Genomic DNA, 279,833 nt, shown 5'->3' with positions numbered 1-279,833 from the left:
CCTGGAAGCCCAGCCAGGCCAATGACGGTGAACACAGCTACTTCACCTTTGTCTTCACCAACTCGCTTCAGCCGTCAGTCAACATTTGACAGCTACTCCCCGTGTGGAAGCCCCCCAGACACACCACCTTACCAACATTCCCCTACAAGGAGTTTCTATCGCACGCAGAGGATAGAGAAAGTAAATGTTGGAACAAGTATGGTCAGCACTGCCAGCACCTACACAAGAGGGTCCATGTCGATGGATAACATCTCCCTTTGCCGTATTTCTACAGTCCCAGGCACTTCTCGAGTAGAGCAGGGTCACATGATCCAAGGTGGAAGTGTGGTTGATCTCAGGACGATTGCGAAATCAACACCAATTATCATGACAGATCAAGGGATGGATCTCACCTCCCTGGCTACTGAATGTCGCCGATACCATGGTGTGTCAGAGGGAGGTCGGCATTCAACTGTAATACAGCCACTGATCATGAACTTGAATACCCAGGAGACCACAACACCAACCACTGTGAGTGTCACTGTGGCCGCGTCCATGTTTATGACTCAGCCTCGAAAGCCCACAGTTTACGGTGACCCACATCAAAATCAAATCGATCTTGGTCAAGGCATGGGATCAGCCATATGCTATTCCCAGCATAAGCCCCCTTTGTCACCGCCAACAGATCCATCAATCCCCAAAATCGATGCTAAACTCGAAGACCTCAGTATTCAACAAAAGGAGTTACAAAAACAGCAGGAGAAGCTGCAAATGCAACAGGAGATTCTTGAACAACAGTTGCAGCAACACCATCAGCTGCAACACCAACATCAACAGGCCTCTGCTTTGGCCAGATTCAATCTCACAGGCCAGATATCACCAATTATGAAAAAAGACTTACTCGTGAGCCAGACTAGCTCTGCCTCTGCTGTAGTCAGCGCTGTATCCCCTGTTGTTAACACTGAAATGTATGGCTCTGGTCCAGTTGAGCTAAAAGGCAAAGCAAGTCCTCCAGGCTTGATTGCTGGAGTACAACCCCCTCATAGCATGGTAGTACAGATGAATGGAGGACCAGAACAGCCAAGGGCAGTCACCCAGTTGGTGAAGGTAGAACAAGGACAGGACGCTATGGATCTTGCGGGTGGTCAGATTAAACCTGAGAACCAGCCAGCCTGCTGTGATGTAGTTTACAGACTTCCATTTGGTGGTAGTTGCGTTGGAGAATCTGAGAAAGAAGGCATAAGGCCACCATCAGCTCCCCCGCTTACGTATGAGTCTGACCCAGAAAGATCTGGACGCTACCATGAGTATCCAATGGATGCAAGGAAAGCCTATACATTGCCCTACCCAGGAAGACTACAGCCTTCAATGTCTGACACAAACCTGGCTGATGCTGGACTTCATACATATAGCAAAGTAGATCCTCATTTCCAGCCGCCAGGGGAACAATCTGTGGACATCACTGCTATGAAACAGGGCTACGGTGGATACATGGGAATGCAGTACGGTTCATATACTGATCTGAGGCATGGTGGGGACATTGCAGCCCAAACGCTGCCTATTAGGAGATACAACTCATTGTCTAACATCAGTTCTGACTATGGTTACACAGCACGGGAAATTGCCAGCTTCCAAGAAGCCAACTTGGCTCAATATAGCGCCACAACTGCAAGGGAAATCAGTCGCATGTGTGCAGCACTCAACTCTATGGATCGATATGGAAGCAACCCAGATTTGATGCAGTTCGGAAGCTTGGGAAGGGGAACGAGTCCAGCTACGTCTAGACTTGCCGCTGGTCTTGGCATGAGACCAAACTTACTCTTTGGATTAGATGGGAAACCAATTTCACACAGCCAAGCTTTGACCAACCTTATCAATGCCAGACAGGCTAGTCTCAGAGCAATGTACCCTGCAGCCATTCGATCAGCTGACGGTATGATCTATTCCACGATACAGACACCCATCGCTTCTACGCTACCAATCACAACCCAACCTGCTTCTGTGATCCGACCTATTCTCAGGGGTGTCTATAGACCGTTCCCGTCACCTAACATGACTCCAGTGCCCCTATCGAGTCTAACCAGACTACCGGTGGGCCCAAGGGTAACCTTATCAGGACAAGCACCAGTGCGCTACCCAGCACCTGGTCTGCTACAAACAACATCAGCGACTATCACTTCCGCTGCAGTCACAATGTCTATTCCAGCGAGCACCTCAGTGACTGTATCTTTGACGTCTTCTTCAGTCCAGGACGAACCAGTCTATCTAGGCAAGGGTGCCACTGTGACCTCTGCCGAGACCTCAGCAGTACAGGGAACGCTTGTGATTCCAACAGATCCACAACAGCAACCCATCAACCTGTCTCAAGCACATTTACAGCAACAAAAGCAGGCTACCAGTGCACAGGAGCAGCAAGTGCCCCCTCCAGGAGCTCATGCCTATGCACCGATGACTCAGTCACAATCCCTTGGCTTTGCCCAGCCTTCAGTGACTGATCCCACTGGCGGTTTACCCATTCAAGGAGGTCTGCCACCCTTCCCTCCACCGGGTGCTGTACACAAAGAGGGTGAGACGGAGGCAGAGAGATTGCATCGGCAGCAAGAACAGCTTCTGCAGATGGAAAGAGAACGAGTGGAGCTGGAGAAAATCAGACAACTGCGGCTTCAGGAGGAGCTGGAGAGGGAAAGGATTGAGTTGAAGCTCCACAGAGAGAAGGAGCAGATGTTGGTTCAGAGAGAATTACAGGAGCTGCAGACCATCAAGGAACAGGTAGAGGAAGATCCGAGTCGAACCAAGATGGTTGCATTGTTTTGAGCATTTTGAATCTGTATCTAGTTTTGGATGTTTTTGTGCCATTTGTGTTGAAGTACAGCATTATTAAATTTTGCTCCTGTTGTACATAGACCTGTGATGCAGTACTGTTCTCATTACTTTACAGTGTTTTTTCGTGTGTGTGCATGTCGTCAGATGCATGTGCTATTCTAATTCATTCTTCTTTACTAGTTGACGGATTTGAAAGGGTTAACTCAGATATTCAGTTTCTTGAATTGGTTCTGTTCAACACAACGCGCTATAAACGTTTGTGTTTGAGCCCTCGTATTCATGAAGGAAAAAAAAAACATTGTTAAACTTAACAATGTCTATCAATGTATACCACGGGTCTCAAGCTGATCCACAAATGGGCCACAGTGGGAGCACGTTTTGTCACAACCATTCAAGTTTCTTTTTAAACATGGGTCTTGAGACTGCTAACATCTGATTGGTTAACTGAAGTGAGCTTGTTTGGTTGGAACGAAAACCTGCAGCCACTGCAGCCCTTTGTGGGTCACTTTGAGACCCTTGAACTGTGCATGGATAGCATGAAAGTGTGTGTGAGAAGTGTTTGTTTTCTGTGATGTTTTAAACCATAAAGAGTGTGTACCAAAAGGGGATTTATTTATCAAATAACTCAATCTATATTAATAATATTTATATACTAGAGCTAATGAAACAATGTTCTCCTTTTTTGATAGAACAAGCAGTTGAAAATCTTTCAAGTTACCTCAGTTAAACAGGTGTGGACGCCTTGTGAAATGAGAATGAGGAATGTTTAATATGCATCCAATAACCAACAACACAAGCAAAAGCCCGAACACCTTTTTTGCGCAACCTATGCCATGATAAATATGCATAAGCTTCTCCTACGGGCTTTTTGTGAGTGATATAAGCAATTAGCCCCTACATACCGCACCTGACCCGTGTCACCCAGACATTCATGCTTTTTGGACTAATCCCAAGTTTTTCTAACCCATTTGCACAGCAGAAGTCAGTCTGCATTATTATATCAAAGGTTTGATTTTCATCCGTTCAACTGATTTATTTTTAATGACTTGATTCAAAAATACATGGCATGTCTTTTTGCTTTCGGTATTTTAATTTTATTCTCTAAAGTCATTCTTGGATGCTTTATTTTTTCAGCCGACTGTCGTCGTCCACAGCAACTCCATATCTCACCACACTATACTTCACTCTCTACTCTTTTAGGTTCTGCATCAGCAGCAGCAAGAGCGTGAGAAACAACTCGTAGTCCAACGGGAACAGCTGGCCCAACAGAAATCCCAACTGGACCAGATCCAGTCTTTGCAACACCAACTTCAGCAGCAGCTTGAAGAACAGAAAAGGCAAAAAACAGCTGCAGCTCAGAGCTTGCAGGTATGTAAGGTGGAAAGTCTGAAGAACATTATCGAACGGTCCATGGAGAGGGTTCTCTCTGACCCTAAATAGCTTGTTGAATTTTATCTTAAATTTGGATCTCCAGCAGGCTTTTATAACTAAACACCCGAGGGTTAACCCTGGATCATAATCTATTGTTGACATAAAAGTGAATACATTGTTATGCTGTATATAAGTGATGTTTTCCTGATTCTCTTCACAGATGGATGGGCAGCCCGTGCATCCTTACATCGACGCCCAAATGGGTTCCCGTTCCCTCCCTAACTCCTCCTCCGAGATGTGTCTGAGGACCCAGGATGAGCATGTGGAGACCAGGAACAACATGAGGAAACACAGTTCCATGACCAGGCTGAGCAGAGACAGCTTGGATGGTGACGGTGTGGTGTTCTACGGCTCCCCCCGCAGGATCGTTGATAGCTCGGTGCAAACGGATGATGAGGATGGGGAGGAGAGGTAAAACTCACGAGTTGAAATAGATTTCAGAATGAGCCACCAGGAATTACCAAAAAGCAGAGGCTCTTGTACGACATTAAAAGTGGCTTTTCAAGGATTTAAAACACCAATCATCTCTGCAGCCTTTAGTATGTCATAGTGTCAAACAAACACAACTCGAAGTTTACATTTACATCGTCACATTACAGGAGAGGGAGCTCATTTGTTTGTGTTGCATTGTTTGCTTTCTGTGTAACTAGGTACATGATGCGGCATCGAACCAGGAGGCGTGGTCGCAGTGTTGACTGCTCTGTTCAGACGGATGATGACGAAGACAAGGCAGAGACAGGTCAACCTGTGCGACGACGGCGATCACGGTTCTCACGCCATGCAGAGTCGTCGAGCAGCCACGCTGCCTCCAATGCCACAGGAGCGACCGAGTCCAAAACGGACTCGTCCAAGATGGTCTCCTCCAGTATAGCCATCCAAACACTCCGAGAAATGTCCTGTCAGACAGAGGTGGAGCATCTAGGGAGAGTTTCTCCAGTTATTCATGTGACAGTTCCGGACCCCAGCAAAGTGGAGATTGTACACTACATTTCAGGACCTGAGCGAACCCAAAAAGGCCAGTCCCTGGCATGCCAGACTGACCCAGAGGCCCAGTCACAAGGTGTTGTGGCACCTCAGCTGAGCGTTCCAACCACAGTTAGTCCATATTCCTCTTCTAACAGCATGCAACAGTCTGCTGATATGAACCAGCAGCGACAACAGCGACAGCAGCAGCAACAGCGACGCCGGCCAGACCCACTGGACATCAACTACCAACCTCACAACCACATTCACAATGAGTCGGTCTCGAGCATCATACGGCAGCAACAAGGTGCCCCCAAATCTCCGCAGGTTCTCTACTCGCCAGTCTCGCCAGTGTCTCCTCATCGTCTGCTGGAGACTTCTCTTTCCAGCGAGAGGTTAAACAAGGCCCATGTCACGCCCCAACAGAAGTCATACACAGCCGAGTCACCCCAGCGACACCCATCAATGCCCCGACCCATCAAGAGCACCCAGAGGTCCATGTCGGACCCCAAGCCTCTAAGCCCCACCACAGATGAGCACACGAAGGCCAGGTTGGCCTTGTATCAACAGCAAGCGCTTCAAAACCAGGTAGAGTCACACAGATCAGCCAACAGTGAAGACGGAACACTAGAATCACAAAATTACCTACATATATATATATATTTATAAATAATGGGATCAGATTGATCAAAATATGCCATAATAAACATAATAATCTCATGACATTTTAAGACATCTTACTCTATAAAACTATAACCACGGCACACATATGTCTTTAGAACTATAACCCAGGAGCAAAATCATTGCCAATGTTGTATTTTCAGGGAAAGCCACTCTTAGCAGGAACATAATGTCGTCCTCATGAACAGGAAAGCTATACTCCTAATCTCCCGCACAACTGCCACTGAGCACAGTGAAATTGAAAAGCACATGAAAGTCTTCCCGGGTTGGCTTTAATGAGAGAAATGTGTTCGACTTCACAAGACTGCGATCAATGCATGCATAATTGAATCAAAGAAAAATCCAACTAATTTTAAGACCGCCCAAGAACGAGCACTTTGAAGAGCCTGAAGAATATCGCTGAACAAGAACATAAAACTTTATCTGACATTTTTTCACTAGAGCTTCTCCAATGAGGGCTAAAAGTTGAATTGATGAAAATAGGAACATATTTTACCGTCGACATAAAAGCACTTGGACGAAAATAAACAATACTAAAAACGGCAAATCTATAGATTGCTTCTTCAAAAGTTTATGGCTGCATTCTAACTCACATATTTCTCTTGTTTCTGGTTGTCCTCGTCTTCGTGTCATCACGTGTCTCCTTCGTCAACCTTGTCAATTCCTGTCCTTGTTACCATTTTTATATTTTGTTATATTCTGAATTCACTCATTTTGACTCCCTCCTGTTGAAACAAAACAATCTCTTTTTCTTACAACATGTTTGTAATCCTGCGAATTCTTTTTTGACATTTCTTCCCATCCACTCATTTACTTTGTCCTCTCACATGCTTGGGCAAATACCATTTACCACACCTTTAAAATTTCTGTACATTTGCCCAACTCTCCCCTACATGTTTCCCTTTTTCTCTTTCTGTCTCTTTCTCGCTCTTCTTCTCCAGCTGGCGGCCCTCCAGCAGAGCTCACTGCTCCGTAAGGTCAAGAGAACCCTGCCAAGCCCACCTCCAGAGGAGACTGCAACATCCGTTCACCTGCCGATGATGACACCGGCACTGCAACAGGTCTACTTGCCCTCCGTGCCCAGCCTCAAGCCCACCTCTAGGTCTGGCTTGGCTGCCAAAGCCAGCCTCCTCAAGGACCTCACCCATGAGCTGAAGGCCGTGGAGCAAGAATCAACGAAACTGAGAAAACAACAAGCGGAACTCGAGGAAGAAGAGAAAGAGATTGACGCAAAACTGAGATACTTAGAGCTGGGCATCCACCAAAGAAAAGAGACGCTGGTGAAAGAGAGGGAACGAAGGGATATTGCGTATTTGAGATGCATGGGAGACACTAGGGACTACATGTCTGACAGTGAGTTAAACAACCTGCGTCTTGCTGCGGCAGCAGCATCACATGAAACAAACGGGCTACTGACTACAAGACCAAGCACCGCTCCTTTAAGTCAATTTCCAAGTGACATCAACACAGCTGCCCAGTACCCCCCAACATCATCTTTCCTTTCCTGTCAGTATCCTCATAGCCAAGCTGCAGCACAAACTCAATCAACTTTACCTTACCAGTCCTCAACCTTTAACCAGCCCCCTTATCCAACAGTGTCTCAATCCCAAGCACTGCCACAGCCCACTCCTCTTCAGAGCCATAGTCACACCCCCGGACCATCCTATCAGTCTCAAACCTCCTACACCTCTCACACCTATCCCCAGACTCAGCCCCCATACCCCCAGACAGACATCGGGATACCAGCTGCACCTCAGTCTCAGCCCCAACCAGGGCATACAGGCTTTGGACCTGCACCGCCTGGTCAACCTCCTTACCCCACCCACAGCTCACCCTATCCTAGCGCCGTGTCCTCCTACCCCAGCCAGACCACGCCATACCCTGGGCAATCCCAGGCAGATATTTTGACAGTCCACCCTGGAAGACCCAGGCAGACCACCCTTGCTGACTTGGAGCATAAGATACCCACCAACTATGAGACGATCAGCAACCCCACAGTTGTGGTCACGACAACAGCACAGGACGCCACCTACTCAAGTGGAGCTCCCTCTTATGGTCAGTACAGCGCTTCAACAACAATGGCAAGCTCTTATGGGCCATATGGATCCGCACCGGTGTCAAGTAGTTATGGTGGGTACTCCTCAATGCCCCCGACAACGTATGGTCCATATACGTCTACGCCAGCGAGTTCATATGGACAATACACAACAACAACTGCTAATGCTTATGGCTATACAACAACAACGGCCAGCTCATATGGACAGTACACAGTTTCCAATGCATATGGACATTCAGTAGATAGTCCCTCCACGTACAGCACAGCAGATGGGATGTATGGATCTCCTGGCTTAGAGCAAAACATTCCAAGGAACTACATGATGATCGATGATGTCAGCGAGCTGACGGCAAAAGATGGGCTGGGCACGACAGCAGGGGACATGATGCACCATGGCGGTACCGGGCGTTACCCAGGTGACATCCATGGCCACAGCAGCACCATTGGCGGTACAACACGTGGTGGAACTGGCAGCTCCTCGTACGGCAGGGCACCCGAGGAAGAGCCAGCGATGCAAGAAGAATTGTACGACCACCATGGCAGGGGTAAGAGCAGCTACAGACACGGACCTCTAGGGGGCAGCAGCAGCAGCGTGAGCAGTAGCTTGGGTGGGGGATCCCCCTATTATTATGACTTCGACTACAAACATGGCAGCCTCCGCTCTGGGGTACAGAAACCTTCATCGTCCACTAGAGGCCTTCTGGCTCCCGCCGTCATGTCGTCGAAGCGCAGCAAACACAGAAAATGGGGGAGTATGGAGCAGAAAATCTCCAAGTTTTCTCCTATAGAAGAGGCTCGAGACGTGGAGGCAGACTTGGCCTCCTATTCAAGCATTGCTGGTGGGGCTTACCACTCCGCCAACATTCGAGGACGTCAGCTTATTGAGGATTATGGCTTCAAGAGGAGTACTTACGAGGCCGGCAGTGCCAGTACCCCCGTTAGTCGATACTACGGATCAATGGGGGAAGACGATCGAATATACTACTCGTCCACTGGTCGCTCTCGTTCCACTGGCTATGGCATGGACAAGATCTCATCTAGGGACTACTCTGGGTACCGCAGCCGATCTTATGAGAGGGATGACCGCTCCTACAGATCTGGATACAGCAGGGGGCGCCACCCCACCCGGCAGTACTCTGAAGAGGAGAGCCCACTCAGTCCAATGGGGAGGTTCATGCGTTCTGGGCGATCATCAAGTTTAGGTCCCGACCCATATGACAACCGCAGCAGTAGATATCAATACTATTACGGCCAATATGGTTCCAGCCATTCTCTGCCAGATGTACAAGACCACATACGGGACCTTCCTCGGACGCATGTCTACAAGACGGAAGACACATACTTAATAGACGATTATCATTGTGCTGTTTCAGACAGCGAAGGTAATTGTGGGCGCTGAACGCCCACATAGTCTCACTACTACTGCCCCACCGTCTATCTAAACGTCCCCCACCCACCCAGAGAATAGGCTTAGAAAAGAGAAAGAGAAAGCAACAAAGCTAGCTGTTGCATGCTGATGTTTTCTTCTTCCTGAGAGCCATATGGAGCTCTCATTTCAGTGGACTGCTGTCTGTCTGTCTGCCTGCCTGTCCGTCCAGTCATCTGTTTGTCCAAATCTCGCATGGTTCTCCGGCGTGGTCGTTTTCCTCGTTCGCCACTCTGAGTCACTTGGAAGGTCTTTGCACGTCACAACTCAGTTTTTAATCACAGGGTTTTTTTTTTACAATGCCTCAAGTATGACTTTATTGTCCTACACAATCTGTTGAAAATATGTATCCGCACTGCAAAACAGTTCATGGAGATTTTAATTACAACAATTATTTGATAAAATAACTTCTAAAATCTCACACTATACATGCTGTAAATTAATACAAAGCAATAAGTGCTTACTTTATGAGCTATAACAAGGAGTTGTAGCTATTTGTCAGTGAATTCCTGCGTTGTGATATATTTTAATGACTAAAAGACAATATTATCAAATACAAAATAATACGTTTGTGAGCGTTTACCCTTTGAAATAGACAGACTGGTAATGTATTTGTCAGAAAGTAAGATCATGACTTCAAAGAAAATGTGTCATAAGTGGCAATATTTGTTTGTAAATGTAATTTTCTTTTACTTGCACTGACATCTCAGTTAATGGGCTGTTTTGCAGTGTTTGTTTTCTGTCTGGTGGTTTGTGACATGTGAGTAATTGCATGGATGTATTTTTATTTCTGTCTTTCTTTCTGTGTCTCCTTCTGTCTGTGTTTTTTTTGGCATGCGGTCCGTCGTCTCTCTGCGTCCTCCCTCCTCTCAGCCTGCATGCCGCTGTCTCCAAACGACATGGAGATTGACTGTGATCTGCTCTCGGTTTCCAAAGCCTACCATCTTGGCCAGGAGGAGACCGACTGGTTTGAGAAGCCACGTTCCAGCTCTAGACACTATGGCAGCAGCCATTCGAGTGGGAGGAGCCGCCATGGTGTTAAACACACCTATCACGATTATGATGAACCCCCTGAGGAAGACCTTTGGCCCCAGGATGAGTACGGTCACAGTGGGCGGCACTCCACGTCACGTGACCACCGGCATCACGGCAGCTCTAGCCGACACTCTTCCTCATCCCGTCATTCTGATGAGCCAAGGTCCTCTAGGTCTTCCAAGGGGCACCCAAAGGACCCCTCAATGCGGCATGAGACCTCAGGCCGATCATCCTCATCAGGAAGGCGTGGAGAATCGAGGTCTGGGAGTTACCATTCCTCAGAATACTCCAGAGATCCTTCCGGGCACCATCATGGCCAACGGTCCTCCAGACAAGGGGACCCCCACCGGTCCTCACGCAGTAAATCCCAGCAGCAGGTGGACATGCAGGGACAACCAGGTAAAGATTGTATTGATATGTGAGATGATAGGATAAATTCATTGCAGGTTTTATCAGTGACTGTAGAAGCACAGAAGGGAAGTTCTTTGAAGACAAAAATTCAGTCAACTCCATCTTCTCCTCATAGGCTCCTCTAGGACCGGGAGTTCTTCAAGGGGTCAGGGCCAAAGCGGTGGTCCTGCAGGATCAGGGCGCCAGGGAGGTCCTGGCTCCCAGACAGACGGGACACAGGGACAGAGGACACAGCTTCAACAACAGGCTCAGACTTCAGCTACCCGACCGGGACAGCCAGGTGCCACAACCACCACCGGCCCACTGCAGCAACAGCCCACAACACAAGGACCAGGCATGGGCATGGGGATGGGGATGAGTCAGAACCAAAACAAACCAGGACAGATGGGATCCACAGGGGGCCCTATGGGCCAAGCAAGGCAGCCGGGTCAAATGGGACCCACGTCTACACCCATGGTGAGTAGGACTATGGGTCCAATTCACCCTTGTGTGCAGAATGTTTTATGATGCCGAGATTCAGTCATGAGTGTGTGCTTGGACACCCCTCTTCAGTTAAGTCGAGTCAGCATGTATCCCACACAAGCATTGATCTGCGTCACAAAAAGCACATCACTATTGAGCTTGAGAACAGTCTACATATTGGGTACAGCAACGCAGCAGCAAATAACAGGCTGCTGATAGCTCAAGTCGTGTGAGACAAGATCAGATGACCTGCAGCTGTGCTGACGGAGAGTAGGTGAGTCAGAAGCGTTCCAGAGGAAGAGTAAGCCGCCGCCCACTGAGAGGAAACAGCCCAACTAAAGAACATGAAGCAAGGCACTCTCACACAAACTAAACACACCAAACCTGGGGAGCTAACAGTATTTTAACTTTAATATAAGGCGGGGATTGATCTGGATGCTGTTCGATAGCTGTAGCCGCCTTACAGGAAGACATAGACTGGAGACAGATTGATTGCTCTTCAACGTGCTTACTCATTCACTTGATTTCATGTCGGGTCCTTTGAGTAATTAAAAGTATTGATTTAAAGTCTCAGGGGTTACAAGGCGGCATGGCTGCTGTCCAGCGTCTATTTATGAGTTTCTATCCAACATTCATGGTAGACAAACACTTCCGACCACAACAGATACAGAACCTGTTCGACATCTTTTCTTGTGAAAAGACCACTCACAGTGACTCAGCAAAAACCCTCAGAGAGATATAAAAAAATGCAGAAGTTCAGGTCTAAATGTAACAATAGAGGTTCATTTTGTGATCGCGCTGAGAGGATATTAAAACCAGGTGCAAAATATCGATTTCATGAGCCAACACTGATATGAAAACTCATTCAGCGTGAAGCAGGTCCGCACAAATTATTAAGTTCAACCCTCCATCGATATTTGAGACCTTAAGGTCCTCACCAAAAGTCCTGCACAGTGAGAAACAGCAGGTCTACTACGGACCTTGAGTGGACGACTGAGCTCATCAGCTCTATAAGCAACACCCAAAAGAGGAGAGCCTTTTCGCTGAGCAAACTCATCGTCTGCACCCCTCTAGCAATGATGAATGAATGATGGCTGGCTGGATGAATAAATGGCATCGTCCAACAAAACAAATACTGAGCCTTCTCTCTCCTCTTTCTCCTCAGACAAAGATCGAGACCCCTCCGGTAACAGCCATTGGAGCAAAAGCTGCCACAATAAAACCAGGCCAGCCGCCGCTCACAGGAATAGGTACAGACAACCATATGTTTTCGGAATGCTCCCAGGATGCAGATATTTGGGCCATTGGATTTATGGGTTACTATTCAATGAACTGTCTTCACTCTCTCAACAGGCTCCAAGGCTGCTCCTCGACCCGGAGGTATCGGTAGCGCAGCAGCGGGTCAGCCCGGAATGGAAGGAGAAGGCATGCTGTCTAAAATCCTGCCCGGTGGAGCTGCTGAGCAAGCTGGAAAGCTAGGAGAAGGTGTGGAGTATAAATATTTCTGTGCCCTGATTATACTTGTACGCGACAATAGTACCTTCACTTCACCCACTTCTCTACTTCCCTCCACAGCCATCTCCGGTTTCGGCAAGAAGTTCACCTCTTTCTTTTAAAAAGTGACCACGAATTGAGTGAGTTTAAATAATGATGTGGTTCATTTATAAAACTCAAAGAAGTTGTGAGCGGAAATACATCTGATGAATGATACTGCAGTGAGTCAGCAGAAATGTATGCAGTGTGAGAAAATGCCCTATGGTGTTAATAATTAATTCAGAAATTTGAGTGTTGCTGAATATTTATGAACCAAATGATAACCAATGACAAATAACATTTCCAGGACTTGATATCTTCAGGATTTTGTACCAGAAAAACCTGTGAAGTTCCTTTTTTGGCTCGATATTATCCATGAAAGCGAGGAAGAGAGAGAAAGGAGAGGGAAACAGAAGGTGGAGTCAAGGACACTGGTGAGTGTTTAGCTTGTATTTTTGAGAAGAGATGATGGTGAAGTGTTTACATCAGGAGCTGAAATCTCTGCTTCTTGCAGCCAACACGGACTGTGATCCTCTGGATGCTTCATGTTACAGGCCAGAGAGACCCCACCGCTCTCTCCGGCAGACAGACAGTGAGTCATATTTGGCGAATTGGTCCCTAATGGGTTCGAGATGGGATTTAAGTGCAAGTGGAAGTGACTCCCCAAAACATGTCTGTAGGCAAAAATTTAAACCTAACATAACCTGCGTTCTACTTTTCCCAGATCATTCCATGCCAACTAGCATCATCACAAGGACTTCTCCATCTGACCATCATCTACAGCCAAAGATTCGGAGTGCAGCCTCCAACTGAGTGTGGTGGAGCAGAAGGAGGAGCTTCTTCCAGTCCTCTAGGGGGAGCTCTACCAACACCATCACAGATCAATTGTGTTCCACCCTCAAGGAATACAAGCCCAATGCATGCAACAGTGGTGGGTTACTCACCGGCAGGAGGCGTGATGGAATCCTCTGTGTCACAGTCCTGAACTCAAACTTGAATCCTCTCTTCTCCTCACTTTCTCCCTTTTATGAAAAATGTAGAAAAGGAACTTTAACCTGCTGAATAAGTGCAGGATTTTCTGGTACTAAAGACCTTCTCTTCCGGGAAGAATTGAATGATTCAACTGCCACACAGTGCACAGAGAACTTGTGTCCACGTGTGTCTCTATCGACATTCCGGGTCGGACCGTCAGCTTCCACACTTCAAATCCCCAAGAGTCTTCAAGAGCGCAGAGAAGGCGGGATAATGGATGGGACTTCATATCTAAGACCTTACACTGTTCATCAACAGAGGCCATAAAGACAATTGCGTCTTTGCTCAAAGGCTTCAACAGGAGAGCGATTCCCAAAGTGTCACTTGGGGATCAAGGAGCCTTTTGTGAAAGGGAAATGTCGAGGCGTGTTCCGATGTGCTCGAGTTCAGCCATTACAAAGCCATGAAGACAACGTGTACTTACAGCACTTGTTGTGAAGATAATAACTCCGACTGCACGATAATTGGTATTTCTCACAATGTTGTCCATTGTGTTTTTAATTTATTGTGCTTCAGTTACAGTTTACAATACTCGCCTTAAATGTTTTCTTTTAAAGTAAAGATGACTTATTTTTATCGTGCCACACCTTTTTTATGTATCAGCAGTGAGAATATTTATATTTTTTATATGTTACTTATTTTAGTTTTATATTTATTTAGTCCATTTTTTGTTACAGTCGTCATCATCGATCTATTACAGAAGCAATAGACACAGGTAGGAGAGTAAAGAGCACAATGTTGTGTCATGTTAAATGTTGATAGAAACACTGTCTCCCTAACTTAATACTACTATAGATGGCTCGTGGAAGCTGTAAACACTAATTTGGTCCCAAGTCAGATCTTCCCTAACCATGACTGAGACATCTTCCTGGTCGCATCTGGGCGCACGGGAGGACAGCAGAGAGGCACTGAAAACAGCCGACCAGTGCACCGCTGAAACAGACCTGGACTGTCATTACCTGCAGGGGTTGGGTTCAGACTTTCAAAGAAGGACATGAAGTGTGACTCTGCAAATACGACCCTTAACACACCAGAGCATGTGTCTTCACTCAGAAACGTGCACAGCACACACGCCAAAGCACACTTGGTGTCAAAAAGAAAGCAAAAGAAATCCATGTGACTGTGGATTCAAAAGTCACTCGCCTTTTTTTTATCTTTTCGTTTTGTACCATGGCGACGTTCCCGGCCTGCAACCCGACCCTTGAACCTCTCAGACTGTCAGTTGTCAAGGAAACTTCTCAGGTCAGTGTTCTCCCTGCTGTCGCTCCTGCAGTGCATTGTGGGATCTGCAGTTCTCCAAAAGAAAAAAAAAAGAAATACTGTCAGGCCAAACAGTTCGAGGCCTTCAGCGAAATCAACCAACTTCTGCTGTATATTGTCTGTGTGAACGCTCGCTGGGAACCTTCGCATGCTGCCCGGCGCAGAAAAAACCTCAGTCACCTCTATATTGTTCCTAATGTTTGTATGTACAGATTGTGTGTATGTGAGTGTATGGGGCAAGGGGGGTAGTGTGTGTGTATTTAATAATCTTCATCTAATGTGGAAAAAGAAAACAAGACGTGTTCCACCACGACTAATAGAAAGGCGACCTCTCATCTCCAGTCGTTCTATGCAATGAATCACATTCGGAAAAGAAGTGGAAGGCGACGGACACATTAGTTACCGTGAAGATTCACATTGCATCATTCCGCATTTTTGTGATTTTTGTACAATGTGTGAATTATAGGTCACCTGGAGGTCTGAGAGTTGGCATGTTACCTGGCATGTTGGTCCCCTCTTTCCCCTGGGAAAGCTAGACAGAAAGACAGTCCTATCCTTCCTCAAAAGATCACCAAGAAGTTTTCGTTGTACGGAGTCGAGATTGTATTGATCGAAGGTGAAATGCCAACCGCGCCGCTTTCCAGAAGAGAACGTTATGAAATATACATGCTATCATTTGCATCACAAAGGAGGCTAACTGCTTGTGTTAACCTCCTTAAAGAGTATATTTAAACTGAAATCAGGTTTAAGAAAGAGGAAGAAATTTGAGGTCAACTCCCGGGCCGGGTTTTTGACAGCGGTTTATTTGGTGTTTTGAACGCAGCACACACACTTATCAGGAGGGTAAGACTTGCTGTTAATAGTCTATATAACAATTCATTCAACCACCAACAATTTAAGAAGGAGATCAGATGAAAAAATATATATCTATATCTATATGTTGTAACATAAACTAGGTTAATTCAGATTTGATGATAGCTCTGGAGTAAAAAGAGGCCCTTTTTCTTTATATTTTTCTGGAAATAAAGTGAATGTCCGCATCATAGATTATCATTATGAATTGTGTTAAAGAGTATAAATATTATCATTTATATAGATCTAAAAATGAGAGCACACAAGGTATTCCAGATCTAATTTTTCTAAGCGTGAATGTCAATACATGATTTTAGAGGTTCATTTCTTTGATCCCAAAATGAAGCAAGCAGATGGATAAATATCTATATTTTTTGTGATGCATTTGTTGACTATTTAAGAGTTTATTTTATCATGAAAAGTGAGGTTTTAATCAGTGCTAAAGAGTTATAACAAAGATTTATTAAGAGGTGCAATACACTAGACTCTTACATACAGGTTTCATTAAGAGACGCACGCGAGTCAGGTTTTTACACGGTACATTAAGATTGAGAAAATAAGAAATTAAATCGACTGCAACTTTAGTATTTTGGAAGTAGTGAGTCATAAATATGGATATTTCGGCCTCACGAATCCACAGAGAAATAGAGAATCATATTAATTCTAAAGGAGCAATAAGTGAACTTTCAACTGGAACAATAATCAAGAAGTAATAACACAACGCTCCTGCTGGTATATCTATCTATCTATATATAATATGCATCAGAGCAAGGGCTTGCAACTGAAGTTAAAAGCCATTTTGTGTTTAATGACTCAAGTTGAACAGTGATTAGAAAAGCAATTGTTTGTGGCAGAAGCACAAAGATATTGAAAAGACGTTTTTTGTCAATGTTACATGTTTATTTAACATGAAAAAAACTGAAGGTCCAGCAATATTTGTGATTTACTTATCTGAAATTGGTGTTTATTGTGCTAAAAAACATAATGTGCAGCTTCCTAAAGCCGCTGAGAATACGAGTCCACTTGAGTTTGTAGTTATTCCAAGTCAATATTTTCACGTTTATGGCCCCTTTTATGTTAATTTTAAGGTGTTTTTGGTCAATATAGACACACTATACAATCAAGAAAATTTGCTGATAGATATTAATTCCAATAATCTGTAATTGATTTATAATGGAAGCGATACTGAAAGAGTAGACAGATGTAAAATGGTCCACCTGTAATGAATCAACAAATGCATGATCTCCACTGCTCCTCCATCTGGAGCGGACGGGCTGCCAGCAAGTGTAAATACCAGAGTAGGATCCTTGCTAAAAAGGTTCTGAACAACACATAGTTCGGAGATTTATGAACAAACATCTCAACACTTGACAACGTAGTGTACTGTGGTTGGCTCGTGCCGAAGGTTAATAAAGAATGGAGATATATTTAGAAACATATAGATTCCATGGAGTACATGTTGTGTTTGTATAATGGAATGGCATATACATATACAAAAACAGTTTATTTTGCTTCCATGCAGCATTTCCATCCGGTTGGGCAGATTGTTGGAGAATAAGCGTGAGAGGATAAATTGAACAGACGTGTAAAAAAATAAAAACCACACTGAATGGGTGAATATACTGCAAAAAAAAAAGAGCCGAAAAACAATGACAAAAACGTTCCATTCACTGTTGTAAGTGCAATGATCTAAACTTCCTGTTTCCCCATTGTAAAACCTTGTGTATGTTTCTGTGTATTCCTCCTGTAAATGGGTGTAGTAGACCTGGTGCATCATGCCATGTAATGTGATGAATGATAAATTATGACCTTACAATACATTTCAATCAGGAAAAATAAATAAAATAAAGGAAAATATATGGTACATCAGCTGAGCTTCACCTCTTTCGCTTCAGGTTTTAATTTCTTGGTCCATGTGACTGATATAGGTAAGTGAAAGATTAAACCTGTACTAAAATTGGAAATATACCCCACTTATATTATACTTAAATAGTTTGCATCAACATGACAGTTGAGAACCTACCATTGCTTCAATGGCACATCAAACGCCAACGGTTTCATCATGATCAATTGGAAATTCAGTGACATCTGCTGGTGACTTTAAAGATTGTAATCGTGTTGTTACAGGTTCTCATTCACCGACAACTGTGATTCTCAAGTGGCGAGTGGGACCCAAAAGTGGGTGGTGGAAAATAACACTTTTATTGCATTAAACAATGTTAAATTTGTTTTATTGTGTTGTATGTGAGGTTCAAAATATTGCTTTTCTTGTCATCTTTATTTTTTCATTCACTCATTTGGGTCAAGTCCTGTCACTAGTGCCCCAAAGCCAGTCCACTTGAGAACCACAAGGAATTGAAGCTGAATGGGTTCCTGAAATATTAGCTCAAAATACCCACTATCGTTGTCAGTTCCTCCATGATTCACCAGCTTTCCTGAGATGACAAATAAAATCTGCTTGTTACTGTGGACCTTTCCTCACCTCCATGTTCATATACATGAGGTCTTTTAGGCTGAAAGATCATCATCCGAGATGTCTCAGGAACAACTACTCTCAACTGCAACTGCAAAACAATCACAAACACATTCATGAATTTAAGAGAAAAAAAAAGCATACTCAAGGGCTGAAATTAGGATTTTATTAGTAGACATTTCCCGTGTTTATTCATCTACGAAGCTGTCGACAGTATGGATGTGACCCCCCTTGCAGTCCCCCACCTCAAAATAAAACATCTGGTACAATTCTCTCAATGCAAACCTTGTTTAAATACTATAAAAATAAATCAATTGCACAAAATAATAGGCCATCTTACTTGCCATTACCTTTGTGTACACATTTACAACATGGAGAATTACAAATCAGGAGAAAGAGAAACAGAATTGAAAGGCATAAAAACAACTAAATCTATGTGGATGAAAGAGCATGTAACAGGAATGAAAAGTAGATCCAGCTGGATGGCTTCTACAGTTCTATTTTTAGTGTTGGTGTACTGTAACAAATTGTAAGTGATGTGTTTACACTATGAACTGAAGGAGAGCAGCGTTTCATTAAAATAATAAAATGGCACTGAAAAGTAAAGGTGGGGGTATTACAATAAATTCCGAAAGAGAGGAGAACATGCAGAGTTGTGTTTAAAAATGTTAAAACACTTCACCTAGATTATAGCTTTTTTATGAGCCGACTTGCAGTCAGGCTCAAAGAAAAGCCATTTGAGAGTGTGCTCAACTCAAATGAGGAAGTTAAGATGACCAAAATGATAATATGGAAAACACTGCAACTGTGTTCTGCCACATCCTCGCAGCAAGTCAAGCTGCTGAAGGCTTTATGAGCCACACAAATTTTGAAATCACTTGAAAATAAAGCTTTTTTTTTTTTTTTTTTTTTTTTTTTAAGGCGAGGTATCACCTCTTTCATCTGCAAGCCATCATATCTCAATCTACTCCATTTGTGATAAGAAAGACCTGCATGATATATAGACTTTCCACTCCTCTAAATCAGTATTTTAAATGGATAAATATTTAGGGACTTAAAATGAGACTTAAATTACCAACAGACGACGCTTCAAGGTAATGACTGAAAGCGCTGATAGACTTGGTCGGTCAATAACTTTACAGTGAAGACAAATAGAAGCTCCCTATTTGGCAAGAAGTGGTTGGCTCTTACTTATGAATATACAGCATGTGTGAGTGGCTGAAACACATTCATAAACACTTCATTAAGGTAGTCTTAATGTCGTAGTAGTAGAACCTGAACTGAGCTGTTGACATTTTCAGTTCGCACATTCGTCCTCTTCACAATAGTGTTTTTTCGGAAAGTGTCGACTTTTTGTCGAATTTTTTAAAGTGAAATATTAACTCCACGTTCCAGCAGTGATAATGATGACATACAGTATCATACAGACATGAAGAATGTTTTAATCGTGCTATTATGACTGGTAATAAAGTCAATAACTTAGGGGTGCATATTTGGATCTTCCCACCACTCACACAGTCAACACTCGGTTAATATGGCTTCACGTGTCTGTTCACAATAGTTAGAATTGTTACTTACAATCTGTTTCCAAGTCCACTCACACGCCCGTCACACTTGAACAGTTTAAGGGAGGAGTACCAGGAACTCTTGAAATAAGTATTTTATGTTCCAGTATTGTTTTTTTTCCCCTTGACTCATGAGTTGGCAGGTTCTTCAGCTCGACCCACATGAGAGCTGAGGGCACACAGGCTCCATTTTTCTTGATCAGCGTGTCTGTGACCCGAGACGTCTTTGCTTTGATTTCAATCAGGTGGGAATGTACCTGTTCTCTCATTCATTGCTTATCAGAGACAAAGTATGTCTGCAGCCACGCAAGATAAATATCCAGCTCTGATCTCAATAAAAGCATGAAAATGTAGTCTTCACTGAAGGTGTTGCTGAATGACAAAGGAGCTGTGTAGACAGGTGTATGTACAGTGCTCAAAAGGTTTCAGCCAGTGCCCCGATATATTGAACAGATGGAACAACCTGGTGTCAGAGTCACTTATCACTACTGCTACGTTCGCTTATTCACCTGCACAACGGTCACTATTCAGGTAATGGTTCCACCGCGTTCTTCTCATCACAGCTTCACAAGATTGATTTTGCACTGAACAACTGCGGCACAAGGAGACATCTGCTGGTTGTTGGGTGACTAACCTAGGTCGATGAATGTGATGTGACGGAAGTATAAAATCCTGAAGACTGGGGCCTCAAGCAGGATGCTTTGCGTCTTTGTTCATTCAAAACTGCACTGGGGTGTTACTGAGGATGCAACGAGCACGCTGAAGTCAGAAAAGAAGATGCAATTAAAGTGAATTACTCAGAAGTCTGTCAGACTGATGACAAGGCAGGTGTCGATATCTTATAAGGGAGGGGTGAAGGTTGGCCTCGATCAGTAGATGTCAGGCAGATCCTGGTAGTTTCTGTTGAAATAGCCTCCAGAATATATCCAGTCCTGGGAGCCAGTGCAGGGGTTGGTGCCCATCTGAAACCACCTGGGCAAAACAGGAAGACGTGAGACCTTCCTTAGACAGCACTAAACCAAATTGTGCAAACTTAAAATGAAACATTCTTCTCTATATTTTTCATATTAAATATAAAGCACACACATTAGTGTTCACTTACCTTGTGCTCCACTCTTCATCGTTCTTGTTCCTCTCTTTCCTAGCTGCTCTCTGTTTTTCCTCAAGCCTCTCCTTCTCTTCACTAGCTTTATCTGCAAGAACAAAGTACCACCTTCAACATTTTATAGTGGCATTATAAAGATCAATCCTGTTGACTGACAGGTTTTAGAACAGGTGTGAGGTGCTTCAATAATAATTACCCATGTTGCCATTCTCCATGGCTCTGATATCAGGCCTAAACCGACAGTCCGTGGGGGCCAAGATGGCTTCCATCCTGGGGTCCAGCTCATTGAGAGACATTGCAAAGTTGGTGAAGTTGTACATCTGGGAAACAAGAAGGATTTGAGAAATGCACTCGCTCAAAATCATTTTCGATTACTCCAGAATACTAAATTACCATTCACTGTAAACATATTTCAGTGCAGTTAATGCCAAATAGAAAACATTCCAAACACAATATTGTCACAGCTAAAACACAGCATGCTTAATATGGTGAGAGAGAATTTGATATTTTTTATGTATTAAGTGACTCTTCTGAATGAGATTTGTCTTCAAAGGTAAATATGATCCTTCTCTTCTTAACTGTGGGGTAAAATATTTCATCTCGTACATGTCCAAGCTTGAATTTAACTTCATTCTTGCTTCAAGCAAGTCGACATTTCAAAGTCGACACATTACAGCAAAACCACTCACAGCTATAGATTCCTGAGTGCAGGACTCACACTGGCATTTAAATCTGTCAGATGCTCATCACCAGTCCCTTTCACTTTTGACGCCTGTTAAGTTACCTGATAAAGTTGTGCACCTTTTCTATTGTATTTTGTTTTGATTAACAAGTTCCGACTTCAATACAGTTAAAATACCTTAGCCGAGTGCGGTGGTCTGGAGTCTATCCTCCACAGCAAAGTACTTCCTGGTACGACTGACACCGTCTCCTGGACTTCTGGCATGTCGTCGGCGTCATCATCGGCCCTCTCTGACTCCTCCTGGTAAAAACAATGTTTTAGACGACTAGACTCAAATCCACTTTGATCAACTGCTCACATTTTTGTGTTTCTTGTTGTCTCCTTTCTTCTCTGCCTTTTTGTGAGCCTCGTAGGCTTGTACGTCCACACTCCATATGCACTCTGTCCACTTCCCATAGACAACACATAGCTTCTTTTTGCTGGAGGGAACAATATGAATGGGGGTCAGGAAGTACAGTAAAATACATATTTAACAGTTGAAAAAGAAGCCAGAGACAAGAAACAGACAAGCTGGACGCTTGAGCAGAACAAGGTTAACATAGTAACTTGGGGGGAAACACAAACCTCTTATCCTGGATATATCCCTCCACTCTGTGCAGCTCTTTGCCAAAAATCCCACACGGTTTAAAATTCAACACACACTTGTCTCCAGTCCTGCCAGCAGAAAAAGAAAAGAATGGGGGTTAAAAGAAACAGTTAAGACCTCTTCTTCTGACCGTGACTCTGTTCAGAGATTCACAAACTTGTGGTGTTTAGACCCAGTTTTGGTTTCATTCGTGCCAACTTTGAATCAGTTTTACCAGTGAGGACTGAAGTAACCTTCACAAAATATTTTTTTGAAACTCAAATGATTTTTAAAATATCAAGATGACAAAACAGCTTCATCTTTGTGGCTCACATTGAATTTAAATGATCAGTTTATAGAACTCATTTGCAAATGCTGAACCAAAACAAGAACAAAGAGCAGTTTCAGCAGGTAAACGCACTGACACAGATGGAGAACTGCTCTGGGGTTTTCATGATGAGTTGTGTCAGCAAAGAGGAGCTCACTCACCTGTGGTTCACGATCTCAACAGTGCCGTACTGCTCTATCCACAGTTTTCCCAAAATGATGTTGTGCACACAACAGTGTGGGTTACTCCATGTGTAGGCCTCATTATACCTGGAGAAGACATGGTTGGCTTGGATGAGAATGTATACATTGCTGCAACAATGCAGATATAAATATAAAATTACAAGTAATGTGTTTAGATACGAGACGTGGAGGTTTGCACGAACGTACTTCAGTAACTCTAGTGTAATGGTCCCTTTTGGCTCAGCTTCTACACTCTTGCCCCAGAATTTCAGCTTGGGGTAGATGGAGCCATGAAAGACAAAGTCTCCACCTAAGCTCTCAGCATGGAAGGCACTGACTGGAGGATGATGGGATACCTGCTCCGAAACCAACCGGAAGCCCTGATCTTCCCTGAAATCAACAATAAAATAATAAATAATTATTAAAGTCGCCCTTGATAACACATGTTGTTGTCCTCTGTGTGCACCTGATGAGTTCATAGGTCTCTCCTAGCAAAGGATTGAACGGTTTTCCAGTTCTGTCCCACTGTGAAGCAACTGCTGACACAGCGAACGCAGCAACCGCCTGAGGAAAGACATACGACAGGACATTTACTTCTCATGTAAACACATCTGTCTCTACAAGTGTGAGAATCTCTGACCTGCATTCGTTCTAGGGGGTCCGGCAGCGAACAGGCTCTGTTGATGAGGTATGTGTGTTCCATGTATTCTGTGATTCTCTGCAGAAAGCTCAGAGGCTCATTGAAGACGATGGGCATTGTGATCTTCGACAGTTCCTAAAAGAGAATATGGGATCAAATAAGATCTAATTTCCTACAGTCTAGACTATTACATATAAATCGAATTGTATTTTTGAAATATCAGCTCTTACCAGTCCAATGCATTTCCTTAGGATGCTCCAGACACTGACGTTGTTTCTTGAAAACATGGGGGCAGGTAATGATGTCCTGTCATTGAAGAATAAAAAATAATGAAGCAGCGCAAACAGGAGAGTATCCCACAAAAAAGGCTCTCTTAAGTGTTCATGTTTTGAAACAATTCAAAGAATGCTAAACCATTATCATATCTGGAACATTCCAGCTGAACTGATACTGACCATGGCCGAGGTTGAAGGTGAGCTTTTTGTATCTCTACAAAAATCACTGCTGAGAAACTGCTAAATGGACCTCAGATTTAGATCAGATCATGCAGACTATTAAACGTGAGTGCTATTAGCAGAGTCTTCACAAGATGCAAATGCAACGTGAGAATAGTAAGAGTGTGCAGGAATGCAGCAATACCTGTATTTCTTGATGCCATTCTCCTGTGGCACCGACCCGTTGTTTTTCTGACTGCTGCCAAACACCAGTGCATCTTTAAAACTGGCCTCTGACACCCCTTCGTACGACTCGTCCGAATCTAGGCCTGACAGGGGAAGAAATGTCCCGATTAAGACTTGTCAAGGTTCAATTTCACCCAGGAAGATCGTAATAAGACACCTATTTGACCTCTTGAGTCGACTGTGGAGGGAACAAAAGCCATTATCGACAGTTTCAGGGTGGAGTTTAGGAGGTGGCTTCACGTTGGAATCTCACCAAAAGCTCAAAATAGACTAAAGGTTGAGACAGGTTAGAGAAAAGGGCAAGAAAAAAATCACCCCGCCCATTACAAATAATTTGGTTAAAGGCACAGCCTATTATTTCCTAACAAGGCAGACGGGCATTTCTCAAAAGGTGCGTAAGATCCCATTTAACAGAGGGAGGACAAGACGAACGAAATTACTTTGTCAATAGGAATGCGTCCAGCTGTGAGAAGACCACTCCTTTATTTGCCCCAAAAGTGGACTCATGTCCACAAAAGAACAACTGAATTCAATATAGAGGCCAATATCAACCGAGGGCATGTTTTCTCATGAATAATTGACAAGTCTCCATCTGTATCTCTTTAGTAAGATAATCTTGGTATCGCCTCTTTAATACAAAAGCAAACATCTAAATATTTTATTAAGCTTTGATGAGAACTTCCAATTCTCATTCACCCGGTGCGTCCACCATTCCTCCCTCTCATTCAACACTATTCCTTATGAGCATTAAGAATCGTAGAGATTTTGGAGCCAAGAAAGAATCACCCCAGAGTTTAGCAGGGAAAAGAGAGGCAAAACATTGTATTCAACACACATTGAAAAGGTCTTTTAAGTAGCTCAAAAATAGTGGAAGGAAACAGTTAAGAAGATTGTGACGTGAATGGGAGCACAACCAGAATAGCACAAACCTGTTTATGAGTAAATAGAGTTGAAATAATTTATTTTAACTCCCTTGGTAAATAATAACAGGTCAGGGAAGAGTCACATTTTGAAAGCAAATTTAAGATTCATTTTCTAAAGCAGGTTAGACTCTTTATTATTTTGAGGTCAGATTTTCTTGCTCATTTGGTAAATAAACTGTAAAAAAATCGTGCTGCGCTGTTATTCACATTAAACGTTGAGGTCTATGAAGGAAGTATGAACCTCACTTGTAGTTTAAATATTGTAATATATATTTATACAAAGGGTATCTTCTCTGAAATAAAGCTTAACTCACCAGTTACGGCATCGAAAAATTCATCTTCATTGCTCATCTTCCAGCGTCAAAGCCGACCAGTCGATAAGGAAAGATGTTGAACTTTTTAGCACATGTTCCTTCTGCTGGAAGCACCTCCGAGTTCCTCTGGAGGGCAATTGGACTATCAAGGCGATTTGGAAGGCAAACAGTGGAGTCTTCTGCCAGTTGAAAATGTGAATCAGGGCAACTTTGCTGTTTGCTTAACAGTCCGTTGTGCACTTTCCAGTCCTTGAGTGAAGCAATTGGAAACCTGCATAAAAAAAAAATTCCACTGAGGTAAAATGTCATGGAGCATTCTCAAATGACCAACATACATAACACATCTGATCAGGTAGCAGTTAGTGTATGAAAAACAGAAACTCATATAACACTTCGTTATTTATGAGATGGCATAAAATGCTGAGTCATTCCAAATGATTTTCTGTGAGTCCTAAAAGACAACCAAACAAATATGGACCTGGTCTTGCTGACCGCCTATCTTTTTATCATGGGCTGATGAGTCCAAACAGAGAGTTTTCTAGTCCAGTTGCTGCATAACTAGGACAACACTGCCACAGGCATTGGAATGCTTTGTTACTTTTCTTGCAGGACATTGCTTAACATAATTGAGCAGAAATTCATGGAAAAATTACACTAAATAATAATACAGGAGTGATGAGTAATGGTGGTGTTTATTGTTTTTCATGGCTGTACAGTAAAGGAAGAAACAATAGGCTGACTATGAAACTTCTTCTACTAAACCATTGCTTGTAAATTTTGTGTATCCTTCGCATGCCTTCAGGGATCAAATGACAGAAACACAGAGAAATTATTCACAATTTTGACAATTTACACTTTATCCAGACTCAATCTGCGATAGGATATTACTGCGAATCAAAATAAAATAATGGCTGAATAACGGTACGCCATAAAACCATTGGGTGCTCTCAATTACATAAGATACAATATAGAAGTCAAATGTTTTCATTACTCGCACAGTAAACACGCTTCGCACGTTAAATATTGACAGACAAGGAGTCACAGTCCTGGAATCATTCAGGGATGGATTATTTTTAGGTCTGCCTCAACATAAGAACATTAGGTACGAGATACTAATAATAGAAACTAGACAATCCAACTGTAAAAGTCTGGGGGTTTTATGGAGTCAAAGGTGGTCCTTGTTGCCTAAAACAACTCATGGAATAACAATCTAGCTCATTGTCAGTTACAAATAGTTATTTATCTAACCAATGTAATCCAACCATGTTTCTTATTAGACAGCAAACTGCCAATAAGAACAAACAAATTAAGATATCTGGCTCAAATGCAATTACAAGCTATTCTAATCTGTCTGCAAACTCATTATCTGCCGCTTAATTCAACAGTCCATTTACAGTTTTCTTTTGAACAAAGGGTGCAGTTATTTAAACGTATTTAAAATTATACTTGAACTCCACCCAAGAGTTGGGCTAGCATACATCATCATCAACATGTGTTGATCCAACTGAAGCACACTTGACCTCGATACAAAAAATTAAGCTTGAAACCAACTCTTCTTCACTGTATTGCTATTCTCAAACTACATATTCAGTACTCATATACAGTATTCTGTTGTGTCAGTTGCATCATTACAAATCACAGGGGAAACCACACAGACGCTTTTCATTGAATTTTAAGATAACATAGACAAAATAAACCCTGGGAAATAACATGATCAGGTCTGTCTTGTTAACCAAAACCAGAGCACACAAAAGGGACAGACAGACTTTTATTTGTGTGAGATACTTCTATGAATACGCAGCAGAAAATATCATTCACTTGTTGCAGCAAATAAAAAAATAAGAATACTGTGTTGAAAGTGGACACATTTATGCCACAACCTTGACCAGTTCCACATCTAATAAATTGCTCAAATTAACGCAGTCTATCATGTAGTTTTAAATATGGCCAAACACAAGCACACTCTTACATGAATGTCTTTTCATTTTCAAGAAAATCTTGGTTGTGTAACAGTCCAAGTGGGTCGAGAAAAAAAAGAATTAAGTAGGCAAGTAAGCATTGTACAATCCTCCAAACACACATGCAGATAAAGCTGAAGATAAGCAGCGATTGTACAATGATCTGCCTTTGTGGGCAATCACTTAGCCCTTTTGCTGCTGAATTGTCTTCATTCTTTAACTGACAGAGGGTCAATATTAGTTATTCGAGATGTTGTTTTTAAGGTTCATTCAGTCATCCAGTTTGCCTTCTGTCAATCTATTTTCCGACAGGACAGAGGCTGGGCTTGAGCTTTTGACACTGAAGCAGTCTGACTCGAAAAAAAACACACCTCTTTCATTCAGTAAACACACACCTATCAGATCATTATTACACAGCTCTGAAACCTGCGTAAGACGATTAAAAGCAAAGAGTAAAAACAAATGGATCTGATCCAAATCACAAATCAAAGGAGCTTAATATATATGTATATATATATATATATATATATACTTAATAACTAAAATGTGGTTAAAGCAAATCTGCTACATCTGATGTTAAAAAATCTGGCTTTTATTATCCAATGGTAAAAGGAATCCTGTCAAGCAAGATGAGCAGCAACTTGAAGATGACAATACAAGTGGCTAGTGCTGGGCAGCGTTCACTGTATTTTCTGGTGCATTAAATAGTTTCACTCTCGAAACAGAAATTACTTTTAAATTGTGCAGAAAAAAATGGTTTACAATTAACAATTTAATATATCTTTGTACGCTCAGAAAAAAAAGAAAATAGTAATATATAGGTAATAGGCTTAAGTGAGCAGGTTTTGGGATTATGAACACAACTGTTGGTCCCTTGTTTGACCAGCATATAGATACAGAGCCTCACAGTTGCCGTAGAAAACAAATGCAAATAAGAACACTAGGATCAGGGTTCAGGACGTATACATAGCCACACCACAGCACAAAACAGTTAATATTGATTTCTAAAATGTTACCAATTTCAGGTGCAATCTCCGTGATCTTTCAAAATGTTACCTTTGCTCCAATGTTTCCACAGCTGAAAAACTCAAGGGAAGTTTCAAAAGGGGTGGTTGAATTAATGATCAAATAAATGTGAAAACTGAGCTGCCCCTTGAGTGTGATGCAACACATCCGAATTGCTACCAACGCCACAGAGAACCACAAGGGATATTTTGAAAGGGAGATCAGCTGAGTCCAGTCAGACGACCAGTGTCTTTTGTACTGTGTGAAAAGTTACATAAACACAATGGAGTGGTTTATAAATACAGTACAAATACACTTGCATATTGGGGAAACACGTTGAATGGCACTTGCAAATTCTATACAAAACATATATAATGCATTTCATAAAAAAATAAGTTATATGATCTAACAATTTCCAATTGCCAACCAGACCAATTTAGAAATGATAGGCTCATTATGCTTCATTTGATCAGGGACCAAGTCGCGTTGGCAGCTGACCCAGGTTACCCAGACATCATTCCTTCCAGCAGTGAAACTTTTCCTTAGAGACCACAGTACTTAGCGACCGGAAATATCAATTAAACATATACAGCACGTCTCCTTACAATGGTTCATAGCAAGGGCTCACTTTCGGTAAAGTCAGCATTTAATACCTTGCTTCAGGAGTCGTCTGCTTGTCTTGTGCGCAAGTATAAGAGCTTGCTGTTTTTCTCCGAGATACAAAGTAAATACATGTAAATACTTCACCGTGTGTATTGGATATAACATTTCTGAAAAGCAAAACGCAAATTAAAGAGTATATGTGTATAAATATCCTGGATCTGAACTTTGCTATTATGCCAGGTTCTCTCGAGCAGTTAGACAGAATGCATATTCAGGCAAGTCATTAAAGACAGTTGACTCAGCTTCAAGAATCTCTGGCTCTAAAGGTTCTTGAGCAAGCAAAATAGCAGCAGGCGACGTCAATGCAGTCAGTCAAGTCAATGAAGTCCAGTCGCCAAAAAATAAACAACACCTTTTAAATAGGTCAGAGATAGGTGTTAAAGGCGTGTGATGTTACCCACGTTTACTTTGGTTGTTGAACATCTCGGAAAAAAGATGCTGTAACTAATTCTACTTGGAATTGAAAGAGACCTGGTCACATTTAATATATTTTCATCGTTGTGTCGCCTGCAATTCAGTTAAGCTTTTAACTGTCAATTCGAACCTCGAGGCAAAGTTTATTTACACATCATATCAGCGTTTGTGTTAAACCACCTGAAGCGTTGCTCGACAGCCAAAATATCATCCTAGATCGAATAATTCAAGGTGAACTGCAGCACTTATTTTACTGACCTGAGGCAAGCAAATGCACAGTACCTTGCTCAAGGACGACTAATGGGAAGTTAACCTTTAACAGTTTGGCTAAAGTTGCCGTGTTTCCATTCATAGCTAAGGTAGATTTGAGATGTTAGCGGTGCAATAAACGGATGGTAAACGTATATCGACAAACTGAGTTGCCACATACTTTTTGCAAGCTAACATTAGCGCAATCTCGAGTGGCTTCAAGAAGACACCCACAACAAAAAGTTAACAGTCATCGTGTCGTTAAAACATTTTGATGCAGGTTATTTTCGAGACTCGGGCAGACAGTGACTGAACACTGAGCGTTTGACAGATAGCATCAACGTTAGCGGGCGGGCTAAAGAGGGGATGCTAACTAGCAGAGCAAGCCCCCCCACTGCCCAAAACCGACATATATGTGTTTGAAATCACACGTACCTCATACATTACACAAACGAAGACAAACAATATCATTTTTCTTACCACAGCTGTAGCCGAAGGGTGACTGGATCAACAAACCCAAAGATGAACAGGAACTACAGTTTTTAGCCTTGGGTTGACACAGAAGCGGAAGTCCACTGGCAGGAGGACGATGTGAGGAGAGGGATTGACAGGATCATCCGCCAATCGAACACTGGGGCAAAACTGCACAGCCAATCATGGCGCTTCATGTGGGCGGGTGTGCAGAGTAAGGGCCCCTTGAATGTCATAACTCAGAGGAACGAAGAATACATCATATAAATAAAGCTTATATAGAAGTTTAGATCCACATTTCTCTTGCAACAAGCCAATAATGTAGACATGTAATTGTACTATTTTTTATTATTATATTTATTTCGATAACATTGTTTTTCTTGCATTTTGTTTTCACTTTGCATTTCATTTATTCCCAAATTTACATAAGTAGCATGGTGGCGTGATGGGGAGAAGGGAACAGAGGACAAGATGAGAGAACGTGAGTGGCCAGTGTCGCCGAGAACTAAATGGTTCTATTCAGACTCACAGTGGGATGCAGCGGGGTGCACATCCAGTTCACAGCCACATACAAACATGCTGTAAATAAACATGCACGCAAATATTTACTTCCAGTTCCAGACACTACAGGCACTTTTTAACTCCTTTTCTCAGAACAGCCCATTTAACTTAGATTTAAAGAAGATAAGTCATCTGTAATTGAAGTAATTGGAGACATATACGTTTGTTAATCTGTTAAAGTATGAGTTGTGTCATATTTTTTTGTAAGCTAGGATAAGAGTTGAGTTAAGTTTGGTGAGCCATCGCGTCGATTTGATGTGAACTGGAGTTGCAGTTACACTATATTTCCATGAGATGGCAGCGGTTTACAACAGATGAAACCAGCACCCCAAGCCACAATAACATTATGCTTATCATGAATACTGGCCAAGGTCACCCTCGCACATCTCATTACTCCTAAAATTATACTGCATTATAGGGTTGTACTGCATGTAGTTTTCAAGATTTTATACCTGGGATCACACCTTAGTCTGCTCTCAATGAACCTCATGGACGGTTGACTGTCAGGGTGAAGGGTGAGTTGACTGATGCTGCAGTTAAGGTCACAGTGGCAGCTATACATACTGCGTGTTTCCGGATGGTCTGGCGACTTTAAGACATCATCAATTGCCGTTTTTTTGGGGGGAAGAATGTATTTGTCTATTTCTTGTTCATTTTAATGTGAAATCCATGCAGACAATTGCACAAATATGAACTCTCAAGAGATGCAATATAATGCCATATCTAGTTCTATTTAATGACAAACATAGGTGTTACAGTCGTTTCATTATACAAGGTGGGTGGGAAAAAGCATGAAAGTCATTGAGGAGAAGAAGAGAAGCATCAACATTGCAATGGAAGTTGTTTTTTTTCTCGCCAGCTTCTAGCACATAATAGTGGCAGTGCTGATGCAGCTTGTCTTGTGGCCACTGACACATCGTGACTACTTTCCAATTACTGGAGTGAGGATAACTTGCAAGAGCAGCAATTCCTATTATTGTCTTTCTTCATTTTGGCAAAGGCAACTGAAAACTATTTGCACTTATTGTTCAGGCTGTTTGGCAGAGGGCGACATGGCAGGGAGTTTTCCCGGATAATGAAGCGAGTAATGAACCAGCTCTTGGTCTTCGTTCACTACTCCTTTTTTCATGTCCTGACTGAAGTAGTATTGAGCTCCGCCACGGTGTTCAAACCAAAAACTGATGCATCATTTCTGTGGCCTGCCAATATCTCCAGGCGTCAAAACAGCCACCATGTTACTGTTATTACATTGTAACTATATATGGGCACTTAACAGAGAAATGACAACAACAGGAAGGATGAGAGCAATGAATTAAATGCGAGGAGTCGGCTTCACTATATTGTGCTCTTTCAACTGCAGCTTGTGCTTAATGATGACATTTCAGTCGTGCAGTTTCACATGTGAATGTTTCCCATGTAATTTGATGCAGAATCATGTGGGAGCCTTCAATTATTCAACGATTATATGATGTAACAGCAACCCCTTTTCTGCACCATATCGGCTCACTTTGAAAATATATGACATTGAGATTAGACACAGACTGTCCATGAAGTAAATTCATTAGAGTCAATGATAAAGTTTACAAAACAGTTGCTTTGGCATAGAAAACCAAAGCAATTGTGAAGGTTCAATAAACCAGAAATCCAAAGCGGTGAACGCTCATGGGAATCTAATTGCTCCAACTCAAGAAATTCTCTCCATAAATCATTCACGGACAGCGATTCTGTATCGACATCTTACATCGGTTGAGTGGCAGCACTTGAGTGCTATAGACTTTTTTTTTTAACGTCAGACAAGAGTGAGGATGAATTGTACAAATGCTATTTTGTAGAGAAAGAGGACATAGAAAACCACCATGACATGGTGAGTATATTAATATTGTTATTATATCGCTAGAGTCTACTTTTGGTCATTAATAATGGAGGAAATATCAGTAAATGGTGAGGCACATTTCAGAAAAGCTGCACTAACATGTATGTGTTGCTTTTTACTTTACGTTTTAAATAGCAAAGCGACTGTAACGATGCATTAAAAAGTAAATGGGATGCCTTTATTTAAAATGAAGTGAGCATCAGTTGGAAGAGTAGACCCAGCTGAGCAAAACCCGAGACAGACTGGGCAGTGTTACCATGTCAACACTGGAGTCAGGTGAAGCGTCTCCCTCCAACAATAGAAGCAAGTTAAATTAGTTATGATGTCCATGCCTGCGCTCATGGAAGAGTTGAACCTGCAAAGTCACATGAGTTAGAAATACAATCCGTGATATATTGAAATATATAATTCATTTGTTGTTCGTAATGGGTTAAATGTGAAGAATTCAGATTCCATCCATGTGATGTGATATGATGTCTCTCCAATATATCTATACACCTGCTCCATAGATCCAACAGCCATTAAATGAGAGGGTTTTATGCATGTTCTGGAGGGTGGCGACAGAGAGCTGCATAGTTCTTGTCTCTCGCTCACAAAGCCACATCCCGTTATCTGGGCGGAGAGAAGAGCCTCTTCCTGCCCCTCAGTCCTCCTCATAGCAACAAACGGCCGCTTCTGTTTACAAGAATGACACTGAATTAGTGCTCGATTTAAAATCTGAAACCATCGTGGATTTTTCATGCCTTTTCCAGTTCGTCTTGTTTCTAAGTGAGCGGTTGCAGGACTGGATCTTTGGCGGATTGGCGAGTCTTTTGTCTGTTTATTCAGTCCAACTTCTGCCTCCTCAGACCGGAGGTTTCCTTTCTGCTCTTTCTTGTTCCGACTACATGGAATGAATGACAAAAACAAAGGAGGTTAATGTCCAAAACTCTGCGTCTCACCTCCTGTTCGCCTCGTCCAAGGAACGGAGAGTCCATCTCCGACAGAAGATGGAAAACGGAGGCGGAACAGATGGTTCGGACAGCGGGCAGTCGCAGCACGCGGTGGCCGGACAGGAGCATCTGAATCCCGGGGCGCACACCACCGAGCACCCGGTGATGGCTCCGGGTGAGAAGAAGAAGATCAACCGCGCTCCTTCACCGGCTCGACCGAAGGATGTACCTGGCTGGTCTTTTACTAAAATCCGCGGAGGTATAGGGACCCCGACTCTGAGTGTGAAGCCGGGGTCCATTCATCTTGGGAGCCGCATTTCCAGGCGCAGCCCGGTGGGCAACATGAGTGGGAAAGATGGGAAAAATGCGGGGAAGTCTGCGGGGAAATCCACCGCGTCGCTGAACAAGACAGCCAAAGCGACTAAAAGTACCGGCGGGAGACGGAAGATATCCGATGCGAGCATCGGTTCGGAAGATCTATCCAAGGACTCCGGCTGCGCTGTGGAGAAACTGTCCCCCACGGACAGCAGCTCCGAGCTCTCGGACTGCGCCTCGGATGAAAACAAACTCTCCACGGACGCCGTGAGCAGCGACGCCGAGTCTCGGAGCAGTCGCGGCGGCGGCCAGGAGGGAGACATTCCGCTCAGAAATGGCACACTTGCGGAGAGGAGGACCAGCCAGCCGGCACCCGAGAAAGAAAACAAGGACCGACTGTGTCTGAGCACCGGCGAGGGGAGCGCTTCTCCCGGCGAGGAGCGCTCGGTCACCTCGTTTGACAGCAGGATGCCGGCTAGCACCTCGTTAGCTTTCTCAGACCTGACGGAGGAGCTCATGGATGGCATGCAAGAGGAGTTTGTCCGGGAGATAGAGGAGCTGAGATCCGAAAATGACTATCTAAAAGTAAGTATACTCATGCAACTGGTGATAGTTAATTCAATGCTGAGCATATTTCAAAGAATTAATGACACACACACAAGCATGGGACATTAGCATCAGACTGTTAGCTGCCATTTTGCATCATTTAAAACTAGCTCCTATCTCCTGCAGAGACTCAGAACTTGTCCTGCATGGAGAGAATTGTTATTGAAAGTGCATTTCAGTTCATTCATTACTCCATGGAGTGCATTCATGGTTTTTCCCTTCAAGGAGGATGTGGTAAATTGACTTACTTTACCACATGTGGCTGAACAATGAGTCCCTTTATTTGCAAGGATTTTTCACAAGATATTTGTCTTTAGTCAATAACTGAGAAGGCATCTTCTCTCGAATTGTAATGTTGGTTAATCCCTTGTTTGAATGGTGTATGATGACAATTCTACACCAGTATTTTCTGATTGCTTAAATCTGCATCTGCATTATGACTCTGACATCATCATCATGACTGACTTTAAATCAACGTGTCAACACTTGAGTTCTGTGCAAAAGCAAACTCAGTAACAACAACAACACCACAACAACATCAACTTTTAAAGAATATTAAATTTTAGTTGCCATAGTGAGGGGTACACGGTGGTGAGTCAGGTGACAGTTGAGGGGTCAAAACAATTGCAATGCATCATGGGATTTCCTGTCAGCGTAAAGGCATCTCAACTTTCCATGGTTATGCAGGGAAGCTGTGAATTTAATATGCTGGAATCCACCCGTCCTGCCGATCCGAGTGATTGATCCGCTCATAGATCAATACCATCAGAACGTCCCTGAGCACTAACTGGCCCTGGCCAGACAAGCCATGAATTGGCAGAGAATGATTGATGAGGATGATTGATCGGGCACTCTGCTCTCTTCTTGAGAGTGTTGGTGTAGCACAGCTATGTTTTCTCTGCTGTTGGGCCCGGCATTTGTTGTCTTCAGATCTTATTTTGGGGTGGACAGTTTGACCGTGTGCCGTTGACCGAGGTCACCATCACTTGGAAATACAATGTGATTTTGTGGGAGGGAGACACAATGCTCGTCTTCCAGTCTGTTGAATGTAGGACAGTCGTGAAACAGAGCTTCCTCATCGGACCACCCTAAAGCCTCATGGGAGTCACGGCACTGTAATGAGCATGTCTGCGGTGTGTTGTCGCAGCTGTGAGGAACAACTGGGCAGCAATCATGAGATCAAAACAGCGTGAGACTGACCTGACAGGAGCTTCCTCATTCAAGCCAAAAAATGTTCCCCTTGCTTTTTCCTATTTTGATGAACACACAATTCATTGTGTGAAATCGTATTTTTTCGTTCACCGTTGATGCTATATGAATCACATTGAAGATCTTTGACAACGCAGCTGTTCAGCCTTTAAATCACAGACAACGCTGTGTTAAAAGATTCATAGAACCCCACTGTCTTTCTGGTGAAGGCATGTGAAAATACAGCAGATGTTTTTAGCATTAAGCAGACCTGCAATGTTATCTAACACCCGATTGGCTCATCTATTCTCCTGACTGTCTGCTTACTCTCACATGACCAAGAACATCTTCACCATTCTTCTTTAGTTAGCCATGAAAAGCAGGTCAGTGGAGCACGTCTCGCGCCACATTAACTTGGTTTTGCCTCTCTGCTATGTCTCATCTCCTCCAATTGTTTTGGTGCTCCTTCTTCCCTCCTCCACATCTGCCCACAGTGAAGCTCACACAGCAATGTACTTTTAGCACTATAAATAAATCTTCATGTTTTCAGCGCACTTTATTATAAATTGACTCGTGTCAGTATTCAGAGCTTGGCAACATGCACACTGAATCAAATTCACGTGCAAGAGCTTGTTGTTGCGTTTCCCAAGAAGGTGACCCACATTCACAGTCGTAACAAACCGTGACAGCACTACTACTACTACTACAGCTGCTCACACTCCTCCTGTCTCGCAAGATTACAGGTCATGGATGAGATTTATTTTTCCTCACAGAGACAAAAAACCTGGCCATTTGACCTCAATTTGACTGTGTTTTATAATTTCATTTTTGTCCTTAATAGTCATATAGCAAAAACAGTGACCTCTGGTTGCAGTGCTAAATCAATAATGTATCATTGTCTATAACTCACTCAGCTGTCTTGAACGGTGCATCCCTTTGTTAGTAGCTGAAGTTGATGCTCCAGATGTGGCACAAACATGATTATGATTATTACTATTATGATTGTTGTCCATTTTTAGGACGAGATGGAAGAGTTAAGGTCTGAGATGCTGGAAATGAGGGACATGTACATGGAGGAGGACGTTTATCAGCTGCAGGACCTCCGACAGCAGCTGGAACAGGTACCTTTATTGGCTTGTAGTTTATATTCATGGAGCCTTTTTAAATGATTTATCATTGGTTTGTCAGGCGAACAAGACCTGCCGTATCCTTCAGTACCGCCTGAGGAAAGCAGAGCGGCGTTCCCTCCGCGTGGCACAAACAGGACAGGTCGATGGAGAACTCATCCAGACCCTGGAGCAGGATGTCAAGGTAAGAGCTTGTTTTTTCATGACAGCTGTCAAACATATTTTTTTTATGTTATTTGTTATTATTTATCTGTTGTTTACCCAGACTGTCCTTCTGACCTATTTTCTTCCATGAAATCAAATCATGTGAGGAGATCATCGTCCTCCTGGTTTGGTCCAATTTTCCAGTCTCATGGTCACTATTGCAAAGACAATTATTACTCATTAATATGACTCATAAGTCCTGCAGGTGCGATTTTACATGCTCAGTAAGCGCACAAACATTTTTGGTCACACTGACCCTGAATTCTGCATCAACTGAAGAGCGTTCCTTAAACGTTTTCCATGTGACAGAGGCTACAATGAGGTCTTTATACCCGGAGCAACTGTGTGCAACCGTGATGTCATTCCCCAGAGTCCCCGCCTACTCTCTGCCTCTGCTCAGCTGCTATCTGACCATTATTGAAAAAGGAAGGAAAAGGGAGTTGGAATGGGAAGGGGGGAGGAGGGATGAACACTGACTTCCTGTTTAACAGACTGGGTTGCTGCTGGAATAAAAAGGGGATGGACTCGTTTGAAAGTTTAAACTGGCCAATTAGAATGAGAGGTTTGAAAAGAGGATGAAAAGTGAGGGAATAATTACATGCAATACTTATCTGGCTATTGGAATAATGAAGGGCTTAAAGCCCCATGTAGAATATGAGCGGTGTCAAGAGTTGTGACTCCATTAGGGACATTAATGCCTAAATTCCTGGATTCTCTGGTGTCTTTCTCGACACAAGGCTGATTATGTCGTCTTGCCACAAGCAACAAAGTCGTCAGACGGCAGCTCAGGTTACTCCACACTGTTCCGTGTGAGGCTTTTTTAAGCTGTTTTACAAGCCTCTCAAAGTCACTTCTTTGCTTATTCTTGTCCAACTATCAAGGCAGTGATGCACTCACGTGTTCTGACCTTTAAATACTGCATTGTAGTTATCCTTTAAAACACACCTTATGTGTCCTTTATGTACAGTTTTATAATGTGTTGAAAGATGCATCGTACTCATGATGGTATTCAACAAACAAAACAAAAACAAAAGTGTGCACCTAAAGTTTATATTTTCAGGAGCTAGGGCTGCCAGTTAGTCAAGACAGAAAATTTAGGGGAGCCGTAAATACTTCTGCTTTGATATTCAGAAGCATTAAACTTTCAAAAGTTGTGTGGTTCCATTAGAGGGAGACTGAGTTTGTGTTTTGCAGTTGTATAGAAGCCAGAAGATACTGTAAGCAGAGAGAAGCATTCAGGTCATGTCAAATGTGTTGACAACAGGGCTGAATCATGTCGTATGGAATAAGAGTCCTTTCAATGGTTTGACCTCAGGGCCGGTATAAAATGACCTAGAAACATTTGTTGAGCTTATGTTTCGAGTGTGGTGACGCCACACCCACAGAAATTCTTCAGTTTGTGCAGCTGGAGTGTTGTGCAGATGTTACAGATGGATTCAAGCCCTTTACTTTCAATGAAGTCACGGCTTCAGTCCAACACTGTGGCTCCAAATGTGGTCACAGACTGCTTTTCTTTTCAGTGAGTCTTCCGAGATACGATAGAAAGTGAATTACTCTCAATCCTGTGTGGTAGAACAGTCCTTGGGAACAGTTTTACTTGGCTAGTATTCCCAGTACTGCTCAGACATGAGCTGCTTTACTCATGTAATTGGCTTAACCCGAGTGGATGCCCTAAGGCTCTGATTGGATGACACACAGACGCATGTGTGAATGTCAGGTGACTGTGAGGTGACAACCTCCTCTTTGTCATGTTCGGAGCAACTTTTTAGGAGTTACCACAAATATTTCTGACATCATTTCCTGTCCTACTCACACACTGCTCTCATTCCCACAATCTTCTGACATCTGGAGACACAACCTCAACTTACAGAGACAGTAACACACTCACAGGAAATGTCAAATGCGTTCTCATGATGTCAGATTCATGATAGAGTCAGATGTTTTGTCTCCTGGGGTTATTTCTATTTTTACATAATGGTTTAATGTCTTGTATAAACATTATGATTGGAAGGAATATCAATATATTTTGGATTTATTTGGGAGGAAAGTGAAAAGGTTTGCATATATTTGTTGACACATTCTGCCTTCTTGATCAGGACTCCACCCTTACACGCTTTCTACCCACTTTATTGCCTCTTTGAAATATTCTTGATGCTTCCTCCAGTGCTCTGGAATATTACCTAATGCATGAGGTCATAATTTGATGCTCATAATTCGTCTTTAATACGAGCTAATCCAGCCTCTGGCCAGCCTCACAGTGGCTATGTTACACTTGGTCATATCTTATGTAATACGCTCAACATTAATTTTAACTGACCAGCGTGGAAGCAGGCCCAAGTGGGGATTAGATAAAAGCTATCAAAAAAGACAACGGCACAGTCCCGCTGTCATGAGATTAGAGCTTGAAGCAGCTGTGTTTTTATCTAAACATTGCCAGCTTGCAGCCTCATATCCATATGTTGTGCTTTGTGTCACTGCCTGAGATAAAATAGTTTTTTCTCACCCTTCTCCAACACAAGCAACACAGAAACACACACCTTCTCTCGAGAAAGTAGAGCTCCACATTAGAGTCACATTCCTGTGGACAATAGGTGTGCTGTAGGTGACTCGGGGACAAAGCATGTTAAAGAGTAAATTATTGATGCTCACAGTTTCCCAAAATGCAGCTGCAAATTTTACCAGTGCTTTTAACAGTCAGTCAGTTCAGTCACTTTGAACATGGATTTTTTTTTCTGAAGACATTCCAGCAAATTAAACTGTTGTGTGAGGTCTCATTCTAATTCTGTTCAAGAGAATTGCATGAAATATGTGTGAGTTTGAAGACAAAAAATGATACGTAGCAATGATATTTCACCGACAGAAATGTTAAACCAACCGCCCTCAATTTTATTTCACTTGCTCCTGTGTTTTGGCTCGAATGACTGATATGAACTGCTACCTGAGTGATAACTGCATAGGTGGATGGATGGATTTGAAGATGAGATCATAGACGTGACATTCCAAGGATGGAGAGAATGCACTGCATTCCATCTTCTCCCACCCATTCTCCTTCTCTCTGTTTCCCAAGATAGCTGGGTTGCGGTGAAACAGCTGCCATGCCGGTGACTCTCTCTCTCTCTCGCACTTTCTCTCGCTTACACACATAATGGCTTTATATATAGACATGCAACAGATTAGATGTGATGTAACCTCCTGCAAATGGGTGTCCAGATGAAGTCAGAAAACAGTAAATCATTAGATCATTTCTCCTTTGTTTCCCCCGATGAGACAAAATGCAACAACTGCTTATGTAATATTAAAAACCTACCGTGTGACATCACTGTATTTTGATGCACTTCAACTTGAAAAGGGTATTTTATAGCAGCACGTTACATGCAGCCTGACACTGCAGTACTCAGACAGCAGCACTTGTCATACTGAGCACCAGTGTGTTCTGCACTTTTTATGCAGTGGAGGGAGAAAAACAAGAACCTCATTCTGATCAGATCTGTGAACGTAAGTGTTTGCACCTTCTGATGTTCCCCTTTCTTTTAGATTTTCACTATCATTGTTTTGAAAACATACACATTGATATCCACTTGGTGATGTCACGTCCGGGCCATACCTTTCGGATATACTGACCTAACATATCTTCATGGTAATAAAAAATTAGGTTCCTCCTCCTTCATTCTCTAAAGTGCTCCCAGGCCTCCATGAATACATCTACATGCTGAGCTCTTGTTCCCCAACGGTTGCTTCATCAACGGCTTGAGATTTTATCAGAGAGATCTGTGCATGTGCCTCAGTGCTGAGCAACAAGACCCTAGTTGTTATAAACAGTCAAATAGATGAGTAACTGTCACTTGTTCAAAGGTGTTGCTGTTTGCCCTGTGGCCAGAGTGGGTGCGTGTGTCCCTCCTTAGACCACAGGATTCTTTCAGAACTCTGAGAGGTACTCTGACTGAATACTAATTACATCCTATAGCTGTGTTGCCGGGTAAAACCCAGCTTCAATGCTGTTGAATTCCTCCACGAACACAGCAGCTTGGAGTTGAAGTGAAGCTTAACAAGGGAGAAAATGTAAAGGAGTTGCGGCAAACTAAGATGAATTTTAGTCCACTGTGTGATGTTGCGTTCTGCTTAGTTGAAAGAGAGTTTCGTGCATTCAAATACAAAATTATTGTGTGGATACGTGTTATATAATGCATTGTGACGGGTGTGCAGTGATGGCATTATCGAGGACAAGTGGGGCCATTTAGAGGTCAGAACGCCTGAGAAAAACACACAAGGCACACACTTGCACATGAACTGGAGAGTGGGTGGAGAAGCTCTGGGAGCTGTTGGTGTAAGGACAGTGGCACATTGTGGCGCCCAGCACCACCAGTTCAGAAACATTATCACACACTGTCACACATTATGCGCTGGAGAATAACCAAGTTATAAAGAACACACTGGCTGAATTTGTGCTCATCATACTTTTAGTATTATCTTGAATAATGATGAATGTATGAGCAAGTTTTGTGTCTTGCACATTAAATTATTTCAAAGAATCATTTTTTTCCTGCAAAGACACCGGCCATATAAGGGTTCAACTGAAGGGCGCACAGCGATGCACAGTCCTTCAGATGTATGGTCAGGTTAGAGCCTTAATTATTCATGACAGAAAATGCTCTGGACCAAAAGCCCAGGTTTCCATTAAAACAGATAACCTTTTTGCATCCATCACCTTGCCCTTCACCATAGGATGTCCTTGCATGACCATTTTTTATTTGAAGTGACGTTTAACTGCCTGAGTAGGAAGACATCTCTCTATATTTTGAGGTTCTATCATGATGCTTTTCTTCTTTTCAGGTTGCAAAAGACGTTTCCATTCGTCTCCACAGTCAGCTGGAAAGTGGGGAGAAGAAAAGAACGCGCTTGGAGGATGAAAATGAAGAGCTTCGTGTCCGACTGCAGGACATGGAGGTCACCAAACAAGTCTTGCAGCAGGAGCTTGACAAGGTAAGATCAAACGTCATTGGGTTTGGTGAATTTCTTCAGGTATCGTGGCTTCCATATTGTGTTTATGGTGAAAAGGTGATGAGTTAGGTTTCTGTGACTCCATTGTTATTGCCTTTATGAATGCTATGTTTGCTTACCTTGGTCACTCGGAAAGAGCAGAGTTGTGACTGAGCGCAGTGATGCTATTTAAAATCATGCTCAATGAAGAGAAAAGGACTCCTGCCTTGTCTACTTTGTCAGTGTTTGATGAGCTAAAGGTCAAAGACTTGGCTCCAGACTAAGTCCCCTGATGTGGGTCAGTACCGGTTGCTGTCAACAACTGTAGATCTACTCTCCCCTCGGGTTCTGTTTCTTTCACTGAGTGGATAGTAGACTCTGTGTGGCTATGCTTAATGCTCAACGTTTCATCAAACAGGACTCTTGTGCCCTGTTAGTATTAGTATTAGTAGGACACTTACTGTTTTACTGAGTATTATGGAACAGGTCTGGGCTATTTTAAAGCAGTTAGACGTTCATATTAGGCCCAGTTGTTTTTGTTAAAGTCTGACAGACATACTCATTTAAATATTCCGACCTCGAGCCGCAACTATAAACGTCTCTGACTCAGTCGAGTTGGAGAAGAAAACTATAATCTGGAAATGTTGGTGAGGGACAAAAAACTGACACAAGGCAATGGATAGGCTTGAATCGCCACAGTTTTGGCTTTTTTAGCTTTGCTTTTTCATCTGTAATTGTCATGTCAGAAAGTACTTTTGTCCAAAACGAATGGGGAAAAAAAATGGAAATGGAAAAAGTGTGCAGCTCCACTGTTCTTATTGAAAGTGAATAAAAACATGAACTTTTGACTGTAAGGACATCAAGCCACAGAGGACAAGTGGGCGACAGTAAATTTAAGACAATTAAATTAGTTCTGCACAGTTAACCTCAACTTTAATCCCTATACAGGGCCCCGGGAGGTTATTTAACTTTCATCTGATGTCATTGTTACTGGTGAGTGGTTTTGGCAAGATGCAGTGATGGGAATTTATGTTTTTAAATGAGACTCATAGCTCTTCATGTGAGCAAACATTGAGTTGTTGGAAACATGAATTGATAGTACTGATAGCTGTGCTTCTTCTGAGCCACCAGAAAAGCGTTCTTGTCACAGCCAATAGGAAGGCTCTGTGTGTGTGTGTGTGTGTGTGTGTGTGTGTGTGTGTGTGTGTGTGTGTGTGTGTGTGTGTGTGTGTGTGTGTGTGTGTGTGTGTGTGTGTGTGTGTGTGTGTGTGTGTGTGTGTGTGTGTGTGTGTGTGTGTGTGTGTGTGTGTGTGTGTGTGTGCGTGTGCGTGCGTGCGTGCGTGTCGGCTCGTCCACACTGGAATGTCACCTCTGTCACAATCTCACACCTTTGATTCCATACAAGTGAGAAAAAAAGTCAAGTGTCAACTTGTGAAGTAAAGATAAGGTGTGGAAAAATAATCTTTTCCACAAACTATAGAGGGGAAAATAGCAAATGAAACAAATCCCTCCTGTGACAGTGATCCAGGGCAGATAAGCTATTGGACTGTGTTATTAGAGAATCTTATCTATTGTTTGATTGGAATTTCCTTTTTTGAAGGAAAAAAAGATAAAATATTACTATGTTGCTGAATATCTGTTTAGCAATTTCATGCATCACAGTGTCTCAGTGGTTTGTTGACTCAAGGAGTGCATCGCACACTGTAGACTGGGAGTTTTGTCTCTGTTCTTCTGACACACACCTTCACTGGTTTGGTCAGTAACTGAGTTGGTAATGGCAATATTAGAATCGGTGAGTAAATGTCTGCTGTTAGTGAGTCTGGGCCAAACAGAAAAATCTTGATATTTGATTATTTGTTGGTGTTTTTCCTCATTTATTCGCTCTCCCCTCCATCTACCTGCTTCCACCTTCCACAGAGAGACCAAAATGAATGCTGATGTAGCACATATGCTTATCCTGTTTCACTCTATGTCCTTCCACTCCATTTTCTTCTTCCCCTTCTGTGTTGCTCCCCGACCCTTTGCTTTCCATTGAGCATCTCCGTCTTTGTCTCCTTTGCTCGCCTCATATCATCCGAGCCATCGATCCATTCCAGCTGTTTGACCTCTAAATAGGACAAGGTCAGATGTGATAGAGGGCGGGCGGAGCTACTGAGCCGTGTTACTTATAAGCCCTGAGTGAAAAAGAGGCAAAGGATCGGTTTTCTGTCCCCAGTTAAGCTGTCCCAGAAATGAGATAGGAGAGGAGAAACCAGATAAAGAATGGAAGGTGTTTAGGTTTTTAAAAACAGAATCACTTCTGTTCTTGTCTTTATCCTTTCATTCATAATAAGCAGTTTCATTACATTAAAATAGTGAGGTGGTTTTGGTCTTTGTTTGGGCTGGGTGTCATCACATTCATTCTGTGGCTGCCATGTGACTGTAGAAGGAGGTTGTGCTGTGTGGCACAAGGACAGGTGACACTCATGAGCACTACAGTATAGTCAAGGACAGAGTGACAATTTGCTTTAATGCACTGTCTGGCTGTATGGAGATGAATCGTTCATAACGACACCTGACATCAGCGCTGATAGCTGGGACAGCGTGTTCTGTGACTTCCATGCTGAAGTTATGTTTGCTTTTTTATTGCTGAAGGTCATGAGAAATCATGCTTGGTGATGTTTTTATTTCGGAACAGGTTTTGAATGTGAAGTGCTGCAGCAAGAGGGAATATTATTGCTTGGCTGGTCTGAAAAAAAGTAGTGTGCGTGAGGCGAACAGCAGGGAAGATATTATGCAAAAGGAGAACAAAGGACACACTGCTGATTCTACAGTGAAAGGAATCACACTGTAGACAGTGAGCAGAGCGCAGAAAAGCCTGCGTGGCATCGTAGTAGGAGGGCCGAACAGCTTTAAAATGATCATATATGGAGGAATACGTCTTGATCATATACGCCTCAGTCTCAGTCTCATTCCTGTGTCTACCGTAGTTTGAAGATCGTAGATGAGGTGTTTCACGTGTGTGTCGGCATTGTGATTTAGGCTTAGTCTGTTGAGAATGATAAGGTCAACGTGTCTGTGCAGCACACATACATGTATAAGGCGGCCGTTTTTATGTGCTGCTTCTCTTCGTGTCTCTTCCTTCTGCTCATTTATCACTTGACTTTCCGGCTCTATATGAATTGTAGAGGACAAGTTAATGGATCCTGGGATGTTTTAAATCTCTTCCCAATGTGCTCCTCAGAGTGGAGAGGATGGGAAATACCTCATCGTTTGTCGTCTTGAGTTATTGTCTTATCAAGTAGTCTCTATTGTTAAATAAAATACCAGTGTTCTCTTCTGACCTATATGTTGCAAATTAAAAATATGTAAAGCTTTTCGAGGATGACAAACTGAAGACAATGTTGCTTACAATCCTAAAAGTATTGATGGGTTCCTTCCTGCATTATTTTCATAGTTTTATTCTGTTTATTTCTGTGGTCCCCATTTGAACGTGGCCTAAAAACACAACCTGAAAAAAAGACAATAAAGCTTCATGGGGGTTGTTTTGTCTATCTTTGTAAGGTCAGCTGCTAGCATGTACTTTCATGTGCCACATCACTCTCATCTGAAGTCAAAAAAGTACAACGATTTAAAGGCTATTTTTATGCTTTTGTCAACAGCCCAATATACACCATTGTACTGATTTAGTTGTTGTACAGTGTCGTTGGGAAGCACTGAAAAGCGTGTTGTTCACACAGCTGAAGTGCTTTCTGTTGCCTCTGACTTTCAGGAAGTGCTGCTTATTGTTCTGAAACTGTGGGTCAAACATAATCACGGGGTTTGAGGGAAGTTGTCTCTGTCCGCTATAATTACTATGTTTTAACCTGGTTTTTAGAATCCCAAGAATGACTGACTCCTGCCAATAGAAAAGTGTTCTCCCCAATGTCTTACTGTGCAATCTGTCACACCATCTTGCTGGAGTAAAGGTTAACAAACGCAGGGTTCTGCTTGAGGCAGCTCTGCCGGCTGTTTTGCAGGGATGTTTCCAACCTACTTTCTCTGACTATATTTGATTATTTGCTGCATGCGGGTCACAAGTCTCTTGTTAATTTCCTGGAGTCCATCTGAGGACATGGACGGGAGATGTATGTTTCTGCCAGTGTGTGAGTATTAAATGGGTCACCATAGCTTGAGTATAAACTTAGCTTTCTAGGTCAGAGTGATTGATTAGACTGAAGATCTGGACTTAAAAGAACGGAAGATTCTGCTTCAGAGGATCTTCCCACCTGACACCACAGAGACAACGAGTGCTCAAGTGGATTGAATCAAAGATAACTCGACTACTGCAGGGAAACGTTTCCCTGAGCTACCCAATACTAGATCGAAAACATCTCTCTTTCATTCTGTCCTTTTAAACTGCTTGACTCTTGACTTTGTTTATGCTTTATTGTGGTCAATTCAAGGCATAAAGATCTATGAACAAGTATATAGTAATAACAAAGATGGGGACGTGCAAAAGACCAATAAATAAAACACATATCTGAAAATGAGATTATAATCCAGAAGAGAGGGCAGATTATGTGCAGAAGGTTAAGATAGATTTATGTAATAAAGAGAAGACCAGGTAAGGTTTAAAAAAACATGTTTTTGGAACAATGTGGGGCAGAAATGCTGAGATCAGGTGACAATAGTGGAGGATACAGGAAGAGGAAGGTGGGAGAGATGAAGGGAGTCTTGCTGGAGGCGTTTCTGGGTCAGTGGGTGCTTTGCCAGGGAGACCACGATCCTATACTGTACTGTTTTTTTTCCTCGCAAATGTTGTTCTGACCCTCAGAAAATACCCAGGTGGCTTTAAGGGACATCCTAAATGTCCTTAGAACACACTCACTTTCACACCTGGAGGAGCATAGTTGGATTCCACCTTGCATTTGTGTGTTCTGGTATCACATGAGCCCCGCCGGACACAGAAGGTGATAGTCTTTTTTTTTTTTTTAATATCGATAAACTCTCTGAAACCGGCATTTCTACTTTCCCTGGAGTTTTCCAAGATATTGCTATGTCTCACTGTGCATCATTACGCATTCCTGAGGCTCATCACAAATGGAAAAAAAGCCTAGTTTGGGGAGAGAAGAGTGGGGAGTGGGGGCTGTTTAGGTGTTTGGAGAAAGATAAATGTTGAGACTACATTCAGGAAAAGAAACCCCAGCAGGGAGGCAAAACTGGAGGGAAAATAACTCCAAAAGTCTGTTGTTTGTCTGCAGCATCTGTTTATAGTGTAGTAAAACACTCACATAAGATAGCTGTAACAATGATTATCTCCATCTGCCTTGTCTTTGCCACAGAATCTGTTTGGTTTTTTTCATCAGCCTTTATTAAAACTGAGAACCAGCGCCACGTACTGGCTTTGATGTTGACAAGCTGTCGCACTTAAAAAATAGAGTTGGATAATGACCAAAGTTTTTGGCTTTCAAATGCTTTCAATCGATTCGAAGGCACTTGAAGGTTAGCTGTTATTTCACAAGATGTTCTTTGTCCTCCTACCTCAGGCGAGAGATTGCTGCTGACCTCTACTCACATTTGGAAGAAGAGTGGTGATATAAAATGACGCTTATTACCTGAGTTCACATTGAGGGCGATAACAGAGTCGAGCAATTATGTCCAGGAAGAGAGTCATATTGGAGATAGAAATGCCAAACACCATTTGTTTGACTGTTTTGGAGATAAGGGAGGGGGGCATCACAAGGATCTCAGGGATCCACTAAACATAAAAAGACGCTGTCGACAACAGTGGACTCTCCTTCTGCCATTAAAAGATTTATAGCCATTAAGAGCAGACCAGAGTGCGGATTATCTAACCTGAGGGAGGCATGCAAGGGTGTGTCCTCAGTGGAGTCTGGAGAAGAAATACACTCATAAACCCAGCTTTACAGTGTGCAACCATTTGTTCTTGTAGTGCTGCAATAATTGGATTTTTTTTTATTCTTCTGTATGATAAATGTAGCTGCCGTCTTCGCCGCCCGTTAAATGTGTTACTGCTCTGCTTTTGTTTCTTTACTTGTGGAATTCCCGACTGAAGCGTTGGTCACTAAATGTTGGATTCCAGAATAACTGTTGAATATTATGGTGAGAACACAAGCTGAGAAGCCAGTGAAAGAAGAAGTGTAACTCACTGGCAACCTTTTTTTATTCCAATGAACAATCAGGTTTCAATCAAGTTTGTTTTCATTTGATGTTTTTCTCACTTCCTCCGGTGCTTCCTCCAACTCAGTCGTCCTTCGTCTCACTTTCTTCCTGTTTGCCAATGAAAGCTGAGTGACATCATCACTGTGCTGCCGGCTGTTATGCCTGAGTGGAAGTGTAGACGTGGAAAATGAGCTGCTGGCACCTCCTGCTGATGCTCATCTGGCTGTGTTGCCGTTACCATGGCTACACAGGCGGGCTCATGTGCGTTGCTATGGTTACCCTGCAGTGTGATCCCAGTGTGTCCCGCAGCCACTGCACACAGGAGCCGCAATGTAAATTGATTGTGTATTGTTGGGAAAAAAAACGTTTATTTATATGAGTGATGTTGCTCATTTTAAGACACTTTGCCGTGACCGCTTTAATGCAGTTAAATTTGGAAGCTCCAACATCAAAACAAGGCAGAGCTTCCCTTGTTTTTCATGGCTGTGCTAATAAAAATAATTCCACCCGCATCCATTGCAATAAACGCCGTCAATAAACATGATAGATTCATGGCTATATTAACCAAGGAATAATGCATTTCTGTCAGTTCTACATTGCTCACATTATTTTCAATTGTCTTAATGAGGAATTGATGATGCCCACAGGCCTCTTTTTAAAGTGCCATCTTCATTAGATACAGTCCCAGAGGTGTTTTGACATCTTACTTTCCACCCCCAACCTCTCTTTCACTCTCTTCAGCAGACACCAGGGTTGAACTTTATTTTGTGACAGAAAGTATTGTGTAACCAACTGTGCCTCTATATGAGCAGGTTTTCCTACTGTTTAATTACATGTAATGCACTAAAGTCCTTATATGATCAGTACACGTTGCCTTTTCTTCATCTTGTCCAAATATCTAAGATATTAACTCCCCTGAATGCAGCGTTGTGTAACCATGATGGATGGTCAAAAACAAAAGCCCATTATCTCACAGGCCTTGTTCATGCTTCTCTGATCTAACTGGTCATCAAGTTATGTAAAAGATGCTGAGTAATGCCTGCAGTCTTTTCAGCAGGGATCAGTGAGGACAGTGGACGTGCACTTTGTCGATATTGTGTGTCTCCCATGACTAGATCGATGTTGTGATTCATCCTTCGCCTGAATCCACTTCTTCAAGAGACCAGGAACAGATTTAGATTCCTGTATATGTAAAAACTTGTGGTCTATAGAGTGCAAAGTAACCATTTAAAACTGTTCATTTGGGGAGAAAGATAAGTGTTGTAAATGCTCAACTATAGAAAGGTAAAGTTGCATTGTTGTGAAGGACGGTTGAGCCGGGATCGTCTACTGGGACGCTTGGATTTACCTGCATGACCTGTTTTTCCTGTATGTATGACACTGGGAAGTCTCTGCTGCGGGGGGTTCTGCAACGAACAGAGGTGGGGAACGACACAGTGTTGCAGAATTCTCCGGTTGCATGTCCTCAGTCGCTGTACTAATAAATTGCGTGGTCACCATTTTCGATTATTGCCTGAATGTCTGAGTGATGGAATGACGGTGCAGTCTATTAAAAAGTGCTGACCTCACCACTTCCTTATAATAACTGGCCTCTTTTCATTATGGACTCTTGACAGTTCCTAAATTTGGCAGTCTTACGATAAGCTTCACCTCACTGTAACACTTTCTGGCTGGTGCATTTTTGCAGTGTTTTCCATTTTATTTTGAATGTTTAATTCCCTGCAGGGAAAATGTTCCTCGACAACCACATGATAAAGACACGCAGTCTATCTGCCTTTCATGAGGGTAATTTATCGCTGAGACCAGGGGTGCGGGGTGTTGTGCTTCTAGGTGTCTCGTAAAATCTTGAGCCAGGCAGCATGTCAATAAGCTGCTCTGTTGAAAGCACATTAAGCTCATCCTTTAGGGCTCATTTGCAAGCACGTGCTTCTACTTGCTGGCTTTGTTTGCATTGGAAATGTGTTGCGAGAAATAGGCCTCAGAAGTGGGTGGAATCAGGTCACAGTCTCGGGTTGCGCAAATGAAATTACAAATGTTGTTTAGTATGAATTGTTTTCTCACATATTTTTGTGAGGTTATTTGATTTATTTTGATTTTGTCTTTTCATTTATCCACTGTTTTTTTTATCACACAGCTGTCAGTCATTTAGTGGAAAATGTTTTCGGTCTTGTGTGTCAGATAATAAAAGTGTCATCGTGGCGCACTGCCCCCTCTGGATGGGTCAGGGCTGTGCGCACGGTCACATCCTGTTTGATGATCTGTCACTGCTGCTATTGACATGAAGGACTTTGGCTGAGGAAAAGCAGGCGTCCGAGAAATAAACGTCGCTGGAGAAGCTCCAAACTGTTCGCATCGTGGTGTTGTTGTTTTTCGTCTTGATGCTCTTCTGATGACCAGGCACAACCCCATCATGTATGAATATAAGTCATGTGAGTTTTCATCCGAAACCTCTTCCTGTCTAGACTCTTTGATCCACACTCATACTGTATGTTGAAGAGATTTCAAAGGTCACCAAAACCCAGATGTGTCCACCCAAACTGGGCTTTGTTCTGCTGTCAGTCCAATGTAAAAGGATGCTATTATGCAATCACAAAGACTTGGTGAAGTACACAGATCCGCTGCCGGAGTGGGCTTTGATGCCACAAACATTTTAGGGCAGGACCACGTTTGAAAATAAGTGATTGTTTCTCTTGAAGGCTTAAATAATATGTTTAATTCATAATAGCTGAAACAGGAGTTGACATGAACTCATCCATGGGTCAGGAAATGATTCAGCTGCTATTCAATGTAATGGCTTCTTCAAAACGCCTGACCAGAAGGGATGCTGTTCATGTGATTTGTTGTTAAATTGAAGGAAGCACACAAAGATAAGGTTTCATTTCATTTATTTATTTATTTATTTTTTACTTTATAAGATGTGCTGCTGAGCCTGGAAGTCGCTGTAGTGAAGTGTCGTTTTTTTTCCTTCTAAATTTCAGCACCAATATCTTCACTTTTACGTCAAATGAATACCGGTTATCGGCCTCGTTGACTTCTCATGATCGGTATCGGCCCTGGAAAACACCATCTAAATCATTCACACCTGCACACACACCGACACTCTCTAAGCGATGCAGTTCACATTGCCAATTCCAGGTCCTTCCAGTCGACACACTTGACTTCACACACAAATAACAATATGACAAGCTGCTCGCTCTCACTGCTGTGTGTGACATGTATGAAAGCGGTCCTGACAAGATCTCTGCCCTAATTAATGCTGCGAGCTTGACGGCTCTGACCATATGGATCCCGTCCTGCGTGCTCTGAGGTTTGTGTGTGTGTGTGTGTGTGTTGTCATGCATGTGTGTATCCTTGTTATACATCTACAGTGATAGTTGTTAATGAATTTATTTAGAATGCAATAAGTACTTATTATTCTTATAATTTTAACATCCAACTTGATTTTTTTTCTTTCTTTTCCTGTCTGCACATCCTCTCCACTTCCCTTATGTTACTAATGGGTTGCCAGTTGGGCGCCATGGTGACAGACTCTTGATGCCGTCACCATGGCGACATATTGGTCTGTGATGAAGACATTTTTCAGTGGGTGCGGGGGATGCTTGGCGTCATGTGCAGAGATATGCAGTCGGAAATATTAGCTGGGTGCTTCTTCTCCTCTGCATTGTTTACTGAGGGGTCTGCTTTCCTTCAAGCATGACTGCAAACACACTGGTGCAGACTCGCAAAAACTGTACACACACTCATGAATAATGCAGGTCAATATATAGCAATCACTTTGTACTTAAGTCAGTGTTCATTTGAGCAAGGTCACCTACTAACACACTGCCTGCAGGCGCCGCGGCACAGCCATCAACACACTCTGACAGCCTGTACACACAAGCTGTTGTTCCACTGAAGTGGCTGGAAGTGAGCTTGAAAACAAGGCGCTGCCAACTCGCTTCCTCTCCTCGATACACCTGTGCCTTTGTTCCTCCGCTCTCACTCTGTCTCGGTTATTTTAGTGCTTCTGAAATTGCCAAAGTTAACAGAAGTATGGGATGGGAGGAAAAAATGTCACTCAAGTCTGCTCTTATGATGGAAGGAAGGTGAAGATGGAGCTGTGTGTGAGCAGGTACACTGATGAAGTGGGGACTTTATTAGCATTTTTATGAGCTATTTAGTTCAGTGTATCAATGTTGTGGGCACAGTTTGACTTGCTGCATGAAGTGTCCGTCACTAGCTTATCCGATCATGCTAAAGCACTGTTGAGTCTAGACTGTTTAAGGGCAGGTGAAGCAGGAGAAGAACCTTCAGGCCCTGGCATGAAACAGATTAACTCAGCCCTTGTTTGATCTTGCATAGTGTTGTGTGATTCCCAAGAGCGCAGAACGGAATTGAATGATTTATACTGTGCAGCAGAAAATTTCCATTTGAGTCTGTGTGCAGAGGATTGATTAACACCCAAATCCATTTCTGAGGAAAGGCTTTTGTTGTTCGAAGGATGCTGTGAGAAGCCCGAAAGTGAGAAAAGGAGTTTCACAGCTGTAGCCATCGCGCGCTTCCTGTTCACCCTGAGACCATGTTCTTGTTAACGCTTGTGTATGACTGAGTTCACCACAGTGCGAGGCAGTCAAAGTGACACAGATTATTTATTTTATGTGGATCAGAATCACTCAACTAAAAACTTCTCTCTTGAGCCTAACCAAATTCAAGCATTCAAAAGCAACGTAATATTCCATATTCCTCTCAATACCGTTTTAAATAATGTTTCAAGGAGCTCTCAGATTGCTACCTGAACAGCCCACTGCAGCCCAGCTCTCTAAATAAGTGCTGACACCGTCTTTATTTCAGGCGCTGTAAAAACATGCTTACTGTAACAGGAACCGTATTGATTTAATTTTTTCAAATGTCAATACAGACATGTTCTGTAAAGCTGCGCTGCTGTGGTTTCTCTGATGTCACAGTCAGAAATCAATTTCACAGGGCCAGGTGATTCATTTTCAGACAGAGCCAGTCAGTTAGGCCTGTTAAAACAAATGCCTCCAGCAGTGACTTGCTCTCTGTGTAGTTTAGAGGTTGGTAATGCATATAACTTGATTAGTGAACTTGCCAATGTGAGTGATCATTTGAAGAGGCTTCAGCAGACACACAGCCTCTGTGTCTTCGCTGTTGTGCCATGTTTGGTTTGCTTGATCCAACATGCAACGTGGGAATTTGCAAACAGCGATGTTATCTTTACTCTCTAAATAGTGTGATGCCAAACTGAGCAACTCCTTGGTCTCTCTTATCCTGTAAGTGTTCAGAAAGTCCTCTATTTTATTTCATTTGAAATTAGACTGTTTGACTTTTTGTTTGTTCCTTCGCCTCCATATTTACTAGAATATTTCACGATAAAGTGTGCAGCAGTCAAGCAGCTGTACTTTGAAGATCTACATTAAATGAGCTGACATGTTAAACGGATCTCTCAGGGACTTTCTAATTCGCTGCGTTCACAGCAGCAGTGTTACTGAGGAGCAGTCGAGTAATAAGCTATGAGCAGACTGGGGACTTTGGGATAAGCTGCGTTGTTATCAGCTCTGGATCGCTTGTGGCTCCGAGCCTCACAGAAGCTCCCAGAATGAATCTTAACCCGTGAACACTGTCGGACTGGTGATGCGATACTATGCATCTTGTGCAACACTTTACCGCAATTTTAACCCTTTAAAGTAACGCTAGTTTCGGCCACCGTCAGCAACACAAAACACACGATCAAATGTTATGCAACCCTTTGTTCCTCTGTTTGGTGGAGATGATGAGACATGAGTGTGCTGTTCTCTCTCGGGTCCAGACTGTGCTTTCGCCAGCCAAAGGGAGCGTGTCTGTTTCTGTGCCTGCACTTCAGATAAATCCATTCTCTGTCTCACTGCCCACACTTCCTTCAGTGGCGCCCACACACCTTAACTCAAGAGAGCTGAGCAGACTATTCCTCCTGAAAATCACAAACATTCTGAGGTAACAAACCAGAGGTCTCTTGTTCATCTTTGAGGGTATCTGCGGCCGATCTATAAGGAGCGTGAAGAAGTGTGAAGGAATAATGTGTAGCATGGAAGTTAACATGCTCCTGACTCAGCTCTCTTGTCCCAGAATAAAAGTTTTCGAGACAGAGTCTTTGGCTTGCTACGTTGAGCTGGCAGGATTAGTTGCATGGATGCCCTGGAGAAGTACGTCCTCTGATCTATTCCTGCTCACTTCGTCTTCGCTCCCAGAGAGCAAACTCATGTTTATTTAGATGGCTTGTGCACCAAGGCAGTACCCAAATACCTGCTCAAACTTTCTTTAGCCTGAGAGGAAATCGAGTATTTTAGTTTAGACTGACATCCTCAGTGCAGGAGTGGAATTATGTCACATTTCCGAATCATAATCTCGGCTCCACAGTTATCATCAAGGTCACTCTATTTGAATTTCTGCTATTATATGACTTGTTATCATCCGTGGCACTCGCCAAGAACAAAGCACATCGCACTCGACCAAATCTACAATTCCTACCCACAGTATCAATTCCTCATCACACAAAATGCCTTCTGCTCTTTGGTGGTTTTGCTCCAGATCAGATTAAAATGGAAGAAAAGGCTGTGTTGTGACTCGCAGATGAAGCCATGTTGGTTTTCATCACTTATCTTTGCTGACGCTGTGGGATTCTGTCAGTGTTTGGCTTGTGGGGGTGGCCGTGTAAAAGTTGCATGACGAAGCCCTGACGCTTGAAAGGCAGAGAAGTGTGTCGCTCTTTCTTTCTGTCGTGTGTATGTTAAGCTCAGATCTGCCTCTGAGTTACTTACATACTGTTGTGATACTTGTTCCAGCGATTCGGATCAGAGTGCGAGGACCTCCGCCAAGATCCTCCGATTTTTTTATGCACTATTAAAGCCCTATATGTATTTTATACATGCCGTTTGGTACCACTACTACCATTTGAGTTGTCATTGACTGCCACACCCTCAGAGGATACAGTCAGAAATTTGCTGAACCTGTGAAAAGAGCTTCCAGCCAGATTATCATGTGCGGCCACTTCAGTTGGACTGGTGTCTTTCTCTTAACTGTTTGCAAGAACCTGGGACACTCAAAGGCTGCCAACATTGTGCATATGGCTGCCTTCAGTGCCAACATGTACCTTTAGCTGCAGATGGCTTCAGTGGGAACGTGGAGCAGCACAACATGGCTATTTTCCATGTTCACAGGTCTTCATTGTTTGTGGATCGCTTCCTGCCCTGTATTTATAGTTGGTCACTTTAAAATAATGGTCTGAACTGGCTGTAAGACTGGCGTATTGATCCGGGAATTTTAGGCGATTGATAAGATGTAGGTGAGCCGATCAATTCTTGTTGCTGACTGAGAAAGACTGAGATGGAGGAGAGTGTCCAGAGAGAAGAATAAGTAGTGAGATAAAATGTTAAAAATGGTCAGAAAACCGTGAGTTCAAGTGTGGCACTGCACAGAAAAGGGACTGAAGTGACTGACCAGAGATCCTAATATAATCTTGTCTAAAATCTGTGAAAAGGTCATCATTATTCAGATTTTTCTTTCCTCTTTTCCTCCTTTCCCCCTCCATTTCTTTCTTTTGTTGTCAGTGGTCCATTGCAGAGGGTAGGCTGTTTCCATGGTAACGCACTGATCCAGCAAATCTTGGGTGCTTGGACTGCTGCGTGCCATCAGTTTTGACAGCGTATGGTGTTTCTAATGTAGTGCAGACAAATTTGACCTTCATATTCCTGCTTTAAATTTCAGCGTTACTTCATGATAATTACGCATTAATACAAGCCAGTTCAGCTGCAGTAGACGTGCTGCTGCAGAGATCACTGGCACAATGACATAACTGTGCATGTGAGTGAGTGATCAAGGTCATGGCATTTGTCTATCGTAGTAGACAAAATATAAGGAGCAGAAGTCTCATCTCTTCATGTCCTCTCCTTCACAGAACTCTCAGAAGAAAAGGGGAGCCAGACCCAACAAGCCTGAGAAGAAGCTCGGCTCACAGGTAACGGAGAAGATGAAGGTCTGACCTTGAATGTGACTGATCCACTGAACAATTATATGCAAGTGGCATGCGTTTATTTTGAATTTAAGATGTAGAAGTAGTAGAATGATGTGGTGACACTGACTTTTGACAGGTCAAATGAGTAAAAAATGATAAAAAAAATGGATCTTTTGACTTTTACATGAATATGACAAGTGTGATTAGAATAGAATAGATGGATTCATTCATAAATTTTAAATTTGACATGCGTTCATGTGTAAAACTTTTAATTCTTGGACACTTATTATTCATATTTTCAGCTTGATAAGTTAGCTGTTTGTAGCTGGAGTGGTCATGTGAAGCAGCCTGGTGGCTGACTCACCCAACACGGTTTTGCTTGAGACTCTTACGCTTATAAATATAACCCATTATGAGTGAAGTGGACAAAGATCCTGGCTCTTTTTTGACAGGCCTACATATGCTCTTTCCTCGTCTCATAGAAATACCCTTACTGTTCTTACTGTGTTCTTTATGAGACCACAGTCCTTTGTACGTGCCTTTCTGTCTCTTCTGACTGTGACCCGTTTCCTCTGGGAGCTACATTGTATCTGACCAAACAAGCTCACAGCACTGTTGTTCATGGTCATCATTAGTTTTGTCATGCCCTTCTGGTTCTGTGGCTGGTCCGTCCTTCATTACATAATGTGACATTGCTTTTTCATTCATCTTCCACTCCCATCACTGCGGGCCCCAGTTGGTATAACCGTCGCACTAAGTAGTGTTAAATATGACTAAAAAGCAAAGCAGTTTTAGCAGAAACTGTTTTTGAGACGCAACCAAACTTTTATCCAAATCTTGTGGATCACTTTTTGTTTTTCAAGTGTATTGTTGAATCGCTGTGTTTAAGCAGTAACTACACATTAAAAAAAATACTAAAGGTTTTCAATTTCCTTTTTAATGTTTAGAAAAAAGGCTCTAAATTCCGAAACCACTCCGCTGAGGCCTTCACATGTGAGACAGATGAGTTGTTTACTCCAGCATGAGTAGCAGGTTTAAAAGGCACGTTGTAGTCGGTTCCGAAGCTGTGAGTAAGGCAGCGTGCACTTCCTCACTTACTGCCTCTTTCCATTCATCATGGCCCCACAGTTGTGACTTACTGCCCAGATTTCTCTCCTTATCATCCCAGTGTTTGTATATAATAAAGTGAAATGGTTTAAAAACAAGAAGACGTTTGTTGTTGTGGTCGGAAAATGCCTCAAGAGGAAGAACAGACCACGACTCTGACCTCATTATTGGTAATTAAATGGTGCTTAGTCATGGAACTTGGGTTGGTTTTCTTAATAAAACAAGCACAATAAGGCTGAGCTGAAGGTCTGCCGACTTTTATAGGAAGCTGTGAGCTTGTTTTTCCTTCTTAAATGAAAGAATGAGCTCATTCTTTGGCTTGTTTCACTCGACACTCGTCTTTTGACCTGAAATGATGACACAGACATGCACCCTCCGCCTTCACGGTCGGCTTGTCTTCCCTCCAGGAGGACTGCTCTGATCTGAAATGTCAGCTCCACTTCGCCAAGGAGGAGTCCGCGCTGATGTGCAAGAAGCTCACCAAGCTGGTGAAGGACAGCGAGTCCATGAAGGAGGAGCTGGCCAAGTACCGGTCCCTGTACGGAGACGTGGACGCCTCCATCACTGTGGAGGAGGTAAGTTGTCGGGAAGGCCTTGAAGCTGCTGCCACAACTTCAGCTGTGATCTCGTTCGCCAGGTCGCTGACTCCCCTCACACCCGCGAAGCAGAGGTCAGAGTTCACCTGAAGCTAGTGGAGGAAGAAGCCAATCTGCTGAGTCGCCGCATCGTGGAGCTGGAAGTGGAGAACCGAGGCCTGAGGGCCGAAATGGATGACATGAAAGTCCAAGGTAGATCTTCATCTTCTCAAGCTGGGCTCTTGTGGAAGTCTTTATCAGTGTATCCCTCTGTAGATGGTCCTCAGGAGCTGTCGGCCGTCACTGGTGGCCCTGGAAGTGGAGCCATGGTTCTTGGCAGCAGCTCCTCATCTGAAAATGTCATGGAGCTCCAGAGACACCTCCAGTTCGTAGAGGAGGAGGCCGAGCTCCTGAGGAGGTCTCTGATCGAGATGGAGGAGCAGAACAAGCTGCTGATGAATGAAATCAACCGCTACAAGTCGGAGATCCCGCCGCAGACGTCCAACCTCTCATCCAGTTCGCTGGTGACCCTCACTGACGGGCTTCTCAACGACAGCCCGATCCGCTCCATACAGGAGGCGGCGGTGCTCATCAGTCCGGACCTCCATCCCAAAGAGGAGGAGCTGCGAGTGGCCAAGCTGCAGATCGGAGAGCTGAGCGGGAAAGTCAAGAAGCTGCAGTACGAGAACCGGGTGCTCCTGTCCAACCTGCAGCGCTGTGACCTGGCGTCGTACCACGACTCGTCCTCCACGTCAAGACTCACCCTGGAAACCGATGCTGAGGCTGGAGACTCCGCCGAATGCCTTCCCAGCAGGTCTTTATATCTTTTTTATCGCATTTTTCTAGGAATCAAACTTGCTTTAAACTCAGATGTTCAGATGTATACGTTATCTCCGATATCTCAATAACAGTTTCTCTTTTCGTTCCCCAGTCCGCCGCTTCGAAAAGAACCGGTCGGCGGAGAGAACGATGAGCAGAAGATGAAGGAGGACAGTGTTGATGCGACACTATCCCTGCTGTCTGGGTGCCTGAGGCAGAAGGACCATGATGCCTTGCTGGCCATGAGAGACCAGGCTCGCTTGGTGTCGACCGCGATCCAGCTCCTGACCTCCCCCGAGTCCACCTGCCTGTCCGCATCATCCCTCTACCACAAGGTCTGCAGTAATGACGCGACAGAGCCCGGCGACTTGGACAAGCCTCCAGCAGCCAACCAGGTGGGTTTCTTTTCTTCACCAATGATGAGCCGTGTTTTGTCTTCACGAAGCAGTTTTTCTGTCCTCAGATCAATGAACTGTCTGACCTGGCCGACTGGCCACTAGTTGGCGCTCTGACCAGCCGGCTCCAGGCGCTGCACGGCCAGCTGCACAGCTTTGTGGAGTGCATCGATTCTCTCGGCACCAAGTCAAACGGAAGAGACCCTCAGGTGGACGGAGCTTTGACCTCGCCCCACCTCCCTGCAGAGGAACCCCGGACGCTGAGCAGGGCTGAGGACAAGGTAAGAGAAAACCTCTCCCTCTCACTCCTGTTTGGCCACGTGTCAGTTCTTTGATTTCGCCCTGCAACTTTGTTCAGTATCTAACAACACCCACTTTACTAGTCTGGCTTAGAACATCCTGTCTGTCATCAGCATGCTCCTGAATTTCACCCGATATCTCGAAGTTCTTGGGCCTCAAATGGAGCCGCGGTTTTCCTCCCCATCACGCCTTCTATCACGCATGTAACTTCAGGTTGTTACAGGAGTTTGACGTTGATCACACCGTGACATAGTTTCATCGCCACAGAACCCAAAATCCAAAGTCATTCTCGACTTCCAAAACACCGAGCTGCACCGACCCTTTTGTTTCGGGACCCTCTGTTGTCTGAAATTGTGTAAACTGTCTCCTTTAAATGTAAATAATGTTCAGTCTCCATTAGAGGCCAATTCTGAGTCCCAACCCCCTCCACTCCCCTTCTCCCTCCCCTTTGTTTTTTTCTTCCCTCCTTCTCTTTCTAACCGCATGGGCACCATAACTGTCTCCCCACCCCCCGCCGCACCTCTCCTCCCTTCATCCGTCTCTCCTCCTGCTGCCTGTTGCTATGACGCCTCATTACTTCTGTCTTTCAACTGTCTAAATCTTCATCTTCTCCCTGACCCCTCCTCTCTTCTCCATGCTCTCCTCCCGCAGCCGCTCATCGTTTCCTCCATCCTCCTCTTCTTCCTCCTCTCCACGCTGTCCTTCTCCTCTCTGACCAAACTTTTTTTTCTCTACATCCTGTTCTGCGTCTTGTGAGCTCCATTTCCGTCCGTCACACGAGCCGTCAGCCGCCATCGCGTCCTTCATTGTTGTCGTCTCCTTCTGTTGATTTCATGGTTCTTTTTGCTCCGCGACATCTCCTCCCTCCCTCTTTTATTTGGTCGAATGTTTGTTTATCCCTTTCTTCATTAACTTGCCCATGCACGAATGCAGCAGCCTGATTATAGGGAGCCAGAAACCCAGACTGGAACAGAAGAGAAGGGCCCAGCAGCCAACAGCCAGACTCAAACACAGGAAAGTGGACCACTGGAGCTGGACCGGGAGGACGGACATGGCGGCCTGGTGAGTGGCATCGCCTGTTTACGTCAGCCCAACATGGACCCATCCGAGTGTAGCAGCTCACTTCTTAACATCGCAGGAAGAGCTGACCTTTTCCAGGTTTGTCTCCCATGGTAACCGCTGCATATTGTAGGGGCGTCTCCCGCCAGGACACTGAGATAATGGTGCCTTGTGTCTGGAGCACCAATGGGGAAGTGGAAAAAACAAACGAGTTCAGGTCGACATGATGATTTTGAAACTTTACTTACTTTAGAAGTTAAGCTACATTCAGGGTCTCAAACATTCTGCCTCCGAGGTGCTAGTTTGTAGCACGTCACCTGGCAGTTAGTCACCGCGGGAGCTTATAAACTCACAACATTAGTTTGACGCTATTGATGTCACGGAAACGCTGAAGATAGTAGATTAAAAGTCACGCTTTCCTCGCCCATAGAGGATGAAAAAAAACATGCGAACTGCAGGCCAGAGGAACCTTTTGTCCTGCAATGCATGCTGGGAGAACTCAAGCTAGCAAGCCGATTTTTCTGATGTCAGGGTGACTCCAGATATGACTTGAAATTCCAAGGAAAATTTAGTGGTTTACATTTTTGTTCTACTCAGCAAATCATGTTGAGCCTTCACATGTAATAAGAACTCAACCCACTCAAATTCTCAAGTGGAAACAATGCGTCCTGAGGCACGAACTCCAGGCCGCCAGGTCATTTTATGTGACAAGATGGAGTGGACTGAGTCGACACTCATCTCAACACAGTCTACTGTGTGGCAAAAATGTTGAGTTTATCACCCACATGGAGAGTGTGTTGAAGCTTTGTGCTCCATCTGGAGACTCCAAAAACTGATGTGAACTGAAGGGAGTGAGATGAATTCTGTGCCCTGAGGAGGAAACCAGAGATGCTCTATGCTGGAATAAAAGAAGGCGGCTGTTCAGAAGACAAGTAGAATAAATGCTGCTTATGTTTTGGGGTGTGTTAAATTATATTTTAAATAAAGTCCCACTCTTCAAAAACAAAACGATGGATGGCACAAATAGACAACAGTGGGGAGTAGGTGTGAGGTGAGTGAAGGGGCATTCATGGTCCAGTGGCGGGTCGATGGAGTGCGCTCACTCGGCTGAAGAGAGAGCTGAAGAGTGGCTGGACTGGTGTTGCCGCAGACGTGTGACCCAAGCGTCTCACGGTTCAGTTGAAGCTCCTCAGGTGTTTTTATCTCTGATTCCATCCCGCCTGCGCCACAATGATCTCACCTTTGACCCTGACCGATCCACTCTCCTCCAGGGCGTGCAGTCAGGTGACCTCCAGGTCCAGCTCTGTGATGACGGCGCCGCCGAGGCTCAGAAGGAGATGGAGGTCACGCTCCGTCTCACTCAGGTACTTTATGCTGTAGGTCAGCGTGCGAGTATTTCATAGTTTTCCTACACCGGATTAAAATGCTTCTCAAGAGCGATAAAGGGCTGTAGTTGTAGTCAATCTGGCTGTGTGTTTTCTTCTGTCCTGAAGCTCCAGGAGGAGCATCAGAAGGCTCTCCTCCTTCGGGACTTCCAGCTGCAGAGTTTGGGCCTCCAGGCTCGACTTCAGCAGAAACTGTGGGGCCAGGAGAGAACCCTGCTCCTGCAGGAGTCTCAGCACCTCAAACAGGCCTTGTTGCTTCTCAGCCTCAAGCTGCGCTGCTTCCTGAAACAGTGGAGGAGGGGCTGCAAGAAGGACTCGGAGTGGAGAGACATCCTGGAGGTCAGAGGAGCGCAGGTCAGGTCTTCAGCACCTCATCACGCCATTTTGTTCATTTGTTTTCTTTTTTACTTCAGATGAACAGCCTGAAAGATCTTTATCTCCTGCTGGAGGAGGACAATCTAAGCCCCGCCCACCAGGTGGAGAAGAAGGCTGCGGCCGACGAAGTACCTCTCAGCCCGACTATTAAAGTAAGTCACATGGCGATCGTTGTTAAAGCACCCGCGACTGACACGGTTCTCTCCCTAGTCGAGCGCGGTGAGCTCCACCTTGGCCGACCTGAGGGTGGCGCTGCAGGATCTGAGCGGTGAGCTGCGTCAGGAGCGCCAAGGCTCTCAGGAGCTGACCCAACAGTTCGCCAAGGCCAAGGCCTCGTGGGAAGTGGAGCGGACAGAGCTGAAAAGCCTCATGTCACAGGTGAGACGGCGCTGAATCCTCCGGGTCGAACGCTCCCGGGTCCCCAGTGTGGAGGCTTCCTCTCCTCAGTCTCTTATTAGTTTTGACATCATCAGGGTCACTCTCCAGACCTGACGAAACCCCCTCGCCTTCACTCGAGGTCCGTCCCAGCAGCAACTGTCATTCGACCAATTAAAAGTCTGGTAAAACTGCCGCGCTGGAAGGAGGCGGATGCAAATCTGAAAACATCTATGAAAGTCATTCATGAGCCGTGTGTGGTTTTTGGAAAATATCTCACATGGTGAGGCCACTCTTCATCTGTGGCTGGACTCGGTGGAACGGACTCATCCGTCTTGACTCTCCACTCCAGCATCCTCACCAGCCCTCCAGCGTTCAGTCGAGCCTTCTGCTGTCAGAACCGGAACAATGAAGTCGTCCGATAGGATGGATTTTATTCTGCGTCACCATGGCGACGGGCCAACAGCTGGGGGAACGTTTTAAACTCATGCTTTAGTCGCCACTGTTTCTCTTTCAAAACACATCTGACACTGTTAAACCACTTTGTGCAACTCACCCCGCCGTGTGACCTGAAGCAGACGCCCTCTAGCCCCGCCCACTTTAACAGACATGGCATCTTCTTTCACTTCATTCCCACCTGATTCCAGATTCCTGCCTTTAGCACTCGATGGAAAACAAATAAACCCACCAGCACAGCATGCACCACCCAGATTATAATCCCTGCTCTGTCATCTCCCATGGAGCTATGATCTGAGCAGACAAAGACTGAAATTAGCACATTGTTTATGGGCGAAAAACATGTTAACTTAAGTTAAAATATTTTTCGGACCTTAAGTGATCCCTGCTGTTTCAAACGCTGTCTGTTCATTGGTTGACACAGGGATGGGATTCATGGCTGGGGCGGGAAAACATTTTCATCTGGCTCTGAAGAACTGCCTCCTCCAATATGTTTATTTTTCCTCAATGTCAAGTGTGGTCGAATGTTCGAGGCGACGCTGTTTGGATGCGATAACTCGACCACAACCTGAGACGTGCAACCTTTAAGCCGCAATTGAAACAAAGTTAGTTCAACGGTTTACTGTTGTGGAGCCAGCTGCCCTCAGTGTCACGGATGAAAGCTCGGCCCGCTAAGACTCAGCATTTAGGAGCAGCCGGCGCTGCCTGTGTGTAAATAGACGGCCTTCGCTCCATATTTGGGCACCAGTGCCACGAAGTGAGACGCAGAAGTGGGTGAGGATTGATGGGTTTGGGTGTGTGTGTGTGTGAGTCTGCTGCCACAGAACCAACACCAGAGTTAGTGTTAGAAGTGGGGGGGCTCTGAATTTAGAAAATTCAGTTTTTCTGGCCAGATAAACACCAAAACATGACACTGAAATGAGATTTTTTAAAGCTTCACTTGACCTTCTGCTGTCCAGCTCGAGACCAAACCTGGGAAAACTGGACCGGCGGTGTCTGCTCCTGATGCACAGGACCCCTCTGACCTGAAGGTCGCCCTGAAGAGGGAGCGGGAGGAGCACCAGCACCTCCTGGCTGACTCCTACGCCGCTGTGATGGACCTCACCAAGCAGGTGCAGGACGGGACTTGGTCTGCGGCCGGACACGAGTCGCTCCCCGACTTCACGCTCTTCCTGTTTCCCACCAGCTGCAGATCGGAGAGAGAAACTGGGGAAGGGAGAAGCTGGAGCTGCTGGAGAGGTTCAGCCAGGAGAGGGCGCAGTGGGAGCAGAGACTAAGGGAGGCCACGTCCCAACAGACCAAGGTGAGAAGAAGCTGCAGGTCTCAGCTTGTTCAAGGATTCAGAACTGTTAGAAGCATCAGGAGATGTTAGATAAACCTCCACCTTCCAGTCGTGATTCAGCTCTTTAAATACACGTTTCAAGAGTGTTTAAAAAAAAAAAAAAAAAAAAGTCATTAGGAGCCAGCGGCTCATTTTAATGCTAATGTGGATTTAAAAGTGTTCTTCACTGACAGCTCTTATCTCCACGCAGTCCAAGTCCTCCGCCGACCCGGGTGTCTCTAATGGAGCTGGGTCACCGAGGTAAGAACGCGTGAAACCACTCTGACATTTGCTGCAACTCAAGTCTTCTTTTGTGGTCTTCAACAGGGCCCCGTCGACCGAAGACGCCAGCAGAGGAGCCGTGCTGCTGGAGAAGATCAAGCTTGGAGGGACGTCGGGTCCCGACCGTCGAGAGAGCCGGAGCAGAAACTGGACCACCCTGACAAATGATGTATGCTGCGCTTAATGAAAGCCAAAAAAATATGACTAACACCCCCTCCCTGTCGCTGCGTTTTTCTTCATAACCCCTGTATGTGTCTCCACCAACCTCGGGGGAGGACACGGCCCTCAACCCCGTCTCCTGTGTTTCAGATCACTAGTGCAGGGTGGGATTCGAACCCTGGACCTCTTGCGAGGCCACAGAGAACCGCCAGTCGGTTGCTCTCACCACTGCACTAGATCACTTTCACACTTGACGTTTTCGTCCGCTCGCATTTAACCTTCACACTTTAAAACTTCAAAGTATAAGACTGGCTGGGTCTTGAACCCACGACCGCCTGGGGCATTGAGGAAGCAAGAGTGAAGCTTCAGAAAGCCAAACTATCTGGAGTTTGAACCGATGTCAGCCAGTAACTGGGTGTTTCCCCCAGTGAACTACAGCTCCAAGTGAACTGCTTCCTGAGTCACATGGAGGTTCAAAGTTAAAGGAGAAATTTAAGACTTTGGAAGGTGTTTGTGTTCAAACCGTGTTGCCGTTTATCACTGCGAACTGGTTCAATTGATTTTTTTTCCAATGACAGACTTGAAGACACCACACTGACACCAACACACTTCTAACAAGAGTGTTTATTTTCCTCTGCAGACTCCAGACATGAAGGACACCAGTAAAACCTGGGATGGTCCCAGCAACCTGCTGGAACCCGACCTGGAGTCGGTTCTGAGAAGCTACACGGCTCCGGACCGCACTGGCATCCGCATGTACTTCAGCCCGCCTGCCGTCCGCCGCATGGAGCACCAGCGGAGGAGCCAGGACGGGGTGGAAACAGAGGCCATGAACGGGGTGGTGCCGATGACGTCAGGCGCTGGGGAGACACTGACAGACGCACCAGAGGTTCTGCAGGAGCCTCCGGTGTCGTCTTCCTACGAGCAGTGGCTGGGTTCTCTGTCCACGCAGCACCGGGAGCTGCTGGAGAGCAGGGGCGGCAGCCTCAGCCCCGCCCCCGGCCTCATCGGCAGCAGCTTCACAGGCTCGGCGAGCAGCTTGGTCGACGGCATGGCGTCCTCCTCTGCTTACCACGGGTTGGAGATCTCAGCCAACCTGAGCGACGACATGAAGGAGATGACCAACTGTGTGCGGCAGGCCATCCGCTCCTCATCCCTGGAGAGGAAGTCCAGCAGGGAACTGGGCAGCCAGGTGAGTGCTCCCGGCCGAGTGAAGCCAGACACACCAACAAGACGTCACCCTCGCTTGCAGACGCTCGGCGTGTCCACCAGAGCCACTCAGACGGCCACCAAGTTGGTGAGCGTCGGCCTGCAGACCGACATCCTTCCCAGCGGCCGGGGCCCTGGCCTGCACTCCAAAGCCTGGTCGCCTCGGCCCACTTCCAGCACCACGTCCCCGCTGGCCTCCGCCCGCTCCCGCCAGATATCCACCTCCCTGGACAAGGTCCACAGCCGGATAGAGCGGCCGTGCTGCTCGCCCAAGTTTGGGTCCCCGAAGCTGCAACGCCGGGTGTCGTCAGGTGAGACTCAGACCGAGAGACGCTGACTGGAGCAGAGACTTGACTCATCTGTTGTTGTCCAAGGATCCACCTCCAGGCTGGACGGAGCCTCTTCCAGGGAGCGCAGCGTGTGGAGCCTCCAGCAGAGACCCGGGGGCTCCGCCTGGGCGCGGTCCACCACCACCAGAGACAGCCCCGTCCTGAGCGGCCTCACCGACGGCCTGACCAGCCTCTTCAGCGTGGTGGAGCACTGTGGGAGCACGGAGTCTCTGTGGAAGAGTGACGGAGGTTTGTGGCACGACGGCGCCCCCCAGCGGTGATTGAAAATCTGTTGACGGTCTTTCCTGCTCACCTTCAGGAGCCAGTCAGACCGCCAGTCCCGCTCGAAGACCAGCTCCAGAGTCCAGCACGCAGCGATATGGAGGTCTGGTCCAGGAGTTCATCAAGAACGGGGCCCTCGGCGTGATCGGGGGGCTCAGCGGCACAGAGGAGCCCAAGACCGAATGTTTGCCCGGTGTAGTCGGAGGTCTCAGCGCCCTGGCGGGATTCACCGCCGGCAGCAGCGACAGCGTGACCAGGATCGTGAACAAGCGCTTCATGAGGCAGACGGCTGGCGAGGAGATGGTCTCTATTTTGGGGAGAGGGAAGGAGACGGTGACCAACGGCAGCGCTGAGGTGAGATTCAAGCCTGTCGTCTGGAGGACCAGTCGGTAACGTGTCTCTCCGCAGGACGCACCGTGTGACTGCGCCGGCCAGGTGTCCTGCCACTCCAGAGCGTCTCGAGCCGCCGCCCGTCACCCGCTGGCTCACTGCAAGCATCGCCAGCTGGAGTCCTCGTCGTCCAATGAAGACAAGGGTGACAGCTGCACCGAGTGACGGCACTGCCACCGACACACATCCTGCCACAGACGCGGCACACTGCCAAACAGTACCACACAACGCTTGCATGCTGCACACACCAGATGCGACCGAGGACACTGAAGGAAGGGACGGCGCAGGAGACACTGCTCAGCTGCTCTCAATAGGAGCCGGTGCTGGAGACGCTGGCTGAGGACGCGCCTTCAACTGGACCTGAGCTCAGTCGCCACACTCGCCAACACTGGGAACAAAATTCACCACAGGAATCAAGTTTTCTTTTGTGTGTAATGATGAATACGACCATGTTCCAGAGCCGGATTTCTGAGATCTTACTTCCAGTCGCCAGAGAACGACGGGACTGACTGAATTTTAGGGAACAGTGGGGATTTTAATTCCACATGAATCACAGATTTGGGTTAGAAATAAAACCTCTGTCTGAGTCGGTGCTTCAAGTTTGGCCCCCAAACCACTCAATGAGTAAATACACCTAGTTAGTGAAGAGACCACCCTGCTGTAAATATCCCACCAGGTTTTCTACGTCCACATCCAAGTGCCTGTCGCCACCAACTGGACCCGACACACCAAGCCCGTCTCTTTATTTGCACATTGACTGCAGAGGTGTGGGCAGGACTTTTGTATACAAACTAACTTATGTGTTTATAGTTCGGCGACTGACGTCTGCCCGAGTCGCTGCATGCTGTTTTCCGAGCGCGTGCTCCAACAGTCTTTTTCTAACCGCCACCGCCGCGACGGGAAAAATCTCTCAGACCAAACAGGAATGGGACGTGACCGCACAACCTTACGAATGTCAACTCGCATCACGCTCACCGTCACAGGTCCGACCTGCAACAACAGATCGATGAAGACACACGAAAGCACAAGGGTCTGCGGGGGCTCACACCGAGACTGACCACGGAGGAGCAGACTCGTGTAGCAGGGGAGAACCGTCGTCTACCTCTTTGTCATCCCACAGGTCTGAGGCGAGAGTAGCAGGCTGCGTTTCCTTTGTTCAGTGCCTTTTCTCGACCAAGATGTCCGAGGAAAAGAGTCATCTGGTTTACATGAGTTTGTTTGGACAGAAATAATCCTGCGTCCATCAGATCATTCCACAGCGGTCTAAACCGTTTCACGTGACACTGAGGTCACATGATCGAACCTGCCTCTGCCCGCCCCTCAGGTCACTTTCACACTCCCACCTCTGCTCACTAGTGTTTGGAACGTCACTGAAACTCCTTGAACTGTACACGTGTTGAACCTCTCTTGATGGAACGCTGGCGCTGAATGTCTTACAGCGGCTGCCGAGGTACAGTAGGTGGCGCTCACCACTCGGACAGTGGCTCTTCTGTATATAGAGGTGCATTTTGATGCCAACTGTGTGGATTTTTTTTTAAAGGTCGGGGTTTGTTTTGTTTTTTTAAATCTTGGTTTGGATCTCTGACCACTGTAGCCTGTACATGATGTAACTGCCTCCTGTTTGTCATAGAACGCACTAATAAACGTCGCACACCCAGCTGGTCTCCGAGTCTCATCAGATTCAGTTCCTCACCTCGAGCTTTGGAGCAGTCCTGGAGGGGCTCAGCGTGGAACCAGCGAGAAGGAGCAGTCATCCTCAACAGCCTCTGAAAGTTCCAAAAATACAAATTTATCGTCCAACATTTCCATCATTTAAACCTCTTCAGTGGCTCCTCCACATCTCTACTGAGCCTTACACCTCAGCAACAGTGAATTTACTGTCAAAGCTGCTTTTTTTTTTTGCTCCACAAGGGGTGAAATGCATCACTGAAGATCTTGTCTCCCAAACACAGAGCACATCACGTTCTGTCTTCATGATCTATAAACTGCATTCAAACCAGACACACAACACACTCTTGAACTACACACCCACGGCACAAATATCCTCTTCAGCAGTCTGAGTGTCGCGGCACTGACACGTGTAGGTGAGGACAGGAAGTGACCTCACTGTAGCGCTCTTTAAAAACAATGAGCCACTTCCTGTTTTGACCAGTAAAGAAATGCTGGGTGGAGCCTTGAACTATCATGATGAGAAATACATAAATAAAACTAACAATTATTGTATTGGTAGTTAGTTGGAGACAGTTTTCACATATATATATATATAATAGATTTTTTAAGTTATTTTATATATATATATATATATATATATATATATATATATATATATATATATATATATATATATATATATATATATATATAATAGATATTTTTTAAGTTATTCTTAATGTCGCACAGTTTGCACGTTCAGTCCAGAAAACTAATACTTAACTTTATTTATATCTTTTATTTTTTCATTAATATTTATTTTAAGTTTCCTCTTTTTTTCATGATTATTTTTTCCTATTTTCTGTTAAGAGTTTTTTAAAGGTGCATTTCTCTTTATAGTTTTAATGTTTAAAAAAAAAAATGATTTAGAAGATATCATCTGATATATGTAATTTTACAGAACCATAAAAGAAAAAATAAAAACCCCATGCATGAATGTTTTTGTAGGATGCATTTGTTAATGTATTATTCAAAGTTTCTTTCATTTTTTTGTTTAAAAAAAAAAAAAATTAAACAAAAAATGAAAGGAACTTTGTATATATATATATATATAAATAATGAAATGAATGAATGAAAATATAAAATGAATAATATAATATAAAATGAAAGGGACTTTGAATACATTCACAAATGCATTCTCCAAATACATTCACGCATGGGTTTTTTATTTTTTCATTTATGGTTCTGTATCAGTACATATATCTGATGATATGCCAATGAAGGGTTTTATACTTTTACACTTCACGTCACCAGCCGCACAGTTTGCACTGTTGAGTCCAGAGCACTAATACTTAACTTTATTTTGGGTCTTTTTAGTTATGAATATTTATTTTAAGTTTCCTCTTTTTTCATGAGAGTTTTTTAAAGGTGCATTTCTCTTTATAGTTTTAATGTTTAAAAAAATAAATGATAGAAGATACCGTCTGATATATGTAATTATACAGAACCATAAAAGAAAAAATAAATACCCCATGCATGAATGATATATTCTAAATTTTTCTATTTTTCTAAAACATTAAAACTATAAAGAGAAATGCACCTTTAAAAAACTCTTAACAAAAAATAGGGGAAAATAATCATGAAAAAAAGGAAACTTAAAATAAATATTCATGACTAAAAAGACCCAAAATAAAGTTAAGTATTAGTGCTCTGGACTCAACAGTGCAAACTGTGCGCCTGGTGACGTGAAGTGTAAAAGTATAAAACCCTTCAGACAAATATATCTCCGGTGAAGAAAAGAACAGCAGGTAGTTCGTGGACAAGCAGCAAACTTCAGTGCCTCAGGCGCCTCACTGACCTTCAACAGGGGCTCGGCTGCAGAGAGTCGCGGCTGGCAGCATCTCCGGGGAGCAGGGTGGCTCAACACAGCGAGGTCAGCCGGGGCAAGAGGGAAGAGAATCACACTCCCTGAACCAGTCTGGACGAGCACACAACCCTGCCAAAAAAACTGACATGGAGACTTTCAACTGCAAAACTATATTTGACCACCAGATGGCGGCATTGTACCACTTAAAACTGAAAACCAATCCCAGAGAAATCCGCCCCATCTTTTGCCAATGTCATCCACCTGCCACTGAAGATCTGACAGCGAGTGCTGACTTGACTGACAGGTCGGTGGCGCCGCTTCATCTGGACGACTTGAGAGAAAAAGGCTGGAAGCAGTTCAGCCTAGTTAATATTGACCCAAGTGATGTTTGACTGTCACACACAGAGAGGTTTGGAAGGCAACAGGCAGCTGATCAGACTGGGGCTTTGATATGAGCTCTGGAGGAGAGGAAAGCTTTTGATCAGAACTCTGTACTGGATTAGATTAGATCAATATTTCAATAGGCAATATACAGGCCAGGCCCAGCCAGACCTGAACTTCAATGACAAGTATGACAGATGATATACACATACAGAAACACGTATGAGGAGAGACGTTTCTGGATCATTATTTGTTTTGGGAAAAATATATCATTTTTCATTCCGGAACATTGAGGGTTTTTTCTCTTGCCAAACCTTTTGACCTGGCTCCCAGGACTCAAACCCCAAATATTCTGATCAATATGAGACTGTATATGACATCACTTGATGATTGTTAGATAAAGCAGAGACTCCTTTGAACGACTAAAATATTAGATTTTTGTCCCATTTTTTTCCATTCCATCATCAAAAAGATGAAAATGGTCTTCTTCTATCAAGAGTTGCAAGTTGCAGTTCAAACAACAAAGTTCCAAGTGGACTCAGCGTCAGAGGACGTCGCCTTCTATGCAGCACTGACTCCCCAGTAAATCCTGGCCACAAACAGACGCTCTTCTCCAAGCCTCTCACCGATGCAGGAGCTCCAGCCGGAGCAAAAAAAATCTTATCTAAATGACTTATGTCGTTGACTTTCCCAACTGTGGGACTAATAAAGACCATCTAATCCTCTCATCAAGTCACGACTTGTTAGTTTTACTCCCTCAAGTTACCATGGCAACATCGCGGCACACAGATTTGCGGCACGCTACAACCTCAGTCAATCAGAATTCATCCCAGAACAGAAGCGAGGAGGATGAACCGACTCAATCGACTTTGCTGTCTCACTCCTAAGAAGCCTGAATGCAAAACTGTCTCTCACTCGCGCATCACTTCAAACATTGGGCACTTTGTAGTCTGACAGAAGCCAATCCTCCACCAGATCAAACAACCGACTCCTCATGTCCTCTGGACATGGGCAAACAGAGAAAGCGGCCTCTGTGTGAACCACCTTCCGCAGCTATATGAAGGCCTCTTCTCCTGCAGAGCTCATCACACAGCTACAACTCCGGACGGGGCAAAATTCACAAGGTGGGCTGTCTTTCCCTCTCAGTCGAAGCGCTTCATTCACTCCGGTTTGCTCACCAAACAGATGGCGTCCAGCCTCTCCTTCATTGCTTGCCTCTGCTTGGCCAGTGGACTCTGGATGGGAGCTGTTGTGAGTTGCGCTTGTTCTCTTCGGTATTACGTCTCTTTCCTCTGATTCACCCATGTTCCTCGCCTCCACAGGCTGCAAATGGTTTGTACCTCACGTTGCACCGTCAAACACAACAGGTCTGTCACCTCTGACTCGCCACCTCCTCTCTGAAGGTTGTAAGAAGGTCTGTCCCGCTGGATGGATGCAGTTGGAGAACCGCTGTTTTTTGTACCGGGCTGAAAAAAAACAATGGGCCGACTCTGAGGTACGAGTGGCGAGTCAGCACTTTGCACTTCAGCCTTCAAACTGACTACTTCTTCCCAGCTGGAATGTGTAAAAGACGGGGGGAACCTGCTGTCGCTGCACAGCCAAAAAGAGTACGAGTTCATCAGAAATGCCATCAAAACAATCACTGGGAGCGACACGCGTGTTTGGACCGGCGGCTACGACATTGTGAAGGTGAGCTCCACTGGCTCACGCTTCTACAGATGCCTCAAAAACAACTGATTCCAGGAGGCTGAGTGGATGTGGACCGACGGCTCCAAGTGGGACTTCACCGCCTGGGGTCCCGGAGAGCCCACCAACGGTCAGAAGGTGGAGCACTGCATGGAGCTCAACTATTTCGGTAACTCTTTCGTCTCCTTCCACTGTCGTCGGCTGGAGCTGCTCACCACATCTCCTGTGTTGCAGGTAAAGCCAACGACGCCGGCTGCCACAACCTCAAGCCCTTCATATGCTCCAAAAACTCATTTTGACGCTCCGCATCATGACTGTGTCGCATGATGTCACGCCCCATCACTGACATCACTGCTGGACCACCCACCCCGCTGTTCTTTCCAAACAATAAACACTGATTCAAGCACTCTCTGGGTCTTTTTTATGAAGCAGTGGGAACATGAAAAACATCTCTTATATCGACAGCTCGAGTCATGAGGTGGATGTATATTCAATGACGGCATGCTTTCTTGTTGGCATCACATCACTCTGAAACAAATCTTTTCCTCAAAGGCCACACAAAAGACAGATGTCTATGCCAACACTTACAGACTCCCTCTGCTCATATGCTTCAGTCCGAGTCGTCTGTTGACTGTGAAATGAGCCAAATACAGAGTCAGAGGAAGTCGGTCCACTTTGTCAATAGCTACACTTAACATCCAATGAAAAGTCATGTGGGAAGGCGAAGCAAACTGCTTTGTCAGACTTCCGTTTTTCAAGTGCCATTTTCTCAAAGTCGACATGATTCAAATGCAACCGCAATCGACGTCGAATAACATTAATATAATAGCTATACAGCCGAAGAGCAGACGGCTGGTTTCTCCATTCTCGAACATTGAAGACATAAGACGTAGTGGCAAAAACTGAACACCAGAGGGCATCATTGGAAAGCTTTTCTTTCCTCCAGGACTTAAAAAAGGTAGAGAAAATTATGCTTCATCCGAATCACGTGATGCGCAAAAAATGGAGAAGAAACGACCTTTGATGCTGTATGGAGCCCTGGAAGTGACATGCATGTGTTTTTTTTTGGGATGTGGCATGCATGACTTACATAATGTTTTTTTTAAATCTCAAGATACAATCGTAAATGTCAGCGCATGCGCAGCTGCCTCTCTGGCAAAGCATTTTGTATACGTCCTCCTGGAACCACTATGTGTCCCATGGCTTCGTAACTGTACCTCAACATTGTCAGTCACTGTCTGCAAGTCTGTGCGCTTTTAACACTCAGATCAAGTGCCTTCTACTCAAAATATTACCATATGTGGCTAAGCTATACGTATTACGCGTCCCTGGAAGCCACATGCATGACTTTGTTTTTTTTATCCTGAGATAAAAATTATCTCGAGACACAGATTATCTTGAGATACCTGTTATTTCGGGAGAAAAAAAATAAAGTCATGCATGCCACGTATGGTATTATTTTGAGTAGAAGCCACTTGATCAGAGTGTTAAAAGCGCACAGACTTTGCCGTCGGCAATATTCTGACTTGCAGACAGCGAATGACAACGTTGACGGACAGTTACGAAGCCATGGAAGACATAGTGGTTACAGGAAGTAATCGTTTCTTGAGATAAAAATTATCTCGAGATAACTGTTATCTCGGGTTAAAAAATAAAAAATAAAGCCCTGCATGTCACATCCAAAAGAATAAACACATGCATGTCACTCCCAGGGCTCTGTAATTTGGAATTAGTTTAACAATCATTTAAGAATGAAATAAACAGCTCACAAAGATAATTCCGCGCACAGCTACGCCAAACTGGTTCAGATTTTCGAAACGTTCAGAATAACCGTGATTGACAGGTGGTCACTGTGTTAACTTACGATGGGGTCAACAGTTCCGGTTCCGAATCATTAAACCCTTAAATGACAGATGAACAATGTGTCATTCAAAACAATGCGAGAACAGCGTCTCTAGGTGTGATGCACAATATTTAGTGGCCTATACATGTGTCATCTGAATACAAGTGTCAGAATAAAAAGCATTTTAATATTTCATTGATATTTCAATGTGATCATTTTAGGTTCACTCATATGAAAACTATTCTCCAGTCCATCAAAGGAGCATATATGATGTTTACAGATTAAATATGTAGATTTGAGTTGAGGAACTGAACAGGTCTGTTATTTGAGAAGAACAAAGTTGGTGTGAATTCTGTTGACTCTAATGTGCATTTTTGATGTGTAATAGACATTTTTTTTTACAGTCAAAAAAGCCAAGTATATAAGGACGAGCTCACACGTCCAGAGATACAACAACTGCATCACTGAGTTGTCTGCCAAACCATCAAGGTTTGTAGTTTCACTGGATAGCGGTCCTTTAGTGAAGTAGCTGCACAACTGAATAACCACACTGTGTGATCTCATTGCAGATGCCGTCAGGACTCAGCATCATTGCCTTCCTCTGTGTGGCCGGCGGATTTTGGATCAAGGTTAATGGAAGTGAAAGACTCTTTGAAAACATACTTTTCTGATTGATCAAAAAATGAAAAATAACGTTTAACAATGTGTTTTCAGGCTGCACGTTGAGGTGGTGACTGTCATTGCAACTTGAGGAAAAGTTAATGTGGAGAGACGGCACCCACTTTGACTTCAAATACTGGGGTCGTGAGGAGCCCAACAATGCCCGTGGAACTGAAGACTGCATGGAGCTGAACTGGCTGAGTATGTATCGACAATTAATGCTGCTATTTGGTCTCTCTCAAACTTCAAGAACTTCTCATGATCCCAACTTTAATTCCAGACGCCCCCAACGACCACCAGTGCTACCACAAGAAGCCCTACATGTGCCCCAAGCCTCTGTGAAGATCCTTCATTCCACACTTGACATGAAGCGTCAGGAACAAGAGCTGATTTAACAAATTAAAACTGCATGAACATGCTGCTCTTATTGTTGTCTCCACAATATGTCACAGATACACAACAACTCAAGCCTGATATGAGGACATTTGATCACATTTTCAAGGTCAAGATCCACCTGATTATCACAGGGAAGGAACATCTCAGGCTGTTGCAGGTTACAATTCTTTACCTGAATGTCACATGCATGTGAGCAGATGACTGGTCTTTCTTTCATCGCCATCCTCAGTTTGAGCAATGGACTGGGGATCGAAGCAAATGCGGAGTAATGCATGAAATCACTCTGCTGCATCTGTGGGGTGTAAACACAGACTACAGTCAAGTTCATGATCATTCGGACTCCATCTTCACATCTACATCACTGTCACACTTTTCCTTTGTAATAAAGTGCAACCAGTTTCTCTTCTCGTCCTGGTAAAAGAGCTTGATTCTGTCTACCATGCTCAGGTTGAACTTGCCTACAAATGCAAATATACATTGTGGCAACTGCCATAATCTAAGATCTTTTTTACAAATGTTCCAGGACACTCATTTTAATATTTGTGATAAAAAGATTACAAAAGTGACTTCAAAGCAGTCCATTTTTCAAGTTGAAGTATTTTCAATACATCGCTTCGATGTTTTGCCTCCTGATTTGTATTGAAGGTCTTCACACAACGCATACTGTTGACCTTTTTCTGATGTCAATTCTTCCATCGTATAACAACGTATAAGAAAGAAATGAAACACTTCAACTGGTTCGGCCAGACAGGTAACCCGAATGATAATGAGCCATTGTTTGACAGGCTATATTTTAAATGACGCTTTGAAATGCCAAGAAAAGAGAGGCGACAAGTCACAAGGTCTTCTGACAATCCTCAGGGGAGAATATCAAAGCACCCTGACACAGCTCTCTCTGAACTCCTGACGCTCTCCAGCAAAGGTAACTAAACCACATGATCTGATTTCTGGTTTTGATTTAATGCCTCTGCTTCTCCTCATAGGCAGGTGATTTTTTTTCATGTAAATAAATAGGTGGATTTTGTTCACAACAGCTTTTGTAAGTATAAAAAAACAGAACACTTGCAGACACAGGCGGGAGCAGGAAGGCGGGGAGACACAAATGCCATTCCCATACTCCTATCGACTGACTTGGTGTTGGATGACTGCGTTGCAGTTTCCTTCGTAACACAGCTGAGCTGAGCTTGAGGGTGAGACAATAGTTCAGGGATTTCCACTGAGGATGAATCAGGAAGAAAGGTGATGGGTAACAGGAGCAAAAGGCCTGGCTTTACACAGCCCAAACAGTTCAAAGTCAATCTATTATGTCTCCACAAATTGTATACGTATTCAAGACCAATGATGTTCTGAGAACACTTCCTGAATCATAGTCGACTCAACAAAGAGGCTCTGACCATAGAAAGCAAAACACTCACCCCTGCTCCCAGCAGCCTAATATAGCCTTTAGCATCTCGACACTCACCCAAAAGAGTAGTTTTCAAATGGTGCTTACCAGATTACCATGTAGCGAAGGTGGAGTCACCGAGTCGGGAGCATCGTGCCTTCCACACAGGTGGCTGCTTCGATCTGGATCATAAAGCCAATGTCTGGAACTGACAGTGAACATGACCTTGATGACTTGGAAACAGACCTGTAGTCGAAGACGAGAATAAAATTAACCTGACAGTAAACAATGGCGGTGTCAATGACTGAGAGAAGCCTGTCTAAGGTCCATATATATATATAAAAAAAATAAAAAAATAAAATAAAATATATATATATATATATCTTCCCACTGACATTGTTTGTATTATTTCACTTTCACCTGTCTTTAAACAAACTTCCGTGATGACACTCCCAGGATGATGAGGAATATGGAAATGGTAATGAAAGTGTTGAAAGACAAGCCAAACGTTTGATCCCGGGATCATAATGTGCCAGAGTATAAGGCTATATTTTAAATACCACTTTGAAATGCAAAGAACATGGAGGCAACAAGTCACCAGGTCCTCAGATGATCCTCCACAGGACAGTATAAAAGCACCCTGAAACAGCTCTCTCTCTGAACTCCTGACTCTCCAGCAAAGGTAACTAAACCACATGATCGGTGTCACCCACTTCTGTCCCAAATATGAGACTCTGTCCTTTCACAGATGCACGGCTTCACTCTCATCGCCATCCTCTGTTTCAGTGGTGGACTCTGGGTCGGAGCCCGAGCAGGTGTTTGTCTTAAATGTAATATTTCTGTTTTCAATCCAGTGTTTTTGCTTCTCCTCACAGGGTGATGAAGGTTTGCATCTACTCTCATGCTTAAGTTGGATGTATGATGCCAAAACATGGGCACAAATGAAATGATTTGTTCTCTCACTGAGAAGTATTGAGACACACAAGTCATTCAATATTGTTAAACCCTTAAAGGTTGCTGTGCTGATGGTTGGACCAAATTCGGTGATCGCTGCTACCAGTATGTTCCCACATCGGCAGACTTTGTGACTGCAGAGGTACTGTGTTTTTCATAAATGTACATGTTTTAATTCCCCTCTCTCCAGAGGCCAATGACTGGGCCTGTCTAAGGTCCAGTTTTCTGCCCCTTATTTAGGCTGACTGCATCAGCAAGGGAGGGAATCTGGTCACGGTTCGGACTAAAGCTGAGCTGATTAAGATACGAGAATACATCCGAAGACTAACTGGAAAAGACACAAGAATCTGGACCGGAGGTCACGATGGAGTTAAGGTCAGTGCACTTGTGCTGCAGATAAATGAGTCGAATGTGCAATATCTTCTAATTTTTCCAGGAGGGAGTCTGGATGTGGACTGATGGTTCCAAGTTCGGCAGCCCTCCCTGGGCTCCAGGTCAGCCAGACAACTGGAAAAACAATGAGCATTGTATGGAGCTGAACTTCAGACGTAAGCATTCTTTACCAAGCCTTTTGGTTGTTGAGATTTAAATGGAAGCATCACATCTGTTCACATTTCTCATTGACAGGGGCCCTCAATGATTTTCCTTGTCACACGAAGCGAACATATATATGTTCCATGCCGCTCTACGGTCGTCGGCCGTGACGACAGTGACAAACACAGACTTGTCTGTCTCATGCAAATAAAATTCTGAGCATCCAGCGCTTCAGTCTTTTTTTCTCCATCCGTGAAATACATGACTAAACATGTCTGAAAAACACAAAACAAGACAGAACAATTGCATACACAGCAGAGAGGAAGTTTGTCTGTTGGAGAAGTGGATTCAGGGCTGAAGCTAACGTACATTCATCCTCTTCTTAAAAGTAAATAGCAATTGATGGTACCACATCACTGACCTTTGAATGGTAAGATGGTGCATGAAATTTGAACAGCAAAATAAAGGCAGAATCTTCGAACCCGGATTGAAATGTGTCAGAGGATGGACAAGTCACAAGCTCCTCTGACGATCCTCCACAGGACAGTATCAAAGGCAGGATAACAGTTGGTCTGTACCCTGAAACAGCTCTCTCTCTCTCCCTCTCTTTGACCCAGCAAAGGTAGCGAAATCACATGATCTGTGTCACCCACTTCCTCTATGTTTCCACACCAGCAGACTTTGTGATGACTGCAGAGGTACTTTGTTTTTCATAAATATTCATCTTTTAATTCCCTTCTCTAGAGACGCCAATGTCAGTCCAAGAACCAGTTGTCTGCCTCTTATTTAGGCTTCCTGCATCGACCGTGACCATGTGTGTCTCCTAAAAAGCCTGTCCTCCATAACAAATAGATTTGCCTGATTCTTGCCAATAAAACTCTGAGAATCTGCCTCTTTTGCATTTGTGTCTTTCTCTCCAATAGATCTTTAAAGACATGAAAGACAATAGGTTGAAAAACATGGGCCAGTTTTAACCCTGTATGAACTGCATTTCCATGGTTTGAGTATCAGGAAAATCTAAATAAAAATTGTGAAATAAGTCTCAGAGATCAACACTGCCACAGTGAGCACACGCCTCAAGAGGGCATCAGTCTTTAGTTGGCATTAATAAATCCACATGTACTGTCTGACTCACCGCACAAGAATGAAGAAAACTCACACCTTCATCGATTGGAGCGCTGATGTTCTCTTCCTCCCTCACTCGTCCTTGCTGTGGACAAGATGCAGTTTTGTTCATCCAAGTGGTGCTGCTCTGTTGGGTGTGCAGCACAATGATGGTGTTTACTTGAGTGGAAGCAGCTCCAGTGAAGGTGGATGCAGTGATTTGGGGACCAATCGGCTCCTGCGATGTAGCAGTTTATGTCATTGAAAGTGAGTGAGAGTTGGTTCCCGCCTGGCTGCTGAAAAACATCAATACATGGTATATGTTAAGAGGACAGGCAGGACAGACAGAGCTCCTGAATGATGACACCAAAGTGGGATTAAAAGACAATTGTAATTTCTGGTAACACATTCGACTGGGAAAGACATTTTCTTGCTTGCTTATTTCCTGTTTGTGACCTTACAGGGGACAATATAGTCTGGCTTAACCAGAAACAAATCATCACTGAAACATGTCGCTCATACACACATCCAGGGGTCACCAACCTTTGAGCAACCACGAGCTACTCTGAGGGCACTGTGTGAGCCGAGGGGCTACCATCGATCAGTACACACTCCAGAAATCACAATAAACAATGGACGACAGACGATATTCCTCTTAAAATACTTTAGCGCTGAATTTTCACAATAAATACCAATGGAGTTCCAAAGATAAAAAAAATAAATCTAACAAATTCAAGCATAATAAGGCTAAGGTTGTTACATGAAAATGTCATACATAATAAACACATTATATAATTCAATATATACTGTGTATATATTCTTCCCACCGATATTGTTTGTATTATTTCACTTTCACCTGTCTTTAAACAAACTTCCGTGATGACACTCCCAGGATGATGAGGAATATGGAAATGGTAATGAAAGTGTTGAAAGACAAGCCAAACGTTTGATCCCGGGATCATAATGTGCCAGAGTATAAGGCTATATTTTAAATACCACTTTGAAATGCAAAGAACATGGAGGCAACAAGTCACCAGGTCCTCAGATGATCCTCCACAGGACAGTATAAAAGCACCCTGAAACAGCTCTCTCTCTGAACTCCTGACTCTCCAGCAAAGGTAACTAAACCACATGATCGGTGTCACCCACTTCTGTCCCAAATATGAGACTCTGTCCTTTCACAGATGCACGGCTTCACTCTCATCGCCATCCTCTGTTTCAGTGGTGGACTCTGGGTCGGAGCCCGAGCAGGTGTTTGTCTTAAATGTAACATCTCTGTTTTCAATCCAGTGTATTTGCTTCTCCTCACAGGGTGATGAAGGTTTGTATCTACTCTCATGCTTAAGTTGGATGTATGATGCCAAAACATGGGCACAAATGAAATGATTTGTTCTCTCACTGAGAAGTATTGAGACACACAAGTCATTCAATATTGTTAAACCCTTAAAGGTTGCTGTGCTGGTTGGACCCAATTCGGTGATCGCTGCTACCAGTATGTTCCCACATCGGCAGACTTTGTGACTGCAGAGGTACTGTGTTTTTCAAAAATGTACATGTTTTAATTCCCCTCTCTCCAGAGGTCAATGACTGGGCCTGTCTAAGGTCCAGTTTTCTGCCCCTCATTTAGGCTGACTGCATCAGCAAGGGAGGGAATCTGGTCACGGTTCGGACTAAAGCTGAGCTGATTAAGATACGAGAATACATCCGAAGACTAACTGGGAAAGACACAAGAATCTGGACCGGAGGTCACGATGGAGTTAAGGTCAGTGCACTTGTGCTGCAGATAAATGAGTCGAATGTGCAATATCTTCTAATTTTTCCAGGAGGGAGTCTGGATGTGGACTGATGGTTCCAAGTTCGGCAGCCCTCCCTGGGCTCCAGGTCAGCCAGACAACTGGAAAAACAATGAGCATTGTATGGAGCTGAACTTCAGACGTAAGCATTCTTTACCAAGCCTTTTGGTTGTTGAGATTTAAATGGAAGCATCACATCTGTTCACATTTCTCATTGACAGGGGCCCTCAATGATTTTCCTTGTCACACGAAGCGAACATATATATGTTCCATGCCGCTCTACGGTCGTCGGCCGTGACGACAGTGACAAACACAGACTTGTCTGTCTCATGCAAATAAAATTCTGAGCATCCAGCGCTTTGGTCTTTTTTTCTCCATCCGTGAAATACATGACTAAACATGTCTGAAAAACACAAAACAAGACAGAACAATTGCATACACAGCAGAGAGGAAGTTTGTCTGTTGGAGAAGTGGATTCAGGGCTGAAGCTAACGTACATTCATCCTCTTCTTAAAAGTAAATAGCAATTGATGGTACCACATCATTGATCTTTGAATGGTAAGATGGTGCATGAAATTTGAACAGCAAAATAAAGGCAGAATCTTCGAACCCGGATTGAAATGCGTCAGAGGATGGACAAGTCACAAGCTCCTCTGATGAGGACAGTATCAAAGGCAGGATAACAGTTGGTCTGTACCCTGAAACAGCTCTCTCTCTCTCCCTCTCTTTGATCCAGCAAAGGTAGCGAAATCACATGATCTGTGTCACCCACTTCCTCTATGTTTCCACACCAGCAGACTTTGTGACAACTGCAGAGGTACTTTGTTTTTCCATAAATATTCATCTTTTAATTCCCTTCTCTAGAGACGCCAATGTCAGTCCAAGAACCAGTTGTCTGCCTCTTATTTAGGCTTCCTGCATCGACCGTGACCATGTGTGTCTCCTAAAAAGCCTGTCCTCCATGACAAATAGATTTGCCTGATTCTTGCCAATAAAACTCTGAGAATCTGCCTCTTTTGCATTTGTGTCTTTTTCTCCAATAGATCTTTAAAGACATGAAAGACAATAGGTTGAAAAACATGGGCCAGTTTTAACCCTGTATGAACTGCATTTCCATGGTTTGAGTATCAGGAAAATCTAAATAAAAATTGTGAAATAAGTCTCAGAGATCAACACTGCCACAGTGAGCACACGCCTCAAGAGGGCATCAGTCTTTAGTTGGCATTAATAAATCCACATGTACTGTCTGACTCACCGCACAAGAATGAAGAAAACTCACACCTTCATCGATTGGAGCGCTGATGTTCTCTTCCTCCCTCACTCGTCCTTGCTGTGGACAAGATGCAGTTTTGTTCATCCAAGTGGTGCTGCTCTGTTGGGTGTGCAGCACAATGATGGTGTTTACTTGAGTGGAAGCAGCTCCAGTGAAGGTGGATGCAGTGATTTGGGGACCAATCGGCTCCTGCGATGTAGCAGTTTATGTCATTGAAAGTGAGTGAGAGTTGGTTCCCTCCTGGCTGCTGAAAAACATCAATACATGGTATATGTTAAGAGGACAGGCAGGACAGACAGAGCTCCTGAATGATGACACCAAAGTGGGATTAAAAGACAATTGTAATTTCTGGTAACACATTCGACTGGGAAAGACATTTTTTTGCTTGCTTATTTACTGTTAGTGACCTTACAGGGGACAATATAGTCTGGCTTAACCAGAAACAAATCATCACTGAAACATGTCGCTCATACACACATCCAGGGGTCACCAACCTTTGAGCAACCACGAGCTACTCTGAGGGCACTGTGTGAGCCGAGGGGCTACCATCGATCAGTACACACTCCAGAAATCACAATAAACAATGGATGACAGACGATATTCCTCTTAAATACTTTAGCGCTGAATTTTCACAATAATTACCAATGGAGTTCCAAAGATAAAAAAAATAAATCTAACAAATTCAAGCATAATAAGGCTAAGGTTGTTACATGAAAATGTCATACATAATAAACACATTATATAATTCAATATATACTGTGTATATATTTTTCCCACCGATATTGTTTGTATTATTTCACTTTCACCTGTCTTTAAACAAACTTCCGTGATGACACTCCCAGGATGATGAGGAATATGGAAATGGTAATGAAAGTGTTGAAAGACAAGCCAAACGTTTGATCCCGGGATCATAATGTGCCAGAGTATAAGGCTATATTTTAAATACCACTTTGAGATGCAAAGAACATGGAGGCAACAAGTCACCAGGTCCTCAGATGATCCTCCACAGGACAGTATAAAAGCACCCTGAAACAGCTCTCTCTCTGAACTCCTGACTCTCCAGCAAAGGTAACTAAACCACATGATCGGTGTCACCCACTTCTGTCCCAAATATGAGACTCTGTCCTTTCACAGATGCACGGCCTCACTCTCATCGCCATCCTCTGTTTCAGTGGTGGACTCTGGGTCGGAGCCCGAGCAGGTGTTTGTCTTAAATGTAACATCTCTGTTTTCAATTCAGTGTTTTTGCTTCTCCTCACAGGGTGATGAAGGTTTGTATCTACTCTCATGCTGAAGTTGGATGTATGATGCCAAAACATGGGCACAAATGAAATGATTTGTTCTCTCGCTGAGAAGTATTGAGACACACAAGTCATTCAATATTGTTAAACCCTTAAAGGTTGCTGTGCTGATGGTTGGACCAAATTCGGTAATCGCTGCTACCAGTATGTTTCCACAGCCGCAGACTTTGTGACTGCAGAGGTACTGTGTTTTTCATAAATGTACATGTTTTAATTCCCCTCTCTCCAGAGGCCAATGACTGAGCCTGTCTAAGGTCCAGTTTTCTGCCCCTCATTTAGGCTGACTGCATCAGCAAGGGAGGGAATCTGGTCACGGTTCGGACTAAAGTTGAGCTGGATAAGATACGAGAGAACCTCAGAAGACTAACTGGAAAAGACATAAAAATCTGGACCGGAGGTCACGATGGAGTTAAGGTCAGTGCACTTGCGCTGCAGATAAATGAGTTGAATGTGCAATATCTTCTAATTTTTCCAGGAGGGAGTCTGGATGTGGACTGATGGTTCCAAGTTCGGCAGCCCTCCCTGGGCTCCAGGTCAGCCAGACAACTGGAAAAACAATGAGCATTGTATGGAGCTGAACTTCAGACGTAAGCATTCTCTACCAAGCCTTTTGGTTGTTGAGATTTAAATGGAAGCATCACATCTGTTCACATTTCTCATTGACAGGGGCCCTCAATGATTTTCCTTGTGACCGGAAGCGAACATATATATGTTACATGCCGCTCTATGGTCGTCGGCCGTGACGACAGTGACAAACACAGACTTGTCTGTCTCATGCAAATAAAATTCTGAGCATCCAGCGCTTTGGTCTTTTTTTCTCCATCCCTGAAATACATGACTAAACATGTCTGAAAAACACAATGACCTGGAGCACCATGACACTCTGCCCAGAAATGGTTCAAAGTTCGACCTCTCACTGGGCTCCAACTCAGCCTGACAACGCCCAAGGAGGAGCTGAGCATTGTATGGAGCTGAACTGGAACTGTGAGTATTCATTTTCAAGCCTTGTTTTGAGATCAAAACACAAGCAGGATGACCCCCCCCCCCACACTTCACATGCACAGAGGCCCTAATGACAACATCTGTGATGAGAGGAGGCTGAATATCTGCCCCATGGACCGGTGAGCGGCGACAGAATGGGATCTTACTTCCGCCATGACAACAATGATAAACACATACTCGTCTGTCTCATACAAATAAAATTCTGAGCATCCCGTGCTTTCGCCTTTTTTGTTGTAGAAAAAAATCCATTAAATTCACAGCTGATATCTGGCAGGAGTGTGGGAGTCTGACTGGATGTGAAAAATAAACTGGGATTGCGGGAGGATTCTAATGCAGTACACATCTGATCAACAAACTTCATATACTGGTGTCGGAGCACTAAGGACTGGTCTCAAGATCACATTTTCTAGGTCTAGATGTTGTTTTCGGAATCAACTTAATTCGGATTTGGTCTTGTTGAATCACAATCTACCCGCCCATAAATGAACCGTATTAAAAAAGAGGTGAGAGGAAAAGGAGATCTTGACTGTGAGTGTCAATCGCTGCGAGCCATGGAGTAGTTTTGGCTTTTTTTGGCAATGCTTCTCATGCGACTTGCACTGACAATTCTTCCATCCTATCACGACTTGTAATAATAAAAAAGAAATGAAACACTTCAACTCAAGAAAAGAAACTGGTTTGGGCAGATGGGCTCAATTGAACTATTTTTGAAGTAGTAATTTAAACTACCTTAAGCAGCAGTTTCTGGCATCACTTAAAAGTTGTTTTCTACTGTTGTGTGTGCCGAGGAAAATGATCCACTGATTTCATCAGATTCGCCCAGAGAATGAGGATGTTAAATCATGAACAATTACAACATGTTGACAATCTACCAACGTGAGGACATTAACAAAAAGGGATTTTCTACAGGATCGACTATGCACAGTTGCACTATGGCCCATGTTCCTTTGGCTGTTTTGCCTCTGGATTTTTTGAATGAACCACGTGCATTGTGCCTTAAAAAAGGTTGAAAAACACAGACTGTTGTCATAAATATATTCAAATTTCCATCTGTCAGTTGAAGGTTCGGTGTTTGGCATATCAACAGTGAATTACAGGCCAAGCGTAGCAAACACGATTCATCATGTGCCAGAGCATGAGGCTAGATTTTCAATGCCACTTGCCACTGAATAACCACGCTGTGTGATCTCATTGCAGATGCCATCAGGACTCAGCATCATTGCCTTTCTCTGTGTGGCCGGCGGATTTTGGATCAAGGTTAAAGTAAGTGAAAGACTCTTTGAAAACATACTTTTCTGATTGATCAAAAAATGAAAAATAACGTTTAACAATGTGTTTTCAGGCTGCACGTTGAGGTGGTGACAGTCAGTGCAACGACCACCAGTGCTACCACAAGAAGCCCTACATGTGCCCCAAGCCTCTGTGAAGATCCTTCATTCCACACTTGACATGAAGCGTCAGGAACAAGAGCTGATTTAACAAATAAAAACTGCATGAACATGCTGCTCTTATTGTTGTCTCCACAATATGTCACAGATACACAACAACTCAAGCCTGATATGAGGACATTTGATCACATTTTCAAGGTCAAGATCCACCTGATTATCACAGGGAAGGAACAATCTCAGGCTGTTGCAGGTTACAATTCTTTACCTGAATGTCACATGCATGTGAGCAGATGACTGGTCTTTCTTTCATCGCCATCCTCAGTTTGAGCAATGGACTGGGGGTCGAAGCAAATGCGGAGTAATGCATGAAATCACCCTGCTGCATCTGTGGGGTGTAAACACAGACTACAGTCAAGTTCATGATCATTCGGACTCCATCTTCACATCTACATCACTGTCACACTTTTCCTTTGTAATAAAGTGCAACCAGTTTCTCTTCCCGTCCTGGTAAAGGAGCTTGATTCTGTCTACCATGCTCAGGTTGAACTTGCCTACAAATGCAAATATACATTGTGGCAACTGCCATCATCTAAGATCTAAATGTACATTGCTCTGTTTTTTACAAATGTTCCAGGACACTCATTTTAATATTTTTCATTTGAGATAAAAAGATTACAAAAGTGACTTCAAAGCAGTCCGTTTTTCAAGTTGAAGCATTTTCAATACATCGCTTAGATGTTTTGCCTCCTGATTTGTATTGAAGATCTTCACACAACGCATACTGTTGACCTTTTTCTGATGTCAATTCTTCCATCGTATAACAACGTATAAAAAAGAAATGAGACACTTCAACTGGTTCGGCCAGACAGGTAACCCGAATGATAATGAGCCATTGTTTGACAGGCTATATTTTAAATGACGCTTTGAAATGCCAAGAAAAGAGAGGCGACAAGTCACAAGGTCTTCTGACAATCCTCAGGGGAGAATATCAAAGCACCCTGACACAGCTCTCTCTGAACTCCTGACGCTCTCCAGCAAAGGTAACTAAACCACATGATCTGATTTCTGGTTTTGATTTAATGCCTCTGCTTCTCCTCATAGGCAGGTGATTTTTTTTCATGTAAATAAATAGGTGGATTTTGTTCACAACAGCTTTTGTAAGTATAAAAAAACAGAACACTTGCAGACACAGGCGGGAGCAGGAAGGCGGGGAGACACAAATGCCATTCCCATACTCCTATCGACTGACTTGGTGTTGGATGACTGCGTTGCAGTTTCCTTCGTAACACAGCTGAGCTGAGCTTGAGGGTGAGACAATAGTTCAGGGATTTCCACTGAGGATGAATTGGTCTAATCAGGAAGAAAGGTGATGGGTAACAGGAGCAAAAGGCCTGGCTTTACACAGCCCAAACAGTTCAAAGTCAATCTATTATGTCTCCACAAATTGTATACGTATTCAAGACCAATGATGTTCTGAGAACACTTCCTGAATCATAGTCGACTCAACAAAGAGGCTCTGACCATAGAAAGCAAAACACTCACCCCTGCTCCCAGCAGCCTAATATAGCCTTTAGCATCTCGACACTCACCCAAAAGAGTAGTTTTCAAAAGGTGCTTACCAGATTAGCATGTAGCGAAGGTGGAGTCACCGAGTCGGGAGCATCGTGCCTTCCACACAGGTGGCTGCTTCGATCTGGATCATAAAGCCAATGTCTGGAACTGACAGTGAACATGACCTTGATGACTTGGAAACAGACCTGTAGTCGAAGACGAGAATAAAGTGAACCTGACAATAACCAATGGCGGTGTCAATGAATGAGAGAACAGTGGAAGGACAGCTCACGTGGAGAAGAACATGATCATCATATAAATATAATGAATGATAGATTTTATATATATATATATATATATATATATATATATATATATATATTCCCTTCTCTGAAGAGGCCAATGACTGAGCCTGTCTAAGGTCCATACATATATATATATATATATATATATATATATATATATATATATATATAAATTTCTTCCCACTGACATTGTTTGTATTATTTCACTTTCACCTGTCTTTAAACAAACTTCCGTGATGACACTCCCAGGATGATGAGGAATAAGGAAATGGTAATGAAAGTGTTGAAAGACAAGCCAAACGTTTGATCCCGGGATCATAATGTGCCAGAGTATAAGGCTATATTTTAAATCCCGCTTTGAAATGCAAAGAACATGGAGGCAACAAGTCACCAGGTCCTCAGATGATCCTCCACAGGACAGTATAAAAGCACCCTGAAACAGCTCTCTCTCTGAACTCCTGACTCTCCAGCAAAGGTAACTAAACCACATGATCGGTGTCACCCACTTCTGTCCCAAATATGAGACTCTGTCCTTTCACAGATGCACGGCCTCACTCTCATCGCCATCCTCTGTTTCAGTGGTGGACTCTGGGTCGGAGCCCGAGCAGGTGTTTGTCTTAAATGTAACATCTCTGTTTTCAATTCAGTGTTTATGCTTCTCCTCACAGGGTGATGAAGGTTTGTATCTACTCTCATGCTTAAGTTGGATGAATGATGCCAAAACATGGGCACAAATGAAATGATTTGTTCTCTCACTGAAAAGTATTGAGACACACAAGTCATTCAATATTGTTAAACCCTTAAAGGTTGCTGTGCTGATGGTTGGACCAAATTCGGTGATCGCTGCTACCAGTATGTTTCCACAGCCGCAGACTTTGTGACTGCAGAGGTACTGTGTTTTTCATAAATGTACATGTTTTAATTCCCCTCTCTCCAGAGGTCAATGACTGAGCCTGTCTAAGGTCCAGTTGAAAAACATGGGCCAGTTTTAACCCTGTATGAACTGCATTTCCATGGTTTGAGTATCAGGAAAATCTAAATAAAAATTGTGAAAGAAGTCTCAGAGATCAACACTGCCTCAGTGAGCACACGCCTCAAGAGGGCATCAGTCTTTAGTTGGCATTAATAAATCCACATGTTGCCTTTGAGCAACCACGAGCTACTCTGAGGGCACTGTGTGACCCGAGGGGCTACCATCGATCAGTACACACTCCAGAAATCACAATAAACAATGGATGACAGACGATATTCCTCTTAAATACTTTAGCGCTGAATTTTCACAATAATTACCAATGGAGTTCCAAAGATAAAAAAAATAAATCTAACAAATTCAAGCATAATAAGGCTAAGGTTGTTACATGAAAATGTCATACATAATAAATACATTATATAATTCAATATGTACTGTGTATATATTCTTCCCACCGATATTGTTTGTATTATTTCACTTTCACCTGTCTTTAAACAAACTTCTGTGATGACACTCCCAGGATGATGAGGAATAAGGAAATGGTAATGAAAGTGTTGAAAGACAAGCCAAACTTTTGATCCCGGGATCATAATGTGCCAGAGTATGAGGCTATATTTTAAATACCACTTTGAGATGCAAAGAACATGGAGTCACCAGGTCCTCAGATGATCCTCCACAGGACAGTATAAAAGCACCCTGAAACAGCTCTCTCTCTGAACTCCTGACTCTCCAGCAAAGGTAACTAAACCACATGATCGGTGTCACCCACTTCTGTCCCAAATATGAGACTCTGTCCTTTCACAGATGCACGGCTTCACTCTCATCGCCATCCTCTGTTTCAGTGGTGGACTCTGGGTCGGAGCCCGAGCAGGTGTGTAACATTTCTGTTTTCAATCCAGTGTATTTGCTTCTCCTCACAGGGTGATGAAGGTTTGCATCTACTCTCATGCTTAAGTTGGATGTATGATGCCAAAACATGGGCACAAATGAAATGATTTGTTCTCTCACTGAAAAGTATTGAGACACACAAGTCATTCAATATTGTTACCCTTAAAGACTGCTGTGCTGGTTGGACCAAATTCGGTGATCGCTGCTACCAGTATGTTCCCACATCGGCAGACTTTGTGACTGCAGAGGTACTGTGTTTTTCATAAATGTACATGTTTTAATTCCCCTCTCTCCAGAGGCCAATGACTGAGCCTGTCTAAGGTCCAGTTTTCTGCCCCTCATTTAGGCTGACTGCATCAGCAAGGGAGGGAATCTGGTCACGGTTCGGACTAAAGCTGAGCTGATTAAGATACGAGAATACATCCGAAGACTAACTGGAAAAGACACAAAAATCTGGACCGGAGGTCACGATGGAGTTAAGGTCAGTGCACTTGTGCTGCAGATAAATGAGTCGAATGTGCAATATCTTCTTCTAATTTTTCCAGGAGGGAGTCTGGATGTGGACTGATGGTTCCAAGTTCGGCAGCCCTCCCTGGGCTCCACGTCAGCCAGACAACTGGAAAAACAATGAGCATTGTATGGAGCTGAACTTTGGACGTAAGCATTCTTTACCAAGACTTTTGGTTGTTGAGATTTAAATGGAAGCATCACATCTGTTCACATTTCTCATTGACAGGGGCCCTCAATGATTTTCCTTGTGACCGGAAGCGAACATATATATGTTCCATGCCGCTCTACGGTCGTCGGCCGTGACGACAGTGACAAACACAGACTTGTCTGTCTCATGCAAATAAAATTCTGAGCATCCAGCACTTTGGTCTTTTTTTCCTCCATCCGTGAAATACATGACTAAACATGTCTGAAAAACACAATGACCTGGAGCACCATGACACTCTGCCCAAAAATGGTTCAAAGTTCGACCTCTCACTGGGCTGGCTCCAACTCAGCCTGACAACGCCCAAGGAGGAGCTGAGCATTGTATGGAGCTGAACTGGAACTGTGAGTATTCATTTTCAAGCCTTGTTTTGAGATCAAAACACAAGCAGGATGACCCCCCCACCCCACCCCCCACCCCCCACTTCACATGCACAGAGGCCCTAATGAAAACATCTGTGATGAGAGGAGGCTGAATATCTGCCCCATGGACCGGTGAGCGGCGACAGAATGGGATCTTACTTCCGCTATGACAACAATGATAAACACATACTCGTCTGTCTCATACAAATAAAATTCTGAGCATCCCGCTTTCGCCTTTTTTGTTGTTGAAAAAAATCCATTAAATTCACAGCTGATATCTGGCAGGAGTGTGGGAGTCTGACTGGATGTGAAAAATAAACTGGGATTGCGGGAGGATTCTAATGCAGTACACATCTGATCAACAAACTTCATATACTGGTGTCGGAGCACTAAGGACTGGTCTCAAGATCACATTTTCTAGGTCTAGATGTTGTTTTCGGAATCAACTTAATTCGGATTTGGTCTTGTTGAATCACAATCTACCCGCCCATAAATGAACCGTATTAAAACAGAGGTGAGAGGAAAAGGAGATCTTGACTGTGAGTGTCAATCGCTGCGAGCCATGGAGTAGTTTTGGCTTTTTTTGGCAATGCTTCTCATGCGACTTGCACTGACAATAACTTCTCCCTGTCTTTGAAAGGGAAAAGTAGGTCTAACTTACTTCAACTTAACCAACATCTCGTGTTGAACTTACCTAAAATGCACATATACATTGTGACAACTGCCATAATCCAAGATCTAAATGTACATTGTTCTGTTTTTTAGAAATGTTTCAGGACCCTCACTTTATTTTTTGTTCCTTTGTGATATAGAGATTACGAAAGTGCCTTCAAAGCAGCCTGAACAACAACATTTTTAAATCATTTAGTTGACATTTTTCTGATGTCAATTCTTCCTTCCGATCATGACTTGTAATAATAAAAAAGAAATGAAACACTTCAACTCAAGAAAAGAAACTGGTTTGGGCAGATGGGCTCAATTGAACTATTTTTGAAGTAGTAATTTAAACTACCTTAAGCAGCAGTTTCTGGCATAACTTAAAAGTTGTTTTCTACTGTTGTGTGTGCCGAGGAAAATGATCCACTGATTTCATCAGATTCGCCCAGAGAATGAGGATGTTAAATCATGAACAATTACAACACGTTGACAATCTACCAACGTGAGGACATTAACAAAAAGGGATTTTCTACAGGATCGACTATGCACAGTTGCACTATGGCCCATGTTCCTTTGGCTGTTGCCTCTGGATTTTTTGAATGAACTATGTGCATCGAGCCTTAAAAAAGGTTGAAAAACACAGACTGTTGTCATAAATATATTCAAATTTCCATCTGTCAGTTGAAGGTTTGGTGTTTGGCATATCAACAGTGAATTACAGGCCAAGCGTAGCAAACACGATTCATCATGTGCCAGAGCATGAGGCTAGATTTTCAATGCCACTTGCCACTGAATAACCACACTGTGTGATATCAATGCAGATGCCATCAGGACTCAGCATCATTGCCTTCCTCTGTGTGGCCGGCGGATTTTGGATCAAGGTTAAAGTAAGTGAAAGACTCTTTGAAAACATACTTTTCTGATTGATCAAAAAATGAAAAATAACGTTTAACAATGTGTTTTCAGGCTGCACGTTGAGGTGGTGACGGTCAGTGCAATGACCACCAGTGCTACCACAAGAAGCCCTACATGTGCTCCAAGCCTCTGTGAAGATCCTTCATTCCACACCTGACATGAAGCGTCAGGAACAAGAGCTGATTTAACAAATAAAAACTGCATGAACATGCTGCTCTTATTGTTGTCTCCACAATATGTCACAGATACACAACAACTCAAGCCTGATATGAGGACATTTGATCACATTTTCAAGGTCAAGATCCACCTGATTATCACAGGGAAGGAACAATCTCAGGCTGTTGCAGGTTACAATTCTTTACCTGAATGTCACATGCATGTGAGCAGATGACTGGTCTTTCTTTCATCACCATCCTCAGTTTGAGCAATGGACTGGGGATCGAAGCAAATGCGGAGTAATGCATGAAATCACCCTGCTGCATCTGTGGGGTGTAAACACAGACTACAGTCAAGTTCATGATCATTCGGACTCCATCTTCACATCTACATCACTGTCACACTTTTCCTTTGTAATAATGTGCAACCAGTTTCTCTTCCCGTCCTGGTAAAAGAGCTTGATTCTGTCTACCATGCTCAGGTTGAACTTACCTACAAATGCAAATATACACTGTGGCAACTGCCATAATCTAAGATCTAAATGTACATTGCTCTGTTTTTTACAAATGTTCCAGGACACTCATTTTAATATTTGTGATAAAAAGATTACAAAAGTGACTTCAAAGCAGTCCGTTTTTCAAGTTGAAGCATTTTCAATACATCGCTTAGATGTTTTGCCTCCTGATTTGTATTGAAGGTCTTCACACAACGCATACTGTTGACCTTTTTCTGATGTCAATTCTTCCATCGTATAACAACGTATAAGAAAGAAATGAAACACTTCAACTGGTTCGGCCAGACAGGTAACCCGAATGATAATGAGCCATTGTTTGACAGGCTATATTTTAAATGACGCTTTGAAATGCCAAGAAAAGAGAGGCGACAAGTCACAAGGTCTTCTGACAATCCTCAGGGGAGAATATCAAAGCACCCTGACACAGCTCTCTCTCTGAACTCCTGACGCTCTCCAGCAAAGGTAACTAAACCACATGATCTGATTTCTGGTTTTGATTTAATGCCTCTGCTTCTCCTCATAGGCAGGTGATTTTTTTTCATGTAAATAAATAGGTGGATTTTGTTCACAACAGCTTTTGTAAGTATAAAAAAACAGAACACTTGCAGACACAGGCGGGAGCAGGAAAAAAAAAAAAAAAAAAATATATATATATATATATATTTCTTCCCACTGACATTGTTTGTATTATTTCACTTTCACCTGTCTTTAAACAAACTTCCGTGATGACACTCCCAGGATGATGAGGAATATGGAAATGGTAATGAAAGTGTTGAAAGACAAGCCAAACGTTTGATCCCGGGATCATAATGTGCCAGAGTATAAGGCTATATTTTAAATCCCGCTTTGAAATGCAAAGAACATGGAGGCAACAAGTCACCAGGTCCTCAGATGATCCTCCACAGGACAGTATAAAAGCACCCTGAAACAGCTCTCTCTCTGAACTCCTGACTCTCCAGCAAAGGTAACTAAACCACATGATCGGTGTCACCCACTTCTGTCCCAAATATGAGACTCTGTCCTTTCACAGATGCACGGCCTCACTCTCATCGCCATCCTCTGTTTCAGTGGTGGACTCTGGGTCGGAGCCCGAGCAGGTGTTTGTCTTAAATGTAACATTTCTGTTTTCAATTCAGTGTTTTTGCTTCTCCTCACAGGGTGATGAAGGTTTGCATCTACTCTCATGCTTAAGTTGGATGTATGATGCCAAAACATGGGCACAAATGAAGTGATTTGTTCTCTCACTGAGAAGTATTGAGACACACAAGTCATTCAATATTGTTAAACCCTTAAAGGTTGCTGTGCTGATGGTTGGACCAAATTCGGTAATCGCTGCTACCAGTATGTTTCCACAGCCGCAGACTTTGTGACTGCAGAGGTACTTTGTTTTTCATAAATGTACATGTTTTAATTCCCCTCTCTCCAGAGGCCAATGACTGAGCCTGTCTAAGGTCCAGTTTTCTGCCCCTTATTTAGGCTGACTGCATCAGCAAGGGAGGGAATCTGGTCACGGTTCGGACTAAAGCTGAGCTGACTAAGATACGAGAGAACCTCAGAAGACTAACTGGAAAAGACACAAGAATCTGGACCGGAGGTCACGATGGAGTTAAGGTCAGTGCACTTGTGCTGCAGATAAATGAGTCGAATGTGCAATATCTTCTAATTTTTCCAGGAGGGAGTCTGGATGTGGACTGATGGTTCCAAGTTCGGCAGCCCTCCCTGGGCTCCAGGTCAGCCAGACAACTGGAAAAACAATGAGCATTGTATGGAGCTGAACTTCAGACGTAAGCATTCTTTACCAAGCCTTTTGGTTGTTGAGATTTAAATGGAAGCATCACATCTGTTCACATTTCTCATTGACAGGGGCCCTCAATGATTTTCCTTGTGACCGGAAGCGAACATATATATGTTACATGCCGCTCTACGGTCGTCGGCCGTGACGACAATGACAAACACAGAGTTGTCTGTCTCACGCAAATAAAATTCTGAGCATCCAGCGCATTGGTCTTTTTTTCTCCATCCGTGAAATACATGACTAAACATGTCTGAAAAAGACAAAACAAGACAGAACAATTGCATACACAGCAGAGAGGTCTGTTGGAGAAGTGGATTCAGGGCTGAAGCTAACGTACATTCATCCTCTTCTTAAAAGTAAATAGCAATTGATGGTACCACATCATTGACCTTTGAATGGTAAGATGGTGCATGAAATTTGAACAGCAAAATAAAGGCAGAATCTTCAAACCCGGATTGAAATGTGTCAGAGGATGGACAAGTCACAAGCTCCTCTGACGATCCTCCACAGGACAGTATCAAAGGCAGGATAACAGTTGGTCTGTACCCTGAAACAGCTCTCTCTCTTTGACCCAGCAAAGGTAGTGAAATCACATGATCTGTGTCACCCACTTCCTCTATGTTTCCACACCAGCAGACTTTGTGACGACTGCAGAGGTACTTTGTTTTTCATAAATATTCATCTTTTAATTCCCTTCTCTAGAGACGCCAATGTCAGTCCAAGAACCAGTTGTCTGCCTCTTATTTAGGCTTCCTGCATCGACCGTGACCATGTGTGTCTCCTAAAAAGACTATGTCTTCCATGACAAATAGATTTGCTTGTCACTTGCCAATAAAACTCTGAGAATCTGCCTCTTTTGCATTTGTTTCTTTCTCTCCAATAGATCTTTAAAGACATGAAAGACAATAGGTTGAAAAACATGGGCCAGTTTTAACCCTGTATGAACTGCATTTCCATGGTTTGAGTATCAGGAAAATCTAAATAAAAATTGTGAAAGAAGTCTCAGAGATCAACACTGCCACAGTGAGCACACGCCTCAAGAGGGCATCAGTCTTTAGTTGGCATTAGTAAATCCACATGTACTGTATGACATAAACTCATACCTTCATTGACTGAAGCATTGATGTTCTCTCCTGCAATGGAACAGTTTATGTCTGTGAAACTGTATGACTGAGAGTAGGTTCCCTCCTGGCTGCTGAAAAACATCAATACATGGTATATGTTAAGGGGACAGGCAGGACAGACAGAGCTCCTGAATGACAACCCCAACGCTGATAAAAATGTGCCACAGGATGTCAAGCAAAACTTTGAAACACTGCTTTCCTGCACCTTGTTTCTGACTCAGAAACAAGGTTACTAAGTAACGCGTTACACTTATATCAAAACCTTTTTCAGTTTTTTTCAGTTATCTAACACGTTATTATTTCAAACAAAGTAATCATATTAAAGTTACTTGTCTAAGTCACTGTGGCGTTACTATTGATGCCATTGTCGGCAAGCGAAATATTACCATTCACTTTCTCCAACTGCGTCTTTGGGCATGACGTTGTGTGCCGGACATGCCAGTCACACTTTCAACACGTAGGCAGCTCACGTGTCAAGGTGCCGGCTACACGGCAGTAAATAACAGAGGCGTGAGGCGAGAGATGCACGTTTCTAGCTGAACATACAGACACTACTTTGAATTAGTGCCTGCTACAGATAACAGTATTAACCCAGCAGAGTCCACCAATGCGCAGAAATCACCGGTTAAAGAGAGCGAAATAAAGTAGCTTTGCAAATGTGTCAAAAGCGCGGACTCTAAAAAAACTATGTACCAGTTTTTTAACAATACTTATGATACACTTTTAGACTTTTATAACTTAGATTTTCTTTGGTGCAGGAAGAAACGGTACTGAGGTCATGTACTGATGTTGCATTTTTCTCAAAAGTCAGATTTTATCACACAAATGACAATATATAACCTTGTATTGTTTTTATACTTGTTGCTTTTTGTGTGTGGTTTTCGCTCCAATGGGTCAGAGTGTGTCAAAGTAAGACATTGAAATCACAATAAACAATAGATGACAGATATTCCTCTCAAACACTTGCCTCATTGCTGATTTTTCTTAACAATTACCAATGGAGTAACAAAATAAGAAAATAAATTTATTTGGATGCAATACAACTATGAATAAACACGTGCATAACTTAAGGAACTTTGTTTTCTTATTGACAATTTACTATTATAAGTCAATAAACCTATCATGACCTGATCGAGTGCCGTCATAATGGCAGGACCTTCCCCCCACCCCCTTAAGGTGAGGTATCTTGCTAGCCAAATAGATACTCTCAAAATGTGGAAAAGCAAATTGGGCTCCTCCAATAGAATGTTGCAATAAATCAGTTGGTGGTAGATCGTTGATCTTTGAAGGTCGGCTCAAGAAGGGTAAAATGGTGCTTGAAATTTGAACAGGAAAATAAAGGCAGGGAGATTAAAATGAGGACGGACAAGTCACAAGGTTGTGTGAAGATCCACCACAGGACAGTATAAAAGGCAGGATAACTGTTGGTCGCCATCCTCTGTTTGAGTGGTGGACTCTGGGTCGGAGCTAATGTAAACAAATCTCACTCTCAGTGGCTGCTGCTGCAGCTATGATACCACCCAAGTAGACTTTGTGACTGGAGAGGTACTATGTTACTTGTTCCATGAAGACTCACTGTTTCCATTCCCTTCAGAACAAAACAACTTCACCTAGTTTCACCATATTTTTCCAACCCGAATTTAGGCTTCCTGCATTGAAAAAGGTGGGAATCTGGTCTCGATTCACAGTCAACAACAGCTGGATGAGATACTGGAACTCATCAGAAGAGAAAGTGGAACTCACAGGAGAGTCTGGACCGGAGGTTACGATGCAATTCAGGTCAGTCCTCTTGGGTCAGTCCTCTTGCGCTGCAGACAGATGAGATGAATGTGAACAATGAATGGGGAGATACTCTGCCTGATCATGTTCATTGCAGCCCTCTGTCCTCTAATGGAGGAACTCATCACATACCTTCGACACGGACGGCTGCTCAGAACTGGATCATCGAAGCAGTGCTTGAAACTGACGTTGAACTCGACCTTAGCAACCAGGAAGTAGACATGTGTTGGAAGACAGGAGAATAAAATGCATTACACAGTAACCAATGAAGGCATCAACGCATGGCAGAACCTTAGATCTCATGTGGAGAAGCTTGTACACTAAGTACACTAAGGACGAGAGGAGACAGTTGGACGCGGAAAGTTGGAGACACCAGGCAAAAGAAGAACATTCACAGATGTGCTGAAAGAGGACTGGAGTGAGAATAACAAACATGGTGGACACATTTGGTAGAGTGTAATTGAAATGCCATCCAATGAATGATTAAAATTATTCGTCTCAGCCCAGACTTTAATTTTTCTATATCGATGATGGGGATTTTCAACTGCTTTTCCTTCGAGACAAAGTCACTTTAAACCATCAGCTCAATCCGTTCAGTGCCGTTCTCCCACGGTTTTCCTATCTTTTAGTTATTGAAGCCAGGCTGAAACAAGGTAATGGAATATCAACAGCGAAATACAGGCCAAGTCTTTGAACCTGAATGACAACGTGCCAGAGTATGAGGCTATATTTTAAATGTCGCTTTGAAGACTAAACGAAAGCACAGTGAGAAGTGACAAGGTCTTCAGGCGTACCATCTGAGGCGTAGTGAGGGCAGTACAGGGGAGGATATCTGTTCTTCTGCATCCAGAAACAACACTTACTCTCAGAACTGCTGACGCTCCCGTGCACAGGTAACCCAACCACTCTGTCTGTGTCACCCATTTCTGTCGTTTCTGTCCTTCCACAGATGCACAGCTTCACTCTCAATGCCATCATCGTCTTCATCATTATCTGTTTGAGTGGTGGACTTTGGTTTGGAGCTAATGTAAATACATCTTCAATCATCTGTGTTCACCTTCATGGCAAATTTGGTTATCTTCTTGTTTCTCCCAGGTAGATGGTTTGTATCTCTCTTTGGACGCCAGAGAATCATGAAAGCATGTAAAAACACGAAAATGATTCAAATATTTTCATAACTTTTAAGACTGCTGTCAGGAAGGCTGGATCAAATCTGGGACCCACTGCTACCAGTATGTTTCCACACCAGCAGACTTTATGGCTGCAGAGGTACATTCCTTCTGTCTTAAATATCCCACGCTTTACTTCCCATCCCAGCACTTAACCTGTTCCATATTTTTCTAAACCAAATTTAGGCTTCCTGCATCAACAAGGGTGGGAATCTGGTCTCGATTCACAGTCGAACAGAGATGGATACTTTAAGAAGGCACATCAGGAGGCTAACTGGAGAAGACACCAGAATCTGGACCGGAGGTTACTATTCAATCGAGGTGGGTCCTGTGTCACAGCAGATAAATGAGTCGCATGTGAATGATCTGCATTTCATTTATCCTGAAGGGAGTCTGGAGGTGGACTGATGGCTCCGAGTTCAACCTCCCTCACTGGGCTCCGCAGCTGCCAGACAACCAAAATGGAACTGAACACTGTATGGAGCTGAACTGGAACAGTACGTCCATAGTTTTAAGGCTATTTTTTGTGGGCAGATTAAAACGGAAGGCTCATATTTGTTTCCCACTGTTCATTTCTAGAAGCCCTCAATGACCACGGGTGTGACAAGAAGAAGCCGTATTTATGCTCCATCCAGCTCCATCTTCGGCATTGTCAATAATTCATTTTCAAAGCAAAACTATGAAATCACTCCAGTGCTTTTATACAAATAAAAACAACAAGGACTCTGGTTCATAATTGATCGCATGTTCAAATGATGAAGTAAATCAGTCATACTGATAAAAATGGAACCTATTTAAGGAATATTTCACAAAAAAAACAGTAAACAGAACAGATTAATAACTGACAACGTCAAAAGATGGAGGAAGAGACTGCTGGTAATACCTGAAATACGTGGTTGAAGTTGAGAACTCCTTCGAAATCTCAACAAACCCTGAGGTGTTCTTCTGCTCTCCTTTGTAGAGGAAAATTTCTTTCTATTGGAACATGGGAGCACATAAAAGCACTGACTTAAACACTATTTGCACAAGATGAAGTATGATATACTAAATATCTAGTCACATGACATGCAGGCCAAACAGATGACAGACATGTCAAACTCAGGGTAAACTTTACTGTCTAACAGTGCTTTGAAGATCGCTCCTAAAAAAAAAAAAAAAAGCTATACTTGTACTACACTACTATACACTATACTACTACTTTGAATACTATGGATCAGTCTGATCTGCAGTGGTGGAAGTGCTTGCCACTATCCCCAGCTGGTATTGTACAGGCAATTATTATGAATATACTTCCAAAACACCTGTTCCAATGTATACCTTCCTTAATCTTTCTATATTCCCATGGAAATCTTGTCTATCACATTTCACATTTAACTCTGTAGTTAACGCCCTAAAAAAATTGGGCATGAATTAAACGCCACTTGCATTGGTCAAGCCCTGTACAGATGACTCCCATTTGCAAGAATCATTCATTTTTACCGGCAACAGTCAACACCAGGCTCTCTGTTATTAAAAGAAACGGTCTAAAATCTTTGAAAGTTTCTACAGTCAACCCATCTTCCGGCTGTGCCAGGCTTAGCCTGATTCAGTTCAAGGTTTTACACAGGGTTCATATACATATATATATATATATATATATATATATATATATATATATATATATATATATATAGTGAAGCTAGGCTGACTAAGCTTTAACTTAAAGGATCCTCGTGACTTGACCCATATTTTTTGGCCATAGCTGACACAATATCAGAAGTTCTCCAGTTGAACATTGCTATATTTGGAAGACCTCTCGACATGACAGATGAGAGATGACTTATTGAGGATCCTGCCAAAAATTCTGCTCTTCTTCTGGATTTCGGACCCAGCTAGAGTTATTGCATGCCAGGTCTGGGATGTCAAGGGCCACACATAACTGTAAACGTAAAGATAGGCCAGCACCTGCAATGTTTCAAAGCACTATTTTGCAACTTGTCTTGCTGTTGTACAACAGATAGGGGACTTCCTTCTGCCATGACGACTACAACACAGAAGTGCTTCACTCAATGCAATAAAATTCTGTCGGTACCCGGTGTTTTCCATTTTTTTCCCTTAAACTAAACTACGTCCTACTTAAACCTACTTAGTAAATTAAATATAAAAATCATTTCGACTCTCTGTGATATTTATGTTTAAATTAAATGCAGTTCATTGAGAGAGAACAGAACACGAGAGAAAACAAAATGTCGTCCAATTACATCCCATTTAAGAGGTAAGAACAAAACATGAAATGCAAAACTGTCGCTCACACTCACCAAAACTTGATGAAGTCATGATAATATCTTTATGACGAAGCCTCGACGCACATTTTACCGATATTATTTCACTTTTAATGAGATTCCAGATTGTGGCGTCCTACTTCTTCTGCGAATTTGAAAGCGTCGTGCAGAGCGTTTGCTGCCGCCAAGCGGTGGAAATATGTATTGCACTCATAAGAGGTTTCATTTTGCTCGGAGGAGCGAAAGAAGACATAGTCGAAACATCACAGACACACAAAACAGGCTGGATTCACAGTTCTGGAATTAATAATTCTAGAATTATCCCGTCGTAATGGATCAATAGTCACAGAGAAATTCGAAAAATCACTTCATCTCCCATCATCCTGACTTCCATTCACATGCTGCTAAAGCAAATAACGAAAAAATACATAAATAAATGTAACACTTCATGCATGCAGCTGACAGTGTTCCTCTTATCTACTTTGTAGAGATAATTTTGTGAACATACAAATTTGCACAACATCAAGTCTGATGGATGAATTATATAATGTCAAACCAAATACTATGTCAAACATTCAAATACCTGGACGAAATACAGACATGTCGCAGTCAGTGCAAACGTAGCTGCCAAACAGTGGCTTTGAAGCTGAACAGCCTTGAAGACATTTTAGGTACTCAAACAAAACTGTGCCCTTTGACAAGACAGTTACCTGAAGTAAAACAAGAAACACACGAAGGTATAAAAGGCAAAAGTCGAGAGCTCTGTCCACATACTGAAGCTTCCTTCAAGCCAGCAGATTCACCTGATCGTCACAGCAAAGGTAAAAAAAACCCACTCAGGTTGAACAGTTACAATTCCTGACTTGAATGCGATATCTGTTGATGTGCAGATGAACGGTCTTTCTCTCGTCGCCATCCTCTGTTTGAGTGGCGGACTATGGATCGGAGCAAATGTGGGTATATCAGCGAAACCTTAGTTCATAGATTCTCTACACAAAACACTTGTATTCAGAGGTAGGAGACAGAGTCTGACTATATCCCGCAGCTACACTGGAACCACCTCACTGTTGCCATAAGCCGTGCGCATGTTTTGACCACTCATGATACATAACATCATGAAGAAGTGTATATTTATGATCCACTTCTCTGTTTGGTCTCACAGGCTCAGTGTTGCCAAGAAGGTTTGTACATGCCATCCTCTTTATATTAGAATAGTGTCCGACTGGTGAAGTCATGATGGGATTCTTTCTTAGACAAACTAGAGGAATGCTGCAAGTTCTGTCCTGATGGCTGGACCCGGTACAAAGGGCGCTGCTTCTATTACGTTGCCAAACCTGAAGACTTTGGAACTGCTGAGGTATTTAAGACTCACTGATCCAAATGTTACACATGTGTCAAGTGTCACAGCGGCTCTTTATCATCTCATGCAGTACAACTGTGTCGGTCTCGGTGGAAATCTGGTCTCCATCCACAGCAAACCTGAGCTGACCTTCATCGAGGGCGTGATCAGAAGAGTGACCGGAGTTAACAAGCGAATTTGGGCGGGAGGATTTGACTCTGCAAAGGTCTAGAGTCCAAAACTAGCCGGGCCGAGCGGTGAATTTGAATGTGTCTCATGAGATTTTGAACTCCTTCCACAGGAGGGATCCTGGATGTGGACCGATGGTTCCAAATTCAATTTCCGTTTTTGGGGACGTCGTCAGCCCGACAATGGTGCCAGAACTGAACATTGCATGGAGTTGAACTGGAGGGGTAAGTGCAAATCTCCGTTGGCACATTTTTTTTGGCATTAACAAGTTGAATTGTCGTACCTTGCAAATTCCAGGAATGCCCAACGACCACCAGTGCTACCACAAGAAGCCATACATGTGTGCCAAGGATCTGTGAGCCGCCACCTCCTTCTGCCATGAGAGGGCCCCGCCACCTCTCGCGACGCAACAATCACTAGTGTAACAATAAAATGTCTTGCAAGTCCATCGTAGCGCATCATTTTACAGACCATGCTTCACCTCTACTCTATGAACTTCAGGGAGAGGAAGTTTGATCGGAGAAAAAATGTGGATAATAAAGAGAGGCGGCCCTGAGCGACCCAAAATATTACCTGGATGAGGGCCCAATAAGGACCACAACACCAATAAGAGTGTGTCCACTGATCTCGGTCATTGCATCCATTCAGCCATGTTAACTTTCTGTCACTGCACAATGCCAGTTAGAATGTCAACTTTAAAGTGATAAAAATGCCCCAGAATAATTTGGGGAAACCATCTTAATCTGAAGGTGGTTGAAAAACAAAACACCGCCAACTACATGAAAATGTTAATAAAACACTGCATATGCCGTAGATACATGCAGTCATTCAATTTATTTTCACAAAATTCCCGATGCAGCCTCTGGAAGGTCAAGAATTGCGTCTGTACCCAAACTATACATGTGACTTGGAATCTAGTCGTAATATGAAATACAATAATTTAACTTGGAACTGTTGAGCAAAACCTGCCGGTGAGCTCACAGAGAATGAAACAAAGAGTTAGTACTGTATACTGTGCCTTGTTTCTTAATCTGTTCTCAGTCAGGTGAAAAGCCTCACGACAAAAGGATTGTTGTATCTGTAGCTCCTTCAAGCGCATCTATTAAAGTGGAAGTATTACGATACATTTGTGTGGGAGATAAAGGAATAAAGAACAGTGTTTGAACACAACATACAGCGAATGCAGCCATTTCCGAAACATGGCGCAAACTAAACAATAGAAAGACACAAGAAGCATTTTCATGCATTTACAGTTTATTTGTCATTAAACCACTTCCATACTCAGATTTGTTATCCTGGTCAGAGCCTTCACATAGGCTTGGCGCAGATGTAAGGCTTTGGGCTGCTGCATGCAATGTCATTTGGTTTGTCTGCAAAAGAAGGAATGATTTATCCCAACATGTGAGCCATTCCGCACATGCATGTATGTATGAGCTGTTGTACCCCGGAAGTTGAGCTCCATGCAGTCTTCTCCAGCGCCGTGATTATTCGGCTCTCCTGCCAGCCACAGGTCGAAGTCAAACTTGGAACCGTCACTCCACATCCATGATCCCTCCTGAAACAAGGCCAGAACGTGACACGGGTCTTCTTCAAGTTGATGCGTCACTTGCCTTCGCCATATCGTGGCCTCCGACAAAAGTGCGAACGTTGGAACCGGCACTTTTTTTTATGAGGGCTCTCATGAAATTGTGCTCCGCAGCGCTGTGGATGGAAGCCAAGTTGGCGTCCAGAGCCCTGCAGGCCAGCTGAGGAGAGAGCAAGAGCATATTTATACATCAGTGAAGGTGAACTAAACTCTGTTCAGACAAAAGACACATCAGCTCAAATGTCTGCAAACTGCAATGAGCTCAATCGGACAGGAGATGGAAGTAGCATCACAGAACACAGCAAGCATGAAGAAGAGCAATCTGGAAACACCAGAAAATGATAGCAATTGCCACCACAGCCCATTCACTTCTCAGTATTCCACACATATGATTGGTGGATCCAACCAAAGTCCGCGCTCCATACCTGTCCGTCAGCCCAGGTTTTGCCACTGCTAAAGAATTTATAGCAGTGACAGCCATATTGAGACCAACCATTCGGGCACTCAGGACACTTTTCTATAGAATGGATGAAAGAGCAGTAAAACAGTGAACAATGATGCCACACAGAGGAGAATAACTCGAATGTATGGAGAGCTGAATGACACACTGACCTCCGACTCTGCAACGTCTGGCCTGGAAACACACAATAAAACATGTTTCCCATTCGTCTGTTGCTTAAATTGAACACCTATGTTTATTTAATATTGTAATAAATACAACAATCATCCCGCACTCACTTCAGCTCCGAGCCAGAGTCCACTGGTCAAGCAAAGAACCGCGATGAAGGAGAGTCCTGCCATCTGTGGATTAAAGAAAGGACATCAGAAATATAACTTACTGGAAGTGAAACAGGAGCGAGGAAGAGAACCTTTTCTTTGCGGAACAGATATCTGAATGGAACATGCTCAGGGATCTGTCTTTATAAACTACAGCACATACACCAAAGCAACACCACATGTTCCAATCGATTGAAGTACTCAACGCTGAGAGGCAAAGCAAACGCTGGGCTCCAGAGTCAATAGCTCTCAGCCTATATAATTTAACATGTTTGATAGTGATGATTTCACATTATTTCCTTATATACTTCCAAAATAATGTAAAATATGCTTTCTCTTTTGTCATTCAACGATTATTACGATTTATATGTGTATGCTTTAACATTTATCTCCATATAAATGCATAAACATTTCAATTCTTTTCTGTTCATTTCAATATATCTTATTGATGAAAAGTTCTTTTCCTATATATTCTGATGCTTTTTTCAAATTAATTCAACATTTTTCCCCTTATTCATTGGCAAATGAAATTATTTTACACATATTTCACACGTGTACTTCTCATCTCATATGTATTCAGTCATTTGACTGATCAATCCTCAGCGGTCACTGTTTGCTCTCAGTCACATGAGGCAATATGTAAATGTATCTGACTGATGTGCAGATTTGTTTGAGTGCTGCACATCTTCAAGCAAGATTTCAGAATGACTTGTGTGCTGAGCAAACAAGGTGGAAGGTTCTGCGGGTCACTAAATCAAAAGTGTGAAACGCGACAGACTAGAGAAGCTCTTGCTTTCTCTCACTAGATTATCAGCAAATGTCATCCAGGGAGACTGAGGAATTGAGAGCCAAATGCAATGTAAGGTGCACCTTAAAATGACAAGAATCTTCTTTTCCTTTTGGCTTCTCCCTTCAGTGGTGGCCACAGTGGATCATCTTCCTCCATCTCAGCCTGCCCTCTGCTTCCTCTTCTCTCAAACCTCATGTCCTCCTTCACCACCTCCATCCATGTCCTCTTTGCCCTTCCTCTCCACCTTCTGCCTGCCAGTTCCAACCTCAACATCTTCCTACCAATGTACTGGCTCTCTCTCCTCTGTACATGTCCAAACCATCTCCATCTAGACTCTCTGACTTAGTCTCCTAAACACCTGCGCACATGTGCTGTCCCTCCTATCATCACTTAAAATGACAAGAATAAATGAGCAAAAAAACTACACCTTCCACTTTCAGAACTACGATTATGGCAACAGCTGCGTGAGCAAGAAAACATCAACTAACACAAAAGAAATTCTCAGATGACTCTTGTCGCCTGAAGGTACACTGTGACGGATTCATTCCCTTTTACATTTCATTCCTTACACGTCATTTAAAAATTTGTTCTTGGTTCAGGTACCCGCCTTTTATCTGATTTTGCCGTCAGCATAACATTTGAAACTCAAAGGAGGAATTGACCTGAAACGGAGGACGGCAACGCCCTCGACCGCGACAAGGCGGAGAAAGTGTCTTGCCCAGGGACACAGAATTTACTTGGTCCTTCACACTGGGGTTCAACATATACATCCACCAGTTACATAGCACCCCACTACTGACACCATTTGTTGACATTGATTCCTGACTGCTTTTTCAGGGTCAAAAACCTCCACACCCAGACAACATCACATGTGGCACTTCACCATCAGGGGCCACTAACATTCATGCTTCATGAGGTCCCTCATATCGGGGTCATGTAGGTCCTATATAGTAGCGAAAGAGCCCCAAACCAACTGGCTGTATCCAACTTCTGATGCCTCAATATGAGGAGTAAATGATTCACACACAGAATCACCATAATGTCTGATAATATTTTTAATTTTTGAAAAAAATGTTTTCACTTCTTCATTGTTTTATGGGCCCAGTGAACACAAAGAGAAAGAACCATGAGAAATATTTTGTTGCATCTTTTCTTTATAGGTGGTTTAAATTATTTCCATTTCTGACAGATGGTGGATCTTCTTGTTTTGTTTTGTTTTTTGTTTGGTCTTCCTGTTTTGGTGACATCCGGTGACCCTCAGATACTCTTGGAGCAGATGTATGGCTTTCGGGTGTGGCACGGCGTATCATTTGGATTGGCTGCAAGGAAAGAAAATAAAAATTGGATTGTTTTAGATGCCACGTTAGATTGACTTATTCAAGCCAAATCTGTTTTACTATTCTGGAAGTTGATTTCCATGCAGTCTTCTCCTTTGCCATGGTTGTTTGGCTCTCCTCGGGGCCACAGGGTAAATTCAAAGTCGGACCCGTCACTCCACATCCACGCTCCCTCCTGAAACAAATACACGGTCAGAACATGACACAGGTGATTTTAAACAAGAAGGACGAGTCACTTGCTTTTGAAATATCGTTGCCTCCGGCCCAAGTGCGGACGTAAGACCCGGCAGATTTTTTGACCAGGGATCTCAAGAACTGGTGCTCTTTGGAGCTGTGTATTGAAGCCAAGTTGGCGTCCAGATCCCTGCAGGCCAGCTGAGGGCAGAGCAAATATGATGCAACCTTTAAATACCTGTGTATTCAACACATTCATGAGAAATGAATGTCCCAACACAGGAAGGAAAAAAAACCATACCTCTCCATCCACCCAAGTTTTGGGATCAGCGTAGTATTTGTAACAGTAGCAGCCAAACTTAGACCAGCCAACCTCACACCTTGAACACTCCACTGAAGAATGGAGTCAAAAATAAAATAACCGTGTCAACGGGATGACAAATGAAACACTTACCTCCGATGCTGCAACTCTGGAAACACACAATAAAACCCATCAATGACTCAACATTTCAATTTGTGTGGTTTGTCTTTCATTTGAATAAACATGACAGGATCATTCTTAACTCACTTCAGCTCCGAGCCAGAGTCCGCTGGTCAGGCAAAGGACCGCGATGAGGGAGAGACCTGCCATCTGTGAGGAGGCCAGATTCAACAGGCTGTCAGAAATGGAACATGCTTTAACTAAGAGATAAGAAAAGAAGTCCACCAGTGTGACGCGTCAATGCCAACTGTTGGTGATTGAAGTACCTAACGCCGGGAGGCAAAGCAAACATGGGACGGACATTTTAATGAGTCAACAAATCATTTTCAAAGAGGTTAAAATGGATGCTAGACATATGAGTTATTAAGAATTGTCATCTCATGATACCAGTACTCAGTCTTTCATGGGAAATAGCCAGTGTTTGTGTCACGGGACACACAGTTTTATTGCACAAAATAGGTTTGATGAGAGAAACTCCTTGTTCTTCTCTGGACTTCACGCACTTATACGCAAAATAGTAGAAATAATAGTGGCTATGAACATTTCCACTTTTATTTCAGGTATTTATTTTTAGAATTTTGGCTCTTCTGGGATTACACGCAAGATCATGGTGCAACTCGCATCTGGACAACATTTTTTTCACCAATGTTTTCTTGAAATGACAAGTGCTATTTGACTGTTTATGCATGGAATCACTCCAGGAACTGTTTCACCCAACTGGAAATCGGGGATTTTCAATGAGCACCTGTGTTTTTCCTATTCTAATGTCGATTGTAACAAGAGAACTCATGATCCTACTGTGGGACAAACAATGGAAATCTCTCCATCCAACTCTGACTCAGGAAAATGACCTTCAATCCTGACCTTGATCTTGCATCACTCTCAACACTGTCAATGACCACTTCAAAAAAAAAAACTCAACTTGAACAAGAGCCTCACCGTGTCATGTCAAGTTGTTTAATTAAAAAGTGTCAGCCACATGTGTCATGCCGATGCAAATCAGATGGAGTCAGTTGAAAAGGCAAACTTCTGAAGCTTGTTCAAAGTCTGGTTTCATAACATGATGTGAAATCCTTTGATCTACCAAGCCTGGAAGAAGATATATACTATAAATACCCCCATTATCACGCATCTTAAACTCAGTGTTGAAGCAGCTTCACTGACTCTCTACAAGGTAACGCTTCACTTTTCCTTCAGATGCGCAACTTTCACCCAGACTTTCTTGCAAACCTCCTCACAGATGGCGAAAGATCTTTCCTTCTTGGTTCTCCTCTTTGGACTGTGGCTCGGGGCCAATGTAAGAGTCAACAATATCTCAACGTCACTCGACGAACACAGATGTGAAAAAGCTTTTGCTCTGTTCGATCAATAATGTTTTCTTCATTTTGTAGGCGCAGTGTTGTGGGGACTCCGGTAGGTGTTCCTAGAACTCCTTTCAAAGAGAACAAGTCATAACTTTGCATATATTTAGACACATTCAGAGACATATATTTAAATTAAAATGAAGTGAACTTCAATACTGGCTTCCCACAGACTATTGCCCATCCTGCCCACCTGGATGGACTGCATTTGGTGACCGCTGTTATGTCTACGATGGCACCCCCAAAGAGTGGGCTGACGCTGAGGTAACTGTTTCTCTCACTTCTTCTGTTCACGATAGAGCGTGCAGGTCCATAGTGCAAGTGCAGATCATAAACTGAAGCAGCGCTCCCTGCTTTAGACAACGCTGGTTTTAACCTCTTCACTCTCAGGTCACCTGCCTCAAACACGGTGGGAATCTGGTCTCCTTCAGCAACCAAAAGGAATTCGACTTCATCTCGCGGCTGATTAGAAGGTCCAGTGGTGCAAACACACGGATTTGGGCGGGAGGACAAGACGCCACCAAGGTCGGTATCAGACGCACGCCTTCTATTTTACAAGACAATACGAAAAAACAGTCTTGAATCTCAAAATAAAAATGGCAAGGACGGCTTAATTTACCACACCTTTCTTGTCTTTCGCAATAAATGAACAAATAACCTACATTTGCTTGTGATATAAAAGAAAACTGTAACTAGAAAAGCACCCAGAGAGCGCGGACCTCCACCATGTCCGCCCCTAACACTATCTCCCAACAACTTTTCAAGTTACTTTGAACACAGACAATAAAACATAACCTCCTGGGTAACAAAAGTTGATGATGAAATTGCAATAACACTGCCGAGAACAAGTTGTCACACTGGTATTTATCTGTCAGAATGGAGTGTGGCTGTGGAGCAATGGTTCCAAGATGACATTCATCAACTGGGGTCCACGCCAGCCGGACAACGCAAGGGGAAGAGAGCATTGTATGGAGTTGAACTTGCGAGGTGGGGATACGTTCCTTTAGAGTGTTGTCTGTTCATTTACAAGGCTTCTACGCTGGTAATTGTACTTCTCTCGACCAACAGGAAAACCAAATGACCACGTGTGCAGCGTCAAGAAGCCCTTCATGTGCATGAAAGACAAAGAATGAGCCATTGCACGTGTCTAGAGCTTGCATTAAAACATAATGCTCACTGAACAGTCTCTGTCCTCAATCCTTTCTACAGTTGCCAAGCTATGGAAAAATAACATGTTTATCTCCACGTAACTGCCTCAAGAGTGAATCCTTTTGCACTGAGGTTAATAAGTGGGCGAGGGTCTCTTTTCTGTCCAATGAAGGGGAACAATGGGGATTTTTTTTTCCTGAATCTCTTTGTCACAGGACCAGTAGCTTGTGTTGTAGTCATACATGAAACAGATCATTTAAATGCACCTATAGAAACAGGTACGCGCATCATCAGAAGAACATGGGACAAATTTACCTGCCAGATTTGATACAATATGAAGTGCTTTCCAAGCCAGGTATAAAAACCAAATCATAACACACAAAAGTTTCAGCTAAGAGAATGAACAACAGCATGGTAGAACCACCCACATTTGGGATCATAGAACCGGCAAAACTTTGAAATAAATGTGATAGAAAAACAAGGTATAAAGAGCATTAACTGTTTGCAGTTGCTAAACAAATACAGTAAAATGTTGCAATCCAAATGCAAATGCAATGACAGAGTGGGATGAAAAGAGATGATAAATATCAGCAAGTCTTTAGCACTCTATTAGAGGCACGGCAAATTCAGAATGGCCTTGGGCTGCACGCCAGTTGCCTGGAGCAGTTAACAAGGGCGGCCATCCTGACAAGAAGCATATATATATATATATATATATATATATATATATATATATATATATATGAAAAAGACACAAAAGACTGGAACATCATATACAGTATTTGTTTTTTGTATAAATTTGATTTGAAAAAAAAAAAAAATATATATATATATATATATATTTTTTTTTTTTTTCAAATATAATTTTTACAAAAAACAAACACTGGAAATGATGTCCCAGGGTAAAATCAATCCAAAAAAAAAATTCATATTCTCAAGACACAACACATATGTTATCAGGCACCACGCCTGTCCTTTCATCAAGGAACTCAGCAAAAAAAAAAAAAAGTTCTTGAATATGCAACAGGCCTAAAATACAATTTATAAACACTGACTTTCCATGAGCACCCTGCCAGAGCCTGAACTTCCCCACTCCGTGCAACAAGGTGTGCTCGAACCTTTACTTACTTTTTAGCAATCTAACACATAACTTTGTGTCTAAACTTTTTTTCAGATGGCAAAAGGACTTACCTTCCTGACTTTGATCTTCGGACTGTGGATCGGGGCAAATGTGAGAATCATTTATTCGGTGGATCTCCAGTGTAAGTAACACTGTCTGAAGTCACTTGTCCTTCACTTTGCAGGCGCAGTGTTGCAGCGATGTCAGTAGGTGTTCCTTCCATTCCACTTTCTGAGAATCAGACGGCTGTTTTTTTCGCTATGATATGATTGATTTGTGCTCTTTGTTTCAAACAGAAGAATGTCCAGCTTGTCCTTCTGGATGGACAAAATTTGGCGAACGCTGCTACATATATGAAGGATCCCCTAAAGATTGGGCTGATGCCGAGGTATTTCATCATCATTTGTCATTCACTCTCACTGTATCAAACTTGGGGCCCTTGGTAGGTTGCATGAAGTATGTTTGGCTTCATCATTGTTTCTTTGACTCAGGAAACTTGCCTCAAGGCAGGAGGAAATCTGGCCTCCTACCACAACCAACGTGAATACGACTTCATCTTAGGCCTGATAAGACGATCGAGTGGGGGAAACACACGGATTTGGGTTGGAGGCCAAGACGCCACAAAGGTACAGTAGATGTGAGGTTTCATCACACATACGCAGTGTCTCAAAATTGTCATCCACGGCTAGTTGGCACAAACCGAGGGAGCCAAACAAATTCTGCACTCATTTTTTTAGAACAAGGTGTGGCTGTGGAGTGACGGCTCAATTTTCGACTTCCAAAACTGGGGACGAGGACAGCCCAACAATGCACAAGGAAAGGAGCACTGCATGGAGCTGAACTTCGTTGGTACAGTCTGTGTTCATCCTAAATAGAGATTTCTCCAGCCCTTATTTTTTTCACTTTCATTTACAGGGAAGCCAAACGACCATCTGTGTCACATCAAAAAGCCCTTCATGTGCGCCAGAGACCCGGAATGATCTGCACCGCATGCTGATGACATGTTGAAATGAATGCAGTTTGAAAAATAAAGCAGTGAAACACATGTCAGACCTTTTTTTTTTTTTTTTTTTCAGCCTTTGCCGTTTTGTCATCACTTTTTAAAATAAAAAAAAAATCATAAATGAACACTTGATTCAACATTCAAATAGAAAATAAATTACACTACCCTCTGCTGGTTAGTAACAGTAATGCAGTCGTCTTAAAATAACTTTTATTAGATATATATGTACGTTATATATGTACGTGGAGGTGGTGAAGGAGGACATGAGGTTTGTAGGTTTGAGAGAAGAGGAAGCAGAGGACCGGGTGAGATGGAGGAAGACGATCCGCTGTGGTGAAACCTGAAGGGAGAAGCTGAAAGGAAAAGAAGATTGCTGTTAAATTATCATAAAGAAATTTTAATGTGAGAAAAAAAAAAGTATTATCCAAACACAAGTTCCCCAACTGGTTTGAATGGCAGTTTGAAAATGCAAGAACTCTGATAACTGTGTGGAGCATTCTCTATCTATTCATTCATTCAACAACATTTTCTCATTTTTCTTCTGTTATTCTTGCGAACAAGTACTCATAATAATTCAGGTTGGCATTAACAAAGGCAAGTCGAAGGAGGTCTGACATCTGAGACTTGTTGAATGTGCCGCACAAAAATACAGCGGAGGGAATTATTATTTGATCTCTTGCTGATATTGCAAGTTAGTAGTCTGGCAAAGAAACAAGCCAGTCATTGTCAGGGAAAGTTCACTTTAACAGTTTTAAGAAAATCCAGAAACCGATTTGTATTTCAGTGTGGGAAATAAGTATTTGCCAAAATTACTTGGTGAGGTCAGACATTTCTTGCAGATGATGACCAGGTTTGTGCCCAAGGAATGTTGATCCACTCTTCTTCACTCCACATTATTAAGGTCTCATGGCTGCCTGAGCTTCACCTCTATCCATAGGTTGAGCCACTCCTTCCTTGCCTTGGCTTTGGGTCATAGTCACATTGTGAACCGTTTCCTTTGTGACTGTGGTCCGAGCGGCCTGCAGATCATTGCCCTGTTCCTCTCCTGTAGTTCTAGGTTGATTTCTCACTGTTCATTGAAGCTGCAATAGGTGAGATCTAGTGTGGAGCCCCACTGTCTCCGTAACACCTGACAATGACTGACTCTGCGACAGGTGCCTTTTATACAGGAGGCGACTATTTAAAGCAGTGGTCTTCAATTCAGGTGGAGTCAAGTGGAAGTGTGTAAATAGTCTCCGGGCGCCACAACTAGAAGGAGATCAGACACTTGTTTCACACAGTCCAATGCAAATCGATTGACATGTTGACAATAATGTGATATTTATATATATATATATATATATATATATATATATATATATATATATATATATATATATATATATATATATATATATTTTGATATCCTATATCTCCATGATGAAATAAACCAGCCAGTATTCCTATGTCAGTATACTCACGTCTAAAACCAGCTGGTGATCAAACACGTATTTTCTCCTCAGTTAAGTCAGTGATGACAAACACATAAAATTGGCAAGGCAAACCTTGTCATCAAAGGCTTATTTTTTTTTTATTACATAACAGAAGCTATCAAACTCTTTGATCCATCAAGTGCAAGCCTAAAATCAGGTATATAAACACCAGCTGCCTGGCTGAACCAGTACAGTAGCAACTTTACCTGCTGCCAGCCACAAGGTTTCCACCAAAATGAACACTTCTTATAAGTCGCTGACTAATTCACAACTTTGTCTTCACTTTTTTTGCAGATGGCGAAAGGTCTTACCTTTGTCGTTTTCCTCTTCGGAGTGTGGATCGGGGCAAGCGTAAGTCACGGCCATTCCACAGTATTTGGTGATGCTTCAGAGTAACGCTGTATGAAGTCACTTTTTCTTCACTTTGTAGGCGCAGTATTGGAGCGATTTCTGTAGGTGTTCCCTCGATCTCAATTGAAAATCAGATACCCATATCTTTTGTAAACAAACCATCTGTCTGCTGACAACCTGACCAGATATCACTGCGCTTTGTTGTTTACAGGGGACTGTCCCTCCTGCCCTCCTGGGTGGACCAAGTATGGTGAACGTTGCTACATGTACAACGCCTCGGCTGCAGAGTGGGCTGATGCTGAGGTACAATATTTAACCACAATTTCTCATTTGCTTTAAAATGAAGGACACATTTTTTCTGGAATGGTAATAACAAGTGACTATTTGTTTGGCCTATGGCCCAGAATGAGCTTCACAGTTTGAGTCTCAAAGTCAGCCTCATACCATCTATGTCTTGGTTTGACTCACCTTTAACACCAGGCAGCCTGCATCAGGAAAGGAGGTAATCTGGTCTCCTACCACAACCAAGGTGAATACGACTTCATCTTAAGTGTGATAAAAAGATCAACTGGTGAAGACACACGGATTTGGGTTGGAGGCCAAGATAGTGCCAAGGTACAGTCGATGGAAATGCTTTAAAATCCTTACGTAATTGAGTCAGTAGCACCAGTCGCAGAAGACAAATTTATTCCACTTTTTTTCTTTTTCAGAACACGGTGTGGCTGTGGAGTGACGGCTCAATTTTCGACTTCAAAAACTGGGGACGAGGACAGCCCAACAATGCACAAGGAAAGGAGCACTGCATGGAGCTGAACTTCTTTGGTACAGTCTGTGTTCATCCTAAATAGAGATTTCTCCAGCCCTTATTTTTCTCACTTTCATTTACAGGGAAGCCAAACGACCATCTGTGTAACATCAAAAAGCCCTTCATGTGCGTCAGAGACCCGGAATGATCTGCTTCACATGCTGACAAATCTCCTCATGGCATTGAAACAGCTACACTTGTAGCAGCTACAATCTTGTCACCCTTGTGGGAAGAATAAAGGCTGTCTAAATATGCATTCGTGTGTTTATTTGGGTTGGGAACGATCAAAAATGAACTCCAATAAATATGTGATCAAGTTACTTAGCCTGAACACAGACCAATAGACATTAAACCTGAACATCTGCTGGTCAACTCATGTTACTACATCATTGTACATCAAAAGTAATGAGGCAAAGAGAAAGAAAATCCTCAATCCGGGATACTATGTTCCACTTGTAGACACAAGGTAGAGTTTGTAAGTCTGTGGGAGGAAACCAAAGATCCCAAAGGAAGAGCTGGGAGAGTATAGAAACAATTCCAGGATGATTCACTGATAAATTTAAAGTATTCTTTTCATCCGTATTTGGGTACAAATACTGCAGAGTGGCAGTGGATGTTGTGATTTTTTTTAACTTCTTAGTTCTATTTATTCTACTGTCACATTTTTGTGTGATATTTTGAATAAAGGAATTCATGATCTTTTCATTCTATTCCAGTACAATGTAACTACATTTCTATGACATCATGTAGCACTTCGACATTATTGATACATGACATGCAATGCAGTCAATCCTCCTGGAGATTAAAGAGAAGCAGATCTAAAGATCAGTCAACATGAACAATAAGGGTGTCCCGGTCCGATATTGATGTCGCATATCGCTCTGATATCAGCAAAGCAATGATTTTTTTTTAATAACAAATCTCAAATATAAGTGATCCGATAAGCTGTCCATTTTCAGCTCCAGCGCTTCTCGACATTATCCGCAAAATATCAGTGGCAAAGTCAACAAGTTATGAACCTCATACTGCTGTAAGGGCTTAGCTGTCGCCTCGGAGTAGCCAGCAGCATGCAGAGCCTGTGATGTGATCACAATGACAACCATGTGTATGTGTTTGCTACTGTGGCAAAGGTTTTCGTGGTGGTCCAGAACTGGAAAAGTTTACGACCGACATCATTCTGCATTTGAATCGGCATCACAAACTTCATTTATTTTATCCAATCCAGTCGATATTATGTTGAAGGTTAAAATGTATGTAACCAACTGGTTCACAATAAGTGAGTCAGTTACATTTATTCCATACTCGAAAAAGATATCGGCCAATACTGATATTGTATCGGAATAAATGTTGTGTCGGGACATCCCTAATAAACAACACAGCTTAACAATGCACTGGTGTTTTGAAGCTTGACTACTTCAGCCAGCTTTTAGTGTAAAGAAAGTTCGTATAAAAAACATACAAGTCGTGTGAATCATTTTTCCAGCAAGGTTTACAGTTTAAATTGTAATAACTGTAGATTTTTTTCAAATACAACTTGAGTATTTCTTCAGCCAGGAAGTCGGTATTTTACGATCAAACACTTGTGATGGATACTGCATGTTCAAAATTCTGTTCAAGATAATTGCACATTTCAAACATGTTTTAATGAGTTTGTTTCAGTTGGGACACGTGTTGAGTTTGCTTTTTATAATCATGACACCGTGTGAGAACACATTTATCATTCCTTTCATCGACCTCCAAATTCATTTTCTGCTGTTAGCTTTCGCAAGCTTTGATCTTGGGAATATATGCTAATCTCAGAGTATAAAGGAGCTGGCTCTTAAACGGACCTGTCACAAGTGCAACCTGAGCTGTGAGTGGTGATCGCAACAGGGTAAACTTTGGTCTTTGACTTTTACCGTCTTGTGTTATTTCTCTCACATCTGCAACATTGATCTTCACAGATGGCGTCTAGTCTCTCCTTCATTGTCGTCCTCTTCGGACTGTGGGTCGGGGCAAATGTAAGAAAAGAATGACATTGAAATTGTTTTAGAGTGAGATGGAAAACTCATGGTTATCCTTTGCTTTAAGGCTTCATGCTGTGCTGAAGATGGTACGTTTTTCCTCACCGCTCAAAAAACCTTTAGTTTTCGCATGTACTCGAACGCTCATTGATGTTTGTCACCTGAAGGAAACTGCCCATCTTGTCCTTCTGGATGGACTAATTTTGGTGATCGCTGTTTCATCTACCACAGCACCCCCAAAGACTGGGCTGATGCTGAGGTATTTAAAGGCAGACTTTTAAGCAATCGCTCAAGTCTGTTTCTTCACTGAAACTTCATTCCTTTGGTTTTCTAGGTCACCTGTCTCAATGCTGGTGGAAATCTGGTCTCCTACCACAGCAAAGAGGAGTATGACTTCATCAAGGCCACTATTAAAAGAGTGACCGGACAGGACAGAAGGATTTGGGCCGGAGGCTACGATGGCCCCAAGGTTTCATGAAGAAACATTTTACATCCTGAAGAAACCCAAAATAGGCATCAGGGTGACAATTTGCCTCTCTGTCTTTCAGAACAAGGTGTGGTTGTGGAGCGATGGTTCAGACTTTAACTATGCCAACTGGGGACGTGGAGAGCCCAACAATGGCGGTGGAACTGAACATTGCATGGAGCTGAACTGGAGAGGTATCATGACACAACCACTCACTAGCTCTCATGAACTTCATTGTTACAAATAACCTCTCTCTCTTCCAAATACCAGGCAACCCCAACGACCACCAGTGCCACCACAAGAAGCCCTTCATGTGCTCCATGGATATGGAATGAGCTACAGCACGCCTTGGTGCTATCAAACATGCTGTGCAACATTTCCAATGATTCAATAAAAGATCTGGCATGTGAATCAGTCTTCTGAAGTTCTTCTAGCTGATCGTTTCACAAGTGAATGAGAAGGTTCACGATATGTGCGGGTACATCACAATTCAAAGGTGTAAAATACCAATGCAGTCGTTGCCCTGGATGGTGGGGTCACTGGAGCCTGCTACAGCATGTGACAGGCAATGGAACCCCTGGACAGGAGGCCAGGTTGCCAATGAAAACACTGACTTTCCAAGTAAATTTGATCTGAAATAGCTTCTACGGTTAACTCCTACATAGACAGTGTTATTACAGTGAGTACAGTAAACATGACAATTTGCATGGCAGACCACCAAAAGTCCAGATGTGTTCTCTTTATTTCTGACTCCTGTCTTGAACAGTGAGAGAAGCAAGATGTTGCAGAATTCTGTTTGCATATGTTTCGCGAGGTGTCAAAGCGAAAAATGTTCTATTTGAAAAGCACTGAGCCGGAGAATACCTTCAGCATGGAGGTCATTTCACGTCAGTCAAACCAAGAAATAATAAAGTTCTCAGAACCTGGCATGCTGCTCACGCCAAAATGTCGAAACAAACTGCAAACCCATCAGTGAGGTCCTCAAATCTCTTAGCATTGAACCAGAGTAACACACGGACATGGACCCTTTATAATGTCAAGATTTTTGGCTGGATCTAAAAGAAGCTATTCAGTGTACCTGCAGAGAATTCAACTTCCAAGTAAAGTCTCTCCCAGTCTTTTTCTTTCCCTAATGCAGAGGATAGCAATGTTGGACATCAGTAACTAGAGTCTTTCTTCCTGCACTTGAAGTCCACTACCTGGAGGAAGACTTTCATCTCCAACACGACGGTTACAGTGACTTTTGTCTGACAATCGTAGACTCCGACAATAGGTGGCATCTTGAAAAAACATCAGGGGTTGCATGGACTATAAGTCACGATGGGCCACATGGTTTGTCAACCTAATACACTGCAGAAATATCTCAAGAATCGCACTATCAAGACTTCTGCTGGGTGAAAACTGACTGAACCAAGCAGGTTTTTCCATGGTTCCAAGGCCATGAGCATCAAGTATACCTGTGTCGACCGCACTGTATTGGCCATCAGCGAACAAGCGTAGCAACGACCATATTCATTCACATAGTTAATCTTTTTGCATGGTATAAATATCAATTTAAAGCGTAATATAATAATGAAAACCTAAAGAAATCCCCTGACTTTGACCCCTGGCTCGAACTGAAGGTCCAGTCTCACACTCTTCACACCTCTAGTGTTTGCACAGGACACCACTCATCTCAAGTGAGGAGGGGGCTTTCACTCCCTCTGTTCCTCCTAGATGGACCACTCAAACGCACAGCCATTTTGCGGTGCCATTGCAACATCAAAATGATAAATTGTACCGCTGGAAAACTTTTGACTCACTGACTTTAAACAGCTTCACACTCGAGTGAACTTTGTTTTATCAGATATTCCAAGCGTTTGCCATGCAAATTATGTTCTAACAGGGAAAAGAGTAATTTATGCGCTTTATTTGCCAACATTAAATATGAATTTTAATACATATTATCAAGGCCATATTTGGAATCCTTTGATCTTCCTTTCACACACCTGAATGACAGTACAAAAGCATCCGCTCCAACAACATCGAGCACCTTCACTTCTGCTGCCAGTTCTGCAAGTGGAGCCTCTTCAGATACCAAGGTCATTTTTCCATCGAGCTTATATTTCGCCATGTTTTTATGTGACTTTTTAAACTTACATGACTCTTCATAGATGGCATCCGGTCTGTCCTTCATTGTTGTCCTCTGTGGGCTGTGGATGGGAGCAAATGTAAGAGAAACACATTCGTTTTTTTTTTTTTTGGATTGCTAAATATCAGTTCATGTAATATTCACATGGTCTTGCTTTCATTTCACAGGCACGATGCTGCGATGACAACGGTAAATGCTATTTATAATCTGAAGAAATAGATCTAAATGTCACTGAGTGGAAAATGATCTTTGTCTCCTGCAGAGCCCTGTGTGATGTGTCCATCTGGATGGACTCAATTTGGCGAGCGCTGTTTCATGTACCAAGCGGCCCCAAAAGACTGGGCTGATGCAGAGGTATTTCACAACTGGCTCCTTTTGAAAACCTTTTCCAACTTCAATGTGCGACATTGGTCTTGCCGATGAGGTCGTCTCTGAACACCTGCCAGTGTGTCAGTTCTTGATCTGACCACTTCGACGACGAGATTGCCAACATAACAGTTGTCCAACCACTGCGCTGTCTTCTTCTTTTTCACGTTAGACTCATTGCCTCAACGCTGGTGGCAATCTGGTCTCCTACCACAGCCAAGCCGAGTATGACTTCATCATTGGCATGATCAGAAGAATTACTGGAACCAACCAAAGAATCTGGGCTGGAGGCCAAGATACCGCCAAGGTATTTATGCTTAAAATGAAACCACATTAAATATATAATATATAATAAATAGTGAGTGAATGAATAAGACAATACTGTCCACCCCCAGGTTAATGTGTGGATGTGGAGCAACGGACACAAGTTTAACTATGCCAACTGGGGACCTGGAGAGCCCAACAACGGAGGTAGAACTGAGCATTGCATGGAGTTGAACTGGCGAAGTAAGTGGACCATTTCCTGGATAATTCTCACCCCCTTTTCAAAGGATTCTTAACTTCATAATTCTTTTGAGGATGGGAAGATTCCGATCATAACCAATGTTATTTTCTTTGTCCCAGACAAACCCAACGATCACCAGTGCTATCACAAGAAGCCCTTCATGTGCGCTATGGACCTGGAATGATGTGTAGCGCATGATGCTACTTCTGCCATCACAAGGCCATTTGGGTGTTAAAAGTTCATTTTCAAATGTCCCAATAAAAGTTGTGGCTTGTAAAAACTGTCCCTTTGCTTTATTAAAGACCAAACATCAAATAAAACACGTAAGACTTACGATGAAATAATGTGCCCTGAGGCCCAGCAACACATACAGTTTGAGCACCTTTGTCTTAGTTTGTTCCTTTGTAAATAAAGTTGCTGCTTCTCAAAGGTATCCACCATCATCTCTGCAGCAGTTCTTCACTTCAGCTTCTATTTCATTACTTGGACATGTCTTATATTCATGAAGGTAGATGATCAACAGTCAATATCTTCTGTTACGAGTTATATTACTTTATTGACATTTATTCCGAATGCAGTTGTGGCCTTGAGCAGCAAAATTATACAAAAATAAAAAGGATATTTATGGAGAAAAATGGTAAGATTCAAAGAAATACATCAACCGACTACACCAGAGCCACAACACAACTAAGGAGCAGAAGTCTGTGAAGAAACATGGCACTTTAGCAAAGTTCATCTTAACTTTGACAGAGTTAAATGACAACAAAATTTGAAGCGCATGTGCACAGTTTTAAACTTCACGAGCATTTCGGGGATACGTCCAGTGTTTTCTCTTCACCTGGAAAGGTGGTTTTTTAAATAATAAAGAGCTGGCTTTCGACTGCAGCCCCGCACAGACAGGAAGCAATATTAGCAATATTCTAGTCTGGTCTTAACAACCAAAGTTAAAGAGATATTAAAAAAATAATACCTATTTAAAGAAATATATGGGGTGCCGAATCTAAATATAGACTAAAGACATTTTTTTCCTGATTTGGCGGCGGCGTTTGGCAACGTTTTCCCGCATTTTGCGAATATTTGATGCATCTGACACATTGCAATTCAATGTTAATGTTAACAATTTAATTTAAAATGTAAACATTAAAAGTAAAATCGTAAATGTAATGATTTAATGTTATATATCTCATTTTTTATATCATAAATTTCATATTTTATTCAATATATAGAATTTGATTTAACATTCAACTGCAATGTCAGTGTCACAAAAAACATTTTACAATGATTTTACGGTCAACCAATACACAAAAAACTACAGAACTTTGTGAAGAAACACAGCCTTTTAACAAAGCTCTTTGTAACTTGCATAGAAATTTAATTGAATCGCGTTGTCACTAATATTTTAATACACACTTTTCCTTTTTTATATGGACAAATGCTTTCCTACACTATCATTTCTTAGTGTTGGATTTTGTTTATTCACAATGGTTATGGAACAGTTTGACTGCATTTATTCTTCCCTCAATGCTTATCTCATTCAATTACTTTGTATATTGTAATTGTATGTAGACTTTCGACCAGATCAGGCGGTTACTATAGTGTTACTATAGTATAGTTCACGTTTGCTGACTGCTTTTCTTCTGTTATTTGTTTGTCAATTTTGACAAAGAGATACATTTAACTTTTTTTTACTCCCAATTCATTGTGTTACTCTTTCTGTCTCAAATATTTTTCTTTGGATCAGAGTCGTCCACAATGAAACCAAGCAACAGTGGATGCTGGATTTATTTATTGAGTTGAAAGATAACAGAGATGATGATGATCCATCTGCTATCACAAGACCACCTTCTGCTGGACAGAGGCATTCCACCAGGAAGAGGAGGATTACAGTGGTTGAGAGCAGATGAATGGTTTGCGAACATAGCACTGGTGGTCATTTGGAGCATCTGGAAGATTCAATAAAAGAGAGAAATGCATCAACATTTGGTATTTTCACCACCATCAATCGGGAAAAAAAATACACATACTGTTCCAGTTCAGCTCCATGCAGTTCTCAGTTCCACCACCATTGCTGGGCTGCCCTGCTCCCCAAAGATTGAACTGAAACTTGGTGCCGTCACTCCACAGCCAGTGTCCTTCCTGTAAAGTTTTGAGCCAAGATGAAGCATGCGCAGTGTGTGATGAAGTATGTGCTCCTGATCAAAGTGCTTGCTCACTTTAGTTTCATCATGGGCTCCGACCCAAACGCGAGTGTTTGAGCCTGTTGCTGCACGGATCAGGCCTCTGACGAAGTTGTACTCATCGGCACTCTGGATAGAGGCCAGGTTGCCGCCGTGGTTGTTGCATGTTTTCTAAAGAAAGGGAGAAGAAATGTTCGCGTCTCGTGGAGTTTCCTCGCAGCACGATGGCTTCATTACCTCAGCAGTAGTCCAGTCGGACGATGTGGATATGTATTTGAAACAGTTGCAGCCAAACTTTGCCCATCCAGAGGGACAATCGCAGTTTCCTGAAAATGAGAAGTGTTACTTGCGAGTACGTTTTTCGGGTTTTCTTTTGAAATAATTCAAACAGTAACAAAAAAATAAAAACATACCGGCAGGATTGCGGCAACGGCTGGCCTGGGAACAAGAGGAAACAGCGAGTGACAACAAACTCTGCTTCAAAGTTCTGCCATCAGTTCAACTCACATCCGCTCCGATCCACAGACAAAGGACGGTGATGAAGACGAGGGCCGATTTCATCTGCAGAAGTAGACACCTTTGTCAGCAAGAGAAAAGCTCATGGAACAGCAGACCCACCTTGGCGTGATGTGAAGGTTGCACCTGCAGAGTAAGGTACTGTCTTGAGAAGTCATGGAGCACCCTTTTATTGGTGAGACCTTCACCTCAAAGGATAGCTGGGATGTTGAAATCAGTCACGCAAATGAGGGTTCCTGTGTTTGATGTGTGCTTTTCTTAGGCAAATGGATGATCTTCACATTGGATTTCACGTGTCTGATATTCCATTAGTGACTCCTTGTGTCAGGCATGTCCGATGTCCAGTCAAGGAATCGTATTGACTGACAAGGTCAGACATGAATTCAAGTTAAATTCAAGGGATATTTACTGTCATTCCAGCCAGAAAGATGAGAAAAAAAAGTCAATAAAAACATATCCTCTTTATAGCCTCTGGTTTAGAGAGCTTTTCACTATAAGCTGTGATCTGAAAAGTTCACCTTTTGATGTCAGAACCCTTCGAACTGTGTGAGCATGCAAAACCAGCTACAGAGAAGCGCAAATCTTGCAAATTTGAAATATAATTTCATTTGCTAATATCCAGCAATCGCCTGGAAACTAGAATAAATAACGCCTGAATTTAAATATAAATGTTGATGCTCAATATTTTATCTTTTGAATTCACTCTGAACCTCTCAAGAGCTCACTTTCATGTCAAACATTGTAAAACATCTTAACTTGGAAGATCGTTGAGACTCATAAAACGTTATTGACTAAATTTTAATCCATTTGCTCTGGGAGCGCCGATAATGAAGCATATATATATGTATATATATATAAATAGATGGATAGAACGAAAAAATGGAGGCTAAGATGGCAGCGAATGAGTCACTTAAGAAACAAGATTGAGATTGTTCCAGCAAGAAGGTTGTGGGTTCGATGCCCGGGTCGAACCACCTCCCTGTGAATGTACGGGTTTTCTCAGAGACCTTCGCCTCAAAGGACAGCTGTGATGTTTGGATGATCCACACACTATTTTCTCTTCAATATAAGCTCTATGTCTGATATTTCACAAGTATCTCCTTGAATCAAGCCAGATTTCAACAGCACAAATACTCACCAAACACGTAAACTTGCCCTCTTCACTCTTTTCACTCCAAGTTAAGGCAAGCTATCATCTGTTACGTTGAATTTTTGATGTCCAATGTTTGAATCCTCAGAACTATGTGAGCATGCAAAACCAGCTCTAAAGAAGTGCATGCAATTCACTCACAAATATGGAATATATTGTCAATATCTAACAACTCGACTGGAAAGTGGTATCAATAATCATTGAAAGTCATTTCACACAAGTATCTCATGCGTCATATTTTGTCATCCAAGTACAAGATGAGGTCGAGTCTTTTTCAAAACAGTTTATTTTTACAGAAACCATCTCAGCTGTTTTCTTCATGGTCACCATGCAGCCCTGAAGAAGAGGCCCCATCAATAACAGTTCAACTGTTGTCACCCACAAAGATATCGATGATAGAAATTGAAGTACAAGAAAACGTGTTAGGAAAACTTGTAAAACAGACACGTTAATAGAACATTAAAGTGATTTAGTGTGCTACCTACCTCCATTTACATTAATAATAATAATAATGTCTATTCAGAGCTATTCACACGAACAATATCAACATAACAAAACGGAAATCAGGCTACAGTCCAACCACGTTCCTTTCACTTGGCTCCAAGTGTCATTCAAGACAGGAGGGATACAGAGTCATGTCATGACTGTATTGCACAAGCCAGTAGTACAGTAAAAAGGCAGGGACATTCAGAGACATGCATCTCCTTTTTCACAGTTTTATAAATGACTAGGATCTTTTTTTAATGTGCTTATTAAGTCCACAGTGACCTGTTTCTGCTCACACAGCAAAAAGCATGCGATGCTACTGCAGATGATGCTACACTAGTGCAGCGGCGGCTGCACTCCGGACGTCTTCAAAACAACACCTCTCATCCGTTCATTTCGGTGAAGTGATCATGTCGAGTCCTGGCCAAGCCGGGATGTAGTACCGAGGCAAAGTCCCCTCCATCAGCCTCTCCATCCACAACCCGAGTCGATCCAGTTTGTGATGTATCTGCAGAGTGGATATGTTCCGGGACCGGCTGGATTTGCTCGACGAGTGAGGCTTCAACCTCGCTCCATCATCCTCGGGCGACTTGCCGTCGAGGTCTTCACCCGTGTAGACAGGCTTAAAGAGACAGAAATACTTTTTGTAGCCATTAAGAGCCATGACAAAGCCGGTGTAGTCCGTCTTGGGGTTGCTCCCAGCATCCTCGTCGGCATCCACCTGTGCACAGTCTGGGGCGTGCTCCAGCAGCATGCTCATCCACTTAATGTGCTTGTCAATATTGAGGAAGGAGAAATGGAGCGTCAGACTCCTGGAAGAAAACGGATCCCATGAGCAGCTAGCTCTACCATGCTACATCACCTGACCACACTGAACATTACCCTGTGAAAGAGTAGACCTCTTTGGCAAACTTGCTCAGCAGGATGTTCTTGGTGGCGTCGGTGAGCACCAGCACAATATTCATGTGTCCCGGTCGGAGCTTCACCAGGTTGCTTATATAAGTGATGTCAGTGAGCTCGGTCACCTCCACAAAGTTCTTTTTTGGAGGGCGGCTGAATTGAAAGATCAATAATACAGTTAGAATAATCTGTATCTTTTACAGGTATAAGAAATCCACCTACCCTGTTCCAGCTCCAGACTCATTCTCAGTCTTCACCCCAGCTTTTGGTTTTGTCAGTTTATCTTCACTGGAGTCGCTGAAACGGCAGAAAAAAATTCAAGATGAGTTGACCAGGTACAACCACAGCAGCAACTCCCCGGTCTCACCTGAAGGCCTGGATGACCACCGTTCCAAACAAGATAAATAAGGCTGAGAAGATGAGGGATAAGAGCGGCATCATGTCGCGCCTAAAAAGATATTTAAAAAAATAAACAACCCACATTGTTCAAGGCCAAAGTATCATTGTGATGTGAAGAGCGCCGTCCATTCATACCAGTTATTGTGTAGGATGTCATCGATGACTTCTGAGAGGTAATTATATGAAGCATAAATCCATCGGACTAGAAACATCTGTGGAGTTGAATGAGGTTAATATTATTTAGTCAAGGGGTTAAATCTCATTTTGTTGGGACGAGACGTACAGCAGCAAACTCGTTGTTGAGCTCAGGCAACATGGCATCATGGACAAGAATGGAAGGGTCTTTGTGAAGCCGATTCAGCTCCTCCAGAAGAAGTTGCTTCTCCTCTTCACTGCCATTCCAAGCAGTCACTGGCTTGAAAAAAGCTTTCCCCGCAGCATTGCGTCGCTCCAGGATGAACACCTTGAAAATCCCCAGGTCATGTGACCGTCAAGCAAAACACATACAGAATGGATATCAATTCGATCATCAGGTCATGTTGCTGAAGGGATAAAGAAGGGATGGTTCAGTTTTGGTGGTATTTCCAGAGTACCAGAAGTCATGTCAAAAATGATTTGAGAAACACAATTTCATGAGGGAATGTGAGGAAAAGGCAGGAACAAGATACATCACCACAATTTAGACTGGCGTACAAAGTCTTATTACATTAAGAACTTTGGCTTCATCACTTTACCTGTGAGTGGAACTGAGCGCTGTCCTTGCCCTGCATCAGTGTGTTGCACAGCGGTTGCTGCAGTCGCTGGTACACATAAGCGAACCTCACCACATCCCTGACGTTCACAGTAGCAAACGACAGGAATTCCAGGTTTCCAGCAGTGAAGTTTTCCTCTTCGCCGGTGATCAGCAGGACGCAGTATCTAAAAATACCGCAAGTTAATTTGGCTTGAAGAAGACGTGACCGAAGACAACGGGAAGCCATATCTTCTTACTTCCTTCTTCTATGGAACTGCTTGACGGGGCAGAGCTCATCGAAGACTTTCTGATTTACCAGCCTCGGCGCGAAAAGGAATTTGTTGTTGGACATAAACTCGTCGATGATCTGCTTCTTCATTCCTTTCGCCTGCAAATATCAAATACCACCAGTCAGTACCATAAATATGAGATCAAACTCTTCGATTCACCTGTATGATATCAGCAGGCTTGTCGATATTCTCTTTAAAAACCAACAAGGTCGGCGCATATGTGTTGATATTGAACTGCTTCTGCAAGTTGACGGTCTCGGTCAAGCCCTGATCCACGTAGCCGAAGTTCATGTAGTCTTTATAGGCAAAAGCTGTGAGCTGATAGAAAACAAACATTTAAAAAGTGTGAGAATTCTTCCCAATTTCGCAGTTCGGGTGACTGACTTTGTAGAGCAGCGGAACTGCAGGCACTTGGTCAAAAAGAAGCACGTGGGGCTTGTTGAGCTCATGCCAGCCCTTCAAGAATTGCTCATTGTTGCTGTCACTGATCTGAAATTATAAGAAAGTATTTTAATACTTAAAGCACATAAAGCTGCTGCTAAATATCAATAAAGATGATTTGCACAACAGAAAACAGTCAAGTATTTACCCTTTCCACAAGTCGCTGAGGAAGAAGATCCTCCACAAACTGTCTCAGGTGCTCTCTGGCTACAGCATAATGGAAGAACGTCACCTTCCCATTGATGACGCCGAGGATCGACGGAGTGCGGTGAGCGCCGAGGTGGTTAGCCAAACGCCTCTCATTGCCAACATCCACCACACCGATTCCAACACCTGCACGGACACAATTGTCGGGCCATTGGAAGGCAACCCAGAACACCTGGATGCATCACGAGCAGATCCTGACCTAGGTTCTCCAGCTCCTGCACCACCTCCTTCCACACAGGCTCAATGTGGATGCAGCTGAAGCACCAGTCGGACGTGATCTTGATCATGTACGGCCTCTTGTAGCTGTCCGGCACCACGTCGTTGACGTACTGGCTATAGTGCAAGGTGTATTTGTTGTCAGCAAAGTCCCGTTGGTTCTTGGCATTGAAAGGGAAGTTGAAGAAAGACTCTTCAAAGTCAAAGCTACTATGGCGATGGCCATAGTGACCACGGCCATAAGGCTGCGTGTCATCCGTCTGACCATAGCGGTCATAATTGGCACGTTTTTCTTCATTGGACAGTATCTAGAGGAAGCACGACATGCTTAGAACGTCAACATTCACTCAATTCCAGTTCCCTAAAGAGCCCACACAGCTCACCTCGTAAGACTTGGTGATCCTGATGAACATCTCTTCTGCACCAGGATCTTTGTTTTTGTCAGGGTGCCTGCAAAACATTGTCACGGGTGTCTTCATAAAAAAACTCAAATGCAGCCTCTCTGGTTTCAATATCAACCAATAAAGCATATTCACCATTCTTTCGCGAGACGCTTGTAGACTTTCTTGATCTCTGCTTGACTTGCACTCGGGGTCACCCCTAAGATCTTGTAGGGGTCCACCTCAGGGCGAACTTGTGACGCTGTCCTCACGGAAAGGACCACCACGATCACCACAAACACATATATCATCCTTGCACCGGCCATTACAGTTGCCTGAAACACATGATGAAACAGTGGGGTGGACACGAACGTCAGACACATAACTGTATTTACAATGAGAGACACACTTCAGCAGGGGTCAGCACACTGTTGCAGAGCCCTGGTTAGAATAGGTTACATTGAATTGGCCACTGCATGAATATTTGACGTCTAAGTCAATGAATAATGCGAGGATTCGCTGACTTAGACTGCGTTTATATTGCTACATGGGCTAACAACATGGAGCCAGCTGCTCTACCTCTCAAGACACCTGAAGAGGATGATAGCAACCGGTGCTACGCCACATTTTCAGGTGAAGCCCCCGGCCGTCTTCAGTGTTCCGTCTTTAGCAGCAGAGAAAACGGCACAGTATTATGAGATTATATTCGGTAGCATCCCGAGAATCCTCCAGGGAGTGATAACCTGCTATATCGAATCAGGAGAGAAGGAGGCGCCGTCTAGCAAAAAAAGGATTCTGGGAGTTAGAGTTTGTACCGTTCGTTGCGCTGATTCTGTTGGATTATATGTACGGCGCACTACGGATGCACCGCATGCTTGAAAGCGTTTCTTAGCCGCCCGTCTAAATAGGCTCTACTTACTCAAATGAAACGCCACTTATGACAAAAGCCCAATGCCATGACAGGTTGATGTAAACACGGAAGTGTGAAGAGCAATTGAAAACAAAACAGAAACGGTAAGGCACTTGTCATGTCAAATCCCAACAACTGTTCCGATACCATAAAATACAGGCTATTTTATTCATGCGATGACGTTAGCTCTTTATTTCTTTGTCAGGTTCCTCGCATTGAAATGGAGCAGAGACACAAAAAGATTCTTCGACGCAACAGGGTCAATCTGGTGACAAAAATGGACCCAACTGAGATGTATGACAGACTTATTGAAAAAGGAGTCTTCACTAAGTGTATGATCGATGAAATAAAGGTAAAAAATAAACACACCTTGTGTGCGTGAAAATAGATCTTGTTATTATGATCATTATCGTCCACTACTTAATCGCATATTTAACCCGTAAATGTCACATAAAATATGTATCTTTGCCCATTTTTTATGATGATGTTTTGGTTCAAGTGTGTTTTTTCTCATTACTAGCAAGCGGAAACCAGGCGTGACCGAGCCAGAGAATTAGTTCGGGACTTGGAAACCAGAGGAAACTTGGCCTTTCCGTTGTTTCTTGAGTGTCTGGTGGAGACCGGGCATCACAGTTTGGCAGAACTTCTGCAAAATGGAGCCCCGACAGTCGTTTTACAGCCTCCAACTCCTGTTGAAACTGCACGTCCGGCACTTCGACCGCTTCCCGTGTGTAAGTCTTTGGAAAAAACGGGTCATCAGATGCTTCATACTTTGACAATGACATACTTTGTTATGTCTACAGCCAACCCAATGGACATCCCGAAGCAAAATATTGATGCTCCCTTGATTTATCCAGTGAAAATGGAAGATCCTTTCCCCAGTTCATGTAAGTTTGCTGTTTCAAGTTTGAACAACAGCACCATTTAAGTTACTCCTCTATTTCCTTTTCGTACAGCACCCGAGAATGAGGCTATAAAAGCGATGAGACAACCAGGCAGGGTGCGCAGGGACAGCATTCAAGTGAGTGTCTCACATGAATCCATAAAACTGCATATGGAATAACATTTTTTTCCATTTCTTTAGACCTACAAAATGGATGCCAATCCATGTGGCCACTGCCTCATCATAAATAACGTGGAGTTTGATGCCCAAAGTGGTCTGAGTAATCGTAAAGGGTCAAATATTGACTGTGATAAATTGGAAAGCAGATTCCAAGCACTAAAATTCATTGTGGAAGTCAAGTCAAACTTGACTCAAAGAGTAAGAACACTTTCTGTTTGTTTACATGTTGCCTTTGTTGTGTGGTTGATACCAACAGCATTTTCTCAAAACATTTCAGAGAATCAAACATGAACTGTCGGCACTTCGCAACAAGGATCATTCAGCGTACGACTGCTGTGTTGTGATCATCTTGTCACATGGAAATGAAGTAAGTTAATAAAACACATTAGATTAACAAATGAGTCGCAATTTTTTGGATCGATTCCAGGGTGAAATGGTTGGCAGTGCTTGACACTTGAACTGTGTGAAGCTATTACAAGTAATTTGAACATCAAAGCATGTTTTATTACCTGAAGGCGATTTGCCTGGCGACATTTATTTTAAAAACTGTTCTTTTCAAGGTGAGCCACAATCGCTTCCCTGGGGCTGTGTTTGGGGTCGATGGGCAGCAGGTTCCAGTTCAGCACATCACAAACTACCTCAACGGCCAGCATTGTCCATCTCTTCAGGGAAAACCCAAGCTGTTCTTCATCCAAGCTTGTGGAGGAGGTAGAAATCTTTTGAGTCATTCAGGTTCACGACGAGTAACTGTGCACTCTTCTAGGTGAAAAAGACACAGGTTTTGAGATTTCCCCTGATGAGACGGGGCCATCCTCATTCGGAGCGGACGATGAAATGGATGCTATTCCTCTGTCCTCCAGCAGCGACTCTCTGAGCATGTCGGATGAGCCAGATGCCCGTGCCACATTGCCAACGCCCAGCGACATTTTGGTGTCTTACTCCACATTTCCTGGTTTGTTTTCATGAAGCTATTCATTTTTTTTTGTAAATGAATCTCACGACATGAAGTTTATTGTGAGACTGCGCTGGTAGATTACATTCATTGTTGCATATTCCCTCCATTATAACAGGTTACGTGTCATGGAGAGACACCCAGTCAGGCTCCTGGTACGTGGAGATACTCGATCGAATTCTGGAGGAAAATGCTTCTACAGACGACTTGGTGACAATGTTGATGATGGTGAGCATCTCAAGTGACTCTGCAAGACTCCAAATTCAATTTGAATGTCCACTTTCATTGTTTTTTTTTTTTTTTTTTTCAGGTGAATAATGAGGTGTCCCAAAACTCAGCCAAAGGTCTTTACAAGCAGATGCCGGGCTCTTTCAACTTTCTCCGCAAGCTTCTTTACTTTCAAACCTAACAGTCGACACACTTGACCCGGGTGAACTGCGTGGGCTGATGACCTTTATGAGCTCTGTTCTCACCTTTATAGGTGTTTTGTAATGTAATGAGAAGACAGAAACCACAACTGCCTGTGTTGTCTGATTTTGTCCCGGTTCTTCCAGGTTGATATCATTGATTCTATAAACCTAATGCTACGGCTATTTAAACTGAAAATGATCCTATTCAGATCAAATATTAGCTTTGAAGAGAAAAGCTGTGTGATGAGCAGTAGCTCTACTATGTGTTCCACCAATGACTGAGCTCCCTGTCTACATTTTAAAGCATTTCATGTTTTTATCTTGCTTTGTGGTCACTTGTAATAAATACCACTTTTTAATTCTTGGATGTATGCGTTGATGGTTCAAAATTCCCCGTCAAAAATAGTGAGAATAAACCCACAATATTTCTCTGTTGGGCTTGTTGTAACACTAAAATTGCTTTATTTAAGACACATTAAAAAAAAAAATCAGTATGAATGTGTGCAATTGACCTTTGTGCTTTATAATATAGATCAACATGAAGGCGTTGAGTGCTCCGCAAACACCATTGTCCAGTATTTTGTGAAATATCATTTACTACTACAGTATATACTTTGTTAAATATTCCACATGCAAATGAAATGAAATCCAAACAAGTCAATAGAACACCACAAAAATCAAGTCACATCTTGGTCTATCGATGATCAACAGACACTGAAAGTCTTGTTGAAATACCTTTTTTTTTTTACATCTGAACCTATTACATAACTTGCGCTGCTTGCAATTGGCGCTATTTCTCCATATTTCGTCCAAGATCATCACACAAACTTAAATCTGGTTCATTGTGACTGGACCCTTTTCAGAAATGTGCTGAATTTACAGAGCAGGAACAGGATTAAAAAAAAATCCAGGTGTGTGTCCACTGTGTGACTGTGACATGAGGAAAAATTTTATTATGAAGATTTCAAATAAACAACAGAACCAAAGCAGTTTTTTATTGAACATGTCGGAAAGGAACTGTTTCTCAGGAGGTTTCTGTGTCATGCCCAGATTGCAAACAAAATGCTTTTTATGACACGGTAATTTAACTATCAATAGCGTTGTAACTGCAGTGAGTCATTCAAGAGCTGGAATCACCATTAAATAAATCACCATTTACAGAGTAGCTTCGTGAATGACTGTGACACAGTTTCATGAGTAAATGCCAGGGTGTGTATTTGAAATACATTTCATCTTTACGGTGGCTCCAGGAAACACACAGTTTTACAATGATGGTAAGGAAGTTTCCAGACAAAAAATAGCTGTTGAGAGCTGTCGCCCACTGTTCCAGGAAGTCGGCAAGAAAAATGTCACTCCCTGCCGTTATTGCTTAAGTGCTTTTCCGAGACAACCTTCATGCTGCTGACCCCAACTGGAAACACATTTAAATGGACTCCACTAGTACGTCGACATGTACAGAATGTGAATTTTGTTTTTGGAACTGACAACTCAGGCTGCATGTTGAATTTCCCAAAAAAGGATATCTAATGTTATGAAAACCTCCCAAGCACACAAATACCTGATATACATTTTAAATCTGATATGCACATCCTGTTAAGTGTTTCTGTTAGGGAAAAAAATGTGAGAGAAAAAAAACAATACAAAATAAATTTTATTAATTTTAATTTATTGGAAAAAAATGTTTAAACTTAGACATTGTGTTCATAGAGGTCACACCAGAGCTGTCAGTCTTCAGGTGCACGATGACAGGTGAATTCCAATGTGCTTTAAAGAGCAAACATTGAAAACCAGTTTACAGTTCACGTGAGACACAAACATCCCAGAACAAAAGCTTTGACCGTCATTTGGCCCAGGTTCGAGAGAACGGTTTCACAACTCATTGAGAAAGTATTTGTCAAAAAGCAGCCAATTGCATCCGAATGCGACACACAAGGAAGCCTTCGGTAGCATATATAAATCCTGGCATTCGTCCTCAGAGGAGTGGACATTGTTCAAGACAGGAAGCATGGCTGGTTTCAAACTCTGCATTCTGCTTTGTAAGTATTTCACACATTTACCATGTCTTTTTTATTAAATAACAACAAAATGTATTACAATTTCATGACATTAATGTGAATGTTATTGACGTCATTGCTATGATTTTTCCATTTTAGCGCTCACTGCAGCGTGCTACCTCATGAAAGGTAAGAGAAAACAATCTGTCCGTTCACATGCAACCTTATGCCGACCTGGTTATTTCCCCTCTAAGATACCGCTGCTGAAAGAATAACTACATGTGAAGGGAACGTTCATCGCCTGACCTGTGGTGAGACTTCTCCTAGTACTGTATATTTGACATTTTAAGGCAAATGTGAATCATAGCTAACATGCAGATTTTATTTGTTAAATTGGTGATTGACTGTGATGTCACCTCGGCAGATGTCGGAGTCATTGTCGTAGAGTCAACCTTGTATGGACGTACGGACAGAGAAACCTGCGGCCAGGGCAGACCTCCACGGGAGCTGGCCAACACGCACTGCTCTGCGGCAGGTGCCCAGGACTTTGTAAAGAGAAGGTACGTTTATTCACCTCTGATCTGTAGCCAAGTCAAAGCAGGAGCTTTCTTTATTTCCCAGGTTTCAATAAAAGAGTGGATAGGGGGTAGCTGAAGCACCTGATGCCTCCGTAATATCCCTCATACATGACAAAAGCTTCATTACAAACATGGCCAATATATTACTGAAACACTGCGCTTTAGTTTCTTAAATGAATCTTCTTCCGACAGATGCGATGGCAAGACTGTCTGCGAGGTGAACTCAAGACTCCCTCTGCCTGATCCCTGCCGCGGCACCTTTAAATACGCTGATACCAACTACACCTGCTTCCCAGCAAGTCAGTCTCATACTTAAGATCGCACCAAAGCTGAGGAAAAAAAAAAAGCCTGAATTCTAACCTATGTTTTACAGTTCGTGCCATTGCCTGTGAGCGCTCTGCTGTGGAGTTGTTCTGTGGTGAGATGACCACAAACTATACAGGATTCATGAGCTTGGATCAAGAACTCCTTCTCTTGTTTCTCAGGTCCAGGGCAAGTCATTTTCATCTACGGTGCCGACTACGGGCGCCGTGACAGGACGACTTGCATTGCGGAGCGACCAATCCAACAAATACAAAACAACAACTGCGTGAATCCAACCAGAGCCGCCGAAAGGTGAGAGCTATTGATGAACATCAAGGATCATAAATACAATGGAAAGTATATTTAGTTTGTCTGGACATGCCAATAATTCCAAGTCATGTGATTGTAGTCAGATTATAGTAATTTTAGTTTGAGTATTTGTTTAAAAAGTGGCCTAACTATGACTTCACTTCGGATGGAAATTGAAATGAAATAATCCTGTCACATGTCCAGGTGCAATGGTAAAAACAGATGCACTCTTCAAGCACTCAACTCAGTGTTCGGTGACCCCTGCGTGGGTACGTATAAGTACCTGGAAGTGTCTTACAGATGTGAATGTAAGTCATTCTAGCCACTACTGCAACATTCTCAGTGACAATACAAAGTTGGACAGAAAAAGTGCTGACATGTTGCTCTTTTACAGTTCCGTTAACAGGTCGAGCCGAGACTCCGTAACTCCTTCTTTTCTCCTCAAGTACAGTACAGAACATTGTATCCAACGCATCCATATAAGGACACGTCTTCTAAAAAGTGAAGTGTAAAGTGTGATGAAATAAAAAGAAAATCTTTATGAACGCTTTTGTCTTCCTTCAGATTTCCCCAAAAATTGAGAAAAAAAAAGCATTGCAATAGTTGAAGGCGAGACCTAGTACTGTGTATTTAGTTCCACGGATTTAGTCATGTACGCACCACTACCAAATAACAGTCACGTTGCTCATAACCTTCGACAGATCAGTCTTTGACGGGTAGGCAACTTTCAGGTTGCCATCCTGGTCCACAGTTCGGACTTGCTGGATGATCAGCTCACTGGAGGTCTGACAAGGGCTCGTCCCACCTTGGAGTGCACCCCCCTCCCCGTCTGAACCCTCCTCCTCCCGATGCTCAGCTGTGAACTTGTTCAACTCGGCCATTTTCTGAGAAACACAAAGAGGTAGTTACACACCGGCTTGCGACAGTCTAACCTTGTACCACTTCTCTGTACTGAAGCGGAGCCTTACAAGTGAAACATCGCTATACATAGATACCACCGTTTCTAAAGATACACTGCATTTCAATTTGCATTTCTAAATACACTTTTTGAAATATTGCTCTGCAAAGACTAATATGACTGCTCTTCTGTATGTAAATCGCATGCCAGAAACAAATTATTTCTGTGCTGGGAGGAGGTTATCAATGTGGATTATTTTATTAGAATATAAAATAATCCCGTTTGATGTATTTCTGCAGGCTTTTTATTTGGAACTGAAATGATCACATGAGACATTTGATCAAAGACGGAGCATGTGTGTCAGTATTAGGAAATGCAAACCTACTTCGATCAGAGTGTCCATTACATCCTTGCAGGTCTGCAAACTGGTCGCACTGGTCACCTCCAAGAAGATCTCTTTAGTTGTCTTTCTTATCTGTGGATTAATTATATCAAGAATCATTTCGCAAAAACGATCAACGAGAACGCGTTTTTTGTCTTCTCTTACGGTGCAAGACTGACACTTACTGGTGAGCGAGCGTACTGCACCCCATAACATACCTTGGTCTTCTCGCTGTTGGTTATAGGTGGGAATGAAACGACATCTCCTTCTGCATCCACAAGGCATGGATAGAAGGGCTTTCCCTGTAGGAGCTGGAGATACCTGCAGAGCGACAGTGATGAAGATCCTGTTCCAACTATGTCACCGGACAAGCACCACATTCAGGACAGTCAACATACTTATGGAGGCCAGTCACATTTTGCCTTTTCTTCTGCTTCCTCAGCTCATCTGCTTCTAACTGAAGCAGTCGTATCAGCTCTACTGCCGTCATCTCCTTGCGACCCAGTGGCACAACCTAAAAATAACTTGATTATTACTTGAAAATAGCTTTGGAATTCAATGATTTACCTTCAGCTTTGTGGGGGGTTTGACGTCATACACCAGAGGACCCTTGAGAAGCTGCATATCATGGCTTGCAATGGTGGCTGTGGTCCGCTTACAGCAGATCTCGTCGTGAAGTTTGGTCTAGGCACAGAATGGGTGACCAGTTTGAATGGCTGAAAGTCAAATGTTTGGTGAAGCTGATCTTACTTGGGCAACCAGGAAGCGCTTCAGGGCATTCCCTGGCTTCAGGTTGAAGCCTCTGACCACACAGCAGACCAAATAGGGTCGTACATCCTTCACATCTGCTCCGACTGTGACCGTCAGAGTTGCAGGGGAGTCCGACACATGAAGAACTCTCACGATCATCTTGTTTAAGTCTTCCACGTCATCCTCCTCCTTCTCCTCTGGTTGCTTATCCTTCTTTTTACCTTGCCGTTTTTTCTTATCCATGTCAACCTTCCCGGCCCCCTGCTTCTCCCTTCCTTTCCCTCGGATGTAGTCAAGGATGGACTTGGTCTGGCAGCCATTGACCATCTTTTCCAGCCGCTTGTCATTTAACTTGTTGCCTTTAAAGTTGATTTCTTTTAGTTTCGGACAGTCGGCGAGCTCAATGGGAATTTCTTTCAGCTTGTTATTTGACAGATCCAGAACCTGAGAGAAGTCAAACACTTTAGATTCCGTTCTATATAATGTATGTTTAAGAAAGTGTTATAAATACAGCTCAAAAATAGACACTTGTACTGGTACCTTAAGGGCTCCAAGCGAGCTGACATCTCCACTTAGCTCCTCAATGGAGTTGTCAGAAGCCACCAGGCTGCTGAGTAGGTCCAGTTTCTCTGAGCAGATGTCCGCGGGGAGACTTGCGATATTGTTTTTGGAAATGTTGATGGTGGACAACTTGTGGCAATTGCTCAGTCCATCAGGCAGAGCTTCGAGCTTATTGCAGCTCACATTCAGAGTGGTCAGCTCCGCAAGTTGGGCGACTTCCTCCGGTAAAGCCTTCAAGTTGTTGACAGAAAGATCGAGGACTTTCAAGGCCCTGAGAGATCCGATAACATTCGGCACAGATGAGAGTTTGTTCCTGCACAGGATCAGACTCTGGAGGTGGGTTAGCTTCTGGATGTCCACATGGAGCTCAGTCAAACTGGGACACTGGCTCACTTCCAAATAATTCAACAGGGCGAGGGAATAGATGGATCCAGGGAGTCCGCCATTTGAGGAGATCCTTTTGTCCACCGAATTACCTTGCAAAACCAGCTCCCGTCTCTTTTCCGAAGCGGCTTTCTCTATTTCCACCCAAGCTTCCATGTTGCCGTCACAGCCACACGCTTCTGTCACACGAACCGGATCAACAACATACGTCACTTCCACCTTTTTTTTTTTTTTTTTTAAACTTTTATTCACTTTGTTCAGTGCAAGGTTACTTAAATGTGTGCCATGTGTTTAAAATGTTATATTTTGTGGTCCTTTTTTTTTTTTTAAGAATTCAGCTATTAAGATCGCTATTTTCGTTAAAATTACGGGTTTTCACGTTTAGATCGTTCTATAACATAAATTATTATTTGTTCAATATAATAATTATCCTTAAAATTACATATTACATGAATAACTGGATTTAGTTGGTTTAATGCCATGTCGTATTCTTCCATAAACATGACCAGTTTTACCAATTTAAGACCGCAGTGGAACAAAGTGGACAAACCATGAGTTCAAACATGTCAAGCTCTAAAAATAGCGTTTCACTTTGTAGTTTTTCAAAGCTTCAATTGGAGGTTTAGGAGATTAACACCATTACCCACAGTCCTTTGCGACTGATTAAGATCCTCCGACTGCGCATGCCCACTTGTTGTTGTTATGGAGATGACATGCGAGCCGTTAACACTTCGGTGATGTTCGCGGTAAGATAACGTCAAAACGCACCTCAGAATTACCGTTACCATTACGAGCAGTGTGTAGGTGTAACATGAAACAGAGAAACAGAGCTGCCAAGACCGTTTGTTATTAGATACGGACATTTAGCCGCACAATAGTTAGCTTAAGTACACTTACTTCTTCCCATAAATATAATAATGTGTTCTCTTTAGCTTTTTTGTAACCGGTAATAAACCGTATAAAAACTTACCTACACACGGAGATTATACTTTTTGAAAACACGATTTAATCACATTTTCATCCTTATACATTTTCATGCTCAAACGTATTTTGTTATTACACACTGCACGAAACTATCAAGAATAATAAGCTTAATTCAACTCATAGCTAACGGTCTCGTGTGGTGCTGTATTCAAACACATTATTTACTTAACTTCACTGAATTATAATGTCTTCCACCGTATTAGGATTGGACTCAGTATTGTAAAACGTCTGTCATATTTTAAAAGACAGGTTAGCCGTCGATGAATATGACATATTAGGGATGCAGAGATTGCAAATCACAAACATTAAAGGTAGAGGATTATGAACTGGCTTTGATGGACAAGTTGCTCCTGGATTTATATGAGTGCCACAAAGTCACTCTCCCACGATGGTCCGCCAGGTGCAGCTTTCCACTGGGAGGATCACATCGGTAAAACGCAGGGCCAGGTGAAAGGGCATTTCATGGGCTCACAAAAACAAACTTGAATGTCTGACATGCTCATAAAGGTCCCCTGCTGCTCTCACAGTCCATATTATAGGAAATCTATAATGTCCCAATTCATTTATTTTCTACTGTATATTAGAAAAGTGTAGTTACAGGTAAATCCTGTCATAATTTCATGACATTGCAGTGTAATGAAGAAACCTAAACTGCAGTTTAATGCATTCATTGTACCTCTTTTTTTCTCATAGAGAAAAGAGGGATGTCCAGAAAGCTTGGATTTATTGTGGTCAGTTCTTCAAGTCATGAAGACAACTTCAGTGCCCAGGAGCTCATGGTCCATGCACCAACTGTCAATGGGTGGAGATCCTGCAGGTGCTTTTTCAACGACGTTGACAAGGCCTATCTTCATGATTTTGAAGTGAATGAGTTATTCACTGGTTGATATATGCCTCACTGCAGATGCACAATAGAAATATTTTCAAACATCAGCTGCCTGTGGAGTGTGTGTGTAGAGTCCAAGAGTCCAATGCTTATTTTTGCAAATACCTGATATAAAAGATGATTCTTGTTTATCGCTCACCATCGACTGGTCATGTGTTTTGTCAGGCTTTGCTCCTACCCTCAGCACATCACATTCCAGCTGGAGAAAAAAAGTCGGATGAAGAAACTTCAGCTACTGGCCCACCAGTATCTTATCCCAGCCAAGGTTGAGTTCCATGTCGGTGACTTTCTCCCAGAGGTCGGTACGACTGAGCTGCGGCGACTCGGGTAAGACTGCAGCAGAGGTAATGATTGTCCATCAGGATTTCATTCGTTGACTTGAGTATTCAATGGTAAATACAGAAATACAAGTTGTGTACTTATCTTAAGTTAACAGAAGGTTCTTGTTGCTAAGGTTGTGCAAGTGTGAGAGTTACTTTCCTTTGGCCGGAATAAGGGACCTCATTTAAATGAAACGAAGACATGTCAGTCATCTGAATGAAGCAACCGCAAAAAAAAAATCTTCTACCATTGCAGGTATGTTACCTTGTCCGACAACGAGAAGACGGATTTTAAAGCTCGGGAGCTGAAGTCTGTTCACGTGGATGCTGTTGGAACTTACCTGAGACTGACCTTCTACAGGAATTTTCCCAACCAGCTCAATCACTACGATCAGGTAATGTCATTTAGTTCAGAACTTGAAACATATCTTTTCTTTTGTCCTGAGAACAGTGAAAAGTTTGTCTCCTTACTATTAAAATGTAGTATGTGGCTACCATGAATTGAAAATTTACATTTACAGCAGTGTAGGAAACTTCATTGGATTCCTTCCACCTTTGGTTGTGACAGTGTGTTTCACTCGCCCTACAAGTTTGAATTTTGCTTTAAACTATTTTCATATAATCATGTTGATTTATTTGTAAGGACGCTCCGTTGATGGGTCACCGATCGTGATCGGCCGATTTCAGTGTGATCGGTAAATGCAGCTAGCTGTCATTGCCAGTCACAACAACAACAACCCTCTCTGAAGAGGCCTTTCTGCTTGTGATGTGTCCGCTCCTCGGGGCAGCAGTGTGTCTGCAGTGAAAGTTCTTCAAGTTTGCGTCCTGTAGCTCATGCACGGAGATTAACCAAACTGCGACGTCTCACCTTCTTCTGCCGCTTATCCGGGGTCGGGTCGCGGAGGCAGCATTCAGAGCAAGGAAGCCCAAACTTCCCGATCCGCACAAACCTCCTCCACCTCGGTCATGACCCAAAGCTCGTGACCATAGGTGAGGGTGGGAACGTAGATCGATCGGTAAATCGGGAGCTTCGTCTTGTGACTCAGCTCCCTCTTCACCACGACGGACCGATACTGCACCAACCCGTCTATCAATCTCACGCTCCCCTTTTCCCTCACTCGAGAACAAGACCCGAGATACTTAAACTCCACCACTTGGGGCAAGAACTCTCCACCGACTCGGAGAGATCAAACCACCTTATTCCGCCCCAATTCTGGGGCGGTTTGCGACGTCTCACATCAAATTAAATGTTTTTCTATTCTTCCTTTTGACATCATGGCTACTGCATTCTACAGGGTTTTTTTTTTCCTATTTTTTGCCTTTTTGAAGAAGGTGTTTTAAAACGTGACTAAATTAAAATGATTGAATGGTTCATGTTTTCAATTCATCTACTGAGGAGGTCTCATTACTTTATTTACAAATTCATTGTCAGTCCATGTGATCGGTGGCAATCGGCCCTCTGGCTCAGTGATCGGCAGCAAATAACCTGATCGTAGCACCCCTATTTATTTGTGGAAGTGTAGTGGACAGATTTGCTTTTTTTTCTTCAGGAGGGGAAATAAAAATCCCCTACAGTTGCCCTTTAAATGAATTCCATGTATTCGTTCGTCATTTAAATTGATGCCATTTTCAGGTTGCCTTGGTTGCCTTCAACATCTTGGGGGATTCATTGGATGAGGAGATATGCAACACTATTGTGAGTATGAAGTCGCTCAATGACGATACACGACAGCAGGTGGTGCTGTTGTCGTCCTCTTGAAACGTCTTGTCATTTCTGTCCCAAAATAACGGCAACTATTGCCTGCACTGTACATCGTTAAGATTTTTCCTGGTCTATTTTTAACAGATGAACAAGCGATTTTTTTTAAACATTATTCATGAGAAACAGGATGTGGACCGCAGTCAATGTTTTATATATGAATAATTAAATATGACAGAAATTGAATTGAATGATCACCAGTTAATGTTAATTGTTTAATTGTTTAAATGTTATTTTAATTTTTTTAAAGTTCTTTCAATCTTTGTTTTAATTATTGAGCGTCTATCAGTGACTGTCGGGAATGTAGTAATGAGACACGGGGGAGGGCAGTATGTAATCACAGAGGAGGCCTTTAGTTGGCTGGTGTAACCAGATAGTTCTGTAGACGGACAGCTCCTGGAGTAAAGAAAGCACTTTAAAACACAGAGAGACACTGACACAGAAAGACATGGACACACTTGCACAGATTCCAGTGAACAGTCCGTGCATTGTTGCGCCTCTAATCTGGCTGAGCACCTCCGCAGTCGCAACGTTGGCCTGAATCATTTACAATGGACTTGTGCTGTGGACACGCTGCATTTCCTCTGTGTTCTTCTGTTTCCATTTACATTATAGTCAATGGCTGAGGCTGTTACAGGCCCTGAAAATGAATGTATTTTCAATCTTTGCTTTGTTCCAATGTCTGATCATGGCTAGATAAAAAAAAAAATCCTCAGTGTTACAACTCGCTGAGACAGCCGTCAAAACCATGTGTCATATCTATAACATGAAATTTAAATAATGCTAAACTATAAAAAAAACATTCATGGGAAACTATTATGATCTGCATTTGAAATAACCTCAGCTGTTCTTTAGCCCATCGGCAAAACTTGAGATCACTGAGAAAAAAAAGAACACGGGTCAATACAAAGTCCTTCTTTTCACAGCAATATATCCACATGTTTGTAATTTGTCCATCTGTTTACCCCCAGCCAAGTCAAGAACAGCTGATTGAACACTACCTCAACAGTACACAGCCGGAGGCAGCTCTGGAAACGACCTTCCTGGGGTGAGTGGAGGCCATTGAACCCAGTGTCTTTGTCTTGTGACAATAACACTGGTCAACAAAGTCATTTTGACTGGAGGGACACCAATAAGGCATAAGGGCTCGCTCGCAATGATGCACGCAATTTTCTGAAATATAAAACTGTGTAAATGTGTGAAATGTTAATAAATATAAAACAATATTTTTTTTCAAGAGCACCAGAAGCATACTTCAATTCTTGTTGGTTTTTTTTTCTCATTACAGAAAATGTGACTCTATATCTCCCCTGGATGACTTAGCCTTTGACATGTATCAGGACCCAGAAGTGGCACGCATCATCCGACTTCTGGACCAAAACCGGCAGAACATGGTCAGCCAGAAGAAATACGATGAGGTGAAAATCATCAAGCAGGCCATGGCTGATCTTCAGAAGGTACCTGAACTATACCTGTGCTTCTCAGGAAATAATCTAATGTGATTATGGGGCTTTTCACACATCTATCATATTTGTGTGGAGTTGCGCTGTACACGTAGTTTCCGGCGTCAAGCACCAAGTTGCCCCCCACACATCTTGGGCTTCTGAGCCGAAAGAGCTTTGTCTCCAGACAGACCCGCAGTGTGAAACCTCCTTCGGTGTTAAAGCCCAATAAAGGCGAAAATATGCAAGTTATCAAACATCCGCACACATTGCGAGTCCCGGAGCGCAATTTTCCTGCAGCTCCCAGCTGCTCAACTTAGTGTTCTGGGAATTTGAGAAGCTGTTTTTGAACCATGTTGTCCACCCAGACAGTGATCAGACCCTTTACTGCCTGGCATCTATCATGTTTGTGTGGAGTCGCGCTGTACATGTAGTTTCCAGCATCTAGCGCCGAGTCGACTGAGGCGAGAGGCTTACCACCCGCTGACAGTTTCCTGAGACAAAGTGCAGCTCTCCAGCCGGGATCAAGTCCGCGGCCAAAACCCGACTCGCTTGTGTTCACATCTCAGACTTCTGAGCCGAAAGAGCTTTGTCTCGTGACGGAACCCGCAGTGTGAAAGCGTCCTCAGACATTCATTTGTATCTGAGAACTGGGCGCACCGTTGTGGGATCACTGATCCAAGCATAGTCTAGATTAAAACAAAACCCAAAACAGATATTAAGTTAATTAATTCCCACTCACATTCTGATCTTTTGCACAATAAGCTGACTTAGACAGCAGATGGCAAGTAGTGTAACAGAGCTCCTGCATGAATAACGTCTTCATGATTTCTTAAATACGCCTGTAAAACCCCACTGAAAACGTAACTGACCCATCAGTTTCATTGAAGTACCTGTCTTATTATTCATTATTGACCACTCTAAACATGTCACTGTCCCCATGTGGGGGTGACAGCATTCTTCAAGAGGATACACTTCCAAATACGACTTGTGGTGCTTTTGTCCCTCCGTGAACTCTTCTGTACAAGGCGATTTTTCAAGTGTCTCACATTGTGTTGACGCTGGTTGCTGACCTCCTTTGTGTACAGCGTTGCCAAGGTGACCATAAATATTTAATAAGTTCGACAGCTGCGATGATGGTCATCATGTTGTCTCACCTTCGCTTCTTTTACAAGCCTGTTTGTAACCTGATGACACTAACACCTTGCTTTGCAAGCCTCATGACGTCAGTCATCGACGACTGTGACAAGTCATGCTGAAAATGGTGTGTTTAACATTAAGTGTTGCTGTTCATCATTCCTATAGGTTCAGAGAAAGTGACTCGCCGAGGGCAGCATGAGTATTTTCTTCGCATTAATAGCAATTTCTGTTGCGTCCCTGGGTGCTAGAGGCTGTTCCGAGCGCGGGTGATCAAACAGTTGCTGTGTGGATAGTAAAACTAGGATTCGGAGGGGTGTCATGTGCCCTAAGCAACAGTTGGACTCAATGGAAATCCCTCATTGTGCACCTCACTGACAGGACATTTTGTTTTGTAAATAGTTGATACTCACTTTTTCCATAAGTCTGCCGAAAAATTCGTCTCAGTTATTGCTCCTCTCACAATGACGATTCACACATTAAGCAGTGTGCTTTGCTTTGCTAGCAGCTGAGAATTAAAATACGCATGGAGGTTCACTTCTGTAAAGATGAGCGTGACTTGCACTCTTTCAAGAAGATGATAGATATTGAGCGAGCCAAGGTCGTTTGAAATATTTTGCTGAGAAACTGACTGCCAGTACCTAAGAGCTTTATGAGGAATATAAATTTGTTTATAGATCCGGTGAACTGGATGAACTGAAGTAGTCGCTCTGTAAATCACCAATATATTCGTAGCAGACGTCCGAAGCGTGTGGTGTGTTCAGCATGCTTTCTGCTACTAAATCTGTGAATGAAATAATTGAATTATTTATGGGTAATCCTGAAGCGGAGCGACAACACTGAGCTTTGTGTTTGATTGTCGGTTTTTACTTTTCTTCTATTCGAGGTTGGGGAGCGTTTAGCTCGATACGATGTGGAAAAAAAGTGTGCCATCGAAAAAGAAGACTTTGACCTTGCCAAAACAATGAAGGAGCAGATGGAGGCATATCGGAAGTCTGTCTACAGGCAGCTTGAGGAGCACAATCTCTTGGATTTGGAATTGGTCAGTTGAAGAAGTGCCAAACTGTTAAGATGTTAAGAAAGCAGAACGTTTGAATCTCCTTTTCAGATCAAAAGAGCAGCAGATCCTTCTTCAGCCTTGACCAAATGTTCTCCCAGTTGTCCTCCAGCTTTTGTTGTTGGTCATGACGTGTCAAGAAAGACCAAGAGTTCTGTCGCTCCTCAGAACCAGATGTTAAACAACGTTCTTCCAAAAAATGACAAGGAACCCATCAGATGTGAGAATTTATCTGCAGGTGATGTAAGTACATCTATTCACAATACTAGTTTGTTATTTCAAGTGCAATAGCCTCAGAATGTTAAGTGCTTTGTAACAGTAAGATATATATGAACATCCTTTGGTTGACATTGCTTCTCCTTTTCTTTGCTATGTTTCCTCTTTTAAATGCTATTTGCTTTAGCCAGAAGCGTAGCTTTTTTAACAAGCTCCGCGACTTTCCTCTCGGGGGATTTCACACGGCAAGGATCATACTTAAGTCCCCACCTACTGGGACCAGCCCTTTTTGAGTTTTAAATTTCACTTTTAATTAAAAGTCTGCACCAGCTCAATGACTGCAGAATGAGGCAGCGCTTTGAGTCTTTTACTGGAAAATCACTGTGCCAGATGTATCAAAACATCCTCTGCCAACACCACCGGAATGCACAGATTTTGTCTGTGTTTTCTGAGTATTAAAATCTAATAGTGTGGACTACATACCTCCCATTTGTAGAACACTACTGTATTGCAGTTGGCTGTCACTCACATCCTTGTTGTCTGGCACATTCAGGGTGTCAGTGTACCTTCTGATCAGCCGCCACATACAGCTCTTCAGAGGAAAGAAGAGCCTTCTCCAGGTGTCCAGATCCCTCCAATGGAGTCTTCACCTCAAGTAGATGTCCGAAACAGCCTGACCAGTCCAGATCTAACCGGGGAGCTGGAGCTGCTGACGGAGAAATCACACAGAGAAGCCAGCCTTGCAATCCAAATCTATGGAGAAGTCCTGGTGGGTGGAAATATTCTGTCCTTTTTTTAAACTTTCAGTATGTCTCAAGTTTAATTTATCCTTGAATTGTTCACTAAGGATGGCTTTAAAACCACTGACTTGGAAATATACTCTAGGTGGCAGGAGTGTACTCCAAAATATGGTCCAACAGGGAGGAAGCACTTCTTGCTGTGCACAACAAGCTCTTGGAAGTTCCCAATGTATCTTCCAAGGAGAAAAACAGAGACACAATAAGGGCCGCTGTTTTCCTGGTGAAGAAAACGCTCCTGGATAAAGTGTCCTCAGTAAGTTACTAACCCTCATATAATCACTCAACTTCTCGACAATTGGATGAATTCACAATCTAAAATGTCCTCCTCAGGTTTTCCAAAACTCCCTAAACTTGCTTTGGCTCATTCTGAATGATCTCATCCCGAATTTGGGTTTGGGACGAGCTGAAGTGGTGCACTGCTTTGAGCAAACGTGGACCAACCTGCTGGCCAGGACTGGCGACTCTGCGCCCCGTAACCGGCTCAAAGCTTCCGCCTTAATACAGGTATTGGACACAGAGATTATTCGGATCAATATCAAGACAAATCCATCAAACCAAGCTCCAGCCAAACTGTTATTTGATATTTCAAAATGTTCCCATGAACTGAAACTATGCTACCTGCTGTTTTCTGCTTAACTGGACCTTTTTTTCCCTCTGCTGCTGATCATGATGAACTTGACACAAAACAGTTGGATATTTGGAGATAATGAATGCAAGGTCAACATTACTCAATTGATGCTTTCTTTACTGTCCAACACGTAAGTCAGGGTTTTCCCAGGACATGCGCTTTTCAGCGTCTTCGATGTGTGCCCCGAGGAAACAAGTTTTAGAAGGCAATGAAGTGTGTTAGCCCCTGTTTTATTGTGGACGTAATGAAACTGCCCTCTGACATTGTATGGGAAAACCAGTTGTGTGACTCGGTCAGGTGGCGCAGAAACCATAAATCCAGGTCATCTGTTGTGGCTGCTGTCAATTAAAAGCTTTAAACTTGCTAAACTCAGTCACACACAAAAAAAAACAGACTGGCATTTTCCCCCAAGAGTTAAACATTTCATCCAGATGACACACAAGTCACGCCTTGTCTGTTGAGTCTCTCAAATGTAGCCTGGTGCAGAAAAACAAACCGTAGATAGTATGTAGATAGTGCATATGAAATCAGCATCCGAGTGTGTTTCTTGCTGCTTGTTTTATTGTCTCAATAAACATTACTCTTATGTGAGGCATTAACTCTCTGCCGAGAGGCCATTTTTAGCTTAATAACATGCTTGTGCTCTGTCTAACTACCCTCACACCAGAGTCTGTTGTTGTACCGCATAGCTGCAGGGTCAACCACGTAGTGTGAAGGACTCCAGCCGTGAATCAAATGCATCAAACGATATTTATGACTTTCCTTCCCTCCTAGAAAATCGCTCTGTTGAAGGACGTGCGCAACCTGCAGGTTGTCCCCGTTGAGCTGGTGATTCCATTCAAATCCAACTTCCCCGCGCGCCTGGCTCGAAGTCGCGTAGAGCTTGTGGAAAAGCTCCTTCTTGAATTGGGAACAGAAAACTCTGGATTCACTCTAGATAATGTCATGAAGGTAAGGACCACGCGCAAGTCCACGTCTGACTGGGTGTCTCAGTTTTTGTCCCTGATGTCCGACCTTTTTTTTTTTTTTAATTATAATACAGTGCTCCCTAATGCCTAAACCTAGCGTCTTTTAATGTTATCTCAGTGAGAACATGCACTGCTCGGTACTGAATTATCATACATTACTTCCGAAATACACAATCATTTTTTTTACCAATTTTATACCTGGACTAAATGTATTATTTCATTCTAACATAACATTTAAATCTGTTTTAAATTTGTGTTTTGAGTTCATTTCACTCCTTCAAAAGCCACCATTTTCCTCAGATTTGAGTAATGTTCTGCATACTTTTCCTGATCAGTTAATAAACATGTTATTGACATGTTTCAAAGTCAATAGTGTCTCAGACAATTGATTTTTCTGAAGCAGAAGGATGTCACTTTGGGCATCTGCTTTCAACTATAGCCAGGCGGCTTTTCCCAAAATTCTCATCCATTTCTGTCCACTAAGTCATATGCTTTCTTGCCTGGACATCATGACATTATAAACTGATTTTCTATCACATTTTAGGGCGTCTTTAAAATCTGACTGACTCTGAGGTGAACCAGGCTGTTGCTTTTTCAGTTATTCCAAACAGGGCACTATTAAAAAGCTTCTATTGGCACCCACCTGTCAGCCCACTGGCTTCCAGATTTGACCGTAACCAGTAAGCAAACTGCCCAGTTGTTGACCAGGCTGAGCGGGAAAATGTCATCCTCTGTTTTTCCCTATTCCCGTGCAAGAGCCCCTTCCCCCTCTATTTAATCCCCCTCCTGCTCTTAAAAGTGTGAGTAAATTGTTAGGTTTGTTCTCAGGAGTGTCCCCGCCTTTTTAGAAACCACACCGCTGCTCCGGGTGGGCTATGTTTGCATGTTTGTGCATGCTTGCTCAAGGCCTTTGTGACGGATGCTTCCAGAATTTACTCAGGAAACACTGTGATTGAGAGATGTGACTACGTTCTTGGTTTCTCTCCTGTCACTTTGACAGTTGAATTAGCAGCATGTCGAATGCAACCTGTCTGAAGATTATTCTAATAAGCAAATAAGTTTATCAGCTCGCAGGTTTAGCTTTGGTTTAATCGTTGTTTGTATTTGCTCTTTTAAATCTGCGGTGCATTTCCTAATTTTCTTGTTTGTCAAGGGTGATGAAGTGCAGCTGAGATTATATTCTGTTTTTTTAGAGTGTGCTCGCACAATGATGGGTTGTTGGCGAACAATGAGGCTCTCGCTCAGCTGGCTCTTTATAGTGAGCCCAAAAAGTTGGTTCTCATAGAAGAGCCCAAATTCCTATCGCTAACACACAGGTGGTCATAAAAACGTTTTTTCAATGTTGCCCTTGTTGTTGCTTTTTCTTTTTGATTTTCACAACACCATTCTGAAAGTTGAAGTTGAAGACGTGAATCAATAATTGTATACATATAGCAATTGCAATGACCAACATTTTGGTTGGCTGCTCTTAAAGTATTATACACTGAACAGTAAATGTGGCATGTTTTCATTTGTGTAACCAACTCTCCAGTGTAGTGATGGACACAGCAATGGTGTGAACATTTTCTCTCATTGTTCCTGCTGTTACCTAGGTGATCAGCTCTGCTTCACTGGCATAACAGAAAAGGTGACAAACCTGGACAACAATACAAAAATGTTCAGACGGACCACTGAGTGAGCGTCGAGTAGCTTTTGTTTACAGATAGCTAATAATGTTCTCAGTGGGAGATGGGATGTCCTTTGTGTTTGGAGAAACTCGACAGAGATTATGAGAGGTAATGGCCTCTTCACTGACGTCACGGTGAGCACTTCTCTCAAAGGCGCTCCTCAACAAGGTTAAACAGTGAGACTGACCGAGCAAATATGGATGAAGCCAGCTATTGTGGAAACTGAAGGCCACTGACAGTTCCAACACTGCCATTCACCAGTGGACCCTGGGTGAATTTTACAGTTGAAATGAGCCATGTTGACTGAAATCAGGCAGCTATTTGTCCGTTTATTTATCTTGTTATTGGTGAGTCCACCCTGGCTGCCTTTGAAGCTCCTCCACCGTATCTTTGTGACAGATGACAAACTCTCAAGCGGTTTCCCAGCAGTTTCTGACACTGAATTATCTTGCTCAAGATGTTAATTCCTCTCTGCCTTTTTCTGTTGCAGTTCTCCACTGCTGCGCTGGAGCACAGTGCCGCGCCAGTTCGGGAGATGGCCGTGCGAATCATCTTATCTATGTACAACAAATACAAGTGTGCTGTTGTGCGCTACCTTCCTCCTGACAATTCAGCCATGAGGAAGAACTTCCTCTACAAATCCCTGTTTGATGGCTTTGCCAAGATAGACGGGAAAAAGGTAGAAATTCAGTGAAGCATGTTAAGTTCATGACTACAGAGTTCACATTAAAATTTGGCCTACATGTGTATATTTTATTGGAAGGGAATACAAATAACAACAATGCAATGCACTTACAAGGTGAGTCCACATCTAAGTGGCAGAAAAACGTAAAATATGTATAGCACAGCAAAGAAAAAACATACAGCTCACTCCTTTTTTAGAATGAAAAAAACAAGGAGAAAAATAGAAAATAGATCAATAAATTAGGTGGTGAAGTCAAGTGTGCTTGAATGGAATGGAATGGAAAAAAGCTGTTGGCATAAACAACCGTTACCTTAAAAGACATTGCTGAAATTCTTCTACCATTTAATGGATTGAGTGATGTGTGCTAGAGTTTCAAACATCACACTTGCAAGTGACATCCCTGCAGCTTGAAGAGCTCTCCAGAGCTTTAAACGGGAGCGGCAGGAAACCTATGGTGCAGAAGCTTTCATTACTCAGAGATCACTGGGGCGAGGAGGAAGTGGATGCTGTATCGTAATTATATGGACAAATGTCTTCAGCAGTGAGGTAATGGCTCACAACTTTTTCCCACAGGCTGCGAAGAGGGGTGGAGAGAGGCAAAAGCAAGAGATCCAAAGCCTTCAGGAGCAGCTGGCGGCCCTCAAACTAATCACTGTGGGTGATGTCATTGGACTGCATTTGAGAATGTTTTCTTCAATCATACACTGTATTTTTTTTTACTTTGTAAAGGAGAGAAGCAGTGAAAGTACAAAGGAACATAAAGCCAAAGATGAAGATCAGAAGGTGAAGGTTGAGAAAGAATCTCAGAAGGCAGTCAGTGCAAGTAAGATAGATTTTTCTAGCCAAGATGAATTTTTGATTATGAAATATTTGATTTTATTCACGTACTACAAAAAGTGTTACTTGCAAATGTGTCTTCTCCTCCATTGGACCCCCACATCTTTTTCTTTTTATTCCCACCTCCTGGAACAGCCCTTACAAGTCTTCAAAACCAATGTGACACCTCCCTTGACTTAAGAACACCAAAAAAAGTTTCTAAACTTTTTCAGTTTAATTGTGACAACGTTGATCTTCGTAACAAAAAGCAATTCTCAGCCGTAACACAACTCTTTTGTTTGGGCTCTGTATGTTCTCCCCCTTTTATCAACATGTACCCATCAAAGCTGTTGAACATGGATGTATGGTATGGCACATGTCCCAGCATGTTTCAATGAATGCAGTCCCGTGACACTGAAAGCAAAAGAGTGTGGTTTCCACTGGTATCTGCGCTGATGGTGATTTTGTGTATACAGAGTGTCTTGTTACCTGCTCTAAGTAACTACAGCCATGAACTTAATTTGCAGAAGTCACATCATCGCAGAGTAAGAAGACAACTTCGACCCACCAGCAGTCGACCAGCTATCTTGATAAGTACGCTCTAAACAGTCGCCTGCTCTGCCACTGAGAGTAAAGTGAGTTGAACAATTTGTGTTTTCCAGTCTGTGCATTTTCTGTGGCAAGAAGGACTCGTCCTTCACTGAGGACGGCTTAGATCTCCACTACTGGAAGCACTGCCCGATGCTGCGGCGCTGCGACGAATGTAGACAGGTACTTTAGTTTTCAGGCACTTGTGCTCAGTCAATCTTCAATAGCTGGGGTCCAACTCACAGGTTGTGGAGATCGCCAGCTTGACTGAGCACCTGCTGGGTGAGTGTGACAGCAGGTCAAAATTCAGCCAGTGCCCACGATGCTCCGAGGCGGTGACAACAGACAGTTTGAGTCGACATGTCCAGGGTCCCAGCTGTAACCGTAAGTGTTCTGTTGGAATATTTAGGTTTTTCTATGACGGCGTTTCCCGACTCAACATCAACTTTATATTTTACCAGTCTACAAAAAGCTTTAGTTTCTTTGGCGTCAATTTCTGTTTCTGCAGCTTCCAGTTCGGGCAAAGATTCCAACCACTGTCCTTTGTGTCACAACAACTTCATGTCTGGAGAGGAGGTGAGTGTCTGAATCTTAAGTGTTATTCTTGTCCTGAGAATACTGTGACTTCAAGTGCTTCATCAAATGATGGATGTTGGTGGACACACCCATGTTGTAGAGCCGCCTTGTTTGTGAGGAACTTTTTTCTCAGTCAAGGAGTATGACTGTCGCTGCTTTTGTCAAGTGTGGCGACAATGCATATTGTATCAATATAAAAAAGCAAAACCCAGTGCCTGACACCAACCGGTTTTTCCATGGGTGAAGTTTGTCAGCAGCCGTGACGCATGACTCAAGCAGTCGGCTTCCACGATAACCAATAATAGTGTGTTGCAGTCTGAATGGATCATCCTGCTTCTTAATCTGCCTTTTGTTAGCTGATTGTACAAAAAAGAAAAAAAATATGTTGATGTCGGCTGACGTGTGCTATGTTGGCCTGAGAGCATTTTGTTGACCCTTACTTATATTGAATTTAACTTGCACATTTTTACTCTCCTCTTAAATGAATCACACATTTTGTATCTGTTCTGAATTTAACTTTTACATTCAGAACAGATAGAAAAGGCAGCTCTCTTCAACACAAGAGTGGCCTATAATGTTTACAATGTCTTCTTTTTAGCAAGTTCTTGAGGTGATCCTGAAGAATATTCTTGGCAGTATCTGATTGAGATTTATCCTCAGTGCATTTTACAGTGAATTTCTCCACAGTCCAAGTTGTACATTTTGCAAGCCAACTACTGCTTCATCTTTGATGTCGTTTTTTTTTTTGGCTCACATACTTTATGCAGTCAGTCAATATTTACCAGACATTTTGGATTTGCTTAAATGCTACCAATATGTTTTGTGAAAGCTTTATTTTATTATTTACAGTAGGTTCTGAAAAACATAATAATAATGTGAAAGCTTATGAGCTGGCTCAGCTACAGGGTGAAATAAAAACAATATCCGCTCCTTCCTCATTCTGTCTTAGCCTTGTGGTTTAGTCATGGATGATGCTTGTAAGCCACAATGACAACTTGATACTGGAATACTGGAAATCACATCCTTGTCACATGAAGACTCTCAGCTGTTGCCCAAGAGGGGACGTTCAACTCCCTAGTTGTGACAGGCTATGAAATCTGATAAAGGTCTTAAATCATAGTTCACATGGAAAATAGTGTGTGAACGCCGCATCTCCCTTCCCACGCTTGCACATGTCCTCAAGCTGTGGCCGTCACCTGCGTCGTGACATAAGCAACAGATGATGCCAGCGAGAGGACGATCACATGCTTTTTTTGTGTGGTCCTATCCTTTGTGCACGTCGTGAGACTGTAACAAAGTGACCTGGCCATCCGTTTCCTGCGACTCTCTGTTCCAGTGATGGCATTGTTCGCTCCGAATGACTTAAAAGTCTCTGTTCTGGACCTCACCCATGCGAGGCATTTTCTGAGGGGACTGTCTTTTGTCTCTCAGTACACCTGACTGTTCCGAAAACTACACACCTAAAAGTGCATGCGTGAATGCATGCGAGATTATGAGGGCAGCGAGACGGCTCCTTATAAATCTGTGGCAAAGCTCGCACAACATTACATCATCTCAGTCCGCCGTGAAGAAAATCACATTTCAGAGTCTCAGTTATTGCTAAGATCGCAACTCAGTTTATTACACGCTAACATGAATGAACCCAAAAAGAGGCTGTGTAATGTGATGGTGGAATTGTTTGTCATGTTGACTCAGCTTCAAGCTTGTTTGGTACTGGATGTAAAGTTTGCAACTGTCTTTGAGGAGGGTCATCCAGTCTCCTGAATGAGCTGCTCACCTCCTGGACACTGCTTATGTTTCAGCACATGCACCTCCACCACCGATTTAGCTTCTGCGTCTGGAGTGCCAGCAGTGATCACCTCGATGTTATCTTCTCATGAAGGGACTCTTCAAGGAACATCTTATTTTGGGTCTTTTAAAGTGTTATTCACTGGGGGGATCATTCCGAATGGGAGTTGCATCAACGTTATGTGGCTCAGATTCAGGAAAGTTAGGAAGCTAGTGCCAGGATTCCAAGGAAGCAACATGTGACGTTTGAAAGTGAGGGGGCATTGGGAGTAAGATGCATGGCTTTTTCACCCATGAAAATGGAGCTCTCTTATTCACAGTAGAGACATAGAAATAAAGTGATGGTGTCTCAGCTTTCTGGTTAATCATCAGATGGTTCCTCAGTCAGACGGTGCCCATAAGAAAAGGCTATTAAAATGTCTACTCTGCTTGGGGAATGTCTCACGCCAGACTGACTAGTGTTCCCGTAATGGAGGTGTGACCCGTGTGGCTTGCCAGCCATCAGAATCATCCTGTGAGCTGCTGTACAAATCCCAAACATTTACTATGCTCGCAATAAAGTCACACTTTCACTGCCAGAGCCTGAAACCTGCAGCCAGTGAAAGACCGCAGTGTTGGCAGGATAGAAGGAGGCCGTTTTTTTGGCGGTGACTGGACCCACAGTTATCGGCGGTTGTCCTGATGGAGCGGGTATCCAGTCGTGGAGTGGACTCACTGAGCTACTTTGTTTGTGTTGCAGGCCTGGAAGGCTCACCTCATGGGCGGGGAGGGTTGTAAGCACAACTCACGGAGGACTGCAGTGTCCCAGAGAAGCCAGTCTACACAAGGTAACGCATTCATGCACGCACAGTGTACAACCTGCGAGTAAAACCCCCTGAAAGCACTTGCACTGGTTACAAAATAAATACGTAAAAGTGTTGCCAGAGAGGGGAGGAATCTAAATGTTTTTGCCGACTAAATAATGAAGGCATTTTCATTATTCAATATTTACTCTGGAATACGACTCATTGATCTTTCCCAAGGTCTTATCAATAATATATATATATATATATATATATATATATATAAATATATATATATATATATGTGTATAGTATCAGTCATTGACATGTTCAAATTAAACTACATTATTTGTATTGTCATGTTATGTTTACACATATTTTTGCTGCCACTGTCAATTAAATTATTCATAAATTTCTCTGAAACCCATAATGTACTCCAACAGTAGAGATAACTTATTTAAATAATCTCTACTGTTGCAGTACATTATGGGTTTTATTTTATTAACTGTATGAAATATCATTTTTTTATACATTTCAGGAAATCATTAAACTGTAGTTACAAACTTTTACAAGATGATGATGTCATTTAAATTTAAGATTTTTTTTTTTTTTCGTCTGCTCCTGATCAGCGAAGGCAGCAGATCCGCCCAAGCCGAAGCAGTCCTGGCCAGTCGGAACCAGAGGCCGAGCCAGGCAGAGTCGGATCCCAGCTCTCACCCCTCAAGCCCGAGGACCCACCCCGGGACAGCCGTGAAGATGCTCCAGTCACTTTGTGAGGTGACCTCGCTCGCTGTGGTGTGAGGAGACACGAAGCCCCTCGCAGACAGACGAGGACCTCGAGTGTCTGCCTCAGCTTCGTGACTCCCACTCGTGCCACACCCCGCTTTCTAGGCTCTTCTAGCAGTGTTTAAACATCCAAACAGAAAAACACAAAACTATCCTGATCACTACTTCACACTCAACATATTTAATGTCTGAGACAGCATATTCTGCGAATATTTATATATATATCCAGTTTCAATTTTATGCCAGATTCCAAGTTACCTCTGTCCTACATGACCTCTGTGTATATCGGCTTTACCCGCACACTCACCTGAACTGCATACACACAGCCCTCTGGAAACACATCCTGCGTCATCACTCATCTGGACTTGCTGATTCCATCTTTGTCATGGATGTATATAACTCACTTTACACGCTTGGACAACATGGTTCCGTGGGCCAAAGTGAAACATAAATCGGTGGACTGAGCACAATAAAATACTTGCTCTGTGATCGTGCAGAACTTGCGGGACAGGGTAGCTAATAGTCCAAAGTTAAAGGTAGGTTCCGTTCAAGGTGTTTTTCCTGGTCACTGAGTCAGAAGCAGCTTACATGTGAGTGGTTCCATGGCTTTTGCTGACTCACCGTGGAGCAGGTGGACACTTTCCTTCACCCCAATACTGAGCAAACAAGGAGGACCTCTCCAAGTACCTTTACATTCTGTCAACTGTGGGCTGTTTTTCATGCGGGTGGTGAACACCTGCTGTCGTCCTACATCCTTTCGGAGACTGTTAAATTCGACAGGGGTTGGACTGCATAACGTTTGTATTGAAATTTGCCAAAGGGGAGAGCGATCGGTGGCCCTAGTAGCTCCTGGTGTGGGTTTAGTCAATGGTTTTGTCAGATGTGAATCGCCCAACCAGTCGAGCAGGCGCGGGGGCCCAGTGTTTAATTTTCCGAATGACTCATTTCTAGTGTTTGATGTGACAAAGAGATGAAACATTTCACAGGATGAATTATTGAGCTGGATCGAGCTGCTGTTATGTTTTAGATATTTATGTGTCTGCAATTTCTAACAAGCACAGTTTGGCTTCTCCATCAGTATTTTCACAATAAACTCCACTGCAGTAGTGTGTTTTGGTGTCTGCAGACACCGCAGCGTGATGCTTCCCCTTGTGTTGTTTGAAATATGAAAATAGAATTTGACTGTAGCGCTGAAAGCACCTTAATTGAACGCCAATAGCTGTGAATTAAATTCACATTTTTGGAAGTATTTCATGTCGAACTTTAAGTGAAAAATACTCTTTATGCCTCTTTGTTCTGATTCGATACTAAACCTTCCTTCTTTTTACATTACATTTCCATTTTCTCATTTCACTGTAACCAAATGAAGCGTCTGCAGATGTGGTTCCACTGAAACAAAAGGTCGCAGCGAGTGACAGAAGTCACCTGTGGTTAGCAGCTGCTGCAGCCCACTCCTTTAGCAGGCAGGTGAAAACTGAGACTTCAAAGACTCACATTTGGGAGTTCTCATCTCAAACAGGAAGAGGGTCTTGTCATTGAGCATGCTAATTCAGGCCGACAAATACCCTCCAGGGTTTACACATCAGCGCGACATTCATGCCTAACTCGCGCTGTATTCACGACTTTTTGGCGGCAGGAAGCACTTTTGTCCAATGAGTTATTGACTTGAAAGTGATGAAATCTTTCCGTCGTCCAAAAAAATACACATTGTTTGTATTTTTAAATTCAGCATTTATTTTTTATTTCAGCATCAACCTCACAGAGGCTGAATTCAACATGTCTCAGGGACTTGGGTTCATATGAATTGATGAAAGTGTAGTACTTGAGTGACAGTTATTCTGTACTGATCGTTCTTATCTAATGCCAAACAGGCGCCCAGGAAACAACCCCTTCATCGCTATTTTATGATTGTGGTGTTATGTGTTTTTAATCGTTTCTCTTCAGCCCGTCCTCCTGACGTTAGCTTGGCATGTCCTCTAAAAAACGGTTGCTCAAAGTTCGGAGATTTCCAAGGAGGAAGCCTTGAATGGCAGAAGCTCTGGGATCTGAGGGAGTCACATTTCAGGTCTACTCTCCTGTTTGAGATTTCATTGTCCATCAAAGTCTCTTTGCGCACACGAGTCCCTCATCGTGCACAACGCTCCACATCCTGAGCAGCTCCTGGGAGTCCAGTTTGTGGACCATGATCAGGTCCCTGTAAAAGCAGGGCTCTTTGTTCAAAGAGCTCAGCTTCTGTCTGATGATTCCAAAAGTCCTGAAGCCCGGGTGCATCTCCGGAGCCAGCTTCAGCTTCTGCAGACACATCCCCAGGAAGACGTCGTCGATGGGGTACAGCTCCAAGTCCTGGGAGACCACGAAGAGTCTCCGGGCCAGCTCCGCCGACATGAGGAACCCCCCGCCTCCCACATACGGAGGGTATGGCTTATCGTAGAGCTCTCTGGGAATGTAGTACTTACTTTGGCGGTTCCGGATGGGGATGGCCTTGGTGATGGTGTCCCCGATGAACAGGTTGGCGTGAGAGCCCTCTTCCACCTTAAATCCGATGAGATCCAGGAGGTTTTGAGTGTTCACAAACACGTCATCGTCGCCTTTGAAAATGAACTGGACGTGCGGGCAGTAGATGTCGAACCACTTGAGGAAGTTGACCTCCTTCAGGGTCAAATTAAAGAAGGTGTCCATGAAGTCCCACTGCAGGATGTCGCCGTAGATCCGGTTCTCGTACTCGATCAGTTTCTGCAGGTTCCGGGTGTCTTTCCCAGATGATGGGGTCCCCAGCAGGAACAAGGTTCGGATTCTCTTCCCGTCGACCGTCTGCTCCTTGCCCCAGGTCCGACGCACCGCCTCCCGCCGGTCGTGCTGCTCGATGATGGACTTGACCACCACGAGGAGGTGCACCTCTCCGCTGCACTTTTCCGGGTGGTTGATAAGCATCGGGAAGTACCTGCAGTGTCGGTGTAAGAGGAACTGGTGGAACCTGGGGTCCAGTCTTCGGAACCAGAACTTCTTCTTCAGAGCGGAGTTCTCGATGCAGTCGATCACCTGCGTGTCCCAGTGCTCAGTGCGGTTCGCGGCGCGCGGCGTCACCACCGGCGCGGTCGAGTTCGCCCCAATAAAGTTGTCCTTCGCAGCTCGCGTTTTATACCGGAACACAGCAGCCCCTCTGTACTGCTTGGCTTCCAGAGACTCCTTCTCCACCTTGAGCTTGTGGATCATGAGGAAAGACGCGCAGACTAAAGTCAAACTCAGCAGCGGCTTCAGCAGCCTGAACCTCCTCCTCCGGAACAAATGCTCCATCTTTCTCACGTCCGCGCCTCAAAACTCGGAGCTTTTCACATGTTGAGTGTGAGTGGCGTTCACCCTCGTCCGTCATCCTCCGCTGCGCGCCCGAGGCTGTTTGGTGAGGGCTCCGTCACCGGCGTGGCCCCGGGGCCCGCGGTGGCCATGGCTGCGTGGAAGTCCCAGATCACCCCTCAGCGCGTGGAAAAGATGAATGATGCGTCACATGGCCGCGAGCGTCTCCTGCTCCTGAGAGCATCTGTGGGATGTGCCTCACGCGTAACACACACCACCCCCGCCCACACCCATCTCAGTCTCCCCCTCTTCCCATCTGACAGAATTTGGACGTGATCTCCAAAGACATCGAGCACGCTGCATATTTAAGTGCCATTCCAATGGAAATGCTGGGAGAGGAAGTTGTACATTTACAATAAAAGTAATTATTATTAGTATTATTTTTCCTGAATTATCGGAAAAATATTAGCATCAGTGTGATTTCATTCCCACTGTGGTCGTTTATGTGGCTCATATTTGTGGTCAGCAGCCTCCTCATATGGGCTTGAAGGATCATTTGACATCTTGAATTAAAAAAAAAAAGTTACTCAGCTCAGATACGGAAAATAAGAACGGCACCATATTCAAATATCACCAGGGACACTTTGATTTGAAACTTTTTCATCAAGTATAAAGTATAATGTCAAAGTTTCAACTTTAAATACTGGTGTTATTTCAATTGATATGGTCGACGCGGCGAAAAGTTACAATAAAAAGTAAAAACTGAGCCTTAATTATCGGAAACATATTGGTACATTCGTTTCATCGGTTTGTTTTCATTCCCACTGTGGTCGTTTATGTGGCTCATATTTGTGGTCAGCAGCCTCCTCATATGGGTTTGAACGATTATTTGACATCTTTCATTAAAAAAAAAAAGTTAGTGACCTCAGATAGGTAAAATAAGAACGGCACCATATTCAAATATCACCAGGAACACTTTGATTTGAAACTTTTTCATAATGTATTCAGTATAATCTCAAAGTTTCATCTTTAAATACTGGTGTTATTTGACTTGGTTTAGTCGACGTGGCGAAGATTTACAATAAAAAGTAAAAACTGAGACTTATTTATCCGAAAAATATTGGTACATTGGTTACATCGGTTTGTTTTCATTCCTACTGTGGTCGTTTATGTGGCTCATATTTGTGGTCAGCAGCCTCCTCATATGGGTTTGAACGATTATTTGACATCTTTCATTAAAAAAAAAAAAGTTAGTGACCTCAGATAGGTAAAATAAGAATGGCACCATATTCAAATATCACCGGGGACACTTTGATTTCAGACTTTTTCAAAATGTATTCAGTACAATCTCAAAGTTTGATCTTTAAATACTGGTGTTATTTGAATTGATTTAGTCGACGTGGCCAAAAGGGATGGTTTCAATGCGCCATCATGTGGTCACATAGAAGAATTACAATAACCACAAGAATAGAAATAAAAAAAATGTTTATTTGTACAGCTTAAACAGTTCAGAAATTAGTTGTATTGTTAAATAAAAATACACATGAGAAGTATTCAAAGTCTTAATTTTTTTTTCGTGAAAAGCCGCAGTCCACTCCAACCGGAAACGCGTCACTACCGGAAACACACATTACGTAACTTACTGTAACAAAACGTGACACTCTTGCCATAATAAATACAACGATATAGGAAAACTGCCAAACTGAAGTAGAATACACTTCTCAAAATTTATATTTTGGGTGAACGCAACACTTTTATAAATTCTAATCTCGGTCAGTCACATCAAAACATATTTCAGGATTTCTGAATATTTTTAGCGAAACCAATACGGGTAGCATTTGCGTACTAATAAATAAATAATAAAAATAAAATAAAATAATAATAAATAATAAAATAAATAATAAAATAAAAATATGGAGACGTGGATTTCCCGGTTAAAAAAGGAGCGCTCGGCTGTGACGTCAGACGCTGTGACCCCTGCGCGAACTCGACGGCCAGGAAACAGACGGCGGTAACGAGAGGGCGAGACGAGAACAACGAAGAAGCTGCACATGTTGTGGGAGTAAACCTCAAGTCTCCGCATTTTGAAGGCAAAGGAAACAATGTACAAGGTGCGCGTTCTGTTTATCATCCCCAACCGCTGATGTTTTGTGTAAACCGAAAGCTGGAACGTTCGCCTGGTTCCTCTGGAGTTTTGCGCGACCAAACAATAGCGATTTGTTGACTCGAGTCGTAGTTTCTTCTGACGCCAGATGTGGCATTTGAGCGAGACGTTGCTGGGTGGAGTTTGACAAAGTGGCCAGGGCAGTCACGTGGATGTCTTGGACTTGAACTCCGGTGGTCGAGTCCTTCGTTTACGGTCAAAGTCATTGGTGTTGGAGGTTAGTTTACCACACGGCGTGTCTCGATCGGCGAGTATTGTGTGATTTTAGCTACAGTCAAGGTGGATAATCCGAGCGCCAATGCAAAAACACCTCGCCGTTTGGCTCCCCCCTCAGGTTCAAGGTGGAGTTGCATGATAAACAATAGAGCTGTAACTTGAGTAAGTCACTGCGAAGAATATCACTTCATGAGCCGCTTACTGTCATCGTCCTCTTACTGAAATGACATATCTAAATTATTACAATGCAACGTGATCTGCAACATAATGCGATCGATTGCAGCTCGCTGGGCACAAGAGAAGTGGAAGATGAATTTGAAATCATTTTGAAGTTGTCTACTCTGCTGTGGAATGTTCCCTATATTGGAAGAAGAAATGTAAACAACATACTTGCTTCCGTTTGCTCCTCCGCCCTGCTGAAGACTATAAGCTATTTTACTACTGGTTTTGTGTGAACCACTTGTTATTATCACAATAAACACTGAATAGTCACACTCGGAACCTTCCAGAGTTGTTGTTTTTATGTCACATATGACACAATATGAGAAGTCTGAATGCTTCATCGTCTTCTCGTGATGTTGGTCCACAGATGGCTGGCTCTCGGAGCCACTTGAGGCGCAAGAAGAGGAAGCACAACCGCAGAAAGGTGAGTACTTCAGTCTTTTTTTGCCTCTTTTTTTAGTCAAGTTTTATGAAATATGTTTGCTGTTACATGTATATTTGGAATCTGAGAAATACTCTCCTTAAAAATAACAAGAAAACACAGGCAAGTTGTGTTGTCTGTCCCCTCACCATTACAATATCTGCCTCGGTTTCACAGGCCGCTGCTTCTTCGAAAAGGAAACGTCCTGACACGGAGCTGCCCCAACAGAGCACTTCAGAGGTGGCTAACAGCAGCTGTGCGGCCGGTGAACAAGAACTGTCTGACATCAGCTGTGAGTGCCGTCATCTGGCAGACAGGAGGAGATGCTCGGCCTCACCAGAGCAGGAGGGACCGGAGGGGAAAGAGAATGAGCTGAGGGCGGAGCGAGACAGCTCCCGGCTGAACAGAGTCCTGGATAAACAGGAGTCTGACGAAGAAACGGACAAACCCATCTTTCCAGACGACGACAGCAACCAAATTCTCCCTGTGGAGCAATTTTTTGGAAACATGGAGACTGTCCAGGTATTGTATTGTTAAACATTTAATGTAAATTTAAAGCGCAAAATTGGAAGCACGTATGCGGAAACAAGGGCAAAACTTATTAGTCCAGTTTTGTTTTTCTATTATTTTTTTATGAAAATGTTCCTGTGAACAAACATCTGATCTTTATATGTTTAGGCTTCAGCTCTTAGGATCATGTTTTCTTTATTTGCTTCAACCATCAGGACGTTCCACGAAGAAATCCGGCCACTTCCGCAGACGCTCGCAAGGAAAACCGAAGGCGACATTTCTACGCATGCGAGGACGCAGACGACTAACAGGCCCGCCAGGAAGTGGAAAGGGTAGCGCACCTTGCACTGAACAACGCTCAGCGTTTTATGAAACTGTCGCTGAGTGACTGTGCAGAAAGATTGTGACACTGTTCGACTTGCAGCTCATAACCGACGCATCATTGTGAAAAGTAGGTCGTCTCCAAAAGTAGTCCAGTTTGCTTTAATTTTTAAAGCAGTTCAAAAGAAAACATCCAAAGTCTTTCCAATATTAGTCTACTCATTATCTTCGACCGTCATCTGAGGAATGTATTTGGTAATTATTTATTGCTTTGCTGTATTTATGCTCACACATTTGTACACTGTGGTCGCAATATATTTAAAGATAATTCCATCCTATTTAACCTTCGATTGCCAAACCTGAGATTTGCCTTAAAGATGGATTGATAAAGTTGATATTTTTCAGTTTTTGAAAACCTTTATGACTTAAAATGGAAAAAAAGTTAATTAAACAGTAGTTTTTTTATGTAAATAAATCCAAAGTTTATGTTTAAAAAGTGGCCACATTAAAAACCAATGTGAAAACAAATGGGATGTTTTGATCAGCCCAGTATTTGTGAACCCCTCCTTAAAAATCCAGCCTTGTATTTGGCAGCTTATGTAACGTGTAGCACTTATGTACAAACACTACGTTTGTTCATGAAGCTGGAAACAAGTCAATGACAAACCTACACATTGCCTGTCCATCAAATGGAATGTTTTATTCGTAGTTCATGCCTTTTCAGTGCTGAACGCTCATCATGTTTTGTTCTTAACATCTTGTGCCTCATGACTAACAATGCATATTCATTATCAAAATGAATTAAAAAAATGTTTGACGATTCTAAGTGTGTTTGAAGCGTTCACTTTCGCTTTGCTTTTTTTTTCTTTGGCTGAGCCGCAGACTGTTTGAAGATCTTCTTGGCGTCGCACTCCAGGTTGTGAACGCTCTTCTTGTGGCACACGATGTGGACCAGTTTCAAGTTTTCCCGCGTGAAGAGCAGTCGATAGAAGTAGTCCACGTTGATGGTGGCGGTCTTGTGATCCTGAAGAGCGGCCTGTAACGCCGGGATGATCGTCCTCTTCTTCTCAATCCTGAGAAAAGGACAATGTTGCAGTGATTGTTGACATAGGAAAGGGCCACATTCTGGATAGGTGTCTCGCCTGTGGTCCAAATTCCACATGCTGAAGATGATCCGGCTCTCTCTGCTGCTGTAAGGGTTGATGGAGTGGAGGGACTGGCACGCTGCCTCATCAAACGCTCCCTATGAAGACATGTCAAAATGAGGGAACGGTTTTTCAAGCTTGTTTAAGACTCTTCCCAGACCTGGCAGGTGAACCATCCTTCTTTTGTACAGAGACAATTCGACTCTTTGCTCGTCCGGTCAAAGTAGCACCCGTTGTAGTTCGCTGACTTCAGCATTTCCTCCATTAACTCTGAGATTTTCGAATACTTCGCAACGACGACGTTGTCTTTTATTTTTTCACGTCCAGCTTTAACCTTTGCATGGAAAGATCAAGACTGTGAGATCAAGCGCCACCTGCTGGTGAGTACAGGAGCTGTAACCAGTTACCTCGGTCAAGTAGCTTCGTATTCTGTTCTTACAGTTGTCTTCCATGTAGGCTGACTTGGTTTTGAAGCGGGGTTTGATGTCTGAAAAGTAAATCCCAGATCAGTCACACTACGGAGTGGCTCCTTCTGTTTTGATGTTTTTCAACCTTGAAACCACTCCTCATCATCGTCCCTGCTCTCCAGCTCGGATCTGTCCTCTGTCTTCTGCAGAAGGTCCATCAAAATCTTACGCCTCTTTGGAGACTGTGGATCGAAGAGGAGAGCTTTGGCTGCTTTTATAAGGTCACTGGTTTGCTGGTCGGATCCGAGCAGGTTTCCAATCTCGCATAGAGCTGGTAGGAGAGGAGGAGGAGATTTAGATGGGGACTTCACTGTAAAGAGAAACGCATCACCCACCGCCATCCCATGTCTGATCCCGAGCGAGAAGAACCAATTCTGTGTTCACAGGCAGAGTTGTGAAGAACTCTTCAGTCACATTTGTGCCATCCTCGTGCAAGGAAACGTGGGCACCTGAAATTGGCAACTAAAAAAAAACAAAACCACTAAATAAACTATACTAAAAAGGTGGTGGTGGTGGTGTGGAAATCATCAAACAAAAAATACAAAAGCTTCAACTGTCAAATAAACAAATGTAAATGTAGCCTGAAAACTGCCCTCATTCTCACCTACAGCCTACTAAACGATCCTCATGCCCTCTTCTTCCTTGACTTCCACAGAACATCTCCACCTCGTCTACTCCTGTCTTCAGAGCGTATTTCTTATTATTGACAGAAAATGTTACACTTCAATCCTGCACCAAAAAAAGGAACACAATAAAACAGACAATATACGTGCACACTCGAAAAAAAAATGACACTGTGTTACATAATACTTTGCAGGATTTGGTCAACAAATAAACAGATGTACTCAAGTTAAATTCGAAATAAAACACGAATTCCGATTGCTTTCTTCTCCAACTTCCGTGCGCAAAAGTAAAACTAAAACCATGCTTTAGAACATGCCCACCTGTAATAGTTTGCATCCTTTTTTTAGTAGCTCTTTCAGGTCTTTGGCAGCAACACCGAACTTTTTCGACCCGTTATAACTTCGGATTTTAACGGGCTTCATTTCCCGGTTGCACTTCTCCGTTGTTTACCAACCGAATCGCGTTTTGTTTCTTCTTCTGCTGGTGTGTCAACCGTCGTTCCAAGTAGATGCTGACCTCTGGTGGCCGTTATTTTCATTACCATGATCATTCTTTCTTGAAATGCTTTTTTTGAATTTGGCGCTTATCCAAACGTTTGATTTTTATGATCGGTTGGCTGTTTTGTGTAAGTCGGTATCAAGTTTAGCTGCATTTGAATGGACAAAAGGGAACAAGAGGTTGTATGTTTTATCGACAGTTTTCTGTATTGACGTTGGTTTATTGGACTGTCTCCGACACTCAGACCCTCAACATCAGGTCTCCTCAGGGCTGTGTTCTCTCTCCATGGCTCTTCTCTCTGTACACTGCTGCACCTCCAGCCACGAGTCTGTGAAGCTGATCAAGTTTGCGGATGACACCACCATCATCATCGGGCTCATCTCAGATGAAGGTGAGTCAGCTTACAGGAGGGAGGTGGAGCGGCTGGTGTCCTGGTGCAGCCACAATAATATGGAGCTCAACGCCCAGAAGACAGTGGAGATGGTCATAGACTTCAGGAGAGTCACAGTTTCTCTGTCCCCTCTCATGTTGGCTGGTTTACCTATTCCTATTGCGGACTCCTTCTGCTTCCTAGGAACCACCATCACTGAGGAGCCAACCATTAGGTCCTCATCGGGAAGGTCCAGCAGAGAATGTTCTTCTTGAGGCAGCTACGAAAACTACGACTGCCGACGAAGTTGCTGGTGGAGTTCTACACGGCCATCATCCAGTCCATCCTCACCTCCTCCATCACTGTCTGGTACAACAGCGCCACCTCCAGGGACAAGAGCAGACTGCAGCGCATTGTACGTTCTGCTGAGAAGGTGATGGGTTGCAGTCTGCCACCTCTTCAGGACCTGTATGCCTCCAGGAACCAGAGACGTGCAGGTCGGATCAGAGCCGACCCTTCTCACCCTGGTCATGGACTGTTTGTTCCTCTTCCCTCTGGCAGGAGGCTACGGTACATCCAGACCAGAACCTCCCATCACAGAAACAGCTTCTTCCCCTCAGACGTCAGACTGTTGAATTCGTGAACAGCCTTTGTTTATTTTATTTTATTTTATTTTATTTTATCTGTCAGCACTTTATTCCAAAACACTTTCCTAGTTGGTGGGCTCCCCACTGACCATGGCAATAAATTAAATTCTGATTCTGAAACATACAGAACTCTTGAGGCTCATTCTGAACCACCTTTATTGGCGTCTAAGTCCATCCTTTCAAGTGCAGCGAATTCAAGCATGGCGACATAACATTGCCATAGCAACTGAAGCTAAGATGGGCGATACCAATATGCAGGATCCACTCTTATAACTGCATGCATTCTTTGGCTGTCAATAGAAAGATCGCGTTCGTAAAACCCATAATCAATAGATGACAAAGCATTTAAGGGAATTTGTTTTGTTTTTAATTGATAAGCACACGTCTAAAAACGCCTAATAAAGATGAACCTGGCGCAGACTCCCTTCTGTATAGCTTTGGTTCAACCCACTTACAATATGGCGACTGCACGTTTGGAAGCGGTATTTTTCAGATAGTTTTCGTCACGTTGTGTCTCGGTAATGTCGTCTTTCAGAGGCACTTCAATGACAGACGAATGGAGGGGACTGTTCGAGAGGAGCCGCCTGGTTCCAGCCTCGAGTCAGACGGTTCGCTTGGCAGCAGACCGCCACCTGAGCCATTCCTGCGGGGTCCAGCTCACCCTCAGCCGGGTCTCAGCGCCGCACCTTCCCAAGGTTCTCTTTCACAGCACACGTCAAGCCCCGAGTACATTTATGGCCCTGTGAATGTTAGTTATTCTTGACGTTCAAGCCACTGCTGTTTGGTGCTTAGCGTACATTTCAACAAAACACAACTCAATAACCGGAATAATTCCAGTGAAATGGTGTTGAACCTTGCTGCTTCCTTGCCATACAGTCACGCCATGTTTTTGATGCCATTCTTATTCTTTTCTCCCAGATCACACTGCGTCAGTGACTTTCAAATATACTCTTCAGTAGATCAGAACAAACACAATATGAAAATCTGTGCATATTTAGTGGAGAGTATATATTGTAATCGTCTCTTCAATTTCTGACCAGGAGGATCACGACACAGAAACAAGTGTCAACTACCAGGTCCGTGCCACACTGTTCGACAGGACTCAGCAGTGCTTCTTTGGAAAGACGTGGCACAGTTCGCAGCAGAGGATGAGAAACAATAAGATTTCCTTCAATGAGGTACCATGAACGGATCCTTATTTCTAGTTGCATTACTGTTGTAATTTGCTTCATGGGAATTTTGAAAACCCTCTTGCAGCTCAAGAAACTTCTCGATCGATTGAATAGAACTTGTTTCAGTCATCTAACAGCTCCAAATGTCTTTTTATAATCTCAAAAAAGGCTAATATCCATTCAGGAGAAATTAAAAATGTCATTAATTGAGAAGAAACATGAAGCATTTAACCTTTTTTTTATGTCAGGCCTGACATTAACAGCCACTCCGTTGACCATCGTCTGCCTGATATGGATACTCTGAACATAAAGCCAAATAGATGAGGTGTTTAACAAGTTAATTCAGAGGTAGTTTGGTAAGTGTTGAGTCAATATTTAAAGACTTTTAAACACTGAACTTGAATGACCCTCTCACACTGACTTTCTGAGCCTTGTTCAAACATTTAACAGGGATTTGGGGCAGACTTTAAATGGATTGATTTTAAAGGCAACGTTTCTTTAAGGTCTCAGCTCAATAGCGCCCAACTCAGCTTTGAAGATAAATGCCCACTTGGGTCAGACTTTTAATTTTCTTTGAGTTACAGATGGAGCCTCGTATTCCTAAATTGTTTATTGAAGTGTAGGACTTTGTTTCGTGACTGGAAAGTGCAGATAAATACGACCTAACTCCGGCTGACTCAGTGAAAAGTAGTGATCGAGGTTAGACCTAAACATTGACGCTCACTCTTTAAACTCTGAATTCACATGATCTTATTTATTCTTTAACAGAGGAGATTTGAGTGAAACAATTTCCAGTATCAAATGCCAACCGTGCGGAAAAAAAAAGTCATCAAGAGTTTGGCATATGCGTGCGGCAGACAACTTCTGTAAATGATGAGCCCCAGATGGCACTTACCTTGGATTTAAGTTCTCCCGAGTGAAATAAGTGTTTTTTAGTTGCGCAGTTATTTAAAGCATCCATCATCTCGGAGCTGAATTTCGGCAAAAACACGAAGCAGCTGCTGTATGATTTACCAACACAACCAGTTTACCCTGACAAGCACAGCAAGGTTTTATACTAATAATAAAAAGCATTATAGCACACCTTTCAGAATACTGTTCACAAAGTCTTTAACAGACAAAGAAGAATGAGGTTTTATTCAGCTGAAGTTTCTTCTCTTCAACTTACAATTATTTTCAAAATCCTCTTTCTGTTAGAACAAATATTAGACAAAGGGAACAAAGGAGCAGTTTTATATCCGCAGTGTGCGATCCCCTCTCTGAAAGATGATCTTTGATGATGAAATTTTTCATTACTTCTTGGAAATTCTTGAGAGAGAGTTGAAGCGGCGCAGGGCATGACACGGACGATAGGCCGATTGGATTATCTCTGTGATGTTCGTTTCGACGTTGGAATTATTTCTTCGGTCTGGTCGGCACCGGAGGGGTCTTGAGTGCCCATGTCAGTCTGAGTGTTTTACATCTGCAGTTTCTCCCGATCCTGACTGAATCAGAGAACTGGCGGGAGAACCGTGTTTGTTTCCTGTAACTTTCCATGGCATTTCTTAACTGTTCATCATGTATATTCTGCGCTTATGAAGAGTTTACATTGGTGAAGTGGGTCTCTTCAGTTATTTGGACCAGACTTGGGAACACAATATGCCCAAAATAATCCAATTGAACAGCTTTGTACAGCTTTCTTTTAGTCAGTTAAATATATCTTTGTAATCATGCTGTTTCAGTTTACTTTTTTCCAACATAGATTCCAACATTAATCATATTGAACGACGATACCTTGTGTGTTTAATGTGTTTATTATTATTATTATTGTTATTATTATTATTATTATTGCATAACAATTTTCATGATTTCATTTTTTTCCTTCAAATGTAACAGCTATCTACTATATATCATGTCTACAGAATTTTGTCTCCTGAAAAAAATCCATAATAAAATGCATAATAACGTTGCTTGCAACTTCTACACTTGGATTTAAGATTATATTACTTTTGATTCATGCCAAATTTAGTGGAATTAATCTCACGGTTTGTCTTAACTAAGCTGCAATATTGCAGGAGGGATGTCATTCTCTTGACGCCACAGTCTTTGTGTTGCTTGTTGTTCTCAAGATGGATTCCTGCCTTGTGTTATCTTTATCTCTGTGTTTGAGGTGCACTTCATTTAAATTCCGAGTCTGTAAAGGAGACAAACCCTACCTGATGTAGCCTAAAAAACGTCTCCCAGCATCATGTTTACCGTCTCTTGCATCTCATTCAGTTATTTTTGATGCGATATCTGGGAAGCAGCTGGAGGTGCCTGCTCTTTCTCAATCAAACATCTGAAGATCTCTGTACTTCTTGGTTGGAGGCCAGTCACCCACTGGTTTATGATTGTATCAGAGCAGCGCTGCACTCCTCCACAGTCCTCAACCTGCTTGATCTGCTCTGAGTGAGGCGTTCCTATCCTTAAATATGGAGTATTTTCACCAGAGCTGTCTTCAGGCAAAATGTTTTGGATGATAACATCGTGCTTTTCAATGCTTTTCAAGACTGCCTCGAATGTGCTCCACAAAAACAAGGTTATCATTTCCATAAAATAGAAGTCGACGACTTTTTAACAAGTTTAAAAAAATGACATAAATTTAACTCGAATACAAATCACTCTGTCAATGAAATGTAATTATTTCAATGTTAAAAATCGAATTTCGTTTTTAAACTGTCCTATTATTTCTTTGTAAAATATGTATTTGCAAGTGAAAATTCAATTATTAAACTAAGACAGTGTTCTGTAAGTGGTTATGGCCTTCGTGAGAGACAACTTAGTCAATCATTGCTTGCCTGTAATGTTGTTGCAGTTGCTACTGTGTTTATCAGGTTTCGAAATGACTAAAAGAATCACAGACCTATGTTGCCTGAAAAGATTACATATCCCATTATCCCTCAGCGGCAATACTGTAAACCTCATCACATCCTATCGGGATGATAAGTGGTCCTGGTGTTGTCCGTGGTGCGACACCGGCTTATTGTGTTTTATTAGGTTTCGCTCAATATACCGTCATTCATGCTGTTTATGAGTCTGAAATCACCTGTTTGGTGTCTAGTTAATGTCAGAAGTGGGCGGTAACTCTTTCTCAATAGTTGAAGACTTTACCTTGCTGTCGCTCACAGTCACCAACTTGAATTATACATTTATTGTAGCATGTTTTATTCCATCCCTTTCCTTCCTTGCAGTCTGTAGAGGGCACTGTTGGGCCTCACACGGAACACTTCAAGGCTCTCGGAGACAGCAGGAGGCAGAGAGAAATGAGCATCTTTCTTCATTGTCTCTCACTGTGATCACTCGATTTGAACTTACTGCCTTCACAGGGAAGCAGTGGTATCTTCTTACACCGGCAACATTATTGGGCCGACAGCTGTGCTCGGGAGAAAAGGCCACATTTTGATCTTATCTTCGCCACCACTGTCTTTTTTTTTAAGGTTTACAAAGTGTTCGGTGGCACTAGACAGGTAGCAGGGGCTAGAATGAAATGGCAGTATATTTGTCTCCTTCTGTAAAGTGTGCCGATGCCATGTTTTCAATTCATTGTGCAAGCTGTAGGACTCTATTACAAGGCTGGCTCTGGATTTTCCCCAACAATTAAGCGCCGGTCTCCTTCTTGACAGTTTTTCCTGTGACTGTATTCCTGTAGCAACAAAGATAACAGCGGCTTCTGCGTGCAAGGCGATATTTGCAGAGCCAGTGTTGATGTTCATGTCACTGCTTGTGTGTGGCTTCCCATATTCCCAACAAGCCAAGGTAGTGTGCCATGGCTGAGCACGGAATGGACCCCTGCCACTGGTGAAATGAGGCATGTCCAACATGGGAGGCAAAGTCCTTGACCGATCCTGCTCGCCTGAATCTTATAAAGATATTTATCCTGGTTTTTATGAGGAATAATGTCCTTATTAATGCGGATCCCTGCAGAAGCTTGAGAATTGATGGACCTGGCAACATCTGTCTTCCAGCTAACCTCAGTGCTTCATTTTACTTTGTCCCAGCTGGCATTTCCATGCTAAAAGATATACACTTCAATTATACATGGGGACGGTGGGGCAAAGACTGCCGCCTTTCCTGAGAATTGATCAATATTTCAGCTCCGAGGGGACCAAACATCACAGAGCAGCTGCTGCTTAACAGCTTTACACGTTGGAGTGGCACACTCCATAATGCACGGCGATGCAGCATGGGCTAGTCGAAGGGAATTTAAGGACCATGAAACCCTCCTCTGGCATTAGACAAGAGGCATTGTTTGTGCGAATTAACTGTAATTCCATCGCTTTGTGTGTCATTTTGGTTGTGAATTTAAGTGTGTAAAGAGGCCGCTTGACTTTCAATATCTTCAGGCAGTTGTGACTAAACTTCCTGAAAATGCAGAGATGTTGAACAGCTTCATCTACATTAACATGGCTTGTTTTACAGTGAATAAGTGCAATGCCATCATGGCCTAGCCGCTTAGCACCGATGAATTCCTTCCTGCTTCCTCTCGGGGCTGTGAGGACCTTTGTGTGGCCTGGGCCGTTTCTGTTTTATTTGCTGTTTGGTTACTAAACTGCAGATCAATTATTAATGTTCACTTGGTGACTTGAGTTGGAAATATTTATTTGAACCGCCATTTAGCAGCAGAATTTAATTTTCATTAAGTTAATTAAATTATTTTGACCTTTTAATTCACATTAATTACTTTGTATTATTATTTTTTTATTCTGATATTGTGGGAAAATCATGCAAAAAGTCTTTTTTCTCATCAAATCCTTAGTGTTTTTCAAAAGCAGAAGGACTTTAGTCTTGCAATGCTAGTCCCTGTCATCTTGAAACTTTTTTTATAATATTTTGGTCATTTATAGTTAAGATCATTTGGGTGATGGGTGGGATATGACTGAAATTTCAAATGTTAAAACCGTGTTTATGTGGATGAAATAAATAAGTGCAGCAGCTTGGTGAATGGTAGACGACTGTATATAATGTGATATGATGCATGATGCAGCCACACAGGCTTTCTGGGCGACTGCCTGATAATAAACTGTATAAGTGGAGGGAATCGAATCAAAATGAGACAATAATTCTATGATTTAATTGTGAGGTTTATTTCTGTGGAAGAGTAATGTGGATCTGAAATAAATAAGCTATAAATGACATCACTGTCAGGCTCATTTCTTTGAGGGATTACTCATAATTGCGCTGTTTCTCCTACAATTACGGCTGTTATCGTGTCTTTGAGTGATATATTAGCTGTTCTTTATCTTCTACCTGCTCCGACTGCTGATGAGTCAGTATAGACTTTCATGCCCCACATTTCCAGCTCCCACTGAAGCCCACTTTTACACCAGCCATGATAAATATCGGCTGTCTACCTATCAATTTTGCATCTTCCTCTCCCAAAAAGCACTGAATTTACTTGGACTTGATCCTCTCTGTTCTGCTTTGAGAGGAGCTCAAGTCAGTGCAAAAGTGGTTATCATAATAACATAATTATTACTCATATTTATCCAGCTAGTGATAGTTGCAGAATAGGAATAAGTATTTTGAGAATTCAGTTCACTTGGGGTCTGTGTTGAAACAATATCTGGAGCTTTATTAATAGCCCAACTTTTCCATGCGGCTGTTCTTTGTGAAAGATTTGAGCACCTCACTTTTCACATGTATGCACAGGGGCAGTACAGATACTAAATTGCCGGAAAGGAAGCCTAAAGCCTCCGTCCTTGCCATTTGCTCTGCCTCTGCGCCATCAACACAGCTATCTTTCATCTCCTCTTCGCCACGCTCGTGACATTCATAGAATTTAACACCTGAAGGATGCAAGGTGCCGATACTTCCCTGGTCCTCTGCCATGATTTAGCGCCCCTCTCATACCCATGTTTCTTCTCCTCTATGCTGCCTGTAAAGCTGGCTGTGACTTTGAGGCGGTGCTTGTCACAGATGCTCTCCAGGTGTGATGCCTGCAACCCACTGTTTTTAAAATAATAGAGATGGAACTGAGCGACACTATATTGTTAGTTTATAGGACTTCTTATTTAAAACTCGATGCGCAGGATTTTTTTTTTTATTATTATTTACGTTATCATGAATTTTGCATCAGCTTCTGAGGCACTGCATTCTAGTCTTGCTGCCTGGCGGTTTCCACTTCCCCAAGGTTGTGATCTGTGTGCGATCTCAGGAGCCTTGGCTTAGGTGATGTCACCAAGTGTTAAATGGGAGTGAGAGGGTGTTGCCTCGCTGAAATCTGAGGACCTGTTGTCATGGTAGTCATCAAATATCCTGATTCTTGAATGTGTGATATTGTCTTGATTTTCCTAAATATCGATATTTAATGCATACATATGCTTGGATATGCTGCTGCATTTGTGATGACATTTAGGCTGGAGTTATTTATTTATTTATTTTTTCAGGCAGCGGTTTTTATTCCTCAGTGTGAAATAATGCGGGAAGTTTAACTGGACAGACGTCATAACAATGAACGTGTCATATTGTACTGCATTTGCATCCTCCTTGAAATGGTGGCTCTGATAACAATATGTTGTTGCAACAGTATTGCATTATACTGCAATGTATTGTGTCACCACTGTTGTATCGGATAAGTTAAACCTGTCAATACTCACCCCGAGTAACAAGGGGCCAACGCAACTGTCGTTCGTGCCGATGTGTTTCAGTTCGGATTTTAGGCCGTGGATGACCACGTTGAACGGTGCGAGTGCACTTCTTTGGACAGATATGGTACCCCCTATGTATGACCCCGAATATGTCGGCAAATAATGTCTTGATATTCATGACACCTGGGCATTTGCGGCCTCTTGACAAGGTCAATGGCACATAAATCGGCGTGCAATTGGTAATAGTCCTGGTTGATGTCAGTGCAGAATGACAACTTTTAGTGTGTGTTGTGAGCAAGATTTCCACAGTTAGCTTTCCAATATTCTGTTGGGTTCTGTGCACCAGTTGTATTATGGCTGAATTACCTTTAAATATCTCGTATTCATATGAACAGGTGCCCAGAGCTCTTGCTGCACTGATTCCACGCGTGCAACTCAAATACTTTCAATTCAGCGAGACACAATCGCTGCACATCCAGCTGATCTCCCTGATGGAATATTAGCATTTATGAATCACAGAGACACACTTTAATGCATTCCTCACTCATTACATTTGCATGGCGAACACACGCACATTCAGATTGGAGGCCTTTCTATTATCTAAAGCTAATGAGCTGACGCCAGTCCTTTTCTGCTCACAGCCCAAGTTGGCTAGACGCAACACCCTCATTTGCTATTTTTAATACTTCAGGAGCCAGGAGCATGCAGCCATAAATTACAGTCCAGTTTCACTGGACTGAAAATGTTCCACTCATTTGCACTTTTATTTTCCAACTCCAGATTTGTCCTAGTTGCCCATGCATCAAGTGTTTGTATTGAACTGCGGCAAGAGCAAATAGGTTTCACATTTCTGAAATAATGAGGAGTTAAGACTCATTTTTCTTCCAATTCAATTCACTCCACCTCAAAGGCAACAAGTCATGAATCTTGCTCAATGGCCTGACGCTGGAGGTTGACTGCACGTCCCGCTTTTGACCAGCTGGAGCTGTGATTACTCAATAAAGCTATAAGTGATTCAATTATTTTGGGATTCAAAGTGATGGCTCTTTTATAATCGCAGTGGAAGGCGTGACAAAGCTGCCGTCGCTTCTTCTTTCTCACCGCAACTATTATGTTTAAAGGTTACTCCTTTGTTTGAGCCGTGCAACTTTGTGGAAGAAGGTTGAGTGTAAATCTGCAGCTCGTCTTTTGATTTACTTTGACCTTTGCTTTGTCCATTTCTGTCGTGCTTTCTCTTATAGACCCTGGGCTCTTTATCATCAGGCTTGGCTGGCTGAAGTTATGCAACAGTAAAGTTTTTTTTTTTTTTTTTTTTACATGTCACCGAAGAAGTACATGTGTTAACGCTTTACTGGAGATATATCCGCTTGAATAGTCTCATGTAAAGTGTGATTTAAGCCCCCAAGTATCCCAAGGTTCGTGTCTTTGTTTCCTCAACGTGTTTCTCAGGTTAAGAATCGCCACTGTGTGCCTGAACATCTTTGAACTGAAAGTGGTGGTAGTTCATGTCCTTGATCTTTTTTTCTCTCCAGACATCATCATGTTCTACTTTCATAGTTTTGAAAAATAAGATGCCTTGTTGAGCCCAGGGACCAATAGATCACAGAGAATTTGTGACTCTCTTTCTTATGTTCGGGCTTTTGTGCTTGTAAATCAGTGTGGCGGAGCTGTGGGCTATTATTTCCTGTTTGAATAGCAAATCAGTCGGAACGCTCCGCACCTCCCCGGCAACTGTGTTCGACCTCAGACAAATCATAAAGGACCTCGACTGGAAATGTGAGGGGATGCAAATAAGTGATGAGGCGTGCTGCTGACTGATGTGTCTGCCATCAATGCATTGGTGATGGTTCGTGATGAGGCTTTATTTTCAGTGTTCAGTTGGTGGCGCTGTCGGTTTAGATTGAAATGTTTTAGATTTTAAAAGAGATCTAGTATATATATATATATATATAATATACTTACTCTGTTTTCTCTTTTCTCTCTCTCTCTCTCTCTCTCTCTCTCTCTCTCTATATATATATATATATATATATATATATATATATATATATATATATATATAAAAGTTGTGGTTGAGTCAGTGTTTCTTTAGTCTCAGTATGATTTAGATCACAGACTTCTGAACAATCTGTCAGCTTGTGTGTGTGTGATGACATCAATAAAAGCCCTGCCACACTCTAAAATATCGGCAGAAATAGAATGAACAATGCTGCGATTTCTTTCCTCTTTCGAGGTGCTGTACTTCCATACGTCCCTGCGGATGCCGAGCACAGTGGTTGTTCTGGAGTTAGTTGCCTTGTCACTCAAGCCAGACAGCTCCCAGCAGGCTCTGGGGCAAGGCTTCACCGTCTTGGAGCTTTTTAGCAGCAAGGCTGAAGCACCGGCTGCTGAGGAAAACAGAAGGTGATTCGCTTTTCTTCTCTAAATAATCCCTCGAGAATTTCAGGAAGCTCGTGGGTAGTCAAAGCTTGTCCTGACAACAGCTATATTGGTATTATGATAAAACAAATGAATGCATGTTTGATGACTGAAAGTTAACTTTTTGTTGGGATATTTTGCCTTCAGGTTGGTGCTGCACCACGGGTCACCAAGAAGCCTTCTTCATCCTCTTCTGAAGGACATAGCTGACTGCAAGTATTTTTAAATAGTCAATATTCAACTATATTAATTTTGTTGTTTGGTTGGAAGCACGTTTTTCAGGTGTCTTGAAAACATGTTCATCCAATCTTTCCTGAAAACCAACCTCATAAAGAACTTCTCATGGATCACATCATTTACAACCAGGTTGGATTTTTGGGTTCAATCGGAGCAAACAAATCCCCTGAAATATTAAGTTGGTGAAAAGCTGTGGGCGCTCCACGGTGGTCTAAATGTCTCCACTTGGCGTACAACCAGGGCGATGAATTACAAAACACCCCAGCGCCTCATGGTATGAATAACAGTGAGTCCAGCGAGAGCCAGAGTTCCTGTCTGGGCTATCATGTCACATAAATATTAGAAAACTCTCTCAAACCGACTCTTAAGCTCGCTGAATTATTCAGCACCTGCTTGTTGTTAAGTTGAACCTCGATGTTCCTCTTTTTTCGCTCCAGTTTCTTATATGACGCAGACTTGTTCAGCTGCCGACTTCTATGGAAATGGTTTGAAAATGCATTTGTTAAGTGAAGCCTTCGTTGTGTCTTTAAAGGGAATTAAATAACTTGCAGCAGTCACTCCAAAATGTTTTAACAGGGAAAAAGGCACTCAAGGCTGAAATGCTCCCAATTCATGACAATTCAGTCCAACATTATATCGTAATAAACCTTACAATAGCTTTCTTCAGTCTCTGATGAAGGACACGGGGAGCTCCTCTTGACAGCCGTGTCGAAGCGTTTCGCTTTGTCACAGGCTCTTATCTATTCATGTGAAGTGAACAAGTGAAGCCGAAACGTCCCTGACAGTCAGTGAGCCTTAAACAATATTAATAAACGGTGCAAACACGCCGTCATCGAAAGGTGGTTTTTAGAAAGACATGCGACTGGCTTGATGTCAGTTTGGCGTCTTAAATAATGATGTGGAATCAGACCCAATGAGATACATTGAAAGCTTCATTTTTAATTGAAATATTGGTATGCCATTGATGGTTTTAGTCATCCTAGTCTCTTAAAATGACTCGATATCATATCCTACTGCTGACATTTTAGGCACGCATGCAAACAGTGTCCTGTCATTTAAACAAATAGACATATTTTCCTGCGAGAGGCCAGTAATGGAATGCAATCCTCTGGAGTACATAGGTAGGTCAGTAGCTTGTCTGCTGTTTACAGCCTAGAATGTGATGTTTCTTATTATTGTACTCCACTGAGATGTGTGACGGATGCTTGAACTGCATGCAATAACTCCATATGTCCTTCCTCGCTGTAAGTCACACGACCAGTTAAATGGCTAACGTTTCTCAGGTAAGGGAGGTACAGTTTTAATTCCAGTGGAGGCATGAAGGGGAGGCACACGCTGCTGTGCAGTTATATGTTCTTTATAAATTGAAATGTGGTTCAGATGTTTGTTGATCTCGAGTGAAGAACTCATGAGTCCACAAGCAAAGTTGCAGGCAGCGTGGTGTTCTTGTCGGGTTTCCAAATCACTTCATCGGGGTGCTGTCTGGGGAAACTGTTTTATCATTGAGCTCCTCAAACAATGACAGATGAGGGAGGACCAGCCTGTCCAGCATCCTCGTCTGATGAGTCCTGAGGGTGTGTCGCAGTTCTTCTCCGTGGGGTCCTTGGCACCATATGTTGATGTTTTCCCCACCGCTCTGGAACGCTCCCAAGCTCAGCTTAAACATGTAGTTCAGATTCGCACGCAATTTATCCCCGCAGGACCCGGGGATGGTTGGAGCGGTGCCACTCTGGTTCTCCATCTCCGCCACCTCGGGCCCTCAAAACCTGGTCAACCGCAAGGCTGAGAGGAGAAAGGTAGTGGCTGAAGTGAAAGTCAAGCCTGGCCATCTGGTCAAATTTAAATCCTGAAAGACACTCATTCGCTTCTGGGAAGTCAAACATAACTATCAAAACGAAACAGATGACTTGAATTTCCCTGAGTCGCAGTTTACTTTTGTTTGGTTTTAATTACATTGAAATATACGCCACGTCGCTCCGTTTCTTTCCCACCAACTGTCTCCCAAATCCGCCCTTGTGTGAGGCTGAGCATCTTGCCGGATTCATCCCCAGTTTCCTCGTTTCACATCTCTTGCCAAGTTCCTTCTCAGCCGACTCCGAGGTACCACAGAACTGCTGTAAGGAAATTTTGGGGTAGCTTTCTAATCTATGCACAGCATCTGACTGGAACCCACTGTGGATGCATAATGAATAACAAGAAATAAAAGATGAAAAAGTAGCAGACACCTGGACACCATCTGTGTCAAGTAAACTTCTGTTTGATTCCTCCCTCCATTTCACTCCTTTCATATCTATCCTACTTTTTCCGCCTCAATGATAAGAACCTCTTTTTTTTTCTGCTGGACCAGAAAGTGTTTCAGTTAAGTTTGATGCAAAGTCAGACGCTTCCACTTAAATTATTCTCATGTGGTTTGCAGCCATTTGGACGATTGTTGTTAAAATTTAATGGAGCTTCTCTTCCATTCCGTAACAAGTTATACCTTGTAAATACATGGACTAAAATATGATCCTCTCCAACAGTATGGCAGGACTTAGAATGCTACTAAGGAAGATGATGAGAGACGACATTATGCATGTTAAGATGCGATTGTAAATACAATAATAATGAATATTATTGCGAAGCTGCAGCGACAAACAAATTACCACATTCCAGGAGAGTTCTGACTTGCTTGGGAAAAGTTTCATTATTATTTTTCTGCCCTCAGAACTCATTTAGACAGATTTTATTGAAGTTAGATTGGAGTGTAGACGTACTTTTAATGTTACCAAAGGCTGATTTTATTGGGGTGAGCTCATAAATGAGCTGCCTCTCGACCTTTTCTGTTTGTTTCTTACTGCATTTATTGCTGGCTATCGCCATCACTACGCTTCAACACCCATCCATGGCTCTCCTCACAGGCTGAACTGACTTATCGATGGCTTTGTTTATGTTCCAGCGCTAATTCGCGCATGCACCGTGTTCTCTTATTTGTTACAGCACCTCTGCAGTTCTGGTATATGTACTGCATCCATTCTAATAGTTTCCAGTGACTTCGTGCGGACGGCAGAAATGGTGTTGTTTGTATGGAGCAGCACAGATAATGTGCGTCTCCGTGTGGATGTAGACTTTGTATGTTCCATTTATGGGCTAAAATGAAGATTAATGTTTTTAAATGTTGAAATCACCAGGTGTTCACCGTGACTTTGAAGTGATATTACTTGTTCTGGCACAATGGCACGGTGAAAAATGGCGACGCCTCCATGTCATCTTGTCAGGTGACTCACTGCCACAGTCAAATTATTACTCCTCCATCCCCCAGTGAGAAGGGCCATCACTCTTTGTAAGAAATCCTGATGATGTTTGTGTGTAATCTACCATGTATAATGCATATTGCACTGAAAGTGCATGTTAATGAGGAGCCATGATGGATCATCTAAAACAAAACATTTCATTTGTCTTAACAGACAGTATTCTTCTGAAGACCGTCGACGGAGCTCATTTGGATTGTGGCGTGAAAGGCCATCCTGCGCTGCTGTCTGTGATGCATCTCCTACCGGAGAACGTCCTTGTGTCCGGAGGAGAGGGCATCCCTGGTGTTGTGGAGTCTCCCTCAGGTGAGCCTTCAACACATCTGAGGAGGTGTCGATGGATGCGAAGCTGGACGGTACATTGGTGCTATGTGAAAACCCTTGTCCCGAAAAGCCAGGATTGATTTACCACGCTCTGGAGGCTCTTGTCATTACAGTGCTGTAGAAGCTCTTAAGACCATTTATGATCCGATAGAGATCTATCTTGTCTATGTTGGAGGTCACGTCCCACCCCCATCATGAAACGTTAACTTGGTGAGATCGCCTGCTGTGGTGAGAATGATGAACCTAGTTTCAATTTGAGAGCCAAATCCTCTGTCGCACGACTTTAGCTGATCGTTCTTTCCACTGCTCCTTGTTTATAAATAGCTTTGCTTCCCCTTTTCAAAGTTACTGTGGCCTATCTGAAACTGTCAACATGCCTGGTATCCGGTAATTCCATTCAGGGTCTTATTGTGGTAATTTTTTGGATGCTATGGAAAGTTCCAAACGTCCGTTGTACTTAAGAAGTATATTTCTAGGAAGGAATGTAATGAAGTCTGACTGTGCAAAGCTATAATGATTGGGAGTCAGTGGGAGGTATGGGAGCTGGCTAATCCTCTTCATGTTCTGGGGCTGTGAGCAGCAGAGACCTAAGCTGCCTTTTAACACAGCCACCGCCTTGATATTCAGCCCACATTTAGAATGGTCCAAGACTGTTCTCCAGAGACAAGGGCTGCAATTAAAAGCTTGATGGAGACTTTTGTGAAAGGAATTCACGCTGGCTGTTTGTGTGTCCAGACACGGTGATTGTGGACATCAGCAGTAATGGGAATATTTCAATTGAAACACTGTAATATGATTCGGAGATGAGCACATGGAAATGCAAATTGAGAGGAACAGTAACTGGATTTTGAAACACACTGTCCAAGAGGAAAGACAACTGCAGCAAGGAAAGGTGCTGGCCCTTTTATATAGAGAACCAGACTTGTAGAAGATAAAAGACTAGCAGATGTGGTCGAAGTATGGCCCCTTGTCTGCCTTCACATGACCCTCATGAAGTCAGATGAAATTTACAAAAGGTATTACACTTTTTTAAGAGAATTTATTGCTATTTCAATTCCAAAAATAACTACTGTTTTGATTCCCATTCTGTTGTCCTTCCCCATAGCTAGTCGGAATTATCCAAAAATGTTTTTTCTTCAAAAGAATCAAATTTGGCAATATTTCTTTTCCCTCAAAAGAAAAAAAAATAACGTGAAAAATACCCCATTAAAGGTGCATTTGTCATTTATATTGAGAATGTTTACTTAAAATGAAAATTGTTGAACATGCTGTAGTCAAAAAACAGTTTTTCTTCTGTCCATCTGGATTGACCCCACAAAGGTCACGGCATTTAGCCCCTTGGGGAAATTGAATGCCCATCACTGGGTTAGGTAGATTTCTCCATTTGTGATGATGTTTGCTGATGATATTGTTATCTGCAGTGTGATGTAGTAAATGCTCGCAATGTGATAATTTTTGGTGTCAACATTACTTTGAAATCTAGAATTTATATATAAAATGTGTTGTATGTTTACCCACAATATGGACATCAACAAATGACTCATAAAATGAATTTGAAATGCTGTATGTTTTTATTGCCACGCTCATTCATAATGACAGATGGTGATTTGAATAATGTGCCCCCCAACATCCCATCAGAACTGTGAAGAACCAAAACAACATTAAGGAACCAGTGGGGATTCTCTTAAAAGGCTTTGCTGTGCTGAAACTAAAATAAGTATGGAAGAGAACACGTGCATGTCATGGCTCACGTTTGTTTATATTCTCGCCAGGAGATTCTCTGTCAAGACCTCAGCTGCTCAAGATGACGGCCTTCAGCCTGAGCAGACTGACCATCTCTCTCCAGCCGTCCTTGGAGAAGTTTGAAAGTCAGCTGCTGCAGCTTGTCAATACTGACTGCCAAAACACGGTAAACGCACGTCTCCGCTGTTTCAGGTTTGACGGAGGAAGGTAGCTTAGAATCACTTTTACAGGGCTAAAAAACTCCCCATGGTGGGCACATCTAATGTACACACCTCCACAACACGGTACTATTGTGCGGTACGATTTATTAACACTATAATCCAATGTTTTACAATGAACATTTCCTAGTTTCTTTTGGATCCTATTTCCTAAAGGCTTCCTCCTGTGTCTGACTGTGTGCCGAGCTCTCAGTTCATTTTGAGTTCAGAAGTTTGATTCCAACGGGTCTCAGTAGGATTGATATCAAGGTTGTATTTTATAGCCAATAATTTACCGTTCCTCATGGGAATATGTTAACAATATCCACCTAATGTGTCCCTCTATATTGGCTGCTGTTAATAGCTGCTTGAGGTGTGTGCTGTTAATAATGAAGGCCTTCATGTCGAATTGAAAGTAGGCCACAACATTGTCTTCCTCTGTCACCGTGAGGTAAATAATGTTCTTGCATGAATCACTTTCTTCTTTTAGTTTTCACACTTTTTTTTTTTTATTCAGAGCGGTTCTGTGCTTTCACAACCAGCGTAGCTTTGTGTAAATTAGCAAAGTGCTCTGCACTTTTCGAACTTGGTTCAGACGACAACAGTGTTTCACGTTGGTGAGAGGTGCTAATAAATGCAGATGTCAGCCTGATGATCACAGCTTTTAATTAGAAGGTGTCAACGGAAAATGAATACGCACGCTTGAGGAGTGAACGTCGTAGTGCGCGTGACCTTTAAATGTGTAACTCCAGCAAGATAAGACTCCTCAAGCTTCAACAGAGATTTCCGAGTCGGGTCCTATACATGGTAGGTTCAAAGAAGAATGTGTAGTTCAGCTTGAAATAAGTCCTTTATACCGCCTGCTATTCTGACATACAGTCGCCACATAATCTCTATAGAAGTACTGCTATATTTAGACCCACAAACTATCTGAGTGTGGCTTCTTTTTACAGTTCCCCATCCCATGCATTATAGAGGAAGTGCCCTACTTTAATAGCTTCTCATGTCAACTTTGCAACTTTAATTAGCAGAGTGTGGATTTGAAGAGCGAAATACACAAATGTTTGCCTTTAAAGAGACAACCTCTTGCGCTCGAATCGGTCCGCACATGTCTGGACTGCCTGGGTTCAGCATTAAGCATCACCTCAACTTACCTGTTGTTCACCTCCGTCTCCGGTAATATCCCCTTCCTGATGAAAGGGCCTGTGATCTCCTCAGACGTTATATAACATTTGGAATCTTGATCAAAAGCCCAGGAAGAAGTGAAAAGCGCGCAGAGGAGGAGAGGCGCAGGCATAGACTGATGCCACGCTCCAGGCGGAACAAAAAGCCTTGGGCTGATTTAATGAATGGCGAAAGACTGCCAACAAAGCTGCAGGAAATATCCCTCTGTCCTAACAGGCAGAAAAACGTACTCAGATTTTGACTTCTCTGCTTAAAAGGCTGTGGGGCTGGCTGCTCTAAAGGAAGCGGCAAGGACAGAGTGCCTCACCTAATTTTTCAAAGGGACAATTCGACATGAAGAAGAGCGTGGACTTGGGATGGATCGCCGACACAACAATTTGTTTTAGAATCAGATCTAATTTTGTGAGGGAAATACACCAGCACCTGCAAACAGGAACACTGGTTGCCATGGTAACAGCACGATGAAGCCTACTAGGAATAATAAAAAAAAAAAAAACAAAAAACATCAGGAGATTATTTGATGTAGTCCCAAAAAAATAAACTGGGAGATTTATGTAATTCAACCAGTTCATTTCCCACCAAAACACAAAGATGAGGGAACACATCTTAACTATTAGTAGACTTATGGTCAATAATCAGTAATTATGATGTTGTCGGGAGCGAACTTTTGGTGACTAATCCTGGGTAAAATGTAGTCAGCCATAACAGGACAGTAGTGAGCACGTTATTATGATGAATTACAGGCTAATAAGATGCTAATTCATGAACAAATAAATAATCTATTTATGGTAATATATGTTACCTCCTTTACAGTATGACTGAAATTCTATATTGTGCCCACTTAAACATCTTTTACTTGCAGTTTTATTTGGAAGAGAGACTTGTTTTTGGGTGGAGGATGTAGATATAGGTTCTGAGTGCACAGGAAACTGTGGTAGGATGTCATGAGGCAGGACTTGTGGTCTGTGTTCAAGCACAGGACGAGAGAAATATTGACTCTGGACAATAGTGGCATATTTTTTTGACCTTTCAAATGAAGCATATTCTATTTTTTAACTATAGATACCAGGTTTTCCGCCAGGAGTTTTTTGAAACTATGGTGTTGTGGCACTAATTTAAGCTGTGACAGTACGCTACATTCGGTTACATTTAGCGGAAGCCCTGGATATATTAAGGACTCTTTTTTTTTTTTTTTTTTTTTTTTTTTTTTTGCTATAAGTAAATGAGGTATTCAATGCACCAGAACACGACTCTTACGATTCATCGTTGTACAGTGGTACCTCGGTTTTCGAACATCCTGGACTTTTCGAGATTTTTTTGCTTCTGATTTCGAATGAAAATCCAGATCTCAAACGCCCCCGAAAAAAGCCAGAAAAAACATAACGTGCGTGGACCGACCAGCTGACCCACGACGCGCTTTGTTATTGTGTATAACGCAGCCTCTGTATGCAGACGTGTTCCGTTAGCTACATTTACTGACTGTTTCTTCTTCATATTGAGGTGTAAAACCTTTCCTGTCTCTGCACTGGACCGTGGTAGAGTGTCACAGGGGAGGTGCTCGCTCTCCACACCTCCGAGGCTGGAGCATGCACTCGAGGAGTTGATGTCCTGTTGTGGGCTGGAGCTGGGACAGGGATGAGGCGAGTCTGGGACAGAGCGTGACTTGGTTTATGACTTTGTCACAGCCAAACTGCACAGAAGCGCACATTCAGAGCTGGACACGCACCGGGCACCTCTTCCCTTCTGGAGAGACGTCACTCACTCGGCAACCCCTCCCACATGCAGCGGCCACACACATAGAGGAACAGCGCACCTGCAGCAGACACTCTACATTCACTCCTACAAAAGCCTGTTTTAAGGCTTGGAACGCATTATTTCTTTTTCCATTCATTGTAATGGGAAAAATCGATTCATATTTTGAACAAATCGCTTCTCGAACGGCCGTCTGGAACGGATTGTGGTCGAGAACCGAGGTTCCACTGTATAATAATTTGAAGCTAATGTAAAACCAAACATGTAGATTAATATCAAGTTTAAAGTGTTTTGTATACCTGTGGAGTGATTCCAGCTTGTTTATGCAAGTTCATCTCAGAACAAACAGCAGCGGCGGCACTAATCGTTGGTCAAAGTGGGATTCAGGAGTTCAACGTGCATCTCCACATATGACTAGATCACCAGGGAGCTGGACTGAGTATCACATGCATGTCAGGGAAGCGCGCAGCTCCCAGTTGGATTATGGAATGGATGCAGCCTAGCATGGGCAGTGTGGCGCCTCAGGCAATGTCCTGCTGGGAATCCTGAAGAGAAACATCCTCTCATTCATTTGTAGGTTACTTTTGATATTTACCACCTACCTGAGCAATGTTGGAGGCCATGCACTGCCTCTCACAGAAACTCTATTCCCTAATGGCCTTTGCCTCCTACGACTGTTTTTTTCCTGCTTAGCCAGAGTAGTATGGAATGGTTTGAGGTAGAGCAGTACACTTTTTAGTGACCTCGGAATTAAGATGCTTGAAAGTGTGTGTGTTATGAAACAATGTTTACGTTTTTATTTGGCTGTCCTGTTCAAGTGACATTTGTTGTGTATGCAAGAAAAAAAACAAAAGATTATTGTGGTGAAGAAGTGAATGGAAACAAGCAGCGATATTTTTACTTCTGAATTTCAATGGGGTTTTCACACCCATCTACCAGTGGAAGCGGTGTGGCAGTTAAAATCTGTTAAGTAGTAGGGGAGTGGGAGGATGAGAACGGCATGCTAATGATTCTGCCACTGTTTCTTGCCATGCATGACTCACCCTCAATATGGGGGAGCTAACATCCACCGCGTGTGGGTTGGAACACACACACACACACACACATAAACACACATCTTAAATATCTTAAATGCAGAACAAAAACCTGTGATGTGAAGCAAGACTGTGAAGGAGCATACAAATCGTTTTAAACCTCTTCCACTCAAAGCGAAGCCATTACCTGATAGATTTATGTCCTGTATTCTGCTCAGCTGTGTAATCTACCTCTATTGTCACGTCTTCAATTGTTTTTAGTGATAATACTTTTCGGCAACTCTTGCTTCCTGAAGGATCCCATTCTTTATTCCCTGGGAGGCGAAATGACGTCTGCTATTAAGTCATGAATCACTTGCATGACTAGACACACACACCACATTCTTCTTAATTGTGTAACGTGGAGGAAGCTTGCAGGAGATGATTCATTTCATTTGAGATGCCGTCTTTGTCAAATGAAGCCAAAATGTCACATATTTCTCAAATATTTGCCTTTGTTCTCTCTGCCGTAAAGTTATTTATTAATCCATTTTTTTTAAAAACATGATGGCTCCTCTATCCACATCGGTGGCTTGTCTGAATCTCCAAAAGGATTATTTTTCCAATTTTATGTCCATGTAGGACACACTCAAATGCACACAGGCCCCCCATCTACACAAACACAAACTTGACAGTCAACATCTGTACGGTGCTTTTTTACTGGAACTGCCTACACATTTTTGTCGGCTTCTGGTGTTTCAAGTTAGTCATTGATTGCTGATGCATGCTGGAAGTTTTATAGCGATGAAACACAAACTCAACTCAACTCAAAAGTGCTCATCTGTGCCTGTTTCAAAAGTTTTAGTGAATGTATTACACACACTAAGCTTCTCCTGTTATATATTCCTATATTTTACAACAAATGTTTTATAAATTATCAAGAGTAATAGACATGTGTTACAGATATGGAGGTAATTTTGGGTCACACAGTTGTGTGTAGCACCTCCCTCATTATTATTGTGGCACTAATGCCCTTTTTATAGTTCGTGACCTGCCCCAACACTCACGCTAGGGATGTGCCAAAAAAAATTCTTTCATTCGATTCTGATTTGCTAAGATTCAGAGTCGATTTTAAAATGTCCAAAAAAACGATTTTAAAAATAAAGAAGTGAGCTGTCTGTCAGCATTTTTTAACCATGCCGTCCTGACGTCACTCCGCAGCACATTCCGGAACTCAAGCACGAAACAAACACCAAAACAAACATGGGGGGGGGGGAGCTTCAACTATCCCCATCTTCGCTATAGGTGTCATTTTGGCTTTACCAAAAGTCCGGAACCACCGACCTGGACGACGCGAACAGTGTGCAAGCATCGCGAAACTATCAAGCACAACACAAATGCGCGTGTATTTTGTGGATCACAGGCAGTTGGAGGAGTCAGAAGAACAGCTGCCAGTGAAGATGCTTCCCTCAAATTTAACTGAAGTTTAGCTGAACTTAACAATAAAGAGCCACTTTTATTTTTTTGTTCCTTAAGCAGTATGCGATGATGCTATTATGTAGCAGTTGCAACAATTCCATCCAAGCATGAATCAGTGTCTAAAGCACAACAGATGTGGAAAAGACACTTTAATTTCTCTATTTGTCTTTCTGTTTTGCAAAACAGATGAGATTAGATTATGATCGGATATCAGATCACAGATCAGTATGAAAAAATCCCCCAATCAATCTTGATTCGTGATATATTAAAACTACCCCTAACACACACACTCTTCTTTCCTATTGGGTTGTCAATTTTTACCTAGTGAAATTAAACCAAATGAAAACAAACCAAGATGTTTCCACTCAGCTCTTCCAGCTGCAGTGTCAAGTGAAAGCCTCTGTCTGGTTAGGTTACTCAAAAGGAAAGATCTGAAGTATTAGCCCAAATGTGACATGAAAGGAAGCGACAACTAGCAATTGTTCATGGTGTTGCACAGCGGTGCTCATCACTCACAAAGTCTGTCTTTCGTGACTCGTGGAGTTTAATTTCACTCCGGGTCCATTTCATTTTTTCCTTTAAAGCCTCTTAGGCTTGAAATATTCATGCGTCAGGCGAACGAGGAAGAAATCTGTGGCTGCAGAGCATCGGGAGTGCGAAGGAAGACAGAACCGGATGGAAAATGGGAAGCAATATTTATCTGACTACACTTGCGTATCGGGGAGAACATACAGTTAATGTCGGCACGATTCCTCTGCGAAGTGGATTGAAAAGGATAGCGGTTGCTTTGAAATGAAACACCCAGAGTGGGCTCTCATCTTCTCCCTGGTGGCTTCTTTTTTTTGTGAACTCTGGGTTGTTTCTGGTCCTCGATTCAAAAAATCTGAACGTATACAGGTATACAGCGAGCGGGCCATTCATCTTTAGAAAAGCATTAGTCCTTTGAATTTCTGTTTGAATAATTTCATAATTAGATCTCAAAGCAATCGGTGGACAGTATTTATTGAAGTGCGATCTGCTCTGTAATAAATGGAAAACCCATCTGGCATGACCAGGGAGAGCTGGGTCGAGTCGGAGGCATGGATTTTTCTTTTATAACCTTGGGTGAAATAAAAGATCAAAGCCTGCCTGAAATGACAACTTTAAAAGAGTGTCAGATTATTGGTAGTTGTTCAGTTGATTGGCCATATTACCTTTAATAAACAAGTTTTATTTGGCATGTCATCTTGCGCTTTCATTATGTTTTATATCGGAATTAATCTTTTATTTTCCACACATTTATCATTCAACTATCGCATTACTTTTAAATTTAGATTTGTAAACCTGAAAAAGGGGCGTTCCATATCAGTATCATTCATTTCTTCTTTTATTTTAAGTGTCCATCTTCATATGTGGTCCATATTTGATCCATCACACGCAAATGTATCAAGCGCCTCACCCTTTGCGCTTTTATTTTGAAGGCTGCGACTCCTCAAAGATTCCTAATCGCATCAGTGTTTGTTCCGACTCACTGTGAAGCATGCCGACTTTCAACCATGCAGATCTCAGCGTGAGTTTAAATCTGATCCGTGATCATCTCGCACTCTTTGAACTCAGCCAAAGGAATCATCTTTTACTTCCTCACCATCACCACTTCTGTCTCCGCGAGAAACTTTTCTCATTATTCCCTGGTAGTTCCTGAATGCTGCTGCTTATGCCCGGCATATTACTCGCCACTGGTCCAACTGTTCCTCCTCATGTCGGTGTGTATCTTCAGTCCCTGTGATGTGAAGGCACATTGAAAATTTTGTTTGTTTATCATGATTTTCCCCCATAATTAGTGACGGTAGCACATACCCAGTGCAGACAGTCGGCTCTGACTGAAGCGTGTGATGTGTGCTCCTCTGTGCGAGAACATCTTAGTCTTGGCACTGAGGTGCTGCACATTAATTGAATGGAGCTTTAGCTTATGTGATCCAGCTGGAAGACTGTTATATAAGTCTCTCTAAGCCAAATGAGTGCTGACACGATTTAAACAGGCTATATGTCGAGCTTTTGCTTTGGTGACTCACCACGACCTGCTGAAGGTAAATAGATGCTTGCTGTGGTCTGCTGCTCCGCTCATTGTGTCTTTGAATAAAGTATCAATGCCTTTTCACGACATTTTTACTTAAATAATGAATGTAAAGTAATGGTTTTGCATTCACGCAGGCGTGAGAGTGACAGATAGAACGGACGTTCTATACTAACCAGACAGTTCATTAATAGCAAGGATGTGAGAGACGTAGAATGAGGACAACAGCAGTTTCAGTGTGGGCTGCACTGTGGGCATGGTTTCGCTCTTGCCTTACCCATTTGAAAGGAAAAACATAAAGCTGAATTGATATGCTAATTTCGCCGAGGCCGTGGGCGGGTATAGACACGATATAGAGATGGTTTCAGCAGTTAGCGACGGCGAGCGAGAATGACAGGGGAAAAAAAAGAGGAGAAATAAATGAAGTGTGGGAGTCGCTAGCATAATGTGAAGATGAGCAAGCGGAGGGACACAATTGGGAAGGGGTGGCACATAAAGAGACAGCCACTTTGCTTTTCATTCCAGAGTTTAAAAGTCAAGTCAATTAATTTTTTTTTTGTTTTTTTGGCCCCATTGAAGTTAGGCTCTTCAATTATGAGTCTTATTCTTGCAGGAGCAGGGAGGCAAATGCAGATTCTGGTCATATGTTTTTGACTAGTTTGGTATTTCGATGCCGCTCCTATAGCCTTCCAGCCAACATCTTGTACATGTGATGGGAAAATTTGAGCGTGGTGTATCATGGCATTGCCTTTATAAAAGAAAAATATCTGAGTGGATCCAGGTGACCCTTCCCCAAACTGAAGAGCTGACCTTTTTCCTGCTCAATCTGACGATTATTTCTTACCGTGTCCGCTCATTTTTTTTTTTTTTGTAGTATTTTATTTTCCAGTTTTCAATAATGCAAGACAGAACATACATATCCCACCAAATCCCCCATAACAAAAAACAAACAAAAAAAAAAAAACAAAAAAAACAAAAGGAAAGGGTGCACTCCATACACGAAAGAAAATATATATATGATCCTTTCAGGCGTTTATACATTATATTACAGAGAGAACATTACAGTCCAGAGGTGTCTAGAGTCATCCGTGCGATGTAATATACATTAAAAATGGCTACAGCGTGTCCGCTCATTTTTGCTCTATTTTCCAGAAACAACAGGGTCAAGACTGTTCCCAGAAATCTGTGGTGATCCAAGAAAGAAGGCTTCACGTCGGGGTCCACAATGGTTGGTGCTTCATTGAGAAACCCCAAGTGGTGGTGCTGGAGCCCACTTTTTCTGGGTTGCGAGGACGATCTGATAGCACCTCCAAACAGAGCACCCAAACCAAGGACAGGTGAGTAAACTTCATGTTTTGTTCTCTGAGTGCTGAGCGTCATGACTGTTCCATTCCACACCATGTTTTCCTTGTGAACCTCTTTGGAATTACTGGTCTGGAGTGCAAGGCTAACGGTGCTCAGCCAACCCAGCCTCCTTTGTATACCTTTCCCAAGGCATGTAAACACATTTCGGATCAAATCCAATTGCTTTTTGTGTCCAAGGACACCATGATACAACCTGTATTTGTAAAGCATGTGGGAGTTCACCTTCAGCATGTCAAGTGGAATGTCCTTCAAGCATCTGACTGGGAGAAAATACAACATGTATGGCAGGGCCGAAGAACTTTCTGGCTTATTAAAAAAACTGGGCGACACAAGTATCGATCCACCATGTCAAACCGAGTCCGCTTAACTCTGGTCATGAGACGGAGGTAATGGAGAAATGAAGATGGTGTTTCAAAAGCCAACCAGCCAGAGGACATGGTCCTCTGTGTGTTTAGCAGCGTGTATATCTGCTTGTGTGTCCATGGTACTTTGCCAGTGTTTTCAGTCATTCCCTATGGTTTCCCTTCTTTTTGTGTTTTGTTTTTCACTTATTTTTACAGCCTACCTGCACTGAGTCTACCTCAGACACTCAGTCTCCGCAGCAGCCTGGAGCTTCAGCTGACCAATCACAACGCTTTGGCCGTCGTTTTTCAGCTGGAGTACGTCTTCTCTGCTCCAATCGGCCGAGAAACCATGGTAAGGAAGCAGCTCAGGTATAATATGAGTACAATAAGGATCATTATGCTGCAGTTTTTCACTTAAAATCAATGTCATGAATTCATTTTCAATACGTTTCTGGTGCCAACATTGGGCGCTAGGCTTTGATAATGATTTAATGCCACTTTGGTTCAGTCTTGTGACTTGTTCAGATCAGTAAAAGGCGCACGCTAGAATCCAACACATTGAGTCCCAGGGGAAGTCATTTCCCAATTCAAGCTGCACCACTTAACAAATGCTGATGGCATAGGAAGCCAGAGAAAGACTGCGATAATTACGTGCGGGGGTGAGCCTTCGACACATTATGCATGCCAGAGCTGAGCTCCCGATGCTTCACCCAACGCTGTCCCTTACTACAAGCAGGGGTCAGCATCTCCCCAATTAATTGGAGCTGAAAAACAACTATCCTCTCAGTCAGAGTGCCACGACGCATTTGCATTCATGTGTTAATTCTTGCCTCTGCAGCCACTTGACGGCCCAATCGTCTGTTGCTAATGTACGGCCGTCTCTGAGAACACAGGCCGTCAATTAATCTGCTTTTTCTGGCAGCTTGCAATTGATATCTCAGAGGTGCGCGACAATGGTTTTCACCATCCAGCATAAGTTGCCATGTTTGTCGTGACACCGACAAGAGCCGCCTCCGCGTGCTGGCAGCCGTCGTCTGAGAGGATCATTGTCTGGAGTCAGGTCACCGTCGTCAGACGTGTGGTCATGTTGCGATCTGCACTGCGGCGCCTCTTAACATTTCTTGACTTATGATTCACCCCTTCATGTCTGACTGAGGACTTTTTGAAAGCCCTCCTGATGCTTCACCGAGCAAGAGGCGGTTTGATGCCACTTGAGTTGTTCAACAGTTTAAAGATGGAGTCAGAAATGTGAACATGGGTTTAGGAGTCTCCATATATATGGTATGATATATGTATGGCGTCGCATTAGATGTTCATTCTTGGCCAGTTTTTGTGGCAAGATGACTGACGCTGCACTCGCCTGATGGTGATGTGTGAGTTAATGCCCGAGTCATGTTTCATTCTCGCCATCTTTTCTGGTTCATCTGAGGGAGCGAATTTGCTTGACAGACATCCATTGTGATAAAGTGACTTGCTCTGTATGTATCCATTTGTTTTAAGACTAGATGTATGTTTCTTCTCTTTATCCCTTCATTCTTCTCAAACTGTCAGCCCCAATATGTTGAATACAGCGTTTACATTTGTCGCCACTAGATGGTGGTGTGCAGCGCAACTTGAGGCTGCCCTCAGTTCCAAGTCTGTTCTGGAGCCCTCAGTTGTTCCCCCCGCCTCTGATTAAATAGAATTGTGTCTTTTGATGTATTCTGTGGGGGCTAAGGTGGGTGAAAAGAGTACAACAATTTTGTTGAAATCCCTTCTTCCTCAAAACATTACCACTGCAATCCAAAGGCAATCACTCTGTGCTTTGAGCCTGCCTACATCTTTCATTCTCACTGTGGAGCTCAAACAACAAGCATGGCCTCCTTACACACATCCGTCTGCCTCATTGGAGCTGAATAATTGAAAAAAAAAATAGCAACATTTGACTGCAGAACAGTGTTATTTTTAGATTTTTCCAAATCAATATTCATGGCTGATTTCAGATACTTGAAATGTGTTCAGTGTCGAGACAAAATTCACAACTCAGCATTGCTTTGTATGTTCTGGGGCTGTCAGTTATGAAGGGCGTTTTTTTTTTTTTTTTTGTGTCACTGAGACATTATGATGAGACCTGTATTGTAATGAAGGCGAGGTTTTAACTGGAGCTTCAATTGCATTGTTGTTGACTTGGTCATCTCATTTGTTACTGTATCACCGTGGTGTTTAAGACTTCATCCATTATACCACAGTGTTGCGTGGCGTTGCACACAGTTTGACCTACGAGGCTGCAGTGCCAACCACAACTCAGCATTCTAGAGAACTAAATATTACATTAGAATTTTCGAGGTTTACTGTGAACTTTCTGTTCTTAAATTACCATTTTTTTTTTCCTCACATACACTGTTGATCTTTGCTGTAGTGATTGTGTTCACAGCAAATCGGGTGGAGTCGGATGAAACTTGCAGCCGAAACCTTTAAGTCAATTGCTCACTGAGCTGAATCATTTCATTAACCAAACAAGCCGAATTTATAAAATTCATAGTGGAGTTTTTCTCAAGCTTGTCATTCAGTTCAACCAAATAATATTTCAAGTCAACCCAGTCTTTATGAGTGACTGACTTGGCTAGGTAGTTAGTTGCTGAGAGATAGTCTGATCTGGTTGCATGGCTCTGCAGTCCAGTCAGGTGTGTGTTTCAAAGGGACGAGGGAGGGCATGCAGTGTGTCCTACACTGTAAATAAATCAATCTGAGTCTCGGACAACTATGACTCTGATCTTCAGCGTCTTTGTCTATTGTCAGCGAGCCATTAGCTGAGAGATACAGCACATGTTCTTCACGTAATTGACAATTTAGATGGCGCCTGGTGTCGTGTGTCACTGCAAGTCGTTTGTGTTGCGACAACACGAGTTGTGGTGTATTGGATGCGTGGGTGTGCAGCGTCTCTCTTGTGCCATTGAGACTTGTTTTCATTTTAATTGGCACTGGTACATGTGGTTCTAGATTGTGTTTTTTTTCTCTTCTGACTTGCCTGAAGTGGCTGCGTATTGAACATATGTATTTGTTTTAATGATGCATGCTAAATGAACACACATGCTGATGTGGACTCCCCTGCTTTGATTCGAGTCGGCCCATTTGTGGAGACCCTGGTTTTGTTTTAATGTGTAGATAAGACTCGATGAAACATGAAACGCAGGCACGCCATCATAAGCATTCATGTATCGTCTCTTCCTCACTTGTGTCCCTGCTTATGGAGAAATTGAGGGTGAGGCAAAGGCAGGACGGCTCCATGCCAGAGAGACAACATTTTGTCCACCTAATTAAATTGAATTCCAACCCTCCCTCCACCGAGAGGTGCATCAATCTCCCTCTGCAATTGGCCTGGAGAGAATCTTATCTTGTCAGAGGTTGCCAACAGTGCCATCCTTCTTTAAACGCCTGCATCAACCAGGAGACCAGATCGGCTCAGGCGATGATGTTTACACGCTGAACAGCTGTTGGAAGGCTGCAGTGAGAGGTCTTTGAAGGGAGGATTCAGATGGAAGTCCAGTTTCACAAACTTTTATAAAGCACCTTGTCTCCGTTTTAGGACTGTTTCCACCTTCCTCTTTAGTTCACACTTCTTCACAGCTTGTGAGATAATCCAGTTCTCACAAATACTGAGCATGGATTGCATTTATATTTGAGTCGTACTCTTAAAAATTGGGCTGAGTATGTTCCCATTCTGTGAAATATAAGCCAAGACTATTTATAATTGGAAAGCATAACCTTTGATTTGTAAGAAAAGGTCTCATATTTTGTTAAACAGAATTGGTTCCAGAGGGAAATGGATAAATCCTGTTGCTTGCAAATGCTTTGAAAATTGCACCCTTTGTTGCACCACAAGCAAAAGGAAATCACTTGCCAGTGAATGCGTGTTCCTTCTGTCAAGGCCTGGACTGAACATAAGTGAAGGAGGAAAACAAACACCAGCGTTCTTAAATAGACCTTTGCATCTTCTTTGATGGTTCCAACCAGACAAAACTCAGGCTGAAAATGCTGATGTTTTTGTATTGTGCCCCCGAATGGTGTAAGAGAATATTTATCTTGCCAGGCCAATTAAATGTTTGGAGATGTCGGCTGGTCTTGTTTTTCACTTCCTGGTCGGTCGTAGCCTGGGGCCCCAATTTCCGTCTTTTTTTCCCCAGCAAGTGTAACTATAAAACAAGCACTTGGGTGCTCACTGAGCAAAAGTTAATGGCTGTTATTTTAAAAATAGCTTTTCTCACACAAAATCAACAGTGTAATAACACTTTGCGGAAATTGCTTATTGATCTCACTGCTTTGCCTAGCGAAATGAGCGAAGCCACGTGAATGGCTTCGGAGCCATATTTAATTCTCATGGCGAAGCCTCTGACTAATTAAAGTGTTTCCAGCGCAAAACATTGCAAATGCAGAAGTCATTCTTTAGCCAGGTCGGAATATATTGTCATCGATTTGATGTCTCTCTGCTGTCACCACCAGCCTTTGCAATGAAATCCCACAGAGTTACTGTGGTTCTCCAGTCGATGTGTTCGACCCCGTGCACGCCAGTCTTCTGGTTGGTCTGCACTTGGGTTTGTTTACCGTTGCAACATCTTCACACCCACGTGTTGAAGTAGAGCGAGTCCCATTGAACCAATGAAGTGCCTACTGTGCTGCTTATTACCAGTCAAGCGCCTGCACACGTGCACATTTCCCTGCTATAATATTTGATAAACCCTCTTCATTGACACAAATCATGCCTTTTTGTTACAACCTTTAAGTGTTTTTGCCCTCAGTTTGCTCTCATTTTCAGCTTAATAATAGTATTAAAAAATGTTTACGAAAATGCATTATCAAAAACAGTAGTATTTCCCCACCAATTTCCATAATCTTATAGCTATATTTACACAAATTGAAATCTGTTTTATCACCTGTTCTACAGATGATGTTTGCAGCATTCAAATTCATATATTTGAATTGTAGAGGAGGAGCTTTATCATGGCAGCTTCACCCAAGCTTCACTTATTTATTTTGATCTTTCCACCTTTTATTTTTGGCCTGTCTGCTGTTTAGCTGCGCGTGGATCCACTTTCCTCCCATTAGTTTGATGGCTACATAATGCACTGCTACTCCTCAGTGTTATTTGGCTTGTTCCCTTACATTGTCCGCCACGTTTTCCCAAAGCAATGTCCTTCTTCTGATTCCTAAGCTCGAAAGACTGAAATGGTTTGATAAGTGTGAGACAGATAAAAGCTTTTTCCAAGGCTGTAGGCGTCCCTATAGAAATGGCCCTGATTGGTGCTTTGTCTCTTTTATTGTTTTTTTTTTTAACTCGCCAGCCAGCTATTCCGTCCCTGAATCACTCCTGCACCCAAATATATTCCATGAATAATACAGGAAGAGTGTTTGGTGATGTGCGAGACACTAACTTTGCTCTTTTCTGTCATGTTCTCTGGGAGCTGAGGCATGTTAGACACTTGGGTGTGGGTGACACAATAAATGAATTGCCCCAGAAATTTTTACTGAAAGAAAGCTTGACACCAGTTCTTTTTGCCAAAAAAAAAAACCACAGAAAAGCAAGTATTTGTTTAATGCTTTGCATGGTGCGTCTTATTAATCCTCCTTGTGAAACGCAGTGACAGCCAATAGCTCTGAGGGGAATACATGACATTCTGTTTTACAGCCGCCATATATTTCTGTTCAGTCCATTCCAGCTCCAATTTCAAGAAATGGTGGAAAATGTCCGTCTCACTTGGCGGTCAATCATAGTCCCGCTCTCTTGAGGAATAGAATATTGATCTAATGCTGAAACCTTTTAAATTTTGTGGAACTCTTGAGAACCCAGGCCCATTTTTGAGACGCTATGATCCTCGTGTATGAGCGACAACATCACAACAGCAAGTTGGACGGCATCAGTGACCCGGAAATTAGTTGACCTTTCCTGGAAAATGCCGAAGTTTTCCTCCATAGGATGGAAGCCGAAACACAATTTTATTTAAAGATGAATTAATGCAGTCAACAACACTCTGTCTCCCACATGTTGTTTTCTATACCGCAGTCTGACTTATCCACCGCTTGACGCGAAAATGATAACCGCAATGTAACATTTTACATGTCGGCACATTCTCACGGGAATGGAATGCATTGAGCAGAGTATTATTTGCTCCGTTTTGTTTTCTTAAAAAGACAGCCGGCACCTTGTGTATTCGCCTCTGTCTTAGCAATGATTGATTACACTTCCACGAGGCTGACCAGCTTATTAATCGATTCCGCACCTGAGTTCCCTGAGGATGATCTAAACCTGAAGGGCTGTGTTTTTAATTTTAGAACTGGCTGCTCCCCGGTTTCAGTAGTGCTTCGAAATTACAATTTTAAATCCTTTTGATTTCCTCACGATTTTCCTGAAATGCCATGCAGCTAGTACCACATTGTCTTGTCATTTCTGCAGCTGTCTTCTACCTCAACATCCAGAGCGGCCTTTTTGCAGTGCCTTCGCTGGGGCGTCTGGTGCCCCTTCAGTGGGTCACCAAACTTGCGCGGGGAGATTCGCCTCGACTTGGTTGGAGGTGCAAACATAAATCCTTACGGTGTCATGGCCTACAGCACAGATGTGTCGTCCAGAACTGAGTCCATTTCAACTCCGGACACATCTCAGGTAATACATTTTCAGATCTTGGTTTACGAACTGAAACTGTGTGTGTGTGTGACTGCTCCCTTATACGATCTTCAAGGTTTCGGATGCAAAGGATGTGATACGGTTCCAGTTGTCATCTAGTTTGGAACGGACTCCGTCAAGCCCAAAGGTGTCTCTGAGGAGAAAGCAGGAGAATGGATCACATCGAAGCAGAACATCCCTGTTTCCCTCACATGGTATTTCATCCTCTTATATTTTCAGAATCAAATTTAAAAAGTAGGAAATAAGATCAGCATCACTTGTGGGAGTTAGCTAGCAACCGTGTTCCACCGTGAGTGTTAATACACTTCTTTGTGTTCAAAATAATATTGTACCACTTACATAGTTTGGCTGATGTGAGCATATGTTTAGTGGATGACTTCATGTCTAAAAAAACGTCATTCATACATCAGTGTTTATGGAAATCTAGTTGAAACCACTCGTCCATGTTTTGTTAACATGGCTATGACCACACCGTCCTCCTTGATGGGAATGGATTTCAACAACATGACTAGACATTCTAATTTGTCTCAGTGATACGGCGACCTCTCTCTCCCCCCTGCACACCTTTAAGAAAGCACTTGTTAATCACGAATAAACAGCCAGTCGCCTGTCAGTCCAACTAATGAGGTGAAACACGCAACAACAGTACTGAAAGTAGAATGTCCTTAAAACAAAATGGCAGCCAGAGGGGAAAATGTCAGCGTGAATCTGTGAACGGGAGCTGAGCTATGTGGATACAGTCGGAGCAGATGGGAGCTCCAGTGATACTCCAGGGGCAAACAGAGACTTTGCAAAAGGCCAGTCAAGCCCAGCACAGCGAGTGTGGGCGTGAAAGTGGACCAACCTTTTTGCTTTCACTATTACCATGGCAACCAACAAAGCGCTCGGTTGTGTCTTCGGGTTTGTGGTGTTTTTATCCAGTGATAATATTTCTTCAGTACTTTCTGGTGATGATGAGTGGGATAGTCAGTACTGGGTCAGACCTCTCCTGTCCATCTGAAGTGATTGATGAACTTATTGGTGTTTACAGCTGCTCTGGAGCGTAATGAAGTGACAAGTTCTAAACCTGGGGTTGCATCATTCCACTTCAGCTTGAGTGTCACTTCAGTATCGCTCTTCATCTTTCAGGTTGCAGTAGTTCTCCAGCTTTACTTCTGGATTCTCCACAAGGTCCCGGGGTGAGTTTGGATTTTTTTTATTTGTAAATGGCAAAAGGTCATTTGAATATTCATCTGCTTTCTTTCATTCTCTCTGATACATAACATTTTATGAGACCGACTTAGTTCTGCTATACTTCTTCCTAATGCTCTCATGCTGCTTATTTAAAGAGAATATTTTTTATTTATTCTGCTTGTGTGCTGTCCGGTCAGTGGCCTTTCTTCCCCCGAAACCCTTTCATGATTTCACTTCTGCACTGAACTCTGAATTTTGAATTATTTATCACAGCATAGTATGCAAACCTCTATAGATATATTTATCCACAAAACTGGTTCTCAAGCATGTAGCAGTTCATTTCACCGGGATACTGCAGTTCCTGGAATAAGGGCAGGAAATGAGTGGATTGAATTTGTTTTTCAGTCAAGTCATTTATTGTGTCATAAATGACCTGTGTGATGGACCAACTCACAAAGCAAACACACTGGAATAAGGAGTGTCAATCCAACGTGCTTCTTATCACTGTGAATCGCATATCAATGGACATGAATTTTAAAAAGGATTTCTCTGAACAATCATGCAAATTCAGTAATCTGATCTGATTAAATGTCACATTAGCATCAGTGCATACACGACCAGTTCATGTTTTAAAAGGCCCTGAGATTTATGTGTGAAAGCTGCATGAGACTATGTAATGCTGCTGATTTCACCTGTTTAAATTCATATTTAGACTTGCTCAGCTTTTGTTTTCATCGCGTGGGTACAGAGGGATCAGCAGTACTCAGCAAGTAATATTTGGTTATGTCAAATATTAAGTATGTTGGTCAAAATTGCTTTCCAAAATGGGCGCTATAGATTCCCAAAACTGCAGACATGAATCAGCCGTTTTCAGGCTCAGACACAGACTACGAAGAAGCTGTAGAGAAGCAGGCAAACACATCTGGTCACAGCTTCTAAAAGCCTTTTCAGTTTCTCCTCCCGATATTTCCTCGCTCAGACTCACGGTTAAGTATTTTACTTGATTATGTTCAGTTCGTGAATGCCATAAAAATCCAAATACTTCATCCCTCAGCTTTCTTGCTGAGCTACCTGTCTATCCGTCTTGGTCTCTGATGGCCATCCAACGGCTGAGCATACGGCGATGGGAAGCGCCGTGTGAAGCTATGCCACTGCTGCTGGCGGCTGTCCTACTATTCATCATTCGCACTCAAGTGCTGCAGCAACCTTCACACATCCCCAAAAAAGGAACTCCTCCATCTTCCCTTTCTCCTTCACTGTCAAAGGCACCGCCATAAAGCGCACACTTTTCAATCGCCGGCTGGTTTTCTCTGTTTAGCATGTCAGTCAAGTGTGGAGCAATCAATCGCATCCTTTCTGTGAATGATCTGTAAACAAGCTTCGCGCTCTGTGCCGTCGCCGACATTGTTAAATCTGACAACTCTTCCGCACTCGCATAAATTATTGATCCGTGACGCACCGTTTTGCGCTGCTGAATGATAAAGTCCTTGTGTTTATGGGAAACATTTGGAGGATATTTGTGGAGATTAATATGGCTTCCTAAGTTTGCACTGTGACCTCTTGTGTTTGACTGGCGAAATGAGTGTCTTGGCAGAGGGAAAATTGGGAGGTGGTCCTTTAACAGTCGGGTCTTTCATCGCTGGTGATCCGTCTTTACTTGTGCATAAAAATGTGGGATGTTTATATTTAATCTTACTGCGACTGATGTATTGATGTACCCAGCCAGTTTCATCTGACTGGAATGCTTTTAGCGCGAGGCTGTCTGAGTGGGTGGAATTGTTGGATTTAAACTGCCAATCTAATTCAACACTTGTTTGTTTGGAATACAAAACAAATTATTTCTGAAAAATGTAAAATTAAAAATGATTTAAAAACCATTTAAAGGTTGCGCATTTCATCTGGCTGTCAAAATAAACCTGCAAATAACCATCATCATGATTCACCAGGTTAATTTTTTAAAGGGATTAACCCAACTGCTGGACAGAATGGACTCATTGAGGCTTGAAGAGGCAGGTCTCTCGACTGTCTGCAGCCCTCCCAGTTGTAGTGTTGGGCTCAGAGCAGTGACAGAGTGCCACACTTAAATACTGTGGTGGCTCCAGCATGATAAACAGTCCAGGTTTGTGGGCACTAACTGACCAAGTTTTATTTATAAACAAGAATAAATCCAATAGTCTTTATCTTTTGAGATATAAATATAATATTAACACCAATAGGGGTGTGTTGTTCGTAAAATGTCACGCTCACACCTCCTCTTTATGTTACAACTGTATATTAGTTTGCAGCTATAAGTTGGCATATGCTTCCTCTGAAGCCCGCAACGCAGGATTTAAGAATATTCTAGTTAACACAAAGGCGTTTGTCGCATTGAACACACAGCAGTGTTGCGCCTTTTCTTCCAGTCTTTCTCAGTGGAGAGATTTGTCCTGAATTAACCCGGAGCTTCTTGCAAAATCTGGATTTAAAGACGGTGTACATAGCCGATTTGGCCCTGAGGATGTTTGAAGGATGTAATGCTAATATTGGATCCATCAGGTGTACATTATTTATCATAGTTCTGTATCCCATACTCTTTATTACAACAAGTATGAGATGCCTGGGGATCAGATACACATAATGTGATTCAGACTGTACCCGCATGTCTGTAATAAGCAATTCTGAATAAACAGCAGGAATCAATGCATGTTATTAATATAGCTCCCAGTGGTGCAACGTGTCCTCAAAATTGGATTCCATTTTTCAAAGTTACCAAACTCACAAGGGGGCCAGGAAGTCATCTACGCAGTCCAATGGTGGAGGAAGCTGCTTTTGACTTCACAACAATGCCCTCTTGTGATGCGCTGCCCGTCACTCAAGTCAGCATTCGGGAGGGTTTGTTCATATCAGCACACCAAACGCACCAAAACATGTTCTTATCAGTTACCGAATGTGGAATCCCTTCTACATTGAACTGAAGTTTTGGTCTTTGTGTGGTTCAGTCGAGCGGCTGTTTCAGCTGTCCTGTCTCTAGTTGCCAAACTCGAGGTCTGTGGTCCACATCCGAGGTGCAATTACAGTGTAATGTATCATCGCCCGCAGCATCGTTTGATAATGTCTGTTATTAATTGCCTTTTGGTGCAACGCAGTGCGAAAATAAATGAAGTTTGCACTCCTGATTAAACTCAGTCAGCTTCAGGAAATTGAATATATCCTGTTTACTAACTTTTGTTTCGTGCTTCTGTGTGACTGAATGTAACGCCTTCAATACAAGGGTCATGATCTCAGTCAGTTGAAAGTGCCTGTGCTCAATGCATCTTTTAAACCTAACTCACCAGGTAGTTCAACCTGCGTTCTTATTCATCATTTTTCGGGCCTTTATGGGTGTTCTCTATTCAAATACTCCTTTATATGTGATGAATTTCTCCCCTCCGCTCCTGATGCGTCACTTCCTGTGAAGCACGTGACAAAGGCTCCCTCGAACTGTCTGCCCTTCACAGTGGCACTCACGCCTTCAGGAAACATACGTAGGCACAGGCACGTCACATGAAGCCATAATGTGAACAGATGATCTCCCTGACTGTTGGGGCAAACAGTCTGAGTTCACAACGTTGGCAGCCATGGAAATGCCAACGCTAATTGCCTTGCTGCGCGCGTTATCCCGGTGTGTCGGTGTGTGTGTATGTGTGACACGAGTCTCGCCTTGAATGAGTTTGCTGCTCTCCAGGCATGATTTCATTGCTGTGACTTCTAAGAACAACCATGAATAGGCAGAGCACTTTCAAACTGGAGTCAAATAGACTTAGACCAGACTTTATTGATCCCTTTGGGATGACTCCCGCCAGGAAATTTACATTTCCAGCAGCAATAGAGGCAAGAAAGGGCATGCAGTCAGGAAGAGCATCACACAGAGAATAAAAATAAATAAAATTAAACAAGATTAATATAGGTTTTTGTCCATTACTATGTAGTGTAGCGTAGTGTACCCTACTACTTCCTCCCCCCAAGTGAGGAGTTGTAGAGTACGATGGCGTGGTGTACAAAAGAGTTCTTGAGTCTGTTGGACACTTGGGGAGCAGTAGCCTTTCACTGAACAAGCTCCTCTGGTTACTGAGGGTGCTGCAGAGGGTGGCTGGCGTTGTCCATAATATCCAGCAGTTTGTCCAGAGTCCTCAACTCTGCCACGTTCACCAGAGAGTCCAGCTTCATGCCGACCACAGAGCCGGCCCGCCTGAGCCCCCAGCACACCAATTACAGTTGAGACTTGGAATCCTTAACCCAAGGATGGTCATGGGAGTCCAAAATCATTGCTATCATTGGAACAAACTAGTAGCTTGTTTTGCATCCAGTTTGGTCTCCTCATTGGTCTTGGTCTCCACTCCGTCTGGGGCTGAGTGTTGGCCTCAGGTTGGGTGTTCTCAATGACAACTCAAGCAGAGAAAGAAAGACAAACTAAAGAAAGTCTGAGCAAAGAAGTTGAATAAATTGAATTTAAATGCCTATAGATGCAGTGCATCCATAATATAATTTGGAATTCAAATGTGAATTTGTTGAACAAAATGCCTGGAAACACATGAAGGTTCATGAGTCACCCCAACAAAGCTACACCATGTGTAGTCATCTTTGTGGTTATTATCATCTTGAATTGAACTGTAAACTTTTCTTCATATAGCTAACAATTCAAATGAAAAACAAGCCAAGTTGTTTGCGGAAAACACCTGAACGAAAGCAGCAAATCTCAAGGCAATAGAAGTGCGATTTTCACGATTATCCAGCCACTTCTCTGAAAAGGAAACACGCAATGGGATGCACAAGTCGGCGGCAGCAGCATATGTGATTGGAAGCGTGTAGGTGGTGGAGAATAAAACTAACAAACAAGCCAAACGGTGCATAAAGATAGTTTAACAGTTGGATGGCGGCAGCCATAATGACTTGGGCCATTGGGCAAAGTGGTTTCCCTGTCAGCCTGAAGAAAACTGCCTGCACTGGAAAACAAAGCCCCAAAATGAAATCAGAAAACATGCAGCGCTGGTGTTTATAGGTGATTCTCAGTGACCTTGCGCGGCTCCCTGTAAACATGTCAAGAGCTTCTCTCATTATTTTATTCATGTTGATGAGGTTTTCTTGTGTAGAACAATATGTTGCTGTGAGACAATGAAACCCCGGGGAATTGATGTTGGCCGATGGAATGATCTTGTTGGAAGAATCAATGGCCGACCATGTAGAACAGATCGATGAGTTACTGAACATCACCTCTTTTATTACTCAGTAGCTCAATGCACTTCTTTATTATATCCCAGAGAGCCATTTGTTTTGACCCTCACAGATTCAATATCGCCCAGAAACGGCTGCGAGATGAAGCCAACTGAGAGATGGGGGTGTTTGGTATTGACACCATTGACTGGGCACATTCTGCTTTTAATTGCTAAATGCGTGTTTTAAAAATGTGGGTATGCATTGATATCTTTAAATCAATTTGCTCGCCAGAGAGGATGGCTTGTACTTATGTCCTGTTCACTATTCTTGTAACCCACTGTGTGGAGCTCTCATGTACCAAAGATCAAAGTTAAGGTGTACCTCATTCATATGGAAATGGCACTTGGAGAAATCCTGGGGGCAAACTCATGCCGGGGGGTTGTATAATGTAGTTTAACCTAAAACTCATTGGCTCCCTGTGGAGACCTCCCGAGGCGCTCTGGTCAAGAGAAGACTGTTCTGACTGCGTGACTTAACTTATTACAGGACAAACTTGTCTGCATGAAGATTGTGATGCACTGAATTATATGTGGTCATCTGTATTGTGTTGCTGAGTGAGTGTGTGTCTGTTGTGTGGAGGTGGTGGTCCTGCAGAATGAGTGGGGCTGCCGTTCACATAGAGTTTATTTTCAGAAAACTATCCACTTGGCTCCATGCCCACCTCTTATTCAAGCCAGATTATCAATGTTATCTCTTCCAAAAATACTTAAACTGTCCCATGTGTAATAGCAGTTATTTCTTTTTGTCTTTGCTGTCACTTGGCAGCTTCATATCTGAAGATGCTTTCAGCGATAACTCTCTTCAGTTTTTTTTTTTTTTCTGACCGAGCGGGGCACTTTTGTTCCTCGCGGAAAGGAAGGAATATTAAATTGGACCTGACTGCATGGTAGGTGTGAATGTGGCAGGCGTTCTGAGTGCCGCATCATTTGGACAGTCTGGTTTTTGTCATCCGAGATGCCACGTGCCTCTCACGCGTCGAGTGCGTTCCCGAGACCTCTTTCGTAATTATAATAACTACAAATCATTTGCATTGTCTCTTTACAGCTCTCCATGTCTCAGCTGGCAGCGACTTCACGATACCCAACCATCAGCCACTCCAGCTCAGCGTTGCCGTGGCAACAGTCGTTTCCCTCACTGCTCCATCCTTCCCTATTGGCATCGGCCCACCAGCTGTCACATGTCGTAAGATTTCCACCCCCGTCCACTCTCACAACACACTGGGAAGCTGAAGGAATAATTAGGCAAAAGAAAGCATCGCACAAAAGGTGCACGCAGATACAAACCCCAAAACAACATCCCTCAGGATCAGGATCTTTCAAAGTTGTTTGAGTTCAGATACTATCTCACCTGTCTGTCCTCTGATGTGAAAACCCAAACACACTTTTTCTCTTCTCGCTCTGGAGCTGTCCGAAGTTCTGAACCTTTATCTTTTTAATCGAAAGAGTCGTGATTATTTGACTTTAAAAATGTCCTGCAAGGACAATCCCACTTGTTTCCAGGCTTAGAATATTCTATTTTTGACCCCGATCTGGTTATTTCTGCTCCCGTTATGCACTGCAGGCAGTGAAAAAGTTTCCTCCCATTTGTCGGCTGCTTATCCCCGGCGCACCAGGACGGCCGTGGGCAGGCTGCCAGTGCATTGCAGGCTGCTTATAGACCTCTCACACCTCTGGACATTTGAGATCTATTCATCAACCTCTGAAGTCGATGCAGCTGTTTTGTCGGATTGGAATTGTATTTCTGTTTTTTCGCCCAGCTGTAGTTGCGTGACACTATTGTATTTAATTTAACAATGGGTGGGGAAGGAGGAAAAGTCCTGTCAAAGTATGTGACAAGGTTCCTTTTGAATAGCTGTTGCATAATCATCTAAAAATGAATCCACAGTGGGATATCCAGATGTGGGTGTCTGCAGCTGAGAAACAGTGGGAGGTATTTCTTTTTTCCCTCCAGATCTCTGGTTGACTATTTCGACATTCAAGTTGCTTATGAATCAACATTCAGCAACAGAGGATGTCCCTTATTGATTGATGTGTTTGAAACTTTCAACTATGTTGAATAGAATAGACATATTCATTTTGCTTATCATTTTCAGAGCACATTTTTGATAGATATTTTTATTTGCCTCTATGAAAGGTAATCTCTGTCTCAACATAACTCCCATTTAGTTGATCTCAAAATAGATATCTTGACATTTCTCTTAAATATCTTACATAATCCTCTAAAAATGAATGCTGTTCTATCCAGTTGTGGGTGTTCGCTACTGAGAATAAGTGGGAAGGGATTTTTTTACTCCCCTCACATTGTCGAACTGGAAGAGATGCATTGAAATCTACAGTCATCTGGAACATGATGGGGAACCACGACTTTATAATCCTGGCCTAAACCCTGGATCTTTTTCTGCCTATCTAAGTCAGTTTGCGTTTTTCGTTTTGATCTAAACATTTATCTTTGATGTCAAGAAAGAAATATATTTTTGCTAAAAATTCCATATAGTGCATCCGTCGCCACCAGCATTCTTTTCACGTCATTGTCTTTCTAATCTTTTTCCTGCTGCCCTGAATACTGCAGATTAGCAGAGATGTAAATCACGCTCGTATAGATGTCTTTATGAAGGCATCCCGCCGGCTTATACTGGCACACGTACCTACGTGCTTACATTCATTTGCCACATATGCCAGAGAGGAGAATTTAGCAGTGGTTAAAGCCTGATGTTCAATTGACAGAATCATCCTTCTTATAGGATGTTGGTGCTGATCCAGTTTCCGCACCTTGGATTATGTGCTTGCCGATTTATGGACAAAACCAGCCGTGATCATTTCCGTGAAAGGACAAGCTTGTTGGTTTGAGAGCGATCAGTGTCCAGGTGTGGCGTGAGCAGGTCGGATTCATACGGCCTGGAGGGAACCCCAGATTAGAACCAGAGCCGGAGGGGAGATTATACCTTCACTCTGGCATCGCCCTCGGTCAGAGTTGTGAAGATATGAGCCTCACTCTGGAGGAATCCTGGGCCTTTTGAAGGTCCTCTTACACCCAGTTGGAATTTGATTCCCCTTATCAGAAGAAGCCTCTTGAGTGTGGAGGAGAAGATGTGGCGTGATGTTGGCTGACCAGTATAAACTTGAGTTCAGGTTGGAGGACTCCGTTCAGTTCAGTGTGCTGGGGATGGTTTTAAACTCCCCTGGAATGTGGTGAACATCGGCACAAAAGGCGGCGAGTTAATTTGCTGTTTACGCTGACAGTTATGAAGCAGAAAGGGCATGACTCATAATGCAGAGATCACGATCTTGGCTGCCGCATCTTAAGCTCCCTCTGAACCAAAACATCATGTACATCCCTGTGAGTGTGCTGGGTTATTGGTGTCCTCCAAGCTCTTATCTTTTCATACTTGAATATGTTTTTTACAACCTCTGTTCCCCCTCGAGAGTTTTCATATGTACATGTAACTTTTAATCCAAATTATGTTCCAAATCCGCTTCATTGAAATCCTATTTCTGCCTGTATTTGACATGCCTACATCCAAAATAATTATAGTATACTGTATATATATCTATGAGCATGGCCTGAAGCAACAAATTGGATTTTCTCCTTCAGTTCATGTTCTTTGGAATATATTTCAATGCATTTTACAGACATTTCAATGTGTATATAGTACATAAAGAACATGTACTGAAGGAGTTATCCCCTTGCAAGAGTATGTGACAGTTCATTTTATTATGGAATTCTGCTAATAAAATCTGTATTTTTTTTATTATCAATTAGCATTTGATTCTAACTATTAATATAAGGCAGGAAATGCAGACATAAAAATGAAAAAAAATGTAGAGCTCTGGAAACTTAAAAGTAGTGAGAGGTCAAATGAGTTGTGAATTATAAACATTAAAATTATGTTTTTTTGCTCAGCTCTGGTCTATGTTGAATGGTCATGTGTGCCTTTTGACACCAAATACAGAGAATTATTCTGAAAAAAAAAAAATCTCATAAAGATTAAAACATTGCGTATGATGGAGAGTGTAAGCGCCTTGTCTCACCAGTCATGTGTTCATGTCTGTGGCTTCGGCTGAACGATAGCCATCATTCAATTAGTTTTAACAATATTCAATTTGTCTTGCAGCACAGTTTAAAATGAGTCCCACCAGTCTGTGGCCCGATTGGACAAACAATTAATAGATATGAGAAATCCTCATTAGTTCCACTGACAAGAGGAGTTATATATGGTGGAAGGTCTCGCCATCACGGTGGATTTGTTCATGTCTGTTTAAAAAAAAAATGTGACTGAAGAAGAAAACTAGAGCCGAAGACGGTTCACAGCAGAGAAGAAGAGGCACAGCTTCAGAATAAAACCTCCCCCCCGACAGACTAGCAAAGCCTGCCAAACATTTTTGATGTGTAAAAAAAAAAATCTGTTCTCATCACGCTTGACTTTCATCACCCAATCATTTTCTGATGTAGGCTTGCTCAGCGGTCAGCAATATCTCACACCTGGAGACAGACCTTCAGCCCCACCGGGACGTTTCATCATCTCAGGATGAAGGAGAGCAACTGCGGGAGCTCCCCTTCACCCCGGTCCACGCGCCTGTCATCACTTTGGGGACGAGTGCATCAAGGTGATTCCGTCTTGTCGTCTCGACGACTAAAGCAGATGCGAATGTTTGAGCATAGTTTCATGTCCCTTTTTATGTGTTTTGGTGTCTGCTAAAGCCAGTCAGCAGGGGGGACTTGTGGTATCATGTGCCTGTTCACGCTTTAAATCAGACAACACATAAAATGTTTTGCTGAAAGTCTATTAATCTGCTGCCTTTCACCGTTACATCCCCAGACTTAATACTTTGTAGTTCACTGACCTGAAACATGGCAGCCTCTGAACTCGGAGCGAAAAATGACCCATTTTTTGATGAGAACAAAAAAAGTTTTAATTGAAGTTGCTGTGCGTATCAGATTGGGCTCCTTTTTTTTCTTTGCAAAATGTAATGTTGTCTTGAATATTAATCTGCCATGGCTAATTTGGGGAATAACTTTTGGCGATAGGGATGGGAAAGCGTGAAATGAACACAACCGCGGAGGCAGCCCTTATCGAGAATCTACTTCACTGTTCCAGCTTTTGTGCTGAACTCCGATTTCCCACCAATATGAAGCGATGGTTTTACCTCGAGAGCTCATCATGATGCAGCCAAACGCTACTGTTCTCACTCCTGACTTTGCACTTTAGCTTGCCATCTGTGCGCAGTGTTGAAAGTAGAAACTACGAATATTATCGTGGCTGCAGAAAACAGGTGGCCACTATGATTAGCGATTACAGCCAATTATGTGCTGCAGAAATCCTCCCGGAGCTTTTTGGCTTCTGCTGGAGTCCTTCTCATGGTCCCAGTTTTGAGGGCTACCGCTGGCATCCTCATCCAGTTCTGGGGATTTTTCTCTGCAGGTTTTAAGGACATGCAATACACCTAAAGTGTGTCCTTTTGTAAATCATTGCGGGTCAAATAACGAATTTATACATAAAATAAGATATATTTTCTTTTTCAAGATGTGTGCCCAGCAAACTTGTTTTTTCTCAGTTTCATTTTCTCTTCCAGCTCGTACTCCGCCAGCTCCAGGAGCTCTCTGGCCCACCTCTTCTCTGCTGGTTTTCCTGACCTGCTGGATTGCAGCGGACAGGTAGCAGAAGTCCTGGACCCCACAGAGCCTGTGGCATTTGACATTCACCGCGAGGAGAAAGACCTTCTGCAAGACAACCTGATGGTTTTCCAGTTTTTAGCGTTCTCCAGGTGAGAGGTCAAATGTTGGGCTGAGCAGGAAAATCATGTTCCTCGCTTTGTTTTGTTTCTGTGCCGTTGTCCTGGCAGTCTTTCTTTTGTCTCATAAAAGCCCGCTTTTTAATGATCATCTTCTTCATATTTCATCCATGTTTTGTTATTCATTATTCACAGGCATCAACAGTGCTGATTAAATGTTCTTTTCCTTTTTGTTTTTCAGCTTTTCTTAAACTCAACCTGTCTTTTTGATTCGCCTGATGAGTAGCTTCAGGGAAGGTCTTTTTTTTTTTGGTCTCAGAAATTATGATAATTTTCGCTTATTTTGGGCTTTAACTAAAGCTCCCCTTCAAGCCCAGCCAGTGCATTTGAAGTCAGACCCTGATGTTGAACTTCATGAAGCCAAAGATATGAATGATTATAAAGTCAACCTTTGACCATTATTTTGATGTTTCTGTTCACAAGCTACTAACATTTTTGATGGAGAATGGTGTCAGATTTGGCCGGATGGAAGGCAGTCCAAACTCAATTTTACAAATCAGACTTTGACATTTCTTCATAAAGTTTAGGGAAAAAATAGCTGTGTAGATTTGTTTTCCAATGCTTTCAGTGGCAACTACATTTATGTCAAAAAAAAAAAAATCGATTGAGATTCTTAAAATGCAACTGCCCCTGCCGGAGGTCAAATCAACGGAGACTACAAACTATAAATAAAAAATAAAACCCTGTCAATACGCCGCGGAAGGCAATACAAGCATTCAGAAATGATCAAGTTCCCCTGACTTTGGAGCGTGAGTTTTGTCATTTCAAATTTACACTTTTTGTATTAGAAACATGATGTGGACTTTTCTCAAGATCACACAATTAAAGAGATTTATTGATTCAAGCTTCACCCGTGTTCTGTATCCGCGACCTCATTAGAGCTGCCTGACACGCGCACTCAGGCAACGCACTCCAACGTAAATCGTGTAGCTCCATAAAACATCTCGGGGTCCCACCTTATTATTCAGGCAATAGCTGCAGAAGTACTGAAGTACGCAGGAGGCACTTCGCCAGGCAGCGATCTCAAACACAGACGGCGTAATGATCAGTCTTGTCTCTTTGCTGTATTAATATTAATATCGGTCCCTTCGTAAGGACTTAGCACGGCAGCATCATTAACTGTGCCGTATCATCGACTGGAAGGTTGCGTTGTATGCTTATTATACTCCACTTCAAAACCCCCGGGCCTGTCTGTGGTCAGGGGGTCACCCCAGCACAGACTGTTTTGCTATCAAATGCTTTTTTTTCTCCTCCTAATGTCGACTCCAGCTTATGACTGATTGCCAGTCGATTTATCCGACGGAAATCGAGAGCAGCGCGTCCTTAAAAGTCCTTGTGAGTGAGCGTGAGCAAAGTCTGCCTCACCAAGTATGATTTCTTTCCTCTCCTCCGTCGTTTTGAGTTTGTTTCTGAAGTAAACCCGAGGTGACCGATGAGACTTTTTTCACCGCGGGGGTGATGTAGAGAAGGAAAAATCGGATCTGAATAAAAACATGTCCATTTGTTGTGGGTATTTAAATGTTTAACTCCACTGCTGTGTTTTGAAGTTTCAAACAACGGCTCAATCTTTTGCTTGTTCTCCCAGGTGTGTCTCTGCAACACTGAGGCACATCTGTTTAATCATGAAATGCTTGGCTTATTTTCAGATTCCAAGGGGAGGGCGCTGAACCGGGATGGCCCAATAACATCTACTTCACCTTCCAGTTCTATCGCTTCCCTCCAGTCACCTCACAGCAAATGAAACTTCTGTCCAGTGACAAGGTTCAAGTGAAACCCAGCAGTACGCTTCCCTGTGTCCTGGCTTCCGTCAACACCGACGGCTCGGTTTCGAGTGGTGAGTGACTCTTCTCAACTTGGAAAAACAAATGGATTTTCAGGGCTGCCAAAAATATCTGGATCAAAAATGGAAAGCGTTTAAACCATCTGCCGCTGAGATTTTGACGCCCGATTTCCACTGGATGCTTCCTGTGGATTTGCATCAAGTTTAACTAAAGTAACTTAAAGTAGAGTTTCCAGCATGACTGCACTTGCTTGCAGCTCTCTGAAGATGCCTTCAGGGGCGTCGGAATTTGCTGTGGCGCCTTTGAGTTTTGACGTCCCACTGCCTCACTTGCTGTCTTGTGAAATTAAACATGATTATTTAATCTTGCGATTAATCTGATAAAAATTTCATAGCACTTTTTTTGTGGTCGTACTTTATAAGCCACAGTGATAAAAGCAGATGACACTGTGCAGTGGGGATCCAACCCAATCACATGGGGACAAAGCTAAATCCAGTCTTCTCCTTTGGCCTTCGCACATGCCTGCAGTCGTGTGTTCATCTGGCCAAACTGTTGTGTGAAATCCAAAGTGGAGGCCAGGTCCACGAACTGGTCAACAGATACAAGCCGCTGAAATTGAATTCCGTAATTGGTTGGCTCAAAAAATGGAGCAGAGCCTCTCGCTGAACTGGCTTCTTTGTCACAGCAGACACTAGTCAGTCAATGTGATTTGGTCTTCTGTGGATGTTTTGGGACCAGGCGCTTTTCCAGACGCTTCCGAGTCCAGTTGGGAAAGTTACATTTCCACACTTGTCGGCGAGTGAAGTGAAATAAAACTCAAGCTGTTGCTGAGCGACATCGGAGCGCACGTCATGTGTGATAGGATTATGACAAACGTAAGCAGCTAGCTCTCATTTCCATTTCCTGTTTGATGGATGACTTTAGTTCCCACCACGTCAAGAAAAGTCACTGCGCTTCATTGATTCCTTTATCTTCTGCACTTGAGCTCATAGTTGTGCGTGAACAAAGCGTCGAATTTGCTTTTGACCGATTATTTTGATGTTTCTGTTCACTTTTTTTTGCGGACATTTTTGATGGAGAATGTTGTGAGATGAAATTTATTCCTAGAGTTTCGGAAAAAATAGCTGCATAGATTTGCTTTATGTTTGTTTTCCAATGCTACTACAGTTATGTCCAAAAAAACATTTGAGATTCTTGGAATGCAACTGCCACTGCTGGAGGTCAAATCAACTGAGACTACTATCTATAAATAAAAAGTAAAACCTTACTTGCCTCAACCTTAAGGGAAACATCACTGCCAAGGAAGAGAATAGCTGTTTCAATTGAATAAATAATGGGAACGTGGGTGGTCCCAAATTCTGACAGTAAGAGTTTGAGGTCACTGCTTTTTTGGATTTCTTGTAAGCCAAGTAGCGGCGTATGCCCCCCTTCTTCATGTCGACAAAATACAATCACGCTCCCTGGTGCTTCATGACATTTTCTGAGGGTGAGACATTTCCCTCTCAATCTGTCGGGCGGGCATTGATTGATGCGGCGCCTGCTCATGTAGCTGCTAATGAGATGGAAGGGATATTACTGCCTCTGACTGAGTGTGACATTGAGCACAATACAATACAAGTACGCATCCCTGTGGTCAGCAACCAGAATGAAGTCCCCAGACAAGGCCACATTCCTTCAGCTTTGTTTTTCTTTCCACTCATTATTCCTGATGGCTGCAGCAGCAAACCTGTATATATAAATATGAGGCACAATCCAAATCCGCTCCTGTTTGTTTCAAAGATTGAGCGCAGACTCGTCCGTGGATGGCACTTTAAAGACACGCGCGGTCCAATTATGGTGCAAGATCAATGCTCGACTTTGAGCTCGCTGGTCAATCAACTGAAATAAGTCTTTGAACCGAGACTGTGTGGGAGGAGGTTTTTCTCTGAGAAAATCAGAGGCAATATCGGAATAAACACTGAGACCCAGTGCTACGTCACGTACGCCGATGAAAGCTTTCCCAAAATGAACCGCAGATCTCTCCCCCTCCGTCATTTCAGCGGCTATAGCTTTATATCCTTTCATTTTTAAGGGAAATTGTTATTTATTTTTTATTGTTATTGTGTTGAAATGATCATAATGAGCCGCACATCAGGTCTTGGTGTGCTACCCTCAGGCGTCAGACTGGTGTTTTGAGTTGTTGATCCCCCGGTCTGATTTCCAGCCCGCCCACCCTGCTGCTCACGCATCAGGTGAGCCATCAATGTTGTGGCACAGGGCTCTCAGTGGTGGGTGGGTCCCGCTGTGTGCTGCTCTTCATCTGGAGGCCATGCTGCCTCACACACAGTGCTGAAGCCAGAGACTTCTTGTGCTGTGCGTGCAAATCTGAATGGCAAAAATTGTCAAAATTATACGGTATTAAGCTTGAAATTTCTCCTTTTTGGCGGCTGTGTAAAATAGCGGAGAGGTCTGTGTGGATGCTGAGTCACTGAAAGATGCTTAAACCTCTCACAATTTCTTAATTCTTCTGAAGACGTATTTTCGTCGCCAGTATTTAAGTTCTGGGCTCAAGTTCAGCTGAGGGCTGCTCCATATTTCAAGGCACTCTGTCTTTGGAGTTTTAAAGCTCTCCTTGGAAATGCGAGTGGTTCCCTGCACACACTCCCGTTTACCACATGGTCTGAGGCCAGCAAGTGAGAGCAAACCTCTGCTCCAGAGACTTGGAAAATGCAAATACTGTCAAAAGCCACTTGGGGCTTTTGGCAAACACGGGGACACTGCGCCGGCTTCTTAATTTTTGTAGTGGAGAGGCATGTTTTTCGCTTCATTTCCAGATATGACTATTTTCTCTCTGCAAGCCACAGTGCCTCCACTCAACTAGGCCAACCACCCTGTGGAGCCATAATTATGAGTTTAATAGTCCACAGCTGAGTCAAGTTTTGGCTTGGAGAAGTGAGTACCTGTCGCCTCTCCAGGGTGCTATCGAGGTACCCACCTCCACTTCACACCCACCTCCTCAGTATGCTTTGTTTTTGTTGGTTGGGTTTGGCAGATACGATTTTTCAGGTGTGGTAGCCTTCAACTGTGGGAGCTTTGAGCAGAGTCAAACAAAGGAAAGACTGGGGCAGCAGGAGAAGCATCATCCCACCAAACACGGAAGGAATAAGACAGTATCATGGATGGCATCAGATCAGGAAACGTCAGCGCACCATCTGACTGATGAGAGGCAAGGCGATATCCCTGCAAGCACGGGAGGGAATATGCACCGATACAGTGTAATAATCCCACGTCAAATATCCCAGATATGTACAGGAATGATGGAAGAAATGGCGCTGATAACAGATGCCACTGAATTCAACAACCACAGCAGGTAGAACAAGAATACACTAAAACTAAGGGCATAAATCAAACCTGCAACTGGTCAATCGAATTAAAAGTTATGGAATCAGTTTGCAAAATTTAGCAAACCTCATGAGAGATTCTTTAGATCGGACGCAATGGCAAGAGCAATGGTGATAGATTCAGCGTCAGAAGAAATAGAAAAGGATAATATCTAGTGCTCACTTGATCAAAGAATGGCAGGCCGACCTCTCTGGGTGACGAACCACGTCCTATTCTGGTCATTTCCCAAGATGGACTTAACTTGTACTTAAGGTCCTGAGGGCAGTGTGGCAGGCGAGGAGCAGCATGTTGGGTAATCAAAGTAGGATCACCTTTGAATAGGTCAAGCCAGTAAAAGTCTGTTCAAAATGAAGGCAATAAAGTTGGAGTTGGAGTCCAGAGTTCTGTTGCTACAGTCCAGATCCACAGTAGAAGCACATCACCGTCATTAGAGCGCGACCAATGGCACTTTACAGGACTAGTGCCGATACCTGTGAGTTGACAAGCATTCTTTCCAAAATTCCTGAATCACAGTCCTGTTATTGCTGAACTAAGACAGGGACTTGAAACACATTCATGGATCACCTTCAGTAAAAACTGTTGCCTTCTCATGATGATGTTAGAAACAAAGTGGTGTTTACTCACATGCTAAAATGGACCAAATATGGAAGACTTTCTGTGAACCGTTTCGGCCACCGATGCCAAAAACAGCGCGGGACTTGCAGGAAAAATGTGGTCCACTGATTTAAGACAAGATAGTCTTTCCTTCGTCCCATAATCGGGACATTCGACAACCGACATCTTGACACAACCTCGAGTCTTACGCTAAGAATGATCCACCGCTGTGACGTTTGAAGCGTCTTTTTGAAATCGCTCTCCACTCTGCGATAATTTGCAGCTGAACGGAGCGCTCTTGATTTGAATCAATGCCTTTGTTAAACTTTCATGTCAGAAAATGAAGCCCATTTGAAGTGGGTGGATTTATTTGCCTGAGCAGAATCTTTCGGGATGCGACTTGACAGGTAATTAGAACCCAAATGCGTGACTCGTACACTCGGATTCATTTTTCTTTAATGCTCTCCAAGGTCAATAACAGACAGTCATCTGATGTGGGAATGTAGCTCTTCAATTCTGGGTCGCCGGCAAAATGTATCGCTCTGGCTTCCTCAGATAATTTGGCAGGTGAAGTGCAGGTGGCGATTGCTGTGTTGATCAGACTCGTGCGTGGTAGAAGAAGTCAGGCGAAGGGAGAGGAAGTGCCTCCAGATTAGTCGGAACAGAATCGGTATGTAAAAAATTTAAGGGAGTGAAGCGCTGAAGACAGATTCACTGGGAGTCTTTTATTTTTAATGGCTTTTCTGATGGAGGATTTACAAAGTGGCCTTGTCCGTGACCTCCCTGTGAAATAGCTGCTATTCAAGAAATTTACATCAGAATTACATTTGCTTCATAAACACCCAGCTCGAGGTGAAGGTGTCTTGTTGTTCTCTCCCTTGGAAGATTTAGCCTTGTACCTTGTAATGTATCAGTCAGAAACATTTTGTGCAGTGATATTTTAACACTGAATATACATTATTTTTAACCTTTTATGCAGATAACATGTTGACTCCAGTGTGAAGTTTATTCTTGGTGTGCTTTCCAGGATCTCCAGGTCTTCAGGTGCAATTCAAAGTCGATGATGTGTTTCTGAGGCCCGGAGAGAAGCAGTGGTTCTTGCGCTACTTGGCACTTCACACGATGCACATCGACATTTGGGACAGCGACTCCCTGCTCCTGATTGGCTCGACGGCCATTGAGCTCAAGGTAAGAAAGCAAAGCCTGTTCGAACCCTGTGTTTTCAATTCAACTGTATGTTGTGTTATGAAAATGTAGAATCATGACTTAATGTTGCCAAATATGAGACTGGAAAGGGACATAAAATCTTCTTTTTCAATTACATTGATATTTTTTCTCTGCTCTTTTGTGTTTCAAGTACATGTTGCGTCAGGGGAAAAAGGCAGTGCAGGCACTTCACGAGGTCGACGTGTTGACAACCAACTATGTGGGTGAGGACACGTTGTTAACAAGCCCAGAAGTGGGCCACAGCAACCCCCCAAACCCCATGGTGGTCCACACTGTTCTCAGGGGACGGCTTCATATCCACACAGGCAACATCGGTGAGTAATTCACCTTCGATTATGGTCAGAGCGAGGAGACTTGAATGCAACTCTTGCTGTGAAGAGGGTGCTGTGATACCTCCACTTTTCATTCTTGTATCAAACACATCCACTGCCACCGTGAAATATTTACACAGGGGTTATTAATTCAGGTTTAAATAAATATTCAGCTCCTATTCCACTTGAAAGCTGGGAAAATGAAGTAATATTGTCTGTTTACTTTCTCTGATGTGTAAAAAAAAAAAAAAAAAAAAGATAGTGAATCTCCTCGGTGACTGATGCCGCCGCAGCTACCGAGGTTATTATTTTGGTCCAGGCGTGACTTGCAGTGGATATAAAATAAAAGAGGATGTTTATTAATGTGAAGATCTTCTCCTCTCGCACATAAACACCTTTGTTTAACAAACTCTGGTTGTAGCCTACATCTCCTGTTTGTTCTTTCATATCAACAGGCAATATTGTCTGAAATAAAACTTGAAATATTGCCGATATTAATGGAAAAAATAACTTATTTTAATTGTTATTATTATTTTAGGTTGGCATGAGATGATTAAAATTAGTGTTTTAATAATATTTGATGTTATGTAAACATAATATGATGTGCATGATAATATAAACATGCATAAATGTGTCTTCAATAGAAGAGAGCGGAGCACAAAAATGGCTGCCACATGAGGAAACAGTGACAGTAGGAAAACAGGAGTCTAGTGTTGGTCAGTAAAAGTTCATTCAGTTGAAAATGATCCTGACTTTTGATGCTCATAAAACGTAGCCCCAGCCCCAGCTTGGTGATGCCATGATGTAGTTTAAGATTTATCTGCGTACTCTTACTAATTGAAGCAGGTTGGAAGTGTTATTTCCCTTTCAGAGCAGCGTAAACATTCCCACTGAAGCCTTCAGTATTCATCCTGTGCCCTCGCAGACAGTCTGAATCGATTTGGGAGCGGCCGCGAACACGTTCCCCTCTTTTCTCTTTCCATCTGTCGCCCTCTCACTTCCACACTTCTCTCTTTGGTCTTGTCGAATGCCCTCCTCCGAGTTACCGCTCCCATTTCTGTCACATGGTCGTCCAACCAGAGGCTGTTTGGTGGCCTTTTATCTCGCCTGCTTTATGTGTTTTGACTTGTTCCTCTCACCAGGCTTTAATGAGTCACCACTCCAATTAGGTGGGTCGGCAAATGATGTAAAGCTCCTTCATTATTGGGCGCCCAGTTGTGCTCAAGTACAAACGCCGTTTTTCCAGAATAAGGTGTTTATTATTTAAGTTTTTGTTAGCACTTCCTTTGAGTTGCTTGAGTCAAAGTCTGTGCTGAACGAAGGCTTTGACAGAGATTTGATGGGAACGACATGCAGCTCATGTGCATATCGAATCACTCTCACATGCCAGCGAGGAGCGCAGCCAGCCGTGCATGCAGACGTATAGACTGGCAGGTGTAGTCGAGCATGTGCAGGTTGTCTGATAAAGTAATGACAGAAAGGCGTGCCAGTGGGAGCCGGTGTGGCCTGTCAACGTGTGTGTGGATGCATGAGCGTAGCGCAGTTTAAGGGAAGATGGGTTTAGGGTTCAACACCAAACAGAAAGTGTGGCAGAAGCCAAAAAATAAGATGTAGAAATAGGCTCCCTCCAACTGTTGCTCTATGTGTGAAGGATCTCGGGACAATAACGCATCTCACTTTACCCCACGCGCAACAGGCCAAGAAATCAATGGTGGTATCTGCGATCTGGCCTCTAGATGTCCTCTGAAGGACGAGCCGTGGTCTCTCTTTTATCTCAGAATAACAGATGTCTCATTTATCAGTTCAGAATGCCCCAGTTTTGGCCCCTCGGGGACCCACAGCAGCCACAAGTCCAGTCTTCTACCCATTTAGGACATGTTGAGTCCAAGCTGAGGGTTTTCAGCGGGAGGTTTACTGCTCTGGCATTGAAGAATTTTTAACCCAGAGGAGAGTCCTTTACATGTCACGTTTATTAGCCTAAATTAATGACCAGTTTAGACGTGTATTTGCGACATATTAACCAATAATTCATAACTATAATAATATCTATTTAATGGTTAGCATGTGCTCCCTAATGTAAAGAGTCGTCCTCTTTTTGAAGTCCCTTACTTCAGGAGGTAAACCATCCAAGAAGGTGCTCATCCACCCAGCTATGGGTAAAGACCACTGGTCCTGGTTCAGAGAAGGTTCCACCCCAGCGACCCTCACGGCCGAGCCTCATTTGTTTTCTCTTTATTTACCCGACGTTTTTCCGCCCGAAACGCCTGCTGTAAAAACTCATTAGCAACACGAGGTTACCAGTCAAATGTGTTTGAGTCAGACACGCTATTAATCATGTCTTCACACCTCCCACCTGGGAATCCATACCAACCGGGCCTTACAGGGAAAAAGGAGCGACAGACTGTCTGTTCTAAATGAACCACCAAATCTTGTCCTCTTCAGCTCTCATTTGAACGTAATTGATTGATGGTAATGACGTGCCGTCGCGCCTCTTCCATCTTCCTGTGAAGCAGCTTCTATTAACGCCGCCGTAAGAGACACAAGGAAATTCCTTCATTGAAAACTGAAGCCGCATTTTTGGGTGATTTTCAGCGCTTTGATCGCATGAGCAAAGTGCAATTCTGCACACATCTGAAGCTATTTTGGGGGGGTGATGCTGTATGTTCCAAAAGCCAGAGAATGGGATGAGGATGAGCACCTCCAAGTCTGAGGCCATGGTTCTCGACCGGAATAAGGTGGTTTGATCTCTCCGAGTCGGTGGAGAGTTCTTGCCCCAAGTGGTGGAGTTCAAGTATCTCGGGGTCTTGTTCTCGAGTGAGGGAAAAGGGGAGCGTGAGATTGATCGACGGGTTGGTGCAGCAGCAGCAGTGATGCGGTCGCTGTATCGACTGTCGTGGTGAAGAGAGAGCTGAGTCACAAGACAAAGCTCTGGATTTACCGATCGAGCTACGTTCCCACCCTCACCTATGGTCACGAGCTTTGGGTCATGACCGAAAGGATGAGATGGTGGATACAAGCGGCTGAGATGAGTTTCCTCCGCAGGGTGGCTGGGCGCACCCTTAGAGATAGGGTGAGGAGTTCGGTCATCCGGGAGGAGCTCGGGGTGGAGCCGCTGCTCCTCCACATCCAGAGGGACCAGCTGAGGTGGCTCGGGCATCTGATCCGGATGCCCCCTGGACGCCTCCCTGGGGAGGTGTTCCGGGCATGTTCTACCGGGAGGAGACCCTGGGGAAGACCCAGGACTCGCTGGAGAGATGATGTCTCCGGTCTGGCCTGGGAACGCCTCGGGATCCCCCGGGAGGAGCTGGAGGAGGTTTGTGCGGATCGGGAAGTTTGGGCTTCCCTGCTCCAAATGCTGCCTCCGCGACCCGACCCCGGATAAGTGGCAGAAGAAGGTGAAGGTGATGCTGTATGTTAGCATGGCTATAACCCCATTTAGTTCCAGTATAATCTGAAAGTAGATGAGCAAGGCATTAATATTGAGGATTCACAAGCCAAGATTTAGATTATTTATACTTTATATTTGAGTTTTTCTCCATGCAAATATGTAAAAGAACGACTGACGGAAGTGCATCCGTATCTTCCCATCCAACAGTCACTTTCTTTTGCTCCGTTGACACATTTGCACACACAGAAACCAGAGAGCATATCAGCCTTGGCACAGTGGAAAAGACAGATTAGAACCTTCTCCAGACCTCACTCTGCTCATCTCCTGCAACAGTCTGATAAGCACCGCCGAGACTTGACTATTGCAGAGAGTAAAGAGAACCCAGCCCAAAGCTACTCCTTAAGTGGAGCAACATTTCGCTCAATTTTACCTGACAATTAGCAGAGACTTTCCAAACGCCGCGCCTGTGAAGCGAAGCCTTGGCTGTTTTCAAAGTAAGGAGGCGCATTATCAACCTTGCCTTTTGCCCCGGGGTGAGGGAAAGTATCTGCTTATTCTGGAAGGTGTCTGCCCCGGATGGGGAGGGCGGTGTAAATCGAATATTCCGGGGTACTTTAAATCCCCGCCGTGCTTGCGCCCATTTGTTCTCCGGCCACTAAATCAGTGGCTGGCTGTGGCCTTCACCTCAAAAAGTAGCCACAGAGCAAAGAGGCCAGTCGGAGCGAGGCTGCTCCAAACTGGGTTGTTGTCACACGACGGCAGGAAGCAGTCAGTAAATTTCAGCGCTGGCCTCCTTCTGCAATTAATCTTGGCAGCGAGTTGAGCGCCGAAGGTGTGTTGGACTCTGGTTGAACTCTTTTTGAGCGACAAATAGATGCAAAACTTGCAGTTTATTTGGCTTTGCTGTTTTTAATTGTCGTTGGGAAGAGGACCAAACTGAGGCCAGTAAATAGTCTGTCTGAGATGAAAACTGAGGGCAATATATAGGAAAGTTTCTGGGCCCCGGAAGGCTGATGAATGATGAGGGGAATACTGGAGGACAGCCGGCACTCCGCCCATTAATCTGCAGAGCCGCGCTGCCCATGTCTGTTTACATGGCAACACCAATTCCCCATTTGTCATGTAGCTTCCTGCTATTATCAGCTTGCTGATGGAGTTGGCTCCTGAAAGATTTGAAGAGTAAACTGTGAGCTATCGTTGTAAGCCTCCATTAAGCCTCAACTTCAGCGCCAAAGTCAATATTTAATTTTAAGTCAAATGGGATCAGTCATCCTCTTCATAAGGGTGACATCTTTTTTTATAGAGGAACGGTAGAATCGCAAGGTTTTTTGGGTTGTAAAATGTAAGTTTTGCTGAGGAGACTTTTTAATCCATCTCCAAAAAGCTTCCTGAGCACGCTGAAATGTCGGCCAGTGGAATGAACGATTTCCATTTTTCATAAGCACTTTATTTGATCATGTCTAATTGCTCTTGTCTCGAGGAGTTTTGGGCTCTGTGTTCTTGTAAATGGCAGGAACAACTCGTCTGACCTTTCGATATTTGAACATACCCTTGCAAAACTGTTGCCTGCCTTTTCAGTTGAACCACCTTTGTGACTTCGATTCCCCAGGAACGCAGCCTCAAGTGGCGCATCATCCTCATGACATGGAAATAGATGCTCCCTCCACTTTAGACGCGTCGCTTGCTGCCAAACTTTTTGGGGGACTTCAGTTTATATACATATCTTTGGGGGATTTGAATGAATTGCGTGAATTGTCTTAGATCAGCAGAGCGATCGAACGACCAGAGGGGGCAGCGCTCGCTCAGTTTCTGGCTCCGGATTTCTCCATAATCTGGGTTTATTAGATTAGCAACTCAATACTTGGCAAATCTAAGTTAATTATATCCTCATTTCTACTGCAAAGTTCCTAAATCAATCTACTTCCATTCACATTATTGTTCCTGTAATGGCGGATGATACTGTTACAAGTGTCTCTCTCCCTCATTTGCCTTCTGTGATGAGTTTCACTGGGTTACCTCACTGTATCGCCGTGTTATTTATTATTTACTAACAAAGGCATGAAGCAGTCACAGAGGATGTGCTGTGGCTCTCTAAAAGAGAGGAAAGAAACAGTGGAATTGAGGGTGGACGCCGAGTTCGAGCCTCGACTGAGGATTACCTGGAATGTCTCAAGTTCCGTCACTGACTTTTTGGTTTTGAATTCATGGCACAGTTGTGTGAACATATCAGTCACATTCCTTCCTTTGATCCGGCGCTTCCTTGTGTCCGTCAGGGTGCCATGTGATCCCAGGGAACCAACATGCTGGAGAGCTCACGCCTGCTTACTCCCACATTATCACGCCTCGCAAAGTGATCGGCGGCTTCAGGGGCGGGTGCCTGTCCACCCCACACATCATTCAACTCAATGGTGAGTACACAGTTTTACTTTTGAAACTTTTTTTCACTGCTGGGTCTGCTGTCGTGTGCCAAACTGGGGGCTGAATCCTGCTCAAGTCTGAAATGTTGTCGAAGTTAGTCAATTTGGACTATGTTATGGGCCATGTGGTCAAACTTATTCAGTCCTGTCATAGTCAATAAACCCTTAGACCTGCTGTCAACAAGTTGCTGTCACTCTGTAGACCCTGTGGAGATGGAAAAGCAACAACACATTTGTGTTTGACCGCTAAGTAAGTTGTGGCTTTCTGAAGCATAACTGACCAATATTTTTCACGACTGCTGAGCCTCACTCCGTCTCAAGTCAGCTTCACAGCCATTCCGTTATTTATCTTGTGTGCTGGAGTCACATTTATACATAGTCTCTTCATTATTTTCTAGGAAGCAAAAACACAGCATTTTTGTTTTGCAGATCTGCATATAAAGTCAGAACAGGATCAGTATTATCTTGGACAAAATGTTCCCGGCGCTCATACCTAATAATTCCCTCCTTCCTGATGAAGTCAACAGAGGAATTCTTCTTGCTAGCTTTTGTTTGTTTTTCATATTTGTTGGAAATTCTTTAGTGTAGTCTTATAGTGAGCTATAAGTCAGACTGCATATTAACAACACTTCAAATGGTTACAAAATAATGAGGTTTTGACATGATGACAAATAAAGAAAGCTCTGAATGACAATGCAGAATTAACACATCGACTTAGTAAAGTAGCTGCCCACATATAAAAGCTAGAAACACGATGGCGTGAGTAATGAGCTGTTGTCTGTCCTCATCTGACCAGGATTCACCCACTCTTGCGTCTCAGTGAAGCACAAAGCAGATTGTGGGATCAAATGCGACTCCCAACTGTTTATTTGGTTCGCTTTATTTTGACATTCTTGTGCGATACATCGCCAAGAGGTGAATTATTGTTCGCCATGAGACTGTAAGCCTTTTCTTCGTTCGGACCATGGCCCATTTGCTGGGCTGCCAACTGCTTGACTGGACTAGAGTCGGAGCACAAGCTGTTGTTTCTGGTGCTCCAATGTTATTTTAATTTCTCTCTCTGATGTTTGGCGGGATTCAGGAGCATATGGCTGAAATGGCAGACAGATTAGAATCCGCTCTGTTCATTGACTAAATGTATTACTTGTGTTTGTTTCCTCTCCTCAGCGAAGAACGCGGCGCACGCACAGAGGCTTAAGTTGGACACGCAGCGCGTCTCCTCACTCAGCCGAGCTGACAGCAAGCTGGCGGACAAGCGCGACGTGAACGGACTGGACAGCGGCCGCCACAAACTGGAGCGTATGGCCGCCGTGTACCAGCGAGAAGGGAAGGGAGATTTCAAGATGTCTGAGGTCACGGTGAGGTGGCCTTTTTCTTCAAGTCAAACCACAATACTAATGAGGCGCAGTGCAGTGATGGATGCGGCCGAAAGGGCAGCGCGCGGCCCAGATCTCCGGACATGCAAATGGATTTCGCTGTGTTGTTTGTCAGGACCAGAACGCAGACGTCCGGTTGGCAAGGGAACTCCATCTCGCTCACGCCCATGAGAACAAGGCCGAGGTCATTGGCAACATGCTCAGTCAGGCCATAACAACTCCGCATCTGCTCTTCGCCAGCCTGGGATCTGCTGAGTACATGGAGTTTGTCCTCAGAAACCCCTACAATGTACCTCAGACGGTCACCATCCACAGCGACGACCCTGAGCTCAGGCAAGACGTTCTCTTTATTTGTAATTCCGTTATGCTGCCGTCAATCTTCATAAAATATTCCTGGTCTAGATGTGCGTCTGCCCCACGTGATCACATTTCTCTGCCAGATAAGAAGCCCGACATGAGATGCAGCAGGTCGAGAACGAGACGTGTGTCTGGAGACTCTGAGGAGTGTAGTTTTTGTCTGGCTGACTGGTACAGTCAGGGGACAGAATCTGGATTTTAAATACCAAGAGCTCCTCACAGTCTTCCTCAGCGAGTCCATCACTCAGTCTGGCAGGCTGAGCCTGACAGTTGACCTCTGCTTGCACCTAGCGGAGCTCTGAGTCACACTGCAGAGGCAAGGAACCAAGACGACACTTATTACTCCCCTCCGGGCAACATCAAGAGTCGCTGGGAACGATCAATTAATATGCATGGCACTTGGCGATAAGGAAAAGACTCACTTGAGACAAAATAGTTTTGGGTGAAGCAGCGGCCAATGAGCGAAAGGTTAAAAGCCTGGACCTTTCCTGGCTTGACAAAGCATGATAAGAACGTTTTTGACTGGACATCGACGCACCGTGTCCGTTCCAAATTCCTGCCGTGAAATAGTTGCAGACGTGACGGAACAGCGCCCCCAGTATTCCAGGCATGGGCGCTGCCGTCTTGACAAATGTTCCCCGGTACCCACTCTCTTGGTATCCATCTGGGTGTTTATTAATCTTCTGTTATGGATTCCACTCCTGCCTTGGCTTTGGATTAACGTGGATCACATTGATCAACAAAGGCTGGAGTGCAGCGTGGATGAATCATTACGGCATTAGCCAAGCCGCCGGGTTTCTTGGGGTCTAATTGAGTCTCATCAATCCTCACATCTGTCCCCTCACCTGCGTTGCTCGCTGAGCTTTATTTATTTGCAGGCGAGAGCCTCCAACCAAAGCGTCTGGTTAGAGTCATTTCTGTCGTGCAGCAGTCCGACCCTTCAAACAGTCTTCACTCAGCCGCTGTGGATTCATGTCTGTAGGTCCTCGGGATAGATCTGATGGCTATGGAAACATCCTCTTCCTTCTGACCGCTGAATGGATTAAGTTCATTTGAGCAACTTCAGATCATCGTGTTGCTCATACCAACATAAAGCAGGAAGCGAACCTGAATATTAAGGAGTGGCCTTTTCCCCGAAACAACAACAGCTGCAGTCAGGCACTACCTCTGTTTTTACTGCCTTCATGATTCCCGCCTCAGACTCTCATCAGAAGTCTTCAGTCAGTCTTGCCCGATTTAGTTTCTAAAAAATCACCCTCTTTCTTTTCATTTACTCCCCTCAAATACAAATTCACAGGCGGCGTGTTTTATTTCCGAACACACAGGTAGATGCCTGCAAATAGTGGCGTGAAATTGAAGGTTTAATGTTGGCAAGGTGAGGCTCGGAAATTTTCATAAACGCTCTCCACCCCCCGTGGAGAGATATTCCCCGCGACATGCCCATGGGTTGGAACCTTTGAAGTTAAAATCAGCGCTTCTTTCCACATGGTTTTCAATGGAAGTTTTGCATTCAAAGGCAGAGTGGATCACAGAGCTCCTTCCTCTGGAACCATTTGTTTCCCTGAAATAATTTTGGATTTTTGTTTCCACCCAAATGTAAGGTGTGGACAGCCTTTGCCTGTTTATAATTCTGTGCCTGACCACCAGGGGGTTTGCAGTCACGCACCACCACCATGTGTTCCCAACTGTCTTCTACAGTGTTTTGATCTGAGTCATTGGAATGTCTCCACCCAGTGTCCTCACCGATGCCGAGGAGTGGCGCTACTTCAAGACTCTAGCCAAGACTCCCACCGTGCTGGAGGAGGACATGTTCAACTTGGAGGACGTATCCAACGGGCCGAAGGTTTATCTCCGTCCCAAGGAGAGCCTCCACATCCCCCTCAAGTACCAGAGCTTCCTGTGCGACCAGGCCTCTGGCCTCCAGGTGCGGAACCCGCTTGTCTTTGTGAACCATGTGAAGTTTTCTGGGAGATGATCTGTGAGCTTCTTCTCGACTGGTTGCAGGGGCCCAGCTTCCTGCCAAAAGGGAAATCTTCGATGGCCAAGAAGACGCTCTCCAATATTATCCGCGCAAAGACTGTCAAGGTACGGAAGCTTCCGAGTCACGGTTTGATCTCACCCTCTGATCTTTGTATGCTGCAGTATCGTAGCTCACGATCTTCTTGATCAAGACGTGTGAAGCTCAGCGCCACACCTCCCTCTTCTCTTTTCTCTCTCATAGAAGACTTTGAAGTGTCAACTGTTTTAACGCCACCGAACAAGCCCGATAAGTCTGTCAGGCGAAATTATACACGGCAAAATTGCTTTTATCTCACGGGACGTTGTTGATCTCCGCCATCGACACCACGTCAGGACAGAGAGTCTTCTGGAGATGGTTTAATATTTCAGTACGGAGGCTCCTGTTATTCCACTACCCCCCCTGTCCAAGTTTGCCACCAACACTTCCTGTTTTCGCCCATTTGAACCACGTCTCTTGCATCACTGGAACTGTAAGCTCCTGATACGCATCAGTGCTCCCCGACCTGCGGCACCTCAGATAATCCTGTTGTGCATCTTAAACCGGTGTTTTTTTTCTGTTGCGCTGGCTGATGAAACATTTTCCAGGCTCCCTGGCACGTGTGCGTCTTCCTGCGTGTGCTTCTGCATCTCCGTTTCAACTGAGAAAAAAAACAAAAAAAAAATCCTGTCAGAGATCCAGAGAGGTCACTTCTGGATCAAATCTCAGTCCCATGATAACTGACAAGCCCGAACAGCAAAGCTGTCACCGTGTCAGTTGAGAGACTTCACAGCCAGATTTAGGACACTCAACAGTTCAGCCTGCAAACCTATCGCATCAATGATTCGTCTTTGACAGAGACTGCAGTCTTCCTCTCAACTCAGGCGCTGCGCTAACAAACTCTATAGTGAGGTGTGCCTGCCTTCGAATGGTTCAAATCTAGTCCAGTTGCATTTTAAAATAGTCATGTCTGCCACCTCGTTCTTCTGATTCCAACTGTTTTCCTCCTCGCAGGTGTCTTTTAAGGCTGAAGACGGAAAGCCGTTGGCCATCTGCCAGGTAAATGTGCAGCCGACGCCGCACGTCGTCGACCAGACCTTCAGGCTGTACCACCCGGAGCTGTGTTTTGTCAAGAAGGCCATCCGCCTGCCGCCCTGGAACAACCCTAGTGATGAGGCGCTGTTGACCAGCCAATGAAGGGCGACCTCAGACTGAATCCCACCGTGTCTCCTGTTGCAGATGAGGACGTGAGGAGTGACTTGTCCGTGTGCTGCAGTGACCCTAATGTCATCTGCCAGACGAGGACGCTGGTGAGCAGCTGGCTTCCGTCCTTCCCTCCACTTCCTCTGCCCCTCTCTCTGAGCCTCTGGTGTGTTCAGGTGCCGGGGGAGCCGCAGGATGTGTTCTTGAAGGTGCCGGGGAGCCCCAGTCCACACGTGAAGATGTTCTTCGTGATGGTCTTCACGTACGTACTCAATGCTATTCATGTTCGCCTTTGCTTCAACAATTTAGTGAATGATTCTGGTCCCAAATATTGGTGGAGTGCTGTGCAAAAATGTCCCTGAGACCTGCTTCCTATACACTGTCCTTTCATCTTTTTTCTCCTTTCCTGCCGGCTGCTTCCTCTTCCTCTCAGATTAATCTGTGACCTCTTTTAAGAGTATGGTAAATGTTTCGCAGCCCTCGGTCTGATCCTGGAAACCACCCAGCCAGGTGGTCCAGATCGGATCCAGGCTGTGTGAGCGGAGTCTTTTTCGGAGCGGAGTCATCAGGAAGTGCTGCTGCTGCTGCTGCTGCTCTGTCAAAACAAAGCAGTGCAGACACTCCGCTAGGTGATAGTGAGAGCGTCAAGCGCTGATATATGAGGTCAAATCTACCCTAAGTTAATAGCCTTGGGTCGGAACGCATGTATTAAATGGCGCTAGACTCAGATTGGATCCAATCTGGCGCTCATTCCAAGACGTGCTCAGGGGCAGATCAGCACCTCGCACTTCTGCTGCCGCACCTGCAGGCGTCCACCCCTTCATTGTTTCTGGTCATGTTTATCTCTGCAGCGATAAGTGGAAGGCAGCCCCCTCTCAGATCTGGCAGGTCTACGTCCACTTCCTGGAGCGCGTGGACATCAGCTGTGTGACTGGGCAGCAGATCTGCTCATCGCTGGTGCTGCGGGGGAAGCAGGCGCTGCGCAAGGTCAAGTGCTTCTCCTCTCACCCTCTGGAGCTGAAGGTAAAGGGCTATGGCCCCCTGTGCCAAAAAAAAAAAAACACTTTGGATTTCGTGACTTGTGACGTGTCTGCATCTTCCTGTCTCTGCAGGTCGACCCCGCCAGTGTGTTCATGTTGCCCCCAGCGGCCGTGCAGGAGATCCAGCTGAAGTTGCTGCCCTGGCGGACTGGCAGTCGCTTCCTGTTCGTGAACGCCGTCGACGTGGAGCAGCGGCGACTGGTCAGCGGCTGGCTGCTCTGTCTCAACGTCCACCGGCCCGTCCTGTCCAAGGTCTTCCCACATGGTCCTCATTAGAAACTGCACTTCTCCTGATTCCTAGAAGCTAGGTGGAGCTGAGCAGCAGGTGTGAGGGGATAGCTCACAGAGATGCACACAGCAAGGCAAGCAGAAACCGCATGGGTTCAAATCCCACTCGGGCCAAGTGTCTTAGTGAAGTTTTACAGCTCCCAGGTGCAGTTGTTGGAGAGAAATGTGCTGGCAGCACAGCATGAGGTGCTTCAACCGAGTCTGCAGCAGTGCTCGTACGCCTCGATTGGTACCGAGTTTGAATCCCACGCTACCCCGGTGATCTGGATCAGCTGTCCTGGGCACAGGTCGCCAAGAGTCTAGCAACATGACAAAGAAGTTGCATATTTCATGCAGTGTAGTTGCCTACTGGCTAACACAAGAACTGCAACTGCTGCCGCCAATATTTTTTTTTAACTAGTCATCTTCCTATCCTGCAACACGCAGAAAGAAAGTTGTAATAAGTAAGCGACTACATTGTGTTTTGAAATATGCTTTTATAACTTTTTTTTTCCAACCATCTTGTGTGACTGAGGCTTCTTGAGTTTTCTGACTTCTCTTTAGTGTCAACTTTTTTTTCTAGCGACGCCCTTATATTTCTATGTAGTCATCTTATTTTATCCTGCAGCTCCTCTCTCAAAAGTCCAATCGAGTCTGGAATTATTTGTTATAAGCCCTTACAGTAGCGAGGTGGGGACACGACCTACGCCCATGGACGGCTAGATCCAGATCACTGCGGTTTCTACTTGCCTTCCCTTTCTCATTGATTTAAATAAAACAATGACCTGGGTTTTGAACCCATGTCACACCAACATGTTGGTTCATTGTTGCACGGTGAGACAACTTCACTTGAACCATGATGGAGGGAAACGCTCATGGACCGTCACAGCAGAACAGAGTGAGACCTTCTTCTCAGACATGCACAGTGATCTGCATTCACTCTGGTGGCGTCAGGTGTGGGAGGCCGTACTTCTCCTGATAGTTGGGGCATCAAATCCCTGACTGTGTTCCTGTTAAAGAAACAAAAACCAAGAAGAACTCCTTTATTAGCGTCAGCGCTGACTTGTCAAAAGACACCAGTTCAGTTGGTCAGGATGACAGAGGCAGAAACACACCCTGGAGGCAGAGACTCACTCGGGAGGGTGCGACATGAGAGACCCACAGGAGGCAGAGACAAAACATGGGGACGAGAGAGAGAGTAGCACACAGGAGGAGGAGGAGGAGAGACACACTGGGATTAAAAGTAGAGACAAAACAATGATAGACAGGGACTGTAGAAGAGTACACAAGAGGCGGAGACACTGTCAACATCCGTTTCTGTCTTGCCTTCACTGAAAAGCAGGTGGCGCTCCTCAGTCTTCATCGTCCGATCAAGCAGTGCTTCTGTGGGGCCACAGTAGAGGAGCAAAAGTGAAGCTTGATGTTTGTGTGTCCAGGCGTTCGAGGTGCACGTGCCGGTGAGGCGTGGTCGCGGCAGCTCCCGGAAGATATCCTACACCAACCCCTACCCCAGCAGCCGCACCTTCCTGCTCCGCTCGGACCACCCCGACCTGCTGCAGTTCAAAGAAGACAAATTCAAGGTTAGAGTCTCCTCGATCAATAGTTTGATGAACACCTCGCCCCAAAAGGGATTATCCCGCTCCACCGGAAGCCGACGGGAATCAAGACGTTTGAGCCAATGATGTTTCTCCCAGGACAGACGCGAGTTTATTGTCTGAAGCACTGACTTCACTGTCAGGTGCAGCGAGAGTTGGCCGACACCTCGAAAGTCGCAGCTGGGACTTGTGCAAGTGTTCCCGGGCAGACGTCCACAGAGACCTATTCTGAGCTTTCTCACCCTTTATTTGATGCTCTGTGAGCGGCCTCCGGTCTATGTGACCAACCCCGGCTGTCAGGAGCTGACTGATGTCCTCTCTCCGTCAGGTCGGCGCCGGCGAGGTCTACACCATCGGCCTCCGCTTCGCCCCGAGCCAGAGTCCTGGCTCTGCTGAGATCCTGGTCTATGTCAACAACCAGGAGGAGAAGACAGAGGAAACCTTCTGTGTGAAGGTGGTCTACTCATGACGCAGCCATTCATCAGACCTGGGCTCCACCTGCCAGAGACCATAGAACCATGGCTGATCATTGTTTTTTAACTGTGTAAATAGTAGATTTCGCTTTGTATCGCTGAGTGACGGCACTGCATCTCAGGAGGACGTCATCCAGGCTTACGCTAGCACACACCTGGCAGTGAAAGCGTATGCCAGACCACATGTGTGAGCAAGGTTTCATATTGATGCACCAGGAAATTTTACTTTTTGAGTCAAGTGAGCTATACTTTAGAGTGCGAGCGAGGCTTTACTCGAGTGCAAACCAGCAAGTTTACATTCGAGTGCGAGCAAGTTTTGCATTTGGAGTGCTTTACTTTCAGGTGCCAACAAGGTTTGAATGCAAACCTGAGGTTTAGTGTGTGTGTGTGTATATAGTTAAGAGGCAAGACTGAATGGTGCCCTCCATGTCTCACAACCAATACATTTCATTTCAACAACTCCTTCCAAGTCCTCAACCAAAATACTCTTCCAAAACCAGTATCTGTTTCATGCCGATCTCCTGCCATGTTGTTTTGTCCTCACAGTCAGTCATTACCTCCATCAGAGGCATGAAAGTACAGGTGTTTGAGAAGGACTAGTTGTTTGTATATTAGCTGCAATGTAACAAAGCTGTATTTATTGCTGACCTTGACAGTCCTGTACTAAATTAAATACTAAAACACCAGAATAAGATTTATTGCCATGGTCAGTGGGAAAGTGCTTTGGAATAAAGTGCAGTCAAAAACATAAGTCGTAATCGTAATAGTAATATATATATAGCCTCCTGCCAGAGGGAAGAGGGACAAGCAACATGCAGCTGAGTCCGTCAAAACAATGAAGACACGTTTAAGTCTCATTTTGTGAAATGTTTGAGTGGTAATTTCTGAGGATGATGTCACATTACCAACCCATTCTGGCCGGGCTGCTCCCAGTCAGGCCCGTGTCCCATTCACCCACTGACACACACCGACAGTCAAACTGGACCTGGAACATGAACCAGACAAATATGGTCAGTGGAAATCAAAATCGCTTCAGGTCCAGTCTGGAAATGAGCAACACAACAGTTCAGGCTCTGGTGGACAGTTAAGGCTCTAAAACCACAGCAGCTCCCTGTGACTCTGCACCCGTTTGTCATGAAGTGCTCATGCAAGGTGCAGCTCATCCGTCAGAAATGTGGCAAGACACCATTTCACCTGAACTGTTGTGTGATGAAATAAGTACTAAGTACATAACAACTGGATTTCAGGTGCGCAGAAGGTTCTCAGCAGAAGTCAAAGTATATATGACCAGTGGAGGACAGGCTTACTTCCTAAACCAAATCTCATGTCACGATGATGGAGTCTCACACAAGTGAGGCTTCACCACTGAGTACAAGTGATTCGTCATGTTTGAGTGCGAGCAAGGTTTGACATGAGAGCGAGGTCTCCATCGCCACGTTGGTGACCAAGCGACAGGTTTTCCTGAGGGAAGAGAAGTTCGGATTCTTGCCTTCTGGCTCAGCTCTGACTGTTATTCATGCACTTCAATCCATTTCACTGACAAGAATAGATATTTTTCTTCGAGCGGCAAAACAGTTTCCTTTTCTTCCTTCAGACCGGGTCAGAGGCGAGGGGTACGCTCGGCGAGGAAACCCAGGCAGAAGTGCGTCCTCTGCCGAAACACTTCATCGCCAACCACAAGGTGGGCAGAGCAATAACATTTTTATCGGCTTTAATGAGCCAGCAAGCCCACTTGGATGCCTGGGTTTTAATCTAAGACAAGCCAGGGGTCGGCCCTCTGCGTCCCCCTCCGCTCCCCAACACCGTCCCCTCATCACCGCCGTTATTACAGACGCTCTGGTAATGAGGTATGATTTTCCAGCGAGGCGCACATCTCTCCAGATTGCCCTCATTAACACCCCCCCTCTAAAAAACACACTCCTCTTCCTCCTCGGTCTCCGCGAGATAAACTGAGAGAAAGGGAGACGAGGCCTTGTGTTATGTAACGCGCAGTTACACAATCCCCTCCGCCCCCTCTGAAGCGGCTCGCTCTCATTAGGATGCAGGCGGCAGAATAAGCTCCGGCGCAGCAGGGACAGCTAATAAAAAAGAAGCCGCTCAAACACTTCCTCTGGAGCGCCGTCTCCCCTCCTCACACGCGTGTGTGTCGACGCTTCGTAATTGTGCTTTATTTACTTGACAAAACAGCTCCTCCAGGGCGTCAACATGCTAACACTTGACTTGAGATGCTACATTTACATACAGTGGAGGAAGTAGCCCAAGCTACTGCTGCGCTGCATGAGTTTAAAATATTGTGGGAAAAACGTGGATACGCCTGAAAATCTGACAGGTAGCAGTAGTTTCGAGCATTATCCTGTTGCGGCTGGCGTCCATCTCGGGACCTTGACTGCAGCGCTAAAAGCAAACAAGGCAGGACGCTGGGCTCAACATGGTTCAGCCATGTGGTGGTCAGCCAAACTAGCTCAAAATACAAGTGTTGCTCAAAACAAAAACATGTAGGGTAGAATATAATACACAGTGGTACCTCGGTTCTCCACCACAGTCCGTTCTAGACGGCTGTCCGAGAAGCGATAAGTTAAAAATCTGAATCGATTTTTTCCCATTACAATGACTGGAAAAAGAAACAATGCGTTCCAAGCCTTAAAACAGTCTTTTGTAGGAGTGAATGTAGAGTGTGTGCTGCAGGTGCGCTGTTCCTCTATGTGTGTGGCCGCTGCATGTGGGAGGGGTTGCCGAGTGAGTGACGTCTCTCCAGAAGTGAAGAGGTGCCCGGTGCGTGTCCAGCTCTGAATGTGCGCTTCTGTGCAGTTTGGCTGTGACAAAGTCATAAACCAAGTCACGCTCTGTCCCAGACTCGCCTCATCCCTGTCCCAGCTCCAGCCCACAACAGGACATCAAACCCTGCACCTCCCCTGTGACACTCTACCACGGTCCTGTGCAGAGACAGGAAAGGTTTTACACCTCAATATGAAGAAAAAACAGCCAGCGAACGGAACACGTCTGCATACAGAGGCTGCGTTATACACGATAACAAAGCGCGTCGTGGGTCAGCTGATCGGTCCGTGCACTGTTTATTTCGGCATTTTTCGGGGGCGTTCGAGTTCTGGATTTTCGTTCGAAATCTGAAGCAAAAAAATCTCTAAATTTTTGTTCGAACTCCAGGTCGTTCGAAAACTGACCAAGCCTCACGCCAGCGTCTTCAGCAGGAAGTGGCGTCTCCCGCACCACATGGTGCAGCCCTCGTGATGGCCCCATTAGTGGGGGAGAATTTGCGCGTTATAGTCCAGACAAATGTTACGTGTGCGGCAAACTAATAGCTTTTGCTAATCCGTAATAAAATTGGATTCGCCGATGCTCAGTAATGAAGCCGCCGACATTTAAGATGACTTAAGTCATGCCCTGAGGATTAGCGGAGACGAGTCCTGCGTTCGCTTCCGCGGCTCCGATTCCAAGTCGGTTCCTTCTGAGGGGTGTTGGTAAAATGGCAGGTTTCCACTTCCTGTTTGCAGGCTGCAGCAGCGGTGGGGGTCAGAGGGTGAGAGGGGGGTGAGGGGGGAGTTTCTCTCCTCCAGTGCTGAAGCCGCTCCAGCACCTGATTAGTGGAGCTGCTGCGGGTGTTGACAGCCTCTGCTGGTGCGGCCGTCACAAGCGCTCGCCTTGTTAGTGTTTGTTCCAGGGGCCCCTTCCTGGCCAGTCGGGCCGACCCCGGCTTCATAATGGGCTCGGTGGAAGAGCAGGTCGAGGTGGGTGTGAAGTCAAATATGAATCATGTTCTCCAAGCTTGAGCTGCGCGAGCTTCACTCCGCTAACACCTGCTGACCTTCAGCTGTGATCAAGGACAAACACTGCAGAGTTCACTTCTCACTTCGGCTGCTTTACCTCGCTGTCTCAGCCGATGACTGAGCCCGGAGAGACGACACTGCTCCACCTGATCCACCATGTGATACACACATCCGAGTACTGCATGTACTGCGCCTCCACACCGCTCCAACACAGAGACGACTGACCTACTGCCATCGCTCTTCTCTCCATCAAACTATCCTTGGAGGTGTGCCCCAACTACTACAGTTAAGTACACAAGACTATACTTGGGAGAAAAAAGAACAGTGATGAAGTACTTTATTTAAGTAATACCTTTAAATAGCACTGAGAATTACGTAATATCCTTAAATAACACAGAGATAATAATAGTACATGCAATAAAAACAAAAAAAAAACTTAAGAGTAGATTCAAAAGAAGTATGCTTACAAAGTACACAGTACAACAATGTACACAAAACCACCGTTAAAATGAATAAAATGGTATTTAAAAGGTACACTTTAGCTATAGAAAAAAAAAAATTATGTACACTCAAAGTACAATTTAAAAAGTACTCATGAATAAGTATTCATTCGTTGTTTTCATAAGTACACACAGTACAGTAAAAAACAGTACCTAAAGTAATGAATACTTTAGTACCAGTTGAGTTAATAGTGCACATAAAAGGTATATCTGATGTGTACTTAAGTACTGTTAAAGCTGAGACGTGGACAGGACCAACAACAAACACAACACAAAGGCATCTCTAAACCTTCACACGTGTTGCCGCAAACTAATACTACTAAAACTACCAAACTACCAAAACTGAGGTACTAATAGCCGAACCTGTCCAACTCCCATGGAAGGAGGCTGCGACACATCAGGCGTGAAGTGGGACATGTTTTTAGACCGACAACCTTGCGTACTTCTCCTAACCTGTCAAACCAGAACTTGCTTACAGCAGATGTGTTTTTCTACTCTGGTCTGACCAACTTTTGTCTCACATCAGTGAGCAAACGCCACAGTAAAAAGATTGGGAAAACATTGTTGCAGAGAATGGAGGGGAAAAACTGCTGAGGCAGCAGTGTTGCGAGTCAGAGTCGTGCCCGCTCGCTCAAAGCCGGGCGGGGTTGGATTCCGTCCATTTCTTGCTAAACTTTTGAGAAATCTTCTGTTTGACCTCGACTCACATCCCAGGCCTGGCTGCTTGTGTCCTTCAGAAACCAGGTCCCGTGGCAGGACTGTTATGGAAGCTGGCCGACTGCAGACCATGTATTTATCGACCTTTAAAGGGGCGGAACGTGTCCCTCGTGTGAGGCACTAAACCCATCCGGGCTAATTGCTCTTAATTTATCGTGCAGTCGGGGATAATTGCCTCGCGTAATTCAACGTGGACTTCGGGACGGAGATGATCCTCAAAGTGGGTCGGCGGGTGAACAAGCCCGGCGCCTGCCCTTGAACATTTTTTGAACCCGACCCGCGGTGAGATTTGGCGAGCGACGGGAATGGAAGTGACTTCATTTGAGGAGTGGACGATTGATGGGGATGAAGTGGTGGAGATCTATTCACGACGGTGCGGCGGACGTTCTTCACCAGGGAAACTATTGCCTCATCTGTCCGAGCACATTTGATCTCCATGAGAAGTCAAAGGCAGAAACATCAGTCGAAACTGGCTTTTAATAAAGCTATAAACAGCTCCAACTTCATCTCATATTCTGAAGGTCAAAACTGGAACAACAGTTGACCTCAGAAATAACTTCTGCTACTCTCCTGTCTGGGATGTCCATCGAATCCCTTTGCTTTTCCAGCCGCTTTTTCGCCAGCAAACCAACGGGAAAAAAAAAAAAATCTGACTTTTAAGTCAGTCAAATACAGTATGAATATAGCTCAAGTTACTTGCTCAGAAGGTTGGTGGTCCATTATATTACAAGTGTGTGTGTGAAGGTTGTGGTCCACGTGTGGCCCTCAGGCCTTAGCTTTGACACTGAATGACACTTTTATTACGGCTTTATATTTTTTAAATGGTATTTCGAATAAAAAAAATGGTGGATTCATTAAATATATAAAATATTCCAGGGTTTTCACATTTGAAAAAAAGCGACGAGGACTTTACGATCTTGGAGGAGTCGCTTGGATAACAACCGAAAATAAAACCCGACTTCATTTCCGCTCTACAACCTATTTGCCATTTACAATTCCGCAATATTGCTCCCACATTTAGGAGCCTGCCGAGTCAGGCTTTGATCGAGTGCTGTTTAACGCAGATGGATACTTGAGCTGCGCAAACCAACTTTTAATTTAAGGCCCCGCTTTAATCAGCGCGGCGTCGAAAGTGGGATTCCCGGACTGGCCTGTCAACGAGAGGCCGCTGCCACCGTCGCACGGAGATGAAATGGATCGATGCCATTAAAAGAAAAAGCCTGTCTGCTTTAATATCAATCTGATGTAGACGGCAAATGGCAGAAGGGGATTTAAAGTAATGAAGCATGAGCCAGCTATGCAAAATGAAAAGAAAAACCATGTCGCTGCTCCTGCCTGCTTCGATGTTGAACCCCGACTTTACTTCCTCACGGCTGCGGGTGAGCAAGGCTGGAGACACCACCTCACCTCACAATGCTGCTTCCTGCTGTCAAGGTTCTCACCACGACACGCAGATCTGCTTATGAAATGAACCGCCCACATGTGGAGTCGGCGGCCATCTTGTAAGGCTCAGGTGAAGCCTGTCTGTAGCCGACAGCGTGTGGACGCCCGACGCATCATTTCCGACCTTGGAGATGATCCATGCTTCATTTGGCTTCAGTCAAAGTTGACTTATCTCTGAGAGGCGTGGATTACGTCCGATCACGATCGCACCTGGAAACGCTGCGCTCCACCGAATCAGAGCACTTAGCCGACAGAGAAGCAAATTGCAGCTATTAACCTATGACTCGCGTGTTGATTGCCAAGAGCGGTCTGATTGACCTGAGCGGCGCTTTGGGAAAGTCGTCAATATTCATGAGTGAGTGGAAGGAATCCCGGCAAAATAGATTGGACCAACGCCAGCGTGTCCACTTCAACACGAGTGGGTCGGAGCGCAGGTAATCTCTTTCAGCAGATTGGACTGGGTTCAGAACCTTTTCCTTCAGAGCAGGACGCAGCCTCAACACCAGGCTTCTGCGCGATGCCCACAATGAATGGGACTCACCTCGGAGACTGTGGCACCAGAGTCATAGTAGAAGAACAGAAGCAACTCAATGCAGCAAATTAATGTCTATAAAAACACAAGGCCCATCGCTGGATGAATGTATGTAACCAAACTCATCGCGGCTTCATGAGCATGTCCAGTTCTAATTCCCGCCACTCCCATATTGCACTGCAACAGTTGATATGACGCAGGAATGATGAAAGAAAGCGTCGTTTGCTGAGTAACTGGTGCGTAGTTTGCAGCAGCTGTGTGGTCTTTCTCAGCGGCTGCAATTCAAAAACCAGGCAGACCAAGTGCGGAATTATGTGGGGTAGAGTTTCAGCATTTTCCAAGCAACAACAAGAGAAGGCGGCTCATAAGAGGTTGACCATGAAGCCGCCACGGCGCCGGGCGTCAGCCTTGCGGAGCGTGCGTCAACAAATGGATCAATGGGGGTGGAGATGCAGACATGAAGCCATTTTTAGCTGCCTCAGGTTTGTTTGGGTTTACAGGCGTCTGACTTCACAGCACCCGATGGTTTATTATAGCAGAGGGATGAGGAGCCAATGAAGTCTGTGTTTTGTTCCCCATGTCAAATCAGAACAGTCAGTGTAAAAAAGATGGAGCTAAATGTGTAGCGTGAGCATGGATTAGTCAGAAACAAACATTGCTTCGGCAGAATTATGGGTTTTAATTTTGTGAATTTATAAGTGTGGAAGTGCTGCACCACTATCCTGTGGGTACGTTTTAAATTTAAAGCACTTTAATTCATTTACTTTTAAGTGAAATATATAGCGAATTCTGTCATTTTAAAGAGCAGCTTTGCTGAGCCCTGCCTCCAAACCATCAGCCAACAGTGTGACTCGGCCAAAAACTTAAAAAAGTAAACACCGACAAGCAGCAGAAACCCTCACTATAATGTAAATAACAGCAAAATAAAGAGCTCCATTCTGTCCAAAGGACAGTTAAGAACCGTTGATATGCAACCACATGGTATGACCATGTGAACAGGGTTTTCACTTCTGAAACATCTTCACCGCAGGACAGACTGCAACATGCCTGATGGGATCTTTCAGCCAATAGACCAATGTGAATTATTTTAGCATTGCCGACTTTGTCGCTGTCAGATGTCCTTTCAAATTCACGTCAGCGTCGCCTCCTTGCCTGTGGACAAGCCGCCATTCCTGACCTCCCTGCCGCAGCCTTGCATCTCCACACCCGGCACACATCGATCCATCTGAACATCCAGTTAAAAGTCAGTGTCTGTGCCGCCACTGTTTTGCTTTGTGTTCTTTGAGGTCAGTCTGTGTTTTAAGCCCGAGAGACTCCATGTCCTCAGCGCGGGCAAAAGGCCAAACATCACCATCCACAGACCCCCAGTTGGTCTCCAGAGCTCGAGGTCAGGGTGGGTTCATTTAGCCATCAGGGAGAAAATGATCCGATGCATGTGGACAAGCCTGGTGATTTAGAAAGTCCCAGCTTATCATGAGCAAATATAGCTTCACGTGTCGCTTCCAATCAAAAAGGAGCAGAGTCCTTCACTTGGCGGCTGCGTGACAAAGATCATCACGAGGTAGAGGGTGTCAGCTTGAATTGACATGAGAGACGCAGTGAAGGAAACAACCTCTAAACTGGCCGAGGACAAACAAACTCAAAGACGATGCCCATAAATTCTCAGCGGGACAAAAAACCCAATTATTTATAAAAGGATTGTGAGCAAACGGCGGAACTGTCAAGCTCATGCAGCCATACGGAGGGTTCTTTATTCATGTTGCCGCTTCATTTTTGGCTTTTTATTCCCACTTGCTCCTGCAAATCTGGGTTCCAGAACAAAATGGGATCAGTCCCCCTCCTCCTCCATCCAGGGAGCCTCATGGGCCGAACGACTGGGAACAATTTAAAGAGCGTTGAAGACGGCGTTTTATTGAAATAACCTTCTCCCAATGGTTTTCTAGACACATTATAAAAGCTCTTGGACTCTAAATTCTTTTGGGGAAACTCCACATTTGGTTGAGAGACTTAAAAACTTTATCAGGAACTCAAAAAAAAAAAAAATTGACATACTATGTTGATGCAGCAGCCTTCCACGGCATTTTATGAGGAGAATAGTGCCGAAAAGCTCATGATCAAGTGGCACCACATTGTATCCTGTAGATGAAACACGAAGGAGAGCCACCCAGAGGCATGACTCTCGACGTGTGCCGCATCTGGAGGTAAAACATTTCGGAAGTCAGCATTGAAACATGACTTTTAACATGACCATCTCTCAATTGTGCGGCAGAAAAAAATCACGCAACAAATGCTATTTGAAATAAGTCGGCCTGCAAACGGTTAAAACAAAGAGTGTCGGAGAAATTGAGCCAAAAATGATGCAATAAATTGTGGGCATTAAAGTGCTTCTATGATGTCGATTTGATTCTATAACTTTCTGCCTATTTCTGGAGCTCATCCCAAGCCTACACAGATGTCAGACTCCTGGACTCCTCTCTGCCTTTTACTACGGTGTGTTGCCATTGCCAGCAAGATCGTAGGCGTTCTGAACTCCTGCCTTCTTTCTGGTCCAATCTTTTTCCCTGATGTAGAGATCTTTCTCCCACTCCGAGTCCCCGGAGCAGACATCTCTCCATGTGCACGCTCTCTATAGACAGACAGGAACAATATCATATAGCCGTGTGTCCAACCCGATCAATACCACCTCACATCGATGACTTTCTCTACATGAGCGTTTCGGACAACACTTGGATCGGCTGCCTGTCTCTGCTGAACATGGAATTTCACTTCTCTACTTTGGACCCTGCTATAAATATCACGGGACGGAGGGCGCACAAGCTCGATACGCGTGGTCTTGAAGGCAAGAAACTGTGGCTGATAAATCAGACAAATGGAAGAGGAGACAACACAATAGGAAATCCTGGTCTCCCAGGAAGCACCGGGAAACTTTCAACATAACCAGCCTCAGATTTGTGGGGCCAAAAAAGCGCTCCATTTCCGAATCATTCATAAGGCCGCCTAAATGGATGATGTGGAAAACGCATTTCACTTCCACCTCCAATACAGTATTTCACTTTACACATTTTATTGAAGTCAAATCGGAGACAGGCGTTCATGCCACTACACTGAGAGGAAAATTAAAGGCTGTTGAAAGGCCACATTTACTGCAAACGGCAGGAGGAATCCTCTCCCTCACCGGGTAATTTACCTTTTATTATATTCAGACTGTCACTCCTCCTGAATAGCAACGAACTTAACAGAGTTAGATGGATCCTGGCGCAGCGCCGTCTCTTCCCCGCTGGTCTTTGGTATATGTGAAGCCCCATATAGCAAAGGCAGGGAGGTAAATCATCGGTTTGTCACGATGAAGGGCACATCCCATGATGGTACCCCAATAAAATATAATCTGTTTGCTAAGCACTTTTGAAAAAAGCCAGCTTTGACTCTCTCATATGATATTGAGAAATAAAGTAAATCTCCACTGCCTGCTCCTCAGGGCCTGCTCTTCCACCATTTCCAGATAGAGGATTTTTCGCCTCCAGAACTCCCCGAAGCAGATGTTAATGTGGCGGAGACCGTGGTGGTCCCGCGTCGTATCAATTGGCGCTGTGAGAGACCTTCCCAGTAACGCCTGAAGATTTAGCTCTCGAAGCGTAAACAGTATAAACTCCAGCGAATGACTCGTGACATCTGGTCGCATCGCTCTTCCGCTCGCTGCTCGGATATACTGTACTTTTCCTCAATTCCCAGTAAAACTGCTCTCATTTACATTTCGCTCGCAATATGGTTCGGAGGCTCCTGCGGCAGAATGCAGCTGAATCAGTGGCTTTTTTAGCTCCGGGGCAGCAACCTTCGAAGTGAAAGGAATTCTAATCATTCGTGTCCATGTTTTCAGGAGGCAAACTTCCTCTCTTTTTCTTGTAAAACTTATTTACCATTTGAAATAAAGAGACTCTCAGTCGAAGATGGAGCTCAGTGGGAAGACCCTTTTGGTCGGTGAAACTAAGCAGGTGCTCACGTGAGAACTTTTACTTCGACCTCTGTGACTCCCACTACTTTGTATATATACAGTATGAGCTGACTAAAACTATTCCAAGTGGTAGCGTTACTGATGCCACGCACTTTCGCCGATCAAATTCTTGGGTTCGTGGGTAGCTGGGAACCCTAAAAATTCTTGGGTACCAGCTACGGCAAGATCATTTGAGCTTCCACCACAAACAAACTAGAGTTATTGGAGAACACAAAATTCCCTACCTCTTAACCGCAGTACAATAAAGATGAGCTACCATGAAAGCAACTGCATGGTGTTCCTTAACTGAAGAATCACAGGCTCTCAAGCTTGGAGCACTTTCTTTCCTTCTTATATCATCTAAATTGACGCGTCTGTGTTTGCATTGAACTGGCAAACAAAGTCAGAGGAACCATCTCAAAAGATGGTAAACAGTTTGAAAGCAGAAAAGGATGTTGCTTTTAAAGAGCGAGCGGCGCGTCTGGCTGTGAAATGTAAAGATGGATTGTTAATGAATGGTTTAGTCTTTCAGAGTCAGACACATTGGACTGGCTGTTGTTGTCGCCGGCGGGTTGGGAAAACACTCAGAGCAAAATTGCTCCCAGCGGCCAAAGCGTTGCCTCGCACAACAACTCTAATGTCCAACTGTGAATGAGAGGAAGTGTGAAGCCATTTGTCCTGGTGAGAAAGTGGGGCGTCCCTCGGCTGCAGTCCATTCGCTGATGCCATTTTCCTTCCCCTTGGGACCAGACGAATGACAACGCACACCAATGAGGTTTGGCGGATTTGACTCCGAGGTCAGCGATCTCTACTGCTCTACTCCAGATCTTTAGAGGATGACAAGCTCCAAGCTCGGGAAAAACTCTTTGTGGCGTACGACTGAGCTACACCCCTCAACATCTGCCTGTCTATCATCCAGAATGGTCCGACTAAGTTTTAAAAATGAAGTGAGATAAATTCATATTTTACTGAGAATTAACGCTTCATAGACACAAACACCAGGCTCTCCTCCTCTACCATCAATGGAGACAAAGTCCTAGCTTCCAAGAGGCTTCAGATTCCTCAGACTACGCCACAACAACACGGAATCTTGAGAAAAACTGTTTGAGGTCGCTGTGAATTCAAAACTGCGTGGTGACAGAACATTTCATTTACTGGTCATAATCACGGCCATGTTTATCATGGAGGCGCTCTCAGGTTTCAACTTTAAATTTGGAAAAATACTGTGTTACTCCAAGAAACTTCCAGCTTCCTCCTCTGCTGCATCAGTCGTGTAAAAAATGTGTTTACTTTCACCGGCCAAGAACAAGGCTACAACACGGCTGGATCTCAGAGCTCATATGAGTCTTCTAGTCGCGAACGTCGAAGCAGCCAGAAGACACTTTCTATCTATCCGATGTATGGATATAAACTCTCGGTGCAGTAAAAACAAACATGTGGGTAGTGAATGTATTCTCTCAGACACTAAAAGACTGGAAGACAAAGACAATTTAACACACTTGAGGGGCCTCAGGACAGAAATAATTATGGAAATTGCTGCGTTTTGTCAAACTTTAGAGGCAGAGAGAGCTGGTTTTTTAAGCCTCTCTTCACTCGGCACCAATTCCCTCGTCCCCCCCTCGTCTTTTTACTTTCATCACAAACATAAAACGATCAAACCTTGGCTTCATCTTTATGGAGATAAGCGTTCAAATGTGAAGTGAAATAAATCACGGGGACACAATCGAGATGAAACAAACACACACAAAAAAAGAGGCGGAGAGTTGCATTACCCGCAGAGCAGGAGATTGTTTTCCCGGCTAAAGTTCATGGGAAGTCAAATTAGATCAGAGGGGAAGTTTGTGTCTCTTTATCAGACAGTTGACAGTTGCATTTTATCATGTAGAAAAAGAAGCCTGAGACAGTTGAAGGCTGCTGGTTCTGCCCCGGAGAGCGCGACTTCGGGCGGTGAAGTGTAAACATGCTGGCGGACATCAATCCATACACACTGGATTGAAAAAACAAAAAAAAAGCATTGGGGTCGTAGGTGAATACTGCTCTTTACAATCCACTAATCCTGTAATAAAGAGGAGATAAACGGTTCATTCAAGCCCCCAAAACTTAGTTTGACAGCTACTCGGAAGATTCCAAATATATAAGCATCACTCAGCCTCGGCGAGATTCTTAATTCCAAAGATTCCCGGCAGCAGCTCGGAGTGAGACGTTGCTCCGTACGAATCAATAGGCTTCCTCCAGGCTCACGGTGATGTAAGTTCACGTCTACATGCTAATGATTTTAACTCCCGACTAAGATAACAGTGGCACCAATTCGTCTCCAGGCGACTTCCTTTCCAACACTGGGGCTAATGATTCCCCGTATCAGGCACGGCGCCCGTGATAAAGCCGTCGGAGGTCGCTCGGCGAGCGTGACTCCCACCTGCGTGTCGCCAGCGAGAGGCTCCCACGCATCGGCCTGCTTCCCGTTCAAAACCGATTTCATGCTGAAGAGCCGGAATCCTCTCGATAAAAAGTCTCCTCTCCAGCCGGCGCCAGAGCGAGGTTGGCACCCCTGATGGTTAGAGCTTTATGGTCCCACGGTGGCCATTAGGGCCAGATCCAACCCCCTACCAGGGCGCAGGAGAGAAGCTGAGGCGGAACTGGTGTGCCGACATCATCACCGATGTGGAAACATCACTTCTTCCCCACATAAATTTGAGATGGAAAAAAGGTTCTACAGCTGCAAACAAGTTTTAAATAAAAAAAGAAAAAGGCAAACTAAACAGTTGCAGTTGTCTTCCTTCCTTAACCCAGCGTTTTTCAACCAGGGTTTCACCTCATGTGTTCGGAGATAGAGGCGGGTGATATGATGACATGAAGTGGTGACAGTTAGAAGGTGTTGAGGAGCAACCAAGGTGAGGAGATCACATGGATTCACTGACATTCTTTCTCTCCACTCTACTGTAGAGATCCAGTGTGTTGATGCGCTGATCTGTCTGTCAGTCAAAGCAGCGCTGCTGTGGTGCGCGGCGCTCCTCTTCCCACACACTCACAGCCAAGAAGCTGCTCACATGCGCAACTTCCAGCTGCTTTTAAAGCTGATGCACCTCTTACTTGACCACACACTTTCACCACAGAACTATGTCGGACCCGCAACGCCAAAGACTGTCTGCACCGCAGAGCTAACAGAGCTAGCGTGGACTGTCAAAGTTTGCTGTGTGGTTTAAAAGTTGGCGAAAAACTAAATGCGCAACAAAATAAATGTGCTCCAAATTGTGAAGAGAGAAAGAATCATTGTTTTCATGAAGCAAGTTCAGGCAAAGAATGGTAAGGATTTGTCTGGAAACTCAAAGCTACAATAAAATCATGCAAAAGAGAAGTGATAAAATCCAAACAGTTATTTAAAGTAAGCAAAGAAATAAATCATGGTATATATTTTGCCATATTGCCCACTGCTTTCTGGACTTTCTGGGGTGTCAGTAGCTACAGTTTTTCACAAATGAATAGGGATTTTCCATTGGACTTTAAGCACACTTTGGCCGAGGCTCCTTTCCCCGGGATTTTTTTCACTGAACCAGGGGTGCAATGGGTAGAAAAAGGTTGAAAAACACTGCCTCATCCTATAAAGGTGCACCCCTAAATGTGAACTAGGACACCCAGCTGTGCAGCTCCTCCAGCTGAAAGCAGGTTGGTTGAACATCTAGGATCACCTCAGCCTCCAGACTCATCTGGGAGAAGGCTTGAATGGCACATTTGCTGCCGAGTTGTGATCCATATTTTACAGGGGTTCCACTTTCTTGAACCTCTTTTTGGGAATCAACAAGCAAAGAGAGAAATTATTGATCTTTTTTCCGCTCTACTTTTATGTGAATCCGATTCATGAGGAAGCAAGAGATATTTCCAAGCAGAAGTGCCGAACAGAGGCCCTCAGATGTGACATGGTTAATATTCATCTGAATCAAATGTCAGTGTTTCACAGTGAAGGTGAAATCCCACCTGTGATAGGCATCCAAATGGGGGAACACAAACAAACATGAAACGCCGCGCTTGTTATGTATGAGTTTGGTGGATATCTTATTGGCACCCTTGGGAGAGCTGCCTGCGAAAGCGAAGGCGCTATAACCAGAGGCAGGTGGGAATCTGCTGAGACCTTTAGAGGAGGCAGAAGAAACACGTACTCACCATGTCATGGAAATAAAGAATGTACCCGGCTCCCACTGTCTGTCAAAAACATGATCTGATAATCCTCCAGATAAGCTGCATGATCGCTTTAAGGCTCTCTGCAGCCTTCAGTCGTGTCACCTTTACAGAAACAAATGCAGGTAGACAAAAAGTCCTCTCCCTCCTTGTGAATGGTGGGATGCTAAAGAGGGATTCTGGAGCCGCTCCATCACAGCTGGGAGAGCAGGTGTTGAGAAGAAGCCCAGGGGAAGCTCCAGAGCGGCCGACCTGGCCCGCAGGACGCCGCAGGTACTCCTGCTGTCTCACCCCAATGACAAGCACTTTCCCTGCCGGCAGGTGGAATTCATCACGGCGCATGGACCGGAGAGCATCAATAGCTTTTTTTTAAACTTTTTTTTAATTAAAGCTGAGCAGAAACAGAAGGTTTGTGGGGAAACAGTTTGGGGGTTTGAAGATCAGACAGACCCCGAAACACTACCTCTCAAACTGACTGCGGAGGCCGATCACACCTGGTCTGGAAGTGTAGTTTTCTCTTATATAAATAGCAAAAAGACAAAAGAAGTGACATACTATACAGTTATTTTCCCAACATAAGCGGAATTTATGCAGTTACATTATAAGCCCTTTAATATAAATGCAGAGGTAAAAGAACGCTGGGGAACTCTTAAGAGAACAAAGATACAAGGTAATATAACAAAAAGATCAGCATGACGAAAATACATTTCTAAAAAAAAAAAAAAGATTTCAATGCGAGGAGTTTATATTATATTATAATATTATGAAGAGGTTGCATTAAAAAGGAAAATCCACACAACTGAGGCAAAAAAAGAATTCAAAACTATGAAATATGCACGTAATTTAATGGTAATATTTTAAACAAAAAAAAAGGGTAAAAACAACAATGTATAACTTGTATAACATGGATTTTATATATGTAAGGGCCACGCTTCGTTCTGGCATTACTGGGTGTCACAATTGAGGTTCATAGATGGGTGAAAGGAGGGGATGAAGGGGAGGATGCACCCGACAGGTCAAGGTGGAGGGTCTGACTTGTTGTGACAGGAAACTGTAGACGTGTCTCCAACTCACTCCGTGTTTAACTTCTGTATTTTGCCTCACGTCAACATCAGATCAGAGGCAGATTCCTCCTCCACTAGAGTCAACACGTGTTGGGACAGGAAACCTGCACCTCCACATCAAAGCCGGGTACGACACGATCACGTCACGTCATGTCAAGCACCCCCCGTTCACCAGCCACCGTTTGGAGGCCAAGAGAGAAATAATCCAGCTATCAACGTGACGATCGAATAAGCGGCACATGAAGATTTTATCTGAAAATTAAAGCCCATCGGAGCAAATTTGAAGCATGCCATTAAAGTTCTCATAACTGTAAGTGATCATTTCTGCCGCCATTAGCGCCACGACTGCATCCTCAGATCGCCGAGAGGCTTGCGCTCCTCGCAGAATCCATGAGCTCAGCACAACACCCACCCAGGCCGAGAGGAGGACCATGCACCAGACGGCGTGCTACCTCCAACCGGCCGGTGGCTTCAGGCTGATCAAAGCGTGTAAAACAATGGCAGCAGTCGGCAGCATTTAACATCAACCGACATCGCTGACTGCGGCTTGGATGTGGAAATGCTCACCTCATGTGCAGGGAAATGTACCGTCTCTCTGCATCAATTATGTTATTCAAAATGGCCTGTATGGGGAAGAGCTTTTCTCTGTTTCCCCCGGAGAAAGCTGCTGCTGCTTACATGCTTGTCTGAGGTCACTTCCAGCTTCATCCCACAATGGCCTCTATTGTGCATTGCACCATCCTGAAGCCCCACCTGAGGCTGCTGTTCTCCAGGCGACAGCATTTGTTTTGCATAACACATCCACCCAACTGTTGCTAGACCTCCATGAAAATCGCAGCTCAAACTGAAGCAGTGGCCAGGAGCAGGCGCGTGTCACGGCTCCGTCGCCGCTTGGTTCAATTCAAAGATTCGGCGTGTGAAGGGAATAGCTCCGCTCCAGCCGCCGAAAGCTTTCAAGTAACATCTGCTTCGGCGAAGTCTGGTGTTGTGTCATCCTGACCGGCGCTCTCCTAATGTGGCTTTTCTTCCTCCCTGTCGTCAATATTTACAAGCGCCATAAACAGCGCCGCCACGAGGGAGCACCTGCAGCAAGTGCTTTTAATGAGCCCATATGGCGCCGCCTGTTATTGGGAGGTATGACAAACAAACCCAGCCTGACACGGGATCTGACTGGCCTTGTTGAATTTACATGAAGTACATTTCAATAAACAGGACGGAGAGACAATGGTTTGGGAAACAAGCGCGGAAACTTCTGAGGCTCCCACTTTTGTTCAGATGAAGTTAGAGTGGGTTTGTGACTGTGAAGATTCGAGTTACTAGCGGGTCTCAGACAAAAGCGAATCATAGTTCAGTCTGAATTCACGCGACAACGTGGCTCACATCAACTGTTGGAACATTTAAAATGTGAATTTGTTTGTCATCTCTGAGCAAAGCAAAGGAAACAAAGAAGCTTCTGATGAAGGCAGGCGGTGATACGACAGTATGTTTTCATAAACATACACAGTTCAACTGTGCGCACAACTGCAGCGGAAAATTGCATTATAGAGCATCTACAGTCTCTTCTCCAAAGAAATATTTTGGTCAAAAGAGGATTTTTGAATACCAGAAATTGTAAAAAGACAAAAGAAGGATGAAGGATTTATATCAAATGGAAAATGTACAAGAATAAATACCGCAATTTAGATGTTACATAAGCCAAAATAAACCAAATAAAAGTGCATATGTTTCAGAATTTTCAATATAAGTCAACAGCTGAATGCTCTTTTGAGATTACTGTAAAACTCTCAAACTCAAAAGACATGCTTTTCGCCTTATGTTAAAGTATTTTGGTTGCCACATCACAAAAACAATCCTCTGGAGCTCTGGAGAGGTCACCAGCCACACTCACTTCTTCAGTCACCACTTCATGACCGACTGTAGGAGGACACCCACACAAGCCCACTGAGTCAGGACCTTGGACCTTGATGTCAGAAACTCACAGGTAGGAAGTGGAAAAAAATGTCCCACAATGCAGTGCAACACGGTAATAAAAATCCAAGACCCGTGAACACGGCTGAACCAACAGTGCATCCACACTGACAACAGAACTCTCGAGAAGCGATGGGGACTTTTGGTTCACTGCTTTTGGAGGGAATGAACTTCAAAAATAAAGTAATTTCGCTGGAACCCTGCCACTGGTGAGCTGATGTTCACGCACGCCTCTTCCTTCCACCACAGTGCCTAGAGGTGTATCGCTGCTCCAAAGCCAAAGCCTTCGTCCCAGGCTTGTTCTGTTCGACTGCAGTGTTTGGCCCGAGGGCGATCTGTAACTGACCTTGTCTCTAGTTCAAACACAAGAAACAAAGCCATTTTTGTCGACTAGCTAGTGAAAGCGTTACGTCTTTCACAGCCGCACTCCATGAAAGCCACGACTGTTCCCTTCTCCGCTGGTTCACGAGGCCAGATGGAGAAAAGTCGGTGGAAAGCGTGCTCATGATAGCTCCCATCTCATTCATGCCACAGTAAAATAATTTAAAATACGAGTGTCCATATGGCCTCTTGGCAGCTACGTTCCCAAACAGAGACACTTGAGCGTCGCACCGGTGGCTCCGCCTGCACCCACCACTTCAGGAGCAGCTGCTCCCTGGCGTTTCTCGTGGCCCTTTGCCAAGCAAAACGCGCTTCACCGCAGACCCCCACAAAGCTGCGGAGCTTTGTAAAGCTGAACTATTCGACACGTCCTCAAGGGGGAAATCATCCCAAACAATGAATGGAGAAATACGAATTGAGGGAAAGAGCAGCGGAGAGAATAAAGCCGCTCCATAAACATGGCGGGAAAACAAAGGATTATGAGGAAATGAGCAGGTCACTTGACAGCATAAATCAGAGGGAGGCTTTCTCCTCTAATGGAAAGCCGGGGACACAGCGAACACCTTATCAATCAGGGAGATAGAGCTGCCACCACATTGACTATGCACCAAACAAACAATATCTCGGATGAGGTTTAAGTGCTATTCCCAGTACGGGCCACGTTGTAGATCATTCCGCTGCCAACATCTCGGTGGAACACGCTGAATTATTGAGGATGCACATCTTCGCATGAGGAGCTTGATCCTGGCGGGTTTGGAGGATCAGCTTCCGAATCGGGACGGAGTACACACTGACTTTGAGCCGCGCTGTTTCTAAACTCCCGCAATTCAAAGTTGGAGGATGGGTTTTGGGACGCGACGTCTGTCACGTCACGCCAACTTTCCTGAAGAATCATCGCCTAAAAAATACTCCCCTTTCAAACAGCATTGGGAGTTTGGATACCACCTGATTCGTGAAGTAAACTTTCGATAAAGCATCGCCCATATTGACGCATTTTAAACTGATGTTTAGCTGCAGCTATGACAGCACCACATCACCCGATGTTGGATTTCGGACCATCTTCGAACTCAAACTGAGGAGAGCTGGATCAGCGGTTAGCAGCTGAGTCAACAAAACACCGACTGCATCTCGCATAGCAGCCAGCAGGTGTCCAAACTTCCGGGATAAAGTTGTGCCTGATTTTCATTGAACCATTTAAACTAAACACAACGGAACTATGGGGGAAAATTCTACTAAAATACTCGACGACAAAAATATTTCCAGATTTTATGATTTAAAAAAATAAAAGCTGGACTTTAAAAATATTTTAATAATATTTTAGAAAGAATTTCAGGAAGAAACAAGTCTATATATGAACAATAAAGCTTGTACTTTAAGAAGACATCAAAACTGGAACCAATTTTACAAGTAATAAAGATAATAGTAGAAATAACATCCAAATTTCAAAGCCTTTTTTTTTTTTGGCAAACACTTCATAAACTTGAGTTTAGGTTAGGTTGAAATTTTAATAAAACACTCGGCAATGAAAATATTTCCAGATTTTACGATGATAAAAAAATAAATAAATAAAAGCTGCTCTTTACAAATATTTTAATAATTTTTTAAAATAATTTCAGGAAGAAACAAGTCTATGTATGAAGAATAAATCCTGTACTTTAAGAAGACATCAAAACTGGAACCAATTTTACAAGTAATAAAGATAATAGTAGAAATAATATCCAAATTTCAAAGCCTTTTTTTTCCGCAAAACGTCATGAACTTGAGTTTAGGTTAGGTAAAAATTTTAATAAAACACTCGGCAATGAAAATATTTCCAGATTTTACGATAAAAAAAAAAAAAAAAGCTGCTCTTCACAAATATTTCAATAATATTTTTTAATAATTTCAGGAAGAAACAAGTCTATGTATGAAGAATAAATCCTGTACTTTAAAAAGACATCAAAACTGGAACCAATTTTACAATAAAGATAATAGTAGAAATAATATCCAAATTTCAAAACCTTTTTTTTTTTTTTTTTTTTCGCAAAACTTCATAAACTTGAGTTTAGATTAGGTTGAAATTTTAATAAAACACTCGGCAATGAAAATATTTCCAGATTTTACGATGATAAAAAAATAAATAAAAGCTGCTCTTTACAAATATTTTTATCTTTTTTTTTAATAATTTCAGGAAGAAACAAGTCTATGTATGAACAATAAAGCCTGTACTTTAAGAAGACATCAAAACTGGAACCAATTTTACAAGTAATAAAGATAATAGTAGAAATAATATCCAAATTTCAAAGCCTTTTTTTTCCGCAAAATGTCATAAACTTGAGTTTAGGTTTGGTTAAAATTTTAATAAAACACTCGGCGATGAAAATATTTCCAGATTTTACGATGATAAAAAAAAAAAAAAAAAAAAGCTGCTCTTCAAATATTTCAATAATATTTTTTAATAATTTCAGGAAGAAACAAGTCGATGTATGAAGAATAAAGCCTGTACTTTAAGAAGACATTTTTATAAGTAATAAAGATAATAACAGTAATAATATAAAAATTTCAAAGCCTTTTTTTTCACAAACACTTCATAAACTTGAGTTTAGGTTCTTCTTATCTCAGATATCATGGGTCGAAAACAAAAGTGAGGTTGAGGATACCGAAAGAGAAATTTCATAAGTGCACTATTCTTCATCTTTAGAAGGAAAATGAAGCGAGTGTTGCAGGAGAGCTGGCTCTTCTGTTCACCAACACATGCTTCTCACGTCAACACTGTGTTCCTCACACCAAGTTTGAACTGAAGAAATCCTGTATTAAATCTATTTACAGGAGCCTCAGTCTCCCACAGTGTTTCTGCACACGACACTGAAGGAACACAGCTTCTGAGTCAAACACCTTCAAAGAAGGGTTCACATATTTGTTGAAGCTTTTCAACCCATTTGCTCCTACATGTTCTCCGACACCTTTGAACTCATATTTCCTGGGCGCACGGCCTGTTCTCCATCTGTCTGACCCACTTTATTGGGAGTCATGTTCAGTGTGGTTTTCGCCGTTCACTGCTTAATTTAGCGGGCGGGAACTCTCGCAGGAATCGCAAGCGGTGCCATCCGGTTTTAAGATTCCATCTGAGACCGGCGCGAAGCACGTTTTCTGCTCTGCATTGTGAGAGGGGAACAATAGAAGCCCGCGCCGCGCGCCTTCCTGAGGATGATGTCACTGCTCTGAAGGCTTCCGATATGAAATCATCCTTTCCATTGTCAACAGGGAGTCAAATACATTCAGAACTTTCGGAGTCATTTTGCTGACCTCATCAGAAATGGTGATAACAGTAGCCATGTCTAAGACAAGGCCTTCCGTTTTCATTCACGAAATGAATAGGAATCAAATCCCGATGTTCGCTGGCGCTCCAGGTTGCATGAGGTGAACCCATTAACCACCTTACTCTATTCCTGTATCCATTTCCTCTCAACCTGCATTGTTTTTTTTTGCTTAAACATCCTGTTTTTCACAGACTCACAGGCTTTTAAGAGCTTCCATCAAAAGCCTCTTCTGTGTTGTAAACACGTAGGAGGTGCAGAATCGCGGCGGTGTTCTGTGTCTGGGAGAAAGAGGACAGCAGACAGAGCAGTGTCGGCGACTTCTTCAAACCAATATTTCATGCAAGTCCCAGCTCATAAACTTTCTTCTTGAGACGGTGTCCTGCCAAATCTCTGACCTTGAACAGAGTGACGGACAAGGTCACACAGCAATGAGCGGGGAGGCCGTGCACATGCTGTCATTTTTTGGAATCAGCAGTGTAAATAACAGAACCGCAGTCCGCAGCAATGGATGCCCTTTAAAGGTCAGGTATCACTTATGGTTAAGGTCCATTTCAGAGGCACGGACTGAAAGATGTCATTGATATTTAGCTTATCCTTGGCTGAAATCAGATGCTCGGCTTTTGACTTCCTCGGGAGAAACAAAGTACGAAGACGGGGGCGACAGAAGTTTAATCGACTCTTCTTGCAGTCATGCGGCCGACTCTGCGACGACCGTCCTGTCGAAACAAATCACTTCAGCCGTGATGCGTTTTCTTTTAAGGAGAGCAAACAGCTCGCTGTGCAATCTGACAACAGACCCGAGAACATAGCAGTGTTTAACCACACTCCGCGGCTGCGTCAGCGCTCGCCGCATTGATCGTGTGCATCTGAGAAAATCGTTCGGCTGCCAGCATCACTGTCACAACAAAACACTCGCGCCTGATTTACAGACTTTACATGACATTTCGGCGACTGCCACTGAGGGGAGGGTCCAGACTGGAGCCAGCAAGACCAGTATGAACTTGAGGACGATGAGTCAGGTCAAAGATTCTGGAGCTCATTTCTGTGTTTGGAAACAAAACCCACCACAATCTGAGTCAATAGGTCAGTAGAACCTATAAGTTGGGATGGTTCGGACATAATGTCGAATGAACACATTATAGAACTGAACCTAGTCGACGCACCACTGCACAGGTGTCCACTAAATAACCATGAACCAAGACGAGTGTGATGTCATCAACAAGCGACAGCCTGGAGATGTTTTGCTTGCCAAGGTTGTTCACACCTGTGTGGATATAGAGTGTATTTTATAGTAAAAAATGCCACTAAAACGTTCATTTCATGTGTCATTTACCAATGAAAAAGTAAATAATCCCTTGTGAGAAACTACAGAGGCTAAAATAATTGTAACCATACTTCTTTATGCTGACTAACTACTGAACAATGTTCTGCATTAAATACACTCAACAAAAATATAAACGCTTGTTTTTTGGGAGCAAAAACCAAAGTGTTGTGTTTATATTTTTGAGTGTATAAAACCATAAAAATGTCCTGTGATTCTTGACAAATGCCCAGTTAACTTTGAACAAATCTGTAACCAGAGCAGGATGGGGTTCTGTGAAAGTGCCACGGGGATCCATCAATGTGTGCGTCTGTCCAACAATTTTTCAGAAAAACAACCCGAAAATTCTTTGTTAGTTTGGAAAGAAAAAGCTGAAAGGAGGAACTACCGATGCCTGAGGTCAGGTCCACTTCGATTCTAGCTGCTTGAAATAGTAAACCAGGGAAAACCGCCACTGACCCCACCTACGGAGCTCAGCATGAATGAATGAATTCAGGGCACTCGTCCAACCGTCAGGTCGTAAGGTTTTGAGCTTACACTGTGTTGAATCAGATCTAATATCTGAGGGGAGTGGATGAATTTGTCCGAATCGTGGACTCCATCAAAGCGCCACCGAGCAGAACCGTAACCAGGCTGCTCCAGAGGCACCGTCGCCAAACTCAAGAGTGTCGTGTTCCGCCTGCCTCCGCTGTGATGTCATCTCTCTTCAGAGAAGCAGAACATCTCCGATTGTTCTGGTTGTTTTCCCCAAAGATAATGAATTGAGTGGGAAAATAGCAACAAACTAAATTATTCCGACTGTGGGAGCCTTGTAATGGAGGGCTGCAGGCAAGTGCAGCTGCAGTCTCATAGAGGAGACATAAAGACAACCCAAAAAACACAGTCGTCACTTCAGGCACTTCAAGTGAGAAGTCTGTTCAGCTGCGCTTTGAGTATAGAAGACAGCGGCGGCACAAACACTTTACCTTATCTCCACCTCAACATTGGCTTTCCTTGGGCTCTTGGAAAATCTGCCGCATTATTTGGCTTGTGTAAGCACTTAATCCACAATGACTATTATTTTTAACATGCAAATCCGCCGCTACATCCTCAAACAATGCGTTTGCTAACAGAGTGTGGTTGGAATTAAGCTGAACGAACCGAGCGATAACTAGATTCAACATTTCTCCACTGTTTCTTGATTTATTCATTTGAGTTTCAGGGGTTACAGTGAATTGGAGACGTGTTTAAATGGAGATTTAAAAATCTTTCATTTCATTAATTTCAAGTCTGGAAAAAAAAAAAAAGTCTTGAGTCAAATGAAATTTTGACGTTCCAATTTAATAACATTTTATATATAAAGTGAATTTAATATTTTATATTTTATATACATGGCGATATATTCAAATGTGGAACAAAAGATTGATGAAATACATGCGATCGTAACGGTATGAAAGTATAAAACCATGAACACCAACCTCACAAGGGCCACTGCAGCATTGCATCCCGGAATGTATCCATGCGAATTATGAATACTAATAGTCATAATTTGTCATACATTTATTGCTAATGAAGCTTCCCGAACAAATTGATGACAAACATTTTAATGAGAGTTTCATGGATTCCATCGGAGAACAGCATTTCAATAAAAGAACACCGCCAGATGTTCTCGCCCAGCACCTGTTCTCCCTCTCGCCTCGCACTCCAGCTTACTTATTTCGAAATCCATTTTTGATTAGAACCTCAAGATGCCTCCGATGTCGTCGTCCATCTGCTCCACTTTACTCCTCGCCCGGTCCGTGACATCACAGCGCGCACTTCTCTTTCATGGACGAATCACCATTGATTTAGCAGTTTTGGCGTTTTGAAGATTTCACTTAGGACGCGGCCAAGATGACTAAATCAATAAGCAGTAAACCTTCAACGCAGTAAAAGTTAACAGGCCTTTTACTCTTAAAAAAAAAAAAAATAAACGCCCCTAAAAAAAAGCAATGCAGAGGATAAACATGTATTTTGTCTGGTTGTATTTACAAGTAACATCAGACTTACGACTGGTATCGGTTCCGACCAACCGGTCGCAAGTCAGACTGGACCTGAGTCGAATGCCATTCAAAATAACCAACGCCAGGGTTATAGGAAATACTGTAGTGGTAGATCGTAGTGTGAGAGTGAGATGCTGGGATACTGCGCTGCTACGTGCTGCAGTGCCAGACATTGAATTGCAAAAAAAAAAAAAAAAAAAAAAAAAAAAAAAAAAAAAAAAAGCAACTGCTGGCCGTGGACATAAGTCGAATATAACTTGTTATTCTGCCGGGTATTTATTTTTGTTATTCTAGAACTAAGGATACTTTGCCTCAACTCTCTGAATAAACATTTTTCCTGTTAAAATATTCTCCACTTTGATGGAGTGAAAGTACTAGCACCATTCTGTAGGCTGGTCTGAGGGTTACGTGAACTACTGACCATTAATGTCTATAACAACCGCAGAACTTTCAGTGCTTTGAGAAGCTCAAACTGACCGACTACAAGCTGTTCCTCGAATACACTTAAGTAGTAGTTCGACCACCAAAATTAACCGATCAGCCTCGCACCAGTACCTGCTCATCTGTCAGTGGAAATGAGCATCTCATCTCCAGTCGCACAAACTATAATTCCAGACTCCCAAGTGCAGCTCGAGGTCTTCTCGACTTGAGCAGGCTTATTTGTGGACCGGAGGCTGGTGGGAATCCCCCGGAGATAATGGAGCGGGATGTGTGTGGGCGGTGGGGGTCTGGCTGCAGCGCGGGGAGGTCAGGCATTTATCTTAGTGGGAAAACATGTCCGTTATTTTTCATTGACAAGGTGAAGATTTGCCGTTCGCCTTCTGTCAAACTGGCTTTTTTTTTTTTTTTTTAATATTATGTCTATCACCCACTGTTGTGAAATGTCTCCAAGTGGTCAGAGGTGGAATGACTGGTGATGCCAAAATGCCTGCAAACTCAACACTCAAAAACAGTGGAAATTAATTACAAAAATGAGGCCTGGATTTGAAACTTTTAAAACTATTTTCAACTTCATAAAATGGATATAACAAACATGGCATGGCAGAGCAACTTCAATTTCTTCTCCATTTCAGCAGAGTGCAATAGCCAGGCATTTTCAGCTGGTGCGGTTGGTGGTGAGCAGCCTGGTGGTCTTTCCACAGAGAGCGACGCAGCATGGGCTTGAGAGAGGTTGGAAAACACTCGCATGCTAGCCGTCATATTAAAGTCAAACTAAATGTATAAATGACATTTCATTTCCTGATGTGATAAAACCCCAAATCTTAGCGGACTTAAACCTTTTTCCTCTCAAATTCTCGGGGAGTCATGGCAGCATGGAACGCACTCGTAAACTCATGTTGTTGGCGGCAGTCAAAGCACTGAAGTGTTAAAGAGAGACGTTCATATGATCCCCGAATCATCCACATTTCTTCAGCATAGAAAGTGAAACTGCACAACTTCAAAGTGGAGGTTCTATAAAGAGGATTGAATTGCGAAAGAGAAACCATGTCATGCCCATTTATCAAAGTGGATTTTAAGGACATCAACTTTGTCTTGTTCCAGTGAGCACACATTCAGGGTTTGCCCACAGCAGTCGGCAGAAAAAAAAAACAAACAAAAAAAACCCCCCAATAATGAGGTCGGCTGAAGACAAAGCAACTTCTACTGGGATTATCGGAGTGTGACGCAAGGAGTGAAGTTCAGAGCCCACTGAAGTAAGAGGAGGTGCTGAGACAGTGTTTATTGGATGATCAATTCTCTCCCAGCTGCTGGCTGGATCAATTGTTCTCCGACTGAGAAGCCAGTGATCAGTTGTTTTGGAGGTTTAAGTGAACAACTCAGCCAAGAGTTTGGTTCTTAAAGGAGCATATTTGAGAGCTGACCAAATCTTTCGTTGGTGTTAAGACAACTCTCAACTCAAGACGGAGATCAGGAACAATGTTAGGATTAAAATCTGTTTTGAAATGCCTTAATTGTGAGACAGATGGCGCCGCTCGATACACCGCTCCAACACAGCAGACGGGCAGCTTCAGGAGAAGGCAACTTTTGGTTTGAATAGCAGAGCTGAGTAATCTCTGCGCTCACTTCACACCCGCAACAAGCAGAGAGGAAAGCAAGCAGAAGATAAAGGGATAGATAAAGAGAAAATGTGTATCTCCCTTAGAGATAGGGTGAGAAGTTCTGTCACTCGGGAGAGGCTCGGAGTAGAGCCGCTGCTTCTCCACATTGAGAGGAGTCAGCTGAGGTGGGTCGGGCATCAAATCCAGACACGTCCAGCTGGGAGGAGACGGAGGGGTCGACCCAGGACCAGGTGGAGAGGTTATATCTCTACACTGGCCTGGGAGTGTCTCGGGATCCATGGATGGAGCTGGTGGATGTCGCTCAAGAGAAGGTTGTTTGGAGTGACCTTCTGAAGCTGCTGCCCCCGCGACCCGGCAACAGATAAGCGGGCGACGATGGATGGAGAAAATGTGTTAATATTGGTAAACATTTGAGCGTTCTCCGTCCTGCAGTTTGGGGGGGGATACAAAACATCTGCTCCTCCACTCCTGAGTTGGGAACTTGACTACAGCTCCAAAGGTTTTTAATTAAATCTGACAAAACACTGGATGTTGAAAGACATATAAAGCGGGGAATCAGAAGTGCCGCTGGGGCAGACGGCACATTGTCGGCGCTTATTATTCCAGCTCTCTTAAAATAGACATTTGAAAACGGGGGAGAGAACGTGTTCCTCGCTCGGCTATTCAGGTCTGGCTGAATACATTCCTCGCTGATAAAGTCCGCAAACTCGCTCAATGAAAAGGCCTAGACTTTTAGCTATAAAAATATGAATGAGGCTAATGGTGGGGAAAAGGTAACAAGGGGGAGAAAGGTGAGATTTAACAAAGTTTTCTTCAAATGTTTTCCCAAAACGGTGCGCACTGATGCCTTTAAATGAATATTTACAGAGCTTGAAACCAAACATTTCAAGGAGGAAATATTCTAAGGGCGACAGATTGACCCCGAGTTAGATTTGTTTTCCCTTCTCCCGGCCTTCAGTCTACCTGAGGTCTCTTCTCCCGGCTGCTGATATTCCACGCGTGGCTCACCCAGGACAGACCAAGCAGTAATCTACAAAAGCACGCCACGGCGAGCTGTCGGCGCTGAATCTTGTCCTACCTCCTCAGTCTGAAAGCTTTGCCTCTCGCTTTGATGTGCCAGCACCTCGGTTCTGCTCGGGATGATGCCCACAGCTTCCTGTGCATTCATCCTCCGTCAGTCCAGCTGACATCAGTCTCCAGTCTGCATAAATGAATCCTCTCCAGTCTGCATGAAATAGTTTTGTCACTCAAGGAGAGCGGGCGGCGCTCGGAAAGGCGAGAAAACAGAGGTTTGCGAGGACTGACAAGAGAAGGTGCAGATGTTTATTTTATGTTCTTCTGAGTGTTCAGATGACTCATTCATCACTCAGCTATATTTATTTCCTATTGTGAAATGGGGTGAGCGGTAGCAAGGAGGCGTGGCCAGTTAGGAGCAAGGAAAGTAGTGTCAAGTTCAAGAAGCCCCTCACACATCCTGAATACAACTCCGGACTCCAACCACCCACAGCTCTCTTCCGTACCAACCATCCTACCTGTGACACCACCTTTTCCATATTCCCTTTTGCCATTCCATCAACCATCTACCTCACGCATCACCCCATGACCTATAAATACAAATATACAGCACCTTTTATGACCAGGCAGAAAATATAACTGCACAAATAACATTGTTTCCCCCACAGAGAGATAACCATAAACACCTTTATTCTTCATTACCTTGACCCCCTACATGAAAAATAAGTTGGATAATGAGACACTATAAAAGTTCGACATGAGTTTTGCTGGAAACTATACCCACCCCATCTGGAATAAATGATTTCATTTACGAGGCAGGGGAATTAAGCTCAGCTCACACATCAGAAGAACTATATTCCTAGAAACGTTTGGGCTTTGTTAATGGCTTTTAAATTGTCCGGAAAATATATATTTTGATTGAATTTCATGAGGGAAAATTGAGCTCGCCATGGGGTAATTTGACGGCGGGACTGGCGGAGTTATCGGGGAGCCCCAAACGTCTCAGCCAGGAGTTTTTCCCGCTACGTCTTGGGTTTGTTATAAAAACCAGGTGCGGGAAATATTGCCCATTTGTCCACTGTCTTTGGCTCTTCCTGTCCTCGGGGGATGGAATAAACGCTCGCTTATCTGATAAACACTTCACCAACATTTTGTTCAGCGGCAAGCGCTGTTTGTTTGGCTTTTGTGATGGTTATGTACACTGGGACTTAATAGCTTTCCCCTCCGAAAACAGCAGTCGGAAGCGCAGCTATGAGAGTGGTGCGTGTTGACAAAGCAGTAAAGCTGATGGTAAACAGAGCTCCAGCGCAGGTCGAGACTCTGTCAAGGTCCATCAAGCTGAATGATGCTGTAGGCGCGCTACGCAAACACATCACGGCGCTCTGAACCTGAAGAAACGGGAGATGCTAATAAAGGAAGGAATAATTATCACAGAATAATCTTATTAACATCAGTCGCAGACGCTTACACAACCACCTACAAGGGACCTGGCTGGAGGCGAAACCTGTTATCCCCTTCACTGAAACTCACTGTACCAAATGAGCATCTGTCGTATGTGCATAAAGAGATCCGAGTTTTAATGTCTTCGACTGCCTGTCACTCTGAATAATAACTAACAGACCACTCTGTCGCTCTTTGGAGGAAGGGAGCTCGAAGTAGCACTGTTGAAGACGCGGGTGAACTCTGAGTTGGTCCAGCGAAGGTGCTGCAGCGATTCATCTTGGAGTTGGTAAACAAGCGGGGAAAGGGAGTGATGCATGTGTGCCCTCAGTTGTGGAGCTCCGGCTGAGTGAAGAGCTAAAGGACCGCAAGAGACCTCTGTCATCGCAGAGACGCAAGAGCGACGACGCTACTGCCACAAAAAAAAAAAAAAAAGGACAAGACAAACTCTGCAACTTGAAATAGATTCCGGCTGCGTGACCTGCAGAGAATGGTCAGCAGGTTTGATCTATATTTCATGCCAAACCATGTCAGCTCAAGAGCCAACTGAGACCAAAGAACGGGGAAGAATTTTTCACAAGTTTTCAGTCATAATCCAACCCCGCCCCCCAGATTATCAGATTACCCATTTTGTCGCGCAGGAAATCTCCTAATGACCAGATTACCGCTGGTAAACATTCACAAGCATTCTCAAAATTAAGCCCATTAGATAAAACGCCACACGGCGACGGACTGAACAGATCCGCGAGCAAACGCCCGGTGCGTTTATCTAGCGCTCAATGATCTGATAAGCATCTCCACACACCCAACAATATCCCGTTTTGCCGCGTAGGTGACGGCGTTTTTTTATCTGGTGAATCCAGATCCACTAATGACCTGTTTACGAGCGCGCGCGCTCACTCAAGCGCACGTGATCGGATTAAACGGGAAATCATTTGACGCGTAATTGGCTTGTTAGCGGGGATGCTGATCTCATTTATACCAGGCAGGCGCTCCAGTCCAACGCGGCGGCGGTGGAAAAACCCCAGACTACTCTTGAACTCCCAAGATCGGCGCCGACTTATCTGGCTGACCCTGTTCTCCTGAAGGAGTCGGCCAGCTTCTGGACACAAATAATGTTCTCCTTCATCCCCGTCTCTTCAGCCAGGGATGCGTCTCACTTAAGGGTCACCTCTCGATATCATTCCAGAGCTCAGATTCAGTTAGTCGAAGCTAACGCTGATGATGGAATCTGGAACCTCCTTCCAAGAGGAAGGTTACAATATGTCGAGGAAATGGCTCTGATGTATCTACATCACTTGTTAGCCTCGCTGCCCACCTCATGAAGCGGCCGGCGTGGTGATCAATCACGGACTAAATTGGATTTGGATTGGATTCCCGTGGCCGCCGCACCACGCCGCGGATCGTCCAACACTGGAGGTTTGACTTTCATCGTGACATTCCCGAGGCCGCCAGAAATTAGTCACACACTCGGGGCGGGGGGTGTTGTAATGACATGCAGATGCAGGACTTCAGACTTCATCTCTTCAGATTTCAGAGGGAGGCAGATCTAAAATCTGGGACAGGCATGAACAGGTGTATCCATCCTACTGTCGACGCACTCTTCTCAATGCAGATCACAGATTTTTTCCATCTTAAGATAAAAAGTTTTTGTACATGCCAGTCAAGTCCCCTTCTAAACTGACATTTTGTGTCCTTAAAAACCCACTCCTATCCACCTCCTTGTTCGGTTTCGGCCCCAATATGATTTTGCTCCTGCAAATCTCTCGGTGGCAGAGTAAGGCGCTCAGTCTCTGCCACTGGAGTGAGACTTGAAATGGGGCCGCGCCTCACTTGCTGGGTGAGATTAATGTCGCGCCATTACATCTCGAAGCTCATCACATACACAACAGAAACACTGGAGTGATGACTGTTTATACAGCTCAATTTATGGCTTCATATAAAACCTCGCCGCAATAAATGCGATGCATTCACATGGAGAAAGTCAGCGTAACGGCACAAAAAGATTTTTATGAATACTAAGTGTCTGCCAAATTGATTTGGGGTCGGCTTCCTCATGACATCAATTTTATCGAGGGAGAAAAGTGTTCAGGAAAAAGGCTCCTGAGTTCTGGGAAAAAGGCCTGCGCACTGATGGCATCCTCTGGAGTGGGCGTCGATGTCCCCCAAGGTGATGTCCAGAGCGCCACTTGTATTTATGTGGCAAAAAGCAGAAGAACCAGCCATGTCTCCTTGCCATCCCATCTGCTTCTGTGATAATCCTGCATAATGAATATTGCTCCATTTGTCTGGAGTCACCCAGCGGCCATGCCAGACCCCGCCACTCCTTCAGTGGGGTGGGGGGTGGGGGGGACTGCGACGCATGTACTGCTGACCTTGGAGGAAAAGCAGCTTGACAAAAATGATTGTTTGTCAAACAAAATTTATAGTTCATAAACGGGGTTCATCAGCTTTATTCCTCCGACGGAGTCAAGTCGGACAGCGTGTCGCTGCCACGCTGACATTTCATTTGTGAATGAGATTAGAGGAAAAATACGAAACCATTCTGAAATTATTTTGCCCAGAAATGACTTCAGAAATATTCCCATTTAAATCAGATTCCCGGCAGTATCTCTGAGAACTTCTCTTTGGAAGGGGCTTTTCAATTTGCATCTAAATGTGTCGACGTTCCCGGCATCTGCTCAGGTGGCGAACCCCTTTTTGGGCAACGGTGACCTCTTATACATACATTTGTTTTATGAGATTTAATTTTGTTGATCTGCACTGCTGTGTCACTTTTGAATTTCCCATCAGCAGCTCATTCCAGGTTTATCCCACTTCATCTCCCCGCAGCTGCCCCCTGCGTCTCGGTGGCAAGGTGATCCGTAAAGCCTGACAGAGAGACAATAAATACAGCACAGCGATTTTGGAACAATGGACAAATGTGTGACAAAAAATTCGTTTACAAACAGAATATTTTTTAAAAATATATATATTATTTTTTAGCAAGTATTGACACAAACTAAAGAGGGCGTCAAACACCAGTAGGCTTCGCATGTGCGGCTTTTGTGTAACACAAACGTTCCTTGGTCTTGTGTGTCTTGTGCCCCTAGTGTGTCGATCCATTGATGCCACATGTAAAGCCATTGGTTTTATCGCAAAAGCTGCGCTTACTGATTCCTTGCCGATACACTTCCGCTCGCATCTGTGCGCCAACTCACCAAGGTCACCATTTAAACTCAGTCTTAAAACTGACAAGACAATAAACCACTTCACATTTCAGGAAACTTTTAAAGGATAAACTTTCATATTGAAAATAAAGGGTTTGTTGTGAATCAGTTATTCAGTTGTAAAAGCACCAAACTAAGGTAAGAACTTGAGGCAGAAGTGGGAACATTTAAGGATAAGAGGCACTTTTTTTTTCCCTTTTATTGCGATGAAACAATTAGCAGCAGGGGTTTTTGGTTTCTGTGTGCTCAGCTTGACTTGTCAAATGCCACCAAAAGGTTAGGTTTGCACACAGGAGTGTAAATAGATGAGCGAGGAACGCTAAAAGATGCCAGAGGAAGGATACTAGAGCAGCTTCATTTCAGTGTCTTGGAATGCTGTTATTGCTGATAGAACAATGCTTTTTGAATGACTTTCAACTCAAAATCCTTCTCTATTTTAAAGGGTATCATGCCGCGATAACTCTCTCAAACATTGATCTGTCAACTCCTTTTGAGGAGCGGCACTCAGAGTTATAAAGTATGCTAGTTTAATATGAAGTCACGGTCGCTGAACAGAAAGTTTTGAAGAATTAAGGAAGCTGCGAAGAGAACCAAACAATCGATGGGATTTGATCATGACTTGTGATGCCTTGTTATTAAAAGAGGATTTTGAAACTCAGGAAGACAAGAGCAAACATATCTGAAGCGGTTCCTTCACCTGCAGGCCGACACTTACAACACACTCTGACACTGACCCGATGTCGGAATATTTTTGTGCCTTTCATATAGGCTGTAAAAATTATGATGATTGCTGTATAACTTGTCTCGCTCTATTCGATTCGAACAGGATCATGGATGGGAGCCTGTCCAACAGGAGGACCTGGTGCTTGGTTTTCTCACCGTACAGCGGTTATTTTGTCTCCAGGCCCATGATTTTTGCTGTCAGACATGAAAGAAGATGAAGGGAGTGGTGCGGAAAAGGCAACAGCAGGAGTTGGGGTCGGTGTGAAGAAAGGAACTGTGCCACATCAGGAAGATCACCATTTTATAAACTGCCTGGAGTCCAGGAACCTGAAATGAGTCACTTTGAATGTTTCAGAACCTCACGACAAATACAAAAAAATGAATTCTAAGTGCTTCACGTTCACTCCCTGAACTATCATCTGGCCAATATACATGAATACATATGTGAAATATCAGCAAGACCATACATGGAGCAGCTGAGAGCAAGTGAGCTGATGGGATGGAAGCTACCATTGTGTGGTTCACTCCCATCCAGACAGTTCTGGATGCTCTGCTCAGAATGGAATCTCTTTATTCATATGGTTCTTGTAGTTGCTCCTCGTGCTGACTCCAGGAATCATGGATTGATGACTGAATATTTAAATATAACTCACAGATACAGACATATTGAAGAAGCTTAAGGCAGTCATTCGAGTAAATTTGCTGGTGCAACGCCAGAAACTGAAGCAATGATTCACAGAAAAGCGAAAACGTTTTAGCAACTGATAAAAGATGGACTATTAAATCTGAACTGACTATTTACAATGTATGTGACAATCATTATTCTACATCGAGTGGGTCGCCTCTCCAACTCTCCCTATGACTTGCTTCTGAAATCATAAAGTTTCAGTGCAAATACTAAAGTTGAATGAATAAACACTGTCAAGTCAAACTGCTGATAACAGCTTTACTGCGGTGTAACCTCAGGCTTGTATTCTGCTCTACTAATCGCCATTGTTTTAAAAGGTTTCGCAGTTTGGCTTGCGCGACACACCAAAGGATTTTCTAAATCGAAAGCAAATCAACGCTGTATCACGACTCAATGCAACAACCAGAATTCATGACATGGAAGGGGACAGGATGATAGTTGTTTACAGGGAATTGGATATTTTAAATGGAATGAGAGTAAAAGTCTGACGCGTTCTATTGGACGCATGAAGAAACAGACCAAGTGAAGGAGGTGGCAGATGGGCTTGAGATTTACTCCATGGTTTTTATAGACGACTCACCGCCTGATCGGCAGTGATCTGCTCGCACCTCGCACGATTTGTCCTCCAAAATATTGAACCCACACAATGAGACCATTGTCATTTGAGATAAGACTCTCAGGCTTTTGCCATCCTTGGTCAGGAAGGGCCAAAATGAGGACAAATAATAGCGATGGGACCACAGCGGTAGTTGAAGTTGCAGTTTAGCGGTGTGCCAGAAAATCTGGAGGTCAGATGAGGTGCTGAAGAACATGGGTTTAGCTGGGTAACCCGAATCAACATTTAGGCTAATGAGGAACCCACTTCGCGGTTTCAAAAAGATTAAATTAAAAATTTACTGACACGGCTTCCACGCCAGCGGGAAGCCGTGGTCGATAAACAAGGGCTGTCCTGGTTAGGAGAAGTATTTGGCTGCTCTTAGAATAAAACAGGGACCACCACTCGGGCGCAGATGCTGCGATCAAAGCGGATTGTGTTTTCTCTTTGATGAACACTCCTCCCAAACCACCTTAAAAAGTTTCGGCGGCGGCGAGGGGTCAGGTGTGCATTAAAAGCGCCGGCTTGTCATGAAGCGATGCGTCCCAGAAAGTGATAGAAAACCTCTGCCAGCAGGATTTTAAATGTCGCGATCAAACGCGCTCTTACGAAAGGCCTGGGAGATTTCCAAACTCCTGGCTCCGGCTGTAAAGTTCGGCTTTTTGTGGGTCGCGCTAGTTCACACATTCATCACTGTGGCAGACGGAGAGAGGGAGAACACCAGCCCGGTACAGCAGGACGGAACAAGCAGGCAAAGAGACGCTTGAAGTGTGGATTGAACGAGGCAAGCGCGTCCCTTGACTTTCAAAAAGAGATGCTTGATTTTATTGAGGCATATTATTGCGGTGTTAATCTAATAAACCGGGCAAGATTGCAGCTAATTGAAAGGTAATGGCATTATTGATTGTGTTGACATCATCTCGAGCACCTTCTAATGGAATGTGTGCCTCGGAATTTTAATCACTTCAAGCAGACGGCCGCGTGGGATTCGCAGGCGAAAAATGGGAAGGAGAGGGAAACGGCGGGAGTCACCGCCGCTGAAGTTGTTGAGACATCAAAGGAGGTTTGAAGTGGCCGGAAGGTTCAATGTCTTTTATTCCGCGCCACTTTTTTTTCTTTTACCGGAAACATTCAAACGGGAGAAATGGCTTTGTTATTGATGAATATGAAAGGGACGTAAAAGGGGCTCCGAAAAACGCTGCCTTTCAAATGTAAATAGAGTTATAGACACCGTTTAAGCCTCAGACCACTAAGGTCAGCCAGGCAAACTGGTCTCAAACACGCGTGGCTCCTTTAGCTTTATCTTCTGTCCTGACAACTACGTTTGCTCCGAAGAGTCCTGAACAGCAGCTATTTGTTGGGCCACTTGTAACACAGTAACATGAGATAAGCCTAACATAAACACCACCTTGATGCAACTGTTGAACATTTCCTGGGAGCAGAAACTAGGCAGGGAAATATTAAAAACCAACAGCACCATGCCTTCGAAGCAGTCCAGCAGGACTGAGCTTATAAATGCTGCCTGCTCTTCGCCAACATTTGCTTTTGGCAGACTACTGAAATGCACCCTCATTCAGTTCGTAGCAGAAAGTAGTTGAGGAGCAACCTCTGAAGCTACAGCCTGTTCACTGATGCCTGGTCCTGACTCATGCCCTTGGGGTAGCTGTAAAGAAGCCAACCTCAAGAGGTCTGCAGTCCTGACCTCAGCATCAAGTCACGCTAGAATGATCCCTGCAGCAGCACAGCGTGACCAGAGGTTCAACCCGTGCAGCGGCGTGGCCCGCCCTGATGCAGCGGGAGTATGCTATGGAAGATATCTTGAATTATGCATTTGCTCGCGCCGTGTTTAATGCCAGTACATCTATGAATAGTATTGTGTTGTGCAGTGAGGCCCGTCTCCTGAGGGTGACCTGCAGCAGCCGACAGGTCTCCCTTTTAATTGCTGCAAGTCACTTTTCAAAGACGATTATAATTACAGATTATAACCATTTTCTATTTCACAACTCCATAAATCGCGATCAAACAACGTCCACTATATTCCCAGCCAAGAGTCCGTATTCCCCCAACCACAGCGTGACCACATCCAATACACTCAAGGAACCTTTTATTTCTTTGAAGCCGCTGATGCAAGCAGAAGTCTGGCCGGGGAAAAAAAAAAAATTCAGACCAATACTGGCACTGTCAAAGTCCTTTGCCTGTGATCGTAAAGGGAAAATATAGAGTTTCCTCAGTAGTTGCGCCAAGCAGAAACTTGAAGCCCTTCAATCCCCAACTTACCAAAGCGATGACAAGTAAGCCTATTAAAAGTATTAACACCAAACCCCAAACTCTTGTCGAATCTGGAGCCACAGCCCTGATATACAGTCTATCTGCAGAGGGATTATGGGGAGGGGGTGATAAATATCAGTGTTGTGTCGGTGCTCTGGAAGCCGGCGAGCCTGCTGGCTGTGTTGTTAGCTCATTTATAAAAACGTGTTTTCGCACTTCCCGGCCCCAAGTCTTCTCTGTGAAACAAAAACTATTTACCAACTGCTGTCAGACACCCTTTCACCTTAACCACTAAAAACAGAGCGGCTTTTAGATACCAGCAGCAATATGTTCCCTGCTCCTAAAAAAACAAGCGTGTGAGTATTTAGTGGCAGGGCGCCCCACAAGTGCCAGACGGAAATTACTCTTGAACATTATAGCCAGCCTGCTCCATAAATCCGCCCAGACGAATTTGTTGCTGAGGAATTATGAGCTAAAAATCGCGTTTGTCACAAACATCCCAGGCGTCAGCGGTCAGTTCCACCAGGTTAATTACGGTGTAATACACCATCCCGAGATGACACCTGCATGCAAGCACCGCTGAACGCAACAGAAAATCGATATCTGTCAGGCGTTGCATTTGACCCCAACTTGTGCCCCTCGGTGCTTCCAGTGAACTGACCCGGAGCCTCGTGTTGCTTGTAGGTCAAGTGCATTCAGTCTTATTCTTTGCTCCGCATTAGTGAGTGCTGACCTCGCTCTGACCTTTCCCGCGGTTAGCGCTGGAGGTCGGCGTGAGTGGGAAATGCATCTAATGGCTTGTCTTGAAGCGAGAATGTCAGGAAGTTTCGTTGCTTGTTGCTTTCTAAACTGAACTCGACTCATTCTTTCAATGACTTGTTGTTCACCTAGTGTGGACCTGTAGCTCCCCTCATACATTTAAGGTTAGGTAACTTTACAGTACAAGACATATAGCATGGATGAAATATCTGTTCTCTCAGACCTGGAGGGCATGACATAAAGGTCTACTGGGACTGAGAGAAGCCGCCGTGTGTGTCCGCGCCGCCATCTTGGATCTTGCCCGAATTTTTTTTTTTTTTTTTAAGCGTCTATTATAGTGTACACAAAAAACATCTGCAGTGTGCGGCGTACTAAAGAAGCCCCAACATGCTCACTCTCTTGCAGTGGAATGAGAAGAATAAATAATTAACCAGGCCGTTCATTCAAGACTTGTTTTATAAATAATTCACTTTTCAGGCCTTTTATTAAAATATCCATGAAATATCTATACCTCAGGACGTGCCCTCCCGCCACCTTTATACTTTCACCATGGCCACAGTCGGAGAGTGACGCTCACACTTCACACTTCAGTCTGATATTGAACACAAACAATGAAAAGAAATCAAAAAATATTTCTCTGACGACTTGGAAGCAACTTGGAAGACATCGATTGAACAAAATGTAATTGAAAAAAATGACATTTTATGATCAATGAAGAAGCTAAACTATTCATGATCTATAGTTTATTTATGTGTCCATTTTCCTCTCAGATGCTCTCATTGAAATTCATAATTCTTAGAGGACGGAGAGAAAGTAAGAAAGAGAGCAGCTCTGTGGTGTCACAGCAATGTGCAGGAAGAATTTGGACTGACTCTTGAGAATATTCTGAGGAACTTTGGTTATGATGCCCTCACCAGTGGGCCATAGACTTGGAAGAGAGACTTAGACCAGACTTTATTGATCCTTTTGGGATGACTCCCTCCAGGAAATTTACATTTCCAGCAGCAATAGAGGCAAGAAGATGCTCTTCCTGACTGCATGCCCTATGTAGTCAGGAAGAGCATCACAAAGAGAATAAAAAAAAATACTAATAACATAAAAATAAAAAATTAAACTAGATTGAAATACGTTATTGCACCAGAGAGACTGTTAATATAGTGTGTTACATAACTTTTACAGAGAACTTTTTATTCAAATTCCCTTGCATTCTAAATGTTAAAAGTAGTTTTTCAGTTTTTTTTTTTTTTACTTTTGATTTGAAAAAATGTGATGCAATAACTATTTTACATAAACAGATGGTGGGCGCATGTAAGGTCAATCTGAGCGACATTTGTGGGTGTGGTTCCATAAAGTTTTGGAGTAAATTGAGAGGGAATTTGACTGACTTAGATTCTGAAGATATATTCATGGTCCCGATGAAGATTTTCACAGCTTCTACTTTTTGCCGAGGCTTCTTTTGTCCCCACCACACACATAAATCAACTAAACTACTGTTACTAATGTCATTTTCATCGGCATAGAAAATTCCGATACACCTGAACGCATCATCTGAACGCATCAGCGATACATACATCAGCACAACCCCAGAGTGAGAGAGTAAGGAATGAAGAAAAGCAGCGAAAGCAAAACGGTGCTATGACTCCTGTGGACTGTCACGTAAAAGAAACTATGACGACTAATATTCTTAGTTCATTTCAGCTCACTGGCAGCCTGTTCTACGGTGGCCAGGAGTGGACAAAAAAGAGGGATTTATAAGAAGGGATAAATATTTTGAGAGGTAAGCGAGCATTCCTCGATGTGTGTAGCTGCAAACTTACTTGCAGGTATCTTATTGAACCAAGCTTGGGCTATTAAATTCATTCAAGACTGCAGAATAATATCGCAAGATTAATAACCAAAAACAACATCAGTGACTTTCACATTTGCCCAGGGAAGACGTTAGTCAGCTCTGACAGCCCGTCGGAGCCATATGCTGGATACGTCGACGTACTCCGGCAGCGACCTTCCCGCTGAGTCCTGAGTGGCCCCCAACAACAACAACAACTAGTCCCCCGCGAATCTCAGAGTCAGTTTAGGGTGGCGACAAGCAGATGATGCACAACATGCTGCTTCATGTTGGGACACAGAGTTCAGCCCGACACAGAACACTCGCGTTTGAAACGCCTATCTGAGCCGACGGTCCGACGCTGGATAGCCATTTCATCTTTTGGTAACAGAGCTCGTGCCGGGCCACAAGGAGGCCCGGTCTTTGACCCTTCGCTGTCACATCACCCGTGTGTCTCCGGTCATAATCTGACATTAGTAACCGCCTCGCCAATCTGCTTTTGCGGCTCACGAGGGACAGAGCATTCTGAGCGGTGGACGCTCCACCTGGGAGCAGCTGGCTCGTGGCGGAGGAGCAAGGGAGGAAATATTGATCGTAATAAGCCTGGCAAATGACCTTTGGAGTATTTTTAGCTGGGAGTCACATGACTAGGGAGGAAGAAGGCCATTTCCATGAATGAGGAATGAGTTGGTCGTTCCTCAGAGCGGCCCAGCACCACACTGATGTCGAGTATGCAAAACCCTCCCCAGAGGACTTGTTAATTACACAGCGCTCCACCGTCGACCCCCCTCATCCCCCCACCCCCACCCCCACCCGCCTGTCACCCCAGTCTGCCGGAAAATCCTGAGTGATTGAATGGGCGAAGAAACACTTCCTACAATCTAACTGAAAAGCGGCGGACTATAAATCAGAGCGAGCGTTCACGCTACCTGAGGGATGAATGCTATTCCATGTGCTTATGTAAATATCCATCCTCTCCGCACGCTCGCATGCATGCGCCCACAGAAAAGCCGTCTCAAGACAGATTAAAACTGTAGACATAAAACACCAGATTTATCAAAAACACAATTGCCAGTTGTCCTTTTCCTGCCGGTTCCCAATAAAGGCTTATTGGCTCCGTGACAAATCCAAACAATATATTCACATGACATGTAAAGATGAACACTATATGCAATATTTCAAATTTTTGAAAGTGAACCGCAATTGCAGCACCACCTATAAGACAGGAAACTCTCCATAACATGTTCAAGCTTGCAGACCCTTAGAAGGTACAGCTGTGACAACATCCTCAAAGGTTTGGCTGCTGGATGGAGCAAGGTGCAGCTCAGAAAAAGGAAAAGTTGCTGCTTCTTCCTCCCGCCGGGTGGCGCGAAGTCGGAGGAAGCAGCTTTGAAGGCAAGACAACGGCTATAAATTCATATCGCAGTCATTAAAAAAACATATCCTTCAGCCATGAACACAATTATCAGCTGCGAAAACCTCCGATCACTGGATCAGAAATGTGAATGCAGAAGCAACTCCTCCAAGTTCTCCAAGATAAGAAGAGCCGTCTCCTATTGAGTTCCTGTAAGTGGCACGGTGATTATTTTAACTTCACCTCCACGCCGGCTGGAAGAATGATAAAGCCATTCCGATAAATTCCCGCTTGTTTATGCGAGACTTTCAGCGCTGGCAATTTGTGTAGCTTCCATCACTGCCAGAGGTGATTACACATGAATAAAACATCAGCCTTTTTAAAATCAACACTCAAGAGTTTGACTTGCACAGTTGTGTTTTGCTTCATCTACCATTGCTTTTCCTCGGAACGGCGCTTCGATCCGCGACCGATGGTGCTCTTTTTTTTTTTATGCTTTATTTGCTGGCTTTAGTTCCAGTGGTGCCACAGTCCAAGCGTTTGACTTCAAATGGCGTTTGACTTCCCTGGGAAGGATGGTGTATCTGGGACTTCTCTGCAGTTTCACAGACGGCCATGCGAATGCCGAGTTGCCAGGGAAACAAGATCATGTGTAACGAAGCCATTTTTCAGCTTTCTCAGAGAGGAAAGGTTTGAAGAGGGAGAGAAGTATCATACTCACTGTTTGAAACAAGCCACTCTCGCATTATCCAGCACACCATTCACTTTCCGAATGTTGAGCCTCCATGGAGGCCCCGACGCGTTTAGCTTGATTCTGCTGCATCTGAACACAGAGGCATCTCGCAATAAGCCTAATGCTGCCTGACAATAATTCATCTCTCATGATGGAGGCGTTATTTTAAGACAATACGTTTGCATTTGGCTTATTGACTATAGGCTTTCCAAGGTGACATTTGTATTCCCCAAAGGGGTGCTGCTGTGGTCCCTCATGAAGATTGATCACAACCTTTATCATTCATTTCCATTTGAGTATCAAAAATATTTTTATTGTTCCAGTATCTCGGGGGTCTTGTTCTCGAGTGAGGGAAAAGGGGGGCGTGAGATTGATAGACGGGTTGGTGCATCAGCAGCGATGCGGTCGCTGTATCGGACCGTCGTGGTGAAGAGGGAGCTGAGTCACAAGCTCTCGATTTACCGATCGATCTACGTTCTCACCCTCACCTATGGTCACGAGCTTTGGGTCATGACCAAAAGGATGAGATCACGGATACAAGCGGCTGAGATGAGTTTCCTCCGCAGGGTGGCTGGGCGCACCCTTAGAGATAGGGTGAGGAGTTTGGTCATCCGGGAAGAGCTCGGGGTGGAGCCGCTGCTCCTCCACATCCAGAGGAACCAGCTGAGGTGGCTCGGGCATCTGATCCGGATGCCCCCTGGACGCCTCCCTGGGGAGGTGTTCTGGGCATGTCCTACCAGGAGGAGACCCCAGGGAAGACCCAGGACTCGCTGGAGAGATGATGTCTCCGGTCTGGCCTGGGAACGCCTCGGGATCCCCCGGGAAGAGCTGGAGGAGGTTTGTGCGGATCGGGAAGTTTGGGCTTCCTCGCTCCGAATGCTGCCTCCGCGACCCGACCCCGGATAAGTGGCAGAAGAAGGTAAGGGAAATATTTTTTAGGTTTCAATATTATCCTTCCCCATTGCTACTAATGGTGACAATAATAGTAAAAGTGACTTATCCTACTGCTTTTTGAAACAATAAATATTAGGCCTAAAAAGTATGTAATGTAATTTTAACTTTCCTAGTCCATTAAAAATAATCAAAATTAAGTTTTAAAAAGTATGTTTATGAATTAAGCAGAATGCTTATATAATAAGAAACCATATATTATCAAACAACATACTTAAAGAATATAATATCATGGTTTACAACAGTTATAATAACACCAAAAGTTTCCTTTAAGCCTTTTTCTTTAGTCCTCTTGCCTTGCTGGCCCCCAAATCAGTCATGGTATGTCCAGGAATGTGGCCCCTAAACATCTTTAAGAGCCCACCTCCACTCTAGACCATACATCATGATGGGTCTCACGACTGTCGGATGAAGACATCCTTTGAATACTACTGTACTCTGTCCACCCTTGAAAGTCGATCAGCTCCACCCTGTCTGCACTCCCTTCATCGCCTCCTTTGATTTCTACTCTACTGACCACAACAATATGTATTCCGTATTGCTTCCACAGACTTTCAGCGTGCACCTCCACCTCATCTCTAAACAAATCCCAATATTGTCCGCGGAGACTCTTCAATCACCGTAGAAGACGGTACACATCTCTCCAACAAAACAAAAGGACATTCATGAAAAGATTTTGTGTCATGTTATAGTGACTCAAATTCCTGCTGGTGGAACAGTTGGACTTCACATCCATTGCTCACGGAATTGATGCTAAGGGCTTCATTAAAGAGTCAACTCTGCTCGCTGTCGGGAGCATGTTGTGCATGTGGTTCACCAGATCAATACATTTCATCCTCCTGTAGATCCAAAACAAGCAACACCACTGTATGATGGAAATGAGGAATAAGTTAAAAATTTAATTTTTTACCCCAAAGATGGAGAAAAAAAGAGGAAAGAACGGCAACTATTAGAAATATTGACATAAAACCAGTTTGTTGTTAAAGGGACTATGGCTACTCAAGGAGGGGAAAATGGATTCCTGCGTTGACTGCACTGTAATTGCATCTCCGGAGGATCCGCCGGGAAAGAAGACGTTGGAGAAACAGCAACATAAAGCGCCTATATTCCTCCACATTCCTTCACCACTAGATTCAATGCATGAGTGCGAGTGTTGCACAAGAGCAGACACGTTGCTCTGCTTCATTTCCATCAGCTGCCGCATGTTGCTTTCAGTCCGTGAAATTAAATGTTTTGTTGATGATGCCGCTTCCTCTCTTCGGCGTAAAAATTCTTGGACTGATTTGTTATGCTACCTTCAGGACGAATGTCAGCTGCTGCATGTAACGAGTCAAGAGATGAGGGAGCTAGAGCCACGTATAGAGGACGTGGAGACTGGACCCAAACGCGAGTGGTGAAAGTCACACTGAGGCAGAACCGAGTTATAATATTGAATAATTAAACAAACAAGAAAACACACAACGGAAAGCGTCACCGAACCGGGAGAAACAGAGCAAACACAGAATGAAAAAAAAGAGTAACCAAACTAACAAAGTCCAAACCAAAAGTGTCACCAAGCGGGAGTTAAATGAGCTAGCTAGCACACAATACAACAAGCTGAACAGAGAGGGAGAGACACGAGAACCAGCTAGCTAGCATGAGAGACCGAAACAATGGGAACCGGGAGTTAAATGAGCTAGCTAGCACACAATACAACAAGCCGAACAGAGAGGGAGAGACACGAGAACCAGCTAGCTAGCATGAGAGACCGAAACAATGGGAACCGGGAGTTAAATGAGCTAGCTAGCATGAGAGACTGAAACAATGAGAACCGGGAGTTAAATGAGCTAGCTAGCATGAGAAAAGAAGCCGAACAGAGAGGGAGAGACACGAGAACCAGCTAGCTAGCATGAGAGACCGAAACAATGGGAACCGGGAGTTAAATGAGCTAGCTAGCACACAATACAACAAGCCGAACAGAGAGGGAGAGACACGAGAACCAGCTAGCTAGCATGAGAGACCGAAACAATGAGAACCAGAAGTTAAATGAGCTAGCTAGCACACAATACAACAAGCCGAACAGAGAGGGAGAGACACGAGAACCAGCTAGCTAGCATGAGAGACCGAAACAATGGGAACCGGGAGTTAAATGAGCTAGCTGGCACAAAACACAAGAAGCCGAACAGAGAAGATCCACGAGAATCGGGACTTACCACAGGGAAAACAAGGAGTCCAAAATCCCAGGAAAGGGAAACAACGGGTGAGTCCATGGAACTGGAAGTGACGATCATGGGGAACAGAGAGAAGGTGACGATCTGGCACATGTTGCTGGAGTCCAGGTGCTTAAGTACTTAGTTAATTAGGGGTTAAACGGCTTCAGCCGTGTGCCAAAGGAACAGAGGGAAAAAAAGCAAAACCAGGACTCGGAGCCTGGAAGCGGAGCCATGACACTGCAGCTTTTATTCTGAAGGCCTCGGCCACAAACGTATTGTGCCTGCGGTTTGACATTGCCAGAAACATGGAGGCCTTTGGTTATTTAGTCAAACTATACACAAGGTGAATCCAACGTTGGAAAGCGGAAACACAAAAGCACAGAGTGCTGGTTCGCTGAGACCGGACACAACACTCTGTCTTTAGAGAGAGAGCTCACAATCTGAACCCAACATCGACAGCGCTGTTTTTTGCAGTGGAAAAGTGCAGCATTCATTCCAGGATTGAACCAGAGCTCAGCGTCATATTTCACCACCCTCATGGTTCTATATAAATGACTTGTTTAATTAAACTAATGCCCTGCACCTTTGAGAAACCAATAACTTCATTTGCATTTAAATAGAAAAACACTGACCAAAATATTGCGCCGGCTCGGCGGGAGGGCCTCTTGTCAGCGGCGGTGATTTGCCGAGATTGACCACTTCTGAAATGCTGGATGCGTGTGTAATGACCGCCGCCTCTGCTGTCTTGTTGTGGTTGTTGGATTGCGAGATCTGAGTTTTCCGCACGCAGCAGAGAGAGAAGGAATGTCACATTCTTCTTGGAAATGGACAGGAAGCCTCCCTGCCCACAGGAGCGGAACATTCATTTCGTCCGCCGAGTTGGCAGTCATCGCGGAAATTCAGCCTCTGAAATGGTTTTTGATCAAAACCAAAGGGCTGTGTTGCCATTGTGTCGGCCATCATCGGCGTCTTGATCCATAACTGGCTACTCGTTCTCGCTAATGGATATTTACAGTTGGGATTGATGAGACATGAGCACAAGCGACATATTGACAACAGTTATTAAACATGACAAGGCCCGCTCAAACATTATTCTGACTGAGTGGTCCTTGTAGAAGATGGCAACGCACCTATGTTTGGAAGGCTTCAATGACACTTGACCGACAGTAATAATACAGTATATAAACAACAGGCAACCTTTTGCCGCTACCGATGGAAGCTCCTTACAATCCCAAAAGTGTTCATGTCAGGGGCAAAATGGCTAAACTCTGATGAAATGATAGACTGAGGAATTCATTTCGCATCTGGGCAGCGACATTATGGCCAGATGTGAAAGCTACATCTGTGAAATAAGTGAATAGCAAGCCAAAGGATGAGAGAAATACAATCCTTATGTTATGTTTCATGTCCTGTTCATGCTTTTAATTTGTTACTTCCTGTGTTCCTGGTTTCGTGTTTCCTGTTTTTATCTGTTGTGGCGAAGACTATTTATTACAATGAACAAGTAAACAATACACAGACAGTAATGTAAACTGAGGGCGACGACACCAAAGTGGAGCGCGGCAGACAACATACGAAGGGAGAGGGAAAAACCATGAGAAGAAAAGACAATCATCTGGCCGCACATGCTGGTTCTCCAGGTGTATAAATCTCTGCAGAGGGAATAAGTGGAATGAGAACCAGCTGCGCTGCCATGAAGCTGGAGGGCGTGAGAGAGCAAACAAGAAAACAAGGAACCGGAACACAGGAAGTGACAAAGTAAAAGCACGAAACACGACGCAAAAAAACAAAAAACAAAAAATGTTGAGTCATAATTGAAAAATTCCAAATAAAAATAAAATGCTGACTCAGTTTATGAGTAATACTAGAGAATAAAGCAGCATCATTGACAGCAGACGCCTAGAAAAACCACTCGACTTGAGAGCCATAGAGCGTCAAGTCGACTCACCGTGAAGAGAGTCGCTGTTAGATTGAAGTTTAGATAAAATGAACGTGGCTTCCAGAGAGGTCTTGTGGGGGGAAGGGAAGTTAAAGACATGAAAATAAAGTTGAAAATAAAGGTGTTCAGGAGCATGAAAAAAGTTCAGCCAGTATCGTTGCTGAGAAATGTTGCTTAGGGAACATTTATCTGAACATGTATTTGCTGTAATTCATTATCATAAAGTACTGTAAACAGTAAAGTTCAATGTAAATCATTTGTTTCTTATTGTTACTATGTTCCCCAGAGATACTTTGTTTTTTTTCTTTGAGATATAGGTTCAGGGTGGAGTTGGAACCCCACTTAAATCGAGGGTTACGTTGGTAGGAACAACAGCATTTTCGATGTTTCAAATTCAAAGATGAAAGTCGTTCTTCGTCCATCACAGTCAGGAGAAGGTCGTGAAACAAGTGGTATGAATGTCGTCGCCCAGCTATTTTCGCCGGAGCGCTAATTTGTATTTGTTTGAACCAGTTGCGACAGTCCTGGGGAGAATTAATTCCCAGACTCAGCGAAGGTGCC

At 43.6% G+C, this 279,833-nt stretch overlaps 23 protein-coding genes and 2 long non-coding RNA genes across 39 annotated transcripts in view; 16 read left to right on the top strand and 9 right to left on the bottom strand.

Moving 5' to 3' along the window:
* The window catches only part of LOC128749693 (helicase ARIP4-like), an 87,268-nt gene extending 73,433 nt beyond the window's left edge, over window positions 1-13,835 (bottom strand). Inside the window, exon 1 of the mRNA XM_053849551.1 lies at window positions 13,745-13,835. The gene's annotated coding sequence lies outside the window, so the exon portion shown is untranslated. The remainder of the gene's footprint in view (window positions 1-13,744) is intronic.
* The window catches only part of bsna (bassoon presynaptic cytomatrix protein a), a 58,289-nt gene extending 39,782 nt beyond the window's left edge, over window positions 1-18,507 (top strand). The window contains exons 5-17 of one of the 4 annotated variants that reach the window (XM_053849542.1): window positions 1-2,748; window positions 4,003-4,170; window positions 4,394-4,644; window positions 4,884-5,784; window positions 6,819-9,315; window positions 10,296-10,793; window positions 10,921-11,261; window positions 12,433-12,517; window positions 12,621-12,752; window positions 12,843-12,901; window positions 13,124-13,234; window positions 13,315-13,392; window positions 13,525-18,507. The exon at window positions 1-2,748 is cut by the window's left edge and continues 2,583 nt beyond it. In XM_053849542.1, the coding sequence (XP_053705517.1) occupies window positions 1-2,748; window positions 4,003-4,170; window positions 4,394-4,644; window positions 4,884-5,784; window positions 6,819-9,315; window positions 10,296-10,793; window positions 10,921-11,261; window positions 12,433-12,517; window positions 12,621-12,752; window positions 12,843-12,883 (7,662 nt within the window). In that variant the 3' untranslated portion in view covers window positions 12,884-12,901; window positions 13,124-13,234; window positions 13,315-13,392; window positions 13,525-18,507. Of the gene's footprint in view, window positions 2,749-4,002; window positions 4,171-4,393; window positions 4,645-4,883; window positions 5,785-6,818; window positions 9,316-10,232; window positions 10,794-10,920; window positions 11,262-12,432; window positions 12,518-12,620; window positions 12,753-12,842; window positions 12,902-13,107; window positions 13,235-13,314; window positions 13,393-13,524 lie in introns of all 4 variants that reach the window. The other 3 variants (XM_053849541.1, XM_053849543.1, XM_053849544.1) reach the window with 3 other exon arrangements.
* osbpl2b (oxysterol binding protein-like 2b) lies at window positions 14,996-30,342 on the bottom strand. Of its 3 annotated transcripts, XR_008412972.1 has the most exons (16): window positions 30,231-30,342; window positions 25,462-25,732; window positions 24,184-24,307; window positions 23,775-23,850; window positions 23,545-23,679; window positions 23,371-23,468; window positions 23,112-23,294; window positions 22,884-22,991; window positions 22,394-22,483; window positions 22,128-22,248; window positions 21,947-22,069; window positions 21,284-21,407; window positions 21,085-21,175; window positions 20,617-20,954; window positions 18,427-18,508; window positions 14,996-15,126 (listed from the first exon to the last, which is right to left on the bottom strand). XR_008412972.1 is itself a non-coding variant. In XM_053849575.1 (14 exons), the coding sequence occupies exons 2-14, from the start codon at window positions 25,496-25,498 to the stop codon at window positions 20,852-20,854; spliced, it is 1,410 nt and encodes a 469-aa protein (XP_053705550.1). In that variant the 5' UTR covers window positions 25,499-25,732; window positions 30,231-30,342; the 3' UTR covers window positions 18,558-20,851. The 3 variants fall into 3 exon arrangements, 2 of the variants coding, with proteins under 2 accessions (XP_053705550.1, XP_053705549.1); XM_053849575.1 differs by lacking the exons at window positions 14,996-15,126; window positions 18,427-18,508 and having other exon boundaries at window positions 18,558-20,954; window positions 21,947-22,066; XM_053849574.1 differs by lacking the exons at window positions 14,996-15,126; window positions 18,427-18,508 and having other exon boundaries at window positions 18,560-20,954.
* Window positions 30,343-33,273: 2,931 nt separating this feature from the next.
* soga1 (suppressor of glucose, autophagy associated 1) lies at window positions 33,274-68,757 on the top strand. 2 transcript variants are annotated; one of them, XM_053848537.1, is made up of 24 exons: window positions 33,274-34,487; window positions 36,716-36,817; window positions 36,885-37,007; window positions 41,858-42,007; window positions 56,079-56,138; window positions 57,650-57,817; window positions 57,880-58,030; window positions 58,094-58,631; window positions 58,749-59,031; window positions 59,100-59,312; window positions 60,265-60,393; window positions 61,662-61,754; window positions 61,884-62,114; window positions 62,189-62,302; window positions 62,361-62,528; window positions 63,941-64,093; window positions 64,168-64,284; window positions 64,514-64,563; window positions 64,630-64,753; window positions 65,384-65,935; window positions 65,996-66,263; window positions 66,327-66,530; window positions 66,601-66,917; window positions 66,972-68,756. In XM_053848537.1, the coding sequence occupies exons 1-24, from the start codon at window positions 33,552-33,554 to the stop codon at window positions 67,116-67,118; spliced, it is 5,391 nt and encodes a 1,796-aa protein (XP_053704512.1). In that variant the 5' UTR covers window positions 33,274-33,551; the 3' UTR covers window positions 67,119-68,756. The 2 variants fall into 2 exon arrangements, with proteins under 2 accessions (XP_053704512.1, XP_053704511.1); XM_053848536.1 differs by having other exon boundaries at window positions 65,384-66,263; window positions 66,972-68,757.
* Window positions 68,758-72,191: 3,434 nt separating this feature from the next.
* Window positions 72,192-72,919, top strand: LOC128749191 (galactose-specific lectin nattectin-like). Its single transcript, XM_053848538.1, has 4 exons — window positions 72,192-72,346; window positions 72,406-72,540; window positions 72,595-72,706; window positions 72,772-72,919. The coding sequence occupies exons 1-4, from the start codon at window positions 72,284-72,286 to the stop codon at window positions 72,834-72,836; spliced, it is 375 nt and encodes a 124-aa protein (XP_053704513.1). The 5' UTR covers window positions 72,192-72,283; the 3' UTR covers window positions 72,837-72,919.
* A 1,907-nt stretch (window positions 72,920-74,826) lies between these two features.
* On the top strand, window positions 74,827-75,449 carry LOC128749192 (uncharacterized). Its single transcript, XR_008412906.1, has 4 exons — window positions 74,827-74,869; window positions 74,950-75,009; window positions 75,095-75,241; window positions 75,321-75,449. It is a non-coding gene; the product is annotated as an uncharacterized LOC128749192 (long non-coding RNA).
* Window positions 75,450-80,591: 5,142 nt separating this feature from the next.
* On the top strand, window positions 80,592-81,140 carry LOC128749193 (uncharacterized). The gene is made up of 3 exons (XR_008412907.1): window positions 80,592-80,663; window positions 80,862-80,941; window positions 81,040-81,140. It is a non-coding gene; the product is annotated as an uncharacterized LOC128749193 (long non-coding RNA).
* Window positions 81,141-102,022: 20,882 nt separating this feature from the next.
* Window positions 102,023-103,280, top strand: LOC128750059 (galactose-specific lectin nattectin-like). Its single transcript, XM_053850201.1, has 7 exons — window positions 102,023-102,151; window positions 102,221-102,283; window positions 102,493-102,511; window positions 102,584-102,687; window positions 102,761-102,895; window positions 102,971-103,082; window positions 103,156-103,280. Exons 2-7 carry the CDS (start codon window positions 102,221-102,223, stop codon window positions 103,215-103,217), a joined length of 495 nt encoding a protein of 164 aa, XP_053706176.1. The 5' UTR covers window positions 102,023-102,151; the 3' UTR covers window positions 103,218-103,280.
* Window positions 103,281-104,127: 847 nt separating this feature from the next.
* On the bottom strand, window positions 104,128-105,244 carry LOC128749795 (galactose-specific lectin nattectin-like). Its single transcript, XM_053849711.1, has 6 exons — window positions 105,182-105,244; window positions 105,056-105,077; window positions 104,869-104,960; window positions 104,469-104,603; window positions 104,302-104,413; window positions 104,128-104,228 (listed from the first exon to the last, which is right to left on the bottom strand). The coding sequence occupies exons 1-6, from the start codon at window positions 105,242-105,244 to the stop codon at window positions 104,167-104,169; spliced, it is 486 nt and encodes a 161-aa protein (XP_053705686.1). The 3' UTR covers window positions 104,128-104,166.
* Window positions 105,245-107,085: 1,841 nt separating this feature from the next.
* LOC128750000 (galactose-specific lectin nattectin-like) lies at window positions 107,086-108,221 on the bottom strand. The gene is made up of 6 exons (XM_053850073.1): window positions 108,090-108,221; window positions 107,976-107,991; window positions 107,823-107,914; window positions 107,588-107,722; window positions 107,408-107,522; window positions 107,086-107,329 (listed from the first exon to the last, which is right to left on the bottom strand). The coding sequence occupies exons 1-6, from the start codon at window positions 108,150-108,152 to the stop codon at window positions 107,268-107,270; spliced, it is 483 nt and encodes a 160-aa protein (XP_053706048.1). The 5' UTR covers window positions 108,153-108,221; the 3' UTR covers window positions 107,086-107,267.
* A 931-nt stretch (window positions 108,222-109,152) lies between these two features.
* On the top strand, window positions 109,153-110,529 carry LOC128750047 (galactose-specific lectin nattectin-like). The gene is made up of 7 exons (XM_053850184.1): window positions 109,153-109,176; window positions 109,243-109,299; window positions 109,394-109,415; window positions 109,536-109,627; window positions 109,754-109,888; window positions 110,239-110,350; window positions 110,432-110,529. The coding sequence occupies exons 2-7, from the start codon at window positions 109,243-109,245 to the stop codon at window positions 110,494-110,496; spliced, it is 483 nt and encodes a 160-aa protein (XP_053706159.1). The 5' UTR covers window positions 109,153-109,176; the 3' UTR covers window positions 110,497-110,529.
* A 1,067-nt stretch (window positions 110,530-111,596) lies between these two features.
* LOC128750027 (galactose-specific lectin nattectin-like) lies at window positions 111,597-112,676 on the top strand. Its single transcript, XM_053850144.1, has 7 exons — window positions 111,597-111,618; window positions 111,687-111,743; window positions 111,817-111,838; window positions 111,929-112,020; window positions 112,124-112,258; window positions 112,370-112,481; window positions 112,548-112,676. The coding sequence occupies exons 2-7, from the start codon at window positions 111,687-111,689 to the stop codon at window positions 112,610-112,612; spliced, it is 483 nt and encodes a 160-aa protein (XP_053706119.1). The 5' UTR covers window positions 111,597-111,618; the 3' UTR covers window positions 112,613-112,676.
* A 1,615-nt stretch (window positions 112,677-114,291) lies between these two features.
* LOC128749819 (galactose-specific lectin nattectin-like) lies at window positions 114,292-115,497 on the top strand. The gene is made up of 7 exons (XM_053849739.1): window positions 114,292-114,330; window positions 114,402-114,458; window positions 114,538-114,559; window positions 114,670-114,761; window positions 114,939-115,073; window positions 115,169-115,280; window positions 115,347-115,497. Exons 2-7 carry the CDS (start codon window positions 114,402-114,404, stop codon window positions 115,409-115,411), a joined length of 483 nt encoding a protein of 160 aa, XP_053705714.1. The 5' UTR covers window positions 114,292-114,330; the 3' UTR covers window positions 115,412-115,497.
* A 1,592-nt stretch (window positions 115,498-117,089) lies between these two features.
* Window positions 117,090-118,141, top strand: LOC128749818 (galactose-specific lectin nattectin-like). Its single transcript, XM_053849738.1, has 7 exons — window positions 117,090-117,136; window positions 117,207-117,263; window positions 117,334-117,355; window positions 117,434-117,525; window positions 117,601-117,735; window positions 117,815-117,926; window positions 118,003-118,141. Exons 2-7 carry the CDS (start codon window positions 117,207-117,209, stop codon window positions 118,065-118,067), a joined length of 483 nt encoding a protein of 160 aa, XP_053705713.1. The 5' UTR covers window positions 117,090-117,136; the 3' UTR covers window positions 118,068-118,141.
* Window positions 118,142-119,746: 1,605 nt separating this feature from the next.
* On the top strand, window positions 119,747-121,004 carry LOC128749995 (galactose-specific lectin nattectin-like). Its single transcript, XM_053850063.1, has 7 exons — window positions 119,747-119,813; window positions 119,886-119,942; window positions 120,031-120,052; window positions 120,126-120,217; window positions 120,402-120,536; window positions 120,625-120,736; window positions 120,854-121,004. Exons 2-7 carry the CDS (start codon window positions 119,886-119,888, stop codon window positions 120,916-120,918), a joined length of 483 nt encoding a protein of 160 aa, XP_053706038.1. The 5' UTR covers window positions 119,747-119,813; the 3' UTR covers window positions 120,919-121,004.
* Window positions 121,005-122,516: 1,512 nt separating this feature from the next.
* On the bottom strand, window positions 122,517-123,548 carry LOC128750028 (galactose-specific lectin nattectin-like). The gene is made up of 7 exons (XM_053850145.1): window positions 123,530-123,548; window positions 123,419-123,472; window positions 123,325-123,349; window positions 123,149-123,237; window positions 122,948-123,082; window positions 122,759-122,870; window positions 122,517-122,677 (listed from the first exon to the last, which is right to left on the bottom strand). Exons 2-7 carry the CDS (start codon window positions 123,470-123,472, stop codon window positions 122,616-122,618), a joined length of 477 nt encoding a protein of 158 aa, XP_053706120.1. The 5' UTR covers window positions 123,530-123,548; the 3' UTR covers window positions 122,517-122,615.
* A 1,297-nt stretch (window positions 123,549-124,845) lies between these two features.
* dnajc16 (DnaJ (Hsp40) homolog, subfamily C, member 16) lies at window positions 124,846-129,413 on the bottom strand. Its single transcript, XM_053849365.1, has 15 exons — window positions 129,221-129,413; window positions 128,786-128,964; window positions 128,633-128,699; window positions 128,233-128,557; window positions 127,975-128,159; window positions 127,770-127,874; window positions 127,545-127,703; window positions 127,353-127,483; window positions 127,097-127,280; window positions 126,646-126,825; window positions 126,498-126,574; window positions 126,331-126,411; window positions 126,186-126,260; window positions 125,946-126,116; window positions 124,846-125,875 (listed from the first exon to the last, which is right to left on the bottom strand). Exons 1-15 carry the CDS (start codon window positions 129,254-129,256, stop codon window positions 125,455-125,457), a joined length of 2,376 nt encoding a protein of 791 aa, XP_053705340.1. The 5' UTR covers window positions 129,257-129,413; the 3' UTR covers window positions 124,846-125,454.
* Window positions 129,414-129,556: 143 nt separating this feature from the next.
* On the top strand, window positions 129,557-132,443 carry casp9 (caspase 9, apoptosis-related cysteine peptidase). The gene is made up of 11 exons (XM_053849360.1): window positions 129,557-129,643; window positions 129,745-129,891; window positions 130,060-130,270; window positions 130,343-130,426; window positions 130,496-130,560; window positions 130,624-130,800; window positions 130,880-130,969; window positions 131,163-131,310; window positions 131,366-131,554; window positions 131,673-131,782; window positions 131,865-132,443. Exons 2-11 carry the CDS (start codon window positions 129,760-129,762, stop codon window positions 131,961-131,963), a joined length of 1,305 nt encoding a protein of 434 aa, XP_053705335.1. The 5' UTR covers window positions 129,557-129,643; window positions 129,745-129,759; the 3' UTR covers window positions 131,964-132,443.
* Window positions 132,444-133,015: 572 nt separating this feature from the next.
* On the bottom strand, window positions 133,016-138,911 carry lrrc47 (leucine rich repeat containing 47). Its single transcript, XM_053849710.1, has 8 exons — window positions 138,903-138,911; window positions 137,719-138,342; window positions 137,179-137,622; window positions 136,996-137,112; window positions 136,827-136,942; window positions 136,647-136,749; window positions 136,432-136,521; window positions 133,016-136,032 (listed from the first exon to the last, which is right to left on the bottom strand). Exons 1-8 carry the CDS (start codon window positions 138,909-138,911, stop codon window positions 135,811-135,813), a joined length of 1,725 nt encoding a protein of 574 aa, XP_053705685.1. The 3' UTR covers window positions 133,016-135,810.
* LOC128750093 (L-rhamnose-binding lectin SML-like) lies at window positions 133,898-135,687 on the top strand. Its single transcript, XM_053850280.1, has 9 exons — window positions 133,898-134,000; window positions 134,118-134,147; window positions 134,213-134,269; window positions 134,383-134,518; window positions 134,729-134,835; window positions 134,910-134,954; window positions 135,022-135,151; window positions 135,353-135,456; window positions 135,543-135,687. Exons 1-9 carry the CDS (start codon window positions 133,970-133,972, stop codon window positions 135,572-135,574), a joined length of 672 nt encoding a protein of 223 aa, XP_053706255.1. The 5' UTR covers window positions 133,898-133,969; the 3' UTR covers window positions 135,575-135,687.
* On the top strand, window positions 138,794-158,051 carry cep104 (centrosomal protein 104). Of its 4 annotated transcripts, none has more exons than XM_053849969.1 (22): window positions 138,794-138,869; window positions 139,801-139,924; window positions 140,159-140,320; window positions 140,570-140,708; window positions 141,947-142,009; window positions 143,044-143,120; window positions 143,361-143,529; window positions 145,538-145,693; window positions 145,760-145,951; window positions 146,478-146,693; window positions 146,810-146,977; window positions 147,055-147,228; window positions 148,127-148,303; window positions 150,478-150,666; window positions 151,246-151,326; window positions 151,402-151,495; window positions 152,016-152,082; window positions 152,151-152,259; window positions 152,322-152,460; window positions 152,585-152,652; window positions 155,180-155,267; window positions 155,852-158,050. In XM_053849969.1, exons 2-22 carry the CDS (start codon window positions 139,812-139,814, stop codon window positions 155,974-155,976), a joined length of 2,766 nt encoding a protein of 921 aa, XP_053705944.1. In that variant the 5' UTR covers window positions 138,794-138,869; window positions 139,801-139,811; the 3' UTR covers window positions 155,977-158,050. The 4 variants fall into 4 exon arrangements, with proteins under 4 accessions (XP_053705944.1, XP_053705945.1, XP_053705943.1 ...); XM_053849970.1 differs by lacking the exon at window positions 138,794-138,869 and adding an exon at window positions 139,508-139,554 and having other exon boundaries at window positions 155,852-158,051; XM_053849968.1 differs by lacking the exon at window positions 138,794-138,869 and adding an exon at window positions 139,515-139,537 and having other exon boundaries at window positions 155,852-158,051.
* On the bottom strand, window positions 157,741-159,471 carry b3gnt7l (UDP-GlcNAc:betaGal beta-1,3-N-acetylglucosaminyltransferase 7, like). Its single transcript, XM_053849972.1, has one exon. It carries the CDS (start codon window positions 159,300-159,302, stop codon window positions 158,106-158,108), a length of 1,197 nt encoding a protein of 398 aa, XP_053705947.1. The 5' UTR covers window positions 159,303-159,471; the 3' UTR covers window positions 157,741-158,105.
* Window positions 159,472-160,831: 1,360 nt separating this feature from the next.
* Window positions 160,832-164,005, top strand: c18h1orf174 (chromosome 18 C1orf174 homolog). Its single transcript, XM_053849976.1, has 4 exons — window positions 160,832-161,410; window positions 162,269-162,325; window positions 162,500-162,844; window positions 163,048-164,005. Exons 1-4 carry the CDS (start codon window positions 161,402-161,404, stop codon window positions 163,138-163,140), a joined length of 504 nt encoding a protein of 167 aa, XP_053705951.1. The 5' UTR covers window positions 160,832-161,401; the 3' UTR covers window positions 163,141-164,005.
* Window positions 163,836-165,857, bottom strand: dffb (DNA fragmentation factor, beta polypeptide (caspase-activated DNase)). Its single transcript, XM_053849975.1, has 7 exons — window positions 165,710-165,857; window positions 165,101-165,227; window positions 164,851-165,036; window positions 164,706-164,785; window positions 164,459-164,632; window positions 164,296-164,396; window positions 163,836-164,226 (listed from the first exon to the last, which is right to left on the bottom strand). The coding sequence occupies exons 1-7, from the start codon at window positions 165,809-165,811 to the stop codon at window positions 163,995-163,997; spliced, it is 1,002 nt and encodes a 333-aa protein (XP_053705950.1). The 5' UTR covers window positions 165,812-165,857; the 3' UTR covers window positions 163,836-163,994.
* Window positions 165,858-167,377: 1,520 nt separating this feature from the next.
* On the top strand, window positions 167,378-235,426 carry nphp4 (nephronophthisis 4). 6 transcript variants are annotated; one of them, XM_053848809.1, is made up of 29 exons: window positions 167,378-167,599; window positions 167,945-168,082; window positions 176,915-177,084; window positions 177,247-177,309; window positions 180,778-180,929; window positions 182,720-182,856; window positions 191,522-191,706; window positions 192,295-192,430; window positions 198,506-198,712; window positions 198,789-198,927; window positions 199,862-199,911; window positions 206,183-206,320; window positions 209,588-209,742; window positions 210,709-210,900; window positions 212,574-212,761; window positions 217,711-217,871; window positions 218,041-218,224; window positions 223,883-224,017; window positions 225,194-225,384; window positions 225,524-225,735; window positions 227,494-227,683; window positions 227,764-227,844; window positions 228,770-228,931; window positions 229,000-229,065; window positions 229,135-229,220; window positions 229,810-229,981; window positions 230,071-230,250; window positions 231,702-231,845; window positions 232,189-235,426. In XM_053848809.1, exons 1-29 carry the CDS (start codon window positions 167,426-167,428, stop codon window positions 232,327-232,329), a joined length of 4,329 nt encoding a protein of 1,442 aa, XP_053704784.1. In that variant the 5' UTR covers window positions 167,378-167,425; the 3' UTR covers window positions 232,330-235,426. The 6 variants fall into 6 exon arrangements, with proteins under 6 accessions (XP_053704784.1, XP_053704783.1, XP_053704781.1 ...); XM_053848808.1 differs by having other exon boundaries at window positions 225,518-225,735; window positions 228,770-228,923; window positions 228,995-229,065; window positions 232,189-235,068; XM_053848806.1 differs by having other exon boundaries at window positions 225,518-225,735; window positions 232,189-235,068.
* The last annotated feature ends 44,407 nt before the right edge of the window (window positions 235,427-279,833 follow it).

Source organism: Synchiropus splendidus, chromosome 18, assembly GCF_027744825.2.
Source record: "Synchiropus splendidus isolate RoL2022-P1 chromosome 18, RoL_Sspl_1.0, whole genome shotgun sequence".
Taxonomy (NCBI): domain Eukaryota; kingdom Metazoa; phylum Chordata; class Actinopteri; order Syngnathiformes; family Callionymidae; genus Synchiropus; species Synchiropus splendidus.
Note: the sequence above shows the minus strand (reverse complement) of the source record. Positions and strands in the feature narration are given on the sequence as shown.

Coding starts and splice junctions, on each gene's coding strand:
- osbpl2b (XM_053849574.1), bottom strand. CDS start 25,498: ATGAGCAATGAAGATGAATTTTTCGATGCCGTAACTG. Junction 22,484..22,883: donor GTTGAGATCGTGAACCACAG/GTGAGTGAGCTC, acceptor TTCTGCTGGCAG/GACTGGAGACAAGTGTGTGT. Junction 21,408..21,946: donor GACCACCGCACTCGGCTAAG/GTATTTTAACTG, acceptor CTTGTTTCCCAG/ATGTACAACTTCACCAACTT.
- soga1 (XM_053848536.1), top strand. CDS start 33,552: ATGACAAAAACAAAGGAGGTTAATGTCCAAAACTCTGCGTCTCACCTC. Junction 42,008..56,078: donor TGCAGCAGGAGCTTGACAAG/GTAAGATCAAAC, acceptor TCTCCTTCACAG/AACTCTCAGAAGAAAAGGGG. Junction 62,529..63,940: donor TGAAAAGCCTCATGTCACAG/GTGAGACGGCGC, acceptor TCTGCTGTCCAG/CTCGAGACCAAACCTGGGAA.
- LOC128749191 (XM_053848538.1), top strand. CDS start 72,284: ATGCAGTTGGAGAACCGCTGTTTTTTGTACCGGGCTGAAAAAAAACAA. Junction 72,347..72,405: donor AACAATGGGCCGACTCTGAG/GTACGAGTGGCG, acceptor ACTTCTTCCCAG/CTGGAATGTGTAAAAGACGG. Junction 72,707..72,771: donor CATGGAGCTCAACTATTTCG/GTAACTCTTTCG, acceptor CCTGTGTTGCAG/GTAAAGCCAACGACGCCGGC.
- LOC128750059 (XM_053850201.1), top strand. CDS start 102,221: ATGAACGGTCTTTCTCTCGTCGCCATCCTCTGTTTGAGTGGCGGACTA. Junction 102,688..102,760: donor AAGACTTTGGAACTGCTGAG/GTATTTAAGACT, acceptor CATCTCATGCAG/TACAACTGTGTCGGTCTCGG. Junction 102,896..102,970: donor GAGGATTTGACTCTGCAAAG/GTCTAGAGTCCA, acceptor CTCCTTCCACAG/GAGGGATCCTGGATGTGGAC.
- LOC128749795 (XM_053849711.1), bottom strand. CDS start 105,244: ATGGCAGGACTCTCCTTCATCGCGGTTCTTTGCTTGACCAGTGGACTC. Junction 104,604..104,868: donor AAACCTGGGCTGACGGACAG/GTATGGAGCGCG, acceptor CTCTCTCCTCAG/CTGGCCTGCAGGGCTCTGGA. Junction 104,229..104,301: donor CATGGAGCTCAACTTCCGGG/GTACAACAGCTC, acceptor CTTCTTTTGCAG/ACAAACCAAATGACATTGCA.
- LOC128750000 (XM_053850073.1), bottom strand. CDS start 108,152: ATGGCAGGTCTCTCCCTCATCGCGGTCCTTTGCCTGACCAGCGGACTC. Junction 107,723..107,822: donor AAACTTGGGTGGATGGAGAG/GTATGGTTTTTT, acceptor CTCTGCCCTCAG/CTGGCCTGCAGGGATCTGGA. Junction 107,330..107,407: donor GGAAATCAACTTCCAGAATA/GTAAAACAGATT, acceptor CTTTCCTTGCAG/CCAATCCAAATGATACGCCG.
- LOC128750047 (XM_053850184.1), top strand. CDS start 109,243: ATGGCGAAAGATCTTTCCTTCTTGGTTCTCCTCTTTGGACTGTGGCTC. Junction 109,416..109,535: donor GCAGTGTTGTGGGGACTCCG/GTAGGTGTTCCT, acceptor GGCTTCCCACAG/ACTATTGCCCATCCTGCCCA. Junction 110,351..110,431: donor TATGGAGTTGAACTTGCGAG/GTGGGGATACGT, acceptor CTCGACCAACAG/GAAAACCAAATGACCACGTG.
- LOC128750027 (XM_053850144.1), top strand. CDS start 111,687: ATGGCAAAAGGACTTACCTTCCTGACTTTGATCTTCGGACTGTGGATC. Junction 111,839..111,928: donor GCAGTGTTGCAGCGATGTCA/GTAGGTGTTCCT, acceptor TGTTTCAAACAG/AAGAATGTCCAGCTTGTCCT. Junction 112,482..112,547: donor CATGGAGCTGAACTTCGTTG/GTACAGTCTGTG, acceptor TTTCATTTACAG/GGAAGCCAAACGACCATCTG.
- LOC128749819 (XM_053849739.1), top strand. CDS start 114,402: ATGGCGAAAGGTCTTACCTTTGTCGTTTTCCTCTTCGGAGTGTGGATC. Junction 114,560..114,669: donor GCAGTATTGGAGCGATTTCT/GTAGGTGTTCCC, acceptor TGTTGTTTACAG/GGGACTGTCCCTCCTGCCCT. Junction 115,281..115,346: donor CATGGAGCTGAACTTCTTTG/GTACAGTCTGTG, acceptor TTTCATTTACAG/GGAAGCCAAACGACCATCTG.
- LOC128749818 (XM_053849738.1), top strand. CDS start 117,207: ATGGCGTCTAGTCTCTCCTTCATTGTCGTCCTCTTCGGACTGTGGGTC. Junction 117,264..117,333: donor GACTGTGGGTCGGGGCAAAT/GTAAGAAAAGAA, acceptor CTTTGCTTTAAG/GCTTCATGCTGTGCTGAAGA. Junction 117,526..117,600: donor AAGACTGGGCTGATGCTGAG/GTATTTAAAGGC, acceptor TTGGTTTTCTAG/GTCACCTGTCTCAATGCTGG.
- LOC128749995 (XM_053850063.1), top strand. CDS start 119,886: ATGGCATCCGGTCTGTCCTTCATTGTTGTCCTCTGTGGGCTGTGGATG. Junction 119,943..120,030: donor GGCTGTGGATGGGAGCAAAT/GTAAGAGAAACA, acceptor TTCATTTCACAG/GCACGATGCTGCGATGACAA. Junction 120,218..120,401: donor AAGACTGGGCTGATGCAGAG/GTATTTCACAAC, acceptor TTTTCACGTTAG/ACTCATTGCCTCAACGCTGG.
- LOC128750028 (XM_053850145.1), bottom strand. CDS start 123,472: ATGAAATCGGCCCTCGTCTTCATCACCGTCCTTTGTCTGTGGATCGGA. Junction 123,350..123,418: donor GTCTGTGGATCGGAGCGGAT/GTGAGTTGAACT, acceptor TCTTGTTCCCAG/GCCAGCCGTTGCCGCAATCC. Junction 122,678..122,758: donor CATGGAGCTGAACTGGAACA/GTATGTGTATTT, acceptor TGAATCTTCCAG/ATGCTCCAAATGACCACCAG.
- dnajc16 (XM_053849365.1), bottom strand. CDS start 129,256: ATGTGGCGTAGCACCGGTTGCTATCATCCTCTTCAG. Junction 128,700..128,785: donor AAGCGTCTCGCGAAAGAATG/GTGAATATGCTT, acceptor AATGTTTTGCAG/GCACCCTGACAAAAACAAAG. Junction 128,558..128,632: donor GGATCACCAAGTCTTACGAG/GTGAGCTGTGTG, acceptor TGCTTCCTCTAG/ATACTGTCCAATGAAGAAAA.
- casp9 (XM_053849360.1), top strand. CDS start 129,760: ATGGAGCAGAGACACAAAAAGATTCTTCGACGCAACAGGGTCAATCTG. Junction 130,970..131,162: donor TCTTGTCACATGGAAATGAA/GTAAGTTAATAA, acceptor GTTCTTTTCAAG/GTGAGCCACAATCGCTTCCC. Junction 131,783..131,864: donor TGGTGACAATGTTGATGATG/GTGAGCATCTCA, acceptor TTTTTTTTTCAG/GTGAATAATGAGGTGTCCCA.
- LOC128750093 (XM_053850280.1), top strand. CDS start 133,970: ATGGCTGGTTTCAAACTCTGCATTCTGCTTT. Junction 134,001..134,117: donor CAAACTCTGCATTCTGCTTT/GTAAGTATTTCA, acceptor TTTCCATTTTAG/CGCTCACTGCAGCGTGCTAC. Junction 134,519..134,728: donor CAGGACTTTGTAAAGAGAAG/GTACGTTTATTC, acceptor TTCTTCCGACAG/ATGCGATGGCAAGACTGTCT.
- lrrc47 (XM_053849710.1), bottom strand. Junction 137,623..137,718: donor GCTCGCTTGGAGCCCTTAAG/GTACCAGTACAA, acceptor GACTTCTCTCAG/GTTCTGGATCTGTCAAATAA. Junction 136,943..136,995: donor AACCCCCCACAAAGCTGAAG/GTAAATCATTGA, acceptor AGTTATTTTTAG/GTTGTGCCACTGGGTCGCAA.
- cep104 (XM_053849970.1), top strand. CDS start 139,812: ATGTCCAGAAAGCTTGGATTTATTGTGGTCAGTTCTTCAAGTCATGAA. Junction 146,694..146,809: donor AAATCTATGGAGAAGTCCTG/GTGGGTGGAAAT, acceptor AATATACTCTAG/GTGGCAGGAGTGTACTCCAA. Junction 155,268..155,851: donor GAGAAGCCAGTCTACACAAG/GTAACGCATTCA, acceptor GCTCCTGATCAG/CGAAGGCAGCAGATCCGCCC.
- b3gnt7l (XM_053849972.1), bottom strand. CDS start 159,302: ATGGAGCATTTGTTCCGGAGGAGGAGGTTCAGGCTGCTGAAGCCGCTG.
- c18h1orf174 (XM_053849976.1), top strand. Junction 162,326..162,499: donor GGAAGCACAACCGCAGAAAG/GTGAGTACTTCA, acceptor TCGGTTTCACAG/GCCGCTGCTTCTTCGAAAAG. Junction 162,845..163,047: donor GAAACATGGAGACTGTCCAG/GTATTGTATTGT, acceptor TTCAACCATCAG/GACGTTCCACGAAGAAATCC.
- dffb (XM_053849975.1), bottom strand. CDS start 165,811: ATGAAGCCCGTTAAAATCCGAAGTTATAACGGGTCGAAAAAGTTCGGT. Junction 164,786..164,850: donor TGATGAGGAGTGGTTTCAAG/GTTGAAAAACAT, acceptor TTTACTTTTCAG/ACATCAAACCCCGCTTCAAA. Junction 164,397..164,458: donor AAGGATGGTTCACCTGCCAG/GTCTGGGAAGAG, acceptor ATGTCTTCATAG/GGAGCGTTTGATGAGGCAGC.
- nphp4 (XM_053848806.1), top strand. CDS start 167,426: ATGTCGTCTTTCAGAGGCACTTCAATGACAGACGAATGGAGGGGACTG. Junction 210,901..212,573: donor CAGTTTTTAGCGTTCTCCAG/GTGAGAGGTCAA, acceptor GCTTATTTTCAG/ATTCCAAGGGGAGGGCGCTG. Junction 228,932..228,999: donor GGAACAACCCTAGTGATGAG/GCGCTGTTGACC, acceptor GTTGCAGATGAG/GACGTGAGGAGTGACTTGTC.